Here is a 282,450-nt window from a genome sequence, read left to right as displayed (position 1 = left end):
CGGGCTGCCTGGGCCCAGCCGGGGGCGGCGCCTGACGGCCCTCCCAGAGCAGTCCACGCGGCCTCGGGGGCCAGGCCCTCGCTTCCAGGGACCGCAGGCCAGGCTCAGGGTCACACACAGCACAGGGCTGCCTCCCCTACGCTCCCCCTTGGCCCCGTCCCAGGTCCGCTCCCCATCACACCCGCCCCTGCGCAAGCCCCAGCCAACCGAGCTGCCTGCCGCGCCCGCACGCACAGGTGCGTCCCGCCGTGGTCACAGCGACCGCGAGGGAACCGGAGACACTGCCCTGCGTGGAAATACAGCTGCCCACCCGCAGGCCTGAGGGACCGCGGCCAATGATTTGCACGTTCTAATAACAGCCCGTCATCTCCTGCCCGAGCGTAAATATCTAAACCCGCTCCATTCCAGGGCGGAGAGGGTCCCACTGAGCCGCTCCAACCCCCAGGAAGGCCCGGAGCCGGGAGTTATGACAGAGTCTGTGCGTGCTGTCTCCATGGCGCCACGGCCACAGGCCACGGGCGAGCTGCCGGGCTGGTGCCCACACTCGACCAGCAAACACCAAGGACAGCGTGGGCGACATTTGGGGAACAGCACTGAGCTGGGGTGGAGAGATCTCCCAAGTGGAGAGATCTCCACAGCTTCCTCCCCTGGCGTGCCCCCCCCCCCCCCACATCCCTGCAAGTGGAGAGCCCTATGAGAGACCTGGGGGGGATTCCCCCTCAGAGCTTCCTCCCCCGGCGTGCCTGCCCCCCCCCCGCCTCCCTGCAGGCGGAGAGCCCTGTGAGAGCCCTCGGGGCCCTGTGGAAAGGCACACTGGGCACAGCCACGGCCTCCAGACCAGATGGCCTGGGTTCCAAGCTCAGCTCAGCCACCTGCTAGCTGTGTGAGGTGAGCAAGCTCCTTAACCTCTCTGTGCCGCAGTTTCCCCGTCTGTACAGCCCGCACAGTAACCCCAGCGCCGGCCCCAGGGCAGTGTGCGAGGGCCAGTCGACGGCCCCGCAGGGCCCAGGGCACCGCGCAATTGGCCGGAGGAGACGCCCCCAGGTGCAAGCGGCCTGTGGGGAATGTGGGCCTCAGGCAGGCGCTTCTCTGCCCAGCCGGCCTGCGCCCTCCTTGAGCCGGCACCCTCAGACAGAGCCCCAGGGACACCGGGACGGTTCTCTGGGGGCCCGGGGCATCGCAGCCTCCACCCACCAGATGCCAGAGGCAGTCCCACCCAGTGTGGCACCCACAAACTGCCCTCAATGCAACCCTCTCGCTGATCTACACGGAGGAGCGACTCCTGCCTGCATCTATGGGAGCGGCTGGGGGGCGGGGAGCAGGGAAAAGGAGAGGGAAGGGAAGAGAGGGGCGCGGAGGGGAGGGGGAGGGGAGGGAGAGGGTAGAGCATCCCTAGAGCCACGTTTGCATTCTGGGAAGCCACGCCCACACCAGCTGCCTTCCCAGGGCTGGCTCCCGGTGGGAACCCCCATGACGGAGCCGGAAGGGGCCGGCCTGCCCTGTTGAGGGACCTTTCCTGCTAGGACAGGTCTAGGCTGGGGGGCGGGGCTGCGACGGCAGCACAGAGACCCTGTGCCCGACGCCCTGGGACCGTCCTCGCAGCTCGCTCAGGCCCACGGTCACGCGGGTTCGCCGTTCACATCTGAGATCTCTTCCTGCCCAGGACAGCCCCCACACACACCATGTCCAGTCCAGCCGTCCCTCTCCTGGGTCCTCAGCCGCGGCCCTTTCTCGGACTCCACCTCCTTCACGACCGGCTCTGCGTGGGCCAGGGGCTCTGCCAACGGCCCCGCAGGAGGGGGGGGGGGGGGCGCATCTGATGTTTTCCTCAGACCAGGCGGAGGGCATGGTTCTTGGGAGGAAGACCACAGAGGTGCCCTCTCACCCCATCGGGTCCAGGGCACCTGCTGTCACATGACCCGTTAAGTGATGCTGACCCGGGCCCCTGGCCGAGGTCAGGGTGGTGCCAGGTTTCTCCACCGGACGGTTCCTCCCCTAGCCCTGCCACACCGTCCCCCGAGGTGGTCACACACCCCGATGTTTGCCTGACATGCGTGGCCCTGCCCGGGCCCTGAGGCGAGCTGGGATTGGAACTCCTGGGCAAGCAGGAGGCCAAGGCCCCAAGTCAGGGCACGGCCTGCCCTGTAGTGCTCACACGCACAGGCACACGCACACACACTCGCACACGCGCACATACACACACACACTCGCACATGCACACATACACGCGCACACACACTCGCACACTCACACACACTCACCAAGGGCCGGCAGATGTGCCCCCTGCTCTGAGCACCGGGCGCACCGCTCTGCAGCCCCGTGGCATCAGGTCCCCTCGTGATGCTGGGTGAGACTCTGCATTCCAACATCCCCTCCCCATCCCGCTTCCGGGCCCTACGACTGGCCACGGCAACAATAGTCCCCAACCACCCTCCACTCTATGACTATAGATGTATTTATTTCTTTTAAAAAAACAAAACTTGTTTGTTCAATTCTCTAGGAAAATTTTATGACGACTCCTCATAGAACAAATTCCTCCAGAACAAATTCCTTCACTCAGCAGAGCCCAGAGATAGAGCAAGAGAAAAGGACAGCAGCCCCAAGACATTGTTGGAGACCCTGGATCAAGCCGTGCCTGAAGCCAGGCTCCCCCTGGGATTTTCCATTCCACAAAGTCATAGACGCCTCTTGTTTTATCCCAGTTTGGCCTGGGCTCTGTCATCTGCAAATGGAAGGATGTCACCCTGACGCCCCGTCTTTCAGATGAAGACCCCGGGGTCCAAAGCCCTATCTTACCCCGGGCACGCGGCCTTTCGGTGGCAGAGCAGGGCCACGGCCTCTATGCCGCCTGCTCCCCGTCCTCACCAGTGTTCCTCGCGGCCTGTGGTGGCAGCTCTCGGGCCCCGGACGCGCCCCCCAAGCCCACCGTGCCCCAGCAGCTCAGGCACCCCGTCTGCATCGAAGGCCAGGTCACTGCCTGGCTCAGTGAAGGCCTGAGCGCTCCTGCTGGGCAGTGAAGCCAGAAGGTGCTTGGCAGGCGGACTCCGTTTTAACCCCACCCCCACCCCAACCCCCTGACGCCGCGGCGGCCCCTCCAGCACATGAAGACCCCGGCCACCCCGACGGAGCAGAGAGGACGCCCTGCCTGTATTTCATGCACATGCCCTCGAACCCGCCCCCCGGCGGGGGAGGCCGCCGAATGCCGGGGCTGTTTGGAAGGTAATTGTTCCGTGGGATCCCGCGATGTCTCGGGGACATAAATCTTGGGCAGTCTCTATGGAAACACACAAAAGTGCGTGTTGTTTTTATTAATACAACGAAATGTCTCTGGAATCGGCCGCCGGCTCTAAACCACACCAGAGCGCGTGTTTCCCGTTAGCGAGCCTGTGGGTTTGTTTTTTCAATCAGGATGGGGCGGCCTGCAGAGATGAAGCCGCCGACGCCAGGGCACCCAGGAGATGGGACCGGCGCGGGGCAAGGGGACTGCGCTCCCCGCCTGCAAGACGCCCCTGCCCGCGCCTGCGGGACGTGCAGAACGGACCTCCGCTGACGAGCCTCAAGTCTGCAGGTCCCGGGAGCTACTCTGCTGCTGCTCACACACATCTTGGCGGGGGAGGGGGTGTCTGGGTTGGAGTCGGGCTCCCCGACATCCTCCCTGTGAGCCCCCGAGCAGGCTCCTCCCGCTCCGCACCTCTACCTCCCTGTCTGTGAAAGGGGAAGTACTAGGCCTGTCTCCTAGGACACCCTGAGGCCCTCAGAGCAGCTGGTACCGGGAAGCCCTCACGGACGTGACTGTAGAAGAAGCCACTAGCGCTGGCATTCCTCCCAGCGAGAGGCGAACGCGCGTGCCCTCCCTGGGAGCCGGGTCGGACCGGGTCGGCACTGTGACTTCTCCGTCAGTGAACACAGCTGACGTGACCCTGTGCCGGCGTCCGGTTCCAGGGCGCAGGGGGCCGGCAGCTGCCACTTTAGGGCCTTTGGAACCGCCATGATGTGAGGAAGCCCCGGCCACATGAAGAGGCCACGTGCAGAGAGAGGGACATCGGGCGGCCCCAGCCATCCCACGTTCCCGCCCGCACAAGCCTTCGGGTGGCTGCAGCCCCGCACCTGCCCGCAGCCCAGCCCGGCGGGAACCAGGCAGGTGGGCCCAGTCAACCCATCCAACCAGGAGCCGAACGATAAATGACTGTTTGAAGCCACTGAGATCGGGGCTGTGTGTTGGGGCATCGTTACTAGATGCCCTGACCCACCATCCCACCTACCCTGCAAACGGACTTACAGTTAAGCCAGGGGGGGGGAGGGGTCGTCTGAGATGAAGCCCTGCTCCCCGAACCCGATGTTCCATGGGGGCACCTCCCCTCCAGTCCCAGACACAGCTCTCAGGGTCCACCCCCACCCCCCCAGTCGCCTGCATCCCTGGCCTGTCACAGCGCCCAGCCGCTCCCACGCGAACCACGGGTGGGGGACTCCACCTCACCACATGCTCCCGTCCCGCGGTGAGGAGCTGTTTTGGGAAAACTGGTGAAAGCGTAGGGCCTCAGATATTGTAAATACTACAAAGGGTTGTACACCTGCAGAGAGGGATAAAATTAAAGAAAAGACAGGAACCTTTGAAATTCAACTGCTCGAATCCTGTCCCTTCTCGCCTGAGAAAGCCAAGAACCAGCCAGGCGTCCATCGGAGCTGACGTCGCCAGTGAGGTGACGATGGCCACCATGCGGGCAGTGCTGCCCTCCCGCCAGGCACCGCAGGGTGCAGCGTGTACGTCCCATGAGAAACCGTCACAGCATCCCACTGTTCACCCGTGAGACACCGAGGGCCCAGAGAGGGTGAGTAACTTGCCCGAAGTCACACAGCCAGGCCACACCTGGAGCTGCCCTGCCCCACCCCGCCCTGTCCACCGCCAGGAGGGTGTGGGCTGGGAGCTCACGAACACTGGAGAGCGACTCCACCCGGCGGACCCCTCCAGGCACCACCTCTCACCCGCCCACCTGGACCCGCGTGGTGTGGACCTGCCCATGTGGTGTGGACCTGCCCGAGGTACAGGCGAGCAGCCCGGCCTTGGGCAGGCTCAGTGGCTGCAGCCACAGAGTAAGCAGCTGAGCCAGAACTGGGGCTCAAGCCGGGCAACCCGATTGTGGAGCCGTGGCCTCCCCGCTGGGCCTCCGCCCAGGCCTCCTGACACCCTGCCCAGCCCCCTTCCTCAGAAGGCCTCTTCTGTCATACTCGGGGGGGCGGGGGCGGCTTTTCAGGTAACTGGGGGACAGAGCCTTTGGGGTCCAGAGCGCACCCTCCCGGCCTGGGTTCTGGTTACGAGAATAAGGCCTGAAGGGCTTACCGGGCGCCTGTCCGCCCAGCAGATCTGACCCTGAGCAGCCCTCCGGGGGGGCTGCCGGCGACATCACTGCATCTCCAATTGGAGACGAGGAGACTGAGTCCGGCGAAGGCGAGACTTAGCCACCACCTGTGGCCGCAGGTGGCCAGGCCAGATCTCCCCCATCCTTTCAGGCCCAGCTGCCCAGCACCCCTGGCCCCGGCCCCCGGCCCCCAGCACCCAGGCCTCAGCTTTTACATCCACAAAGAGAGAGGGCTGCCTCCCCCCGCCCCACCCCCCGCGCCCACTTCTGTCTTATGTCCCAAATCCTCCAAAGAAAATGCCCGGAAGCGCCCATGAAGACTAACAGACGTGCTCCTCGCTTTGTTCATGACGTCATTTAGGGGGGCCACCCCCACAGAAATGGTTCCACCCCGTCGTAAAGGAATGTCTGGTACAAACATCGCTTTGCTTATTCATTCCAGTCATTTTCTCTCCTAAGTTTTCCACTGAAAAGACGATGGATTTCATTCCCCAGAAACATGAAAGCTTCCAATACCCACAAAAATCAAAGACGGGCCGCCGCATGCAGCGTGCGGCTCTCTGCGGCCACGTCAGCTCCCGGGAAACCCGGCGGAGCAGCGCCCTGCTCTGCGTGCGGCCGCAGGGAGCCACCTCTAGGGACAGTGGCTCAGAGACCAACTGGGAACACGCAAATGCCAAATCCGGCCAGACGGGCACACTGCTCCCCCCCCCCACCCAGGTATCTCGGCTCCCCAGCAAGGTTCTCGCCGCTGCCAGTTTCGCACTCACTTCCTAGCACAGTGATGGCAAACCTTTTGAGCTCGGCGTGTCAGCATTTTGAAAAACCCTAACTTAACTCTGGTGCCGTGTCACATATAGAACATTTTTGATCTTTGCAACCATAGTAAAACAAAGATGTATATTTTTTGATATTTATTTTATATATTTAAATGCCATTTAACAAAGAAAAATCAACCAAAAAATGAGTTCACGTGTCACCTCTGACACGCGTGTCATAAGTTCGCCATCACTGGTCTAGCACCTGCTGTCAGTCCCGGGGAGAAGCCCGGAGAGGGAGAGATCAGAGTGGGCTCCCTGGAGGAGGAAGCAGTGAGCAGAGCCAGGGAGGTTGGGAGGGTCCTGCCTGTGGAGGCGGTGGGTGCAGGTGGGCAGCACCGCAAGCAGGAAGGGACCGCAGGGTCACAGGGAAGGAGAGCTGATGGCCATCATCCACGTGGATGGTCAATGTGCAACGGCCGCAGATGACACCGCACGTGGCCTCTCTCGCAGGCAGGCAAGGTGCTGCCCGGGCTCAACAGGGCAGTCACAGCTCACCACCCGCCCCAACCAGCCCTGGTCCGGCACCTCCCGAGTGCCCGCCCTCACCACTCACTGGATGCCATCGCCACTCTCTGCCCGCCCTCGCCACTCTCCACTCACTGCCCGCCCTCACCACTCTCCACTCACTGCCCACCCTCGCCACTCTCTGCCCGCCCTCATCGCTCACTGAACACCCTCTCCACTGGCTGGACGCCCTCGCGGCTCACCGTGTTATGCAGCCCTGTCCCCAGGACCAAGCCCTTGGCTTTGAGCTGGCGGGGCCTGCGGTCTGTGTCCTAACCACGCCTGGAGGGCCCAGAGCATGTGGCCAGAGTGTGAAGGGAGCAGGAAAGGGCCAGTGGGCAGGGTGTAATCTTTAACCTTTGAAGCCTGGAATCTACTGATGAGACACAAGAATGCAGGTGCCAGTGAGGAAAAGAGGCCACCGGGCGGGGGGCGTCCTGCACGAGGCGCCGGCGTGGCCCAGCCTAGAGGTGAGGCCGGGATGCTCGGGCTCGGGGAGCAGGCCGCGGGGGCTCGGGCTCGGGGACCAGGCCGCGGGCGCTCGGGCTCGGGGAGCAGGCCGCGGGGGCTCGGGCTCGGGGACCAGGCCGCGGGGGCTCGGGCTCGGGGACCAGGCCGCGGGGGCTCGGGCTCGGGGAGCAGGCCGCGGGGGCTCGGGCTCGGGGAGCAGGCCGCGGGGGCTCGGGCTCGGGGAGCAGGCCGCGGGGGCTCGGGCTCGGGGAGCAGGCCGCGGGGGCTCGGGCTCGGGGAGCAGGCCGCGGGGGCTCGGGCTCGGGGAGCAGGCCGCGGGGGCTCGGGCTCGGGGAGCAGGCCGCGGGGGCTCGGGCTCGGGGAGCAGGCCGCGGGGGCTCGGGCTCGGGGACCAGGCCGCGGGGGCTCGGGCTCGGGGACCAGGCCGCGGGGGCTCGGGCTCGGGGAGCAGGCCGCGGGGGCTCGGGCTCGGGGAGCAGGCCGAGGCGCCTGCGCTGACAGCAGGGCTGAGTCTTCCTGAGCCTGAAGCACCATCAGCTCAGAGGAAGGAAACGTGGTGGCGGACCCATTCGTTCCCCAACAAAAAGCCACGCTGGTGCTGCAGCCGCCTCCCCCAGACGCAGTAAGACAAGGGGATGCCCGCACTTCCTGCCGCCCCATGGGGAGGGGCGATGGTGCAGCCCCTTTCTAGTCCCGGAGATCCTGTGTGCAGGCCGCCAGGGCCTGGTGGCTGACAACTGGGACCCTCGCGCTCAGCACAACACTCGCTGGGAGGCACCTGTCTGGGCTGCAATGGCTTTTCCTAACTGATGAGCGGGGTTTCCCCTAGTTGTTGAAACAAGTCTGGGGAGGTGGGCGGGTAGGAGTGGGGGGGGGTGCAGGGGCAGCACCCCAGCGGCGGTCTCCAGGGCTCACGGGCTTCCCAGGAGGTCCATGGGGCCCTGGGTGCTCAGAGCCCAGTGCCGAGGCCCCGCCCGCCCTGCGCCCTGAGGACGCACGCCCTGGAGCGGGGCCTGGCAGCCTGCGGCACAGGCACTTCCTCTGCAGAGGCAGGCGCCCCGCCAGGGATGGGCTGATCTCAACTCCTGGGGCGCGTCCCCCGGCAGGCGGCCTTCGTGCGGAGGCGCAGAGGGTCCGAGATGACTCACCGGGTCAGCGCCGAGCCCAGACGCTCGCTCACCCCACACCGTTCCAAGCGGAGGTGCCTCCGCAGCAGTGCCGGGGTTTTGGCCACGCTGGGCCTCCTGGGCTCCAGGACGGAGCTTGGCAGGAGCTGGGAGAGGAGCGCTGGAGGGCAATGCCCCACCCCACCCTCCTGGCAGAGCCGTCATTTAAGGCTTCCAACACACAGCCTTCCCAAGGGCTCCCCCCTCCCCTCCGAGTGGGAACGGCAGGAGTGAGTTGGCAGGAGTGAGTCGGGATGCACAGAGGCGGGGGGGGGGGGGGGGGGGGGGGGGGGGGCTCAGTGGCAGGGCGGTGATGACTCGGCACAAAGAACGGCCAGTGTTTCCCTGCGGGCCCCCACCCGCCCGCCTGGCACATCCGGCCAGCCGCCGCGCCTGGTGCCCTGACAGGGGTGCACCTGAAGCAGAAGGAGCTGGCTCCGTGTGGGCGGGTGTCAGCAGCAGCGGCCGGCCCCCTCTCCCCAGAGGCCCACCTGCCGGCCAGGGTCGGGAACTTGGATGGGGGAGGGCTCCCTCACCCCAACCGATAGTCACAGCTCCCGGGGCCTAAGCTGTTCGTGCAGACGGTGCGGTTTCTGCCGAAACACCTGCTTTCCTCCTGGAGGCTGGGCTTGGGTGCCTGCCAGGCAGAGGGTGCTCAGGCGACCAGCCCCCGAAAGCCCTGGGCACTGAGTCCCTTATGCGCACACTTCACAGGTGTGGTCCCCAGTGGTCCTACCCGCACCTCTGGTCCTACTCACACCTGTGGTCCTACCCGCGCCTGTGGTCCTGTTCAGATGGGGGAGGGACTGACTGTGTCCTGTGGACCCCACTGGACGGGCCCCTCGGGAGCCCGTGTCTGGTATCTGGGGACTTCGTCCCACGCACCGCCTCCCTTTGCACTGGCTCCTTTACCACAACACGCCGTAGTCACGAGTAGGACTACATGCCCTCCTGAGCAGAGAGTGAGTCTCCAACCTGGGGCCAGTCTGGGGGACCCCTTCCTCCGAACCTCACGTGCCCCCGGCAGGGGGAAGATGAGTAGGGTGTCCTCACCCTCTAGCCCCAACGGTGCCTGATCCAAGGCCTACATCCCAAACCCAGCCCCTGCCAATTCTATGCTCCGAGCAGCCCTCGTGCTGGCCACACCAGAGCATTCCACGCGATGACCGACGGCCGAGAGTGCAATCCCCGGGGTCTGCAGGGGCGCTGGCAGGCTGAAGCCATGACTCCCAGTGACAGGAAGTCCCTGGGGAGCAGCTGGGCCCCCCAGAACCACCAGCAGGTGCCGCCGTGCGGCCAGCCTGCTGCCGGCTCCCGGGAGTGCCCCCTCGACCAGCGTTTTCCGGGCGCTGAGCCCTGGGTTAAGCGATGTGGGGTGACAACCCAAGCGGCACAGACACACTCACAGCAAGCCTGGAACCAGGTCACCCAAATGCTGGCTCGAGCTCTGGGGAGACAATGGGCTCATGGGCAAGGGGGCCCAGGGGGTGGCTGCCTCCCTGCCAGCCGCCACGCAGAGCAAGCACGGCCCAGAAGAAAGTGCATCCCCATGGCAGGGGGGCAGGGGGCCAGAGGGATGGGGGGCAGGGGGACAGGGGGACAGGGGTGTTGGGTTCAGGGAAGCAATTGGGGCAGGAAGGCAGGGGGGAGGGGATAGGAGGTGGCAGGGAGCTGGAGGGCAGGGAGACAGAGGGCAGGGGGTGTTGGGGGCAGGGAAGCAATGGGGCAGGGAGGCAGGGGGACAGGGGGCAGGAGGAAGGGAGCTGGGGGACAGGGGGCTGGGGGGGCAGGGGATGTAGAGAGGTGGGGAGGCGGGAAGGCAGGGGGACAGGGGGGGCTGGTATGCAAGGAGCCCAGCCGGGCTGCAGAGGGTGGCTCACACACTTAGCAATTCCCAATACCAGACCCACGGTTACATCCGGGTTTCACATAAACAGGCGCCGGGTACCCCGTGCAATGCTTGGATTTGAAGTTCAAATACACAGAGTGGCTTTTAGTACAGGGACATGCCAAACACTGCACGGAGGTCCTTACCCACAGACATTATCTGCTGCCTGTCTGAAACTGGAATGTCACTGAGCGTCCCGCCCTTTACCCCGCGGGGCCCAGCCTCCCCTGCCCCAGGCTGTCTGTGCGCTCGTGGCCTTGCTCGCTGCCCCTCCAGGAGGCCTGTCACTCGCGCTGCAGGAAGCTACGAGGTCCAGGCTGAGAAGGCGAGGCCGCTCCAGGACCGGGATCGGGTGACCCAACTCCGCCCGGAAACGGACAGGCCAGAGCCCCTGGGTGCGGAGCTCCGAGCAGGCCCCGCGCTCCGGCCGCCCCGTCGACCTCGCGAGCGCAGAGGGGGGCGCGAGCTGGCGGAATCGGGAGCCGACCATCACGGCTAATTACCAGCCTCCAGCCCGCGCTCCCCGCAGATCAGACTTTGTCCTTCATTCGCTGGCAGCCCGGCCGGCGGCGCGTTAGGTGTCAAACTGCGGGCCCAGGAAGGGCTCCCGGCTGTGCTTTGCTGGGAAAACGCTCCGCAGAGAAACCCGCCCCCGAGAAGGCAGCTCCCGCTTCGCCTCGCCGATGTCAGCTGCTGTCGGGCAGCGCTGGGCCCAGCCCGGTCCGCACAGAGGGGCTCCTTTCCCCTGCGCACCTAGGGCTCGGGGAGGGGCTCCCGGGGCTCGGGGAGGGGCTCCCGGGGCTCGGGGCGGGGCTCCCGGGGCTCGGGGCGGGGCTCCTGGGGCTCAGGGAGGGGCTCCCGGGGCTGGGGCGGGGCTCCTGGGGCTCGGGGCGGGGCTCCCGGGGCTCGGGGCGGGGCTCCTGGGGTTCAGGGAGGGGCTCCGGGGGCTCGGGGAGGGGCTCAGGGGGCTCGGGGCGGGGCTCCCGGGGCTCGGGGCGGGGCTCCCGGGGCTCGGGGCGGGGCTTCTGGGGCTCAGGGAGGGGCTCTGGGGGCTGGGGAGGGGCTCCCGGGGCTCGGGGAGGGCCTCTCACCGCCAGGCCCCCAGGCCGGCCCCTGCAGTGCCACCTCGCACCCACGGCACCGGGATCACCACCAGGCCCAGCGCGTGGCGGCTCGGAGCGACTACTTGCCGGGTCCCTGCCCTTCGCCGGGTCCCCGCCCTTCGGAGGGGCTGCGGCTGAGATGAGAACCACGCCCGCCACGCGGAGACCCCTGCCTGACCCCCGGCTGCCGTCCGACCGCCACGAGGGAACCAACGAGGTGGCCTTGGGTCCGACAGGTCTGGAGCGGCGTCCATCTTCCCCAACAGTCGGAGGACAGCATCGCCGTGACCGTCACGGGCAGGGCAGTTGCTCTCCTTGCTCCGGGCCTTTGCGAACAGCCGGCGGCGGCGTGGTCTCTCCGGAGTCTCGCTGGCCTCTGCTCTCCACTCACCCGAAGGGCCCCCCCCCCCAGCCTCTGCCCGCTGGGCACCAGGTCTTGCCCGGAGACCAAGCAGCAGCCCCGCCCAGGGAAGGCGTCCCTCCAGCGGAGCGTCCTCTCCAGCTCCTTCGCTGTCAGAGGAGAAGACACCGAGGGCCAGCCCGCGGGGGACCGCACCGGGGCCACCTCTATGGGGGAGGGGGGGGTCAGGAAGGCCCAAAAGGGAAAACCACGGCCTCCAGGCAAACAATCAGGAGGGAGAGAGAGAGAGAGAGAGAGAGAGAGAGGGAAGCGCGTTCTGTGAGGGTCACTGGGGGCTCGTCACGGGCCCTGCGGGACCCAGGCAGGCCTGTCCCTCCTCGGGCAGCTGTTCTTGGCGGAGGGGGTCCTTGGCAAAGGAGGTGGGGGCACCTCATGGCCACGGCCCCACCCAGACCCCGTCGCTGTCCCCGTCCCCTGCAGACGCCCAGGAGCTGCCAATGGGTCCCCATCGGCCCTGCAAGTGGGCGGGCAGGCTGGGCTGAGTGTGGGCACCGATGGCCGCAGAGAGGACAGGAAGGAGGGAGGGACATGGCGACAGAGGGTCTCCTGGAGCGAGGGAGGGGCCGCTGGGCTGAGGGATGGCGAGAAGGACCCTGCCCTGGACCAGGAGGGAGCTGCGTCTCCCTGGAGAACGCCACCCGGACCTGCGGCGCACGGAGCTCCGGCAGCGAGGGCTGCCCATCCGCCACGAGGAGGCCCGGGAGGAGGACGCTGCGACTGTGGGGGCGGGCGGTGGGGGTGTGGGGGGAATGGGGGACTCAGCCAGGGAGGACCCAGAGGCCCGGCCTCCTCAGCCCCAACCCAGGGAGGGGTGTGCAGCCTGAGCTGGGGAGAGGGAGCCACGCACCCCAGGGAGGATGCAGGAGCCGGAGTCAAATGCACCACCACACCCGGACAGCAGAGGGCGCTGTCTTAGTCACCCCACTCCCTCACCCACACAGGGAAGACACGGGCTCCTCCCTGAGACGGCGCCAGGCCCAGCTTCCCCCTACCCACCCCCTGTGCACACACACTTATGTGCACACACACACACACTTATGTGCACACACATGCACACATACATACACACATGCACACAGCAACCAAGCTGTTCCAGGCTGACAGCGCCACCCAGTGGCCAACAGAGCTGTGGGCTGTGCGGCCTCCACGGGAGCCCCCCTGCTGTCCCACCCAGGGCCCAGCATCAGAGCAGTGTGGCCATGTGCCTCTATTTTCTTACAAAGAAGCGACTCAGCCGGGTTTGACTTCATCCACAGCAAAGAACTTTTAATAACAAGATAAACTGCGTGACGGCAGCATCCAAAGCCCTGTGGCACCCGGGGGGCGGGGGGGTCGCTCCACACGAGGCCTCCCGCCTCCACCACCTCCTCTAATTAGGTCTGTGTTTCCAAGCACCCGCACCCAAAATCAATTCAACCCTTACTTATGCTTCTGCGCGCACCTGGCCCACTGAACAGGCCGATTATGATAATCTCATGCCGCTCTGTGGACGTGGCCTCGCCATTCCCCCCAGGATTGAACGGGAATCTGCTTCTAAGGGCCATGGGGGGGCGGGGGGGGGAATGATCGGTGGGGGAGGATGGTCGGGGGGGATGATTGGGGGGGAAGGTCGGGGGGAGGCCTGTTTCCAAATCAGACGGCTCTCCTCTCGAGTGCTGGGCGGGGGAGTGCTGGGCGTGCAGCCACACCCGCGGGCCACAGCCCAGCAGCATCTTTAAAACTGTTCTTTCCTTGTTCGCTCTCCAATTTAGAAGCAGAGGAGACCCCAGGAAGACCGAGGTGTGATTCTCGGGGCGTGCAGCCACCCCCCCCCCCCCACCCAGCACTCCGCTGCGCCCTTGCACACCCCTGGGCTGGGCGTGTCCCTCTACGGGGACAACAGGCTCCAAGGGGCTGGACGGGACAAACACTCCAGGGCGCGGCACGGTGCCCGCTGGCCTCACGGCAGCATGCCCACTGCCCAGCGGCGACTCAATAAACGCGGAACAAACGAAATAAACGAAGACAGAAAGCACTAGAAGCCAGTGAGACCCCAGGCCGGCCCCCGGGGCTCTGGCCGCACATCCGGGAGGACAGACGCGGGTGGTCCCCTTGGGAGCGGGGTCGTGGCCGCCGGACAGGCGCTCCGTGGACAGACGGGCGGTGCCGGCAGAGGGCTACTCTCAATAAGAAGGTGCACGGGAGGGCTCCCGGCTGGGGCTCCCGGCGTGCGGAGAGGTTCCCCTATGTTTTTCGCAGCCCACGTGGTTGAAGCAGATTCACTGGGGAGCAAGACGGAGGCCGCCCCCCATCTGCTGCTCGTCGGTCAGAACCCGCGCTTCTATTTCCGCCCTCGGCTGCACGCCAGGCCCAAACGCCTCCTGCGGCGGCGGCTAAAAATACCACCCCCACCCAGCGGAGGCCCCGAGGGCGGCTGCGCCAGGACCACCAGACCTCCCGGCCCCCTCGACCAGGTCTCAGAGCCGGGACCTCCATCTGGAAACTCTCACCCAGGGCCCCCTCGCCCAGGTCTCAGAGCCGGGACCTCCATCTGGAAACTCTCACCCAGGGACGGGAGATGGGGGATGGGCGACAGGAGAAGGGGAAGGGGGGGGGAGACGGGAGACGGGGGAGATGGCGTTACAGGTAAGGCCTCAGGTAGACTGCTCAGCGCGACCAGCTCAGGGCGAGGTGAAAGGTCTGGAACACGCACCCTCGCTCCCGCCCCAGGCCCTTTGCACTTGCTGTCTGCCCCTCCCCCCATGGCTGGGTCCCCCCTTGACAGCGGGTGCTCCTCTCCCACCGCACCTGAAACGCCAGCCCCCCATTTTCCGTCATGTCATCCCCCTCCGCGGTTCACTGCACACCTGCACCGCGTGGACAGACGCGCGTGTGTGTGCATGTGCATGTGCACAGGTGCGTGTTTTCTCACGGGTGGGCTCACAGCACGCCCTCCTCTGCTGGGAGGCCACAGAGAAGGGATTTCCACGTCACCATGGTCCCCCCAGCCCGTCCCCAGACCTTCCCACGGGCTCTCATGCCTGGGGGGCCTCCTCTCCGGCAATGCAAGCACCTGGCGCCTCTCACACCTCCTGGTGCTGCGCCGTGTCTGTGCGCCTCCACCGGGGGGTGCCCAGCTCTCTGCTCTGACCGCGGACTCCTGGGACCAGACCGCCCTCCTGCTCTGCAGACCTGCGCGCTCGGGCCAGACCCGCCCCCCCTCACCGCCCCCCCCCCCCGCCCGTGTCCCCTCTGCACGCGGACGATGCAGGAGTGTCGCCGAGGGGCTGTCATCCAGACGACTGACCTGTCCCGGGTAGAACCACAGGGGCGCGGGCGGGGCAGCAAGCTGGGGGGGAACCGCTATCGCCGCCCGCACTGCGCCTCCCGCTGGGTCTCAGCGCAGCACATGGCAGGGTCCCCGGGACAGCGCTCCCAGACACGGACGTGCAGAGCTTTGCCCAGGCCTGACCTCCCCCCCTCCCCCCCTCCCCCCCACCCCCCGTGCCTGGCCACCCGTTGGTGCTGACTGTGCTCGATCAAGCGCCCTGGGCTTGCCCACAGATGGGGGTGCCCCACAGTGTCCTTGCCCACAGATGGGGGTGCCCCACGGTGTCCCTGCCCACGGGTGGGGCCCACACTGCTCCCGGCAGGATGGAGGGAAGGCGGTGTCCGCCCAGCACGCAGCCTCCACAGGAATGGCAGCAGCTGGCGCGCGGGACCCGTGGCTGTCGCCGAGGGCAATGGAAATGTCGGAGCAGAGCGGGCGCTGAAGGTCACGGACCGCCAGGCTTGGCAGGGAAGCTAATTAAGAGCTTGGGACTGGGACCCTGCGGGGCGGGGAGACGATGGGAAGGATAAATCCGCACTCCCCCCCCCCCCCCGCCTCCGTTCTGTGGGGGGACAAGGAGGCCGCACACCGGCTCGCTCGCTCACCGGCTCCGGGGTCCCAGCTCCAGCCACAGGTCCAGGCTCCGGGCGGCGCCCCAAGGAGCTCCCCCGGGGACAGGTGCTGTGCCGGCTCCGACCTCCGCCGCAGGGGGTCCCGGCCAGGGCCCTGCCTGTGGACCGGGCAGGTGCGTCACGTGCGTGAACCGGGAGAGCACGCTCATCACGGCGCCACCACCGTCCACAGGCCTAAGCCTCGCCGGCTCTTTCAGCCCCAGAGTCCTGACCCCTGACGGCCAAGAGCGTGTCCTGGGGAGGACGCTGTGATCTGGGCGATCAGGAGACCTGAAGACGGGGAGGTGTGGTCCCCCTGCCCCCCCAGACAGAGCGAGCCTGGCTCCGCCCACCAGAGCCCCTGGGTCTCTGCTGCCCACCCCCACCTGTGAGGGGGGCAGATGGCCCGGGATTAGGGGCCTGGGGGACGGGCCCAGCTCTTCATTCCCCCTGGGGCTGCCCCCCACACACACACACACACACCAGGATTTAACCCTTCAGCAAACAGGACGGCACCAGCCACGCGCTATGGGGCATGTGCCGCAGCCAGCACGGCTCTGTCCCCACCTGCCTGGACCCTCTGCCGGGGGGACACGCGGGGGCCGAGCAGCCGGGCTGGGGGTCAGATGCCCCCGGGTTCCGATGCAGACTCTGCTCCGGGGGCCTTGTGACCTTGGACACGGACACAAGCCTTCCCCAGGCCTTGGCCCCAACGAGGTGAGTGATGGCCACCCCCCAGGGCTGGGGCGGGGAGACAGGGTGCACGGCGCCTGCCACAGTGCACACCCTATTCAGGAGCCAGGGGCCCCTGGGCTGGGAGGTGGCTTTGGGGGTTCACCAGCCACCGCCCCAATGTCTCACCATGGTTTTAAAAACAGCCCCTGCCCGCCCAGCGGAGCGCAGTGGTTGAGCATCGACCTATGAACCAGGTCACAGTTCAATTCCCAGTCAGGGCACTTGCCCAGGTTGCAGGCTCGATCCCCAGTGGGGGGCGTGCAGGCGGCGGCCGAAACCTCATGAAGAGGAGAATGGATCTATGCAGCCTCCAGGGCCCAGCGCCAGCCCCCGACCGGCCGCCGCCACGCGCAGGAGCTCAGACTACAGCTGTCCCCAGTCGCTGCTCCCGACCACAGAGGGTGCCAGGGCGCCCGTCTCTGCCCCTTCCCAGCGCGGGACCAGCACACGCACGGTCCCCCCCAACAAGGCATCTCTCTGCACCCCATGCCTGGTGCGTGGCAGGTGCCGGGTGAGGCCTCGGTCCTGACGTCACTCCACAGCGATGGGCCGCTCAGTGGCAGGCGATGTGGGGTGATGCTCACCGGCCCCCAATTCCGACCACGCTCTCAGACAGCTTGAAAGGGAGGGCACTGAGGGGGACAGAGTCCCGCGACTCCCCGGGCCACAGGGCCTGGGACAGGCTCTCCCGGGGGTGTGCGCCCACACCTGCAGCGCTGGCTCCGAAGGCAGACTCTGAGGGCGCCCGAGGGGTCCGGCCTCTGTCTTTATAACACGTACCCTCGGGAGACTAGACACACCAACACTTGGGGGAAACGCCTCGAGGACATCAGTCAGCAACTCGGGGAGAAGCAAAAATCAACAAAGGCGACACTGGCCCAGGAGAACTTGGGGACATCTGGTGGACCCCGGGCGGGGCCAGCTCAGGAGGAAGCGGAGTCCTCGGATGAGATGTTAGATGGGTGAGGCCTCTGCCCGCGGGAGTCATCGCGATCTATTCCCCAGCTTCTGGCCTGTTAACGCCCCCTCCCCCTCCGACAACGCAGGGGCACTCCTTCGTTTTGAAAAATCATCCCTTTTTCACACCAAACTGTGTGGGTGTCACTTAACTACTCGTTTACTTTCTCTAGCAATGAGGGAACACACAAGGACTGTAAGCGTGCGATGCGCTACAACAGTGCGTTGGAAATTTCACACAAACACCCCAAGTCAGTCCCCGCTGCGCAGTGGCCACGCGTGCGCCTGGGAAGACGCCCGGGGCCCAAGCGGCACCCAGGACGCAGCCCAGGGAGGCCCCTCCAGGCGGGGACGCGGGGCCCCCCGCCCCCAGCACTGGGCCGAGCCTCGGCTCAGGGCCTCCTCACCCCCCCACCCCGCCCCCCACCCCCGCTCGCTCTGAGCCAGACAGCGCCCCTCCCGCCTGTGAGTGTGGGTGGCGCCCCCACCGGAGCACTGAGTCTGGGTTTCTGCTGAATCTTGTGAATTCAGGGCCAGGAGGATCTAAGGTATTTCCAGAAAGTCACCTGAAGGAGCAGCAAAGTCTTGCTCTGCCTGGGACTCGCCCAGGCCCTGCTTGGCTTCAGGAATTAGGGAAACGGGCCTCGCCCCTTTGGCTCTGCAGCGCCTGCACCCCCAGCTCCTTCCCGCAGGGATTTCCCGGCCGCTCTGCAGCGCCTGGGACCGGGGTGAGGATGCTGAGCTGACGCGGCAGGCCTGGACCCAGTGCTGCACCCCCAACAGCAGCCGGAGAGGGTGGCCCCGCCACCTCCCGTCCCGCAGCCTCGGTCTCCGGCTGCCACAGGGCGGCCTCCCAGCAGAGCTGCCACCACCTGGCCACAGGGCACCCGGCCCTCGGCTCCCACAGCCTCAGCCCACTTCCTGCAACACTGAGCCACGCGCTGGGCGGCCAGAGGGCTGGTGTCCTAAACCAGCACCTTCGGCGGAACTAGTCCTGAGATCCGCCCCACAAGCCTCTGGCTGCCTCAGCCCCGGGAGCGCAGCGCGCCCTAGTTCACGTGGACGCCGAGTGTCACCGCCAGTGGGGCGCGGAGGCACGGGGGCCTGGGAGGGGTGGCCGCTGGGGCCGGGCTGCCCCTGCCTGCACGCGGGGCGTCTGCCCTGGGAACTCCTCAATCCCCCCAATCCCCGGCCCACCACGCGGTTCTCGGAGGTGGCGGCAGGTTAGCCGCCCCCAGGGTCCCGGCCAGTCCCACCAGGGTCCCTGGGCCCCACCTCCGGCAGCAGAGATGGACCCTCGGTCTCTGGGACTTCGGCACCGGGCAGTCACACGCGGCACCTCAAACTCGACATGGCCCTGCAGTCTGACATGTCCCTGCCTTCGGGTCACCACCATTTCTCACACACACACACACACACACACGCACACGCATGCACACATACACGCACACACAGAATCACGGGCAAAAAGATAACCAGAAGCAAACAGCAGAATGTAATCAAGGGCATAACCAGGAGGCGGGGGTGGAGAACCGGAGGCCACAGCTAAGGAGGTGGCCGGGAGACTTTGTGGAGGAGTCCCCCAAGTGAGAAGGAATTGGGGGACACAGGCTCTGAGACGGGGGGCGGGGGGTCCAGCAGGTCCCAGCCGCTGAGTGAGCTGGCACAGCAGAAGGCAGAGGCAGGGGACAGGGGGGGTGGAGCGGGAGGACCGGGTGATGAGCCGCAGGGGGACTTGGCATTCTACCCCGAATGCATGCACAGGAGCCCAGGGTGTGTCTGCCGCCATGAACCTGGGCGGGGGTATCTGGTTAGAGACGCGGCTCTTCCTAGCACGCACGTCCCCAGTATTAAAGGGCTGCTTCCTGGACCCTCGACATCAGCTCCCCGCTGGCCTCAGAGTCTTGCACATGCGCACAGGATGGAACCAGCCTTCGGTCACAGACAGCACAGGCTCAAGCGTCCTAAATCCCCCACCTCGCCTCCCTCCCGAGCACCGAGCAGAGGCGGAGGGAAGGATGTGCACCGTGTTCAGCGGGCGCAGCGTTTCAAACGCCCTTCGTCTCCTGGGAGGGAATGATTTCGGGGGGCAGGGGCGGCGAAGCTAATGACCATAGTTAGTATCTATGGAAAGCTGAGCCCCCAAAAACTTCAGGGTAAAAAGCCTCGTGTGATTTCTCAGTAATTAACAGTGGGGTCCCCGCCGCGGCAAAAATAGGCCCCACCTGCAAGTCATTTCCTTTCTGGCCACCGCGCCTTCCTGGGGCCACGAGAGGAGGCGCCGGATCCGCGTACAGAGCGCGTGGGAGGGGCCGGCCGACCTGGAGGCCAAGTGCAATCAGGAGCACAGACCCTCCTTGTTGAGTTTAACTGTTTAATCCACCGCCCATCTCAGCCAAGTCCGAGGCTCACACGCCTCCCAGATGGACTTCTGCTCCGGGCGGCACCCTCCCAGCTCCGGCGGCCAGCGGCTCGGCCCACCTGGCGGTCACGCACAGGCACGCGGGGAAGCGGCCTGGGGTGGGGGCGTGGTGACCTGCTGGCGTCACTCGGCTAACAGTGGGGGGCAGGCCTGGGAGCCTGTCACCATGACCCCCACTCAGCACAGCTGACCCTTCTCCCGGGCTCTCAACCATCCCCCAAACCGCTCAACCATGGCCGTCCCAGGACAGCAGGCATCCACTCGAGACCCCAGCAGCGCCGTGAGCCCCGCGGCCCCGCCAAGGTCCTCGCGGCTCCCGCCCGCCCTCCGAGCCTCCTCGCGGCTTCTCTTCCTGCCGGTCATTTACCCGGGGGCATCCTTCCTTCTCTACTTACCCCGTGTCCCCACACAGACCCGCACACGACAAAATAGTAAGTAACCTGGCGGCAGAGGCCCGGGCGCAGGCACCTGGCAGTCACACACACCCCGGCCCCACCCCGGGGCCGCCTCCCATTCCAGATGCTCCATAAATATCTGCGCCGAATTTCGCCTCCCGGCGGATTGAAACCTTCATCCTCAGTAAGAGCGCGTAGGCTCGGAGCTCGTGGGAAAGGCTGTGGGTGCCATGGGGACCCCACGCTGGTCGAGACGCAGGAAGGACGGAAGGCCCGATGTCAGGCTAAGGGGCTACATGTGCTTGTCCCAGGGGAGACGTGTGCGGGGTGTCAACGTGGGAGCAAGAGCAGGGAGGCCGGGGGTAGGAGGCCGGGCCGGAAGGTTCCAGGCCAGAGCGAGAAGGGGAGGGAGGGGCCGAGAGCAGTGGTCAGGGCTGCGGTACCCAGGCCAGGGGGAGGCTGGTGAGAGGCGAGGCTGGCAGCGTGGTGACAACTGCCCCCAAAGATGCCCGCATCCCAGTGCCTGCAGCCCGAGCACGTATCACCTTGAAGGGACCTCGCAGCGGGGAGGCCCTGTGAGGGTGGAGCAGAGCTCGGGGTGATGCAGCGAGAGCCAAGGAATGTGGGCGCCCCTAGAAGCTGAAAAGGAGACAGACCCTCCCCCGGCCCCCACCGGAGCCTCCAGAGGCTGCAGCCCTGCCCCACCCCCACTCTGCTTAGCCAGCGCACCGACCCCCAGAGCTGTAAGAGATGCATCTGTGTGGTCTCCAGCCGCCACGGGAGCCACGACAGGAGGCGTGGCCTCGGGGAAGGGCTGCAGCGAGGACGCCCCATCGCCCCGCCAGGTGTACCAGCCCCGGGCTGGGGCAGAGGTCACCTCTCACACAGACCCGGCAAGCAACCTCTCCTCTCCCCTGCTTGCCAGTGTCTGCCATTGGACGGAGCAACGCGCCCCACCCCCCACCCCCCGCAGTCCTCGGCACCACCCCAGCCTCCGGGAGGTTCATGAGTGGAACAGACTCGCAGCCCAGACACCCCACCCGCAAAGACGGGCCTCCTCCCCGTCCATCCCGGCGGCCCCTCCCCGGGCACTGGCTGCAGCACCGTCTTCTTTCCGGGAAACGCCACTCCCTGCTGCCCTCGCCATTCTCCGCAGCGACCAGACACCCTGGAATGTGCCGTCTGGGGAAGGGGTGAGCCTCCCGTCGCTGGAGGGAATCCCAGGGGGACGGGGGGCGGGCAGGGGGGGGACCGCGAAGCACCCTAGGAACTCAGAGACCCTGTGAGTCTCTGGCGGGACTACCCCCCGGAGATGCGCTCACACAGCAGTGCCCACGTGGCATGCGGAAGGAGCCGCCTCCCCCCGACAGCTGTCCCCTGGCAGAGGGGCTGTGAGCGGAGGCTGGCTCCCCGCCCGGGAGACAAGAAGAGGCCCGTCTGTGACTCACCTGCTCCCGCGAGTCCTGCCAGACGGCAAGGCTGGGGCTGGAGGCGGAGGCACCAAAACAACGCGGCGTCCTGGCAGAGGGAGCCCACCCCCAGGGCTCCCTGCACGACCTCGCGGCTCAGGGTCAGAGAGAGAGAAACCACCGGGAGCCGCTCCAGCCACTCCAGCCCGGGAGCTGCCAGCCAGGGCTGCGCGGGAGGCTCCATTCACCGCCTGGCCAGTGAGGCTCAGTGGCTGAGCATCGACCTATGCACCAGGAGATCACGGTTCAATTCCATCAGGGCACATGCCCAGGTTGCGGGCTGGATCCCTGACCACCAGCTCACGAGAACCCTGGCTCCCCTCACCCCGCCTGCCCGACCCGTCACCCCTCCCAGCTGGTGGAGGGTCCCGCCCAGGATCCTGGGAGGGAATCTGCTGCAGAAGGAACAGACGCCCACTCCACACCCTCTCTGAACCGTCCTGGGGGCCGACAAGCCTGGGCCCAGCCCCGCGGGCGTCATGAGCTCCGGGGCTCGCGGGTGAGGGGCACCTGGCACCCGATCCTCCCTGAAACCACTGGGCGCCCAGGAGCAGGAAACAGCGGCCTGGAGACGCTCCCACTCACGGATGGTGCCTGCGTGTCAGCCAGGGGCCCGGCCCGGCCGGCGTGGCTCCGTGGCTGAGCACCGACCTAGGAACCAGGAGGTCACAGTTCAATTCCCGGTCAGGGCACAGGCCCGGGCTGCAGGCTCAGTCCCCGGTGTGGGGCGTGCAGGAGGCAGCTGATCCATGATTCTCTCATCATTGATGTTTCTCTCTCTCTCCCTCCCTTCCTCTCTGAAGTAAATAAAAGTGTATTTAAGAAAAAAAGAAAGAAAAGCAACTTCTGACCGGCAGGGACTGCAGTCTTCCCGACTGAGAAGCTGCCCCCACCCCCCAATTCCTGAGTTTGAGAGCCTGGGGGACAGGCTGAGCTCGCCGGGGCCACACCTTCCCTGGCTCCATCCTGACCTGGGAGGGCAGGGGCAGGCCTGCGAGCCTCCAGGGCTGAGGAAACTGAGGCGCAGCAGGGCCGGGAGCAGCCCAGCGGAATCCCCCCAACCTCCAGGAGCCGGGCCCTCTCGCCAGGTGGACACAGCACCCCAGGGCGCGAGCGGGGCCCCAGGGGGGCGTGGGGGTGCCGGGGTGAGGGCAGGCTGCCACCCCCAGCCACCGCCTCCAGAGCCTGGCTCCGGTCTCATCACCCGAAGGAAACGCTGATGTGACTGTGAAGACATTCGCCGCACAGAGCCAAGGTGACAGGCAAGGCCACGTTCGGGGCTCCCCGGCGGGGGGGGGGGGGGGGGGGCGGGTGTTAGACCTGCGACTCCCCTGGGAGGAGGAACAGAGTGAGTGACGCCCCCAGACCCCGCCGCCCCCCCCTCCGTGCTCAGCCCTCAGCGCGGTTATCTTTGTGGGAAAGCTCAGCAGAACCGTCTCCTCTGAGCTGTGTTTTGTTTTTATAAGTGAGGCTGGGGCCAGGGCTGCATTTTAAAAGCCTCTGCGTCACCTTGAAACGTGTTTCTCACGGCTGAGCGCCCCGGCGCCCTCGAAGGCACCCCCGCAGAGGCCTGGCTGCGGGAGGGGAGCGGGGACACCGAGGCCTGGCTGCCCGGGCATCACGGTGGGTCCCCAGCGTCTGAACCGAGGGCAGCCTCGCGACGGGCGGAAGCAGACCTCGCCGTCAGTCTCTTTGGCGGGTGGGCGGGATAATTAGGGCTCCGAACAGCAGGCAGTGGCACAGGGAGCCCCAGCCGGCACCCACCGTCCGGTGACCTACCCCTACCGTCCCACCTGGGTCTTTCCAACGTCCTGGCAGGAAGGGAAGTGGGCGGGGCCTCTGAGCTCCCCCAGCCCCGCAGGACCAGGATCCCCTCCCACTGGACTCCCCTGATACGTTTACTGGGCACCTGCTAAGCACCAGGCTTGGGGCCAGCAGAGACCAGACAGACACCCCACCTTCCTGGACTCCATACCCTCAGGGGCCTTGGGGACCACGGAGGTGCTCAGGGAGCCAGGACATGGGGGGCTGGGGTGTCGGGAAAGAGAAACCATCCCCACGGGTCTGTCTGTCTCCCCTCCTGTCCACGGCCACAGCCACTGGCGTTACCGTTATTTCTACCCACGTGACTCCGCCTGCTGCTGGCTCCGGGCGCGTCAGTAAAGAAATTCCTCTTAAAACCTGGGAACTTCACGGCCACAGGCCTGGCTGCCCTGTCATCCTATGCATTTTGTTTTATGCTCATTATGAAGGCTACATCCTGACGAAGTCCCGCGGGCTTCTCCAGCCTTGGGTGGGGGGCTCTGTGGCACCGAGAGAGCAGGACCCCTGTGCCAGGCTGGGGGTCCTTGGAGCCGGGCCCACCTCGCGTCACAGACAAAGAACCAACCGACACAGGAACCAAGTCAACACCGGGCGCCCACCCACCCAACGGCCAGAGGACGAGTCCGAACGAGGCTCCGATCGATGGCTTAGGTGGTTCTGAGTGAACAGACCGCGGGGAGCGGGACCGCGCAGTGAGAACAACGGCTCACCCGGTCAGCGGGCAGCCGATGGGAGAGGTGCCCAGGAGCAGCAGGAGGCCAAGCGCTTGGACTTGAAAGGCAAACTGCCCCCCTCAGGGAAGGCAGGGCTTGGGGGGCTTCCTCCTGCTCCACCTGGGCCAGCTCCCAACTGACCGGCCAGGCTCCCAACTGACCGGCCAGGCTCCCAACTGACCACCAGGCTCCCAACTGACCGGCCAGGCTCCCAACTGACCGGCCAGGCTCCCGACTGACCGGCCAGGCTCCCAACTGACCACCAGGCTCCCAACTGACCGGCCAGGCTCCCAACTGACCACCAGGCTCCCGACTGACCGGCCAGGCTCCCGACTGACCGGCCAGGCTCCCAGTGACCGGCCAGGCTCCCGACTGACCGGCCAGGCTCCCAACTGACCGGCCAGGCTCCCGACTGACCGGCCAGGCTCCCGACTGACCGGCCAGGCTCCCAACTGACCACCAGGCTCCCGACTGACCGGCCAGGCTCCCGACTGACCGGCCAGGCTCCCGACTGACCGGCCAGGCTCCCAGTGACCGGCCAGGCTCCCGACTGACCGGCCAGGCTCCCGACTGACCGGCCAGGCTCCCAATGACCGGCCAGGCTCCCAACTGACCGGCCAGGCTCCCAACTGACCGCCGGGCTCCCAACTGACCACCAGGCTCCCGACTGACCGGTGAGGCTCCCAACTGACCGGCGAGACTCCCTACCCGCCAGGCGCCCGACCCGCCCGCCTGTTTCTGGTTCCCGGCCTCCTGGGCTCTGAAGGACAGCCCCTCCCTTGGGTCACACGCGGCAGAATCCAGGTGTTAGAAGAAAACAGAAACAGAAGTGGCTCCTCGTCCGGTCTCACACTGGCCCTCGGTAGGCGGGAGACCACTTTTTCTTTTAACGTTTTTATTGGTTTTAAGAGACAGAGGAAGGGAGAGGGATAGAGAGACAGAAACTTCGATGAGAGAGAAACATCCTGGATCGGCTGCCTCCTACACGCACCCCTGCTGGGGATCGAGCCCCCATCCCAGCCCCGTGCCCGCCCTCACTGGGAAGCGCCAAGGTGACCTCTTGGTTCCGGGTCAACGCTCAACCGCTGAGCCACCCCCGCGGGGCCTGCACCACCTTTCACGCCTGGTCTTCCTCCTCCGAGCCCACGGCGGTGGGTTTCTTTGGGGGTGGCAACCCTGCAGCTCACCGGCAAGCGGCGAAGCTCAAGGCAGACACAGTGAGTTCTGCGTGGCTAAGACCTCGGGCTCCATCAGAAAATGAACACGGGCCGCAGTCACAGGCCCAGCCGCCTGCTTCCGGCACAGCCCACGGGGCGGAGCGCAGGGACCTGGCCGGTGTTTGGGCATCGAGGCTCCACAATGTCTCACAACGCCGAGGGGCGGGGGCAGCCACGTGGCCACGGACGGAGGGAGGGATGGACGGACAGCAAACATCTGGCCCCCCGAAGGACATCTGGCACATGCCACAGCTGGGATGAACCCTGAGGACACTCCGCTCAGTGAGATAAGCCGACGCAACGGGACAGACCCTGGAGGATCCGCTGATGTGCGGGCCCTAGAGGAGTCACCTTCGTAAAGACGGAAAGTAGACGGTGGGCGCGGAGGGCGGCGGGGGCTGGCGGAGGGGATGCGAGTGAGTGTGTGCTGGGGACAGAGTGTCAGTTTGGGACGACAGGAAGCTCTGGAGATTGTGGTGGTCACGGCTGCGACAGTGTGAATTTTCCTAATGCACCGGACCTGGGCACCTAACTATGGAAACTCAGGTTACTGGTGTTTTCCCACAATTAAGAACAATAAAGAAGAAGTATAAACCCGGCCAGCGGGGCCCAGTGGTTGAGCGCTGACCTATGAACCAGGAGGTCCCGGTTCAATTCCCCGTCAGGGCACAGGCCCGGGTTGTGGGCTCGATCCCGTGTGGGGCGTGCAGGAGGCAGCCGATCCATGATTCTCATCACTGATGTTTCTCTCTCCCTCTCCCTTCCTCTCCGAGATCAGTAAAAAATATATTCTAAAAAAAACAAAAAAGTATAAAAAAATCTCTTGCGCTACAAAACGCGCGCTGGGCTCCGAGTGCGGGAACTCGCAGCGCGGCGCGGGCCGCTCGGTGGCTCAGGCGCCCCGGGTGCAGGAACGTGCCTGTCTGGGAAGACAAGAGCCGCCTCCACTTTGCAGGGCTGTTTCCAGAGCTGACTGGGGTGAGGAGTGACGTGCGGGCTCAGCAGGGGGCGCGTGAACGCCCCGTGGCGACCGCCGGGGTCAGGGCACCACGCGTGGAAATGCCGAGACCTGCTATTGTGAGAGAAAGTGGCGCCAGAGGCCGGAGCCTCGAGGGGACCCTGGCAAACGCCACCTCCGGCTGAGCCTGGGAGATGCTATCGCTGCGACGGACGCTTCAGAAACACGCAGGCGCAGGCCTCGCCAACACCCTCTGAGGTGAAACGGATGCGAATAGCGCCGCCCCCCGTCCCCCTCTCTCCCCCCCACCTGCCCCCAACAGTGGCCTTGGGAGCTGGGCCCTGCTTGGGCCCTGCAGGAGCTGGGCAAGCACCGCGTTGCAAGAAATTATCTGCTTTTGCATGAAAATGACTGAGGAAGGAGAGTGCTGTTATTTTGAGATCTTCAAGCTGGTGTGAGAAGAAACTAATTAAATGATTGTCATTTTCTGTGCAAACACAGGAGCTGGCTGCCACTGAAATGCAAAATAGAGGGAACTTCTCTAACCTCAAAAGAACATCGGAGCTGACATTTTCTCAGCTCTCCGGTGAGCGCTCACATGCAAGGGCCCCATGAAATTTCTAAAATGGCAAACGGGGCTCAGTGGGACACAGAGGGAGAGCATGCCCTGTGTTCTGGGAGGTGCCCCGACCGTGGCTTAAGCAGAGGCGATGCTCCTGCTGCCCCTGGCGGGCTACCCGCTCGCAGCCACCGTCTGGCCGGAGCGTGTGTGTGTGTGTGTGTGTGTGTGTGTGTGTGTGTGTGTGTGTGTGTGTGTATACGCGCGAGTCCGCAGTTTACAAGCCCTGGGGCAGTTCACATTCACGCCGGAAGCCAAGTTCACACCCACAGGAGGCTTTCAAAGGGCCCCGCCCCCCCCTGCAGCCAGAGCAGGCTGGACAGATCCGGAGGCCCTGCTGTCCCCAGGGCAGAGCCAGGGTGCCACACGGGGGGGGGGGGGGGGCGGGGGCCCTGGACGGCTCCTCAGGTCGCCAGCGCCCCTCGCACTCCATGACGCTCCCAGGCGCCCCGGGACTGGGAGGGGAGGGCGACACGGGCGCTTGCCAGGATCTCTAAGTAACTGGCTCTCTGGAGGCTGAGAGAGGGGACGGCTACACGGAGCAGGCACAGGGACGCACGGAGCAGGCACAGGGACGCACGGAGCAGGCACAGGGACGCACGGAGCAGGCACAGGGACGCACGGAGCAGGCACAGGGACACACGGAGCAGGCACAGGGACGCACGGAGCAGGCACAGGGACGCTCGGGCCTGCCCAGCTCACTCCGTGGCTCCCCCGCTTCACGCCCTGACCTCGGCCTCGGGACGCTCCGCGGCCGCTGACAAATTATAATAAAGTAAAATTTAAATAACGGCCGTGCTTTCGAAGGGCCGTGCGCCGGCCGCACTCCACCCCGAAGGGGCGCGTGGGAGAACGGCGCTAATTCATGGCCTCTTTAAAACACTCCCAGGAGCCCTCGCGCAGCCACAAATTAAACAGGCGCTTTATTAAAGCAAAGGGAGATTTGTGCAATGTGGGCAGGAACTTTATTAATGGGGCTGTCTTCACGCCCCGGAGCCAGGCTTCCTGACGGATGGCCGGGTCCTCTCTCTGCCCAGCGCGCTGCAGGTTCTCCCTCCCCCTCGGCCTTCGTCCTCTCACCACCCCACCTCCTGCTCAGCCGACTCTACCATGGGTCGTCACCTCCTCCAGGAAGTCCTCCCTGACTTCCCTGGTGCAGAATCGCAGGGCGCCGGATAGTCTATCTAGACCAGTGGCCCTTTAAATACAGTTCCTCATGTGGTGACCCAACCATAAAATTATTTTCGTTGCTACTCCATCACTGTCATGTTGCTACTGTGATGAATCGTCATGTAAATATCTGATATGCAGGACGGTCTCAGGCGACCCCTGTGAAAGGGTCGTTTGACCGCCAAAGGGGTCGCGACCCGCAGGCTGAGAACCGCTGGTCTAGACCCGGTGTCTCACCAGGACAGGGGCTTCGCTCTCACTGTACCCCCAGCACCTCACGCCCTCTAGAAAGCAGCTGGTTTGAGGGCTAGCTTGAGGCCTCTTCTCACCTGTCCTGTCCTCACTGCAGACTCGGGCCTCTCTCCTCTCCCTCCGCACCCCCCGGCCCCGGCCCAGGCATCACCCCCTCTCTGAGCATCCACAGGTCTTGCTCCACGGCCCCGCCCTCGCCAGCCGGGGTCCTGGGCAGATGCCTCCTCGCCTCTCTGGGCCTCGGTGCCCACACCCCGGCCGCAGCCCTGGAGCCTCATTAGGCGCCAATCACCACCACCCGCGCGTCCACCCTCACTCCAGCCGCAGGTTCAGCCAGTAGGAGCTGCCGTCAACTCGAGGCTCCTGGCTGTCCGTGGCCACCCTCCTCCCCACCGGACCCCTCTGAGCTCCGCGTGCTAAGCTCGGGGGTGCGGAGGTAACTGAGCCGCCTCCCCGCTGCTATGGGCCAACGGTGCCCCCATGATAACCATACGCTCAGTCCTAACCCCAGGCCTCAGAATGGGGCTGTTCAGAGACAGAACTGAGGCAACGTGAGGTCATCGCGACGGGCCTGGTCCAACAGGACTGGTGTCCTTATTAGTAAAGGCGATGAGGACACGGACACACAGGGACGACCCGTGAGGACACAGGGAGGAGACGGCCGTCGGCACGCCAAGGAGAGGCCTTGGGAGGAGCCGCCCCCGGCACCTGGTCCTGGGTCCCAGCCTCTGGGCGGGGGTTGGGGGGTGCACTTCTGCTGTAGCCCACGGTCTATGGCACTTGGCGTTGGTGGCCCTCGGGGCTGGTCACCGGCAGGCGTCATGCCCCTGCTCACCTTCAGGGCTCCGCGCTCCCGATCGGCGCTCTGGCTCTCCAGGTTCCCCAGACCCCGGAGAAGAGGCCTCGGATAATCAGCTCGGAATCATCTCCGCTCACAGCCCCCTCGACCTCCCAGCCCTGTGGACGCAGCGCCGGGCAGATGCGGGCAGTGAGGTGGGGGGAGGCTGGTCTCCTGATGAGCAGCCACAAAGCCGAGCCATGGGCCTGGCTGCACGGCTGCAAGCTCACTTTCAAGTCCATCAAAGCTCTAGTGCCCTCAGGGGGTGCCCGCAGGTGAGCTGTATTTAAAATAAGCATAACCGCCCTGGCCGGTGGGTCGGCGGATAGATAGAGCGTCGGCCAGCAGACTGAAGGGTCCCGGGTTCGATTCCCAGTCAGGGCACATGCACGGGTTGCGGGCTCGATCCCCAGTGGGGAGCGTGCAGGAGGCGGCCGATCAGTGACTCTCTCTCCGTCTCCCTTCCTCTCTGAAATCAATAAAAACTATTTTAAAATAAGTAAATAAATAAATAATAAAATAAAATAAGCATAATAAGACGTGATTTCCCAGAAACAGTTAAATTGGGACGGGCCCAGCAGTCTCACTGGGGTAGCTGGAGGCCACGACCCCAGAGGCAGGGACCAGCGCTCTCTCCACCTTCCAGTCACCTCTCCGCCCCAGGGCAGCTCAGGACACAGCCCCGGAGCCCTGCACCAGCCACTCCATCCATCAAAGGCCGCTGGCGGCTTCCATGAAACATCCATTTCACAGTAACACTCTGTTCCTACAGCTAAACGCGGGCACAAAGGCAGCGTCCGCTTCCCAGCGAGTCCCTCCCACGCCTCCCGGAGGGGGCGCTGCCTCGGAGGGAAGCGCAGGGGTTCCCGCCGCCGCCTCGCGGCCTTTGGCGGGGGGGGGGGGGGGGGGGGGGAGGGGGGCCTTGGCGGGTGCTCTAAGCACCATCTGAGAAAGTCTATCCCTCCCACCAAATGCCTGTTAACATTTTGGAAAAGGACGGACGTGGTCAGGCAAACCCCGTCCCGGCTCCGGGAGCCGTCTGCGCCGGGAGCCGTCTGCGGAGCGAGCTCCCCGGGGCTCGGGGCCTGGCCAAGCGGGGACAGGACATTTAGGAGATTCTGTCAGCACACTGGCCTCAAGTGCGTGTCCTGCGGGTGGTAGCTTTGGGCGCCGGTGCTTTCAAGCGAGGTGACACCAAGTGGGGAGCCCAGGCCTTAGGCCGGTGGCTGCGGCGGAGAAGGGGGGAGAGGGCATCGTGGGCCGGGAAACACGGAGAAACAATGGTTAGGAAAATGGTTGCACATGCTCGTTCCAGCTCCCGGCCCTGCTGTCCCCCAGCTGAGACCCACAGCATCACTTCTCCCCGAGCCACAGATGGCGGGCCCTGGCCCTTCAGGGGAACTTCCCAGTACCCCTGTACCCCAGCCCACTGGCCCCAGCCCCTCCTCACTCTCTCCAGGGAAGCCACCAGCCTCGGGCTCCCTGCTGAGAATGGGCAGGGCTGGGGAGGGGGGCAGGGGGGGCGCTAGGTGACGGGGAGTCCTGAGGCACTGGGCCCACCGCGGGGCTGGGTCTGCACCCCTCGGTGTCTCTCTCTCTTCCCTCTCTCACCCCCCTTCCCTTCATGAAGCTAAAGTGGCGAAGGGACTGCAGGAAGCCGCTGGGCCCACACTGGGGGGGTTGGGGGGGGCTTGGCTGAGCATCTGGCCCCACAGCACGGCCTCCAGGTCTATTTGTCCTTTTGAGTCACTGGCCTGGTTACCTCTCACTCAGGAAATTACAGCCCAGCACGCAGCACGGCTGGTCCTCCAGCCCTGGGCGAGCAAAGGGCTGGGCCCGCTGCACAGCCGGCCGGTGACTCCTCTCAAGATGCAGGTGGGGAGGGGGTGCCTGCTCCCCTCCGTGAAGCACCCCCTCAGCACCCGCTGCCCCTGCTGCCCGGTGGACCCAGGAAGTCAGCTCCGCACCCCCTCCCAGGGGTTCTAGTCAAACACCAGAGACTGGGGGTCCGCGCAGGCAGCCCCGGCAGGTGGCGGGGGGGGGGGGCAGAACCCGGCCCTCAAGCAGCCAGGCCCATCAGGTGCCCCCAACATGCTCATCCGCCGCCCCCAGCAGAGCCCTCACCAAGGGGGAGGGGGAAGTGCCACCTAGCTGGGGTTAGAGCCCTTTCCTGGAGAGAGAAGCACCCAGGCAGGTGCCCCCCCCAGAGCACGCAGGGGTCCCACCCTGGGCAGCCTCCTCAGAACTTTGGGGAGCAGTGGTCAAGGATGAGAGTTGGGAGTCAGCCACTGGGGAGACCCCATGAACAGCAGTGGGCAGAGATTGCCACGTCCCCTCCCCATACAACCAGCCATACACAAACACACGTGCACACGCACACGCACACACAAACGTGCACACGCACACACAAACGTGCACATGCACACGCACACACACGCACACACACGAAAACAGCTGCCACCTCCCGGCACCACCCCCTCTTCACACTGTAATGACCCCCAGGGCTGCCTGGAGGGGACTCCAGAGTGACCGTCGGCTCCCGGGGGGAGGGGAGAATACAAGGGGATCCCCAAGTCCTGAGGCGCAACTCCAAAAAGGATGGGGAACCTCTGCGCTGGTGGGGGAGGCACAGGGGACCCCAGCAGGAGTGGCCGTGGGGAAGGAGTGAAGGGGTGTCTGCTGAACTTCCAGAGGGAGGCGGCCACCGTGGCAGGGCCCACAGCGGGGGGCGGGGTGGAGGGGAGTTTGCAGACGCAGGTACAGAGCAAGGGGGGCACCAGCTCAGTGGGTACCCAGGTCCCTGGGCATCCAAATGCATCCCACGGCCAGACCTCAAGGTAGCCGTGGGTCACACGAGGGTAACCGGGGAGAGGGGTGGCCCCAGAATCGGGCGCCAAGCTGACCAGGAAAGCCCGGGAGCCCACAGAGTGCCCTGAGCAGGTCCCAGGCTGACCAGGCGGAGGAGGTGCTGGAGCCAAATCCCAGAACGCGCCTCTGAGCGGGGAGGTGGAGGCTGACGGCTACGGAGGCGCAACACCGAGTTGGGGGATACCCTACGGACCCGGGGGCGCCCCGCGGGGGCCCCGGATCCCAGGAATCTGCGGCAATGCGCCCCCTCTCCCCAAGTAACCGGTGGCCGGAGGCCAGCAGGGGAGCCTCCGATCGCGTCCCCAAGTAGCAGGAACGCCCAGGTGACCGCCGGGCGGCCCGGAAGTGGGGGGCTCCAAGGTGTCGGGGCGGGGACCCCGGGCGCGCAGAGGTCACTTACGCTGCTGTTCTCGCCCGTCCAGTGCACCATCGCCTGGTTGTGCGTCGCGTCTCCCTTGAGCACGAACGACGAGCTGGTGAGCGAGACTTGCGCCCGCGAAGTCGCTCCGGTTCCCGGCGCCGCCCGCACCCAGCGCCCCTGGCCCGCGGCGGGGGCTCGGTCCTCGCCGGGACCGGGAGCGGGACGCGGGTCGCCGCGCTCCGGCCCGTCTTCGCCGCCACCGGGCAGGGCTCGCCCCGCGAGAGGGCCCGACGGGGACCGGGTCAGCTGGACGGGGGGACCCCGGCGCCCAGGCTCGGGGGAGCGCCCCGCCGCCCCGCAGGCGGCCGGCGGCAGCGGCAGCAACAGCAGCAGCAGCAGGAGCGGCCGGGAGCGCGGGGAGCGGGGCAGCGGCGGCGGCGCCTCGGGTCTTGGAGCTCCGGCGGCCGGGCCGGGGCCCCTCGGGGTGCGCGGGGGCCCCCGGGGAGCCATGGGCGCAGAGGGGTGGCGGCGGGGCGGCTCGGACAAGGGAGACCGCTGCCGCGAGAGCCGAGGGCACGGGGGAGCGCGAGCGAGAAGCAGAGAAAGGAGCGGGGCGGGGAGGGCGCGGGAGGAGGGACTCGCCGCTCCCCGCCGCCTGCGCGCAGCCGAGGGCGCACCGCCACCTGCCGGCCGGCCCCGCGCCCGCCGAGCGAGCGCCTGGAGCTGCGGGCCGCCGGGTCCGGGGGCGCCGCCCCGCCCGCAAGGCCCCCGAGCCCGGCCCGCTCCTCCCGCCCCCGCCCCTCCTCCTCCCCTTCCTCCCGCTGGTCCTGCGCGCCCGGGGCCGCTGAGGGCCAGGCGCTGGGGTACAGGCGGGAGGCCAGCCAGTGGCCAGACCCTGGAGCTGACAGTGGAGGGAGCCAGACCACACCCAGATGGGCAGGTTATAGGTAAAACAACCTCGGACCCCGGACTGGGGCACAGTGTGGGGTGGCGGAGGGAATTCTGCGGCCTCGGAGGAGCTGAAGGTGGAGGCCGCCTTCCGGGCGGTGGGAGGCGCTGCAAAGGCCCGGGGGCTGCCGCGAGCCCGCTCCTTTGGCAGCTCCTGTGGCTTCGGCTTCGGCTCCGAGACTTGCAGCGGCTTTAAGTCCCAACTCCAGGGGCCAAGGGGCAGCCCTGGGCATAAGGACAGACACTGGGTAGAGGGAGTGTCCAGAGGGAGAGGGTGGGGAGCAGGGTCTCACCCAGGGCCGAGCACCCCCCCCCCATGGTCACCCCGCCTTTAGACAGATTCCAGTGCAATCTCCCAGGCACCCACCTGTGCCCTTGGCCTCAGAGGAAATACAGGAGCCAGAGCTCTGCCTCTGCCCGGCCAGGGGCCACCCTGCCCCATCCCCCCGCCACCCCCTCCCCCAGCATCTGAGCTTTAAAAACCCTCAGGGTCCGCGTCCCTGTCACACCAGCCTCCCAGCTGCGGCCCTGCTCCAGAGAGAGTGGGAGCCTGGGGGGGGGGGGGCGGCGGGGAGGCGGAGAGCTTGGCCTGGAACATTGGGAGAGAGAGAGTGGGGGTTCCCTGGGACCGGCAAACACCTGAAGACCCGGGCCCTCTCCCCAACCCCCCTCCGCAGAAGTCACATCCAGGGCTCCTGCCGCACCCAGTGCTGTGGTGGGGCAGGCAGGGCGGGCGGAGCGGGCGGGGTTGGCCAGGTGTGTCTGAGGGCGGCCTCCCTTGGAATGCACTCTCCCCAGCGTCAGGTTCCTGCCCTGCCGGCTCTAAATCCGCGGCTCAGGAGAGGGGAGGGGGCGGCAGCTGTGGGGACACCTGGCGGGCACCTGGAGCAGAGGTCAGGAAGGGGTCAGTGCAGGGCTGCATGGCGGGGAGCTAGAGAGGGGCTGGCTGCAGACAAGCAGACCTCGGCTGGCGGCTGGCGGCACAGGCTGTCCCAGCAGACAAATCCGCCACAGGCCGCGCCCTCTCCCCAGCTGGGAAACCGCTAAGGTCTCCTCCGGGCGTTGGTTTTGTGGTGATGAAGGAAGGCTCGGGAAAACGTGACAGTGACAAGTTACTGAGCACCTACTGTGCGCGGGGCGCTTTCCTAGGGGCTGGGTGCGTCCTGGAAAGGAAGCCGGGCCTCTGCTCTTGAGGGGCTGGGGACAGGGCGTCGTAGCTCATTCCCACGACAGGCTCGGGGTAGGTGCGACTGTCCCGGTTTTACAGCCGAGGAAACAGACCAGGCAGGTGAGTGCCCAAAGCCACCTGCCAGGCCCGTCCCAGGCCGGAGTCCAGCCCTGTTTTCTGGCCCCCAGGTGGCTCTCTTTCCTCCCATCCCCCACCCCGGACCCCGTGCCTGTCCTCTGAGGGTCGGGCCAGCCCTGCAGGAGACACACACATGGCCACCACCCCAGGCTCAGCCTGAGGCCACAGCGTCAGTGACCGGGCTGAGGTCCCCGACAAACGGGAGGCCAGGCCTGGGATGCAGGTGGTTACACCGCACAGGCGCTCAGTGGGCGGGACTGCTTGTCCTTCTCTGAATGCGAAGCTCAAAGGCCGGTGACCCCAGACCACTCAGCTCCCGAACGCCGCTGGGCACGGGGCAGAGTGACGAAGGAGACGGACGGGTTCCCTGTGCTCGGGAGGCACCTGCCCCCGTGTGGACGGCAGCTCCTGACAGACTCACTTCACAGAGCGCTGAGCCCCCGGGAGCAGCCACGCCCGGGGCCTAGTCGGGCAGAACTGGGGAAGCGAGGACTGGCTCTAAGGATCCTTTCCTCCCTGGCATGTCGCTGTCACGGGGTTGAGGCCCGACTTCCCTCCCTAGGATAGATCCAGGCCGCAGGCGTATTTCCGCCCCAGGCCCAGGGAAGCAGCAAAACCAGACAGGTGACGCCCACAGCTGCCTCCGCATTGACTAATGCCCCCCTGCCCTGAAGAGCACCTGGAGGGCTGGTGGGTGTTCTATTGAGACCCTCCCCTGGCACCTCCCCGCAGACTCCCACCTGCAACAGAGCAATGAGCACCCTCAGCACAGAGGACCCCGCTGTGGGCTCTCCCTTCTGGGAGCACGCGCTCGCCCTTCCCTTCCCCTCCTGCCCCACAGGCACGTCCCCTAAACTCCAAGGGACCCCCGAGACCTGCAGCCAGGGGAGCACTGGGCTGTGCCAAGGCCGGAGGCTGAGCTGTGAGTCCCACAGATGCTGGGTGGGGTGGGGTGGCCCTGCCGGGAGGTCCCCCCCCACCAGCAGGTCACCCCCCGCCCCCAGCAAGCACACTGCATTCCCACAGGCCTGCGTTTCCAACGCTGTCACCTGGCCGCTCGATTGCTGTGTGCTCTGGGTTGGGAAGCGCCACTGAGGCTGCTGTCCTTCTCCGAGGGACCATGGCAGTTGCACATCAAGGACTGAAAAGTTCTGCAACTTAAAAGCCAGGTTGCCTTTCATTGATTCCATTTCCCCCCAACTTTCTGACCCAGTGGTTCCTCCTGCTGCCAACAGCAGTAACACCTGGTGAGCACGGCGACTGTGGAGAGGTGCTGAGTGGGTGGCAGAGTTCATTCCACCTGAGCTGGCAGCCTCGGCAGAGAATCACGCAGGGAGGTGGCAGGGAGTGGCAAATGGCCAGGACATGCAGGACAGTCAGTGGCTCTGAGGCCCACAGGCTACAGGTGTGTCCCTTCTGAGGTCGGGTTCCCAAGAAAAGGAGCAACATGGTCAGAATGGAGTTCAGAAAGTGGATCTAGCAGCACCTGCTTGGGTTTGTGACGATGTATTAGATTATCGGTCGCCAACCCGTGGTCCGCAGTCCACTGGTGGTCCGTGAGTTCCGAAAGGTTGGCGACCACTGGATTAGATGGATCCTCTACACCAGTGGTTCTCAACCTTCTGGCCCTTTAAATACAGTTCCTCATGTGGTGACCCAACCATAAAATTATTTTCGTTGCTACTTCATAACTGTAATGTTGCTACGGTTATGAATCGTAATGTAAATACAGTGGGGCCTTGACTTACGAGTGTCCCGACTAACGAGTTTTTCGAGATACGAGCCGTCTCTCAGCCGATTTTTTGCTTTGAGTTGCGAGGTAAAATTCGGGTTACGAGCCAGCTTCAGATACCCCACCGCTAGTTGGCGCAGCGAATGTCACAGTGAACGCCACAACATCAGCCCAGCATCACGTGTCTCACTCGTTCACTTTTTGATTTGACATACAAGTAATTTGAGTTAGGAGCTCCGTCACGGAACGTATTAAACTCGTAAGTCAAGGCCCCACTGTATCTGATATGCAGGATGGTCTTAGGCGACCCCTGTGAAAGGGTCGTTCGACTGCCAAAGGGGTCGCGACCCACAGGTTGAGAACCACTGCTCTACACCTCTCGATCTCTAGTGCAGGACAGTGTTAAAGGCTGTTTCTGACTAATTGGATCAGGCAAAGACTCAAAGCCTCCAGAGACGCTTCTGCCTACAGACTGATAGGACTCCGACTTGAATTGCCCCCCAATTGTCCCCAGGAGTGGGGAGAGTTTTTTTCTACAGGGTGGGACAGTTGCTTCTGCCTGGAGGCTAACTGTTACTTTTAATCGCTTAAGTGTCCTCAGGGCAAGGTGTTTCCAACAGCCTGTCGACTCTCTTCCCCCAGGCAAGGCAGATGTCTATGTGGGAAAGATGTCCTCCACTGTGTGAGAGAATGACTCAGACCAGGAAACTCGGGGTGTCTGCCTTCTGAGCTCTATCCCCCAAGTCCCCAGTCCTGGGTTCTGCTCTCACAGCTCCAGTCCACCTCACCCTCCCTCTGCCAGAGCACCAGGTGGGTGGCTCCACAGGGAATTTTGTGTGTTGGCCCTTTAAGAGGGTGCCCCAACGTTCAGCTGCCACTCCCTGGCAGACAGCACCCCACTGCTTTTCACAGCTAGATGTTATGCGGGTACCCTTCTCAGTTCTGGTGCTCTCTGCTGGGGGCCCCAGCTTGGGGATTAGACCCCAGAGTTCTCAGTGGCACCCCCCACAGCTGAGATATCTCTCTGGGACTTCAGTGCCGTCTGTGGGTGCCCGGCCAGCCCTTTCGCCCCTCCGCCCCTCCTACCAGTCTCTATGCGTCTCCACCTTCGGTCCTCGGGTATCAGGGTTCTCTCCTGCGAGGTTTCCTTTGATTATTCAGGAAGCCTTTCCGTGTTTCAGTTGTAATTCCAGCTTGTTCCTGGGAGCATGTCCGTGCACATCCTCCTACTCCGCCGCCATTTTTAATCTCTCTCTAGCGGCGTCTGAAATCCGGGTTTGGAAGAGAGACAAGGAGACCAGCAGGGAGGGGGGTGAGCAATGCCCGGCCTGGACAAGAGCAGTGGGGAGGGCTGCAGAGGAGGAGCACAGGAGGGTCCCCAGGCTGACGGGGCAGGGGAGGGAGAGACAGAAGTATCTGGGGACAGAGGCCCTTCCTGGGAGGGGACGCCTGTGACAGAGCAGGTGTTCAGCTCAGGTGTTGCCTGCAGGTGTCCGGGCCTCCTGGACGCAGTACCAAGCTAGGCTGGGCGGTGATGAGCCACCCCGACCCGGGAACCCTGTGTCCACAAGGTCGCTGCAGGTCAGGTGCCCACTCCGCTGGCAGCTCTGCCAGGTCACATGGCAGGAGAGAGGGGAGAACCTCTCTTACCACACTTACACTTACAGGATGTGCTGCAGGGGTCACGCCCAGGGTCACTCCACTGCCCACAGCCCATTGGCCAGCGCCCCGGGTCACGGCCTCCACCTCCCTGCACGGGAGGCTGGCAATGCAGGGCAGGAGGACACGTGGCCAGTCCCCCCCCCCAACCCCCCCGCGGCACGCGGGCAGGGAGGCTCTGCAGCCTTTGGAACTGGCGCCCAGGACAGTGCCAGGGCCGGAGCGGAGACGGGCAGGCTGTTGAGTGCGATCCCAGGGGAATGCAGAAGGAAGAGAGAAAACGGTCACACCACACATTCCTCGCAGGAGGTGTTGCGGAATTCCCGGAGGATGACTCGAGATTGAGTCCAAATCTCTTGTTTTCAAATATCCGATTACTTGTTGTCATGCAGACAAGGCAGGCAGACTCTTTCCTGATTTCTCGGCTTCCAGATGGCTCCTCGCGTGGCACGGGCAACCAAAAGCAGTTGGCAGGGGCTCAGGGACCCGCTGCCTGCCCGCACTCTGCAAGGCCAGGCCTGGCGATGAGATGATGGATCTGTCGGAGAGGCACTCAAACCCTTCCGCTCTAATCAACACTTTGAAAGAACTCACAGGATTCTTGCCTTAAGATTCATTTCAGAAATCAAATTTTTTGGCTACCAAACTACTGAACATGAAACGGATTTTTTTTAATGTAAATGCTTTGCACACTTACATTTTTCTCACAAATAAAATTTGGGTTGAAAATCATGGCTTTAGGGATTTCAGCTCGGAGGGTAATTAAAACTTACTGCTTTCCCCGGGAAGGGCCACCGCCGTGATCCAGGCTGAGGGCGGGTCTCAGGGCCCTTTCCTGAGGCTTGTGTCCCCGAGAATACAAGGGTCACGACCTGGGGCTGTGTCACTCTTTGTCCTCCACTTGTTCTCAGGGCCCAGCACAGTCTGGGCACATAGTAAGCACTTAACAAGTACTGAGGGGGTGGGTGGGTGGATGGATGGATGGGTGGATGGGTGGATGGGTGGATGGGTGGATGGGTGGGTGGATGGGTGGGTGGGTGGGTGGGTGGGTGGATGGGTGGGTGGTTGGGTGGGTGGGTGGATGAGTGAATGGGTGGGTGGGTGGAAATCCCCCGGAAATCAGGCTGCCAAATGATAACTGCCGAAGTGAACAGCTACCCAGCGGAAGGGAAAGAGCACTTGACTGAGAGTGGGGAGAGCCTGGTTCCGTGTCCACGCTGCACTGACCGAGCTTCGAGAACCTGGGAAAACCCCTTCCCACGGGAGCTGCTGTGCTCCCCACTGCTGCGGGGTCTCTGTCGCTGCCGCCTTCCCAGCTTCAGGTCCCCTGAGGAGCCCAGACTTGCCCGCAGCGCTGCCAGGTGGGCGTGCACATCAGCGAGGCAGACTCTGCGACAGCAGTGAGCGCTGGCAAACCTTCTCCAGAACTCACCCAGAACCCGCACGAAGGGACAAACACGACCATTTCCTCAGCCGGGAACCGCCCAAGCGCGCAGCAACCTGAGGTCTCTGCTCGCACCCGCTGAGCTGCTGAAGCACCAGTGGGCACCCAGCACTCAGCCCGGGCAGCCCACCGCCCGTCCCGCGGGGAGCCTGGGGGCCCTGGGGGCAGCCCACCGCCCGTCCCGCAGGGAGCCTGGGGGCCCTGGGGGGCAGCCCACCACCCGTCTCGCAGGGAGCCTGGGGGGCAGCCCACCGCCCGTCCCGCGGGGAGCCTGGGGGCCCTGGGGGTGGCCGCGAGGACCACAGCTGCACTGCCCGGTGAAGGGCGATCACCACCAGGACGGGGGGGGGGGGGGGGGCCCGAGCCCCGCGCGCAGCTCTGTCCGTGGACATGGTCTCCCTGGAGGTTGTGTGGAAGGGCCTTGGCCTCTGGGGATGCCCGAGCCACAGGCTCCCCGCTGCCCCAAAGGCCGGGTGCGTGCGCACAGGAAACAGCCTGGGAGAGGGCCGGCCAGGCAGACCCGAAAACGCCAGGTGCTGACTGCCCCACACACACAGGCCTTCGCCCCGGGACGGGAGGCTTGCTGGCCGGGGATTTAAGGACGGCGAGGGGCTCGCTCTGCGGAGGACGGAGGGAGGGCTGGGCGCACACGCCTGCGAGCGTGGGGATTGTGGATGTCAGCTGTGCCTCCATAACGCTGGTTTTAAACGAGAAAGCGGTGCCCTCTGGCTGCCCACAGTCATCCCTTCGGCCGGCCCCTGCGCGCTTGCCTGCGGGATCCCTGCGGGCCATGGGCGGCCGGCGAAGCGACTGTGAGCCGCTGGCGATGAGCGGAAGGTCGCCATGTCACCGCTTTCCTTCCTTCACCCTCTCCGGCCTGGCAGCGCCTGTGAGGTGAGCACGTCCAGGTCACCCCGTTACAGCCGGGAGAGTGAGGCCCGGGGGCGGTGTGCGTTCAAGGTGACGGGATGGCCGTGGAGCCGGCAGGGCCTCCGCACCACAGAGCAGCCTGGATGCCTCCCCGGGGCTGCCTCTCCCCCCCCCACCCCGCCCCCCCACCCCCTGCCACCCTGACTGCCGCCCCCCCCACAGGGCACACCTTCTCCCCTTGGCCTGATTCCCAGGTGCCGTGGCCCCCGCCCCACCGGGCCCTGAGGCCGGTCTAGGGGGCTGAGGTCTGTAGTGAGTTGGCCTGTGACCCCCAGAAGGATGTGTCCAAGCCCAGCCCCGTGACCTGTGAACGGGACCCTCTCTGGAAACAGCGTCCTGGCAGACGGAAGGAGCCGGTCACAGAGAGGCCTGAGGGCCCAGAGTCACCGAGACGCAGAGCCGGAAGCTGCAAGGGCGGTGCCAGGGGCGGGCGGTGCCAGGGGCAGCGGGGAGAATGGGGTCGAAGGGGGCAGCTCCCCCATTGCCAGAGGAAGGGTCTGGTGGAGACCGGCACACAGCAGAGTGAACTGTGACCTGTGACTACTTAGTGCTCGTGAACCGGACACGTAAACATGCTTCCGTGGACAGCACAGCGCGGGTCCCAGTCCCACGCAGGGTGGGGTCGGCCGCGGAACCTCCAGCACCCGGAGGGACGGACCCCCGGCACCCGGAGGGACGGACCCCCGGCACCCGGAGGGACGGACCCCGGCACCCGGAGGGACGGACCCCCGGCACCCGGAGGGACGGACCCCGGCACCCGGAGGGACGGACCCCGGCACCCAGAGGACAGACCCCCGGCACCCGCGGGACAGACCCCGGCACCGGAGGGACGGACCCCCGGCACCCGGAGGGACGGACCCCCGGCACCCGGAGGGACGGACCCCCGGCACCCGGAGGACAGACCCCCGGCACCCGCAGGAGGGACCCCTGGCACCCGGAGGGACCCCCGGCACCCACAGGGACGGACCCCCGGCACCCAGAGGACAGACCCCCGGCACCCACAGGAGGGACCCCTGGCACCCAGAGGGACCCCCGGCACCCACAGGGACGGACCCCCGGCACCCGGAGGACGGACCCCCGGCCGGCAGCGCAGCGGGTTCTCCCGCACCCACAGGGTGAAGTCACAGACGGGCTGAGAGAGGAGGGATTGCCGGGCTGCACGGTGGGTCCGTCTCAGCCAAGCGCTGAGCTAGGAGGCCGGACGCTGGGAGTGACCTGCACTGAGCGCTTTTATACTAAAACACTTTTCGGCCTCCTCCCATCTGCGCCCAGAATAGCACATCCGAGGGGAGGGCTCAGCTCTAGTGGCAGCGGGCGCTCCCCCGTGACAGCAGGACGTGCACTGCGCGGTGTTTCGTCCTCACCCACGCGCGGGCCTCCCGGGAGCCGAGAGCCGGTGGCAGGGCCGACCCCAGTGGGTGAAATCGCACACGTGAGTGAGGAGAAAGCTGATCCGTGAGACCTGGAGGCCGACCAGCTGGAAGCCAGGTCTCCCCTCCCCGTGGAATCCGTCCCCAGGTGCACACCCTGATGCCCCCACTTGCCGGGAGCCGGTCCATCCTTGCTGTTTCAAGGGACCTGGCATATATGGCATACTGTTCTTAATATGTTTGCTCCCCTTAGCGCTGTGTGTTTTAACCAAGGTCACCTCTCCGAGAAAGGTTGTTTCCCCAGGTAGGGATTTTTCCCTGAAGTCAGGGAGGGGATAAAACCCCTCAACTAAGTGCCAGGGGGGTAATTAATCCCTTTAACTACGAACAATCATGCTTAAGCTACATAATCTTTACTCCCTGGAATGGAGATAAGAAACGCCCTAACCTTTGTAATAGAGATTGATAGGATTGAATCAACTGGTATAAATACAGTTGTAACAAGACAGAACTCAGAATCTAGAGACAGAGACAGAACTCAGAACACAGAACCAGACAGCAAGAGACAGAACTTCAGACACAGAACTGAGAACACAGGGCTTGGAAGACAGGACCAAGAGAGACAGAGCCTAGGCACAGAACCTACACAGAACGTTCTCTACGGACAGAAGAACTTCGCTGGCGAGAGCATGCTGGAGGATCCTGGACAGGGACTGGCCTCGGAGCCTGGAGGCAAAGCCTGGTGAGAGAGCATGGCAGGGGATCCTGGACTGAACCTGACTACAGAAATTGGCAAGAGAACCTGACTAGAACCTGGCTATTGAACCTGGCTAGAGGAACCTGGCTATGATGATCACCCGAAGGCTGCCTCCGTGTCATTCCTTCTTCGCCGACTCCGTCCACACCTTTGGGGACCCCTGGACCTGCTGGGGTTGGACCCCGGCACCCACTGGCGCTGGGTGGCATTCGGAGGGGGCCCTCGGGAGCGTCAGGACCACGAGGAGCTGGGAGCAGCCCCAGGGATGAGCCCTGAGGAGGGAGGAGGACGGTGGGAAGGCGCCGCCCCCAAGGCCGTGTCCGTGGGCACCTGGTGCTGGACCCGGGCGCCCAGAGCTGTGCAAAGCCGTCTGTGCCTGAGCCCCTCCCTCGGCGGCGCTTTGTGAGCAGCCCCCGCTAAGACACCCCCGTCTGCAGCCATGACGACCGTGGGGGGCCTCGGGACACCCCCCTGGAATGAAGAGCTCTCCCAGCAGCCCGTGCAGCAGAGGGAGCCCGGGCGCCCTCGGCCTCCCGCACAGCTCTCCGCTCTCAGGGCTGGGAGGGCCGCCCCTCCGTGCACCGGGACCTGCACCGCGTGGTGGCAGCCACGCCCGCTGTCCCCCCTCCGGGACCGGGAACGTCTCCCAGGCTAGAGCACCTGCCCCTCGCGCTCGCTGGGTGATGGTGAACAAGACACTTAACGCCCTGAGCTGCTTCCTCGTGTGCAAAACAGGGTTACCAGTAGCACCTAATTAGGCACGTTTTACTTACATTCACATCTGGATACAGTAAAATGTGCCCGACAGTCATCTCTCTGTCCCGCGCCCTCGGCGGTAAGCCGCACCGGAGGGCAGAGCCGGGCCACGGGCTTCTGGAGGCGGCACAGCCGTGCCAACCCTGAGACGGGTCCGAGAGCCTCCAGGCCCGGCCAGCTGGCGCCCACATCCTCCCTTCCTCCCAGGCCACTCCGGGTCCAGAGGCAGGCCACACGGAGTGCACTCGGGTCATGGTCTCAGAAGTCCCCATTCCCCTTCCCCGGGGGGCGCGGGAGGCTGGCCCCAGCCACTTGAGGTTCTATTTGCTGTTGACCTGCAGGTAACCCCATGCCCGAGAGGGGGGCCCCGTCAGGGAGGGGGGACAGGGAGACGGGGCCACCTCAAAGCAAGGCCTGCAGCTCCGCCCGCCTGGCAGACAGCGGGTTAGCGACAATAACGAATTAGGAAATTCATGTTCTTTTTCTGTTTAGTCAGAATTTGAATTTCAAATCAGGCTTGCGTGGGCTCAGATTGACTGCAGCCTGTCTCCCAGGGCCTGTCACTCAACGCCTGGCCCCACGGCCCACCAGCCCCTGCGGTGTCCAGCAGCTTTCTCGGGGGGCGGGGGGCAGCCCAGTGTACCAAGGCAGGTGCGCAGCCTCTGACCAAGAACACTTCAAGTCTCCCAGCAAATTTCAATTATACAACAGTGTTATCAATTGCAGTCTCCTGGTGCCCATGAGCTCCTCAGTCCTTGTTCATCTCAGCTCAAAGTTTTTGCCCTTTGACCAACCTCTCCCCCCCCCACCCTCGCCCCCCCCCCCGCCCCCCAGCCCCTGGCAACCTGTTTCTGTGCGTCTGGCTTTTGTTCAGGCTCCACATGGAGGTGACATCCAGGCCCACCCTGTTGTCACAAAGGGCAACAGTGAGGGAGGGAGGGTGGGCGACCTCTGCCGGGGTCTTGGGGTTCGGGTCAGATCTTGGACCCGGTGGGGAGTCCACCCGCAGCTGCATGCTCTGTGGGCGCCGCAGTGAGGGGCGCCAGGGAAGCTCTGGGCGGGGGGGCGGGGGGCGGTGGTGAGCAGCCCGCTCGGGGCTGGACATCGCGAGGCTTAGGCAGAAAGCCGGGGACGGCGACGGGGAAGCGACAACTCCCGCTCCGGTGAGGCCAGGCTCCGGGGCAGCTGCTGCTCGATTCTCCGTCCCCCTAAGTAACCACTGCCCTCGCCCCCCGAGTGAGGCCCTGGGGTCCGGGGGGACTTGCTCAGCCCCCACAGCTGCAGGGCCTGGACTTGAGCCCTGGGCTGTGGAAGTCCAATCCACGGCCTGCCCCTCGCCATGTGAGCACGGAGAGCAGGGAAAGGCTGCCTGACCAGGAAAGCTTCACGGAGGAGGCGGCATTTTCACTGAGCACTGACGGGGGTTTAGAGCAGGAAGGCCTTTTCCAGAAAGAGGAGAAAACAAACTAACAGCAGAGTGAGCAGCCGGAGGGCAGAGCCGCAGGGCAAACGGAGTCCCTCAAGCCCAAGGAGTCCCCCAACGCCTCTCCCATCTCCCAGGGCAGCAGGAGAGAGAGACCCCCAGCACCCACAGGAACAGACCCCCAGCACCCACAGGAACAGACCCCCAGCACCCGGAGGGAAGGAAGGGCTGGCATTCGCGGCTCCTCGGCTCAAAGCCCTTAGGCCAGGATTGAAAATTCTCTTTCCTCTTGGAAAAACATTCGGTTTCCAGCCTGCATTTTTGGCTGCCTCGGGAGGGAAGACGCAGCAGAAGGAAGGCCAGGAGGGACGGGCCCACGGGGCGACCAGGTGGGCAGAAGGGGCCCTGAGGGGCGGGCACAGGGGAAGGGCAGGAAGACCCCAGTGCTGGGTGCCGGCCACCTGCCCTGGGCGGCTGGCTGCTGGGAGCAGGTGAGGCTGCGACCCCGGGCCGCGAACGGACAGAGCCCCAGCCACTGTGTGTCCGGCCACGGAGGCCAAGTCCCAGCGGAGGACACACGGGTGACCACAGGCTCCCGAACCCAGGTCGTCCTGGCTCCTCCTCCCCACGCTGCCCCTTTCTCACCCACACGCGTCGGGTCCAGGACCCCGACTCAGAGGCGAGGAGGCCCACGAGCCCGAGGAGGGGCGGGCAGAGGGAGGCCCCAGGAAGCTCCGGGCCAGGTCACACTTCGGGGGAGGAGATTCCCAGCGAACAGCAGCGTTTGCTGATGACAGGGAACCGAGCGCCTCTAGGAGTGACTGAAAGACGTAACCTCCTGGCCACCTGCCCCCCCCATCCTCTCCCAGCACCTCCTACCAAACCGCCCGGAGAGGCGCTTAGAGCCCACGTGTTTCTCCGTGTAGAAGACGCCCCCACTTTTCCAAACCAAAACTAAGAAATCAGTATTTTACACATGAGACAGAACAGTTTATCTAGTGGTCGCCGCAGGGCATGCTCAGATGCCGGCACTCTGACAGGCGGGTGTCCTCTGTCCGGCCCCTGCTGCCTCCCTGCTCTCTGCTTCACCACGTTAGCTCCAGGCGGATCCCTCGCTCCGACCTCTACTGTGTCTTCTGAGTCACGGCCTGTGCACATGGGACGCTCCTCGTAAGCTGGCGGCACTTCCTCAGCTCAGTCGGCTGTTCCCACGGCCACGCCTTCCCTCCTCGCGAAACCGAAGCACCATTGCCTTTCCTGTGAAGTCCGCCGTGTTCACTTCGCCTGCTGGCATCCTCGCCTGACGCTGAAGGTGCCCCCTGGCGCTGCTCCATAACCCAGGCCCGAGCCCTGCTCCAGTCTGCCCGCTGCTGGCTCTCCCCGGAGGCTCTTCCTTTTGGCATCTTCAGGGGCCGTTCTTCCTGTTCTCCCCCGTCTGCTCATGCGCTCAGTGGAGGAGGTCTCTCTGCAGCTGTTTCCACGCTCTCTGCACAGCTGCTTACATTCAGTTTGAGTTTTGCAGAGTAAGACAATCGCTTACCGGTATTTATCTTTTAATGAATTTATTTGTTTGACATCTTTTTGGGCTCAGAACGCTCCGGTCCCTGTTGCATCTGCCACTCTCCACCTCCCATTACAGCACCAGCTGCCGTCAGTAACAATAAGGCTCGTATTGGAGGAAGCTGCTGGACAAGGTGTGGGCAGCCAGGCACCCTCCTGGCTTCCTCCTGGGCTGACTTCCGTGTGTAAGACGCCCCTCGATTTTCAGTCTAACGATTTTAGAAAACAATTGGGTCTTATACATGGAAAAATACGGTAGTCACGTCCCGAGCCAGGCCGGGGCTCCAGGGACTGCAGGGCTGGCGCACATGGGCAGCCATTCCTTCACAAACGCCAGTGAAAGCTGCTGCCGCCCGCTCGGGCACCGGCGAGGCGGGGCCACCCCTGCCCCAGGCCCTGGCAGTGAGGGGCCCCAGACGCAGGCCAGCAGGGAGGGTGCTGCTGCTTAGGGTCCCTCGGGTGGCGTTCTCTTACCAAGAGCACCCTTTTCCCTTCGGAGCCTGAGCCTAGGGAGCTGGGCTGCCAGGTCCCTCTTCTGCGGGTGGGGGGAGGCCTCATCCTCCCCCGCTGGGCCGCCGGCACCTCGGTTTCCTCGGGGGCTGGGTTCTGGGGTGTCCCCTGTACCCAGAAATAAAGTGGGCTAAGAATGAGACGCAGCGACAGGAATGGGCACCAGGTAGCGCTAACCCACCTGGGTCCTGACACCCACAGGCGCGCGGACATAAAACGGAGATGCAACGACGCCCCTCGCGGGGGATCATGGGCCCGTCCGTGGCTGGGCTCTCCCTCGTGCTCTCCAGGACCGAGGTGCTGGCGGGCTGGGCTCTTACCTGGGGGCTCCTCGGTTGCTGGTGGAGTCCTGTTTCCCCGCCGGGGGCCGAATGGGAGCGGCGCCCACCTGGGCCTCTCCCCTGCCCACCTGCGAACCACAGTCACATCCGAGTCTCCCTCGTGCAGCTGACTTCCCCTGGAGGAAACTCGCTGCTTTTAGCTCGCCGGCCCCAGCCCACCAGGTAACCTCCAAGGTCAAGCGCCAAGGGACCTCCACTGCATCTCCAAGCCTTCGCAGCCGCACCCAGCTCAGCTCGGTTTGAGAGGTGGGGCCTCGGGGCCCAGCTTTAGAGTTCTGTCTGCCACGCCCATCGGGCCCGCATTCGTTTGCTTTTCAATTTGCTTATTTCGGAGTTCGATGAAGGATGAAAACGATGCCCCCACTGAGGGCTGATGATGATGGTGGTGGTGGTGGTGGTGGTGGTGGTGGTTGTGGTGATGGTGGTGGTGGTGGTGGTGATGGTGGTGGTGGTGGTGGTTGTGGTGATGGTGGTGGTGGTGGTGATGGTGGTGGTGATGGTGGTGGTGGTGGTGGTTGTGGTGATGGTGGTGGTGGTGGTGATGGTGGTGGTGATGGTGGTGGTGATGGTGATGGTGGTGGTGGTGGTGATGGTGGTGGTGATGGTGATGGTGGTGGTGGTGGTGATGGTTGTGGTGATGGTGATGGTGGTGGTGGTGGTGATGGTGATGGTGGTGGTGATGGTGATGGTGGTGGTGGTGGTGGTGGTGATGGTGGTGGTGATGGTGGTGGTGGTGGTGGTGGTGATGGTGGTGGTGGTGGTGATGGTGGTGGTGGTGGTGATGGTGGTGGTGGTGGTGGTGGTGATGGTGATGGTGGTGGTGGTGGTGGTGATGGTGGTGGTGATGGTGGTGGTGGTGGTGATGGTGATGGTGGTGATGGTGATGGTGGTGGTGGTGGTGGTGGTGGTGGTGGTGGTGATGGTGGTGGTGGTGGTGATGGTGATGGTGGTGGTGGTGGTGGTGGTGATGGTGGTGGTGGTGGTGGTGGTGGTGGTGATGGTGATGGTGGTGGTGGCGGTGGTGGTGGTGGTGGTGGTGATGGTGGCGGCGGCGGTGGTGGTGGTGGTGATGGTGGTGATGGTGGTGGTGATGGTGGTGGTGGTGGTGATGGTGGCGGTGGTGGTGGTGATGGTGGTGGTGGTGGTGATGGTGGCGGTGGTGGTGGTGATGGTGGTGGTGGTGGTGGTGGTGGTGGTGGTGGTGATGGTGGCGGTGGTGGTGGTGGTGGTGGTGATGGTGGCGATGGTGGTGGTGATGGTGGTGGTGGCGGTGGTGGTGGTGGTGGTGGTGATGGTGGCGGTGGTGGTGGTGGTGGTGGTGATGGTGGTGATGGTGGTGGTGATGGTGGTGGTGGTGGTGATGGTGGCGGTGGTGGTGGTGATGGTGGTGGTGGTGGTGGTGGTGGTGGTGATGGTGGTGGTGGTGGTGATGGTGGTGCAGCCAGCAGCAATAGAGGGACCCGGATTCTAGCTTCAGCCCCGACAGCCACATGGAAGCTAAGATTGGCCGGGAACAACACACAAAAGCTCTCCCTTTGTCCACCTGCATGACCCCGAGCGAGTTGCCTAACCTGGTGACCGTCCAGCCAGCCCCCTGCGGGCGGGGGGGGGGGCGGGAGGGCATCTGCCCTGAGCCTGGCCCCCGCCGCTCGGGCTGGGATGAGCCTCACACCCGCGGCCCACATGCTGCCGAGCCATCTGCACGGGCTCCTCCTGAGCGCGCTTTGCTCTCCGGACGCCACCCCGTCCTTGCTGGGCCACCACGTGCCGTCTGCTTGGTCTTCGTGCGCCCCCTGGGCCAGGCCTCCCGTCCCCTTTGCTGGGAGAGTGGTCCGCTGGCCGGCCCACGTGAGGAGCCACGTGTGGGACACTCCGAGAGCAGCAGCTTCACCTCCGCGAGGACGCGGCGTGCACCGCAGTGGTCACGTCCTCGGCCTCAGGACTCGCTGAGCGGGCTCCCGAGAGCAGCGGCAGTGACCGCTGCAGCCCGCCCCTCGGAGCAGTTCCCCATGTGGCCACGAGATGGCAGCACAGGCAGGCCCCTGGGGCGGGGTGTCCCCCGGCTCCAGCATGAGCTCCTCAGGGCAGGATGCCCACCTGATTTCCCCTGAGCCCCAAGGAGAGTGAGGAAATGAGGATTTGTGTCTCTTCTCAACCTCACAATAAATAACATGATCCCGGTCTTACAGGTCGGCATATGAAGGCTCAGAGCAAGTCAGTGCCTTGCCCAAGGTCACAGCCCATGGAAATCACGGCTATGTCGCTTGAAGTTTTTTTTTTGTTTTTTGTTTTTGTTTTTTATTTTCATTGATTTTTTACAGAGAGGAAGGGAGAGAGATAGTCAGAAATATCGATGAGAGAGAAACATCGATCAGCTGCCTCCTGCACACCTCCCACTGGGATGTGCCCGAAACCCAGGTACATGCCCTTGACCAGAATTGAACCTGGGACCTTTCAGTCCGCAGGCCGACGCTCTATCCACTGCGCCAAACCGGTCTTGGCGTCGCTTGAAGTTTTAATACAGAAAATGTCATATACACAAACCTCCACAGTGTCCCTCATCCGGCTGAACATTTCGCCACTGCTTCTCCTGTGCTCATTGTTGGCTTTTTACTAGTTATTTAAACTCCAGACACTGTGGAAACGCGCTGTAAATACTTTCAATTTTACCTCTGAACGACCAGGACACTTTTTCCTAGTCGGCTATCTCCCTAACAAAGGCAGCAGTAACTCGTTCTTATCTAGTTCTGTTTATAGCCACATTTCCCGCAGGCTCACGGGTATCTTTTTTAGTTGGTTTGTTCCATCATGAGCCAAACAAGGCCCACACCTCCCATTCGATTATGTCTTTAAGCTCTTTTATCCCCAAACAGTCCAGTTCCTTTTTTATCTCCATGCCCTTAATTAACAACCAGGTGTTTTCCCACAGAACATCCTAAATTCTGGATTTGGCTTTTTTCCTTCTCCTACAGGTGGCACAGGGCCTGCCTGGCACACAGTAGGTGTTCATTCAACGTTATGAATACTGAAGGGGAAGCAAAGTGAAGGAATAGAGGTTCGGTCCTCAAAAATGTGACAAGCAGCAGCACTACACTTGGGGAGACCACAGGCTCCAGCCCTCGGATCTTGGGGAGACCACAGGCTCCAGACCTCTGATCTTGGGGAGACCACGGCTCTAGCCCTCAGATCTTGGGGAGACCACGGCTCCAGCCCTCGGATCTTGGGGACTCCGATCTTAGGGAGACCACAGGCTCCAGCCCTCGGTTCTTGGGGAGACCACAGCTCCAGCCCTCGGTTCTTGGGGAGACCACGGCTCCAGCCCTCGGTTCTTGGGGAGACCATGGCTCCAGCCCCTGGATCTTGGGGAGACCACAGGCTCCAGCCCTCGGATCTTGGGGAGACCACGGCTCCAGCCCTTGGATCTTGGGGAGACCACGGCTCCGGCCCCCGGATCTCGCAGAGAGGACTGCAGGCCCGGCAGTCCTGCAGCAGGAGCCAGGCCACAGCTCCCGGGGCCTCACTGGAGGGGCAGCCGCTGCGGGCAGCGGAGCCAGTGGCACCTCCTCTTCCGGCTCCGGCTTCTTCCAGGCCCGCGGACACTGATGACAGCTGGGTTGTGAGCTTCAGCTGTGCCTCCAGTTTTCCTATGTGCTGTTCCTATTTCGTTCTGTTTTGTTTTATTCCAAGAAAATTGAAGGTGATAGAAAAGCGCAAAGAAAACCAACATATACCCATCACCCAACACCAACACTGCCCACGGTGTCACATGTGCTGGCTGGGTTTTTGTTGTTCTGTTGTTGCTGCTGTGACTTTTAATAAAACGCAGACAGCGATGGCGTGCTCTAACCGCGACTCGCTGCTTCAGCACCGGAGCAACAGCCTAAGGGGGAGGAGCCTCCAAACCGCTGTTCCTAACGGGCCTGCAGGGGCATTGGGGCGCTTTCGCCCTTCGCCCACCCGCATCCATCAACACTGGGCGCTTTGCGCCCGGCACCGCGCCAGGCGCTGGGCTGTCGGAAAAGAGGCCAAAAGCCCGCCCCGCCCCCGAACTGTCCGAGAGCAAAGAGCGAAGTGGGGTGTTAGGAAGGAAAACGGGCCCAAGGACCGCGAGCGCCCAAACGTGCGCACTTCCGGCGCCCCTTTCCCGCCCCCCCAAGCTTCCTCCCCATTGGTGTTTCCCTGACCACGCCCCGCCCACGGAGGGTCTCCTCCCACTGTTTCCTTCAACTGTCCCCGCCTCTCGTCCCGGGGCGTGGGGAGACTTCAGACCCCGCCCACCCACCGTGAGCCACGGTTATTGGTGACTCCTGTCTGTCCATCAGAAGAAATACGGTCGCGAATTGGCTGGAAGCAAGTAGCAGGCACGGAGTCTGCGCGAGTTGCTTGGCCCCCCGAGGGGGCGGGCCGGCGGCCTCCGCGCATGCCCGGTGCGCGCGCAGTGCCGGCGCGGGTGGCGGTCATGGCGGCTCGTTGCGTGAGGTTGGTGCGGCGCAGCCTCCCGGCCCTGGCGTTCTCTCTTAGGTAAGGGGCGCCGGCTGCCCTCGGCTGAAGGGCGCGGCCCGCGGTGCCGTCCTGCCCAAGTCTGGTCCGGGAACGGGCCGTCGTGGGCTGCGCGCCCGCGCGGGCCTGGAGCGTAAGGGGCGGTGCGCCCCGTGTGCCCGAGGCCCGCGCTGACCCCCGCACGCGTCCCCGGGCCCGTGTACAGCCCCCGCGTGCGCGCGCCCGGGCACGGGCAGCCTCAGCCTCGGAGCCGCCGGGACCGCGGGCCGGGCCGCCGGCAGGACCGGGCGCGTGCGCCCTGGCAGCGCAGCGCTGGGTCCCATGGGCGGGACGTTTCGTGGAACCAGGTTCGGGTCAGCGGTCCACGGGCATTTCCCACTCGGCCCGTGTTCCTGCTCCACCTCCGCCTTCCGGAGGCTGAGGTCAGAGTGCGACGGCACCGACCCGCCGGGCGAGTGTAGACGGGCAGTGACTTCACAGTGGGGCCCGGCGCCGTCCTTCCCTCGCGGAGCGCACCCCCTGCGCGGGAGCCCGGCGAGATCGCAGAGAGCGGAAGGGGTTCAGGGCGTGATGGCCCCAACAAGTTACATAAACAAAACGGGGAGCCCAGGAGCAGGGACCCGGCCGGAGCGCCCGGGAAAAGGCGTTTTGCTCCGTTGTTTGTGGCTTTGTCCCGGGAAGGACGGGACCCGTGGGCATGAACGCCTGTGGAGTCGGGGCAGCTGACCTCTCGGGGACTCAGTTTCCCCTCGGCATCTCCTGCTGGCCGCCCCGCGGGGCAGGGGAGCCGAGGGCTGCGACCCTCACGCCCAGAGGGCGGAACGGAACACAGAACGACTAGAAAGTAAAACAGGTTTCACGACACCACGCTCCATTCTTGGACTGTTCGTCTTCTTAAGTCGCAAACATAAAAACAATAAAAAGGTTATTGCTCCCCACCCCGTGAACAGACTGATGGATCCTTCATCCCTCTCTGCCTAAGGCCACATGTGCACTGGGTCTCGGGTCATGTATTTGGGTTGCGTTTCTTGCCCTGTTCGGGTTGTGGAAAAATAGCCGATCCCAGCCTTGCCTTCCTGATGAGCATTGTTTTGCGGGTAGTGTACCATGCTGCCCTGCGCGTCCTTGCACACCCTGTGTACTGATAGCTCTCCTGTTCATGGAGGCAGTTTCCTCTATTCTGGGAGGAAAAGTGAATGTAGCTCCTTCTCAGATGGGACCGTTGCATAATGAAGAAACTCCTCGGGTCCTGGTGAAGAAATCTGGGTGTGAGGGCTGTTCTGTTACTTATTCCCGGCTTTGTGACCTTGGGCTGAATTGCTTAACCTTTTGGACGGGGGGGGGACCCGACTGGGTCATGTTCAGTGACTTCGCCTCCAGGATTCGTGGTAGAGCTCTGCATTGCCCTGTGCGTCCCATGCCTGCCTACCTCCCGGCCTTTCCAGGCAGCCCCCTCTTCCTGAAGTGGGTCTGCAGTCCACTCCGACTCCTTAGGTGTCACTTTTAATTTTAGAGAGGCAGGGGGAGAGACAGACAGACAGACAGAGACATCGATTGGTTGCCTCCCGTATGTGCCCTGACCAGGCTGGGAATCAGGATCAAACCTGCCACCTTTCAGTGTGGGGAACGATGCTCCAACCAACCGAGCCACCCGGCCAGGGCCTTGCGTGTAACTCTTAGCTGTCCTTCAAAGCCCCTCTGCATGAAGCCTTTCATTTTTCCATTCTCCAAAGCTAAGAAGTATTCTATGCTGAGCCTCCCAGAGCCTCCCCTTTTATCACTTTTAAACCCAAAATTATAGTTCTTTGCGTAGATACCTCTTTGTGTGACACCAAGTGCCCTGTGGCAGGACCTCTGCCCCCGTCACCTTCGTGGTCAGCATCGGCTCTGGGCCTCACGTCTGCTAACAGCTGCTCCCCCAGTCCTCGGTGGGGCCGGGAGGACACAGCTCAGGAGGGACAGGAGAGGGGCGAGCAGGTAGCCTGGGGACACGGACATACTAGTTGCAGGTAGTTTCTACACGTCAGATGCAAGAGAAACCCTTTCTCCCCCAGCAAGTCAATGGCAAATAGTCCTCAGTTACCTCAGATTGATGGTCATACCTCTGCCTTGCATGCGCTTCCCCAGGCCCACTCCTCGGCTGCTGTGCACAGCTGCAAAGCAGAAGAACAGTGGCCAGAACTTGGAAGAGGACGCGGGCCAGACTGACCAGAAGACGGACACTCCCTGTGCAGAGAAGACGCTCATGGAGGAGAAGGCCAAGTTAGAGGAGCAGCTGAAGGACACTACGGTAAGGCGCGGGCTCGGGGGAGATGGGCAGTGGACGCCAGGCGAGTTCCTGGTTTGCCCACGGACTACGGCTGGGGCCGGTAGCGCGCTCCTGCTAAGGAAGGGGTAGAGCCCAAGGCCGCGCGGCTCTGGCTCTGCCATGAGACTCATGGTTACGTGCTGCGTCGCTTGCGTTGAGCTAAGATTTATTTGGTCTTTACGTACAAGGAATACCAGCATGGCTGTCGAAGCGGGGCCTGCGGGGAGGCGGCGGTTTGCGGACGCGGCAGTGATGCGGATGCATGGTCCGTTCCTTCAGGATTTAAGGGCAACGCCAGACACGCAGGTGCTGACACTGCTCCAGCGCCTTTATGTGTGCTCATCCTCACGGCTCCAGTCAGTTCATTGCTGATGTCCCTGTTTACAGACAGGAAACTGAGGCACGGGGAAGTTAAGTAAACTTCCTAAGGTCGCCCAGCTGCTGAGTGCCAGGGCCACAGCCTGGGAGAGCTTGCCCTTGACTGCACTGGAATTGCCTGAATACAGACTGAAAACGGGGGTTACAGTCACCCCCCCACTCCCCAGAGTAATCTCGCCCACTTTAAAATGGAATTGATGGGGCAAAATGTGAGATTACAGTCAAGTGGTGAGACATGGGGACGATCCCATAATTCAGATGCTTGTACACAGTAAGTGTTGGAACTCAGCCATGACTGGGCAACAGTGAAATACAAAGGGTCATTGATGAGCCTTTATCTCTTTGCTGGGATGCTGCCTAAACTCCACCAGGCTTATGGGAACCGGGGGGTCAGCCCCCGAGGCCGCTGGGATCCCCTTAGGTTGGAAACTTGGTTAAGGAAGCGAATGGTCCTTCCTTGGTGATGAGGCCGTCAGGGCCCCGAGAAAGTCCTTTTTCTTCTTTCCCAGCTGTCACTGCGTAGAATGGCCATCTGGCGCCTTGACATCTTCCTCCCTCGCTGGGAAGTGACCGGGCGAAACTCACTTCTAAGTGCAGCTGCACTGTCTGTAGTCCAGTCTCAGGCATAAGAATAGTTGGTGTTTGTATTTTGACTTGCGGTTTGTTGTGTCAGATTTGCTTTCCTATGAATTTGTTCCATGTTTTATTCATGTAAGTTTCCTTTTGCTTTTAGGAAAAATATAAGCGAGCTTTGGCAGATACTGAGAACTTGCGGCAGAGGACCCAAAAATTGGTGGAGGAGGCAAAATTATATGGTAACTTTTAACACTGCATGACGCTCATCTGGGAAAATGTGTGTGTGTGTGTGTGTGTGTGCGTGTGTGTGTGTGTGTGCGCACATCAGAAAGATCAGCCAGGGCGGGCGCCTGCCGGTTGTCGTCTTCCCGTCCCCCTATTTAAGGAGAAACCGGAGTTGTGACTGGCGCTTAGAACCGTAAGCAGGCGGCTTCCGCTCTCCACATGGAGCCTGGGTGTGGACTGCGGCGATCCTGGCAGGTCGGCCTCTCTGGTGTCGTTTCCTTGGCATCACCAGCACCACACTGACCACTGAGATCCCCTCAGGTGCTGTCTGTGTTGTCACCTTTGAGTATTTGTCCCTGTCCTTCCCACTTTACAGTTGAGATCACTGAGGCTTCGTGACCTGCCACTCAGCCCAAAGCTAGCGGTGGCCCGCGCTCCTGCTCGCTGTGCTTGTTAGCCCGAGGCCGCCCTTGGTTCCTGCAGGGCGGGGCCTCGGTGGAAGCAGGTGCCAGTGTGGGTGCTCTCGCCACCCCTGACTTCCGGTCGGCATGTGCACCTTTTTTTTGAAACCACAAAAATTATGTAATACACTGCCTTATATTTTGAGTGGCCTTTCAAACGTTCTGTCTTCTGTTAGGTGAAGGCGAAGTCTGGATAACTCTTACCCCACAGTGCCCACTAGTTGCTAACATGGAACACGTGTAGTGTCCCAGGCCCTCGAAGCCTGCATGACCCTTTTGGTCCTCCCACCGTCACTGGGACCCAGCGAGGCTGACCAGGACCACACAGCAGCTAAGTCGCTGCCAGGGATGTGCCCCAGGCCCTGTGCAGTCTGACTATTGGGGGCGCGGAGGGGGGGCACGCTCTGAGGGAGCAGGCGGGTCTCCTGGGCTGGGGCAGGGCTGAGGGGGGTGGTTCTGCACATTTTCAGCTGCCAGTCTTCACACCTAATTAGCCCTTGTCTAAACCCAGAAAAGGCTGGGGTGGTATTTCCTTCTCAGTCAAGCCATGGAAGTTAGAGTCGCCCACCCAGTTGACATGGGTGGAGGCCAATGTTCTTCTTGGCTCTGCAGGCATCCAGGGCTTCTGCAAGGACTTGTTGGAGGTCGCGGACATCCTGGAGAAGGCCACACAGTGTGTCCCCAAAGAGGAGATCACAGAGGACAACCCGCACCTGAAGAACCTCTACGAGGGGCTGGTGATGACCGAGGTCCAGATCCAGAAGGTGTTCACGAAGCACGGCCTGCTCAGGCTGGACCCCGTGGGCGCCAAGTTTGACCCCTATGAGCACGAGGCCTTGTTCCACGCGCCGGTGGAGGGGAAGGAGCCGGGCACGGTGGCGCTGGTGAACAAAGTGGGCTACAAGCTGCACGGGCGCACCCTGCGGCCCGCCCTGGTGGGGGTGGTGAAGGAAGCGTAGCTTCCCTCCGGCTGTGGCTTGTGGGTAGTCACTGGCGGTAACTCTAAAAGGCTGGTTCGTCCGTGACTACTCCTGACCTTTCCCAAACCTTGCTGGAAAGCTTCGGTAACCGGCGGCTACCCAGGAACATGGGCCCATTGCACAGCTGTTACTGGACTCTAATTTGGGAGCCTGTTGATTGATTTTCATACATGTTTAATAGTTCACATGCTTACAGAACAGGCCACCACCGGGCCCTCGGGTATCGTGAATAATGCTACATCTGCTCAAAGTCTGATGACACCAAAGTATTTAAAACGAATAAAAGGTCTCTGGGAACTGTGCTGTTTGGCTAGGGCCACGCCATCGGCCCCGTGCGCCTTCTGCTGCTCGCTGCCATGTGAGCGCGGCAGGCCTCAGCCCTCTGCGCCTCACTTGGGAGGAAAGGCAGGAGTGTAACTTGGTTCTTGCTCAGAACACTTGTGTGTGCCTGGTGGACAGGCGAGTCCATCTCATCACCGTCCGGCTGCTAAGTGGCCGCCCTCTGGCTTTTCTTTGGAGGCACCTTAACCATTCTCCCCTAGAATAAGACGAATGTGCCAGAATCAGTTACTCTTGTCCTGTTTTGTTCAAATACGTGTAGAAATGTTTGTATCTAATATTCAGCCAGGTACTAATGACCTGAAGGTATGTCCCTAGTAAGATGGTCTTCTCAACACCCGAGGGCTGCATGCTTGGTAAATTTTAAATGTGAATGTTTAGTTTTTAAATCTATTGAAGAGGATTAAAGCCCCAATGTTTATTTTCCTACTTTCTGATAAGTCTTTTGCGTACCTTGGTGGTGATCCTTACTAAGGGGAGCGTGACTTGGCTGTGTGCCTGACACATACACGCAGACACGTGTTTGCTTCCATCCGTCCCCTGCAGGCTGGCGTGGGACTGGCCTGCTCCGGGTGGACGTGTCTGCCTAAGGACTGTGACAGGACCACACACCCGGGACCCACGGCAGGAAAGTCTGCGGAATCTGGCCCGTGACTCGCCATAGGACCCTCCGTATCTGTTACAAACAAAAAACAGCTGCTACCGCCTTGGCCTAAGGGGTGCGGAGAAAATATGGGGCAGTTTTACTTGGCTGATCATTTTGAAAGATGTAATATTCCCATAATTAAAATTTCAATATATATAATTTCAAACACTTTTCTCCTTCAAATATTTTTTTGTAAGACATCCCAGAACTAAAGGCCGCCCCGCCTCACACTGAGGGATGGGACTGGGAGTCGCAGCTCCGCCTTCACTTGAGCTGTGAGGGCCTCCCCTCCCTCCTGCACTCGCTGGGAAGGCGAGGCTGCACAGAAGTCGTTGCAGATCACTCTTGTGCGTGTGCAACCCTCCCTCCCTGTGTCGAGCTAGCCCAGCTGAGACGGGCAGGTAGCCCGCTCCACTGGGAACCCAGCTCCTCACTAGTCTGAGCCATCGGTTCCCATTCACGGGGGACACACCATACACAGCACATCCTCAGTGAGTCCACAGGTTCTGAGACGGAGGGAAACCACATAAGATGAAGGCAATTTTACCTTAGGCTACTGGGTACCAATGAGTCGGGTCCTACAGCATCTCAACATTTGTGACAAACGTTTGAGGACCTGCGATACAACTTTACACTAGAAATTGGAGTGGTCAGCCACCCACGCTTCTGGGTCTGGCTTAGGTGCAGCCTGGGGACACGTAAAGTGTAGACAGTCCAGGCAGCGCTCCGCCTACTGACAGCCCTTGGCAGCCCGGCCTGCTCCATGGACATGCTTTTGCTGGTGCCTTACAGGGAGCAAGGGCTGGCATGAGGGTTTCCTCTTAACAGAAAGCAAGGCTGAGTCTGAAGAAGCTGGTTTGACAAGTGCCAGCTAACGTGCCCGTGCTGCCCCCACCCGCGTCTGAGAGCCGGCCCTGAAAGGCTGCCTCGGGCTCGTGGAGCAGGTGCTAAGAAGCAGTGAGTGACACGGTTTTGTTCGCAACTTGTTTAATAAGGAAAGGGCAGTAAAAACAGTCAGGTCGGCTTGAATACATTCCTGGAACGCTGCATCCAGAGAGGATTCCGAATAGCTGAGTTATGGAACTGGACTCAAAGGTTGGAGTTTAAATTTTGAAGACCTAATTCTTGGGATTGTGGTAACTTAACTTATGAAAATTAAATACAGAAATGTCAGGGCTCTGCTAACAGCAGGGGCAAAGACTGGCAACAGGAGTGGACGGGATAAAGGCAACCAATCAAAATCACTTCCCCTTGTAACCAAGGTAACACTTCAACATAAATTATACATTCACTGTGGTGTTTTAAAACAGCCACGCCTAAATAAGTTCTTCACGCCATCAAAAGATAAGCACCCTCAAACCTCCAGCACCACGCATTCACTTGGCAGCTCTCGACTGGCCCCAGCTACTGGGGCGCCTGCTTCTCCAGCTTAATGAAGCCTGGCAGCCCCCGTATAGAAAAAGAAGACGGCATCGAAACCTCGCCAGACGAGGCACCTGACAGAAAACCCACGAAGGATGACACCAGGTCAGCTAAAGCCAGCGGTTCTCAAAGGTTAGCTTGCACCCAGGCCGCCTGGAGGCTGGCACAAAGGGCAACACCAGCCCCACGGAGGGCAGTCACCCGCAGGGGCAGTGGAGGTAGCCCTCACGCCTGACACCACCGCTCACACGTGTCAGCGGGAAGTCTGGCTTGGCCAGCAAGGAGCGCCTCTGCCGCAGGCCTTGCGCTTTACTACGGCCGTACACAACCCACCTGAGGTGTTCCCGCTAACGCTGAGAAGCTACCCTCGGGGACAGAGAGATGTAGAAAGAAAGGAAAAGGCACCATAATGAGGTCATCCTTGGAAATGATGAGGGTCTTTTTCAAACTTCACTTAAATGTAACGTCAAGCCCAAACATGGAGAGGCCCTCTCTCCATCACTGTGCGGGCCAGGGGCCGGCAGGCGGCTGGGTCTGCAGTCACCACCGACTCTAAGCGGGTCTTGGACGAGAGAACCCTGAGCAGCCCGGAAGACAAATGGCCACCCAAGTGCCAAAGGGAGGTACCGTGTAAGAGGCCCCTGAAAAGACCTCTAGCGAGGGCTGGGCAGAGCCATGTCTGAGTCTGGTTAAGACAGTGACTCAGCAGCAACACAGGGGCCTTGGGACCAACGGCCACATGGGCCGGCCCGTCTCGCCTGGCTAGTCTGCCGGGTACAAGGCCACCTGAAGGTCAGAGGCTTGGCCAGGCTGGTGTGGTCAGGGCTTCCCTGAAAAAGGTACTTGTAGCTGTGAGACACCAACACCAGAACACAACTTAGCCATGAACTTCCTAAAACAAGGGCTTGCAAGTAAAATGCACGTAAGTCCAAAGAGCAGCCAGTAGCTGCTCCCCAGGAAAGGGCTCAGTCCTGGCCATTGCACTGGTCCTGGCTGCCATGCTTCCCACAGCCACCCTCTACGCTAGGGGGCGCTGCCCATTTCCAAACTGAGGGGGGGGGGCTCTGCCCAGCGGGCGCAAAAGGGGCAGTTTTGGGGTCTGGGAACTGCAAACTCAAACTGCCGCTGCCAGTAGCTAAGGGGAAGCTCATTTGGTCTCTGTTCGCTACCAGCCTCTTCCTCACAGTCCAAGGAAGCTTGACCCTGCCCTCTGGCCTCACTGCCCACCTGCCCGGCGCCATCTACAGTGCCCCGCGCCGGAGCCAGTGTCACAGGCAAGGCTGGCAGCCGGCGGCCAGCACAGGTGTGCACCGAAGCGAAGGGGCTCCCGGGCCGCTCCCATCTCCACGTTCTCCACACTCAACACAAAGGCAAGCGTCGTCTTAGCGCATTGCTTTTAGCACTAAGGTACAATACGCCTGCATCTGCTTCCCTCATGATCTGATCTAAGACTGTTACTCTTGCTTCTTCCAGAGGGCCGCGAGAACAACTTACATCCTAAAAAAGAAACTCAATTTGCTGAAAAAACCACCATGGGGAAAGCGGTTGCTGTCCCCCCCAGTCATTTGGCTCACAAGCGCCCCGGCTCCGCCGCTTCAGGAGGCGTCCCTGGCTATCCACCCGCTCTCCGTGAGGAAGGTTAAAATCCTCTTCTTCAGGACCTTGTCCAGGTAGCTGGGCAGGCGGCTCTTGGAGGGGATGCCCTGGCGCTTCTGGAGGTGGTCTTTGATGATGATGGTCTTGGCGGTCACGTAGCGCGCGGGGCTCAGGTTCAGGGAGCTGCAGAGCGCCTTCTCGCGGTCCGACAGCAGCTCGAAGCCCGGCAGGTTCTCGATGGCGGCGAACTCGCCGTCCTTGGCGTCCTCCCGCCCGCGCTTGGCGCCCGCCGAGTTCCGGTTCTCCTTCCGCTTCTCCCGCTTGTGCCGGGCCGCCTCGTACTCGGCCGACTCCTCCATCTTGGTGATCCCGTTGCGCCGGTACCGCTGCAGCTCCCGGATCTTGGCGCGCAGCATCTTCTCCTTGTGCATGTTCTCGAACAGGTCGTCGAACTCCTTGCAGGACATGAACTGGTAGAGCGGCCGCAGCTTCAGCCGCAGCTCGCGCTCCTCCTTGGTGACCTTGCGCTTGGCCGCCTTCTCGCGCTCCTTCTTGTCCTTGCCCAGGAAGGCCGGCACCAGGTTGTAGTCGCGGGCGATGTTCTTGCGCCGCTGCCGCTCCCGCAGCTTCCGCACGTACATGTCCACGTGCGCGCGCTTGAGCTCGATCTCCACGTCGTCGTCGTCGTAGTTGACCGAGAGCCCGCTGATGAGCGTCTCGGCGTCCTGGTCGTACTCGATCTCGTAGTCGTCGCGCAGCGGCATGTAGCCCAGCTGCTGCTGCTCGGCCACCGAGATGTCTAGGGGAGGCAAGGGGGTGGTGAGGCTGGGAGAGAGGGGGCCTCCACTGGGGCAGGTGTGGTCGGTCACCCGGTTGGGGATGGTGTCGGGGATGCAGGCCTTCCCCAGGTTGCCGTGGATGTACATGCTTACGTAATGCTCCATCACTTCCTGGGGAGTCCGGGAGGCCCCTACGTGAGCAGCCATGTCTTCCTACAACGACAAAGGTCAGAGTCATTCCCAAAGCCAGAGGGTCAGACTCAGGGTTCCCACAAATCCCCTCAACCTTTCCCCAAGGCGACCTGGACTACTCCTGTCCCATCATGACCCCTCCCCACACAGTCCATGCCCTCTCCTGGACAAAGTGAATCCAGAGATGTGGACACTCGCCAGGCCTCAGCGGACCCGGGGGCAGAGCTGAGACCGGAGCCCTCCTCTGAGATCTGAACTGGCTGCTGGTTCCTGAAATAGACTAGCAGGGCCCACCTGGTGCTGGTGTTTCACCCATTAGTGCTGCATGTGAGGTGGGAAGTTATCTGTCTGTGAAGGGACACAGGTGGGCAAGGCCACAGAGCACCGGGTGTCCTGCTCCTCCCAGTCTAACCTCATTCCCAGACTAGAGAACAGAGTGGTCCAGAGTTCATGGCCAGGTTCCCTGGCTACAAGAGGGACCCCATTCTACCGTGCTGTCCATCTCTGGGCACCGGAAGGGCCCCGCCCCTGTGGCTGACACTCCCTGGCTGGAAGCGCCTCCGAAAGGGGCGGGCTCTCATTCCCGACAGCCCCGACAGCCCCGTGCGGAGTCGCTCTCTGACGTCTGCGGGCTGAGCACTCACTCTGCGAGGTCACCAAGCACATCAGGGTTATTAACAGGAGGAAACGTACAACTCCCTCAATCCTTTCCTCCTGCCAAGAGGCCTCTTCCTTAACTCAACCGCCAAAGCCACTTCAGAAAGCCAGTGCCCCAGCAGCACTCGGTGCCCGCAGCCTCCACCCCTCCGCCTGCTCTCCTGACACACGCTGCCTTCCGCCCAGCAACACTCACCCCGCAACATTGGGCTGGTTTCTGTACCCCCACAGGCCAAACTGGAACCCAAGAAACCAGCCCTCCATGCGGCTGGGCTGATGACAAGGTGGGCATGGCAAAGAGGGAAGTGTTTGTGGTGCGGTGACCAGACCCTACGTCTGAGGCCCCAGTCAGGGCCCAGGCCCCTGCAGGCACTCCAGCCCCCCACACTGTGGTGCCGAGGGCAGGGCTTACGACACAGGAACAAAGAAGGCCATGCTGGGACCCACCGTGAGCAAAGGGAAGGTCAGAGCTAGAACTCGGTCCTGGTCTCATGGGGATGAAATTTACATACTTTCTTCTTTAAAAAGTCAAGAGCCTCAACTCTGTTGGTTATATTTTCCCAGGAAGCATGCGGTACAAAAAGAAAAACCAAAACCAAACCACAAGCATCCCTAGCATCTACTGCCACTCTGACCCCGGCTGGCCACGCCCCACCTGACTGCCCTCGGGGGTGGTGGTACAGGCACGTGGAGCCTAGCCCATCGGCTCCCCAAGGCTGCAGCCACTACAGAGTAAGGATAGTCTGCAGGGGCCTCCCGGGCAAGGAAGCTGGGTGCTGCTTACGGGAGGCTCGGAGGGGCTAGGCTGCGAACCCCGTTGCATGTCAGGAATTCAGGACCGGGCCTCGCCCCCTCCCAGGTCCAGTGAGGCCTGCAATGCAGCGCCAGCTGCCCTCCCAGCGAGCCTGCCGCTGCCCTGAACCTCAGCATCAGCAATCTGCCTCCGCATCCTCAGCAGCTCAGAGCACCACATTCGGGTAAAACTTAAATCCGGAAAGAACAGAAGGCTTCTGGCTAATCAAGGGTACCTGACCAAACTGAGATGATCTGCTCCTGTTTTTATCTCCATCAACATCAGCACTCTGGGAGCAGAGCGCAGGCAGCAAGGCGGCCTCAGGGCAGCGGATGCGTGGGCCACGTGGGGCAGCTCCGTCCCCTCCAATGCTCGCCAGGTGTCTCCTGGGCCGGGCAGGCAGGAGGGCCAGCTGTGGGCACTGGGCTGACACCGGCTGTCTTGAGGTTACAGAGGGGACTTTGCTCTCGGATGCTCCATGTGAAGCCACAATCAGAGGGACAGGAGCCAGGCGCTCCCATGAGGACAGCCTCAGCCACTGCCCAGGACAACTCAGCCTCACTAGGAGCCAGGGCTCAGCCATTTCCGAAAGACAAGCGCCCCTCAGGGCACCACGCCACTGAATGCTGAGTCAGGAAAACACACAGACCCTAATCCTCAAGACCTGTGCCATGGAGATGAGGGTCCTCGTGGACCAGCCCACGGACAGCACAGCTCGGGTTCTAACGGAGTCCGTGCCGTGAAGCTCCACCGGAGGAAGGGCGTCTAACGTGACTGACTGAGCACCGGCCTCCGCACTCCACTGCGAGCTGGCACCTGCCGCTCGGTCCCAGAGCCTCCTCCAGTCTTCCACGTGCCGTGGGCACGCAGCACTGCCCGCCTCCTGCGAGTGCGAGACGCGTCCTGTCACCGCATGGCGGCAACACTCCGGACAGCAGCAGACCCCTGGGGGCGGCTCTCCCGCACGTGTGCCAAGGCCAGAGTGTTTCTCTGATCTGGATGGATGGGTGGGGAGGCAGAAGCAACAGAACTTGGGGAATGAGATTTGGAGAGAAAGTTCAACTCAAGTACAACTAAAACAGGAAACACACTGTCCTGAAGTGCCCCCCCCCCCCCCCCCCCCCAGCACACAGTGACAGCAGGGACGCAGCCCAAAGCCTACGGAAGCCGGGTTCCAGGTTTGTTCCTTCCTTCATGTTCTCTTAGAAGAAAAGAGACTCCCACCTTCGGGAAAGACAGAGACAGGTGTGCTGCTTCTCTGAAGTCCTTTGAAAAGGGTAAGGTGTCGCTAAGACACGCGAGGCCCAGGAGGTCTCCTTTCCAAGGTCCCTGGACTCTGGCCAGACGCTGCCTCCAGGGGAGGAAGTGAGAAGTGCTCTGGGGCCTGGCCTCCCTCCTGCCTCCTCACGGCTCCCCATGCTGGCCTCCAGCACCTGACCAGGAAGAGGATGCAAACAGTCCAGAGAAATCGTCGTCAATGTGGTCGGCGGCTCCCATCAGTGGGGCTGGCTCAGGGTTCTCTCCTCCGGGTTCCAACCAGAGCCACCGCCACCGTTCTGACCTGGACACCCCCACACAGGGACTCAACGGGCCAAACCTTTAGAGGCTCCCACCAGGGAACCACGGCCTCTCACATGGGGCTGGCCACCATCTAGGGTGAAATGTAAAACATAGGGAGGCCGACGCAGACTTTTCTGAAAGCTAAACTTCGCCATTTAAAGGATGGCGCCTCATCCTTACTATCTGGGTGTGTTTAAGATCATCTTTCTCTTTGTGAAATGGTGATAGCTAATTGGCCTTTAAACATTTTTTCACTATCCTTACGTGGCGAACCTAACGTCAGCCATTTCCTTTCAACATGAATGGTCTACAAAATCTGAAGGTCTGGGCAGTGCGCACCTGCCAGCGTCAGCCACGCTCCTCCTGCCATCCAGGGGCCTTGCAGACCCGTCCCCGCCCCTCCCCTGCTGGAAATGCCTTCTCTGGGTGCAAGGGCTCTGGGGCAGCCTTTGGGGTTCTGGTCCTGGCTCCTCCCCTTAGGAGCTGACAACTGGAACACAGTGCTTAGCCTCTGGGCCTCAGCCGCCTCCTCTGAGTCACGAAGGTATTGCACGACCTACTGCACAGCACGGTGAGGACGGTTAAGTGCGGTCATGCCTGTGCAGCTGGCCAGTGCCCGGCGTGGGTCTGTGTTCCCTCCATGGTGGGAAGCTGTTAGCTTCCTCCACAGGACACAGTCACCTCCTCCAGGAAGCCGTCAGTGGCACCAGAGCTGGGTTCCGATTCTGGCTCAGTGACCCTGGCTGTGAGAGCCTCATCCTATCAGCTTCTGCTCCTCCATCGGTAAGCCTCCTCTCGAAAGGCTTTGTCCAGACAGAATAGAAACCACATGACAGGAAGTCCCCGGGGAGTGCACGCCAAGGTCACCTCACCTCACCTCCTAGCACAGTGACGGCGAACCTATGACACGCGAACTCATTTTTTTGGTTGACTTTTCTTTGTTAAATAGCATTTAAATATATAAAATAAATATCAAAAATATGTCTTTGTTTTACTATGGTTGCAAATATCAAAAAATTTCTATATGTTACTCAGCACCAGAGTTAAGTTAGGGTTTTTCAAAATGCTGGCACGCCGAGCTCAAAAGGTTCGCCATCACTGCCCTAGCAGTTCCCACCGGCAGGAGCAGCCCAGCCACACCCTTTGTGGGACAGGAGACTAAATTGAGGCTGAGCAGCCCCAGAGGCCTGTCCCCACACCAGCGCCGCGATGCTGATGACACACAGGAGGAGGCTGACCAAATGCGTCCTGGTGCTTGAAACCAGCAGAGCGAGGCCGATGGGGCTGCTTCTGTCCAGACAAAGGCGCCCACCCTCTCAACTCCAGGCGCTGGGTCCGGTAAGGGCACGGTGGCACCTACTTCTGCCCGGGACGGAGGATGCAGTTCAGTGTCCGGAAACTCGAAGCAGCAGCTATCTTTAGCTCCACAGCCGTCCTGCCGTGCAGGTGGGCGGTTCTGCACGTCCCCCCCCCCCCCAGCACTCTGAATGCGCAGCAACCCCCCACCCCCACCCCCACCCTTCTCCAGGGGGTCTGGGCTGGGAAGCACTCCAAGGCAGCTTTACCCCCACTTCCCCCTGCTCTGCAGCCAGGCCTGGGGGGTGGGGGGGGAGAGGAGCAGCGGGGATTTCCTTTGAGAGATGGAAGCGGCCAGAGGCCCACCGCATGGAGCTGCGGCTCCCGGGGCTCCCGGGCACCAGCACTGAGGTGGCGAGGGGGAGCGGAGGCCTGCACAGGGCCAGGAGAGAGCAGTCTCTGAGGGATATGGCGTGTCCTAATGGATGGGGAGGGCCCGTCCAGCTCCAAGGGCGAGTGAGGCCGGCCGGACGTCGTGGTCCTGGGCAGCTGCGGGGCCAGCAGACTGGGAGCCCTGGCGGGGCACTGCCAGGATGACCCTCAGCCCTTGGCTCATGTCCAGAGTGCTTGGCATGTGTCTGCTCTCACACGCTGGCGGCAAAGGCCAGCGGGGCTCAGACTGACCGGTCACTGGCCTTGACACTCGCAGGCAGGCTCGCTGTGAGCGGGAGGCCCAGGAGGGCCCCCCAGGGCGGTGCTGTGACAGCCGCCACATCTCTCAGTCACCTCCCCGTCTCCTTCCCCAGCTGACTGGGTCCGGCCAGGCCGGTTCCTGCCCTCGGTGAAGGAGCTGTGGAAACAGCACCTGGGTCCTCAACAATCCAACGGAACTGCCACAGGACCCGCACCCCACCTCTAGGTGTTCGCCCAAAGGGACTGAAAGCAGGCACTCAACAGTAACTGTCCGCCAGGGGTGGGGAACCTTTTCCTGCCAAGGGCCGCTTGGGTATTTATAACATCACTCGCAGGGCATACACAATTATCCACTTAAACTCAGCCTGCTGTATTTGGTCAAACATTTCATCAACTCACCCCCATGCCTTGGCAGGGCCAGACCACATGATTTGAGGGCGTACAGCCCGTGGGCCGGACGCCCCCACCCCTGCTGTGCGCCTACGTTCACGGAGCATTATTCACAGCGGCCCCAGTGGAAGCCGCCCAGTGTCCATCGATGCGGGAGTGGCCAGCGAAAGGGGTCCCCCCACACCACCAATGCCCTGAGCAAGGAGGGAATTTGGACCGCCCTGCACCTGGAGGAGCCTGGAGGCGGGATGAGCCAGACACAGCGAGACAACGCTGAGCGATGCCACGTATGCGAGGCCCCGAGACCCAGGCTCAGAGACAGAAAGCAGACGCTGGTGCCAGGGCTGGGGCGGGAGGGAGGAGGTGAATGGGGGCAGAGTCCCAGTGGGAAGATGGCAAGTCCAGGAGGTGATGGTGGCGACGGCTGCCTAACAATGTGAATGAGCCTAATGCCACCGACCTGGGCCCCCAACAAGGGTTACAAGGTGAATTTCCTGGTTTGTGTATTTTAGCACAAAACAAACTTTTAAAAATAAAACAGAACTGGAGATGGAAGAGGGCACAGAAAGGATAAATGGTGATGAAAACATAAAATAATTTTTAAAAAACATAAAAATAAAAAATAACTAAAACGTTTACGCGGCAGGCTGCCGTCCGCCTCAGTGGCTCCTGCAGCGGGTCCCGCAGCAGCAGCGGCCCGGCACTGTGAGAGGGCCCGCGTCAGGCTCAGGCCCCGCCCAGACAAGCCCTCCAGGTGTTGCGCACCCTGCCCAGGCCCAGAGCCACTGCCCCGCTGCTCTCTCCATCCAACAGCAAGTCCTAAAGTCCCACCATCTGTCCGACGCTCGTGGAAGGGGCTCACCCAGCGCAGAGGGGCCGTCTCCCGCCGTGAAATGTGGTTCCGGGACCACCTGTCAGAACTCCCTGGGAATCGTCCACAATTACCATTTCCGGACCTCCCGTGCGCATTCAGGAGGGCTGGGGTGTCCCTGGGAATCGGGGATCCTCAGGTGACTGTGCTGTGCAGTCAGACTGGCTCCAATTCTTTCACGCGACAGCTGCGTCCTCATTTGTAAACGAGGGACCAGGGGCCGTGGCTGGGAGCGAGCCAACGTCCAGGCCAGCTTAGAGCTGGGCTCGGCTCACACGTGCACTTGGGGTAGCTCCGTGTCAAGCAGCCTCAAAGCCTGTTCCGCCGGGTGGGCCCATGCTCAGGATTTTCAACATGTGACCCCACACCCCTTGCCTACCTGTCCTGGCCCCTGAACACACCAACCAGACCCCTGGGGCAGGGGAGCCTTGTCCACACTATCCTTCCGCGGAAAGCCTTCTCCTCCTTCCACAGGAGGCCGAGTTCACGTGACCACACAGCCGTACAGGGGCACAGCTGCCTCACTTCCATCGTGTTTCCGCCACCGAGCACAGGCCCCAGTGAGGGCTGCATGCATGAGCGAGCGACTAAGTGCACAGAGCAGCACTATCTCCGCATCTGCTCTTGCCCGGCCTCTGAATGTCCACTGTCCTCTACCAAAGTGAAAGGCTTTATTCATGACACTCACGGCCTCCGACAGCGAGCCTGCATGCACGGACGCAGGCGAGAATTTCACATACTTAAAAAAATGTTTTTTTTACCATTTTGAAACTACGCTGTAACCTCAAGCAACATCACCTTCAAATGATTTTGTCTGGTTTTCTTACCAACAAGGACATGCTCCTGCACAACCACAACATCACGAGCAAAATTAGGAAACTTAAAAGCTGCACCGAAACCTCTGTTCCTGCTGGTTTCAGCAGTCGCCCTAACAAGCTCCTTCCGGGCACAGGGCCCGTGCAGGACCCGGCGTCATGTCTAGTCTGCCCAGTCCTGGCCTTTGACTCTCCTCCCCAGCGTGGGCCCCGCCCCCCCACTTCTCACTCCACTCAGACGCTGACATCCATGCTGGGAAGCCCTCATCAGTCCTGGGTGATGACACCTCACAGGCCCCCCTCCCCCAGGAGGGCTCCGACTTCCCGGGGCTGCTCCCCAGCCTCTCACCCTGTGGGGAAGCCCGTCTGCTCAGGCTAGTGCCCACACCTGCCTCCCAGGCTGCGCAGTCTACAGAAAACTCCACACTCTCTTCAAATTCAAAACCTAGCTTCGAAGCTGGCTCGACCGCCTCCCCTGAAGTCGCCCTGACCACCACCGGCAGAGGACTAGGCCACCCTCAACCCTTCCATTCTCCCCACACTCATCTCCCAGCCACGCAGGGGTTCACGTTGTGCTCGTGTGACCAGGACCTGGATTTCCGGGAATCCGCACAGCACCCAGCCCTGAACAGCTGCGTAAGGTTCTCAAAACCCGGGTGAAGGGACTGTGGGTCACTGTCCTCCTGCTAGCCCTCCCCTGGTCTCAACTCACAGGCCTCCTTCGCCCACTCCCTGTCCTCTCCTGGGCAGTCATCAAATGCACAGGCACAGTCAGGGCCTGGCCTCGCTGCTCCCCAAACCCTCGCGGCCGCAGGGCATCCCTCAGCCTCGCCTGTTCCCGGGAAGTGTGAGCAAGTGGGGCCAGACTTCAGCCACAGCCCTCCCGCTACGGTCTCCTGAAATCACCCCTCCCAACTCCACATAAAGCAGCACAACCCCAAGGTCACAGGCCCCATGCCGTCTGAGAAACTGGAATGATCAACCTCACCTTCCTCTACATCATTGTCCCACGCTGCCTTTCTCCAGACTCAGCCCAGGCCTGGCTCCTGCACCGAGACCTTCCCTGTCCCACACAGCGCCCGCCCGCTGCTGAGCCACGGCAACTTCGCTCCTCCGCAAAACCCTTCCAGGCCGGCCACACCTTCAGTTACCACCGAGCTCCAGCCTCCGTGTGGCCCACATTAGTGAATGCTCTTACACCGAGAAGTTAGGGTCCAGGCTTTGGAACCCACAGGACTGCGTCTACACCCTGACTTTACCACATGAAAAGCCAGGACATTCTGGACAAATATTAAAAACTAGTGACCAGGCGCACAGATTCGTGCATGTTGAAATTAATTAGAAGGTGGCCCGCTGCCGGGAGCCGGTCCATCCTTGCTGTTTCAAGGGACCTGGCATATATGGCATACGGTTCTTAATATGTTTGCTCACCTTCTTGGCGCTGTGTTTTAACCAAGGTCACCTCTCCGAGAAAGGTTGTTTCCCCAGGTAGGGATTTTCCCCTGAAGTTAGGGAGGGAATAAAACCCCTCAACTAAGTGCCAGGCGGGTAATTAATCACTTTAACTACGAACAATCATGCTTAAGCTACATAATCTTTACTCCCTGGAATGGAGATAAGAAACGCCCTAACCTTTGTAATAGAGATTGATAGGATTGAATCAACTGGTATAAACACAGATGTAACTAGACAACAAGAGACAGAACTTAGAAGACAGAACCTAGACACAGAACCTACACAGAACCTAGAGACAGAAGAACTTCGCTGGAGAGAACATGGCAAAAGATCCTGGACAGAAACTGGCCACAGAACCTAGAGACAGAAGCTAGCGAGAGAACCTGGCTGAAGAACCTAGAGACAGAACCTGGCTACAGAACCTGGATAGAACCTAGCGAGGGAACATGGCTACAGAACCTGGCTGGAGAACCTGCTGAACCTGGCTGGAGAACCTAGCAAGAGAACATGGACACAGAACCTGGCTGGAGATCCTAACCAGAACTTCGCTGGAGATCCTGACCAGAACTTGGCTAGAGATCCTGGCTAGGCTGCTGATCAACTGAATGCTGTCTCCGTGTCATTCCTTCTTCGCCGACTCCATCACCACCTTTGGGGACCCCTGGACCTGCTGGGGTTGGACCCCAGCAGCCCACAGGGCGGGACTGGGTGAGATGGGCTGGACATGCCCTGGAGCCAACCTCCCCCCATGGCGTCTGTGGCCCCTTGGCATGGCCTGCGGGGATCAGGCTGAAATGGCTTTCCAACACCCCCGAGAGTCCGGGAGTGCGAGAGGGCACTCTGCAAAGTTGCTGTAGTACAGGGTGTGGAACGCACACGCAAGTGAGCAATAAATCAAATTTGGGCCGACAGTGCCCAGCAACAACATAACCCACAGCCAAAGGTGGAATCGCGCGGCCCCGCAAGGAATCAGGTGGCCCCACGAGGAATGGGGCTCCCACCTCTCTGGTTTTGGGGTTCGTCACCCAAGAACCGCTGCTGCCAAGTCACTGCAGCGCGGCAGCTCCCTGGTGGTCAGTGCACGTCACAGCTACTGGTAGGACAGTAGGAGGGACACTTAGCATATTAGCCTTTTATACGTATAGATGAGTCGCTGTTCTTCAACTACACACTAAGAAGCCACTCCAGGCTGCTGTGCAGAGTGGTGATATGCAGAGAGGAGCCTGGCCCAGTGAACACAGCACACCTGGAATACAGCACCTGTGTGTATCTACAGATCTGCTCGGAAGGGAGCCACACATCTGAGAGCTGCACATGAAGTGTCAAGGGTAGAGCAGGGAGCCCAGCCAGAGCCTCAGAGCCCCAGAGCCCTGTGCTCCTGGGACCTGTGCAGGCGAGGTTGGCACGCAGAGCTCCAGCCTCCTCCGGAACCGCCAGGGAAGAGGCCCCTGGCCCCCAGTCCCAGCACCCGCCTCCGGCTGCGTCTCTTCTAAGAGCTGACAGGGCTCTTGGAGGGAATCCGCATTTTAATCAGCTCCCCAGGTGCTGTGTATGCACATTAAAGCCTGAAAAGCACTGCGGTAAACAATGCCGCCCTCTCAGCCCCAGGCTCCCTCCAAAGCACTATAAATGTTTTAGGCCACGGGCTTGTTTTTCGTCTATTTCCCACAATGCTGTGCGGGAGGCAGTGCAGACAGTGCAGCTAGGAGCAGACTCTGAAGTCAAACTATCCCATCCAAACCTGCTGCCCTGGCCCGGGAAGGGCCCAGGAGGCATGCACAGTGACGGGCACTCGGCAAGGCCCGGGGCCACGCCAGCTACTTCAGCTGCTGCTGTGGAGCCGAGTGCTGTGAGGATGAGGATGACGTGGGGAGGGAATGTCTGAGGCACTGACAGAGGAAGAAAGACCAGTCACGAACCATAATTTGGGAGAAGAGACCTCTAGGTAGAAGGAATGAAAGATGATGAAGGGGGTAGCAGCTCAGACCCCACAGCCTCGTGGGCTGTGAAGTGTAATCTAAGTCGGTCTGGAAGCCACTGAGGGACGTGAGTGACATGTCCTCAGAGCACCCTGAGCTTGTGGGATGGGCGCAGGGCTCGAGTCGAAGCAGGGAGACCATATGGAAAGCTCCAGAAATGGTCAAGGCAAGAGAGAAGCAGCAGTCTGGACTGCGCGCCTGTGAGAAGCAGCTCCTGGTCGGACTATTTCGGACCTGGCGGAGGAGCGGAGGGTGCTCGGGCCTGCAGCCCGAGTGGCTTAGTGAGGTGAGATCTGCCCGAGGCGTCCAGCAGAGAGCAGGTGAGGACGTCGGCCGGTGGCCTCTGACATGAAGGCTGGATCGTGGGAGAGCTCCTGGCTTGGGACGTGATTACAAGCCTGAGGACAAGGACAGACCTTCCTTCCCCTCTCACCTCCCGTCTGTGCTCACGGGCATCACTCACAGCATTTCAGGACCCGATGCGGCGCGTAGGGGAGTGTGTAGAGCGGTGTCTCGCAGTTGGGAGGAGAGTAAAGAATCCAGGGTGCACAATGGGTACTGGTCCCCAAAGACCGGCTCACTTTACAGAAAAGAAACAGAAGCAGGACAGGTTCGGGACGGGGAGGGGTGTGTCTTCCGTGGGAGCCCGGCAGGAGGAGAGTCTGGCTCGGGGAAGCGGCCCATCCTGTGGGAGGATCTGGAAAGACGAAGGGCTGGGGGCGCCCTGGCTTCTCATAATGCCTGGAGGCACCACCGACCCTTGGCAGTTCCGGGCCGGGCCCGGCCCCGAGCGGGGACACAGCCAGATCTTTCCTAACAAACACAGAAGACAGCGCCCTCCTGCCAAGCGGGCAGGGCTGGGGAGACCCCTCCAACAGCGCTTCTCTCCAGGGCTGGCACACCAGCCTGCGGGCACCACCTGCTCCTGTCACCTGTCCCTCCAGAGACCTGACACAAACCAACCCCGGACAGACGCCTCCATAGCCCACGCTGCGTGGTGCAGCTCCCCCTGACCACTCGCCGCACACCGTCCTGGGTGTCTCGAGGGCCCAGGAGAACCAAGCCCCTGGCCAGGCGGGGGACACGGGGCACCTGCATACCCAGAGCGGCACACGACCAGCGGGGCCAGGAGGGCAACCTCCGCCATCAGACATGGTGAGCGAGGCCCCAGGGCGTGTGCGAGGCTGGTCTGGCCGTTGCCACCACTTTCCCCGGCAAAGCCAGCTCCTTCCCGGCGCCCCAGCAGCTCCGCAGCCTCAGGCCGGCGCCGCCTGCGCCCACCAGCTCCTCCCCAAGTCCGCGCCGCTCCGGCCCCCGGTCTGCACTCAGCAGCCGCCGATGAAGTTCCTAAAGGCCAGGAACACGGCTCTGCTGCCAGAAAGCCACAGTCCCAACCCCTGTCCCGCTACTTCCTGGCTGTGTGACCTTGGGCAGGTGGCTTAACCTCTCTGCGCGTCGGTTTCCAGGGCGCACGGGGCCCGGCGAGCAGGTGCACCTCGCGTCTGCCGCCCCCGAGGAGGGGACGCCCCCGGCCTCCCGCCCGGGCCGCGCAGGCCCGCCGCTCACCCAGTTCCCGAAGCCGAACTGCTCGATGGCATCCAACAGCAGCTGCTCTTCGCGGCTGGTCCAGCCGCCCTCGGCCTCCGGCCCCCACAGCGTGAAGCGCCCGCCGTCCACCAGCTGGTAGCCGTGGTAGCGCCGGTGGTGGCCGATCTCGGCGCCGGCCGAGAAGCACTCGGGGCACAGCTCGATGTCCTGGCACTCGGTGCAGCGGAAGCGCAGCGGGCTCACCTCGGCCAGGCAGTACACGCAGTACTTCTTACCGAGCTCCGCCATCTTCCCCCGCCCGCCGCCCGCGCCCGCCGCCGCCGCCGCGCCCGCCGCCCTCGGCGCCGCCCGGGCCGCCAAAGCGCTCCAGCAACTGCCGCCTGCCGCCGCCGCGCCGCCCCGCCCAGGCGCCGCCGGAGCAGGCCAGCCGGGCCGCGTCCCGCCTCAGCACGCAGGCGCCCTCGGGCCCGGCCCGGCCGCCACCGCCGCCGTCGCCCCGCCGCATCGCGCAGGCGCCCGGCGCGCGCCACCGCGCGGGGGCTCGGCCCGCCGCTCTGCGCCTGCGCGCCCCTCGCGCGGGCCGCCCGCCCCGCCCAGTGCCTCCCGACGCCACGCCCCTTCCCGGGCGCTGGGAAACAGGCGGAAAGCAAGCCCGGGGGGCGCGCCACGCCCTTCTCGGCGCGAGCCTACGCCCTCTCCCAATCAACGCCGCCGGTCGTCCGACAGCGGCCTCCCATTGGTTTTGATCTGCTAGAAGGCGGGGAGAAGGGGCGGGACGTCGGTCGGACGCCTAGCCAATCGCCGGGCCCACCGCGAGCGCCCCTGGTTGCCCCTGGAAACCGAACAGCCGGGAGCTGCGCTCAGCTGCGCAGGCCGAGTCCGGGAAAGATGGAAGGCCCCTCGGAACACCCTGGGGACTCGAAGAAGGAATACGGAGATGTGGCGAGCCTGGCCCCGCGGCCGTCCGGGGTCAAGGCCAGCCCTGGCCCCCATTCCCCAGCCGAGCCCGCGGAGCCGGTAGCCGTAGAGTCTTCGGAGAGAAGTTCCGCCGCGGTGGAGCCCGCCGAGCCCCCGGAGCCGGCCGAGTCGGACAAGCCGGCCGAGCTCGCCGAGCTCGGGGAAGGGCCGTTGGCCACCGAAGCTGAGGGGCCCGGAGAGCGAGAGGGGCCCGGAGAACGGGAGCGGCAGGCCGAGGCCGAGGCCGAGCCTGAGCCTGAGAAGCCGACCGAGGAGCCAGCCGAGCCGGGGTCCGAAGGCGGGCCCGGGCCCGAGCCCGAGGAACCCGAGAAGAGAGAAGAGGCGCCCGAGGAGGAAGAGGCGGAGACACCCGAGGAGGCGAGGAGTAAGAAAGCCTCATCGCAGGCTTCGGTGCGGCGGTCCGCCTCGTCGCAGGCTTCGGTGCGGCGGTCCGCGACCAGCCAGGAGGAGGCTGCGCCCGTCCCGGAGGCTGAGCGCGAGGAGCTGGAGGAGGAGGAGGTGGAGGAGGAGGAGGAGGAGGAGGTGGAGAGCGAGGTGAGCGCGAGGAAGAGCGTGGAAGGAAGTGAGAAGGGGCTGGACGAGGAGCTCAAGGATTCGGAGTTGGAGTGGACCGAGGAGGTGCAGAGGCAGCAGGAGCAGCAGCTGCGCTCCGAGCTCCTGGAGCAGTACCGCACCCTGAGGGTGGAGCGGAGCCACTACCAGCGCTACAACATCTACCTGCAGCACAAGATCTATGAGGCGCTGCGCAAGAAGAAGGGCCTGGAAGCGGCCGAGGTGCCCGAGAAGGGCGCCGAGCCCGAGGCCCCCGAGAAGGAGGAAGCCTACCTCCACTACCTGGCCCTGCTGGAGGAGCTCAGGAAGCAGGAGGCCGACGACCTGGACTGGTACCACCAGGAGCTGGACCAGCTGAAGCAGCAGTGCAAGGAGAAGGTCTCCAGGGTGGAGAAGGAATGGCGACGATTCCAGGCACTCAAGAAGCAGGTGGTGCTGCAGGCCATGGGCAGCTGTCGGCTGAGGGGCGGTCGCCAGGCTGCCCTGCGGGAGGTGGAGCAGATCCAGGCGCTGGAGGACAAGAAGGAGAAGGAGATGAGCGCCGTGCGGCTGGAGAACGTGCAGCTGAAGCAGAGCCTCGTGCATTTTGAAACCAGGATGCGGACCCAGGAGGGCACGTCGGACGGCTTGCTCCTCATCGACTTTGAGCAGCTGAAGATTGAGAACCAGACCTTCAATGAGAAAGTGGAGGAGCGAAACGAGGAGCTTTTGAAACTGCACGGCAAGGTGAACAACAATGTGCAAATCATCACCCACGTGAAGGAAAAGTTGCACTTCGTGGATATTGAAAATATGAGCAAAAAGGCGCAGCTTTTGGAGGTCGAGGCTCAGGTGGCCCTACGGAGGGACATCCTGACCAAGACGAAGCAAGCGCGAGACAACCTGCGGCTGGACAACATCAAGCTGAACCAGAGGTGTGGGCTCCTGGGCAAGGAGTCTCTCCTCCGGGACATGGAGGAGAAGGCGGGCAGGACCGAACAGCTCCAGCAGCACTTGGAGAACCTGCAGCGCCACCACGCCGGCCTGGCCCTGTCCTGCCGCGGGGTGAAGCAGAAGGTCCGGGAAGCCAGGGCCTTCCTGCCCTCCTGACGGGCTCACCTCGGCAGCCGCTATTGTCAGTTAACTTCTATTCTCCATGTGTTGCCATTCTTTAAAAGGCTTGTGATATTTAGGATGGAACTACATTTTGTATTTATCTCAGACTCTGTCAGCTTCGAAATGAGTGAGTGCTGGGCACAAAATTGGGTTAGCAATGGGTTTTATTATGGGGTCAAGCAAAGCAGGTCCAGAGGAACAACAGCAGGTGGTGTGCCCCCTTCTCGTGAAACACTGTCGAGAGTCTTATATCTGAGCGACTCCATCATCTCAGCGACCTGATGCTGAGGAGAACTGCCCCCTCCCCCCTGTCGGAGCGGCAGCCAGTGGGCAGGATGTCCCCAGTTCCTGTGCCAATTATTAAATCTCTGCATTTATTAAACTGTGCGAGTCAGTTTCAATTCAAACCTCGTGACTCCCTTAGATGAACCTCGCTTCTGGGGCAATAAAACATCCAGGAAACGGGAAATGACACAGAGGAAAGGGGCTGGTGTTCATCTTCCCTTTGCTCCGTGAAAGGAGGCTCAGTCTGCTGAGCAGTGGAAGTTTGTTTCTGGCTCAATGGCAGTCTTCAAGTCTAATGAACTGTTTTCTTGGGCCCTCTAAAGGAAAGCATTGATCTCCCCCAATAAATGAAGGTTTGTTTTCTAGTGAAGACAGCGGGGGCTGTGTTTTGCCAGGTGCAATATGTATGGAGTGGGGAGTGCCAACTGCCCATAAGCCTCTTGTTTCCGGCGAGGCAACGGGACCCCACTCTGCACGTGGTTTTACTCTGTATCATACGTTAAAATGCCTATCATTCCTCGTGTTAATGCAAGAAAAAGCTGATAGGCCCAGCTCCTTAATTCAGAATTGGTGATTAACATTTTTAGGGGTGGGGGTAATGCTTTTGAAGCTAGGGGCTTGGTTTTCTTCTTTTTTTAAAAAAAAAAATATGGTTTTATTGATTTCAGAGAGAGGAAGGGAGAAGGACAGAGAGCTAGAAACATTGATGAAAGAGAAACATCAATGGGCTGCCTCCTGCACACCCCTCACGGGATCAAGCCTGTAACACGGCCTGTGCCCCTCACCAGGACTTGAACCGTGAACTCCAGACTCATGGGACGACACTCAACCAACTGAGCCACACTGGTTGGGCGGTTTTATTTCTTCTTAATCTTAGGTTAAATTTTGAGATGTGCGGATCTGGGATTAAAAGTATTCCCTTATCCCTAACCTTGAGTGCATCTCAAGGGTGATCTATTTTTTGGTGCTAAATACCTTTTAAGAATGGCACAAACCCCACTCAAAGCAGATGACTCCGCTGGTCCGGGGAATGTCCCAATAACTTTGTCTTTTGATGCATTTTGTTTTAAAGTGTTTTTCCTTTGATGGCAATAAAGGTTGATTGCAATTTCTTTTTACATCCCACATCTTGAATACACGTTATCATATATACCAATCCTACCACACAGACGTAACCCGAGGGGAGGGAAGAGCTTCACTTCCTACTCCCACTCTCCTCATCCTCTACAAGTTCTGTCTTCTCTCTACCTGTTCATCGGCCACAGTGAGGGAGTGCATCGCTGGCAACAGAACATTCTCTTCTTTGAGCCTCATACAAAAAGCAACACTGGGTGGCTCTGTGGTTGGGAGACTTCCGAGTGCAACTACCAATATGCCTGGTGCCTTCACCAAGCAAATGGCCTTTGCCAGCGCCCATCCCTTAGGCTCACAAGAGGGGAAGAGGTGTCCTCAGCTGACTTTGCCACGTTAGCAATTATCCAGGTCGAACCGAGCACCTGCATCGGCCATGGCCTCCGCATCAGGCAGGTCTGAGTGCCAAGATACAAGAAGCGTGAGGCTGGCATTGGCTTTTGTTGCCAATCCTCACCCAAGGGTATTTTTTTCCATTGAATTTCAGAAAGAGTTTGGTCCGAGGGCTGACACTCTAGCCGCTGTGCTGGCCTCGGACAAGGCTGGCCTCGCTTTAGGGGCAGGCTACCAATGCCGCTCAGATTCTATCACTGCTACAATGTTACCATTAACTAGGAGACAATGTTGGTTACTTCACAAGGGTGTTTCTAAATAGATTATACAAGAGCTTTTAATCTCAATGGAATACTACTCGGCCATAAAAAAGGAAATTTTACCCTCTGCGACAGCATGGATGGACCTTGAGAGCATTATGCTAAGTGAAATAAGCCAGACAAAGACAAGCACCATATGATCTCACTCATATGTGGAATCTAATGAACAAACTGAACTAATAAGCAAAAGAAAGACAGACTCAGAGAGAGAGAGAGAGCAGGCAGACAGCTCTCAGGGGTTGGGGTCAGGGGGTGCGGAAGGATTGAGCAAAAAAGAAAGAAAATTATAAAACCCACTTACACTTAACAAAACAAAGATGTTGGGTACCCTTTTTACCTCATTTGCAGAAAAGGAAAACGATGCTTAGAGAATTACAATGCTCTCCTCACCTTCGGCTAACTGCTCCTTAAACCTGGGTTTATTTTTGAGCTGTTTAAGAAGGGCTGTTGAAACGGGCAGAGGCCCTGCCCCTCCATCCACAGGGAACCTCCAGGGCTCAGGCATCGGGAAGCTGGGCCTTGGCATGGCCGTGCGGGAGTAGCTGTCCTAGAGCAAGCAGGCTGCAGGGAGGAGCGGGGCAGCTCCGGGATCCCTGGGACCTGAGGTCGTGCTGAGCCCCGGGGCCGGGGGCGGGGGGGCGAGTGGGCCTGAGCTTCACGCTGCCCATCAAGGCTTCCTCTGCCAGTCCACCCGAGATACCCTTCCTCTGGTCCAGCTGGTGGCCAACAGCTCATCCCTAGTCCACCTTGGTGTCACCCTGCCTCTCCGCCCACCTGCTGCAGTGTCCTCCAACCAGCTCCTCCCCCCAGTTTCAATTAGGAAAACATTCGCCAACTTCTACCCCCACTGCTCCTGCAAGACCCTGAGGCCGGTGCCCAGGAGCTGGCCTGGGGCCAGCCTGGCACACAGGAGGGGCTCTGGGGAGCGAGTGACTCCAGGCCTCACCCCAAATCCTGCCTGTGGAGCGGAGGAGGCAGGCTGCCCAGGCCTGGGGGCAAGCGGGCTCTCTGGGAGGGTGTGTCTGCACAGGGGCTGGGGGCCACAGACCAGGGGGAACCCAGCCCTGCCACGCACTGGCTGCGGGAGCCCCGGCAGATCACTTGAGTCACACCTGTGAAACGGGCACAATGACAGAGCAGCTGTAGAGACATGAGGTCACAGAGCACTTAATACAGGGGTGGCCAGCCAGCGATGTGACCACAACCGTGTGGACGAAAGGGGTCACATGCTGACCAGACCAGCTCAGGGAGGCCTGCATGGCGGTCTTGCAAACTCAGAGACCTAAAGTCACCACAAAAGATGGTCTGAAATTAAACTTTAACTAAAGCAGTTACGGTGGGCAGTTACATCCTAGGCCGGTATCTTCACTGACGAGGCCAACCTTTACCTTAACTGAGCCCATCTGTCTTTTTGCATCTATGATAACACACCCTTTGAAATGTCTGGGTAACTTGTAACTTCCCTTTTTCTGGAGCCCTTGGGGCACAACCCAATGTGCTGGGCGCCCGGACAGAGACCACCAATTCCTTCATTATCATGTTAATTGTTCCTGCACCCACCTAAGCATGTGTCCATCATTTCACTTTTTATCCAATCCCAGGGGTTTCCTCGCTTTGCTTTATCCCTTCTCCTTAATCTGTCACCAATGAATTCCATGTAACCCACCTATGTCCCTCCTTTGATTGCAAATGTATAAATACAGATGTAACCCCGCCATTCTCCGGAGCATTATCTCAATTCGTTGAGGTTCTGCTTCCCGGCATGTGTTGACAGTTTGGCTCAAATAAACTCACAAAAATTCTTTACAGGTTTCAATGGTTTTTACATTAACAACCGTGACCACCCGTCCATCGCTCACCTCGCACGCAGCCTGTGGAGAAGAGAAACGGCGGCAGCGGCCAGGGAGCGAAGCAGTTCACTGGTGGGAAAGGTGGGGCTGCTGGGCACCATGTGGGGCCAAAGACATCGGAGTGGATGCCCCAGAGCTGCTGGTCCCAGTCTCCGTGAGGATGGGTGGGGAGCGGGCCCAGGGGCATATTCCCAGGACAGGCATGGAGGCTGAGGTGCTGTGAGGGGTGGACAGGGGGTGGCAGCATCTGGGACAGTCACAGGGGACAAACACAAGAAAGCGCAGCCCTCAGGGCTACCACCTCGGCCTCCTGTTCTGGCCTGACAGGTACCCCCCAGGCACCCCCGTGTGACCCACAGGATTACTCCCACTGCCTGGTGACCCTGAGGATCGCTTCAGCCACCCCTTAAAGGGCAGTATTAATGATGTCTGCTCCACAGACAGGAACCGGGGCCCACACTAGCCCAGGGGAGAGCCCAGGGCGCCCGCTGATGGGGGAGTTCGGGGGGAGGGGAAGGTGAGGGGCAGGGGCTGGACGTCAGCACCTGGCTGACAGGCTCCAAGCAGTTTCTGAGGAAGCGGGGACCTGACGGGCAGGGCGCAGGCTCAGGAGTGGGAGCATGTGAGTGGCAGACTAGTGGGAAATGCTACAGCTGGGGGCAGTCAAGTTTGAGGGGGCAGCCAGTCCAGGGCTCCCCTTCAGCTTGGAAGGGGCGCACTAAACTCCTGAACCCCTTAACCAAATTACCCCAACGGTACCATCCTTTTGATCTCAACGATCCTTTTAAGTGATGTTTGAAATACTGGAACAGCATAACACTCCAAGTCAAATATTTGCCATACTTTACGGTAAGAACTTCAATTTTAAACCCGACTACAGGGAATATAAGTAACAATTTTACATGAGTTTTATTTAATAAAACCATATATTTACAATTCAAAAAGTCCTGATTTGATACACTTTACTACATAAGATCAAAGGCTAACTGTACAGCAATTAAAACATGGTATGTATCAAGTGTAAGCAGACATTTTCTACCAGCAAACTATTTAAAATAGTCACACTGAGCAGCTAAGAAGGCTCTTCTACAGGGAAGCCTGGCTCTAGAGGAGGCCCCGAGGCCTGGGCGGCTGCACCCGGTCCAGGCCGGGGCGGGAGGTGTGGGCTCCAAGGGCGGGCCTCCAGGTTTGTTCCGTTTTCTTAATGGATACTGGCAAGTGGAGCAGCACAGCCCTGAGCCCGGAAGCAGTCCTCTGTGCAGGGGCCACGTGCTCTGACGCGGATGAGAACTTCCTGGGCTCTGAAGGGGACAGAGCCAGCCAGCCAGACCTCACGGGGTCCCTGAGCAGGTCACAAAAGCCTCTTCTGAACTAGAGACTTGTAAGTATTCTGATGACATGGAATCTTGTTTAAAAATGTAATGCAGCTCTGGCTGGTGCTCAGTGGTTAGCGTGTTGGCCTGTGGACGGAAGGGCTGCAGGTTCAATTCTCGGTCAAGGGTACGTACCTTGGCTGCAGGTTCCCCAGCCCCTGTCTGGCACCTGGGCGGGGGGGGGGAGCAACCAATCAATAAATGTGTCTCACTTGGTTGCTTCTCTCTCTCTCTCTCTCCCTCCCTCCCTCCCTCCACTCTCTTCCACTCTCTCTAGACATCAACGGAAAAAACATCCTCAGGTGAGGATTAAAACAACCCAAAAACTTAATGCAAATTGCTATCCAAAGAGGTTCAAGCCGACGAAACCCGTTCAGGGCTGGGTCTGAATGCACAGGTGCACTCTGAGGGCCCCACCGCCGGCTGCACCACTTCCTGTCACGACAGAAGGAACAGCCTATGGGCGGTAAGAAAAGGTGCAGGTCTCAGGAACAGGAAGCGCGCCATGGAAGGAACGGGCGCCCCTGCGCAGCGGCTCAGTCGGGTGACATTCAGCATCGGGGTGTCAGGACCGGCTGCTCTGTCTGGAAGGCGCAGGCAGATCTCCTCCCAGAGGTCGACGAGTCAGCACTAAAGGCCGAGGCCGAGAGTGGTTTCCATGCTGCTCTGCAGCCGCCCTGGGGAATGCATGGGAGACAGGGAACAAAGGCAATTCCGGGGAAAGGACGCACAGAGCGCAGCCAGGACAGAGGCACGAGGGCGGCCAATGGCTGGCAACTCGCTATTGCACTGCAAGTGTCATCAGTGGACACGGCAGACACAGAAAGCCTATCAAACAGCGCGCAGCCAGCTTCACTACCCCCCACCACCCCCCAGGGCTCCTCGTGGCAGGTTACACACTGGAAGCTGAGGGCACTCCCAACATCAGACACAGGACCAGCCCGGCGGGCGGGGGATGCACCCTGGGCTGGGAGTCCAGCTGAGAAAGGCCAGAGCCAGACCCCAGCATGCACCGCACGGCTGCTGGTGCCCTGCCGCCGGGTCGCCCACACCCCCAGAGATCAACACGCCAACAGATTATCCCGTGGGAACCTGTTTCCATAGAGAGGTGCTGGTCCTTTGGACTACTTTGTGCAAAAACTATTCATTTATTGAAGTTGGATAACCAAAGTCCCTAATACAAAGTTCTCAAAATTCATCAAGGAAAATCTAGAACAAAAGAGGTGCTCATGAACTTGGGGAACCAGCTAGAATGGGAGGGCTGACGGTAAGGACACTGAAAATGTGACAGAACTTTCTGGGCCACTAGATATGCGTGGCTCGCTTCTCGGTCCTCAGGAGAGTCCATCTTTAAGCCAAATGTGCGAGGAGGAAACAGGCACTCAGGGCTGCCGCTGCCGTCCAGGTGACAAAGGACAGAGGAGCAGTCTGTCAGAGCACGAGAGCAGGGCCACACACACTCACTCACACTCACTGTGCTGTCCGTGCCTGCACACTAATGGGCAGGGCAGGCTTGACACCGTGACCTAAAGGGAGACGGTGTCCGTTCTGTTTCCATCGGCTTCAGGGTTGTCTCTGCCGCCTGGGGCCTTCTGTGTGCGGAGCTCCTCCTGCTCCCCTTCCCTCCATTGCCCCACGGGGGCCGGGCGACCTCTGGGAGCGCAGGGCTCCTGCTGGGCCTATGCGTGCATGTCAGCCCTGGCACTGTGACTGTCAAGGCAACATGGTAAGATGTCACTCCGAGGGCAGGTGAGTCCCAGGGCGTCCACGAGAGCGCGTGTGTCTTAATGCATCTTTGGTAGGTGGGCTTTAACAACTGGACCTGTCTCTGGAGCGATTACCTCAGTAACTAAATCAGCAATCCCTTTCCTATCAAAATAGGTAACCATGGGCCAGTAACATCTCTGAGGTCTCCCAAACACCTTCTCATGCACCTCGGCTAAGAAAGACTACGCCCTGGCGGTAGTGACATAGAAGCAGCGCAATTTAATTATGTTTGCTGGAAAAGGGAGAGAGCCGCCGCCCTACTTTTAAACCATGCAGTGTGCAGTGGTTGCCATGTCAATACTAGGTCATCATTCCACTGAGCTTCTTAAGGCTGAGCCTTGGTTTAATCCTTTAAAAGTTTGGTTTGTTTTAAGGCCAACTGCAGTTCCAGGAACCAAACAGGAAAACAGCCCCCGTTCTCAGCTGCCAGTGTCCGCCCCAAACAGCACGGGTGCGCTGGCAGCTCTGCTCCGGTGCCGAGCGCGAGTCCGCCTGCCGCCTCAGTGTCTGAGCGACGGGCTTCCTTTCTCCATCTCCCGGCTGTCCCTCTGCAATGCCGTCAGCACCTGGAATCACAGGGCACACACTGACCACAGGCCCCAGGGGCTATCTCCCCTCTGCTGCTCCACACCGGCACCCGCGCACCCCTCTGACGTGGAGGCCATCAGGCCATCTCTGCACCAATGCCCTCCCACCCGTCCCACCAGCCACAAGACGGGGTGCAGGGCTCTCCCTCACATCGCCCCGTGCTCCCCACTGCGAAGCCGGCTGCCCACTCCTTCCTGAGCTTCCCAGGGGGCTGGGCTCCCTCCTCTCTGCTCTCAGCGCTCAGTTAACACCTTTGTTTTGTAAATATTACTTCCCGCTGTGATTGCTTAATGACAGCAATGACAATAGCTATCGTTCTTGAATCCCTCACTCCACAGGCGCTCGCTCACAGCTGTTTACTCCGCACCAGCAGCGCAGGAAGGTACCCCATCAAGGTAACCCCTATGGTAAGGCACCTCAGCAACAGTGCCCACAGATGTGACTTGCTCCCAAACAGCTCACCGGCTCAAACCCACATCTGTCTGACTTCCAAACCCAGGGACCCAGGGAGCACCGGTGCTGACCCACCAGCCTCCAGGCACCCGCCACTGTCCTTACAAGCCACAGGGAAAGCAGGAATGTGTAGGTCTCAAAAGGGGGCACCAAGGACTGATGACAGATAAAAGCTGCCCCCACCTCTGCACAAACAGCACTGCCACCCAAACAAATACCCACCTGTTTGTAAAGCTCACCAGGTCTTCCCTCGGGTACAGCCTGTAGGACTGTGCCCAGACCACAATGCCCCCTGTCGGAGCTGTGTGGAACTCCATGGTGCTCACCCCCCCACCCCCACCACCAGCAAGCTAACTCCTATCACTAGCCCACTATGGTGTCCAATAAACTCTGACCTCATTTTAACCAGTAATTTTTACTTAGTTCCTAAAGTATATGAAGCAAAATATCAGATCTGGGTTTAATCCTTCCCTCTTTGTGTGTGTGTGTGTATGTGTGCGGGTGTGTGTATGTATGTGGCGGGGGTGGGAGTGTGTGTGGCTGTGTGTGTAGGGTATGTGTGGCTGTGGGTAGGTGTGTGGGGGTTGTCTATGTGTATGATATGTGTGTATATCAGGTGTGTATGGGTGTATGGGGATTGTGTGTGTGTGTTTATGGGCTCTGTGTATGGGTGGGTGTGGGGGGTGGCCACAGGGAAGCACCTGGGACTTGGAAGGAAGAGCAGCAGCCGTGACTGCACGTGTGGGAAGGTGAAGGAGTAACGCAGCCCAGGGAAGCGGGGGCAGGACCTCGTCCGGGAGCACCTCCCCGGGAGGAGGGGCTGGGCGAGTGCCAGTCCCCGTGGCTTCCGTCTCAGGCATTTTAAGGGGGGTTACACATGCTGTCTGCCACGCAGGGGCACCGTGAGGACAAACCAGCTGGCCTCCCAGGGCCGCAGAAAGGGTGGAGGCTGAGGTGCCTTGGGCCCTGCATCTGACAGGCCCCTTGGCAGAGCCGGCCTCAGAGCCAGGTCTCCAGCGCAGGAACCACCGAGAGGGCTGCCTCCTCAGAGGACTCTGCACAAGGGCTCCAAGGAAGGAAGGACCAAAAGGCCCGCTTACCTGAGCCCACTTCTTGTTGCGACTCTGCATCTGAACTGCAGCGATGGAGGCAAAAACCTCGTCTGCGGGCAGGTCCTCGGGCAGCCTGGTGAGGAACTGGGCGACGTGGATGAAGTCCATCCTGGTCAGGACGTCCTCGAACAGCCGCAGGATGCCCAGGGCCGTGCGGAACAGGAACTCCTCCCCATCTCGGCAGAACACGTCCCAGATGCGGCAGGCCAGGTCGAGGGGCAGAGACTTACTGTACAAGGTAAAGATCCTGCAGGGAGTGGAGCGCTTCAGGGGGGCTGGCAGACAAGGAACCCTGAATCGGCTGTGCTCCACTCCATGCTCCCCAGCCTGACTGTCATCTTAGATACAAACATGGGGCCGGGTGCGGGGCACGAGGCCTGCGCTCATTCCGAAGGCCAATGTGAAAAGGCTTTCACACGGAATCTAGAACAAGCACAACTCCTCATCACTGCTACTGTTACTTCCACATGCAGCAAATATTTACCCAGGACTATGAACTACGCTGCTGGCAGGCGCTGGACATGAGGTTACTAAGGCAGAGCGAGCAGAGTCTGGTGAGGGGCTGAGAACAGCAAACAGAAATGCACCACTCCTGTCCACGTGCATGTGAAGAGGACTATACGCTTTCCTCCCAGTAGGGGTCAGTAAAGGAACAAAGGAAATTTTTCCAAATAAATTGGACTGCAGATGACAAATTCTGATCTTAACAATGCAAACCATCAGATGAAGAAATGAAATACGAGTATGTCTTCCCTTAAAGAACTGTGATCGCCACGCCCTGGCCAGTGTGGTTGGTGGCCGGGCGGCAGCCTGTGCACCAAAGGCCGCTGAGGGGTCCCGGTGCCCTGTCTCCAGTCTCTAGCTGGAGAGCATTCTCAATTCCACCTGGAGGACGTGATAGTTTTTCAGAAAATGAAACAGAATGGACCCAATCCACAGTCCTACCTCTTCCTGCCATTCGCTCACAGAGATCAAGCCCTCACATCTTAAAAGCAGAGTCTCGAGTGAAAAGTGATCAGAAAATAGAGTAGCGATAAGAGGGAGAGTGACAACAGATATTTCTTCAACAGAACATTCTGGAGTTCAGATGAGTGTGGCCTCCATTAACGACTTAGATATTCTGAACTTTACAGAATGAAGCCAACATGCGAACAATCAAGAAAGCTGTGGTCAGAGCCCGCGCCTGTGCTCAGGCCTCACCCAGGCAGTACCGTTCTCCGTGAGCCAGCGCCTGAGCTCTGAGCCCTCCTGTGGAGGCGGGCCAGCCTGTCGCCAGCCTGGCTGAAGACTGCTTCTGATAGTCACTGTCCTTTGGTGATGAGGATGCGCTGTAGCATCGAACAAACACCATTCCCTGTCCCCAGGGGGGAGGATGTGTGGATTTAACTGCGAGCAGGGGGAGGCAGGGACGGCCGGTCTGATGTGTATGTGTGTGAGAGCGTGCATATACACACACCTGTTAACAGGATGGTCAGGGAAGAACGCATCACTGACAAGTGACATTTGCATAAAGCCCTGAAGAGGAAGCCAGGAGCCAAGAGAAGGGTTGGAAAGCACCCAGGTTCCCAAGCTCTGAGGCAGAAGCAGACCTGGCAAATCCCAGGAAGAGCCAGGAAGCCCCAGGCAGAAGCCGAGAGCAGCGAAGGGGAGAACACGCGGAGAAGCCGGGGCTGGGGCAGGGGGCGGCCAGGCTTTCCTCTACAGGATGGGGAACCGGTGAAGGTCTGCCCAGAGGAGGGCCATCCCCTGTGCGGGGAGGCGCGTGTCGGGGACGCAGGTCCCGGCGGCCACTGAAACCAGGCCTGGTCAGAGCAGCAGGCAGCAGCGTGGCCCGAAGTCAAGAGACTCTGGACAGACCCTGCAGTGAATTCTCCTCACAGAAAATGCGGCAGGACCCAGGGGCGCTGAGCCTCCACTTTCTCATCTGAGAAGCAAACCTGGCTCTCGGTGCTTCTGATCTCAGCTGGGGGCACTGTGAGCCCTCACCAGCTGGGCCGGGAGAACAGGCGACCGCGCCTGGCCATCTCTTGCATTCCCACAAATCTCTCGGGCACCACCGCTTTCCCCGCTCCACTCCCTTCTCCACCCACTTTGCAGCCTCGGCTCAAACCCTGGTCTTTCTCCCTTAACCTGCCTCTGCCTACAGGCTTCCCTATCTCCCACGTAACCTAACACTCACTTCTGGGGATAACCCACCATCTTCGCCCAATCAAAAGCCTTGCCCCTGCAATGCTGCCCAAGCGCCTCAGCGTGGCATCCAGCACACACTGGACCTGACCTCTCACCTGCCACCCTCCACCCTTCCCTCAGGCCCAGCGTCGCCAGGCCACCTGCTGGAGCCCTGCTAGTTCTGCACCACCTCGTGCCCCTGTCAGGCTGTGGCTGGGACTCATGTTTGCTGCCCCTGTGCACTGTGACCCTTAAGCTGGGTCCAGGGTCGCTGTCCTCCGCCTGCTTCAGAGACACACTTCATGTGCAGCACAGCACCCACGGGCATGTCTTCCTCTAGGAAAGGCTCTGCAGGCAAGCTCCGTGTCCTGCACACCACCGCCGTCCAGGTCCCAGCAGAGCCCGGCACAGCCAGACCTGGTGCTCAGTGGCACTGTTTTGTCTTCCGGACAGAAAGTATGTCAGTCACCGGTGACTGACAGGTCGCTTAACATGTTAATAATGGGTAAATGGCGCTTTGAAAGCAAACAGGTCCAAGACACCACTTCTCCCCTGAAGGAGTTCAGAGGGACCAGGTAGGGTCACAAAAAATAAGAGTAACAAGGAAGAGTGAATGGTGCCAGCAGAGGACGGGGGCTGGAGCTGGGAAAACAGAGGCAGCGGCATGGGCAGCTGAGTCCTGAAAGGAGCTGGCCGTGAGGACAGTGGAACATGGGGCAGGAGGTGTGAAAACAAAAATGCGGACTTACCAATCGATTAGGTAGATGTCTGGAGTTAAGCTGTTTTTCTTGAAATGAGTAAATAATTTCGGCAAATTTTCTTCAAAGAATACCTCAAATGCGGCAAAATAAGTCAACATCTGGGGAGATAATGTGAAATACACCAGTAAACTAATTATCAGCACACGTTTCCAACCTACGAAACAAGCCAACATGCTTACACCATTGGAATCCAACAGTCACCCCCTTGTGTAATCGCCAGTGACACGTTCTGACGGGTGAGGCGCGGTGCACACAGGCCGTCCTAGCAGCGCGCCTCGCCTCACCGCGCCCGTCTCACTGCGCCACAGGCCCTGCGGCGTCCCGTGCCCAGTGAGCCTACCCCACGGGCTCCGATGCTGGTGAGACCTTTCCACAGTCACGTGCCCTTTAACAAGGCACGCCCACTGCCTCAGACACAGTCTCCTGCACCCGGAACCGGCCGCAGCGCAGCGTGAACGACTGTGTGTGCACGGGGAAAGCAGAAACCCAGGACCGCTTGCCGAGATGCCGCTTCCTGTGGTGTCGGGAACTGAACCGAGGTGCTGCTGGCACTCAGCATCCTCACAGTAACACCACGAGCTACACCTTGTTATTCCTCCAGGTGCAGAGAGGAAACTGACAGCCGGAGAAGGTGCACAGCCTGCCAGGAAGGTCACGTGAGCGTGTGGCCGGGACCTGACCCGTGTCTGTCCCTCTGCCAAAGGAGCCTTTAGGGCTCACTCCTCTAGGACCGGGAAGGAACTCGTGGCTGAATAACCTGACACATGCACGCCGCGCTCCCAGCCCCCAGCCTCGCCAGGCCCAGGCAGCACCGCTCCGGCTCCGGCTCCGGCTCCGGCAAGCAGTGAGGGAGGAAACACGCGGGGAGGAGCGGCAGGCACAGCCGGCACTTCCCTAGCACAGGCTTTCGACTGCCTGCAGGGCCTGTGGGGTGCAATGCGCAGGGAGCCCTGTGGAACTGCGCTGCTGCTGGGCGGGGAGGGCGCAGCGGAGAGGCCGGCGGGCTGCTCCGAGTACTGCAGGCAGGCATGTGGGCAGGGTGCTCTGGGGTGCTGCCTGCTCCCCTAATGAATGGTTGTTCTGTAAACCAGAGTTCCCAATGGGGCACTCTCCTCCCAGGGGACACCTGGCTATGTCTGAGGACGTTTTTGGTGGTTACAGCGAGGGGAGGTGCTGCTGGCACTCAGTGGGTAGAGGCCAGAGAGGCCGTTCAATGCCAGGACAGCCCCACCACAGCATCCAGCCCCAAGGTCAACAGCGCTGCTGCTGAGAGGCCCTGCTGTAAATGAAGGTCCAGTCAGCATTATGGTTCTCTGGTTACTCCTTAGTCATTAGGCTAAAATTCTTCAGTACATTTGTATCATCTGTTGCCAAAGAGAAAACTGGGGTCTTCACAATTAGGAACTATTTAGATGTAAATCATTTTATTCTATAGGAAAAGTTCTTGCTGGCAGGACCGTAAGTGCCGCTGGAGGAAACCTAAGAGCAGAAACAATAAGGATCCTCCATCATCTCTATGAACTGTGGTCCTTTTACAGTTACATATGGGAGCCATTAAGGCAGATGTTCCACTCCATATACTTTTGAAAAAAGTGTCACTTCATCTTAAATACTTCTTTAGAGAACGATTCTGTGCAAACACTGCTACTGCACTGGATCTAGCACCAGACTGCAACGAACCCTTCTGTATTCCCCTAAACCCCATTTTTAAAGTTCTTCAACTTTCACACCAAAACGTAATTTTAAATTATTGTTAAATAATTATAAATACTTGTGTGACACCATCTCTGTTATCCTATCTAATAAAAGAGAAAAATGGTAATTGGCGTACGACGATACCCTTTTCATTGGCTAATCAGGGCTATATGCAAATAAACTGCCAACTAAGATTGGCAGTTAACTGCCAACAAGATGGCGGTTAATTTGCATATGTAGGCACAATGCAGGGAGGCGAAAGGGAAAGCAGGAAGAAGCCCCCTGCCACTGACAGTGATCAGAAACCCAGGGGGGAGCTAAGAGCTGGGGGGCAGGGCAAAGGCGGCCCTGGGGCCGCCTTTGCCCTGCCCCCCAGCCATGATCGGAGAATCAGTTGCCTTTGCCGCCCTGGCCAGTGATAGCAGGAAGTAGGGGTGGAGCCAGCGATGGGAGCTGGGCACGGTCGAAGCTGGCAGTCCCGGGAGCTAGGGGTCCCTTGCCTGGGCCTAAAGCGGAGCCCACGATCGCGGGGCCACTGCAGCTGCGGGTCCCCGCTGCCCGGGCCGGACACCTCAGCCAGAGGCGTTAGGCCTGGGCAGGGGCGGAGCCTGCAACCGCGGGGAGCTGGGGGTCCCCTGCCCAGGCCTGACACCTCTGCCGGAGGCCTCAGGCCTGGTCAAGGGGCCGATCCGGTGATTGGTGATCGGAGGGTGATGAGGGTCAATTCCTCTGGCCGAGGCATCAGGCCTGGGTGGGGGGCGGAGCTGGGAATTGGGGGGATATGATGGTCCCCTTGACCAGGCCTGAAGCCTGGGTCAGAGGCATCAGGCTTGGGTGGGGGGTGGAGCAAGCGATCAGAGGGAGATGGGGGTCCCCTGCCCAGGCATGATTCCTGGGCCAGAGGCCTCAGGCCTGGGCGGGGGCCAGAGCCAGTGATCGGGGGGAGATGGGGGTCCCCTGTCCAAGCCTGACACCTCTGGCTGAGGCATCAGGCCTGGGCAAGGGGCAGAGCCAGCAATCGGAGGGGTCTGGGGGTCCCCTGCCCAGGCCTGACGCCTGGGCCAGAGGCATCAGGCCTGGGCTGGGGGCAGAACCAGTGATGGGGGGAAATGAGGGTCCCCTGCCCAGGCCTGACGCCTCTGTCAGAGGCGTCAGGCCTGGGCAAGGGGCCGATCCTGCGATTGGAGGGTGATGGGGCTCAACGCCTGAGGGCTCCCAGTATTTGAGAGGGGGCAGACTGGGCTGAGGGACACTCCCCCCACACACACACCCAGTGCACGAATTTCGTGCACCGGGCCCCTAGTTATAAATAATTATAAATACTTGTGTGACACCATCTTTGTTATTATAAATAATTATAAATACTTGTGTGACGCCATCTCTGTGATTATAAATAATTATAAATACTTGTGTGACGCCATCTCTGTGATTATAATTATAAATACTTGTGTGACGCCATCTCTGTGATTATAAATAACTAGGGGCCCGGTGCACGAAATTCGTGCACTGGGTGTGTGTGGGGGGAGTGTCCCTCAGCCCAGCCTGCCCCCTCTCACATACTGGGAGCCCTCAGGCGTTGACCCCCATCACCCTCCAATCGCAGGATCGGCCCCTTGCCCAGGCCTGACACCTCTGACAGAGGCGTCAGGCCTGGGCAGGGGACCCTCATTTCCCCCCATCACTGGTTCTGCCCCCAGCCTAGGCCTGATGCCTCTGGCCCAGGAATCAGGCCTGGGCAGGGGACCCCCAGACCCCTCCGATTGCTGGCTCTGCCCCTTGCCCAGGCCTGATGCCTCAGCCAGAGGCGTAGACCCCATCACCCTCCGATTGCCTGATCAGCCCCTTGCCCAGGCCTGACACCTCTGCCAGAGGTGTCAGGCTTGGACAGGGGACCCCCATCTCCCCCCATCACTGGCTCTGGCCCCCGCCCAGGCCTGAGGCCTCTGGCCCAGGAATCATGCCTGGGCAGGGGACCCCCATCTCCCTCTGATCGCTTGCTCCACCCCCCGCCCAAGCCTGATGCCTCTGACCCAGGCTTCAGGACTGGGCAAGGGGGCCATCGTATCCCCCCAATCCCCGGCTCAGTCCCCCGCCCAGGCCTGATGCCTCGGCCAGAGGAGTTGACCCTCATCACCCTCTGATCACCAATCACTGGATAGGCCCCTTGACCAGGCCTGAGGCCTCCGGCAGAGGTGTCAGACCTGGGCCGGGGACCCCCAGCTCTTAGCTCCCCCCTGGGTTTCCAATCACTGTCAGTGGCAGGGGGCTTCTTCCTGCTTTCCCTTTCGCCTCCCTGCATTGTGCCTACATATGCAAATTAACCGCCATCTTGTTGGCAGTTAACTGCCAATCTTAGTTGGCAGTTAACTGCCAATCTTAGTTGGCAGTTAATTTGCATATAGCCCTGATTAGCCAATGAAAAGGGTATCATTGTACGCCAATTACCATTTTTCTCTTTTATTAGTGTAGATTATAAATACTTGTGTGACGCCATCTCTGTGATTATAATTATAAATACTGTGTGACGCCATCTCTGTTATAAATAATTATAAATACTGTGTGACGCCGTCTCTGTGATTATAAATAATTATAAATACTGTGTGACGCCGTCTCTGTGATTATAAATAATTATAAATACTGTGTGACGCCATCTCTGTGTTTATAAATAATTATAAATACTCGTGTGACGCCGTCTCTGTGTTTATAAATAATTATAAATACTGTGTGACGCCATCTCTGTTATTATAAATAATTATAAATACTGTGTGACGCCGTCTCTGTGTTTATAAATAATTATAAATACTGTGTGACGCCATCTCTGTGTTTATAAATAATTATAAATACTGTGTGACGCCATCTCTGTGTTTATAAATAATTATAAATACTGTGTGACGCCGTCTCTGTGTTTATAAATAATTATAAATACTGTGTGACGCCGTCTCTGTGATTATAAATAATTATAAATACTGTGTGACGCCATCTCTGTTATTATAAATAATTATAAATACTGTGTGACACCGTCTCTGTTAATGCTTGGTCCCCGGTTGACCTTCCTTAGATTCCTACAAGCAGAATTACAAACCAACACCATTTACCACTATTGATACTTAATACCAAGTTTCTTCCAGAAGAATTCTGCCAATTTATACTTCCCCTAACAGCCACCCACTTAGCAACAGTTTTAAAATACTTTTTGTTTAATGTATGTACTGCTTGAACAATACTCAGGAGGCTTTAAGATATTAAAGAGGGAACATCCCTGGCTGACCTAAATGCTCAGATCAGCTGGTCTAGCAGTACTGGTGAGAACTCTCAGCAAGTCGATGCAATACTAACGCAAAAGCTGATGGGTCTGTCAGGGGGTGCCATCCTCTGGCCTCAGAAAGAACAGGGCTGAGGAGGCAGGACGGGGGCCTGGGCTCCTCCCTCACCAGCTGTGTGCTCTGAACGGGAGCCTCCCTGCCCCATCCGGCCACGCAGCCATCTGTGTGCATAATGCGTGGCACGGATTCAGCTCAGTAAATGAAACCTGCACTGCCCAGTGCCCAGTCACGCACTGAACGCACTGCTGCCTCTGTCCACAGGAGCTGCCCTCACAGGCTCTCCTGTCTGTGTGTGAGCGCACTGCACGGAGCGTGCCCCGACGTCACGGAGCAGCACGATGGCCCAGCTCCGCCACAGCCATGTGCAGACCACACAAGGAGACTGCGCCACACAAAGCAGGCATGTTTGTGCACGAGCTGCCCTCCCTGGTGTGGAGAATGTATTTTCAGAAACGCTTTCTGAAAAGCTGTCTTCAGAAAGTCATACATATGGCTATAAGCTATGTGTTTTTGAAATCCAACACAATGTCCCAAATACCTCCCACTTGTACAGTGCTTTCTCTAACTCCCTCTTTTTGGGGGGGGTGGTGTTCTTTTCCATTGAAAAGACGGCTGACTGGGCGGTTCATGCTGGGTGAAGACACCGCGCCAGGCATACAGGGATACTCACAAGGCCATGGTCCACTCGGAAAAACGCCATTTGACAGGGTTTATTCAAAAGATTAGAAAATGCAATGAAGGCATCTGCAGTATCTAAGTTCAGGATCAGCACTGCGGCGATGAAGGACATGCCCTGCACCTGTGGGAAGGAGGGGGTTAAACGTGCCACAGTCTGCACAGCCAGATAGCTCTCTCATTTCATGACGAGGAGTCCAGATGCCCTTGTGCTGGAAGCCACCCACCCACGACCTCCCCCAAAGCTGAGCGACAGCCTGGATTGGACCTGCTCTCACCAGGAAGCCCTGCGCGGCCACATCAGCGGCCTGCCTGCTTTCTCACCCCACCCCACGCCCCCTGAAACACCACTCCTGCCCCTCCCTCCGCATCCGCCACCTGGGACACTGCCCCTGACTCGGCTTCTCGTGCGTAGAGATGTGTGTCTATCGCAGTGATGGTGAACCTTTTGAGCTCGGCGTGTCAGCATTTTGAAAAACCCTAACTTAACTCTGGTGCCGTGTCACATATAGACATTTTTTGATATTTGCTGCCATAGTAAAACAAAGACTTATATTTTTTATATTTATTTTATATATTTAAATGCCATTTAACAAAGAAAAATCAACCAAAAACATGAGTTCGCGTGTCAGAGGTGTCATAGGTTCGCCATCACTGGTCTATCGTAACGCGCTACACCTGGCACCATGCACAGGCATCGGCTTAGCGCACACACAGCAGCACAGTTTTAAAATGGTTACTGCTAAAGGCTTTTCTTCATTTAATGCTGAGAAAATCACATGCGAAAAGCGAAAATCAAATCGAATGACAATGTGAGGAAGCCACAGGCAGCTGTGTCTGCCGGGTCCCTTACAGCGGTTCTCAACCTGTGGGTCACGACCATTGGAAAACACATATAGCATATCAGATATTTACATGACGATTCATAACAGTAGCAACATTACAGTTATGAAGTAGCAACGAAAATAATTTTATGGTTGGGGGCCACCACAACATGAGGAACTGTGTTAAAGGTCGTGGCATTAGGAAGGTTGGGAACCACTGCCGGGAGAAGCAGGCAGCTCGCTGCTGGGAGACTTCTCCTGCCCCACAGAAACAAGGGCATTCGCCTTGCCCTCCGCAGCGAAGATGTCCTGGCAATATCCCGACTTTCTTTTGAAAATGTAAGACACGATAAAATATTGAAAAGTTCACTTACATAGCCCACATCCGGTCGGTAACAAGTATAAGCGCCCAACACACTGTGCAACATGTCATGATACGGGCCGCCCTGAAAGGATCAACACACCAAAGGACACATGCAGTCTGGTTAGCGCCCAGGACGGCCTCGGGCGCCGCCCCCGCCCCGCCCCCGCCCCCGGAGTGCAGGGAGTCGTGGCCAAGCAGAGGCCAGCAGCTCTGCGTGTATTACGTAACTTCACAAATGAGCTACCAACCCAGTTAGAAGCGAGTCTGCAGCCAATCCATCTACCAAGCTGCTCTGAGAAAGCTGGTGGGTCAGGCCTGAGCCAGAAAAATACCCCTCACTTAGCTCCTGCTGTATAATCACATCCCCTTCCGAGCTCGAGGGCAACCAGGTGCCAGGGTTCAACCAGGCAGGGCAGTGACCGTTGTCCCGACTGCTCCCAGCCGTGCTGCTCATCCTGACCCCTCCCCGCCCATCACCGCCTTTGTTTCTTCTACGCTTTCTGATATGGTAGGTTTAGAAAATACACTCTCCATCTTAAGTCCGAACAGCCTCCATTTTAACCCAAACATCCTCCCAGCTCCCCATGCGTTCCTGTAACTCCTTCTCAACATTTAGGTGTGGCAGTTTATCTTCTGTTGAGCACAGAAGAAAGCAGGGGCCTCACACTGCTGTCCCGTGTCTGAGCTGTGAAGGGGCTGGCTCAGTCCACATCACACACTTACTGTCCCCACCTTCCATGTGCCTAGTTAACATGAGGAATGGAAAGTGGACATGGGCCCTGGCCAGTGTGGCTCAGAGGTTAGAGCATCGGGCTATGCACCAAAGGGTCCCAGATTAGCTCCCAGCCCTGGTCAAGGTGCGCGCAGGAGGCAACCAATCCATGTGTCTCTCTCACATTGATGTTTCTGTCTCTCTCCCCCTCCCTTCTACTCTCTTTCAATGGAAAAAATATATATACTCAGATGAAGATTTTTAAAAAAGCGTACATGGTGCATGACTAGGAAGTCATGCACAGGTGACTACCATAGCTTACAAATGAACGCCATGGCCCAAACCATCACATTCTGGCATAAAAAGAAGAGACACTTCCAGAACACAAAGAGGAGAACACAGCAATGGGAGGAAAAAAGACGCCATCCAGGACGAGAGGGCGGAAGAAGGGGGACAGGGAGGGGCCCACCTGAGGCGACATCATCGGCAGCAGGTCCCATCTGGTCCAAGGCCAAATGAGCACAAGAGCGCTGCACTGAACTCTTCTTAAAGCTGAGTGTTTTCAACTCAGCAGATTCCCACCAGCGTGATTATGTCCTTTTCAAGGGCACTGATGTCCCCTCCTTGGTGACAAGGTGGAGCAGTCGCTGACAGGTCCCTATTTTAACGCCCTAACTAGTTCTGGACGCCTCGCTGTGGCCCCGCTCTCCACCCACCCTTTGTTGCTTTCCGATTGCCCGTGTATGAAACCTAGAACTTTGGGAACCACAGGCAGAGAGACACACCCACTGGAACCCGGAGGGAAGGAGAAAAGCCATCTGGCCCCAATCCCACCCAAAAGAGACTCCTAAGCTGCTCCTCCTCCTCTTTCTGCACCAAGATAATCCCCCGTGACCCCCAAAGTCCATGAAGCTCGATGCTCCACGGAGCACATCCGGGCCCGGGCGTGGGAAAGGCGGACCTCAGCCGCCCAGGCGTCAAGCCCCTCAGGACCGGGTCCAGGTGCCTGCTCGCCCTTCAGCCGCAGCGCTGCCCTCCCCCTCTCCTCCAGAGCGGGACAGTCAGAGCAGCCAGGCAGTAAGGAGGGCCCACAGCACTGAACTGCACGCCTCTGGCTGTCCCTCTAGCGAGGTTCTCTCTCCCGAAGGAGCCCCTGGCCCGTCAGTGTCCGATGCTTCCATTCCAGACCTTCTGCCAAGTGTCTCTCCACTCTCCGGCGGGCTGTCATTCACACCTAGTCCAGCACAGCCCTAGGGCCGCTCCCCAGGGACACCGATCTGACCCTCATCCCTGACCCTCCCCACGCCGCACTGCCAGGGAAGTGACCTTCACTCCTCTGCACTGTCACAGTGCCTGGGACACCCACATTTTTGCAGAGCCCAAGTGTCAAATGTCCACACCTCCTGCTGCATTCTAGGGGGCCGGTCCCTTAACTGACTTGTTCTAATTGAAGCGCTTCACTTTCCTGGTGCCCTGGTGCTGTGAGGTCTGGTGCTAGAGGCATGGGCGTACAGTCAGACTGGCACCGCAGGGTTAGTCTGGAGGCTGTGAGGTGACTGGCCAGAGGCGGACTGGTCGGGAGAGACGCCTGTATTAACATGAGACCCACCCTCCCCCTGCTGGCCCTCTCTGGCCGCCCCTCCACCCAAAAACCCAAGTACTTTTCAACTGATTACAATATATGCAGATCAGCATCTGTGAATTTCAGACAAACATGCTTAAAAGCAACCAATCACCACCACCTACCTGCTGGAAAATGCAGAGGTTAGGGAATGTTCTAGAAATGTCCAGTTTAATCAGCTCCAGACTGGCTTCTCTGTCGGCTGCTGAGAACCCGGCATCTACCGAAAGACCAAGAGTCATGACCCCTCTTAGGGGCAGCGTGCGGGACCTCAGAGGCTCTGAGTCTTACAGGAGTGACCAGGGAACATGCTGCAGATGTCCCGGGACCTGGTGACAGCTCGGCCACCAGGGCGTAGAGCAAATATCAACAGCACTGGCTAACGCGAGACCGTCATGGGTATCTTCCGGAGTCTGAGGGAAGCCTCATGTGACACCACCTTCCAGGAGCAATCAGGGAAGCGCTGAGAACAAATGCATCGCAGGCACGGAAAGCACTGGGAATCGCGGCCTGACCCAGCACGGCCCTGGTATAACGCAGAATACGGGGGGGTGGCAGCGCAACACTCGTGCGCCGTTTCTAACAAATATTCAGGAATAACCTGGTTTCTGTTCCTTTTATTTTAGAATCACCCAGATGGTATAGAAGGTCAGTAAAGGAGGTACCACTGAACGGACAGCAGTGTCATTCTGTGTGGGGGAGATTCTAAGTGTGACCCAGCAAACACGCAGTGCTCCGTCTTCAAGCAGCTCAGATGCTGCCCTGGACGCCGACGCTCAAGTGACCGGGGTTCCAGGCTGCTGCCGCCTCGTGAATGGGAACGAGGGAAGCACAGTGGTTACCACCGGCCCTCCAGTGTGTCCAGACACAAACACTTCTCCAGACCTGGAGTGTTTTCTTTCTTATGAAAATTTCTTCTTTAAGTTGTTTGCCCTGAAAAACCCCTTTTCCAGCCCTTGGCCCTGTGGCTCGATTGGTTGGAGCATTATCCATACACCAAAAAGTTTCGGGTTCAATCCCCCGTCAGGGTGCGTATGAGAAGCAACCAGTCAATGTATCTCTCTCTCCCTCTCTCACTCTCTCTAAAAATCAAGGAAAACGTATCCTTGGGTGAGGATTTAAAAACAAACCACCCTTTTCCAGGCAGCTGCTTGTACGCTCGCACCACGCACCACCTCAGAGAAGCGACCTGTGTTGGGTGGAGCGGTGCCCCGCTGACCAAGCCGCCGCCAGCCCGCGCCCCACGTACCTTCACTGTCCACGTCGGGGCCGCCCGCGCTGAAGCACCGCCACCTCTCCTTGGCTCGGGCGAGGCAGATGTGGAAGAGCTCTGGAAGAGAGGCCTCGGCTGAGCGTGGGCACACGCACACGCTCCTCAGAACGCCAGGGGCACACCACTGCCTCAAGTTCAACTACATACGGAAGGTCCTTCTGTTGTCTAAGGACACCAGCCACCATTCACAGAGACAGACCCACACACCACCGTGCGGGTGTTTACTTCTATGACGGCCGCCAGGCACGAGGCACGGCTGTCTGGTTTGTGAGTCCATCACTTGTACCATCGGTGAGCTCTTTGGTGTAAGATGGTCAGCTTGTGGCAGGTATGGATTAGCCAAAAACGGAGCTTGAGGAGGTCACCTCCAACAAACGCCAGTGACCCCCCCCCCCCAGCTGGCATTACTCAGGCTGCAATCGTGGGCGGATGACGTCTCCCAAGGTAAGAACAATGGTTACAGGAACCCCAGGTGCACAGAGCAGACACAAATCAATCTGCCCTAAACGCAAAGGCCTTCCATCGCTACCAGCAACTCCGGGCATTTACTGGGTACATATAACATAATGGAGATGAGGAGACAGGGAGGAAAAGGAAAAAGGAACAACTACCAGTTATTAGGCGCTTAACTGCGAGTCTGCGAGCCCCTGGCCTACCTCACCTGTGCTGGGCACAAAGTCGGGGCGGGGGGCGCAGGTGGAGGAGAGGTACACGCACACTGAATGAACGCACACGGCAAGACACAGACAGCCCTAGGAAAGGCGAGTCCAGATCTCACCTCCCCTCTACTCTGAAGCTACTAGAACCTCAAGCACCCAGTTGGGTGCAGTGCATCGTCCCTCAGAGGTGCTTCCATATCAGCTGCCTGGGGAACAATGCCACAGAAAACAGCAGCGTCCAAAGACAACCCGCACCCCAGAGCGCAACCTGCACCCCAGAGCACAACCACGTGCCCCCACCGCACGCCGTGACCAGGCTGGCTCCCTACAGGTGGCTGCAGCTCCTGGAGGACAGGCACCTGGCCTCTCACAGCTTCCGCAATGGTGTCCTTTCTCCTGACAGCAGGGCAGAGGGACAGGAGAAGCCACATGACCTGGCCGGAGGGGACGGTGGGGGGCGGGGGGGGGGGCAATTCCTCGAGCCTTCAAGCGCAAGCACTCACCGTGGGTGATGTTTAACTCGTTGCCAATGGCTAAGCTCCAGACTTTGCCTCTCACACTGGGAGGGATCCCCTGCCACCACAGGTCCCGGACTTTTCTAGAGCACCACCTGGACAGAGAGGAAAACCAGTTTATGCAGCTGTTCTCCTGGGTGCCTCCCCCAACCACAGGACAGGGGATACACAGGGATGTCGCAGCTCTGCCCTCAGGAGACTTAGGTCCGGTGTCCACAGAGACCAGATCAGTGCGCTCTCCACTGGGCAATACTGTGGCAGGTACACCCAGGGCACTGCACGGGAGGGAGCAGCAGCACAAACCAGAGGGTCGGCACTATCCTGAGCTGAACCCTCAGTAACCCGTAGCAGTTTAAGCAGACGAAGGGTGGGAAGGATCCAGAACGGACCTCGCTGTGCAGGAACGGCTGCTAGCTGAGCAGGGGGGAGGGAGGGGGGACAGGACTGCTGCGGAGCTGCAAGTGCAGGGCAGGTGGCACGCAGGGCACAGCTGCCAAGCTCTAATGGCAGGGCACTCTGCTACCTCAGCACGCTCTCCACGGCTCGGGCACTGAGGCCCTCTGCTCACAGTGGCTCACAGCCGCATACTGGGACAAGGTGCAAAGACTCCCCTGGTGCTCCTCAGCGCAGCCCAGTGAGAGAGCACAGGCCGAGGCCGCGGAACACGTCTGCACCCCAACTCCATGCTTTCCTGTGCAACCCGAGCAAATGACTCCTCTGCAGCACCGAATGCAGAAAGCATCCGTGAAGGGCGGCCGTGGAGCGGGACGATGCAGTGACACCCGGCCTCGTGCCTGGCCCCTAGCTGGTGCGTCTCAGGCAGTGCCAAGCGCGGGCCTCTGGACCTCATCACACCCCGTCAGTGCGGGATGGACCAGGGTGGGAACTGCAGCCACAGAGGGGGATGGCCCTAGGTCCTGAGGACCTCACTCTTGTCGCTGAGTCCCATTTGAGAAAACAGTTTCCTGACTGTGTCCAGTCGCATAAAGGCACAGCCTGGAAATGCTTGGGAAATGCTTGTTTTCCTAGGGGACACCCGCAACGGGGCTGTCTGACCCCCTAATGAGACAGAGTGACACTCGGGGAAGTGCCAGGACTGAGTCCCCCACATCCCGACATCGGGTGCAGGCTGAAAGCGACGAGAGACGAGAAACGGGCACCCAAGCTTCCTGGCAACTCCTGGTGATGAGGGGAGGCCCACACAGGGTCACACAGGGCCCTCCCCGCCCTGAGCCACAGGAAGAACTGTCCCCAGCTGTCCCACGGACGGAGAGATGACAGCAGCTGCCAGACTGCCCTGGGGGCTGTCATCAGAGAAGAGTCAGTCCCTACCCTCAGACAGAGGACGACAGCAGTGCACCCAAGGGTGTCTCCTCCAGCCCCTGGCCAGGAAGGGCTTCCCCACAGAAGACTGAGCTTCATACAACAGAGAGTGGGAGGGATCACAGGGCAAGAGCACTCCAGGCAGAGGGAACAGAGCAGGCAAAGGCCCTGAGGCTCCCTGATGAGAGCGCTCCATCCACGTGCAGGAGAGATCAAAGGTGCGGCTCCCGAGAAAGGGAGTTCCGCGTCACTGAAATCTGAAGTGGGGGAATGACACAGCCATGGGCTGCTGATCCCTCTGGAAGGAGGACGGGGAACTGTCACAGGATCCAGATGAGGGTCGACAGGCCTGAGCCTCAGCAGGGAAGGGAGAAGCTGCACACCTGACCCTACGTCCTCCCACCACAGGCAGGACGCTGACCGACATCAGTGCGGCCGCTCCTGGATCCCAGACGGACATGACAAAGCGCACCGCGCCCGTCCCAGCTTACATGGTTTCCCAGTTCGGCAAAATCTCATTGTTCCACGTCAGGACAGCATTCCCGATGCTTTCTTCCTGCCGGCATCTTTCTTCCAGCTGCTTCTTCCTCCGCTGGGCTTCCTTCAGCTCTGGGAATCGCAACGGAGAAGAGGAAAGGTTCCGTTAACTGGCAGCCACCACTTCAAGTGGGTGATTTTTCTCAGTCACGCAGCAAAGACCCCTGAGTGGCACTGACAGGGCCATGAGACCCACCCCCTTCCCACTGTGGGCAGCTTAGACGGCGCGGTGTTACCATCTTTTAGTAAGCTTTTCAGGTGTAACATACAAACAGGAAAGCATACCAATAAAGCGGAATCAATGATCACAAAATAGGCCAACTCATGAAACTTCCACCGCAATCAAAGGACAGAGCACTGCAGATCCCAGAGGCGCCTCGTGAGCTCCCCGCCAGGCCCCTCCCAGCACAACTTGGAGCCTCCTGTCTCGCAGCCCGAGCAGAACCCTTAATGTGCAATAGCAGCTCTGGGAAACACCGTGCGTTAATTTACATATACTTTTGTGTGTTTTTATTGTGGTAAAATACACAAAACATAAAATTTACTGTTAACGATTTTAAGTATACAATTAGTGGCATTAAGCACATTCACATCATTACCCAACCATCACCAACATCGTCTCCAGAATGTTCTCAGCTTCCCAAACTGAAACTCGGCACCAATTAAACTCTAGCCCCGCCGCATTCCCCCGCACCCGCCCAGCCCCTGGCAATCACCATTCTTCCGTCTCTATGATTCTGCCTACTCTAAGGGTCCCATAGAAGTGGGATCACAGTGTTTGTCTTCTTGACTAAGCATAAATCCCCAAGGTTCACCCGTGCTGAGGCACGCTCCAGAACTCCCTTACTTTTTAAGGCTGAATAATATGCCGTTGTATGTATAGCCCACATTATGTGAATCACATTCTTTTTTTTTTAAATCCTTGTCATAGGATGTTGCAAGGCATTTTACCAAATCCTATCCCATCTTGTAAAAAAAGGAAACTCGCCCGGCCAGCATGGCTCCGTGGTTGAGCGTCAACCTATGAACCAGGAGGTCATGGTTCAATTCCCGGTCAGGGCACATGCCCGGGTTGTGGGCTTGATCCGCACTGGGGGGCATGCAGGAGGCAGCCTATCGATGATTCTCTCTCATCATTGGTATCTCTCTCTCTCTCTCTCCCCACCACTTCCTTCCTCTCTGAAATCAATAAAAATATATTTAAAATAAAATAAAAATGGAAACTGAGCCGAGAGAGAGAGAGCTTTGCCCATCACTGCTGGCCGAGGCTTTCCGCAGTTCATACTCTTACCCTAGACCAGTGATGGCGAACCTTTTGAGCTCGGCGTGTCAGCATTTTGAAAAACCCTAACTTAACTCTGGTGCCATGTCACATATAGAAATTTTTTGATATTTGCAACCATAGTAAAACAAAGATTTATATTTTTGATATTTATTTTATATATTTAAATGCCATTTAACAAAGAAAAATCAACCAAAAAAATGAGTTCGCGTGTCACCTGACACGCGTGTCATAGGTTCGCCATCACTGCCCTAGACAATCTCTCTCCTGGTGTCAAAATGCTAAGACCTTGAGTAAAGCTAGCAGGAATGACATGATAGAAGCACACACTTTTGTGGAAAACTATAAATTTCAAAATACTAAAAGCCTTCAGTTCAGGTTCAAGGGCCCCAGACAGGAAGAAGGAAATATCCAGACAGACACAGAGTCCTGTGCGGCCTTACGCACCCGCACACGTGGACCCTCACCTCGCTTTTTGGCCTGGACCACCATTTCTTCATACTGCTGCCTGTGCTTCTGAGCTTCTTCAGCTGGCTTCGCCGGGAGATTTCTTGATAGAAAATAAATGATTTCCCACCATTATGAATCCTATATAATAAAGAGCTAATATGCTAATTAGACTGGACGGCAGAACAAACTTCCAGAATGACCTTCTGGAAAAACCAGTGGGTAGGGCTACGGGGCCGCGAGGCAGCCCGAGCCACGAGGGCCGAGCCCCTTGCACGAATTTTGTGCTTCGGGCCTCTAGTATCAAATAAAATTCTTTGAGAAACAAAACTTGAAGCATTACTAGTAAAAAGTAAATAAAAAAGAAAAGCTCAAAACACAAAACTAAACACATTAAGATGACAAAGACACAGCTCATTTATAAACTAAAAATATTTCTTACAAAAGTAAAATAAGCTCATGGTAAAAAATCTGAAGTATAAAGATCAGTAAAAAGAAGAAGGTGCCAAAACCGGTTTGGCTCAGTGGATAGAGCGTCGGCCTGCGGACTGAAAGGTCCCAGGTTTGATTCTGGTCAAGGGCATGTACCTGGGTTGCGGGCACATCCCCAGTAGGAGATGTGCAGGAGGCAGCTGATCGATGTTTCTCTCTCATCGATGTTTCTAGCTCTCTATCTCTCTCCCTTCCTCTCTGTAAAAAAATCAATAAAATATATAAAAAAAAAAAAAAAGAAGAAGGTACTAGTAACAATTACCCATCATTCCAAGAGATACACACTTAATCTTTTGGTGTTTTTCACCTTAGCTCCAAAGAAACTTCGATCTGACCACAATACACTAATAACTGTCGACACTTGCCCGGGAAGGAGGGACCCTAACAACATATAGGGTGCTAATGTGTGAACACATTTCCTGCCGGTTTGTAAGTGTGCTAGTTTCACACTGGGTATGCGGCTCATCGGCGTGTATACAAATGTATACCACAGCTCTGAGCATCTGAATGTGGTGAGCGGCTACAAATCCTGTTTGAAAAAATAAAATGCACGTTCTCCTTCAGAAATGGACAGTCCTCAAACAGATGGCCACCACCAGAGGAGGGGTGCTGGGCCAGCGGCTCCCGCGGGTCCTGACGACCCAGCACTGGTCCAGGCAACCCTCCGCAGGGCCGCTGCCTCCAACACCCACTTCCAGGACCCTGCTGTGTTCTCTTGCGGTTACAGCCAGCCTACAGTTTACAACAGCTACTTACGTATTTGTAAAATGCTAAGTTAAATGAAACACCACCTGAATGGAAAATCCTAGGCAACACTTCTATGTTAAAGGACAGCTTTCCAAATCAGTCACTTACTATCCCTAGGACGCACGTTAATTAATATAGGAAATGAAGAGGAACTCAGCATTTTTTCTTGTTGTTCATCCTCACCTGAGGATATTTTTTCCATTGCCCTTTTTTTTTTCTTTTAGAAAGAATGGAGGGAGGGTAAGGAGCGAGGAGGGAGGAAGACGGGGGAAAGGAAAAGAGAGAGAGAGAAACATCAATATGAGAGAGACACATCGATTGGTTGCCTCCCACACATGCTCTACGTGGCCGGGGATGGAACCTGCAACCCTGGTATGTGCCCTTGACCAGGAACTGAACCCATGACACCCTTCAGTGCACAGTCCGACATTCTAACCACTGAGCCATGCCGGTCAGGGTGGAACTGGGCACTTTTAACGAGTGCTGTGGCTCACTCTTCTCTCTGTGTCCCTAGTTCCCTTCTGATGGAAAGGTGCCTCATCAGCGAGGTGTCCTTATCCACTAAAGCCAACACCCAAGCTCTTCTTGGGACTCACGCTGGTCTGTCCTCCAGGATGAGTGCGGTGGTGGAAAGCGGCTCGAAGTCCAGATTCTTCCTCACATTCTGCTTTGGGGAGGGTGGCCTGCTAGCTCGTCCAGCCTGGTCTTCATATTCCTGGGACAAAGAAACCAGGGTTACCGCGGGCCTGCCAGCTCTGACATGACGACGCCCTGGGGAAGCAAGAGCGTGTGCTGGTCTGCCGTCCTTTAGGCTGACTCTGAGGGTGACGTGCTGAAAGTGTTCTTGCTGAGCAGGAGAGCCTGCCACGGCAAGGGGGCCTGCAGCTCTGCAGCTTCTGTGCTGCTGAGCGACACCAGGACAGTGGATGCCCATGATGGTGAGAAAGTCACCAGGACCTCCTCACCCCGCTGCCCCTTCCCGAGGGCCCCAAGCATCGTCTCGTCTCCTCTGCTTCTCCTGTGAATTTTAACTGGTTATTACAGTGGCCACTGGGAATCTCAGAGCCAGACCAACAGCCAGTTTCAGCACTCACCTGACCTCCGGCCTCCTCTCATACCCTAAATTTCTAAGTCACTTCCTTCTACCCCATGGCATTTGATGCATATTTATTAGCTGTTTAAATATTTCCTGAAATGAGGAACAGGTTAACATCTTTTGCATAAAGCTCTTTCATTTTCTTAAACCAGAAATATCAAAAAACAAAATCTTTAACATCGTACGAAGCCGTCACTGCGAGCTGCTACATGAGTAACTGCCATGCCCTGGAAATCTGAGAGCGGCCCCCACGCTGCCAGGTCACGAAAGCTCAGTTGCACCTGGTGACCCACATTCCTCACACCCAACCAGAAGAGTTCAGGAGAGCCAAGCACGTTGGTGCCAGAGTCCAGTTTCTGAACCTGTGTGTGTGTGCGCGTGTGTGTATACCCTTAGCCCTCTGAAAAAAAAGAAAAAGAGATATACAAAAACCCACACTATTCTCTTGCTGCCTGTTATGGACAAGGCTCTTGGGACCCTCCCATAAGAGAGGACAATCTAGCTGGGAAAACAGGACACCCAAATGTGTACTTAGCCTGAGACTAAAACAACTATTTCAACAACAGAAGCAGTATCATGAGTGCAAAGTGATTAACTGCTAAATGAATTTTACTGACAGCAGCTGCCAAGAGGGGTGCTGCTGGCAAAATTATCTGGCAAGCAATTACTCTCAGCCAGAAAAGCCTACAGAGACTCCTAAAAGCGCAAAGGGAAAGTGACCTCCCCAAATACGCAGGCTCCGCGAGGGTGTGCACCCCGAAGCAGGTGGGTGGGAGAGTTTCTGTCCGTCTGGATGTACAAGTTTGGGCGTCTTAACACTTCTTACCCTGACTTCAAGGGGTTCCACTAAAATACTGAAATGACCTCCTTACCAAAAACTGAGACCACGATGCCCTTGGCCATCAAGTCTAACATCCCAGCACCTACGTGTGCCAGCTGCTCTGCTGCAACCTAACAGCACCAGCTTCAGGAAGCTTCCAACCTGGCGTCTGGGGGTCAAAACCTGGGATCTTACGGGAAACCCACCCAAAGCTGTGTGTTGATAATGAGTGGGAGGCATGTCGCCTTTCAACAAGGATTAGTAACGACTGCCCCACAAGGTGCTACTGATGGGCTGACACTGGTCTAGTGAACTCTACGCCAGGCCCAAAGGTGTTAGCCCGGAAGAGGGATGTGCCATAACCTGGACGCCCGTTTCCATTTGCTCTTGTGGGCGTTACTCGTCGTCTCACTTTATGTCCGTAACAAGCTCCATGGCAAGTGTGAGCCCATCTTACAGATATGGTAGCTGACCTGCCCTCAAGGACACAGCCAGCGGGGGGCGGGGCCTGTAGGACTAAGGACCAGGGGAGGCTCCTGAGGCCATGAGCACAGACAGCCCCTGGTGCAGAGAAGTGCTGCCCTGGTTGCTGGGTGCCACGACCCTTCTTCCCCTCGGACCTGACAACTGTACGCAGCAGAAAAGATGCTCTGGGGCCAGACCCCAAGCAAGGAGCCCTGCGAACAGCACACACGGGAAGAGGAGGAGTGAATTAAAGGCCTTGCCTCATGCCCAACACTACTAGGTCTCTCAGGTTAGAGCTCTGAGGCTCTATTACTAAGAAGCAGCAATGGCCGCTGAGGATAAGCAGCTTGTCAAGGGCTTTATGGGGGCTGAGTTGGCTCAACTTCCCTTTCACGCGAGCCCTCTGAGGGAGGAGCTGCCATGGTCCCCAGGTCACACATCGGGAGGTGGAGGCCCGCAGCGGCCATGACTCCTGCTGGGGAGCTGGGATCAGCCGCCGAGCCTTCTGGCTCTGCAGCCACGTTTCTCAGCGACGGCCACACTCCAGAACTCCTGCAGCCACTCACAGGCAGCGTCCAGGTGATGTAGTCACTCACACTCAGTCTGAAAAAGCTTTGCAACGGCGACGGACACCTGTGCTACTGAACTCAGCGCACATGCAGGGCAAAGCTCACGTTGTAATCACACAGAGCATTACATGATGAGAAAGCAAACAAAAGCAGAGGAGGCCTGGCCCGTCCACATTGGAAATCCCAGGGACAGCCTTTCCAGAACTGGAAGCAGCACTTCACAACAGGAATGGCACCGGAAGTTGCTGCGGGTCCTGCTCCAAACCCAGTTCTCCCACAGCGACCTCGAGGTCAACAGTGAGCTCCTGCTCCAAACCAGACAAGCAGCCTCAGCAACAACAAGGAGGTCCCACGGGTCCTTGTGTGTATGGTGGGGGTGGGGGTGGGTGCAGTGGCAAGAAGTTTCTGGAAAATAACTTTCAGTTGTGGGTTATCGATGTTGGGGTCAGCACGGGATGTGGCGAATGCTAGGGCTTTGGAAGCAAAAGGACTTGGCTCTACCAGCGGCTCTCAACCTGTGGGTCACGAGCAATGAAAATACATCCTGCATATCAGATATTTACATTATGATTCATAACAGTAGCAAAATTACAGTTGTGAAGTAGCAACGAAAATAATTTTATGGTTGGGGGTCACCACAACATGAGGAACTGTATTAAAGGGTAGCGACGTTAGGAAGGTTGAGAACGACTGCCTGAGTAAGCCCGGGCTCTGACCTTAGGCAAATCATCTGGCTTTGCTTCTGTCTCAGCGTCTGTTTCCTCATATAAAATGAGAGCAGCCATGAGCACTCCCGTGACGATGAGATGGCATAGGCCACATTCGCCCTTTCTGTGTGCGGGCAACTGTCAGGGCAGTCCCGCCCTCAGCCCACCTTATCCTTCCAAAGTTTCTTCTCTTCCTGGGACCCTTCTGGGACCATGTTTTGAAGTCTCTTGGTTTAACCCAGTGACAATGCCCTTCATTGTTGTGCTCATCAGCAGCCCTGCGAGCTCATCAGTACAAACCGCCCATTCAAGCAACGGCAACGGATTCCAACGCCTGCTCAGAAGGAATTTAGAGCAGGGCTCTTCAGTCTAGCAAATCCGCTGAAGTGGTCACGCCAGCATTTTTTAAAATCTAACAATAAAGAGCATCAGAGTGCACATAGTAAGGCCAGTTTGCTTCCGTTCTAAACCCAGTTTTATCTGCGTGCTGAGTTGAATTGTTTAACAGGGTTGGGGGTGGAGGGTGGCACATCAGAAAGGTTTGCAAGCCACTAATTTAGAAGCATAGTAGGTCAAGTCCCTGCTCTCAGTGGTTCATCAAGTACCCTGCTGGGAAGACAAGACCAACACCAATGAGACAAGAGCAAATGAAATGTGCTGCATCTAACCAGGGGCCAGGTGGTGGGGGAAGCAGCTGGCAGGGGTAAATGAGCAGGACCTCACTCCACACAGGGCCAGGAGCAGAACAGATTTAGCCGTCAGGGGAAGGCGGAAGGGGCTTCTGTAGTGAGGGGCCACAGGCCCAGCCTGCAATGTTTCACTCTAGTAGGGGCAGGTAAGACGCCAGCAGAGGCTAGGAATCCAGGGCAGACCATGGAAACTGCCGGGAGAGAGTAAGTCTCGTGCCACGGGAGCCCGAGGACAGGGTGCCCATGGCTGGGGAACAGAGGGAAGCAGCTCATAAAGGGAGCCATCTGAGTGGACAAAGGACAGGAGCCCCAACAGCACAAGCAGCAGCCTAGAGGTGCACACGAGAGGGCTGACCCACGGGTAGCGAGCACTGAGACGGAGCACGGTGCTGAGTCAAAGCTGTTTTGCTCTGAGTTTTAAGGGCTCAACACAAGCCACCTAGAGCTGGCGAACAAGGCGAGTAGGCTGAGAGCTGGGCTGCTACAGCGCCAGAAGCCGACTGTGGGCGTGGTGAGCCTGTCACCACACCCACGGCGGGGTCTACAGGGCCGTGTCTACAGCACGTGTGATCCGAGCAGTGCGCAAGGCAGGACAAGGGCACTGGGCTCCTGCATGAAGTGTATACTTTGCCAGTTAAAAAAGACAAAACACAAAGCCTACCTCAGCGAACATGTGTTTTAAGAGAACAAAGGATCAAGATTCTCAAACAATGAAGGTAACATGGTCCTGGCAGGATGACTAGAGGGTCATCAATGCTACTCACTGAGCTGTGGAGTGCTGTAAAGATGGCCGCTTATGCTACACTCCTGGCCAGTAGCGCTCTGGCTTCTGGGAAAGCTACCTTAGCCAGAGGAAGAAAGGCTCATCAGTCAAAACCTGTGTTTAAGTCTTTGATTCACTGTACCCAGTATCATGATTCACCTTTTAAAATAATGATGAGGGTTCTGGAGGTATGTTGGAATAAAGTATGGCGGGCCGCCCCATGTAGTACCTATTAAAAGACTGATGTGAACCGACGCCAGGGACAGCACAGCACCACCTCTGCACAGGCCGAGGGCCCAGGCAGCCTGCAGGGGAAGCTTGGGTGGGTGGGTGGGTGGGTGGGTGGAGGAGCAGCAGGCCTGGGTGGGATCAGCGCCACCAGCAGCCTGACCTTGAGCACATCCCTTCACCCTGTTTCCTCATTTATTAAATGAGAAGATTAAATGAGAATGAGTTACATAGACACATCGCCACAGCAGGTGTACAACGACAGGAGTATTACTGTCACTGCATTGCTACAAAATTATTTATATATATATATATAAATTTCAGAGAGGAAAGGAGAGAGAAAGGCAGAAACATCAGTGATGAGAGAGAATCATTAATTGGCTGCTTCCTGCATACCCCCTACTGGGGATCGAGCCTGCAACCTGGGCATGTGCCCTCCCTGATGGGGAATCCAACTGTGACCTCCTGGTTCATAGGTTGACGCCCAACCACTGATCCACACCTGCTGAGCCAAAATTACTTTTCACAGTATTCCCATTAAGATACTTAACAGATTGTGGTGAAGTCCCGGAACACAGCAGCTGATCTCACTGCCATTTGTAACAAGCAATTGGGGGGGGGGGGGCATTGTTTTAGAATCTGACATGAGACCTGTTTTGTTTTGCCATTTTGGGTGGGGAAGAGTGGCTTGTGCAGTCTTACAAATGCTTAGCTTTCCAAGGCAGACCTGGTGACCACCGCGGCTTGATCTCACACTAAGAAGGAACCCAAGGCTTCCTCATACTTTAATTCTTTTATCTACTTACCACGCAGTATTTTCCCAGAAAGCATTCTCTAAGTTACTGGGAATGTTGGCATTTGGGAAATCACAGGAGACCTTTTAAACTGTCATATTCCTTACAAAACATCTAGAACACAAAGTGACTATGTGGGCTAGTGGAGAGCATGTACTCAACCTGATCTGTGGGCTTTCACAAGCCTGGCTGCTGCTGCGATGTGACCGCCTTACTCGGACCCAGGGCCATACAAAGGCCTCCTAGGATGGCAGGCAAGGCCGTCCTGGCCTCTAGGAGATGCCTGGCCGTGGCTGACCTGAATCTGGGAACAGGACGCCATCCCATTTGGGGTAAGAATTAGGGCACATCGCGGTTCTCTCTCTTGGAGCCTCTCACCACACCCATGGAAGCCGAGCCCGGCTAGGAGATCATATGGAAGCACAGACACAAAGCATGGAGGGAGGAGGGAGGCGCAGCGCCGGCCCATGCAGGCGTCACGGTGGGACAGATGAATGTGACACATGCATACGGGCGCACCCACGTCGGAACCTCCGGCCGAGGACAGGCGGGCAGGCCTCGGAGGGGCGCGGGCGCCCGGCCCCACTCACCATGAACGCCGCGGGGCTCAGAGGCGCGCGGCCGGCGGCTCCATGCCCGAGAGCGAGCGGGGCTCCGGCGGGACCTCGGGCGGCGGCTCCGGCGCAGCGGGCGGGGGCGGCAGGCAGATCAATCGCGCGCAGATGCGGCGCAGCTGATCCGCGCGCTCCGTTTCGGCGCGTCAGGCCTGGCTGGTGGGGACCCTGGGCGCTGGGGGGCGGCGCGCAGACGGGTAGACTCCGGGTTCCCCCAGGTCCCGCCAGCTGGGGAAGGTGGCACGGAGCCCTCAGGGCACCTGGCATGCGGATGCAGGGCACGCTTAGCCCGTCCGACCCGGGCCTCGCTGCTCACATCCGCGCCTTCAGCTGCACCCTCAGCAGAGACATCGCAGGAGAATGTACGTTGTCAAGGAGAACCAGCCAGCACCCAACCCCACACAGCCAAGCCCTGTCTTGTAGGACTTTTTAAAATGAGGAGTGTATATAACCAAGGGGAACTGCACAGAAAATATTAACACTGGACGCACTGCGTGGTGCGGTGATTCTGAGCAATTTTTATTCCGCGGTTCATGTTTTCCACAGTAAGATTAGTTCAACCAAAACACCAGGGACAAAACTCAAAAACACATACTGATAGAAACAGGGCCTGTGATTGCTCGTCAACACTAATTAAACAGTACACTTCAGACCAGAGCTTCCCACTGTTTGTCAATCATACCTCCATTAAAAAAAACTTGCCCTAGGTGGCTTGGCTCAGTGGATAGAGCGTCGGCCTGTGGACTGAAGAAGGGTCACAGGTTTGATTTAGGATTTTAGGTCATATGCCTGGGTTGAGGGCTCCATCCCCCATAGGGGGCGTGTGGGAGGCAGCCCATCAATGATTCTCTCTCATCATTGATGTTTCTATCTCTCTCTCCCTCTCCCTTCCTCTCTGACATCAATATATCTATATCTATATATCTATCTATATATATATATTTAAACTGTTTACAATCTGCGTAGGCTCAAAGTTATTTCTGGTCCGCCTGTGGGTCCACTGTCCCAGAACTGGACACACTGGGTCCTAGAGACACGAGACCCTCCTGTGATGGAAATAACCAGTCCCGGGACCATGGCACCAGGCCACCCCAGCTGGTTTCTGGATAAGTAGCATCATCAAACCACCACCAGGAACCTCTTCAGCCAGATGAAGCCTGTGATGTGCACGAGGCTCTAAGAGACAGACAAGGACCGGTGGTGGGACGTACGCGGAGAAACTGGAATTGTCCCACGTCACTGGCAGCTGCAGCCATTTTGGAAAAGGGTGGCATTTCCTTGTATATTCAGTATGGACCTGCCACACTCCCTTCTACCCGAGAGAAGTAAGATACGCATCCACAGAAAGGCTAGCGTCCAAGTAACCATAGAAGCACTATCCATAACAGGCCACCACCAGAGCAATCCAGCGCCGCCAGAAGGGGTAAATGGCACTGACAGGAGAGGACGGAGCGCTATGCCTCACAGCGCTGGCTGGAGGGCCGCAGACATGCTCAGTCAGAGATGCCAGGCACAGACAACGGAATTTCTTAAAAAGGCAGATCTCTAGCGATACAGCACATTAGTGTTTGCCTGAAGCTGGAGGTGGGAGCGGAGAGCCACTGCAGACAGCCATGAGGGAACATTTTTGAGATGAAAGTATTCCAAAACTGGCCTGCAGACGCTGGCGTAACTGCATCAACACATGAAAAATCACTGAACACATATAGTGAGTGGATTCTCTGGTACAGTAATCCGTCAATAAAGCCCTTTTTAAAAAGTAATGGGATGCAAGTGAAGAGGTTGATTCTGGCTGGAAAGATTAAAGAAAACCTCGTGAAGAAAAATTATTCACAATTTGGAAATAAGACAAAAGGAGAGCGGGAGGGTAGAGACCTTTCAGCTCATACCTGGGCATGTTTAACATCCTGCCTACAGCTCACTTAATTCTCCAGGAGAATGTGCGCCCAGGAACTGTGAAGTGGCCTGTTACTTGTGGGTTTATGCCCCATAGAAAACTCCAAAGATCATGTTTTCTTATCCCCACTGGTGTGTTTGTTGATTTAAATCTAGCCTAGCGATCTTCTTCCAATTCTTCTTTGTCTATATGCCTATAGACACCTACTTTCTCACTGTTACCATCTCACTCTTCTCCTGGATGTGTGAAATGAATCCTTGACCTGTGGTAATTTTTCAAAGAAGGTAAATGTCAGTTTAAAAATGGTAAAATAACTGTTTTCTATTAAGAGACTAAAAGGACAAGTAACTAAGGGCAACTGGGAAAGTGGTCTGAACATGTCACGGTCAGAGGCTACTGTGGACTCACTGAGCATTTTCTCAGGTGCGTCAACAGCTTCATGGTTATGTAGGGGAACGTCTTTACTTTGAAGAGCTGTATGCTGCCATATTTAGGGGTAAGATGTCATGGTATCTGCAATTTATTTCCAATGGTTCCATTTTTTTTTTAAGTAGAAAGAGGCGCAATGAAATGAATAAGGCAAAATGTCAACAATCTGATGAGTGGCACCTATGTGGTGTTCAGCAAGTCATTTTTGAACCCTTCTGTGGGTTTTTCTTCACAAGGAGCAGAAGCTGGAAGGTGGCCAGCCTTTGGATCTCATCTCAAATACCACCCCCACAGGAACCTCCTGCCCAGCGAAGCAGGGCCCTGTGCTTCTGACCAGGCATTAGGACAGTGATGGCGAACCTTTTGAGCTCGGCGTGTCAGCATTTTGAAAAACCCTAACTTAACTCTGGTGCCGTGTCACATATAGACATTTTTTGATATTTGCAACCATAGTAAAACAAAGGCTTTTATTTTTGATATTTATTTTACATATTTAAATGCCATTTAACAAAGAAAAAGCAACCAAAAAATGAGTTCGCGTGTCACCTCTGACACGCGTGTCATAGGTTTGCCATCACTGCATTAGGGTGTGCTCTCAGAGCACTTACTCACGACTTGTAATTACACGGCTATCTGATTAATAGTTCTTTCCCCCAAGAGACCCTAAAACCTCTGAGAGCGGGGGCTTCAGTGGCATTTTCACAACTAAAGGCTTTGTTAAGAACACGGTACCCTGCAGCCACTCAGGACTTGTGGACTCAATAATGTCCCCTCCTTCCCTCCCTTCCCCTCCCTCCCATGGTTCCTTCCTGCACTTTTGGTGCTTGGCCCGAGGATAAAGATGAACAAGGTCACTGCCCTGAGTCACTCACAGGCCAGCACTCAAATTACTGCCCTGCACAGGTGCTCCATCCTGGGACCAAGGAAAACCCCTGAGGCTTCCAAGGGGCCCAGGAGGCGGCTGACCCAGGCTGGGGTTACTGGTGACTTTTAGGAGACAGTCCCTTGCGGGGGGAAGAGGGCTAACATGTGAAGCTCACAGAGAGGCGAGGGTTCTCGGCCTTCCATGCCTCCTCCAACCACCTAGTGCCACACACACTTTAGACCTCACCTACCTGAGCCCACAGGATCACTCAACTTAAATACGAGATGTGTCAAGCACGTGCTAAATGTGCATTAAGGTACACTTACCAAGCACACTGCTCATCTCTTCTGGCAGGCTGTCACCTTCAAGCCACTGCCATGTATTTCAGAATTGAGCACCATTTACCAAGTTTTAACTCTACATGATACCATGTGATGACAGTGTAACTTTTACTGAAAGTGAATGATGGACCCCAAATATGCCCTGTAGTAATCCCCGGGGTGTGACTGTCACTGTACGTGGCAGAAAGGACTTCACAGATGTGATGAACATAATGGACCTGAGCCAGGGAGAGTATCCTGGATTATCTGGGTTGGCCCAAAATACCACAGCTGTCCTTAAAAGAGGGAAGCAGATGGAGATGTGCCTACAGAGAGGGAAGGCAACGTGTCGATGGAAACAGAGACACATGATGCAGCCACAAGCCAAGGAATGCCAGCAGCCTCTGAAAGCTGGAGAAAGACAGATTCTCTCTGGAGCTTCTGCGAAGCCCAGCCAACACCTTCATCTTCATCTGGAAGACCCATTTTGGACTTCTGACCTTGAAAACTACAGGAGAATAAATCTGTATTGTTTTAAGCCACCACCAAGTTTGTGGTAATTTGTTAGAGCAGCAACAGGAAACTAATACAAGTATCATCAGCACATATCCCAGATACTGAGGGTCCAAGTGGCTTCCCCTAGTTAGCAGTTGGTATGTGGCAGGGTGGGATTTCAACCCCAGCAGTCTGATTCAGAGCCTCTCACTGTCAACTTCCTTGATTCGCAGCTGCTGAGCTAAGATTTCAGTTTCCTAAGCCAGCTTTCCCTTCACGGCCTCAAGGCCACGTTAACTACCCGATACAGGCATAAGCCTAAGGAACAACCAAAACCCTCGCCTATTAATTCAGGGCAGACCACGAAGCTTCTGGGCCAACAAGGAGACTCCCTCCCTAGTGCTTCCACATGCTGACATGACGCTTTTTTTTAAGTAATATTCTCAGTTCAACTTCGACAAGCAACTTAAAGGAAAATTTAGAAATAGCCTTATAAGTCCTATGCAGTCCCTGTGAAAGGGAACAGAATACTTCACCCCAAAATGTGCCACTCTGGAATACTGAGTATTTTGGATTAAAGTTACTTGAGAGACAGCTGGTATAAGGACACTCTAACCCTCCTTTGTCCCCCTGGGAGCAGCACAGTCATGTCCCATGTGGAGGTGCCCTCCCTGTACCAGGAGGTGGAAGGCATCCTTATCACCCGAGAGAGGGAATTCAGGGCCAAGGAGGCTGTAGAAGCAAACCTTGTTGCTTCATCATTTACCACCCCAAGCTCACACACCTCTGTCTGTGCACTCCTCACACATTTACCGTTTCCTTGTCTAACCCCACAAAAGCCTCCCGCTTTAATCACTTGAGTCTCGTATTTTTATGGGGCTCCAATATACACAAAACGAAATTTGTTTTTCTCCTGCTGGTCTGTGTCATGTCAATGTAATTGTCTGGCCAGCCGAAGAACTTGGAAGGGAAGGAGGAACACGTTTTGGCCCCTGCGCTTGCTGATGATGGCTCCTCGGGAGTGCCCACAGCGCCGGCCCCGAGCTCTGTGCCCACAAGACAAGCCACCATGCCTGTGCCTACTGGCTATGGGGGAGGCCCGAGGAAGGGGCGGCCTGGCGCTCCCGCAGTGCGGGAGAGGTTCTACGAGACTCAAATCGCAGTCTTCCGCTGGGATGAGATCGACGGGACGCTCTGGGCAGGGTCCTTCGGCTGCCGCTGTTCTCTCAGAGCTCACTGCACTGCCCAGGGGAGGGCAGAAGCGTCTGAAGGCTCCGAGGGCCACCTCTCTGGGTCTTCCTAGGAAGCTGCCTTGATCCAGCGAGTTCCACGAAACACACCTTTCTGGTTCCGGCTACACACAGGCCACCAGACAGTGGACACTGTCACCAAGGTCAGTCAGAAACGGGGTCAGAACACAGTCCTCTCTGAATAAGCACAGGGTATCCAGTCCTCGAGTTGTGTCCACACCAGGGCGGCTGCGCACAGCTCCCAGCCTGGGACCCGTCGCAGAAGTGCATCCGTGGGGGGAGGGAGTGTGTCTGTATGAGAAGGGCCTGGGAGACTCCAGCCAGGAAGGGGCTGTGCGGCCTCCAGGTGCAGAGGGCTTTCCTGGTACCTGCTTACTCTATCATCTGGGTTTCACAGGTATGTGTTCATGCACTGTTTGTATCATTTGAAAAAAACAACACAATTTTTAAGCCATTTCAGATGGCATCCGATACTGATTATGCCAACCGCCATTTCCAAACCACTCTGACCATGCCGGCAGCAGTTTCTCATTTTTTAAATTTCATCTGCCCCTGAGAGGGAAGGTGTAGCTATGAAGGGGGCGGAGCGAGAGAGACCACTGACCCTCACGAGCTCCCACTGGACACCGCCCGCTGCTCCCCACTTTCTTCACTCACATCTCACAAGCAGGGACAGGATGGGCATTGCCTTTCAGAAGAGACCAGCTTTCAGAGAAGCAAAGTGCTGGCCTCAGGCCACACAACCAACTGCGAATGACAGAACCAGACACGGACTCAAGGCCTCGGATCCCTAAGTCGGAGTCCTTCCAGAAACATGCATCTAAGACGCCTGTGGTGAGCAACAGCAGTGGTGCCGATGCAGAGCCCTGTCACCATGGCAAGAATGCAGGGTGCCAACTGGCTAATCCGTATATTATAATATTTATTTAATGATAGAGGTTTGTTACTTTATTTGCTCCTTATACAGTTTCTTTTTTAAAATATATTTTTATTGGTTTCAGAGAGGAAGGGAGAGGAAGGGAGCGATAGAAACATCACTGATGAGAGCGAATCATTGGCTGCCTTCTTCATGTTGGACCTAGCCCACAACCCAGCCATGTGCCCTTGACTGGAATCGAACCTGGGACCCTGTAGTCTGCAGGCCGACACTCTAGCCCAGGGGTGGGCAAACTTTTTGACTCGAGGGCCACAATGGGTTCTTAAACTGGACCGGAGGGCCTGGAACAAAAGCATGGATGGAGTGTTTGTGTGAACTAATATAAATTCAAAGTAAACATCATTACATAAAAGGGTACGGTCTTTTTTTTTTTTAGTTTTATTCATTTCAAACGGGCCGGGGCCGTAGTTTGCCCACGGCTGCTCTAGCCACTGAGCCAAACCAGTGAGGGCCCTTATACAGTTTCTTAAGATAGAAAATGTGATGATTGATTTGAGAACTTTTTACTCTAATGCCCTCTCAGCACCGCATCCCACACATTTTGATAGCTTGTATTTTTATTCCGGTCCAAACATTTTCTAGTTTTCCTGTGGCTTCCACGCGACCCCATGATTTATTCAGAAGGGGTTACTTGTTTAATGCCACGTTGGGGAGATGCTCTTGTCCTCTGTCACTGTACTCTAGTGTGACTCTCCTGTGATTAGAAAACCTGGTTTGCATAATTTTAACCTTTCATGTTCATAGTTTCTGTTGCCATGCAGGTTACCTGAGGTCTACCTGAGCGTCCCTGGAAAGAATGTGTTGTGCGCTTGCTGGAGGGTGGCGTGCTCTCTAGGCGGCAGTCCATCCAGCGGCTGACAGTCAGCCTTCTCTCCTGGCTGATTCTGTCCACAGGTCTACCAGGTGCTATCCAGAGAGGAGAGCTGGCCCTCCAGCTATAGCCCGCTTGCCCGCTTGTCTCACACCTGTCAGTGTGCCCTGTGCTCTGCAGCTAGTACCAGGTGCACACACACCGAGAACCAGTCTGTCTCCATTAGCAAGTGTCCCACCTTCTGGTAGTTTCCATTGCTCTGCAATCCTTTTATATGTTAATATATCTGCTCCATCTTCCTCTTGCTCAGTATTTTCATGGTAAATCTTACCCATCCTCTCATTTTAACCCACACATTTTATATTTAGAGTAAGTTTCTTTTAGAAAGCATAGATCTGGGCCATTTTTTTAACCCATTCTGTGGGGTATCCAGACATTGCTGGTATGTTCAAACCATCTACATGGATTGTAATTGCTGATATGTTTCCATTTAGACCTACAATCTTATTTGTTTTCTGTTTTACCTTCCTCTAACTCTTCTTTCCTGCCTTGGTTTTGTTTAAGTTATTTTAGAATTCCATTTAAATTTATTGGCTTTTTGTCTCTCTTTAGTAGGTGATCTAGGGACTAAAATATATTTAATGTTTCACAGTCTATTTAGAACCATATTTTACCACTTCATTGTGGAATGTACAAACTTTACCACCATATCACCTCCCCCTGTATTTTATTTAAACTTTCTAATCCCCCATCACCACAAATGATGCAGTCGAGTCTCCCACAACTGGGGAAGTCACAGGGCCCGCACACCCGGAGCGCAGTGGGTAAGCCTTGCTGGGGAAAACCACCTTCAGGAGCACAGTATCTCCCCTGCCAGGTGAGTACGTCCCCTTTACCTTCTCTCCGTCTTATATATTACATCTACACACACTGAAACCCCAGGCATGACTTTTTTCTCCCAACCAAATATATTTTAAAGAACTCATTAAGAGAACAACAGTCCACTGTATTTATCTAGCATGTACCATTTCTGCTCCTCTTCCTGCCTAAGTTTCAGGTTTCCTTCTGACAGTGTCCCTACTGTCTGAACAGCTTCCTTTGGCAATTCTTTTAGAACTGCTGGCCACACATTCTCTTCGCTTTCCTTCATCTGAGAATACCTTCATTTTACTGTCATTTCTAGGCATTTTTGCTAGATACAGAATTTTGGGTTGGTAGCTCCTTTCTTTCACTTCCTTCTGGCCTCCATAATTTCTGATGACAAAATCAGTCATTCAAATTGTTGTTTTCCAATAAGTAGTGTGTGTTCTCTGGCTGCTTGTAAAATTTTTGTCTTTATTTTCAGCAATTTGGTTATGATGTGTCTGGGCATGGACTTCTTAGTCTTTATCCTGTTTGGAGTTCATGGAGGCCCGTCTCCCAAGTCTGTAGGTTTATGTCTTTTCCCAGACTTAAAACACATTCATTTATTCCAACATTGTTTTCTGCATCGCATTTTTCTCCTCTCCTACTGGAACTCCAGTAACAAGTGTTAGACTTTTTAATGTCCCACAGGTCCCAAAGGCTCTGCTCATTTCCCCCAATCTTTTTTTCTCTGTATTATTCAGATTGGATAATTCCTATTGATCTAAAAGTTCACTCTCTCTTTCCTCTGTCATCTCCATCCTGCACGGAGCCTGTCCAGTTAGTTTTTATTTCAGTTACTGTATTTCTCAGTTATAAAATTACTATGTAGCTCTTCTTTGTATTTTCTGTATCCGTACTGACACAATCTTTCTTCCATTTCAAGAGTGTTTGCCCTTACTTGTTGGAACATTTTTGTAACGGCTGCTTTACTAGTTAATGCTGACACCTGTGTTATCTTGGCCCTGGTATCTGTTGTCTTTCCCTTGTGAGCTGAGATTTTCCTAGTTTTTCATATGCCAAGTAATTTTTAATTGCATTCTAGATATTTTGAATATTGTCACGAGACTCTGGGTCTTATCAAAACCCCTTGGAGAATGTTGATACTTTTGTTTCAGCAGGCAATTGACCTGGCTGGATCCCAGACCCAAGTTCTAATCAGGCTTCTGTGAGTTGTGGTTCCAAAATCAGTTGAGATTTCAAAGCCTTTGCAGTAGTACTTGGTGAATCTATCCCATGTGCGTCCCACCCAGATGTCTGGGATTTGTGTGGTGGCCTACCCCCAAGGTCAGTTCTCAAAGTCTATGTGTGCTATTTGAGTCGGATCCATGTATCCACAACTTGGGAGTAAGCCCTGCTGTTCATAACAACCTTAAACAGTCACTTTCCTGAGCTCTTCCTCCCGACACGGCCCCCAGTACTTGCTGGTTCCTCAGTCTCCCTTTTTCTGGTTCTCTAGCCACTCTTCCCACAACTATGTCTGTCTTGGGGCCAAACTGTGGGAAGAGGGAATACAGCATCAGGCGTTTGCCCCACCTTGGGAACGAAGCTCCTGTAATCAGTTTCCTTCCTGAGAGTTTTAGGCTCCTGCCAGCCCTTGCTCTGCTGCCAGGAGACTGCTTGGGGGCTGTGTGAGCGAGAACAGAGAAAAGGCAACAATCAAGTGTGAGGCCTCTGCATTCTCTCTGAGTGCTAGGAGACCCCTTTCTCACCCAGAACCAGAGAGTGTTAACAGCCCCTATGGGTTGGAGCTACCTTGAATTCAGGCTGTGAAATACCAGAGGGGGGAAAATGGTAAACTCAGTCAATTCAGTGGTACTTCAAGTTCTGGTTTTCCTCCCCGACTGTTACTTTTCCGAACCCCTAACCCTATGCCATGCACGATGTGCAAGTTGTACAGCTGCATCCACTGGGAGAGATGGAGCCGAGTGTACTTGCCCAGAATGGGGCTGCTCTTCTTGTGAACTGGTTCAAGCCCATTCTCCAAGGATACACGGGATGATGGCAATGAAGGAAGTTTTGTTTTAGAATCTACCTGCAGGCCCACCCCCATTACCTGCACTGACCACCAAGGCTTATCACTCCTGCAATGTGTGATGATGGATGGTTTTCTAAGCACCCAGACTTCTCAGAACCCAGAGGTGAGAAGAATGACTGTTACTCTGAGAGGTCCTGGTTTTGCCCTCTTCGGGATTCTCTCTTTAACATCTCACCGCTGACTTGAGATTCCAGAAGGCCGTCCAAGACATTCCAGGTTATAAAAAGCCAAACACTGATGCTCACCTTTGCTCACAGGCAGCATTTTTCCTAGGACACTGCCCTCCGCAAGCCTGTCCTTTCCTGCCGCTCTGCTGGCCACCCTCAGCCGCTGCCTCAGAGCCCACCCAGGACCCAAACTATCTGCTCAACCTCGTTTCCTGACAATAGTGCCAATTCCTCAAGTCTGTGTACACCATGTTATGTTTAAAAGACTCACAAACTGTCCTTGCCCCAGCTGGTGTAGCAAGGTGGTTAGAACATTGGCCTGAGCACCAAAGGGTCAAGGGTTAGATTCCCAGTCAAGGGCACAGGTTCGATCCCCAGCCCGGGTTGGGGCACGTGCTGGAAGCAACCAATCAATGTCTGTCTGTCTGTCTGTCTGTCTCTCCCTCCCTCCCTCCCTTCTACTCTCTCTAAAAATCAACGGAAAAAATATCCTCAGGTGAGGATTAACAAAAAAACAACATAAACCAACACCAACAAAAAACCTCTGTCCTAAATGTTTGCAGTCATGAGCCCCTCTGAAATCCACCTTTAGTGGTCTTTTCTTTTAAAAAAATTAAAAGAACATGTATGGAAAAATTACTAAAAGGAAAAGTACCAAAATGCAAACAGTAGTTATTTGGGGTAGCAAGACTCCAAATTTCTTAATTTGCTAGCATCTTATACATCTTCTACAAGTTAATATAATGAGGAAGTATGTATTGCTAATTTATCTTTAAAAAATCCACTCCCCATATCCCAAAACTTGAGCAACTGGGGGACCATTAAGCCGTGGCCATCTCATGCCAGGCTATAGCAGTAGGACTCGATAACATGGCTTCACCTACACAACTTCACTGGCATGTCCAATTTCCCAGCCACTGCTTCTCAAACAAGACTGCACATCAGATTCACCTGCAGAGCTTAAGTATAAACAAAACACCTGTTCAGGTGGAAGGGCATGTGAGAAGAGAAGAACAATTCTAAAGTTTTAGACCTGAAAGCTTGGCACCAAGTGCGGAATCTCGGAAGGAAGGTGGGGGAGGGTGGGTGGGTGGGAGGTAATCAACCAAAGACCTTGTATGCATATATGCATGACCCACGGACACAGACAGTGGGGTGGTGAGGGCCTAGGGTGTGGCTGGAGGGGGTCGATGGGAGAAAAGAGAGGACATATGTAATACTTTCACAATAAAGATTTTAAAAATAAAATAAATGATGCATACTGAACTAAACAAGAAAATAAAATAAAAATATTTTTTAAAAAAGTATTTCAATTCAATACATGTTTTAGACCTGAATAAAAGGGTCAAGTCTGTCATTTACCAAAATGAGGAAAGATGCCGAAACCGGTTTGGCTCAGTGGATAGAGCGTCGGCCTGCGGACCGAAGGGTCCCGGGTTCGATTCCGGTCAAGGGCATGTGCCTGGGTTGCGGGCACATCCCCAGTGGGAGATGTGCAGGAGGCAGCTGATCGATGTTTCTCTCTCATCGATGTTTCTAACTCTCTGTCTCTCTCCCTTCCTCTCTGTAAAAAAATCAATAAAATATATTTTTAAAAAAATGAGGAAAGATGCAAGGGAACAGGTTCAAAAGGGTGGAAAGAAAGTAAATAAAGTTTAGGCCGCTGCTTGTTAAACAGGAAATGCCTATACCTGTCCACGTGAAGCTGTTCAGTAGGCAGCTGCAGGCCCACATTGGATCAGAGATGCAGTCCCGGCTAGAGACATACGTGGGGGCTGTCAGCGGAGGGGGACATGCGAAGCCTCGAGTCCAGCTGAGACTTCCCAGAGGGTGACCACCGACAGAGAAGCACTCAGAGCCAGCACGGCCTCCCCCAACACGGCAGTATGTGTTGAACAAGCAAATGAAGGGAGAGGCAGGGTCAGGTTCATTCTCACATGCAGTTTCACTTCCTGTTGTCCAGGGCAGACTTGTCACAGGACAGAAACCAGAACAGCAAACACCCCCAGCACTCGAGACATTCAGCGCTGCTCGGAGCACATGGTGAATATTCACTCTTTTAACGCGCACCTCAGAGGCAGGGACTCCTGTTCTCCAAGTTCCAGAGAGGAGGAAGATGGGGTGCAACAAGGTGAAGTAACGTGCCCAAAGCCACGCAGCCAGGCTGTGGCAGGGCTGGGACACAGCGCTGGTGCCTGGCCCCCACCGCGTTAAGTCACCATGTGATGCTCTAAGTACTACAAGCTGCGAAAGAAGGGAAAGGAGTTCGTCTCCCCAACACCTGCCGGGCTGTAGCTCTGCTGGAGCATCATCACCGCCCGGGACCACAGTCTAGCACGCAGGCCCAGCACGGGGCTCTCTGAGTGTGTGAGCTGACGTCTGCGACAACAGCCAGCGAGAGCCGGGTGCCCAGGAGCCTCCCCACGGGGGCAGGTCCCTGGCTCTGTATCACTCTCAGGCCGTGCAGCTTGGGGGTGGGGGTAGGGGTGAGAGTGGGGACGGGAAGGATGAGAGATGAGAGGGTGAGAGACACAAAGCACCAGCAAACAACACGGCAGGACTGCATGACTCGCGCAGGTGCAAGCACACCCTTTGTTATTGATGGCTGCAGCCAGACGGCGCTCTTCTCGGCAGTGCTGTGTCACCACACAGCTGACCTGTTCATTTCAGCTCGCAAACACCCTTTAGGTCAAAGAACATGCCCACGCTCACCTTCGGAAAACGAATGACCAAGATGGCAGAGACATTTAAGCACGATGCAAGTAATATTAAGAATAAATCTATTGCCGAAACCGGTTTGGCTCGGTGGATAGAGCGTCGGCCTGTGGACTGAAAGGTCCCAGGTTCAATTCCGGTCAGGGGCATGTACTTGGGTTGCGGGCACGTCCCCAGTAGGGGATGTGCAGGAGGCAGCTGATCGATGTTTCTCATCGATGTTTCTAACTCTCTATCTCTCTCCCTTCCTCTCTGTGGAAAATCAATAAAATATTTTTTTAAAAAAAGAATAAATCTATTTAGTATGATAGCTACTTTTCTGAAAGTGTGGATTTCTTTTAAAATATTTTAACTGCTTGGCTACTTAGTCTTCTAAGAAATATTTTGCTGAGTTTTACAAACAAACTCATCATATTTTAATTTTATGCTATTTTAATAAGCCTATACAAGAAGTGATCCAAATTTAAAATACAAAGTCCAACACTGATTTATTTTGTGAATCTCCTGGCTCCAGACACCAGCTCTGGGGAATGTTAGGCCACATTCAGAACAAACTTAACTTGACAAGGCATAAAATAGGTGCAAATCCACCTTGTAGCCTGGCCAGACCCCAATGTGTGCACACTGCCTCCCTCACACACCGCACGCCCGTATCCACCATGTTTCACGCTCAGAGGGGCCAACCTCGGACACCACTATTGCCACAGCCCTGAGCCAGACACCCCTTTCTCTCACCTGGACTAGCCCAAGAGCCACACTCTTGCCAGGGTGACCACATCACTCTCAGCCTGCAGGCCAGAGCCAGGGACCAGGGTCATCATGCCACATTACATCACCATCACATCATGTCACATCACAGAGGCCCCCTGGACAGCACCCCCACCTCCTGCTCACGCTGCCCCTTCCCGACAGTCAGCCCCACTGCTCCTCTGCCTGTGTCTAGATCAGGGGTGGGCAAACTTTTTGACTCGAGGGCCACAATGGGTTCTTAAACTGGACCGGAGGGCCGGAACAAAAGCATGGATGCAGTGTTTGTGTGAACTAATATAAATTCAAAGTAAACATCTACACTAATAAAAGAGAAAAATGGTAATTGGCGTACGACGCTACCCTTTTCATTGGCTAATCAGGGCTATATGCAAATTAACTGCCAACTAAGATTGGCAGTTAACTGCCAACAAGATGGCAGTTAATTTGCATATGTAGGCACAATGCAGGGAGGCGAAAGGGAAAGCAGGAAGAAGCCCCCTGCCACTGACAGTGATCGGAAACCCAGGGGGGAGCTAAGAGCTGGGGGGGCAGGGCAAAGGCGGCCCTGGGGCCGCCTTTGCCCTGCCCCCCAGCCATGATCGGAGAATCAGGTGCCTTTTCCGCCCTGGCCAGTGATAGCAGGAAGTAGGGGTGGAGCCAGCGATGGGAGCTGGGCACGGTCAAAGCTGGCAGTCCCAGGAGCTAGGGGTCCCTTGCCTGGGCCTAAAGCGGAGCCCGCGATCGCGGGGCCGCTGCAGCTGCGGGTCCCTGCTGCCCGGGCCAGACGCCTAGGCCAGAGGCGTCAGGCCTGGGCAGGGGACCCTCATTTCCCCCCATCACTGGTTCTGCCCCCAGCCCAGGCCTGATGCCTCTGGCCCAGGCATCAGGCCTGGGCAGGGGACCCCCAGACCCCTCTGACTGCTGGCTCTGCCCCTTGCCCAGGCCTGATGCCTCGGCCAGAGGCGTAGACCCCCATCACCCTCCGATCGCCTGATCGGCCCCTTGCCCAGGCCTGATGCCTCCGCCAGAGGTGTCAGGCTTGGACAGGGGACCCCCATCTCCCCCCGATCACTGGCTCTAGCCCCCGCCCAGGCCTGAGGCCTCTGGCCCAGGAATCATGCCTGGGCAGGGGACCCCCATCTCCCTCTGATTGCTTGCTCCACCCCCCGCCCAAGCCTGACGCCTCTGACCCAGGCTTCAGGCCTGGGCAAGGGGACCATCATATCCCCCCAATCCCCGGCTCCGCCCCCCACCCAGGCCTGATGCCTCTGGCCCAGGCATCAGGCCTGGGCAGGGGACCCCCAGCCCCCCGCCCAGGCCTGATGCCTCGGCCAGAGGAGATGGCCCTCATCACCCTCCGATCACCAATCACCGGATCGGCCCCTTGAACAGGCCTGAGGCCTCCTGCAGAGGCGTCAGGCCTGGGCAGGGGACCCCCAGCTCCCTGCGGCTGCAGGCTCCGCCCTTGCCCAGGCCTAACGCCTCTGTCAGAGGCATCAGGCCTGGGCAAGGGGCCAATCCTGCGATTAGAGGGTGATGGGGGTCAACGCCTGAGGGCTCCCAGTATGTGAGAGGGGGCAGGCTGGGCTGAGGGACACTCCCCCCCACACACACCCAGTGTACGAATTTCGTGCACCGGGCCCCTAGTCATTACATAAAAGAGTACGGTCTTTTTTTTCAATAGTTTTATTCATTTCAAACGGGCCGGATCCAGCCTGCTGGCCGTATTTTGCCCACAGCTGGTCTAGATGCTTCTTTGGTACAATGGGGACAATAATAGTATCTTCTTCATAAGGTTATTGTGAGTTTTAAATGAACTAGAAACCTAAGTGCTGACTCACTTAAAGTTAGCAGAAGTAACCACTCAGTACATGATCCATCTCCATTATTATGACTTCTCCATCACACCTTTACACTCAACCCCCTGTACGGCCTGGCCCGCAGGCCCTGCCGCCATCCCCATGCACCTGTGCTGCTCTTCCAACCCCTGCACTGCAAGCACTTCCTCCCGAGGCCTTTCCTGAGCACAGGTGTGTGCTGTTTCTCCAACCCCAGTGCAGAGCGAGGACCTGCACCAGTAGACCCTCGAGTGTTCACAACAATCATCAATGAACACAAAGCAGGTGGGAGGGGTGCGGCTGCTGGGGGCAGTGTCGCAGCTCTGGGCTCACAGCCTAGAACAGCCGTGGGCAAACTATGGCCCGTGGGCCGGATCCGGCCCGTTTGAAATGAATAAAACTTAAAAATAAAAAGACCGTACCCTTTTATGTAATGATGTTTACTTTGAATTTATATTAGTTCACACAAACACTCCATCCATGCTTTTGTTCCAGCCCTCCGGTCCAGTTTAAGAACCCATTGTGGCCCTCGAGTCAAAAAGTTTGCCCACCCCTGGCCTAGAAGATGCAGGTGGTGGGTCAGCCCCCCCGGCCTGCTGTCCCTGCAGGAGCCCCTCTGTGAAAGGTGAGCATATGTCTCCAGCTGCCCCCGACGGGCCTGACCCCGAAGCCTGGCAGACAGGTGGGCAGCTCCAGGGCCAGCAAGAGGAGGGTCACTACAGCTGGGTGAACAACGCAGCACCGGAAGGAGTCAGTCCCAGGAAGCCCAGGGGATCAGAGAGGGAGCTTTACTAGCAAACACAGTCAATACAAATCAACCACAAACACATTTGCAACTATTACCAGGAAAAAGTGACTACATTAAATCAAGTTATAAATATATCTAAAGCCCAGCTCTCTCAACTGAACACTCTGATGTGCCTGTTACAAACTGTCAGAAATGATAAAGTACAGTCACTGACATGCTGAAGACAGGCTTGAGTGTTAGGAACTTGGCATGCAAATTAATACAGTTTCCCCATCCCAAAACCTCCAAAATAGTCACTTTTGCAAGGTTCATAAGTTTATGCTGCACAGCACACGTTGTGTGTATCTTGTATACCTTTTGTACTTTCTTTGACTCTTTCTGAGCATTCTCTCGGAGTGGCATTTTTCCAAATAACTTCCATCCCAAGTCATTTTGTTTGTCAAGTCTTGCATTTTGTTTTCTAGTAAGCAAGTTCCTATAGGGAGAGAATAAAAGGTTAGGGAATTCCTCGGTGGTTAGAATATCAGGACAGCCGAGTCACTGTAAAGAAAACCAGCAGACTTCCTGTGACAGGTCAATGTGGTGAGCCACTCACTCCAGGTTTTCACACTTAATTTCCATACAGACATGAAATTATGCAGTAGGTGAAAGACCTTGAACCTCAAGTAAGATTTTTGTCATTCATTGTTAGGTGTATAAATTCTATAATTTAGAGTAAGGAAATGTATTACATCATGACACAGTATATCAGAAAAAAATGAACTTTGAAGTCAGACCAAAGGGAACTGAAACTCTGGCTCAACCATTCACTAGCTGTGTGACTCTCTGGCCTGTATGTTAACCTGTCTGAGCCTCAGTTCCCTTGTTTAACATGTGTCCTTGTAGGAATTAAAATGATAGCTATAGCCCAGCTGGTATGGCTCAGTGGTTGAGGGTCGACCTATGACAGGAGGTTCGATTCCCAGTCAGGTATTGTGCCCGGGTTGCAGGCTCGATCCCCAGTGGGGAGTGTGCAGGAGGCAGTTGATCAATGATTCTCTCTCATCACTGATGTTTCTATCTCTCTTCCTCTCTCCCTTCCTCTCTGAAATCAATAAAAATATATCTTTTTTTAAAAGTTACAGCTACACAATCAGTGCTCAAAGAACAGCTGCTTTAGCCCTGGCCAGTGTTGGTCAGTGGTTAGAGCATCAACCCTCGGACTGAAGGGTCACAGGTTCAATTTCTAGTCAAGGGCACGGCACGTACATGGATTGACAGTTCGAACCCTGGCCTCGGTTGGAGTGTGAGCAGGAAACAACCAATCGATGTGTCTCTTTTACATGGATATTTCTTTCTTTCTCTCTCTCTCCCTTTCCCTTACACTTTCTCAAAAAAAAAAAAAAAATCAATGGAAAAATTCTCAGGTGAGGATTAAAAAAAAAGAACAGCTGCTTTAGTACTTAACCTTTAGTTTAGTTTAAGTTATCTATCAGGTAAATCTATATACCTATTCACAGAGTCTCCACATTTCATAGAAAGAAAGCCACCCAGGAGTCTGTCATGAGGTCTCCTCTCCCAACAACACATAAACGCAAGACCCAGATAACAAAATAAATCCCAAATGGTGGTGCAAAGTAAGCTCTGTTTGGGATGCACCGCTTTGGTGTACTCACTACAAACAGGTGGCTTCCAGGCCCACAGCAAAGTATCCGATGCGCAGCGTCTTGTGTGCCAGCAGGTAGGCAAGTGTCAAAGGAAGAAGGGGACGCAGCTAACGGAAACAGCTGCCAGTTTGAAAGGGCTCCCACTGGCTAACAATTTAATCATCAACATAAATAATGAGAACAGGGATTATAATCCACTGAATAAGACAAAAAGGCACGAGCCTACATGGGTACAAATAAACAAACATTAATGCACGGAGGAGGAAGGAGAGCTACAGGACGCCACTTAGCAAGTACAGAAAGGTGGGTGGAGTTAGAACGGGCCACTGGGTGCTAACCCTTGCAGGTGAAAGCTGGATGAGGACCAGGGTCTTCACACCAGGGTGATCACAAAGGCAAAACCAGTTCTCTCTCCAGTGGAGAAACTTCCTTGAGGAAGTGATCACAGCTGGCATCGCTAACTGGACACACCGCCATGTTGTTGGCAGCTACCCAATGCACCAAGGACCCTTCCAGGCCCACCTCCAGCCTGTCACACATACTCAGCCCCTGGCCAGCAGCAGCCATCACCCCGGGGGCATTCCTCCACTGGGGAGCAGAGCACAGGAGGAGCAGGAGCTTCTGCCTCAAGCTCGAGCCCCCAGCTGGGCCAGCACTCTGCTCTGCAGGAGGGAGGGCGGTGACAGAGAGATCAGAGAGATCCGAGGGACCCGCTGGGTTTACAAGAAAGGGAGGCTGAAGGCGAGTGGCCCCGCAGGTGCTGGATGTCCCGCCCCCCCGCTCCCCCCCCCTCCCCCCCGCCCCCGTCCAATCTGTTGACAATGCCTATCCCGATTCCTGGATAATAACGCTGAAGAGGCCTCGGGTAATACACTGTGCGCTGCCAATGGTTAAGCCACTGCCAACTAACAAACTGAGGGAGGCAGAGAACTTGGGCAGGAAAAAGGAGTCAGGGTTTCACCCCTGCGTGTATCCCAGGGCTTGCAAAATAATTATTTTCATCTCACTAGGTCACAATGCAGAGGAAAAGATAGGAGATGCCCTTGGTTCTGTGCCTCAAGGTGAAGACCTTTGAAATGCCTTTTTCAGATTCCCGGGCGCATGACCACCTCAGGGAGCAGAGCACAAACCCTTAAATACCCCGCACCTTGGTTTCTCCCACCTCTAAGCACTCTTCCTTCCATTCCTTCCTTAATTCCAAAAGTATAAAAAAGCTGCAAAACTGTCATTCTACAGGGCATCTGAGCTCTTGCTCCCTAGCACTGTAGTCAGTTTGGTTCAAGTAAACTCGTAAAAATTCTCTACAGGTCTGAACGTCCTTATGTTGACACCAATGACAGAGTCATGTAAAAATAGTGCTGGTTTCTGCCTGCCCGGCCCGGGAAGCCAGCAGCTCACGGGCACACTGTGGAGTGCAGGTCACAAGGAAACAGTGTCATCACGGTTAGGAGCAAGATGGGTCAGTGACACAACTCACGGGGACAACATGGACCATTAGAATCCTGTCCCCACGAAGCTTTCCTCTTCTCAGCCTAGATTTATCCCCCTTTTTTTGGTTTTCATCACCAGAATCTAAGTCCTTGAGGGTGGATATAGCAGGTCCTCGAATCATGACGTCAGTTTGTTACACCGTTGATGAGGTGCTGTAGAAACCTAACTCTTGCAGATGTTATAAAATTGGTTTTTGCCCAGCTGGGGTGACTTGGTGGTTGAGCATTGACCCACAAACCAAGAGGTCACCAGTTTGATTCCTGGTCAGGGCACAGGCCTGGGTTGTAGGCCAGATCTCCATTAGGGGGCGTGCAGGAGGCAGCTGATCAATGTTCCTCCCTCATTGATGTTTCTATCTCTCTATCCTTCTCCCTTCCCCTCTCTCTAAAATCAGTAAAAACCTATTAAAATAATAATAAAATAAATAGTTTTTGTTATGGGTCATTTCACTGAAAGTCACAGAACCTATCGACACGTTAAGTGAGCACGTACTATATACTGCCTCCTATTCACTGTGGTGACTCCAGTCTAGAACAGTTCCTGGCATGTAGGAAAGCATTCAAAATTATTCCATGCATGCTTTTCAGGGCCTCTTCACAAACATGACACAAGAATGGTTCCTGCCCATTTAAAGTAGAGGAAGCTAGGATCCGAACAGCTCGGGGAGTCCTGCCAGAGAGACAGCTAATGGGCACAGGGCCGAGAGGCAGGGGGACGTGTCCGAGCTGCTACCTGGAAATCTGGAGTCAGCGCAGTCCCAGGGTGCATGAAGCAATCCTCCCCACCCTGCGGAGCAGGTTCCACAAGCCACCAACTCTCAGCAGGGATTTCTCAAAACCTCTCAGTCTTGAGAAATGAAACTCCAAAGTCCTCCTCCTTCAACACTGTGCAAGCGAACTCTGCTGCAATTCAGTGACTGCCTGGGCCTCGTGCTCCCTCCCTCGTTCAGCTCACTAACAGGAGCTGCAGCAAGTTAGCCAGCAGTAACCAGGAACACCCAGCGTTCCATCCCCCGCGCACCGATGGCTATCTCCTCCACCATTTCCTTTACAGATCACCTGTCAGGGACCGCATGTGTGAAACACCCCACCAGGAAGGCACAGAGTCGCCATGGTACAGACAGGAAACCGGCTCGGGGAGGTTAAGGACTTCACTCCTGATGGGATATACACCCCCTGGCACCCCCTGGGGTAGAGAAGACAGAAATCCTGAGTGATGCTTCCAAAGCCCTTGCATAGCTGGTGCACTTTTCCCGCTCTCCACGCGCAGCAGCAGGCTTCCCATCCTCAGACCCCACACTGGCCCCCACTCTGCTCTGGACAGGGAAGAGGGAGAGGCCAGCCTCTTCAGCCATCTCAGGTGAAAAACAAAACACACTCTGCAGAGCAAGCCTCCGTGTGACAGAATTCTCCCTGCCCCGGGGAAAGACCAGTCACTGTGCCCCAAATTCCTAGTTCCACAACTAAAAGCGCTCAGAGCTAGGAACACTTGGAGCCTCTCCTCCTTTAGAAAATGTGACCCCAGTAGTATCTGAGGCTAAAGAGTGGATCCCTAAAAACAGAGGCAGCGGTCAACTCAAGGGAGGGTCGTGAGCACCTGCCGAGAGCCCCTGGCGCACAGCAGACCCTGCTGGAGCTACAGGACACGCCCACTTCATCTAAGAAACAAGCAAGGAGGCAACTCTGCCCAATGGGCAGCGGGGGCCTACACCTGCACACAGGGTAAAACCAGCTCCAGTTAGGTCTCCAGTTTAAAAACAAGAAAGGCCACACTGGGACCACAAACCTGTCCATGAGCAGGAGCGCAGAGGAGACGGACATCGCGTCTACTGTGGCCACACGGCTCTGCAAGGCCGGCCGCAGGCGGGCGGACTCTCCCCTCGCCGCATTCCTGGCAGCTGGAGCCAGAGTCCCGGGGAAGCACCATGGACGCCTTCAGAGCCCAGCTCCACAGTCTGGAAGGTTAAGGCACCAGGACAGAGCGGCCGCTGGAAAGGCGGAGGCGGGGCAGGCAGGGCTCTGACTCCTAACTAGTCACAGGGAGGGAGGAGGGAGGAGGGAGGAGGGAGGAGGGAGGAGGGAGGAGGGAGGAGGGAGGAGGGAGGAGGGAGGAGGGAGGAGGGAGGAGGGAGGAGGGAGGAGGGAGGAGGGCGGGCAGTCTGGGAAGCAAAGCATGAGTGACCGGTTCCGGGGACTCAGCACAGCTCCACTCCACATCTCGGCGCCATGCAGAGACCCAGAGCCACACACAGCGCCAGAGAGGCCAACGAGCCACAAAACCCAGGGCACTCCTTTCTGGGAAGCAAGATGAAGTCACATCTGCAACGACTTAGAGCATGTCCTGTGTGTCAGACACTGAGCTTTGTGAAAAAGAGAACAGGTATGCAGGTGAGTCACAGAAAGGGTCATGGAAAGTCCTGACCCAATCCCTGCCTCAGAACCATCACCAAGGGATTCTCCCTATTCCTGATTTGAAACACCAGTAAAACCTTTTCAGGGACCAGACCTAACTAACCACTTCAAGGTCAACAAACCTGAGCCATTCTAAACCCACAAGAAGTTAGTCTAGGCTGGCTCGCCGCCCTTCCCACAGGCACTGCTCACTCCTGGGTCTGCAATGAGCCCACGGGGAGGCGACGCTGCACCTGGGCCAGGGCCCTCTAATATCCAGTCCACGCCCCTTAAATAAAGGAGACCACCTGCGACTGGAGAGTCAGTGCCAGGTGGCCATCTCTGCGATAGGCAGTGGTAAGGGATGAAGATGGAAATTTTAATTTTACTTTCCAAATTTCCATACTGCTAAAAAACACAAACTAAATCAGCATGTATTCCTTCTGCAAGTACAAAAAATACGTCAAGTGTGGGAGACAACAGGGCACAGGAGTGGTACTGAGCACCTTGTCTGTGCCAGGCCAAGACTAAAGAACGACACCCACAGCCCTAGCCGGATTGGCTCAGTGGATAGAGCGTCCACCTGCAGACTGGAAGGTCCCAGGTTCAATTCCTGGTCAAGGGCACATGCCCGGGTTGCAGGCTCGATCCCCAGTAGGGGGCGTGCAGGAGGCAGCCGATCCATGATTCTCTCTCATCCTTGATGTTCTCTCTCTCTCTCTCTCTCTCTCTCTCTCTCTCTCTCTCTCGCTCTCGCTCTCTCTCTCCCTTCCTTTCTGAAATCAATAAAAATGTATTTTAAAAAAGACCACCCTCAAAATCCCAGTCCCAGTGCAGCTGAATTGTGTGTGTTGGGGGGAGGAGGCGTGGGGGGGGGGGGTGACTAGCGAGGATACTAATTCCTTGCATTCCAAAGTCTGGTGTCTGGACTGGAGGCAGCCCACCTGGGAACTAGCTGGAAACACAAAATCCTGCGCCCCCGACCCAGACCTCCGTAATCAGAACCTGGGGGGGTTGGGGGAGCAATCTGTATGAGCCTCCCTCTAGTTGAGAAGCTCTGATGCTCGCTCGCTCGCTCCAGTTTAAGCACTGTTCTGACTACTGACACACAAACCTGCGATCTTACTTGAACTTGTCAAACCCCTCACCCCCAGGAGTCAAATCCACACCTGGTCTGGCACAGGCATCACTCAGGAAGCGCCACACCCACAGTCTCTCTCAGGACCCTGTGTCCTCCCTCCCTACAAATCTACACCTCCATGTTCCCACACCTCTCCAAATTCTCCCTCAACCTGCAACAGTCATGTGTCATAATTATTCCTCAGCAAAACAATCTCCAAAAATATCTACAATGAGAAACTCACAAAGAAAACTCAGGCCCAGGGGGCCTCACTGGTGAACTCTTCCAAGCATTTAAGGAAGAAATACACAAAGCCTTTCAGAGGCCAAAGCTTTCACTCCTACCCTCTCTCCACCCCAGAAGGAATTCAGTAGTCATTCAATGAGCACGTTTATGGGCATTATTCCCCAAGAAAAAACTATTCAGCCAGGACTGTTTAGTACCCTTTCGAGAATCATTTGACACGGAGCGTGTGTGTAGGCTTTTTTAAAATTCATATGCAATAAAACTGACTTTCTGTAAGTTTTAACACATGGTAGGTTCACTTAACCACCAGAGAAAAATCTCACTGAGAACACACAAAGCAGAATACTTCTGAGCCCATTCTATAAGGCCAGCATAATCTTGACACCAAAACCTGTCAGGGGCAGTATAAGAAAGGACAAATTACAGACAGAAAGTCATAACCAAAATATTAGCAAATCCAATTCAATCATGGAACATAAAGGATGGTGTATCAAGAATAATTTGGGATTATCCTGAGAATGCAAATGCAGTTAGCTTACTTAACATTAGAAAAGTGCAATGTTATTTGCCACATAAACACATAAAGGAGAAAACACATACAACCGAGAAATGCAGGAAAAAAGGCATTTGACAAAACGTAACATAAGTGTGATCTTTTAAAATTATAAAACTAGGAATAAAAGAGAACTTCCTGACTCGGATAAAAGGTATTTAATAAAGCATGAGGTACCTGGTGAAAAGACACCCGCCAGCAAGCGTCACACTGAGTGGGGAAGCAGGGAAGCTTTCAGAGGCCAGGCCACTTCCACACGCACGGAGCTCTAGGCCTTCCGTGAGGCCAGAACACTGCGGGAGAGGGGAGAGGTCTGGAAACAACCCACTCACAGACAGGGGCTTTCTACACAGAAAACACAAAAGAATCCACAGATCAACAGCAAGAACCGAATTTAACAAGATCACAGGATGCAAGGACTACACACAGAAATGAGCGGCATTTCCAAAAAACATTTCTAAAATGCCATCTGTAAAACCATCCAAAAATAACAAATATCCTGGAATAAATTTAATGAAAGAAACACAAGACCTTTACATTTAAAAAAACAAGAAACACCTATAAAATACTGTGGAAAATTTAAAGAAAAACTAAATAAATAGAAAGACACACCATACTCAGACACCAAAAGTCTTCATATAGTAAAAAATGACCAATAAAGATCAATAAATTCAATGCAATCCCAAACAAGACCACAGATTTATTGTGGTAATTGCCAAACTGATTTTAAAATTTATATGGAAATGAAAAAGAACCTAGAATAGTCAAAATAATCTAAAAGAACAAAGTAGAGGGTTTACTCTATAAAATATCAAGACCCATTATATAGTAGCTACAGTAATTTAAAAAGTATTGAAATTAGTGATAGTAGTAAAAGGACAAATTGATGACAGAAGCTATATGGTCACCTGATGTATTTCAAGGTTCACGGGAAGGGTGATCTCTATAGCTAAGGAACATTAACCACTGCCTCACATCATACTGAAAGGTAATTCTTATGGATCATGGATCTAGCAGGTAATGTCAAAACAAAGATTCTATAAGATAACAGAATTTCTTAAATAGAACAAAAAAGGCACTAACCATAAAAAAGAAGATTCTATAAAGTAGAATTCATTATAGTTAAGAAGTTCTGGCCCTAACCGGTTTGGCTCAATGGATAGAGCGTCGGCCTGCGGACTCAAGGGTCCCAGGTTCGATTCTGGTCAAGGGCATGTACCTGGGTTGCGGGCACATCCCCAGTAGGGAGTGTGCAGGAGGCAGCTGATCGATGTTTCTCTCTCATCGATGTTTCTAACTCTCTATCCCTCTCCCTTCCTCTCTGTAAAAAATCAATAATATATATATATTTTTTTAAAAAAGAAGTTCTGTTCATTAAGAAAACAAAACAAAAAATCTGCAGAGAATGAGAAGGAAACCACTGTGCAGAGGAGATCTGCATTCCTCACGTCTATTTCACAAAGGCTCTCACCCTGAATCTAAAAATGTGCCTACAGATCAGTGAGACAGGCCCACACAGGCACCTCAAAACAGAGGCCAATAAAATATGGAAAGGTAGGCAAAGTAAACCCAAATCCCCTCACCCGTCACCAGGGTGGCGGAAAAGAACAAACACAGAAGCCAACCAGTGACAGTGCGGCATTCCGAGAGGGCACAGAGCACCCCAGTGCCACGCGCTGCTGCAGCAGTATGAGCAAGCACCGAGGACAGTGGTCGGCAAACTGCGGCCCCTTGAATGTGGCTCTTCCACAAAATACCACGTGCAGGCGCGCACATACAGTGCGATTGAAACTTCGTGGCCACACTCAAGGGGCCTAAGAGCCGCATGTGGCTCGCGAGCTGCAGTTTGCCGACCACTGACCTAGGAAAAGCGCTTAGCATGTCTACCAAGCACACTCGGCAGGGCCGCCCCAGCATGCGCCCCTAAAGACATGCGTGAGACTATTACGATGAGCACCTCCTAATTAGTAAGTGTCACAGACTTAAGAATCAAGCCTCCATGCACAGGCAACACACAGAGAAGTATGTTTGTGCGACTGAAAACTATACAGAGCAAGAGAAAACGAATACGGCTGCCATTCAGTAACACCCGGGTGAACCTCAGGCAAAGCTGAGCAAAGAAAGCCAGACACTGAAGTATATGCTGTATGAATCCATTTATCTGAAACTCCAAAACAAGCAAAACAGCGGCTGCCCTGGGGGAGCAAGGTCCTGACAGGGAAGGGATAGGACGGAGACTTCAGGGCTCAGTGACACTCCAAGGGCCCACGTGCAGGGCTCACTGTGTACACGACAGTATACGCTACACTTCAGGAAGTGCTAGCTCAGCTCCCACGCTCTCTGGAGTCTTCCTGGATGAAGACTCCTCTGTACCCAGTGGCTCTGCCGTCCTCCCAGAGCACCTTACACGCATCACTGACCAAGAGCTGGGACTTGTATTTTAGCTATTTCCGCATCTCCTTAACTACATGGGGGAGGGAGGGTACCCTACTTGCTCTCTGGATCCCCGAGGGCTGGCAGGAAACCTGCTGTAGAGCCTGCACTCGCGGGTCATTCATTAACTAACCCTGAAACCCACTCAGGCCTGTATATCTCAACTGATAAGTCAGAGTCCAAAACAGGCCCCAGTGGCTGGGTCACAGCCTCCTTGAAGTCCCCTTCAACCCTTCCCAACATGTAAACACAGGAAGGAGAAGTTAAACAGGGAGGATTCCCTAACATCTGCGGAGGTTTTCACAAGGAGGAAGGAGGCAGGGCGAAAGCGCCCATGTGGTTTAGTATTGAACGTTATTTTCCTGGGGAAAAACACAAATTTATTCTTAATCTCCAACTGAACCCTAAGAGGAGGCAAAGAGGAGTTGTGAGCTCACAGGCTATCAGCATCACACGTGGTGAGGGGTCTGGGCTCACGACCACACTGAGGAGTGATGCAGGACTTAGACCTGAAGGGATGAGATCTGGCTGTGGCGCAAAGACTCCTCGTGGGACTCAGCGTCAGGCAGGTCGGGGCTCATATCCCAGCTTCAGGACCAGCTGCCTGACTGCGTGAGAAACAAACCTCAGCTTTCTCCTCTGCAACAGAGGTACCAGCCTCAGCCACCAGATGGGTGACTTACCTGTGCTCATCAGTAACACTGAGGGCGGCTTATGCATGACAGGCCCAGCAGCTCATCTCATCTCATCCTAACGCTATTCACCTGTTACTGCTTTCATTCAACAAGCAGAATACAGTGGGGCCTTGACTTACGAGTGTCCCGACTAACGAGTTCTTTGAGATACCAGCTGTCTCTCAGCCGATTTTTTGCATTGAGTTAATAGAGTAATTTGAGTTAACAAGCTCCTTAACGAGCTCGGTCTCTGAACGAATTAAACTCGTAAGTCAAGGCCCCATTGTACTGCGCTCTGACTGTGTCCTACATAGGCGCTGTGCCAACAGGCCAGCCAGAGGCACAGGCCCCCATTCTCAAGGTGTCTATGTATGATTTTCCCTCTGACAGATGAGGAAACTCAGAGATATAACCTTGCCCAAGGACACACAGTCAACTGAAGGGCTTGGATTTGGATTTAAGTTCATACCTCCCACAGGTGGTTCTCAATCCTGGCTGCAGCGAGAATCCACTAGAGAACTTTTTAATAATCCTAACGCCATGGCCTCACCCCAAACCAATGAAAACTGATTGCTGAGGGTGGGGCCTAGACATCAACTGATTTTTTTAGTTTCCCAGAGAATTCTGTGCAACTAGAGCTGAGAACTTTGTCCTGAACTAATAAATGCTTCCTGTCACGTGTTCTCTCATTTCTTTAATTGATGCTTTAATCTAAATGAATTGAAGATTAGCTCTGTGCCAGCAGTTTCCATGAACAGTGAATGACACTCTTTTAGATTTCGCTTTAAACTACTCTAAAAATACTATGAACGAAATAAAACTGGGAACAACTGCCTGATAATGTAACCTTTTCTAGTATCTTCCAATCTCTGGTTTCCATTAATCCAGATGGTGTGCCGATTCCTAACCCAGGTGGCTTCTAGAGCTCATCTGTGTGCCCTCTCCCTCCACTGGGCTGCACCCCCGGAATCCAGCAGGTCCCTGTCTTCTCTGGCACGGAAAACGCCCAGCCCAGAGCGTGGCACAAAGTGGCCTGCCCCTGTGCATGAGAAGAAACCACTCTTGCATATGGCTCCACGAGCAAGGGTCTACACTGTGCAAGCAGGCAGGGCCAAGCCACGTTCTGTTCATGTCCCAGGGCCAACCAAGAACATTCGCCAGGCATTCGCTGGGGATCAGGGATGACTAAGATCCAGGCTCTGACTTGAAGGCCTCATACTAAGAACAAGACACAAAACAAAACTGGACTTACGTGAGAGCAGACACAGAGAGCAGCATGCTTGGAGGAGGCCGCCTCTGCCCTGGGAGCCAGGAGGGCGTCCCGGAAGAGCTGAGCTGGGCCTTAAAGATGCGCAGACATCGAACAGAGGCACGCAGGCAAGAGAAGGGAGCATCTCAGGCAAAGGCAGGAACGCGTGCCTCAGTCCTCTGAGCCGAAGCCAGGGCCCAGGAGAGGGAGAGAAGCAAACCAAAGGCATCTCTGCATTCTGGGACCGCAGGAGCAGGGAGGACCAGTCCTGCCAGACCTCAAGCTACAGTCACATGGGGCCAGAGCTGTGACAGATTTCGACAGTCCACCGGCCCCCGTGGTGTGTGTCCTCATTCATAAAGCAGAGATTGGACTTTCACTGCCAGTAAACTTGCACCAAGGACAATGGGCTCCTGGGGGCTCACAGACACCCTCTTGGGAGAGGGCAGGTCAGCTGACCAGGGTCAGGACTGTGGTCACCAAGCAGGCAGCACTTCTGGGATTCGGCCCCAGGAAATCCTGAAATGTACACCATGCACCAGTACATGCGCCCACAGGTCATTTTATCATCAAAAAGCAGAAGGAAAACTACTTCCTTACTGTTAGACAAGTAAATGATTCACAGGGTGGAATACCACGAAGACATTCATAAGTGTATAAATTTTTAATTTTGTGGGAAAATGTTTTCTATAAGTAAAATAGCAGGATACCGAACTGTAGAAACATTATGCAATTTTATGTTTTAAATTCAAAAAAGTGTAAGAAAATACAGTAAAAAGGAAAAATTGGTAGTAGGTGTAAAAGTGGAGAGGGCAAAAATAGAATGATAGTTAAACAAAAAGAACCCTTAAGAAAACATGTAAAAATAGGTTCCTTAAAAAAAAAAAGTCATAGACACAACAGGTGTGGATGCCACATGTGCAATCAAACTAAAACCTGCACAGCTGTGTGACCCAGATCGCTAGGGAAAGTCTCCTCCCAATACACAGAACAACAACATAATCAAAAGGGGAAATATTTAGATTTTAACAGTTAAGGTAACAGATCTCTTTATTACTTTTTCAGGTTTACAGTCTATCCCTCATTCATTTAAGACTGTTTACTGAACATCTACTAAGTGCGTGCACTGGCTAGGAAAACAAATACTGGATTAAGATGCAGCCCCTGCCCCAGGAAGCTCACGGTCCACGGGGGTGGGGACGGTGTCAGCGCTGTTTGACAAGTAGTCTAGGAATGTGGATCCAAACAAGGACTCCTGAAGGACCCCAGGAGCTTGCCAGGCAGAGGAGCAGAAGGGGCAAAGTGACTACGTGAGACGGCTGGTTCAGAGAACCCTAAGTGACGAGCTTGGCTTTTGTGGCCACAGCACAGAACGGGAGCCGGAGTCCTGAGGTGGGCAGGTGGATCCAGAATGCTCCTGACACCACGCCAGGGAGTTTGGAGAGTATTCTGCAGGTGATGAGAACTACCATTTAGGCCAGGGGTCCTCAAACTACGGCCAGCGGGCCACATGCAAATACAAATATTGTATTTGTTCCTGTTTTGTTTTTTACTTCAAAATAAGATATGTGCAGTGTGCATAGGAATTTGTTCATAGTTTGTTTTTTTTAATATATTTTATTGACTTTTTACAGAGAAGAAGGGAGAGGGATAGAGAGTTAGAAACATGGATGAGAGAGATTGATCAGCTGCCTCCTGCACGCCCCCCACTGGGGATGTGCCCGCAACCAGGGTACATGCCCTTGACCGGAATCGAACCCGGGACCCTTGAGTCCGCAGGCCGACGCTCTATCCACTGAGCCAAACCAGTTCGGCCATAGTTTTTTTTTTTAAACTATAGTCTGGCCCTCCAACGGTCTGAGGGACAGTGAACTGGCCCCCTGTTTAAAAAGTTTGAGGACCCCTGCAATAGGCAACAGAATGACAAAGCATTCAACTCATCGACTCTAGGCATTCAATTCTCATGAAGTTGAACAGGGAAGGGGATGGAGAAAAATGACCCCCCAAAATGGCCAATGCTCCCAACTATTCTCCAAACCCATTCCCTCACTAGTCCGGGCACTAGTCCAGTTTCCCAGCCTGCCCTCCAGGTGGGCGAGGCCACATGACTAAGTCCCAGCGGGTGAACTGCAGATGCACTGGTTACCTTCGGCCCTTTCCCTTTCTTGGCTTGGCACAGAGCCGCCCAGAGGCCTCGTGTTGGAATCGCCGGAGCCAGGAGGTGGGGAGAACGTGGGAGAGCATGAGCTGGAAATACTAGTAAATGTCCTTTGTGTCTTAGCCATTAACCAATTCAAGTTTGTCACCGCAGCTAGCGCTCACCTACGGAAATACATATTCATGTGTTTTCCCCACAAACTGACCACCACAGGTGTGGATACCACACGTGCAATCAGACTGAAACCTGCACAGCTGTGTGACCCAAGATTTCTTCTGCTTTAAAAATCACTGCTCTCAAAGGAATTTTAAAGGAATGAAATCTGCTCATTCCAGGGTAAACGCTTAAAGTGAGTGAGCAGTCAGGTGCTAAGGCCAGGGCTGATCCACAAGGTGTTTTTCCCCGTCTAACTGGCCCCTCGCCCTTTTCTTCTTCCTCCTGTGGGGCTCCCTCCCACCCTGCAGGACGTGGACTGGGGGACTGAGCCCACGCCCTCTTAACCGCTTTCCCTGTATCTCCCCTTCTGGTAGGAAATGTGTCTAACACCCAAATCTGAAACCTAGAGGCTATTAGGACTTCAATCCTGATTACTCTTCCCTGAAACACCCTGTACACGGAGCCTGGAACTGGAAAGCCTGTGGCTGGAAGCAAAGGGGGATTAACAGGAAAGCTGGACTGTTTTGGGCCCAAAGCGGCGACTAGGCAAACCTGGATGACTCATCCCTCCACATACAGAACCTGACAGAAACCCTGTGACAAACCACAACTATTCACAACAAAGCATCAGCAAACTGGAACTGAGAAAAAACTCTCATTACACACCCAGCTCCCTGAGCATCAACAGGAACTAGCTGTGTGGCAATCCAGTCAGATGTGTGTGCACATGAACAATACGGGCCATGAAGAATGTAACGTCAGCTCCCTCAGAGATTCAGTGTTCTACAAACAGAACAGACAAGCAGCTTAGAACAGGCACTATTCAAGGTAGAAAACGGGGTAAGAGAGTTTAAACTGTGTTATTCCACTAACATTTTTTTCAGTAGAACAGATTTTATACCCACTTGCACCAAGAGAAGTTAATTTACTAGTAGGAAGTAGCTGGTGGCTGAAGAGCTGCTTGGCAGGAATGGGGTTGCCTGTGGGTTTCTCAAGGCCCCACCAACTCCTGTGCGCCCACAAAGCCCCTGCATGTCACCCTGAACCCCCCTCCCAAGGGCAGAACCAAGGCAGGCTGGCAAGGCACCTGAGCACAGATGCCTGGGAGTCCCCATAAAGTCAGTAGATTTCCCGACAGCCCCCGCACACGGGGGTGCTCCAAAACTCCTACGAAGAGCACACATTCTCCCTCTCCCCGCCCCCAAGGCGACCTTTTTCACAGCTGTAACATTTCTAAGGACGGGGCAGAGGCGCGGCAGAGAGCTCCGTGAGGCCTCTGAGGTTTCCCGGAGCACGGTCTGGCTGGTGAGCAGGGCATACGCTGCATAGGACAGAGACACGCGGTTCTTTCTTGGTTCAGTTCCCACCACTCCTGCATGCTCCTGCCTCCACAGTGAGAGTCGCCGCCCCCCACCCAAGGTGAACAGGAATCTCAATGTCAGCCCCCAACAGGCAGGGCGGCTGAACTTAAAAGGTTTCTTTGCTCAGATCAAAGAACTTTCCTTCCTCCCAAGGGAAGGAAACAGATCAAGCCCAGCTGGGAGACAGAACTGTTCCTGTTCCCTAAGTTCAACTCCTGCTGGAGAACTGGCTGGATCACAGGAAAACCAAGCGGGGCCTGCTTTTAATCAAGGCATTAGTAACACAAGAGAAACCGCTGGTGTTCGCCCTCAGGACGGGTTAAGTCCCTTGTTTCTGTTTGTCCTTTTCTGCTGCTCATCTCGACTGCGCCAGCATTTACTAGCATGCATGCATGCATTCATTCATTCACTCACTCATTCTTTACAGCAGCAAGCAGGGAAGCGATCCTAACAGATTCCAGTGAGCGCGCAGCACCAGCCTCTGTGCCGAGCACTGGACATGCATCGCCCCGGTACCGCCCATTCAGAGATAAGGAGACCAAGGTTTAAGAAAATGAAGCAGCTTAAGCAGCCTTCAGCCAGAAGGGCAGAGCAGCCACCTCCTGGCGCTACAGGCACACTCTCTGAATGCCCATCAAGTCCTCTGGCCTCACGCTGGAGGCACAGCAGACGCCTCCAGAACCCAGCTCTGAGAGGGGCAGGCCCCTCCGCCTCCACCGCATTAAACATCCAGAATATTTAAACACGCGCTGGACTGCACAGGCATGTCACACAGGACTCATGCCAGGCAGCCACTGCCCCAGCCCCAGGAGGAAGCGGGTCGGCCTGTCCACCACACCGGCCTTACTAAAGGCCACCTTGGCTCCTCCGCCCCCTCCCCCAGGCCTGTGGACAGTTCCCTCCAGCTTCCCTTGGCTTCACGTGCCTCATACTGATTTGGTTGCTTCTCAACCACCCCGTGCAGCTTTGTTACATCAACGAGAACAAAGGTCAAAAATAAAGTCACAGATTGTCACCTAAACTAAGCAGATGAGCGCTGAGCAGCAGAGCTCCCCACAGTGATGGGAAAGTACAAATCCGTGCTGTGCAACGAGGCAGCCAGTGGCCACGTGTGGCTGCTGAGCACTGAGATGTGGCCAGTGTGACTGAGGAACCGAGTTTTTCATTTATATGAAACTAGTGGCCTGGTCACGAAATTTGTGCACGGGGGGGGGGGGGGGGGGGGGGGGCGGTGTCCCTCAGCTCAGCCTGCACCCTCTCCAATCTGGGACCCCTCAGATAATGTCCAACTGCCGGTTTAGCAGACATCCCTCTCGCAATCCAGGACTGCTGGCTCCTAACCGCTCACCTGCCTGCCTGTCTGATTGCCCCTAACCACTCTGCCTGTCATCCTGCTCACCCCCAATTGCCCCCCCCGCCAGCCGGATCACCCCCAACTGACCTCCACTGACGGCCTGCTTGCCCCCAACTACCCCCCCCACCAGTCTGATCGCCTCCAACTGACCTCCACTGACAGCCTGCTTGTCCCCAACTGGCCCCCCCTGCTGGCCTCCTCATCCCCTACTGCCCCCCCCCGCCAGCCTGATCACCCCCAATAGCCCCCCCCCACCAGCCTGATCACCCACAACTGCCCACCCCTCTTGGCCCCTACCCGCCTCTTCCTCAGCCCCACCACCATGGCTTTGTCCAGAAGAACGTCTGGATGGTCTCCTGGGAGGTCTCCCAGTCTAATTAGCATATTACCCTTTTATTAGTATAGATAGAGTTCTGGTGCATGGGTGGGGGGCCAGCTGGTTTGCCCTGAACGGTGTCCCGGATCAGGGTGGGGTTTCCTTGGGGGGGGGGGGAGCCTGGGCAAGGGGCCTGTGGTGATTTTGCAGACCAGCCACGCCCCCATTGAGGTGGGGGTCCCCACTGGGGACAGTACCAGCCTGGGAGAGGGGCTGGGGCAGTTTGCAGGCCAGCCACACCCCTATGGGGTGAGGGTCCCCGCTGGGGTGCCTGGCCAGCCCGGGTGAGGGGCTGATGGCTGTTTGCAGGCTGCCCACGCCCCCCAGCGGCAACCCTCACCCCATGGGGGCGTGGCCAGCCTGGGTAAGGGGCTGAGGACCGTTTGCAGGCTCCTCCCTCGGCGGCCGGCCCAGGCGACCCAAGCCTCCCGCGTGTTCAGACCGGCTCCGTGGCCAATGCCCACAAGCCCCTCCTTCAGCAGACGGCCAGGGAAGGCAGGAAGCTTAGCTTCCTCCGTTGCCAGGGCAACCCAAGCCTCCCACCCAACCCAAGCCTCCCACCTGCTCTGGCAGGCTCTGTGGCCACTGCCATCTTTGTCCTGCTAATTTGCATATTCCCTCCTGATTGGCTGGAGGCATCATGGAGATATAGTCAATTTACATATTTGTCTATTATTAGTGTAGATCAGCGGTTCTCAACCTGTGGGTTGCGACCCCTTTGGGGGTGGAACAACCCTTTCACAGGGGTCACCTAAGACCATCAGAAAACACATATAATTACATATTGTTTTTGTGATTAATCACTATGCTTTAATTATGTTCAATTTGTAACAATGAAATTGGGGGTCACCACAACATGAGGAACTGTATTAAATGGTCGCGGCATTAGGAAGGTTGAGAACCAATGGTGTAGATTTAAACAGCTACATGTGCCTAGTGGCTAACACACTGGACAGCACAGTAGACTCTAGCATAAGCACCAACTGTGCCCCAACCTAAGACCCGAAATGACCAAACAGGGTGGCTGCTGAAGCCTGCGACCCGCTGTGGGACCAGGGACATGGGTACAGGAGGGTGGAGGCCACAGGACAGACATGTGAAACACAAAGCAAGCCCCTGCCAGCCCCACAGCCTCCATTCCTGCCGGCTCCTTCGACCAGAACACTCTTCTCCCCCATCTCGTTCACATCTCTGCTCAAATGTCACTTGCTCAGTGACACCCTCCCTGAGCACCCTACTTAAAATGTACCTCCCACCCTAACCCTCCCTCCCCGGGTACTTTACTTTTTACTTTTCTAGCACTCAGAGCCTGACAAGGGCCTTTCTTACAGCTGTGTGCCTGCAGCAGATCCCAGTGCCATCCGGTACTTTTATCTGGGGGAAGGGGCTTGCTGGCTGCTGCACCAGGTCCTGGGTACGTACCACCGAGGAAATGAATTCACTATTTGAGAAGTATTACTGAGTTCTGGCTAGGTGCCAGCATGGGATGAGTGAGACGCAGTCCCACAAGGGGCACCAGGCTGGGGGACCCATAGATGACACTGCACTAGGGCACAGGCGGGGAGCCAGGGAACCACAGGAGGAGAGCCCTCCACGCATGCTGGGATCTTGGATGGGTTCTCCTCATTTAAAGTGTGCGTGGCAGTGAGGGGCAGAAATGGAAACTTCCAGGAAGGGGTCACCCAGGCCGAGGGAGGAAAGGTGAGACATCTCCGCCCACTGGTCCAGAGGCCCCTCAGCTCCGACACTGGCCTGCAGACCTGCACTGCGCCGGCTGCAGCTCCTCTCCCCCTGCTCTCCAGCCCCTGTTCCCCAAGGCTGCTCCTGGCACAACTTACAAGAGGCGGTGGAGAGGCTTCTGTAAGGGCAGGGATTGGGAGCTGGACAAGTGCATGTTCCAGTCGCCGCTCGGCCATCTGGAACCCATGCAGCTGGCCTCTCAGCTCTCTCCAGTGCAGAGACAATTTCTACGGAAGCGCTATGAGTGCTCCACGGAGAGAAGGTGCAGGGCTGGCTCCAACAGGTGGCTGCTGCCTCCTCAGGGGGAGCTGCTGAGGCAGCTCGGAGCCCCTGCAGCAGCGAGGTTTAAACTCCCTCTCCTCGAGACAGTTCCTCAGCTCCTGCACAGACCTTCATCTTGTGCATGTGGAGCTCAATCTCCTTCCATTTTCATGGCTCTGTGAGGGGGTATCCTCAGCTCATTTTGCAGATGAGGACACCTCCCAGCGAGCTGAGTGCCTGCCTCACCCAAGACCACACGCCAGGAAACGCTAGGTCGAGAGAACAGCAGCCCGTGCTCCTTCCCATTGCACAGTGGTGCGTACACACGTGCACACACACCACCCAGCAGCTCAGATATTCAGCAGGTTTTCTGAATATCCCTGATGCCAGGTCAAAGTCACCAAGAACGTCAGCAAGCAGATTTTGTAGAAGTCACAGTTACAATGTTACACCTCAATTCACTGATAATTTTAAAATGGTCAAAGTAGCAGAAAACTAGTCAGGCAGAATAATGACAATAATAGAAAAGATATAAATGCCTATCATATGCCCAGTGCTTTACATCCATGTACATTTCCTCCCTGTTTAATTCCAACAACACTTTGAAAACGAACTTATTTCTATTTTCTAGGTAAGAAACAAGCTCAAAGACCCAAACCCTGTATCATCTTTGTATCCCTTGCAAGCTACTTGGCCACCCCTGCCTCTGTTTTCTCACCTAAATGAGAATTAACTGCAGTGCCTACCTGAACCCACCAGCTCTCAGTGCGGATAAAGAGTCACTCCGGTAGCTTCAAGCAAGAAGGGACTGAACTCCAGGAGTTAGATGACTTGGAAATCACTGTAAGGGCTGAAGTCATAAGCTCTAAATGGGGCCTCCAGGAATGGCTCCCTGGGTAGAGAACTTGCACAGCAGGGAGCAGCCGCGTCTGAGCTGCCCCTGGACTAAGGCCCTCCAGGGTGCAGCAGGTCAGGAAGCCACCACAGCTTGCAGCCACCTCACCCACCCCAGCGTCACACAGGATGCTGCTGCAGGAGAGCCTCACGCCTCCATGGCACCACTAGACAGCAGGAACCAGCCTGAAGGGGAAGGAAAGTGGTCTCCACCAAACTTCAAATCTCTCACACATGGCACCCAATTCACACCCAGAACCCCATGGCAAGGGACACTGGGAAATGCACGTGTTGAAGGCTCTGGCTTGCAGAGTGCAGGAGGAGCCCCGGAGGAAAACGGTCCGGAGCAGGAACGAGCCAGCCCACAGATCGGCCACACACTCTCTCACATGCTGCTGGCAGTGGGACAAGGTGACCACATGGAAGTCTGAGAACGGCACCTGGCGAGCACCCGGAGGCTCTGGCTGCCACACACCTCTGAAGGGCACCCACCTGCCCATAAGCTAACTCAACCCGCCCCCCCCCCCCCCCCGACAAAAGAAAGCACCGAGCACATTTCTCCCTTAGCACTGCTCATGTCACCTCCCACAACCCAGGTCAGCACAGGAACTGAGAGTCTGCTTGAGCGCTTTCACAGCAAGGGCTCTACAAGCCGAGACTTACTTTTAAGCCAGTGTTTCAAAATCTCTCATATAGCAGGACCTTTTTAAAAAGGGAACTCTTACGTGAAACCCCAACCAACAAAGGCAGAACACCGGGCCAGAAATCCAACCTGCATTCCTGGTCTGTGCCCAAAGCTTCACTGTATTATCTCGTTTGACCCTCACACCAACTCATTCCAAGCGGTACATGTCATCCTGTACCCCTGGGGATCACAGAGGTTAAGTGAGTTTCTTGATGTCACAGGTCAAAAATAGCAGAACTGGGGTTCAAACCTGGGTCTGAGCAGCCTCAGCTCTCGACCACCACACTCCTCGTCTCTATCTCTGGATTACAGCTCGATGCCAGGGTGAACCAGACATAGACGTGTCCCGCAGGGGCCCTCAGCCAGCCAGGAGGCAGACCGGGAAAAAGCATCATTACAGCTCCTTAAACACAGCCAGGTGCACCCCGCTCAGCCTCCGAGAGCTGTTCCCTCTGCCTGTCTTCCCCTGGCAAGCTCCTTCTTTGCATCTTGCCATCTCTCATCAGCAAAGGACACTTGGAGCATCTCTTCTGAGAGCTTAATAAACGGTTACACAAAAGAAGACGTAAGTGGTCAGAGCTAATCACTACCCTCCAGACCAGTGCAGATTAGCAGCCCAAACCCTGGGCTTCTCAGAAACAGCCATGTCCTGTGCAATACAGGCGTGCTACTGAGCTCCTCTCATAGCTGCTGCTGGGGCTTCCGCAGAAATACTGTCGGGCGTCTGTATAATATTTGTTATTTCAGTCCGTGTATGCTTAATTTCTAGTTGGTTCCCCAATATAAGATCGAGGGTCTTATTAGTTTTCATGTAGATCTCATTAAGTTTATCGGCAGCTTCTAAACAGTTCTTGAGAGACCTTAAAAGTGTGGTTCTGAACTCTATTTCTTCCATTGACAATTTTGTCCTGTTTCTTTGTCTCCGCATTTTGTTATGCTTCCTTGGTGCACCCCCTAGTGGTCTTTGTTCGCAGTCTTATAGATAAATCTTGATTGTTGTAGCTAATTCCAGGGAGGGTTTGACCTCCAGGCCAAGTGGCTATGAGAATCAGCTGTGTCAGCAGTGAGAGAACTTCTGTCCTCTAGGGAGGTGCTAATCTAGCCTTTGCCTGAGGCTATCCGGCAAATGCCTCTGTGCAGGGCTTGGGCGGGGCGGGTCGCACAGGATCAACAGGGTGGGCCGGAGAGAGCAGTTATGGCGGCTCTCAGTCCTGTCCCAAGGGGCTCTGCCTCTCTGAGTCCCAGCACCTGCTGCAAAGCTCGGAGAGAAAGCTGCACTCGCTCTGACCGAAGCCAGACAGTCCCGCTTCTCCCGTTTGAGTCTGGGTCCCTAAAGACTCGCCCGGATCTGGTGCTCAGAGTCTGCGACTCCCTCCCGATTGAAAACAACAACCGCGCCCTCCGCCGCCAGCCCGCTCCTCGCACTCCGCACCTCAGAATTTGACTTCAGCACTGCGCCTCCTCTGAGTGTCCGTATGCGTTTCTCTTTCCTCCTAGTTGTAGGACTTCCACTCAGCCAGCGTTCCTGTGGTTCTGGGTGATGTCCCTTCCGTTTTTTGGTTTCACTTTTGAAGTAGTTGTTCAAAGCAGCAAACTCCGGCGTTAACCTATGCCGCCATCTTGGTTCTCGAAATACTGACAACTACACTGGGCTTAGAGGGTCCCTCTATACAAGGTGAGGGCCCTGCTCGAACTGCATGACAGCAGTAAATTTCCTTCAAGGAAGCAATGGAATCCCAACATTTTACAACCTGCTAGCACAGTGGTTTTCAAAGGCTGGGTGATTCTGACCCCGCCCCCTCGCCCCCCACCCTCCTGGGACATTGAGCAATGTCTAAGGGCATTTTTCCACTGTCAGAACTGGGGCTGTGACAGGCAACCAGTGGGTAGAGGCCAGGGAGGCTGCCAAACAGCCTTTAGTGCACAAAAATTCATCCATCCCAAATGTCAACAGTGCCAACGTGGAGAAACATTGAGGTAACGCTTTCACTCGTGACTGACTGGAGAAGCACAATGTCGGGACAAGAACCAGAAAAGGCTTTAGGACACGTTTTTAGAAACGATCATGATTTCTATTGGAATCATAGGTGGCTACTACTTAGGTCTTGTCAAGAAGGGTGCTGGATGCTTTACCTATCTGATCTCTAACCTTGTGCCGTAGTTTTATGCTCCATTTAAGGCTCAGAGAGGTGAAGTAACTTGCCGAAGGTCACACAGCTAGTAAGTAGGAGAGCGCACATGGAAGCCAGCCCGCCTGACTCCTGAGCCCGTGCTCTGGACCGCTGGACCTCCGCCCCTGCCCCATAGGGTCTGGTCTGTCTTCCCCTCAGCAGTAAGCTCCTGAGGGCAGGGACTATCTCTAAGCTCAGAGTGGAGTCTGCCACAGGGGTGCTTATCACAGCCTGGATGAAAGAAAAAAATAAGAGCAAGAGCTGGGCCTGCACTTCCACTTGGCAGTGGCCAGGCCCAAGCCAGCCTTCCTGCTACTCGTCAGCTCCCTCTCCTCCAGGACACCCTCCTCAAGCAGCCGGAGTCACCGACAGGCCTACTTCTCAGGCCACAGGTTCCCAATCATCTCCACCCCTTCCTCCCCCCGAGCCCCTTTGTCCTAGACTAGCCTCCCACAGTCCTTCCTACACTTCCTTCTACAACCTAGAACTTGACTCAGTGAGAATAAGGAGAACAGACAGGCGCTAGGGTAAAGAGAGTCGCTTGGGCACAGGGGATCAAGTGAAGAAACAGAATGACTCAGAAGCCTGGGCTGAGAACCCCAAAGGACCTGCCCGCAACAGAAACTCACACAGCCTGCAGTCCTCTGAGTACCTACTGTGTGCCAGACCCTCGCTGTAAGTCCCCTGTAAATTTACTCACCTGTAAAATGTTTAGTAGGTTCCAAACATTTTGGGCCCAGAGCACTTTCCCCATCAAAGGAAATCTAGATTGACACTCTCCTCTAAGACTTGAAGACTCTAGGACAAAACTCACTAGACATGGCCCATGATATCATATTTGATTCATTTGTCATTAATATTCCACTAGCTTCCCAAAGGTACTTAATGATGGCTCACAATAATGTTTCAGCCATCAGAACAAGGATAAGGAGACAAGAACCAAGGAATAAAGCAAAGAGGAGACATCTGATTTCTGTGGCAAACAGCTGAAAGGATTTTCAAGCACCAGCAGCTTTAGAAATGATCTCACAGAAGAGGCTCCGAAAGAGAGAGAGACAAGGCAGTCAGGAGAATCGCAACAAGCAACTGAGACTTCAAGGCTTGCTCCGTCTGCACTGCTTCACACTTGTCTGGGTGTGTACTGTTCACACTTGTCTGGGTCTGTACTGTTCACATTTTGTCTGGGTGTGTACTGCTCACACTTATCTGGGTCTGTACTGTTCACACATGTCTGGGTCTGTACTGTTCACACTTTGTCTGGGTGTGTACTGTTCACACTTGTCTGGGTGTGTACTGTTCACACTTGTCTGGGTGTGTACTGCTCACACATGTGTGGGTCTGTACTGTTCACACTTTGTCTGGGTGTGTACTGTTCACACTTGTCTGGGTCTGTACTGTTCACATTTTGTCTGGGTGTGTACTGCTCACACTTGTCTGGGTCTGTACTGTTCACACATGTCTGGGTCTGTACTGTTCACACTTTGTCTGGGTCTGTACTGTTCACACTTGCCTGGTTCTGTACTGTTCACACTTGTCTGGGTCTGTACTGCTTCACATGTGTGAACCACTTCTGCCCCATGGACTACAAGGGGTAGAACCCTCATTTTGCAGACAAGGAAGCCGAGACAGAAAGCACAAGGGTGTCGAGGACAACAAAGGTAAGAGCACACCGTACGTGAACACAGCAGAACCACGTGCTAGGCACTTACTAATGTTATTTTAAAGATGAGAAAACTAGTTGAGAGAGGTGAAGTAACTTCTGCAAGGTCACATAGCTAGGACATGGGTACAGGTCTCTTGAATTCCAAAGCTAAGCTCTTTCCTCTGTGTAGCTCCCAGCCACCCTCATGAGCAAGGTTTCCCAAACTGGCCAAGAACCCCCAGGGATTCTGAAAGCCTATCCCCCGAGCCCTTCGCTGAGATCCTGATTCTGGAGCTCAGGGATGGATCCTGAGGAGCCTGAACAGGCACCCAGCTGGTTCCATAAGCAAGAAACGCTGAAACACTGACCTGCGTACCGGGGTCAGTGCAGTCACACAAACCGGAACTGCCACTACACCACCTTAGGCCATGGCCTTGGCAGGGAGAGTGAGTCTCCCCTAAAGTTCCTGGGTCCCCCTCCAATGAGGGCCATGGTTGAGTGATGCACTCTGAGACCAGGCACGCTACTCCTGGGAGCCCCATACCTGTTTGCCAGCACATCAGAGAAAAGGTGCCGACAAGACACAGCCCTGGTCAGAGGGCTCACTCAGGACAGGTCTGGGGCACATCTGCGAGGACCCCCACATCCAGCTGATGAAGCAACTGAGGCAGCGGCAGGTTAGCGTGCGTGCCCAGTCACAGATGCCTGATGCCAGCGCATCACACCATCTGAAGGAACACCCTGTATGCAGTGCCCAGCATGGGTTTTGCTGGGGGCACACACATGGGGCAGCCAGGGTCGACACAGGAATGTTCCCACCTGCCAAGCCCTGGGCCAGGGCCCTCTGAAGAGCAGCTGTGAACATATGGCCGCTCTGCACACACCCTCTCCACAGCCTGCGCCTTCCTCACAGCACGCCACGGTTTAGGAGCTCCCATTTGCTTGTGAGGCTGACTGTTGTGCCTGCTTCCACCGCCTGTAAGCCCGCCAACAGTCATTCCTTATTACTATTCCTACCACCACAATTCTCCCATATTACCTGCCAAGAGCAGAGCCTGGGACACAAACAGTGTTGAATAAAAACACGAAAGCACAGAGAATAGGCCAAAGCAGTAGGAGCTGTCCCCATGGGGCTTGCGGTGAGACACAGGGACCCCAGCAGCCATGGTTTGGCTCCTGGGTGACAGGGCACCATGGGGAGTGGGGTGCATGGCCTAGTCTCAACACAGGTGACAGCACACATCTCAGCAGTGACAGAGACCCAGAAATACCAGGCCTGGGTTATGCAAATGGGGGCTGGGGTGAGAAATGTGGGTTACTGACTCTGACATCAACCACATCAGCACCCTCTGGTTGGCCCAGGAGACACAAGGTATTAGCATAAAGGGCCCTTGAGAGCATCAGGCTGACAAAGGCTGCTGATTTGGTAACACGGACCATTGTGGGTCCCCCTCAGGCATAGCAGGTCAGGGGCGGAAAGTGACAACAGACTGTGCGAGAGCCAGGGACACAGAAGTGACAGCTAGCAGTGAGGAATCAAAAAGCAGCACCACCACAGACCAGTCCTAACAACACCCCACAGGACGCTGGGCTACTGGGGAAAGGCCTGATCACCTGCCTGACACAGGGCCTGCTCAACAGGGTGTCCTAACACGCACACGTTTCAGACAAGAACAGTTCAACTGGTCTGAATGCAACAACCCCGATCCTCTGGAGAAACAAAGATGGCATTACCTTGTAAAGAAGTTACTAAATGGTCCCAATTTTTTCAATTTACTTCCCTCTGCAATTTCATCAACACAGTCCTGCTGGTGTAGGTCATGGGTTTCCTTGATGGAGCTCAAGGTGACGTCAGTAAACTGCGGGTCATCGTCATTCTCCAGGGTCACGATGGCACTGGAGCTGCTCGTGACCATGAGGTCCAGGATGTCCTCATTACTGACGGACAGGGTGGTGGACAGCTCTGTGCCGAGACTGGACACGCTGCAGACGGAGACGTCATCACTGCGATTCAGGGCTTTGGAGGTGGGGCTGTAGAGCTTCACAGAGTCATAGCCCGTCCTGGGGAACGTGGAGGACTTGCGCACACTCTGCTCCCGCTCGGCGCTGGTGGGAGCTGGTGGCGCATAGGATGGCAGCGGGCATGCGCTCTGGCAGGCCCGCTCAGGGACTATCTCCGACTCAGACTGTTTCCTCTTCACATGGACCACGCTGCAGGGGACGGGCTCCGGGTTGCCGATCTCTAGGGTAGGAATGCCCGAGTCCACGGACTGTAGGCTGTGCTGGTCTAGAGCCCCGTGTTTCAGCTTGGACCCATACTCCGGCAGTGAGAGGGATCTGGGTGCCTTGAGATTCAAGTGTTGCAGGTTCTGAATGTGGTTTCCTGGCCGACCATCCAGGATGCCCATCAAGGCCACGCCATTTGTAGAGCTGGAAAGGTTTCCATCAGTCATCTTGGTCCAAGGAGAAACTAGGAAAAACATCAACACAGAAATTTAGGCAGTGGCTGTAAAAGCCAAAGACGCCACTCTTCCTCTGCACAGGGCGAATGTCCTGACACCCTTTAAAGAAGGGACCCTTGGAAGAAGTCCTACAGACCCACCTTTCCATTCAGGACCACATGCTAGTTTTAACATAAACTATCGTGATGTAAAATAACAGGAAAATACACAAACAAAGGATCTGCATAGATGATATGTAAAATATCATCTTTGCCATCCTCATCACCACCCACCAGCCACACCGCCAGCCCCAGGATAACCCGGTTGGCAGCATGAGGACTGTGCCAGGCAGGGGCAGGTTTCTGTTTTTTCATGTGTGTGTGTGTTTCTCGATGAACAGGCTGCCTCTGTTGGAAATGTGTGAATTCATAACCCACATATAGGACAAGGTTCTACTTGTTCTGAAGAAGGTAAGCTGTATATGCCACGTGCAGTGAGATTACCCCAACCACGCCCACTTTAGCATGCCCTCCATAAATGTTTCAGCCAGCTCACTCAGGACTTCACAGTAGGGCATGTGAAAACTGAGGCTCAGAGAGGTTAAGAAACAGACCCAAGATCACACTGTTACTTAACGGCAGGGCTGGGATCTATGGGACTAACCCCCAAGGAGGCCATTCTTAGTGGATGAATGGCTTAGTTTGCAGTTATAAAAACCCAGGTCAGAAGGCTGGCTCAGTGAAGATGGATAAACAGTAAAGGAAAAATAAATACCATAACCCTACGATAACCCTGAGTGGGAAGAGTCAAAGCCGCCACTGACACACACACACCCAGGGCCCTGCCGACAGTTCTCTGCTTAAGACGGGGGTGGGAAGAGGGGCTGAGAGATGCACCAGCCTGGACAGCACAGTCTCCAGAGGACTGAGGACCTGGCATATGTTATGTCACCTTCTACTGTCCTTTAAAATTTCAAAACTAAAGAGACCTGGTGCTGCATTTTAATCTGACCTATGGCCCAGCTGGTGTGGTTGAGCTTTGAGCTATGAACCAGGAGGTCACAGTTTGATTCCTGGTCAAGGGGACATGCCTGGGTTGTGGGATTAATCCCCAGTAGGGGGCGTGCAGGAGGCAGCCAATCAATGATTCTCTCATCGTTCATGTTTCTCTCTCTCTCTCTCTCTCTCTGAAATCAATATCTACACTAATAAAAGAGAAACATGCAAATTGGTGTAACTCCGCTATGCCCACCAGCCAATCAGAGCAACCATGCAAATTAACCCAACAAAGATGGCGGTTAATTTGCATACACAGGCACGGAGCGAAACTGAAGGCCCTGGCCAGAGTGAAGACTGAAGAGGTGGAGAAGCCAAGCCTCGCTGCGGCAGGACCAAAGGCCTTGGTCCTGGGTGCCAGAGGAAAACCGGTGCCGGCAACCAGGGGAAGGAAGGCCTATTGCGCAAATCTTCATGCAACGGGCTTCTAGTATTTTTAATAAAAATAAATCTGACCTATGGAGCAGAACAACACAGAGAACGGGACTTTGCCTGGGTTCTACTCCCAGCTCTACCATCCTGCCTCGGGAGAATGAAATAAAGCACCAGGAGAAAAGCATTCACTAGGCCCCGGCCCACAGCAGGCACTCTGTTGGAGCTGCCATCAGCAAACAGCGAGTAGCTGAAGGTTCTGGAGCTGACAGTAACAAGGATAACCACTCTCTTTCGGGTGTCATTGCTTTTACAAAGAGCCTTCCTGCTCTCCTTCCAGAAGCCTGGCCCTCCCCTCAATGTGAACACAGCAAAAGCAAAGTCATTTGGAGCAGAAAAGGGAGGAGAGATTACTCTCCCTCCCAGAGATTGAAGGAACAGAAAAGTAGAAAGATGAAGGAATAACTCGCAATGCAGCATTCAGATATAGACTGCACTGCACATAAAAGCCGGAACTGTGACCCAACGAGGAAGGAAGGAACGTCTAACTATGATGTTATACTAACTGGGTATCAACTTCTCTTGGAAGGCAGAACCACACTGTGCTACAGACAAAATTAGAGTTTAATACAAAAATGAAATTATAAAGATGTGGCACAAAATAAAGTGTCCTCCAACCCACAGAGCAAAAACTCAGTGCACCCTCCAAAAGGGTGAGAGCACCCCGCCCCACCTGGAGCACGTTCTAAACGCGCTGCGGCTCCCAAGGCCTGGACTTGCTGGGCTGGAGCCCCTCCCGGGGAGGCCACAGCAAACCATCTCTGAGACGCTGCTCTGGGGAAACCCTGAAACAAGCAGCATTCACTCCACGAAGACAGACGCAGGGAAAGTCCAAGGCACACAAACCGGAAAGTGCTACTTGGCTTTTCCAATTAAAAGGGAAATATGGTAAGGAACACAGTCAGCATGACGTTAAGAGCTAATCTCTGGATAGTCAAAGGTAATTAGTTTTATCAAAACACCATCAACAGTCCAACAGTCAAGCTGGCGAAAAGCCAACCCCAAGAGGAAGTCCTCAGGGGAGATGCTCAACCTTTCTGAGCCTCAACTTCCCTCCTCCCCAGCAGGAAAACGGGGCCATACCACAGAAATCCCAGGTAGCCCTGAGGATAAATGACACGAGGTTTGGTGAAAGCGCCAGCACACCACACCCTGCATCTGACACACAGTAGGTGCACAGTAAATGTGGATTTCCTCTACTTTAGCCACATTAAAAGCTCCAGTCCCTGCCACAACATGAACTGAAACGTTGACAGCAGAATGGCAGGAACGCCTCGTGCTCCGTTCTCCCCTCCCCTCGGCGCTGCGGCCACCGACAGCAGCCAGAGGGCCTCTTCTAAGGGAGACGCTGAGCCACCTCTGAGGCCTCGGCTGGTTCCAAGTCCAGTTTACTAGTAAGTTCCTTAAACCTCAGGGACAGGGTGTTAGCCTTCGGGGAAATAAACCTAAAAGGAAAGAAGTACTTCCGCTTGCAACACACTCTAAAACCCAAATCTGCAAGGGCCCAGGCCGCCTGTCCTCACACCCTCCACCTGGTGCCACCAGTGCCAGAGAGCCGACGCCGCCCTCCAGAGCACCTGCCTTTTGAGGGCGCCATGAAGGGGTGGCTGCAGAGTGCGTGCTTCCAAGACAGGCTGCAGGGGGAACTGGGGAGCCGCCAGGAGGCCAGCTGCCGATGGCCTGCCTCCAAGTCACACGTTCTCTGAAGACAGAATAAGCCTAAATTCCCTGAGCTGGCACAGGGCCCTCCCGATCCGTCCCTGCCGGCCTCCCAGCCTCGCACTGCCACTCTCAGTTCTCTCAACACCCAGGACCACTGCGCCGTGCCCGAGGCCCTCTCTGCCTTCAGCATCCGGAAAACGGGGAGCTGGTAACAGGTGCCACCAGGAGACACACCCGGAACATTCCAAGGCCAGCTCCTCTGAGAAGCCTTCCTCACTGTGCCTGGAAGCCACAGGCCCTCCTCCCTCCCAGGCCCCTTGGGCTGCACCCCTCCTGAAACAACTGTATCTACAGCTGTCCCCACGTCTCGCTGCACAGGCTTCTAAGCGTCAGGCAGGCACAGCACTCACAGCCTCTGGACACACGGCCTGGCCAAAGGCCTGGCATGGATTAAGGATTCAAAAATCTATCTGCTGAATTAATTAGGATCACAGCTATGTTCTCAGTGGGCAGGTTTCAGGAACAGTCCATCCAAGAAACATCTGCTGAGAGCTGGGTTATGTCCCAAAAACAAGGTAAGCAGTGGAGGTAACAAGAGGAAGAAAATCCGTCCCCTGGAGCTCTTGGCATGTGAGCGGACGACAGACACAGCAAGGAAGCGGGGACCACCCTGAGCATCACGGCTGCTGCCAGACTAGCCGGCGAGGAACCCTGTCAGCAGTCCATGGTGTTGGAAAGTAAAGCACAACTCCTCCCTCCACAGGGGTTTCCCCAAGTCCAAGCCGCTGTGGCCGAGCACACAAGCCCGGCAGCAGGGGCGACCACAGCGGGTGCGCACCCCCAGGCTCTCGGTGTCTTCTGGCACAGCCGGCACCAGCCATGGAAATGCTGGAGGCAATAATGACTAGCCCTCACCTCCCGGACAAGAGGAAACACACAAGACGTCAAGGGTAAGAGGAGGATGAAATTCAGGCAGCAAGACCGTCTGAATTTTATCCGCCTGCCACAAACTGAGTTCCACAGGTTGCAAATAAGATCAGCGCCCTGAGAGACGAACACCCTACAGGCCGTGGGGGCTGCGTCTCAGGTTTAATACAAGTCAGAAAGCGGGCAGTGGCTCTGCCAGCAATTTCGAGTAAGGCTTTCGAAAGCAGTTCCATCTTGAAGCCACAGTTCAATTTTCTCCTCCTTAAAGAGCAGGACTAAGTCTTGGCCAGCTCTTCAGAAACAAAAGAAAGAGCTTATGAAGCTAAAACCAAATGACTTAGTTAAGCCCTCGGCGGGGGGTGCACTTGGTGGCTTTGGGGAGAAGCGATGCTGCCCATCCATGCAGATGCCCTCTGGCTCCTCCCTGTCCACGACGCAGCCCTCCTTGTCCAGGCTCCTCTCTGGGTCCTGCAGAGGACAGCCGCCTGCTCAGCACGGGGACACTGCTGCCCTCCAAGGAGGTTGTGTGCACTCACCTTCACTGCCAAGTCTCCCATCAACCCAGCTCTGCCACCGGCTCCCTAGTTTACTCTTCAGATCAAGCGCACCGCTATCTGGGTGGCACCTCCCGCGTGGGAGAGCCTGCTTCCCAGAGGGCTGCACAAGCACCAGCCACCATCTCCCTCCTGTACGTGCAGGTCCTGGCTCAGGCAGGAAGGTCCCTGGGAAGAAAGGCACAGGGCGTTCTAGGTCTCAGGTGCCTCGGCATTAACAATTAACAAGAGCAGCTGCCTCTGCTCAGTAGGTGTGCATTACACGTTGGGCCGTGTTCCGTGTTCACACCCGCCATCGGCATAACCCCCCCCACCACCCTGTCATTACCATCCACAGACAAGACAGAGGCATGGAAGGCATATGTAATATGTAATAAAGTGGCTGTGCTGGGATCATACATAGAATGGAAAAGTCAACTATAAAAATCAACTTTTATAGTTGATTTTGTAAATGTGTTAAGTGTGTTATTCTTTAGGATTTTAAAAAAATACTAAAATAAATAATCTCTTAGAAGCTCAATATATTCCTCTGGAGGGTGAATGGCAACTTTTAGGGATCTGGCACGTAACACGATGTGTGAATCAGCTCTGGGCCGTCACAAACCGGGGAGAAACGGGGTTAACCCGCTGAGGGTCCCAAAAGCTCCTTTACAACCCTAAGGAGCAGATACTGAAGTGACACCGCCCAAAGGTGGTTACGTTCAAAAGGCACAGGTGGGGACGTTTTAAATCAAGGACTCTCAATGCATGGGGGATTCCGCACGTCCCAAAATGTTTCAGCTACATTTAGTGATTTACCAAGACCAGCCATCATACAAGTACCCATGTGATTAAGAGGCAACTGACAGGTTAGGAAGACATTCAGACCACTGAACAAAGCCAACATAACGTGTAATCTCAATTATTTATAAGAGAAATCATTCAGCCCAGCCTGCGTGGCTCTGTGGTTGAGCATCAACCTATGAACCAGGAGGTCACAGTTCGATTCCCGTTCAGGGCACACGCCTAGGTTGCAGGCTCGATCCCCAGTGTGGGGTGTGCAGGAGGCAGCTGATCCATGATTCTCTCTCATCATTGATATTTCTAGCTCTCTCCCCCTCTCCCTTCCTCTCTGAAATCAATAAAAATACATTTTTAAAAGATAAATCATTTACCAAACATTTACCATGACCAAGCATGCTAGCTACGATCCCATGCTCCAAGCATCACACACCTGACAAGCACAGTGAAGAACTGAGATTCAGAGAGGCTAAGGAGCTCACCCAAGCTCACACAGCGACAGAAACTGGCTTCAAACCAGGCCTGACATCAAGGCCCACATATATGGCTTGCTGCAGTGCTTAAGAACACAGGCCCTAAATTTTGTGACAATCAGTAAGCTAAACGGTTAATAATTCCTTCTGTATGTATGTTAGCTTCAACAGAAAAGTTTTAAAAATAAAATAAAAGGGGGGAGGGGGTGGGCGCAGCAGGGTCTGAAGATAGATTGGGTTGAAATCCCAGCTCCTCCATTTTGTATGACCTTAAACTCGTTTCTTAATTCTCCTACGCCTCACTTTCTATGTAGTGAAATGGGGCCAACAACAGACCCTATCTCCTCCGGCAGCTGACGGGATTAGGGGAGACATCCTCGGAAGCCCTCAGAACTGTGCCAGGCTCGAGTTAAGCTCCGAAGAGCGGCTGTGTTCTTTCCTGGGCGCCGGGACGGCCAGCCAGCTCAGCCCACTATTTTAGCAACTCATTTGCATCAGCAAGCCTCGTCCGCACTGCCTCCCGTGCAGCTCCTTCCTGCCACTCACACCGCTCCTCGCACTTGCTCTGCACCCCTGACCTGGCCTCCACTTCCCCACCTGTAAAGTGAGGTCTACCTGGGGTCCTTCCGCTTGACGACCTAGAATTCTAAACAGCCGGGCCCTAGAACGCTTGTGCCCGCCCTAAAACAAACCCTAACGACACAACCATTTTCCCAAAACCCTTTTACGCGAGCGAATGTCTGTTTTGATGACACATCTCCTCCGAGGTCTCCACGGTCCACCCGCAAGCACGACGCGCCGGGCAGGCATCCCCTGGCTGAGGCTGGGACAGGAAGGTCAGATGCGCTGACCAACAGGGGAGAGACAGGCTCCGGACCAGCTGCTCTGATAAGCTGGGTGCTCACCGCTAGGCCTTGGGCAGAGCACCCGCAAGAGGAAGTGGGGGCGTGGGGGCAGACATTCCGCCCACCGGGCAGGGGTGGAGACTGGAGGGGCCTCAGGAGGGAACTGCGGGCCATGGGCAGCGCCGCCAGGAGGCTGGGCCCCACTGGGAACGCCGTCCGCAAACCCAGCTCAGTGCGGAGCGCAGCGCTGAGCGGGACTGCGGGCGCCACCTCCCCACCTGCGGGCTGAGGGGAGCAGAGCCTGGGCGCCCCTCTGCCTCTCCGGCTGGTGCCTCTGCACCCTAACTGCATCTCCTACGGTCCCCCGAGGGCTCTCATCAGGGCTGGGGGCCGGTGGAGCCAGGGTCTCCAGGGGCCAGGCACACAGGACCCTAAGGCAGTTCGGCCGGGAGGGGAGGGAGGGTCAGCCCCTGGGCGGGTGAGACGGTGGGAAGAAGCCACGTCCAGGCTTGAGAGCGGGCTGACCGCCGCCGCTGGGCAGGGCAAGAGGAAGTGTCCACTGCCGGGAGGAGGGCCACGCGCGCCCACTGGGAGCAGCGCCTGCAGCGCTCGGACCCCCGCGGCCGCCGTCCAGCCCGCAGCCTCCGCACGGTCACCTTCCACAGCGACGCTCCCGACGCCGCTGGTGCAAACGGTGCCCGGGCAGTTGGGAGGCAGAAATGGCTCCCCGAGGCCAGGCCCGGGTGCTGCCCCGAAACGCCAGGTGCGGGTGCGCAGGGCCGAGCTCCGCTTCCCGAGGACACAACCGAGGGGCCTCTGGGCCGGGTCCCCGAGACGCAGGGGCTCCCGGGCCGAGGGAAGGCATCCGAGGAGGGGGGGTCGGGGCGAGGGGCAGGGGTTCCAGGAAGGGAAGGGGTCGGGGGCTCCACGGCGGAGGGTGGGAGGGTCCCGGGGGCCCCGAGGAGGAAAGGTCGCGGCGGCGGGAGGGGCGGGTCCGCGCGCCCAGCCGGGTCCACTCCGGGCCCGCGAGCCCCGCGCATCTGAGGGGGAAACTTTTCGCCAAGTTCCGGGAAAGCAGCGTGTCGGGGCGCGTCTCACCGCCGAGCGCCGCCGGGCGCCGTAATGTCCCCGGGGCCCCTCGCGCTCCCCGGCGCCGGAGGGGGCGCCCCGGCAGGACCCGGCCCCGCGCTGCCCTCGCGTCCGCCTCAGGCCGCCTCCCGCTCCGGCCCGCGCGGCAGCAGGTGGCAGCGCCCCGCGCGCCGGGCCCCTCCCCCTCCCTGCCAGCCCCGCCCCCGCCGCAGGCCTCAGTACCCGAATTAGCTCGGCCGCGACGCCATCCCGGGGCCGGGGAGCCGGCACCGCAAGTCCCGCGGGACCCGCCACTTGCGCGGCGAGGACGCCAGGAGCCGGCCGGCGGCGGCCCGAGAGCAGGTGCGCGCGAGCCGCCCGGGGCCAACAGCGGAGCGCGCCTCGCCCCGCCCCGCCCCGCCCCGCGCGCCCTCGCCCCGCCCCGCCCCGCGCGCCCTCGCCCCGCCCCGCCCCGCCCCGCGCGCCCTCGCCCCGCCCCGCCCCGCCCCGCGCGCCCTCGCCCCGCCCCCGCGCCTCGCCCCGCCCCCTGCCGGCTGCGGCCGCTCTTCCGCCCGAGCTGCCGCGGCCGCTCTTCCGCCCGAGCTGCCGCCGCCGCTCCTGGAGATGGGCGCTCGCCCCGCAGCCCTTCCTCAGGCCCACTCGCCCGTCCGCCGCGGGCCCGACCGGCGTCTCCGGCCCCTGTCCTTCCCGAGGGCCGGGCGGAGCCTCGAGGGGTGTCTGAGAGCATCTTCGTGGCCGCGGGGCCCCCGGGAACACCCGCCTGCGGCCTCCTCACCTGGTCGGCTCCGCCCGCGGCCATCTTGGAAGTGGGAAGCGGCCGGGAGGGGGAAGGGGCTCGAGCGGCGGGGACCAGGCGTGGGGAGCCGAGCGGCGGAGCGCATCGATGGGCGTCCCCGCCCCCCGGCAGGTGTGCGGGGAGAGGCCCCGCCCCCACCTGGCTGGAGGCGGGAGGCCTGTGTGGGCGAACCCCGCCCGACCTCGGCCCGGGACCCGCGGCCTCGGCACGTCGCTGTGGGGTCCTCCCCGCCCGGCCTTAGTCTCTCCATCTGTAAAACGGGCTTTTCGAGTGGTTGCCCTTCATTGAGCCCATGAGCCCAGGGCCAGCGCCTGGGGGTCTTTGATGCCAAAGCCGAGGCCACTGCCCGGGCCAGTGGATCTGGAAGCGAGATACAGCTTTGGAAGTTGCGTGAAGTGCAGACAATTTGGGAACCGCTGGCCTGGAGCCCGAGCATTACTCCGCTCAGCATCGCGGAAACAAGTGGACAGGGTCTGCGATCAAAGCCGCGTGCATACGGGAGAGCCGCTGGCCCAGGTCCCAGGAGCCGCCAGGAGCCGCGAGGGGCCGAGCCCGGTGCCCCGCCCAGACCGCCTGCCAGAGCCGTGCCCCCGGAGAGAAGGCTCTGTCGGGTGGTACCTGACCCGCCCTGTCCTAGAATGGAGGCTTCCTGAGGCCCACCCGGCTCGTCTTGTTCACTGTTACGTCCCCTGCACCTGGCAAATGGCAGGCACTTAACTGCTTGTTAAATTATCATCGTATTCTGGGGGCGTCAGGGCTGGAGGAAAACCCCCAGTGCTCGGAGCCGGACCGCCTCAGGTCGCACCCATCAGGAGCCCCGAGCGCTGCCACAGGCAGAATTACCCGGGAGGAAACCTCAGCGACCACGCTGAGTGCAGGGGGGGCCGGAAGAGAACCCCCACCACAGACCATCCGGAAGCTGCCGCGGGAGATTACCTTGGCCACGGTCATGCCGGAGGGGCTGTCAGGGCTCTAGGAAGGCTTGGCACCTATTAAGATGGCAGGAGGGGTGAGAACTTGCAAAAGGCAATCGAATCCATTAACACCCTCACGGGGCTTGGTGCATAATAGAAGCTTTGTAAATGCTCCTATTTCTCAGCGGTTTTAAGTGAAAATAAAACCAGGGTTTAAGGAAACACGGGAAAGAACCGGCTTGCTCCCGGCCTGACTCGCTAGCAATGCAGTGCATCAGATGGATAAATCCGCTTCTGCCGTGTCCCCTGTGACTCCCCAAATCCCTCCCGGCCCTCATTCTGAGTCTTAGGGTTTTAAAATCCCACAATGACAAGGAACCATTGTCCTGAATCCAAAACCAAAAAACAACAACAAACGTGTCCCCAGATTTGCATTTGGTGCCCTCTGCCTTTTTCTCACCCTCTCCCCACCCCGCTGCCCCGCCCGTCCTGTACCCGCTTCACTGGGCCCAGAGTCCTCCCTGGAGCCCTCAGCATGCGATTTGTCACCAGCACCCAGAAGTGTTCTAGGTAGTCCTTGTCACAAAATTAAAAACAGTGAACAGGCTCAGCTGTGTGGTCGTGCACACCCGCACTCACCGCTTCTCAGAGCCACAGCGCCCTCCGGCCCCCTCTCTGACAGGGAGACAACTATCAAGGTGGCCAGCCTGGGAGAGAGCCGGAGACACAGACAGAAAAGCGTCCCGACAGGCAGAGCAGCCACCAGGTGGGAGCAGCCGCCAGGAGGGAGCTGCCAGGAGAGAGCCACCAGGAGGGAGCAGCCTCCAGGAGGGAGCAGCCACCAGGAGGGAGCAGCCACCAGGAGGGAGCCTCTGCACTTGGTTGCAAGAAGCAGCACAGACCCTCACACCAGGGCCATCAACTTGTATTCTGCTCAGTTTCAACAGGCACAGCTACTGTCGCCCACCTGCACTAGGTTAAATCAGTGAACTGGGGGAGGCAGGACTCCTGAAGTAGCACATTCATGACAGGGAGAAGGCGTGGTCCCAGCAAAGAAGGAAGCAGAAGAGAAAACTACAGCACTCGGCATCCCTGTGGTCCAAGCGCTCCTATCACCACCCACATCCCGGCAGACTGCGTGTAAGGGAGGACATTACCACAGGGTTATTGACAACAGGGAAATGGACAGAATGTAGTTCAACCGTGAGGGAAGGTTAACGGAATGGAGCCATTTTAAAAAACTTTAGAGTTTATCGTATACTAGTAGCCCAGAGGAAATGCTTAAGTTATAAGAGTGATACTTTCAAATGAAGTATAAAGCCAGAGTGTGGAGTTCCTCTCCCTGTCCCCCAGCTGTGCTGGGCCTGCAGGTTGGGGGGGGGGGCGGGGGAGGGCTGCCGACAAGGGTCTCTTCGGCAGGACGGGGTTCGTTAAACTTGCCACGCGTAAGGCCTACTTGCAGAGACACCAGTGAAATTTAGAAGACGACGGAGGGTGAAACGGTTACTTTATCCCCTTAAACGCTCGGTAATCCGGGATAAAAATAAGGACCGTGCACCCGAATACAGAATAGGATGGTCGTTTGCGTAACCAGCAGAGACGTCGTTTGTCAGGTTGCTTATGCCCAGGTAGGAGGGGAGGAGGGCTCCAAGCCCCTGGCCCTTCTCCCCGGAGCCCCGAGATGAGGCCAGAGCTGTTCCCACTTGGTGAATGGGGAAACCCAAGCTCCAAGCGGTTAGGTAACCGACGCAGGCCTAACACCTGCTGTTCCGGGAGAGCTGACCGCAGAGCCCGGGGACCCCATGTGCTGCATCGTTGCCCCATTTTACCGGGAACGCTGGGATCCAGGTGGGTCTGGCCCAAAGTCAAGGGTCACTCATTCCCAGAGCATCCAAGTCACTGACTGGAAGAAGTAAGTTACAAGGAAACCGACAGATTCGAGCCCAGGGCATGGGGAGGGCGGGGACGCCTGTGCCCTGCGGCTCACTGATTGCTAAGAGGTGCCCGGTGCTGGAGGCCTCACGGCTCTAGGTATAAAGGAACAGAAAGTTCTTGGGGTGGGGCTCCCGTGAACAGCGCACCACAGTGGAATTTTCCCAATAGCATTTTTTTAAAGGCATCTCCCAGCTGCCTGCTGCTGCCACCGTCAGAACAGGAATCAGGTTTCACGAGGAAGTCCTGGGAGGTGGGGGCGGAGGACAGAGGGTGCGGAGGGAGGAGGTGAGCAGGGGCACACAGCTCCAACACCGCATGACCCACTGAACCTGTCCGTGCGTGAGGCTCTGTCACTGGGCCCGAGGCGTCTCCGGCCCCACGGAACTCCCTGCTGCGCCCAGAGCACCCTGAGCTCCCACATCCCCATCACCGCACCTGCTCTGCCTCTACCTGGCTCTCCCTTCCTCCTCTAGTTCCTAGTTCCCTCCTGTGGTGGCTCAAAATATTACCCCAGAACATCCTCCTCATTCTTACCCACATCCCCACCCCCAGGCTGCCCCTGGGCTCCGGCCACCTATTGTCTCATCAGGTCTCTGTGAGGTCCCCAGGTCCATAGCAGGCAGCACGGGCCCACACAGGGGGGATGACAGCAGAGCCTCCCAGGCCTGCCTGTGTGTGCTCCCTACATCCCTGCTCTCGTGGCGGGGGAAACTGAGGCTCCGATAGGGGAACCTTCCCACCCACAGCCCCACAGCTTCCGGGTCCACAGGCAGGATTTGAGCCAGGCTGCTTTTGTTGTTATTGTTGTTGTTGTTGTGTCAGAGAAGAAGGGAGAGGGAGAGGGAAACATTAATGATGAGAGAATCACTGATCGGCTGCCTCCTGCACGCCCCCCACTGGGGATGGAGCCTGCAACCCGGGCATGTGCCCTTGACCGGAATCAAACCTGGGATCCTTCAGTCCACAGGCTGACGCTCTATCCACTGAGCCACACCAGCTAGGGTGAGCCAGCCTGGTTTTATCCCATTGCGTCCCTCCCCTCCCCACTCCCCTGGACATAGCCTCCTTGGGTCTGGGTCAGCGGCCTCTAAGATTATCTGCCCCTGAGACTGTGAGCTTGACAATGGCACGGGATGCTCAGGACAGTTTAAGGTGCCTCCCCACAGGCTGGGAGCTGGAGGCCCTGCAAGGGAGGTGGCGGCCTCCCCATTCTGGGCCGCTGCGACCTGCCGCTGTGGAGGAGGAAACGCCTTGGAGCCAGGGGCTGGTGGGGACCCCGGCCTCTTCCCAGGAAGGGTGCGGCTCATGCTGCCCGAGGGTGACCCACTTCGAGTGTGTGATCCACCTCCTTCTGCCCCCTGCGGGCCCTGGCCAGGGCAGAGCTGCACCCCAAAGGCTTCACCCTGCACCACAGCCTGCCGACGCCCTAGGGTCCCAGAATAGGGAGGGGCTGAGGGGCTGCCGGGGACATTTGGGGCAAGACGAGGAAGAGCCTTCCAATGAGGGGCCACAGGGGCCTCACGCCTTCCCTTCAAAGTCCTGAGACGGTCAGCATGGTCGCAGCTCCCGCAGGCTCGGCGCAGGGAGCCCCAAAGCTTATCTGCAAGGGGACTGTGATGTCTGTCTTACCTGAAAACCAGGGCCGGGAAGGTTTGCTGGTTTAGAAAAGTAAACATTTCCAGGACCAGGTTTAGGACCCAGCACATAGCAGGCTCTCGATACGTGTTTGCTGAATGAATCAATGAATGTTTACAAACTCTGTTTGCAACCACGGCCCCATTTCCTCCTAACTAGCAGTTAATGCCAACACGAAGAATCCCGGAGCCTCAAAATACCCTCAACCTGCCAGGGAGAAGCATGCAGGGGTACGGGGCGGGGGCGGGGGGGGGGAGGGGCGGTGACGTCAGTTCAGTGTGAGAAAGTCACCCAGAGGCCCGTCTCCCTCTTCCTCCCCAGCCTGGGAAGGGGAGGCACAGGCAGGGCTTGGTCTGGGAAGTAGGAGGCAGGGAAGTGAGGAGCCCAACTGTGGACCCCAGCATGGCAAGCACTGCTCCAAAGATTTCCTTAAACCAGCAGTCGCCAACCTTTCGGACCTCACGGACCACTGGCCCAGAGGGTCACCTGACCACGTGGAGGCTGGCTCAGTGGGCATCCCTGGTGCAGCTTTAGGGTGGGGGGTGGGGTGCTGCCAACAGGCCAGACTGCAGGCTCCCGGGATGGGGCACTGAGCCGGCACAGGCTGCTTTGTGTGTGGGAGTGACTAGGGCAGGTATGTGGGGCCAAGACCAGCACAGTGCGGAGCTGGAGCTAAGAGCCAGGGTTTGCCACCATGAGCGGCACCGAGGGGGTTCCTGACCTCTATGAGCAGCTCCCAGGGCTGTGCACAGGCTCTCCCACCCCCACCCCCACCCCCATGCCAGGAGGCCGGGCCTGAGCTGCTGAGTGGGCAGCTCCTTATTGCTGGCTCCCGGTTCACAGTTTGCAGGGCGCATCGTCATGTCTGACACTGTGACCAGCAGGAACTGTCCTGAGCAGAGACACAGCCAGTGCTCAGGCCTGTGCTAGAGGAGAGCAGCTGAGTCAAGTCCCCCCCTGGATGAAGGGGACCAGGACTTGCTAGAGGCCCCCATAAGCCTGGGGTTCATGGCAAGTGGTTCAGGCTTCTCCTCACACTGTTCTGCTCCCGCTGGAAGGAGGGCTGGGCCAGCTCGGTGCCTGCACCCACCCCAGGCCAGGACGAGCCCTCGGGGGACCTGAGCCCACAATCCAGCGCCATCTTGGCCCCTCTGCAGGAGGGCTGAAGGTGGAGGGAAGGAGCCGTGGCGTGGCGGCCGCCCTGGCCTTGGGACTGACAAGCCAACAGCAGGCCCAGCTCACCACCGTGGGGCGGGCATTCCTGCACGAGCCCTTAGACTTGCCCAGTGGGCCTCTCCAATGGACACCCCATGGCTGGGCAGGACCCGAGGCGGTGGGCACGTGGGGCATAGGCTCTGGCCAGGCACCGTTACCAGAGCAGGAGCACCTGGTGCGGGGGCGGGCATACCCCAGCCTGCTGGACCTGCCCCAGGATGCAGGGGTCCGGGAGGGGGGGCGGGCAGGGCAAGTGTGTGCAGAGGGAGAGGGGCAGGGAAGGGAGGGCACGGTGCACTGGGAGCTGGTCCTCACGCAGGTGACATGGTTACCTGCTGTCACCAATGGCCTGGCCCTGCGCGGGAGGGAGCAGGTGGTGTCACAGCTGGTGGGGGGAGGGCTTTCACTCCTGAAAGGGGCAGGAAGGCTGCAGGAGTGCCCTGGCGCTAGGCAAGCCTGCCACCAGCTCCCAGCATGCATGAGGGCCTGAGGGCCAGCGCTCTGTGTAGCCTCAGTCTGGAAGGCGGCACGGGGAGCACCTTGCCCACCTGACTGTACTGGGGTTCAGGGAAGCCAGGGCCTGCGTGGGGAGCAGGTCAGAGGGGCGGCTTCCCAACAGGCCTCCCAGCCCTGGGGGATCCCCTGGACGGTGACATGAAGTATTCAGGCCATGTCTGAGCCGCAGCCGCCCCCAGCCTGCCCCTTCCTCACAGGGCCAGGGACCTCACGCTACGGGGCTGGGCTGATGGGGACCCAGCGTTCTGCCGCTGCCCCGGCCTCTGCCCGCGGGCCAGGCCAGCACAGGAGGGACAGTGACCTCACTTTAAGGTGAAAGGGTAGGACTGAGCCAGCCACATGAGCACCATGTGATTGTGGTCAGCACCCTGTGGCACAGGCCCCTGACGGACCCAGCTCCCCGGCCAGGCCTCTGCTACCACCAGGAGGAGGAGGGGAGAGGCAGTGAGGGCGCCTGCAGATGTGATTTTCTAGCGAGTTAGTGGACTGGGGTGTGGCAACTTCTCCTTCGCAGTTTCCGCCTTTGCTTCTCCCCGTCCAGGAACCACAGGGAGGCGGGTCTTGGAGGACAGGACCACATCCTTCTGGGTTTGCACGCAGATGTCTGCATGGCTGCACTGTTTCGTCTGTACAGCCAACCCTGTGAGAGGGAGGGCCTGTTAGGATCTCCGTTTACGGCCGAGGGGCCAGGCCGGGGGATGAGCGGCCTGGCCCAGAGCGCAGGGCCAGGGTGGCAGCAGACCCGTGCCCTGGCACCTGGCTCAGCGGGACGCCTGTAGATGACGCCCTTACAGCACCACTCCCGATGAGAAACCGCTTGGCAGTGTTACCAACCCCGGCACACACTTTTCTGGTTAGTGGGTTTGGGCACGATGAAGGTTGGGGGATTGTCCAATGGGCTCGGTAGCTACGATGCCCAGTTCACATCCTGGCTCACCAGTCACCAAGTGGGAGCACGTGCTTAACATCTCAGTGCCCCAGCTGTCCCGTCTGTGAAACGGGGTGCCGGTGCCTCCCTCATCGTTTGCTAGTTAACGGCTAACGCGTGGCAATGGCGGCCTGTTAGCTGTGACTCTTCCTGGCACACCGACACCATCCGCACGTTAGCTGCTGGTGGCATCACCAGTCAGTGCTAGTTCAGTAAAGTGAGGCAATGGTTCCCCAAAGTGTCATCAGCCACCCACCCCGGTGACGCAAGGCCAGCGGCGGGCTGCGAGCAGCAGCGATTTCCTGGTCTGCGCTCGCAACAGTGCCCGGCCGTGATGCCATCTGCTGGGCTGCTTTCCAGAGAAACCGGGGCTGGGCCCTCCTTTCCGTTCCTGGACTGCTATGCGGGCACGGGCCTCTGCCCGTGTGGCCCATGTGCCCAGAGCCACCGGTGGCAGCAGCACAGACCCTCACAGCAGTGGCCCGGGCGCTTCAGACATGTCATCCAGGGAGGCCTTTACGCCCCTGGGATGTTCAAAAAGCACTTGGCTGTGACATCGGAATTCCTGGGGACGGGTCGGCCGAGTGTGCAGAGCACACACCCTGCTCCTGAGCTGTGGCACTTGTGAGCGGTGATGCTGGCGGATCTTAAAGAGCCAGAACACAGGGGAGCCCATGTCAGCAAAGCCACAGGCCGTGAGGCAAACCCACAGCAGAGGGACCTCCTGGGGCAGCCCAGCGCACGGGGTCGCCCTGCACAGCAACGCCCGCCAGCCCTGCCAAAGGTGTCTCTAGGAAGGCAGCGTCGGTGCCACCTCCCACCCAACTGGGCACAGTGGCCGCAGAGTGGGGATGACTTAGTTCACACAAGACACACCCGGAATGACGCCCACCGACTGCTCAGTCAGCTCACGCAGAGGGCTGAAGGCACGGGGTGCCGCTTTAAACCCTAGACTTGCTTTAACTTACTCAAGGTCACAAGGCCAGCAAGCAGCCAGCCGGGCTCCGGCTCCGCGCGGCAGGAGCCCGCAGGGCTGGCACTAGAAGTCAGGGAGGGTGAGGACTTTATGGAAGACAGTGCTGGTTTACTCGCTGGCAGGGAGCTACCACGCTCACGACGGCAGTTTTCCCATCGAGACTTATCCACTGCACACGGGACGTGCTGACCCCTGCGATTCCCCCGCAGGTGGGAAACGGCTGCATGGTTTGTGGTGGGTGCGGGGCAGGGGGTGGGGTAACACGGGGACTGCGTTCATACCCCCCTCCCTCTCACACACACACACACACACAAAAGATAGTGCTGGTGAATGGCCAGCGGGCTGGGGAAAACGAGGCTGAATCCTTAGGCCTCACTTCTTGCATACAATACATATGCTTCAAAGATTAACACGACAAAGTACCTGGGTTCTAGAAAAACATGGGAGAATAGTTGTTTTCAAATATATTTCTACTAGAGGCCCGGTGCACAAAAATTTGTGCACTGGGGGGGGGGGGAAGGGGGTCCCTCATCCCGGCCTTTGCCCTCGCAGTCTGGGACCCCTTGGGAGATAACGACCTGCTGGCTTAGGCCTGCTCCCGGGGGGCAGAGGGCAGGCCCAATCCCTAGGTGCAGCCCCTGGTTGGCCTCAGAGCAGGGCCGATTGGGGAGTTGGGGCGCCGCCCCCTGTCATGCACAGAGCAGGGCCAATCAGGGGATTGGGGTGCCACACCCTATCACACACAGATCCACAGGGCGATCAGGGGGTTGGGGAGCTCCCCCCTATCAGACACAGAGCAGGGCTGATCAGGGGGTTGGGGCGCCTTCCCCTGTCACGAATAGAGCAGGGTGGATAGGGAGGTTGTGGCCCCACCCCGTCACACACAGAGCCGCAGGGCGATTGGGGTTTGGGCGCTGCCCCGTCACGCTGATCCCAGTTCCGGGAGGCCTCGCAGCTCTGCTGATGCCGGTGCTGGGAGGCATATTACCCTTTTACTATATAGGATAGAGGCCTGGTGCATGGGTGGGAACTGGCTGGTTTGCCCTGAAGGGTGTCCTGGATCAGGGTGGGGGTCCCCACTGGGGTGCCTGGCCAGCTTGGATGGGGGGATGATGGCTGTTTGCAGCTCGTCACACATCCTTCAGGGTGGGGGTCCCCACTGGGGTGCCTGGCCAGTCTGGGTGAGGGGCTGAGGGCTGTTTTCAGGCTGGGGGTGACTGAAGCTCCCAACCACTCCTTTTTTTCTTTTTTATTCTGGGCCAGCTTTAGCTTTGAGGCTTGGCTCCAGCTCTTAGGCCTCCGCTGCTGAAAGTAGGTTTCTGGCCTTTGCTTACAATGTTGCGATCCTGCTGGCTGAAGCCCTGCGGACTAAAGCAGGTTTCTGGGGTTTTGTTTAGCTTCTATACTTGTTACATAGTTGCTTAGAGTTGCAGCTCAGAGGCCTGCAGCGGCAGGCGGGAACGTTGGAGTCCTCCGTCACTGAAGCAAGCAAGCCTCATGTTAGTTTCAAGCTGCCTGGCTGCCGGCCGCCATCTTGGCTGGCAGTTAATTTGCATATTGCCCTGATTAGCCAATGGGAAGGGTAGCGGCCGTATGCCAATTACCATGTTTCTTTTATTAGATAGGAGGATTGATTTCAAAGAGGAAGAGATAGAAACAGCAATGATGAATCATTAATTGGCTGCCTCCTGCACGCCCCCTACTGGGGACTGAGCCAGTAAGCCTGGCCTGTGTCCTAACTGGGAATTGAATTGTGACCTGGTTCATAGGTGGACGCTCAACGACTGAGCAACACTATCTGGGCCACGGGAAAATATTTTTATCCTCTTAAAGCTGGAGAAGACATTGAAAAACATGCCTACACATTCCAGAAACCACAAATCAAAAAACGGAGAGAAGCCCAGCCAGTGGTGGAGCACCGACCCAGGAACCAAGAGGTCAGGGCACAGGCCCAGTTTGGGGGCTCAATCCCTAGTAGGACGTGCAGGAGGCAGCCGGTCGACGATGTTCCTCTCTCATTGATTCTTTTCTCTCTCCCTCTCTAAAAAATTCAATTAAAAAAACATATTAAAAAGGGGACAGAACACAATTTAAATCCTTCTGTACACAGCCCACCGCTCCTCTGCCCAGATGCAAAGCAAACGCTAACTGGAAAAAGCACTTGCCTCAAGTAAGCAAAGGCAGCAGCGTTTGGACGTCCAGCGGCAAACAAGGCCTCCGGGCCGCCTGCTCCGCAGGACGGGGGCAGCACTGGCACGTGCAGTGGTGGGCACTCCGAAGGCTGGCATTTCCCCAGGAGCGGCCCCACGGGGAGGCTCACAGCATGCCGCTCAGAGCATGGAAGACAGCGCTCATCAACAGAAAACTTGAGTCTAGACAACGGAGTAACACAACTTTAAAAGGTAAGTAGGTTGAGAATTACTGACATGAAGACACCTGATAAAACCCTATTCCTGACGTTACAGAAGAGCAGTTGTGGCTCAGCCTTTAACGTTAATTTCTCTATGTACATAGTCACGTATGCATTCGGCTGTCAGGAAGTGTGTTGCACAAATGTCAGAAGCTACCATCTCGAGTGATGAAGTAAGATGAGTCTTCCTTTATGTCTTTAAAAATACACTGGTGCAGGCCCTGGCCAGGGGCTTACTTTCAGATTATTGTCCTGCGACGCCAAGGTGCTGGGTTCAGTCCCTGGTCAGGGCACATACAAGACACAACCAATGATGGGTAAATATGTAGAACAATAACAAACCAATGTCTCTCTCTTTCTTCTTCTGTCTCTAAAGCCAATCAATAAAAAGTATATTGGTTTCTTTTTTACAATGAATATTGTCACACTTTTTCCAGAACAAAATGACTAAGCTCTGTCTGCCACTGAGGGACACAAATGCAAGACTGAGGTGGTGGCTGGGGGAGGAGAGCCGTGGACTCCTTTCTCAGCAGGCCCCACCCCCTTCTTCTCCAGCAAAGCAGCAGGACGCGTTTTCAGCCTGTAAGGAGGCATAACCTTCACTTGGAATGATGCGCATAATTATCATAATTACTGTGATAAATAGAGATGACCAGCCTGTTTTTTAAATTTTTTATTTTGGTGTTAACTCCACAAGAAAACAAAAACTCAGTTACTCTGGTGTACGTGAAATCAGAACAATACAACCGCGGGAAACCTCAGCCCGGACGGCACGGACACTCAGTGCGACGGATGTGCAACGCGCTTCATACCACAGTGCGTCTCAGCGTTTTGCCAACTTTTTAAAAATGCTTTATCTTTGTGATCATCCATTCACAAAACTAAAAACCACACTTGCAACTCTGCAGCTGAAAGCCTCCGGCTTCAGCCACTTAGCTATGAAAACAAATAAATACATCACCTGTTAACCCCTGGCCCACTGGTCATCCATCCATCCCCACCCCGTGGAAGGCGCAGCCAGCTTCCCGCGTGGGCGTCGGGGGAGGCTGCCGTCCACCACCTGGAGCTGTCTCTGATCAGAAGCAGCTGTACATCAACTGAGCTAAAGATGGTGTCTGAAATAGTTATTTGGTCTCTGCTACATAAGCAATGATTTCTAGGACAATTACCATTGTAGTGATTTTAGGAATTTACAACATCCAATTCTTTTTTTGCCTTTGCTGTTAAATTATATTTCAGTGCAGGTGCTAATGAATTTTTAGGAAGCTCCGGAAGAAAAATACGTAAAACCTTATAAAATCTGTAAATAAATAACAGCAACATAAAACCTTCCACGTGCGCGCACGCACACACACTCACACACACGCATGCACACACACGCACACTCACAAACCCACTTTAAAGTGTCAGAAGCTGCTGCACCAGCCGGCCCTCAGGGAGCGTGCAGAGCCTGGGAGGACGCCATAGCCTCAGAGGGAGTTTTCTGTGTCATCAACTAAGGAAAAGGCAACAAAACCCAAGGCTCAGAGCAAAGCCCACATTTCTCAGCCGCCCCGGCCCAGCTGGTGAGCTGTGAGTTTACTGCTCACCCAGGCAGCGGGGAAGCCGCCTGTCCATGTAGCTTTCCTGCGTGATGCTAGACATACTAAACTGCTTTCACACATTAGGTGTTTTTTTAAAATGAGTTAAGAAAGAAAAGCAATTTTGAATGTTTAGTTTTTGAGATATTCCTCCTCCTAACTTCCGCCTGTGGCAGAGCCGTGTGAAGCGTGAGGCGGCGATAGGGACGCACTGACCCTGGGCCCCGGGAGAAGGGGAGGCGCCCCGGAGGCAGTCACAGGGACGGAGAAACCGATCCTCTACCTGCCCCAGCGCACCACACGGCATTGCCGAGCATCCTCTCCCACACAAAAGAGACTAAGCTACATAAAGCCCAGCCACAGCAGCAGCCAGCTGCAGCCGCCAAGGTTTCCTGGGGGCGATGGGGTGGCCTTTATTGCATTCAAATGTTTCCGATTTCGAGTTCTAGGGCTTTCGATTCAATGTAGATTCTAAGGAAATCATAATTTGCAACTAAAATCCTCACCCAGTATTGTCAGACTTGCCACACAGAACCCCGAAGGGTGTTCTGGTGTCAGGACACACAGCACAGGCTGGGGCCCTCCCCCACGTGCCTCACGCACTGCCCCACCCCAAAGCCTTGGCTTCTTTAGTTAGCAACAAAGTCCCAAACCATAGCATCTTCCACGAGACTCCAGGGGAGAACCTGGGGAGAAAACACAGCATCTGTAAGTCTCTGAGAGCACGCCCTGCGGTTGCTACTTCCGACGTGCACGCGATCTTACTGGGAGGACCGCGCGGGTCGCCCGGCGCCACTGGGGGGTCGTCTCTCTCCTGGTTCTCAGAGAAGAAAGCCTAGTGTTCCGAGCTCGAGTCTCTGGAGGGCGGGAGTGGTCGCAGCCACTGCGGGGCTAAGATGGGGACCGGACGGACCACAGTGCGAGGGGAGTGACCGCGGGAGATGGCAGGAGCAGTGGCATTTCTGAGACAAGCACATGCACACCCATTCTTGATTTGACAACACAATCTAGTCTATTTCAAAGAGCCAAGAATTTAACAGCTTGGGAAAAAAATCTTCAACAGGATAGCTGTCCTCAACTCTAAAATAAGCAAGAAGAGAAAGAGAATTACTGATCTGACGCAGTTAATTGAGAAGAATCCTAAGTTGTTAGATTGACAGGCCTCACAAAGGTCATTTCCCATCACGTTTCCTTTTAAACAGTAACGGGCGCTACTCTGCGGTCAGAGGTGAGTTCGGGAGAAGAGCTCCTCGCCGGGGTCGGCCCACTCGCCCGCGCCGTCCGAGCCCGTGTCCTCCGAGCCCGAGCTGGCGCTGGAGCAGCGCTTCCTGTGGGCGCCCCGAGGTGCTGCTCCGGGCGTCCTCTCCACGGTGCACCTCGCTTCACAGACAGAAGACACCTGAGGAAGGAGCATGTTCGACAGATCAGACAGGCTGTCCCCAAGGCCACGTGACCCAAAACAAACACTGGTGATTTCCTGTGGAGAGTGACACACGTGAAGAGTCTGAGTGTCTCCGAGCAAAGCAGCCTCTCCCCCATCCAGGTGGGTGTGGGGCTGGGCACGCGACACCACGCACAGCCACGCCCTCCACGGCTCCCCTTCCAAGAGGGAGACCACCACGCCAACCAACAAAACCCGCCCGCGGGAGCGGGGGGCTGAGCGGCGACGCACGGGGTACTTCAGACCGGAGTCCTGGGGGAGGCAGGTCTCTGAGAGGCATCCTCGCCTGAGGGCTGGGAAGCAGATGGAGCCACAGTCGCAGCCAGAGCTCCCGGGGACTGGGGCTGGGCCTCAGACTAGGGCTCTAGCACCATCTGGTACTTTTTAGGAGAACTCTGCTGTGTAGGGCTGTCTCCCTCAGCAGAGGGTCAGTATCTCTGCCCCAGGACACCACAGGTAAGTGGTGACCCCCTCTCTAGTCACAGTAACCAGCATACCGCCCCATCACAGTAAACTAACCATACTACCCCCATAGTAACCAGTAACGCTTCCCTCATCTCCGAAAGTGATAGCACCCCCCCCCGTCACAGCAGCCAGCACCCCCCACTCATAATAACTAACAAAGTTCCCCCATCATAGTAATCAGCAACACCCGCCCACCTGTCACAGGAACTAGGACACCTGGGGACACAACACACAGGGCCTCGGGCATGGCAAGGGTTTGGGTTTCACCTAAGAAGGCAGAGGACACTGGCTAGGAGTGTGGATCCTCACCGGCTCTGGGCGCCCTCAGCGTGCAGCTGTATGACTGAGGCTCACGGGCTCCGGGCGCCCTCAGCGTGCAGCTGTATGACTGAGGCTCACGGGCTCCAGGCGCCCTCAGCGTGCAGCTGCATGAGGCTCACGGGCTCCGGGAGCCCTCAGCGTGCAGCTGTATGACTGAGGCTCACAGGCTCCAGGCGCCCTCAGCATGCAGCTGTATGACTGAGGCTCACGGGCTCCAGGCGCCCTCAGCGTGCAGCTATACGACTGAGGCTCACGGGCTCCAGGCGCCCTCAGCGTGCAGCTGTATGACTGAGGCTCACGGGCTCCAGGCGCCCTCAGCGTGCAGCTGTATGACTGAGGCTCACGGGCTCCAGGCGCCCTCAGCGTGCAGCTGTATGACTGAGGCTCACGGGCTCCAGGCGCCCTCAGCATGCAGCTGTATGACTGAGGCTCACGGGCTCCAGGCGCCCTCAGCATGCAGCTGTATGACTGAGGCTCACGGGCTCCAGGCGCCCTCAGCATGCAGCTGTATGACTGAGGCTCACGGGCTCCGGGTGCCCTCAGCGTGCAGCTATACGACTGAGGCTCACGGGCTCCAGGCGCCCTCAGCGTGCAGCTGTATGACTGAGGCTCACGGGCTCCAGGCGCCCTCAGCATGCAGCTGTATGACTGAGGCTCACGGGCTCCGGGTGCCCTCAGCGTGCAGCTATACGACTGAGGCTCACGGGCTCCAGGCGCCCTCAGCGTGCAGCTGTATGACTGAGGCTCACGGGCTCCAGGCGCCCTCAGCATGCAGCTGTATGACTGAGGCTCACGGGCTCCGGGCGCCCTCAGCGTGCAGCTATACGACTGAGGCTCACGGGCTCCAGGCGCCCTCAGCATGCAGCTGTATGACTGAGGCTCACGGGCTCCAGGCGCCCTCAGCATGCAGCTGTATGACTGAGGCTCACGGGCTCCAGGCGCCCTCAGCATGCAGCTGTATGACTGAGGCTCACGGGCTCCGGGTGCCCTCAGCGTGCAGCTATACGACTGAGGCTCACGGGCTCCAGGCGCCCTCAGCGTGCAGCTGTATGACTGAGGCTCACGGGCTCCGGGCGCCCTCAGCATGCAGCTGTATGACTGAGGCTCACGGGCTCCAGGCGCCCTCAGCATGCAGCTGTATGACTGAGGCTCACGGGCTCCGGGTGCCCTCAGCGTGCAGCTATACGACTGAGGCTCACGGGCTCCAGGCGCCCTCAGCATGCAGCTGCATGAGCTGAATGAGACACACGGTTCTGGAGCTCTGTGTGCCTCAGTTTCCTCTCCTGCACACGGTGTAACAGCACCTACCTCGTGGGCTTGTTGAGGACCACAGGAGGCAGGTCAGACCGGGGCGGTCATGTGCCTTGCGATGGAGGAGACTGAAGAGGGGCTTAGCGGAAGAGAAGGACAGGAATGGCCGAAGCTGACCAGGAGGGCGTGGTGTGGAGGGAGTCATGGTGGCGGGAGGAGTGGGAGGGTTTGGAATGGCTGAGGTGGGGGGTCAGGACTGGCATACAGACTGCGTGGAAGGTGAGAAAGGGATGAATGCCCAAGGTCGGGCTAGAAGCTGTGGGAGGGGTGCATTCACGGGGAGGGACGGACTGCAGGGCCATGGCAGCGAGCATGGATGTGGGAGGAGCCGCGAGACCACAGGGCGCTTGGGGAGAACATTCTCACAGCACTTGACTGACACTGACAGTCACACTGGGAAGAAAAAGAAGCTTCCTGCAACTCATCTGCCTGCCTGACTGGACCAGGGCTCCCAGGCCCGCCCGCCCTCAGGAGTCCCAGGTCTGGGGGGAGACAGACACGCAGGCAGGGCTATGGCTGCTGCGCTGGACCAGGTACGGGAGGCACAGACAGGCTCCCTGGGCTGTGCTGGGAATGGTGAGAGGGTACCCACCCTGTGAATGTGGGAGTGACAGGCTCAGGTTTGGATTCAGTGTAGAGCACAGCTGGGGGAGCCCAGTGCTGAGGCGGGAGGCGCCGTGGACCAAGCGAAGGGCTGCAGAGGAGAAAGGTCGCAGCCCCGAGCTCAGGGACAAGAGGGGAGGGCGAGGGGCAGCTCACAGACTCCCAGGTCTCAGCTTCGTGACAAGGGGCGGGGTTGCCACTTAAGCCAGCATAAGGAGCAGGACAGTCCACTTACCCTATTAAAATCTAACAGACGCTCTTCATTACAGGGCATTTCTTTAGCATCTGGATGCTCTTCTATACCATGCTCTCCCTTGGCATTTGTATAACGTTCTTAATCATTTTGAGTGGAGAAGGGAAAAAAGGGAAAGGGGGAAATTCCATTAAGACACAGGTATGACACATACATCCCTGCTTCATTTCTGCTGAGAGCCAGGCCAGTCGGGCTACCAACCCGGGGGGGAGAGGGGGCAGGGGGTTCCGGTCACTAAGCAGCCACAGGGCATTCGAAGCGAACACCAGGCAGCAGAAACGTTGTTAACAGACTGGGTTTTAAACCAGGCCAGCACCACCCTGGATTCCTGTTGTCCTACCAGGACACACCCATTCCCCACGCCTCATCTCACTGCGCGTCACAGACTTACTTAAAAACAAGTGGAAGGCAAGACCCTCCATCAGCAAAAGATTCCCACTTGCTATACTGTGAGCTCTTCACAGGGTGGCGGGAAGGGACCCGCAGGACCTCCGAGGTGCGCCTGTATCACAGGGTAAAGACGCAAGGTCCAAGCTCGAAAGAGTGCGCATGGCACGGAGGGAGAGACCACGGGCCCCGAGTTTGCTTGTCTAACGGATGAACAAAGGGCTCAGACAGGAGGAATTGCGATGAGAAACCAAAGCAGGGACGTCCTTGCTTGCTCTTCAGCAACTCAGCACAGACTAACCACACTCCTCTGGTCTGTGGACGGAGAACGGGGCCAGGGCTCTGGCTGGGTGGCGGCCCAGGGGGGTGCGCGAGGAGCGGGAAGCCGAAGTCAGAGGAAGCAGGGCGTGTGTCCCGAGCCCTTGAGCCTGGCTGCCACCTGCACTCGGGCCTGCAGGAGGGCGGGAGGCCCAGCCTCACTGACATTCCGACTCAGCTGGCTGGGGACGGGTCTGGAATTAGCATTTCCTGAAAAGCTCCCAGGGAATTCTTTTCTCCCAGGATTCTATGTTTGCATATACTTTTATTGACTGTAATTTTGCAGTCAGAGTTGACTCTTCCCCCAGGGAGGGCTGATGCGCCGCCAGGGCGGGGACCCTCCTCCCCACGACTGCGGAACAGGCTGGAGGAGACGCAGTGACAAGCGGCCCCCGGACCGTTTTGAAGTCACTGTGTGTAGGTCCTGTGACACCCAAGCACCTGCCCCGAGGTGCTCAACGAAATGGCCGCGCCTCACAGAGGCAGGGGACAGGGCCGGCGGGGCCTGAGAGGAGGGAAGGCCGTGCTGGCCACACCGCCCTCGCATCGCCTGCTCAGGCCTCACGGGCATGAGTGTAGCTGTGAAAGCGCCCGGCTCCAGGACAGACGATCCAGCTGGTTCCTGGTTGGCCACGTGTGAGGCAGAGGGGAGGCTGGCTGGGCCTCCCCAAGCCGCCCCTCGTCGCTAACACAGGAGCACGCAGACCTCTAGGTTTCCGGGTGGTGCGGCCTGTGCAGTGCGGCACGCCCAGTAACACCTCTCCCAAGGGCACGCCCCAGCCCCGGGCTCGGGGATTGGCCACCTCGCACTCTGATGAGGCAGGGACACCGCCACCCGCTCTAGGAGGCCACCGTCTCCTGGGCGGCCTGACCAAGTCCCATCTCCCAGGCCCACCTCCGGGTCAGCACTGGTACCAGGTGAGATAAGCGGTGGGGGCTGGGACACACCTAGAGGAGACGAGGGTCCATGCCGCCCGACCCCTCGCTTTCTCCTCAGGCCTTAGGGGTCCTCTATGCACGAAGGGGTTGTGACGCCACAGGAAAGGACGCGTCATCGCTGCCAGTATTTCCATGACCCTCACGTTGGCGCTGCCGTGTCCGGGCTGTGACTGCCAGGCCTGCTCTGGACGCTCTCTCCACAGCTGCCCTGTCGGGAGCTTAGCTCCCACCTCTTCTACAAATACCGGCCACGGAGGCTCAGAGACCCGGTCACTGCCAAGGTCCAGCAGCTGGTAGTAGGCACTTGCTTCCAGCTCAGTTTTGTCTCCTGAGCCCTTAGCTATTATCTGCACTGGCTCCTACAGGGCTCCCTTTAGGCTAAAATAACGCATATGCTACCAATGAGTCGAGTGTGTGAGCTCTGGGATCGCAGCCAGGACAGACCCGCCGCGGGGTAGACGCCGTGCACAGTCCGCAAGGCTCTGAGGTCTGAGTCCCACACGGGCCCCCTTGCCAGGCACGCTGGGCACGGCATGCACGCCTGCTCCAGCCGGGCCTCTGCCCGGCACCTGTCCCTGCAGGAGCTCCAGCTGTCACAGGACTTGCATCCTTATTCCCTGGGGTCCCTGCTCTAATGTCAGCTCCTCAGGAGGTCAGGGACTCGGTCTGTGGCCTCTGGACCCCCAGTGCCTAGAACAGTGCCCGGCGCAGGTAGGCATGCAAGAAATCTCTGAATGGATATGAATGCACAGCAAGGCCAGCAGGTGGCAGAGCGCATGCCAGCTGGGCTCCCACGCTGCTGTGGGCACCTGGACAAGCTGCCTCCTTGTAGGTGGGAGGACCCTCCTCCCCAGGAGGCTGAGTGCTCCCAGGTCAGCCCCTGCAGGAGCAGCGTGAACTTGTTAGTCATCATTAGCAGCTGAGAGGTTCGGGAGCTGACGCCAGCCGAGTGGAGGAGGGCTACCCGCTTCCCTGGCCAAGCCCCTGCAATGACAGGCCCCCTCCACAGAGGAAGGAAGGACGCTTCCAACACCACTGCAAGGCAGCTGCGCAGGACGTACTCGCACTGGGGAGTTACAGACCATTCAAAAGCCTGGTCGCCGCTCCCCCCCCCACTGCGAGTTTCTCTGTACCACGTCACGGTGGAAACGCATGAGCAGCCACGTGAGCACCTGCCAAGGGCGTTCAGATACAAGGACCTGGCGTGAGAGCCAGGACCAGGTCCCTCACTAGCTGGTGAGAGGCAACTGGACAGGGACGCTAACAAAGCAAGACTCCGCGTGTCTGAGACTCACCCTCAGCCTCACAGGTAAGGGGCTTCCTCGACTCCCAGCCTGCCTGCGGCCCAGCCCTCGCTCCACCCTGGCCCCCAGGAGGTCCCTGCTGCAATGCTTGGGGCGGGGGGGGGGGAGGGTGCGGGGAGTGACGCGGGGGGACTCGGCCCTCCTACTGCACCTCTGTGACGTAACCCGCACCCAGGGGACCAGACTAGACACACAGCAAGGCAGGTTTGTGCTCCTATCGCCCAAGCATCTCCCTGACACCAAGCGCAGACCCCGGCTGCAGATAGCAAGGCCCTGGACCGGCGGGGAGACGGCTGGCCTCAAGCCGGGGCTTAGCGCTAATGCAGGATCCGGGCAAATTATGAAATCTGAGAACTGGCTTCCCCGCCTGAAAACTGGGGGTGACACTGCACAAGGCTTTTGTGGGAGCTGTATAACAGAAAAGAGAGTGCGAGCACCTGGTAAATATTAAAGGGCAGCCCAGGTATTAGCTATGGTACAGCAGCAGGCCTTTACGAAGCCCCGCTCTGGGCCCCCCTTGGACCCAGCAAGCCTTTGGGAAGGAGGAAGGTGGGGTTTGGGAAGCCGTTTCTGTGCTCACAGAACAGAGACAAGCAAACACTCTGGCCTCCCCCGTCAGCCGAGGCCTTGAGCACCCAGAGGTGCAGCACCTGGGCAGCGAGGGACAGACGGCGCTACGTCCACACTCCAACAGCTGGGAGACACGCGTGAACATGTACACACTAGCAAGAGAGTTACGTGGCCGCAGGGCTGACAGGAGAGACGGTGAAACCAGCGCTGACGCCGGAGACGCAGCGACGGGACAAGCTCAGCCTCGTGCGTGGATTCATTTGGGTGGCCTCCTTCCTGCCCACTTCTCCTCCCAGAATTTCAGACCGAGGTCTGTATAGCTTCTGGGCGGGTCTGCCTAGGAGGCTCATAAACGAAAACCACCTTCACCAAACCTCCTGGTCCCATCTCCCCTCTCCCGGGTCTCCCCAAGTGCCCCCTTGCTGTTCACTCCTCACAGCAAGTCACTCAACAAACTCTGGCTCCCTCGGCAAACCTCCAGAAGCTGCTCTCCCACTGCTGCCCGCTGGTGCCACACCGGGAGGGCCTGGAACTCCAGGTCTCGGCCTCTCTATTCCATCTGCACCTGCTGCTAGGACGGCTATAAACCCAGACCCCACCCCCAGGGAACTCCTGAGGGTTGCCTGCCTTCCTGCATGGTCAGCTGCGCCTGCCCCAGCAGGGTTCCCACACCCGACACGCTCCTCCGCCTTTCTGGCCTCAGCTGTGGCCCTGGACTTGCCACAGAGCCCCGGGCTTCTGTGCAGCCGCCCTTTTCAGGCACTGGCCTCCCGGCTTTCCCACCAGGGCCTTCCTGCAGGCCTCGAGGGCGACTTCCTCCCGCAGCTCCTGGGGGCTGGCACAGCCTCAGCAAAGGCCGGGGCTGCGGGTGCATTTCCATGCCTTCCCCACGTCAGGCTGTGGCCGAGTGTAAGAGCAGGGACCGCTCTCCTCCACCCACGTCCCCAGCGCCTGACATGCCAGCCACATCGGCACCTCATTTGTTTTGGACCGACATTCGGAGCAAAAGAATGTATTGCTCTTAACAGATGAGAACCATGAAGGGAAGACCTAGTCGCGTCTCCTTACCTTCGCACTCTGACGCAGGGAAGAGGGGCGAGTACAGGGCTTTCTCCCACCAGGTCTGCTTCTCTTGACTTCTGTTTATTCCTTGTACATCAGTGCTCAACACGGGAAACTGTTTAGATTCAACCACATACAGAAAAAGTTTACACGCTTTCGGGATAAAGGAAACATTCAAGCATTAACTATGAACCACAAACCCAGTATTTTTTAATTGATGAGTTGTTTTTCTGTTCTGGACAAGGTGGATTTAAACAGCCAAAGTGACCACAGCATGTACAGTGAGTTTTTCTCAAGAAGCACGTATACTGAAAGTGGAATGAAAATCTTTAAACACGCACACACTAAAATTCTTACCAGGCAAAAACATATCACAGCAAATACCCCCAAGAAAGGCAAATTTCTAGACCTGGGAGTGCAGGCAGATGGTCTGGCGTCCCTTCTGGTGTAGGTGCTCTAGAGCAGTGGTCGGCAAACTCATTAGTCAACAGAGCCAAATATCAACAGTACAACGATTGAAATTTCTTCTGAGAGCCAAATTTTTGAAACTTAAACTATATAGGTAGGTACATTGTTATTAACTTAGTTAGGGTACTCCTAAGGCTTAGGAAGAGCCACACTCAAGGGGCCAAAGAGCCGCATGTGGCTCACGAGCCGCAGTTTGCCGACCACAGCTCTAGAGAAAATGGGGGACCCTCCTCTTCGCACACCAGGCTCGAGGGAGTCAAGGAAGAAGAAATGGTACAGAAGGAAATTTTATAGCCAGTTTTTGGCCCAAATGTGTTTAAAACAGCATTACTTGCTTCAGTGAGAACCAGAGGGAAGGTGAGACTAAAAACCCGATAATAATGCTGAGAGTAATTCCAATTTCCAGGACATGGCCTTGGAAAGGGGGGAGGGGGGTTGGGGAGAAGGGGGAGCTCTGAGGGCAGGGAACCGGCACACACTCGCTGCATCTCCCTGGCCCCGCAGAGGGCACCAGGCCCCAAGGGGACGAGTCTGAATCCAGGCTGCATCCTGGAGGAGTGCAACTCTCAGGTCCCAGCCAGATCCCGCCCACCTGCTGGGCAGTGTGGCCAGTGGTCAAAGGCAGCAGGTGTCCGTGAGTGGTAATTAGAGTCTGTGGCAGCTGCGGTGCCCACATGCATCCTGGCTGCTGGTGGCCAGGGCAACCCTCGGCCATGCTCCTCCTTCCCTCTCCCCAGGGAAGGCCTGGTCTGGTGTCTTCACCTCCCACAGCCCCAGCCCTCTCCACAGATGTCTGCTCAGTGTACAGGCCTGTGGACACTGCGCACATCTTTATCGTTTTAGGAGACCTTCATTAGTGTTCAAGTTTAAATTCTGTTTTAGCAATTAATACTCATCAGTTCTCTAACAGGACTGTTACTCTCTTAAAGTACTTTGTGGACCTACAACTTTTTGATTTAGCAACTGGATGTTTTTCATTATTTAACTAAATGGGAAACACACTTCCAGCTTTCATTTTTTTGCTTAACATAATTTCCCAGAAATACGCCTAGATCTGAAATGGAAGTTGTGCTGTCACCCAGTGTAGGCTCGCCGCCACTATCCCCCCCGAGCTCACCCTAACAACGAACATCAGCACTGCGATTCGAGCAACAGAAACCAAGGCGGGAGGGACTGCCCAGGCGAGGCTTCACGCAAACGAGGCCAGCAAAACGCCAGGTGTGCAGGCTGAGGGGGTCCGGGCACCACCCAGGAGCTGGGTCGGCAGGAGCGAGGCGGAGGCGCGGTACGAGTGAGCCGCACTGTGCGCTGAAGGGCAGGACCAGGTCTCATGTACCTCTGTGTGCATAAGGCAGGTACTGGCGTCGGCGGCCCCGCAGAAGACGCCTGCCTAAAGCTCCCTCTCGTGCTGGAACACTGGGAAGAGCGTGCCAGTTTCTGCCAGTTTGAAGAATTCTCTTGCATCCTCCATTAGAGTGGCAATCCCAACGGCAGGGACTTTTTGTCCTGTTTATGCTACACTGACCACACAATCCACGTACATGCATTAGTGTTTCCGCTGACTGTCTCCTCATTTGTATTGTTAATATGGTTAACAGGCTCGGGCCGGGCGCAGCTGATGAGCGGAGGCCTGTGCGCCAAAAGGACGCCAGGTCAATTCCGCGTCAGGCCACGGCCTGGGTTTCGGGCTGGATGCCCGGAGGGGGTGCAGGAGAGGGGATGACTGATGTCTCTCTCCCCCCCCCCCCCTTTCTCTAAAGTCAATAAAGACATATTTAAATATGTAGCTAATACACAAGATTATATTTGTCTCAGGTGCACAACATGGACAGACCCAAGACCGGGATCGCCACAGCCAGTGACCATCTGACACCTATGACCTCTGCCAAACGAATGCGCGTCCTTCTACGCCATCTTCCTGCTGAGCCATTCGCACCTTCCAGGCTGCACAGCGAGGACGACGTGCCTTGTTTAAGTGAAGTCTGTTTTGTAGTAATTCGGCTTCTGGTTTGAGAGTGAGAGGAATGGAGAGAGAGTGGAGGAAAAGAGAACACCGCCTGCCCGAGCCGGCACACCTGCCGGGCACCTCCCGCCTCCAGGCCGCTCCTGAAGCTGCCAGCCACCAGGTTACAGACACTCCTCCTCCGGCCGCCAAGCCTTACCCAGCCGCCCCTCCACAGCACTGGCCGTGGTCACTGAGCGCAGCGCTGCAAACGTGCAGTCGCTGTTCCTTGCAGCACCAAGCAGCACCCGGCGTGACAGGCTCTTCACGGGGTGGGGCGGGGGTGGGGGGAGCGAGAGTGAGAGAGAGAGAGACAGAGAGAGAGAGAGAGAGAAAGACCAACTGAACCCAGAGAGGCAGACCCGCCCGCCCAGCGATGAGCAGCGCTCGGGAACGCTCAGCAGTTGGAAGGGCAGAGGCTCCGCTACACTCGCGGCGTGTTCCTGGTTCTGGTGAAGAGGAAGGACTGGGGTTCCTGTGAGTCGTGCTCTGGGACTGACTTTGCCACAGTCCGTTCTGTTATCTGGGCCACAAAAGGAAAAGAAAGCCCCCATACACCTGTTCTGTAGAAGGAAAAGGAAATGTACGGGAAGAGAAGCAGAGAGCGACAGGGACTAACGAGAGACTGGAGTCTGAGAGACTCGACACTGGCTGCTTGAAGTCTGTTTCCTTTACCGACAGGAAGTGCTAACTAGAGCGAGAACTTGGCTCTGCCCCTCAGACGGGGATCTGGGACAGATGCTTACCCCCTGGACCTAGTGTCCTCGGCAGCCACAGGGGACCGGCTGCAGGTCTCTGCGGGCATGCGGTGCACAGCCGCAGGGATGGTCACATGGTCGGTGGCTCCGGTCCCCCCCCCCCCCCCCCCCGCACACTGCCTGCCCCACGGCCTCCTCTCCAGAGCGAACGGTGAGCTCCTGCAGCTGCACAGCACAGTTACTCACACAGACAGACCGAGGCCGCAGTCGCCACGGGAAGTCTAGTGACCATATGACCTCTATGACCTTTACCGAACGAATATGTTCTTCTATGGCCCAGGCCCCGCCTCGGTTCCAAGTGCAGGGCACCAAGATGGTAATCAAGCAGGTGACAAGTGTCCCGCGACACACACTGCTAGCCCTCAGGAGCCGGGAGCTACTGCGGGCAGGGCCTGCACACGCGAGTGAGGAGTTCATTTCAAGCCTCTTGACCTTCGCCCATGCTGTTCCTCCTGCCTGTGTGCCTGCCTCCTTTCTGCCTGAGCCCGCAGGTTGTTAAGACGTCTCCCTGATTCTGGGGGGGGTGAGGGCTCGCCTTGGGCTCCCGGGCACCCTGTGCTCCTGGCGCCATGCCCCGACCATGCAGTCTCAAATTACCCGAAGATAAGGGGCCCGCCGGGCAAATCATGGTGCATCCACACAACGGAATCATGTGCAGAAAATAGAGGAAGGGGGATTATAATGAAGTGCCATTTCAGTAAAAAGAACAAATAGGAGGAAATAGATGTGACCACATATTTGCATATACATGTGGAACACACACTCAGAGGAGACCCCAGAACCCCTCGTGGCTGTGGCTGGGGAGGAACCCTCACTGTGCACTCCGTCTTTAAGTTTGGATCTTGAACCACATGAATGAATTACCTACTTCAACCAAAATAAGTGATCTGTTTACAAAGTGGTCTGGGACTAGACTGGCTTCCTTGGGGGCAGGGACAATGCCTTGTCAGGTATGTGATACATGTTTGCTGATGGGAACTTTGGGAAATAGTCACTCATGCTCCTGGGCACCCATTCTACTAGAAATCCTGCATGTGTAGCCCACGTGCTCGGACACGGTGGGGTGCCCAGACTGCCCTCGGTGGCCTGTCCTCCCCCCGGGAAGGGGAGCCCTGCAGCAGCTCTGAGGCTGACCAGGTGGTGAGAGAGGAAGGCGGGCTCTGCTCCCAGCCCGCCCCCATGCTGTCCCTCAGGCCCCTCCACCCCTCAGGGACCTATGAAGTGAGCTCAGACCAGCTCTGAACTGTGGTGCCGCTGTCGAGAGACGAGGGCTGATGGTACCAACAACACCTGCACTATCAGGCGACCGGCAATGTCCTCTGGGGACTGTACTGGTGCTATAACCTTCCAGGCAACCCAGACGCTGGTAACACGGAAACACATCAACATACTAGCAAGCGAGGCACATGGTAGTGTAGTGGCTGAGGTGGAATCGCTTCTCCCCTCCTTTTCTTTCTTCCCAATCTGGAGCCAGGTGAGATACAAAGTACAGAAAGGAATGTTTAAGGACGAAAAGTGGGCAGTAAACAAAGGCGAGCAACATTGTTTTTGTTCTCAGCAAGTTAAGAGTCAGTGTTTCAATTCAGTCGAAGGCAGCCGTTCTCAACCTGTGGGTCGCGACCCCTTTGGCGGGCGAATGACCCTTTCACAGGGGTCGCCTAAGACCATCCTGCAGATCAGATATTTACATGACGATTCATCACAGTAGCAACATGACACTGATGAAGTAGCAACGAAAACAATTTTATGGTTGGGTCCCAACATGAGGAACTGTATTTAAAGGGCCAGAGGACATCCAGCAAGCTAATTAGGGCAGCATTCCTGTCATCCGGGGCCTTCCTGCCGTCACATGCACCCAGGCAGGGACGGACAAATGAGGAAGGCACCCGGTCTGTATGCACAGGGGCTTCCAATCTAATGAGAGGAAGTGCAGACGTGACTCATGAAGAATGGAAAATGCAATAAAAGAGGCGTGTGATGCAGGGAAAATTAAGAGCAGCGAGAACTGCTTCTGGTGGGGCGGGGAGTGGAGTGGGAGGGGCCAGAGGAACTAGGGAATGCGCCAGGGAGGAGGAGGGTCTGCGGGCTCCGGCACGGGGAGGACTGGGATGTGCCGACGGTGGTGGAGTGCGCAGGACACATGGGAGGAAGGTGATTCTCGGCTGCTCCCGGGCGCAGGTGTGATGGCTCCTCACCACCTGCAGCGCCTCTCCGCAGCTGCTCCTGCAAGCCAGGTGCTGCTCCACCGAATGACGGCCGGAGTGGGCAGACCACTGTGCTCTTGGGAAGCAGGTGATTGCTTTAAGTGGTATTTCTTGGACAATTAATTTAAGCTCAAGCACTCCTAGGAGCACAGAGGGGACAGTGGCTCCCATTAAGTGACTCCTGCTCTCACTCGTCACTTCGGGAACCTGCGCTGGGGTGAGCTGAGGTGCCTGCGCAGAGGTTCTGTGGGAGCTGTTGGGTTGCACATGGGCTGTGGGCTAGTTTTCACACGTAGCAAATGGACTGCAGAGAACGCTACACAGGTTCCCCGATTTCAATGCTGCAGAGGCAGTTAGATGGACTCGCTGCTGCTTCTGAAGAGCAGTGTGGAGGGCAGTTAGACATGGGCAGAGTGAGGACGACGGGCCAGCTACAGGAGGCCACCAGGGCGGAAAGCCCCAGGGGCTTGGCAACGGACAATTGTAGGGTGAGCTTTCCTCCCCTAGCACACGCTGCTCATGCGGTTTGGACCGCCTGACCTTTCATGTCTCTGATCATCCAGTTTAGACCCCTGACCTTCCCTCCCTAGGCTAACATCTAGGCCTCAGTGTATTTTAGCTTCAGGACCAGAAAAGCAGCACAGTCAGACAATCAACCCCATGGCTGCCCTCAGAACCAGCTGCATTAGATAATGAGCCCCTGCCCCGGCGCCAATCAATCCGTGGAAACCCTGACCCTGAAGGACCCACCTGGCAAACCGCTGCCTATGTACTGAGATCGTCCCCTGGGCCCTCCCCACACTCTCCACCCTTAAAGCCTTAGGATGCGGACCCAGCACGTTCTCCCCAGGAGCACAGCTCCCCTCCCCGCCCTCTCCCCGTAAGCATGACACCTTCACCGTCCTCACTTCTCAGCTCCAAGGGCCCTTGCTTTCCCTCTATAACTTGTTTCCTAAGCACATTTCTTCTACAAATGACTTCTACCTCTGTGATTTTCTAAATAAATGTTCTCTTATAGGTTGAGTCTTGGCTCTGAATTCTTTCTTAGCCAGAACTCAAGTACCGAGGTGGTCTGACCCCCTGTTCTAGCACCTGGTGCTCTCTGATTCATCAACTTTGAAAGCTGTAATGCTTATATATTAGGTTTTGCTATAAGCATAATACATGCATGTTAAGACAACACAGGAGAACCTTAGACCCACTGATTTATTTTTAAATGTCTTTTCTCTGCATAAAATGTCTAGTTTAAGTTTATAAACATCAAGTCCATTTTAAGTCCTTATGTAAAACCATAAGGATCCATTTTAAGACAGTTACACACATTCCTCAATAACTTACCACCATCGTTCCTTGCCTGTTCTTGGGGTACAGTCAAACCCCTTTATGGACACCCACACATAGGCACATACCTCCTCCAGCTGTCCGGAAGGAACCGGGTTATCTTCATAGGCAGGGAACTGACAACCTGCTTTGCAACTGCAGAAATGATTAGCGTCTTCCTCGCACGGGGCCATTATTTTACAATTTGCCTCTGAGCTTTCCACACCGGTGCCCAGGGGCTCGCTCCCGCTGCACTCCAGGCACTGGGCCTGCTTCCCCGCCGGCTCCTCCTGCGCATCCAGGGACGTCTGCGCGCTCTTCTCCATCCCCGACTTCTTCAGCCGGGGCAGGAACTTCCCCGACTCCAGTTCCGACTTCCCGTAGTAATGGCCTTCTTTCTGCGCATCTTCTTCCAGGGGCTTGAGATCTGCCTGTGGATCTTCGAACGCATCAACCTGAGGAGGAACGGGGAGACTGGCTTCGTCTTTCTCAGACTCAAACTCCGACTCGCTCCCCGCTCCAGGGGACAGCTCAGATGCGGAAATGGGGCGGAAGTGGGTCCTAGGCGAGATCCGAATGGCCCTGTACTGGGTTCTGTCGACGCCGCAGATCCTGGGGTGGAACACGTCACTGTCGGGGTCGGAGCAGAGGATGGACTTCGGCCTGAAACCAGGGCTGAAAGACGCAATCCCTTCGGGCTCAAAGGAGCACTCCACGTGGAGAACCTGGGAAAACGGATTGTCCAAGTCGAAGGAAGAGAACGAATACTCGAGTCCAGGATCTTCAACTTGGAAGTTGCCACAAGCTCCCAGGAAGTCTTCATGGAAGACAAAGGAAAACCCCTTATTTAACCCGCCCTCCCCCGTCCTCGGCGGGTCGCTCTGCTCCAGCGCCACGAGGGGCTTCCACAGCTGCCGGTGGCCGGGAGCGAAGCTGTTCCCCGGCGTCATGAAGACGTCCGTGCCGGCGATGGTCACCACGTCGGAGGCCGCGCACTGCAGCAGGCTTCCCTTCGCGTGGCTGGGCGGCACCACCGCCCACTCCCCGTCGCTGCTGAAGGTCTTCAGCTCTCCGTACACGCCCCCGAGAATGAAGGCGTTCTCCTTCTCCTGGGCCACGTCCCAAGGCTTGGAGGGTGTGGTGTAGTCGCCGCCGTCCACCTTGGACAGCTCGCCCGACACAAAGGCGCGCTTCTCCAGGTTCTCCTTCTGCCCCTCCCACAGGTGGTACTCCGACCGCTGCACGGCCTTGCTGGGCTCCCGGAGCGGCTCCCCCTCGGCTTCAGCGTCCAGGCAGCAGCAATAGTTGTTCACGTCTGTGGAGAACAGCTCATCAGCAGCTCCTTCGACTTCCACCAGCGCCACGGAGTTCCTCTCCGCCAGCTGTGTCCAGATGTCCTTAATGACCCCTGGCCCGTAGCCGTCTCCACCGGGGCTGCTCCCACAACGCACGTGCGTAGGTTCAAAGGTTTTGTTCTCTGGTTTTTGTTCGAGCTGAATACCACAGACAGATTCTAGTTTCGATTTTTTTTTTAAAACTAACGTGGGAATTTCTCCTAAAGTTCTACTGTTTTGTTGGCAAGTTTCATCTTGCAAAAAATCTAGAAGTTCTTCATCTACATAATTTGACGAGACTCTAGGAACCACATAATTAACATCTTCTGCGTTAAACTGCGTGGATTCTTCCAACTGGAGACTTAACGTCTCATTGTCCGAACGTGTTTCTTCTGAATGGGACCATGGGCTACAGGTTCTTGTGGAAAGATTAGAACAGTGTTCATTTTCTTCAAAGGCACTATTTCTGGTCCATATTAGCAACCTGGACTGTGTTTTCCCGAGTGTGTTCACACTAGAATCTGTATTTTCATTCCCCAAGTTGAGTGTTTCAAAAGAAAATGGTAGAACAGAATTACTGCATTGCACTTCAAACACTGAAAAACAAGAGTTTATACCAGATCCTTCATTAATATCTGAGAAGAGCTCTTGATTGCCGGCAAGCAGATGCGGGTCGAGGGCTGCGCCGTCTAAGATGGGAGAGAGCCTGATCGGAGACTCTCCCCCGAAGCTCTCGCCGTCGGCATCCCCGGAGCTGGACGAGCAGCACTCCCAGAACTGCGCCAGGTTGCCCAGGCCCTGCAGGAACTGGCCCTCGGCGGCCGCGGAGCTGGTGGAATCTGTCCATATTGCACGTTCCCCTTGCAACTCCATCCCATCTAACACTATGCAACATTCTGCCTCAAAATCACTTCTCTCCTTGCTTTTTTGTCGAATCATATTCAAAATCCGACTTTCTCCTTGCATTGTTTCTGAGGCACCAGGATCCAACATGGATTGATCAATGTCCACTTCATAGAAGTGTGTTAACTCTGACAGATGAATATCATCCGAGTAGCTGTTGTCCTCCGGGAGAGAACAGAATGAGGTCCCAGGGAGGTCAACCTCCTCATTTATAACCGCAGGCATTTCTACAAAGTGACCATCGATGAAAGTACCCGCTGGGAGGTACGCTTTATGAATGTTACTGTTGCTGATACAAAGACCGTGCACTGAGTCAGACAGTTCTCCTATCGCCTCTGCAGTCGGATCCCGCGCATCCTGTTGGTTTCGGTACGTGGTCTCTAGTTTACTTTTCCTGCTCAAAGGAACGAAATATTCTGCAATCGGTTCGGTGTACCACAGTGGCTCTTCTTTGTATTCCTTGTCGTTTCTGCTGTCCAGGTGCAGGTCTCTGCCCTCTGCGCCGTCTGCGTCCCTCCTGCCTACCTCCTTCAATGGTCTCTTCGCTCGCCTGCACAGCTGCCTGCCAGAGCCGCCACTGCTGCTGCTGCCGCCGCCGCCCACGTGGGTGATCCTTTCGGCCCTCTCGCCATGCTTCAGCGAGAGCCTGCTCTGCCCATTCCGCCCTTTCCTGTTTCGGAGGTCTCGCGCCTTGTGTCTGACTTTCACGCACTTCATGGATGCTTTTAGTTCTCCCTGATTCCCGCTCGAGCTGGAGCCTGCCTCACTGGAGCCGGAGGACCAGGAGCGAGGGCGGACCTTGCCTTCGGGTTTGTGTCGCATTTGTTTTTTGTACAAAGCAGGCTTCTCTTCAATTGTGCCGTTCCCAAATTTGTTCTCCTTCTCATTTTTACTTCTGCTCAGGGTTTGCGCGTGTACAGCGGTGGGCACCACCTCGCCCCTGTCCCTGCTGGCCTCGCCCTCACTGTTGCAGTCCTTGGGGGACGCCGTGTCTGTGCTGGCTGGGGGCGCGGTGGACGATGACGAGGAGCTGGAGGAAGAGCAGACTTTAGACTTGTTCCACACGGTCATGATCTCTTGCAGGCAAACTGGCTTTTCCGAAAGCGGGGGAAACGCTTCGTAGTACCTGCAAAACAGCGCAAAGAGTTCGGAAGAGGCACTGAGATGTATTAGCCATAGTAAACATTACCAAACGGAAGCCTGGGATATTCATTTTAACAGTCAATGGTTGCATTACCCATGAATCATTAACTTTTAAATAATTAGTAACACAGTAAAATAGCCTTTACATTTAGTCCAATGTACAAAGAACCGAGATAAGCATTATAAGAATATTAAAACATGTAAAATGACAGTTTTTATCTTCAAAGTCTGAATTTTAACTAAGAAGCCGTAAGTGAAAAATATGACATAGTAGACAATGTAATCTTTCGATAAGAGATACCTGAACGTCATTCTCAGCTCAGACTCACTACGCCGCGGCTTACAGCTACTAATTTATGCCATGGCCACACTTCCTCAGCTGTGGAATGGAGACGACATGACTAAGCTCACAGGCTTTGTGAGGCCGGGAGTGGATGCAGTTGAAAAGCTGTACAGTCAAGCAGGTGAGAGCATACACTCTGAAGCCACACGTCCTGATTCAAGTCCTGACTGTCGATTTCTAGCTGTGTGGCCTCAAGCATGTCACTTAAGAAAGGTGTCTACCTCCCCGAGCTGTGAGGAGTAAAGGAACTCGCCTGTGAAATGAGTCCTGACAGCATCTTCCTGAGTGAGCGTTGCCGTGCTTTTTCTCAGGAGAGAGCACAGTGCCGGCATTGAGGAGACCCTGAGAATTAGCAGGGGTTGTGGTAGGCAAGCGTGCAGAAAGGACAATGAGAGCAGGTGGACCGCAGGGCGGCTTCACGGCCCAGACATGCAGCAGTGCAGTGAGGACACTGAGAGGTGCAGGGCCCTGGGGACGCAGATGGGTCCAGCCTGGAGCCTGCTTCGACAGCAACCCTGCGGTGAGGATGGGCCTCGAGAGGCAGGCTTTAGAGGCCTGGAAAGTGGGAGATGAGCTCTCGGTTGCTAGGAAACTGGGAGCCCCAGAGAGTTCACAGCGAGCAGATGCCAGAGGGAGCCTCCAGGTGCAGGCGGCTGCCAAGGTCACACATGAAGCAGCGAAAGGCCACGCTCATGAAGGGACCTGCTCAGTCTGCAGCAGAGCTAAGAGAAACATACTGTGTGCCTCAATATATTTTTTAATGTTCTAGGAGGCGCATTAAAAGCATAAGAAGAAACAAGTGAAATTAATTTCAATAATTTACTGAACCAAATATAACCATGATAAATAACATCATTTCAACATGTACTTGATACTAAGAGATATTACTAGGATAGTTTACATTCGTTTTTACACAGAGGCTCTGAGATCTGCTGGAATTTATATTCCCAGTACGTCTCATTCTGAAGTGGCCACATTTCAAGGGCTCAACAGCCGCACGTGACTAGGCCACCGTGGTGGACAGCGCAGGGTCACACAAACCAACCACACGCTCCTCTTTCCTTAAGTTTTAGACGTTCAGAAGACCCCAATACAATGTGTAATAAAGCAGTCTGCTTGTAACGCAGCTGATTTTAACACTAACCACTTACAAAGAAAGAACTGAAGTGTCTTCAGTAAACAAGTGTGGCGAGGCCCATGACTCGCCGTTCCCTCTGGAGCCAGCAGTGGGCACCTGGTTCCTGTGTGGGCAACAAGGATGTGCATGGCCCCATTCAGCTGCCTCCGAAGACAGTGGGAATGTCCATGGTCACAGGACATGAATGGACGGCAAATAACAGCCTTGTTTCATTCATTCGCTGCACAGAGACGATTCAATATGTAATTTAAGGACAGAACCTTACTCACCTTTGAATTCTGTGTCAAATATGCAAGTAAGTGCTCAATGTTCCCTGAATTATAAAATATGAAACCACATACAAGACGATGAGCAAGACTGTAAACAATGCAGTAATTCTTACTCTGAATTTAACAAATGCGCACTCTGTGACTAATGAGTCTTACGTACATTTCCACTTGATCCTTTGCTGTCGGGGATAACTCTGCCTCTGGAGAGGGACACCCTTCGAACTTTTTGTGAATCTTCTCTTCTGTTGTGAAACAAAATTTAGAAAGTTTTGTCATGTTTTTAAAAATTTCTCAAACTTTAATAGAAATGATATAGGCTTTTGTGGCAGTTTATCTTTGTAATAACAACCTATTTCTTCAGTGTACCAGGGGGAAGTCTCTGGCTACACCCCGTGAACACGGCTGCGGCGAGACCTGTTCGTCTCATCACCGAGCCAGCGCCCTGGAGGCACCTGAGAAACTGAAATTCCCTGGGTACTTGTTAATTACACCAGAAAGAGAGAACATCTGTTTAGATTCCAAAAATATTTTCTCACAAAATTCTGCACTCATGGACTTTCTATACCGAATCACCTTGACTGATGTTAATCTGCACAGAAAATTCTTAATCACAATTCGCAATCCGTCCCTTAACATCCAGAAGGCCAAGGGCTGTGTTTCCACTAAAACAGAATCAAAGGGCTTTTCCCTTAGATTAGCTCATGATCCTGCCAGGAATTCAACACAAACGAACCAACCACGCCCTTAATAGGAAGGTCAAGACTTGGTGGGCAGCAAAATGAGCATGAAGAGGACAAGGAAAATAAAGGTCCTTAATCTTAGGATGGGCTTAAAGAAAAGTGGGGAAAAAACGTGATAAGGGTTCTTGAGTCAAAATGGCTTATTGAGGTTGTCAGGCCTGCCTTCCCCCCAAAATTCAAGAGTCAAAGTAGAAGTTCTTCCAAATCTGAGGTATTTAGTGTTGACACCTAATTAAGAAGGCCTGGTGTCAACAGGGAGGTATCAGCAGGGCACAAGGACGGGAGCACACTCTCCGAGGGCACCTGTGGGCCAATGCACTCAGCAGCAGGGGGCTCCCTACAGGTGACAGCGGAGGGCTGACCCACGCTCGCCTGGAGACACACTGAACACAGACTCTCCCCCGCTGTGGTTCTTGCTGGTTCCATCCTAAGATCACCCCCCGCCTCCTTGGTGACTATTGTGCCTGCACAGACAGGCCTGGAGGCAGCACTCACCTTGCTTGCTCTGCAGGTCTTTTAGGCGGGAGCAGAGCTCCTCCACTAACGTCTCGATTCCAGAGCTCTGCGTGGGAACAAAAGCACACATTCGTTTGCTGCCGGGTATGTAAAAACCAGGTATTTGTACTCTTTTGCTTTAATATGAAGGTTTTATAAAGAAATTAATTTTTCATGTTCCAAAAGGAAGACATTATCAATATTTAAGTGAACACAAAAGTTTAAAAATTATGCATCTGTAGATCCAATTCAGTATCCATGTTTTCCTAATTAAGTCTATCCAATGGCACTCACTGAGAAAAGTCACTTCTGTCTTCCCAGGGGTACAGCATCCTGCTGACGGGGCAGCCGAAGGGCCTAAGTGCCCTCGCACAGCTAAAGTCAGCATCCTAGTCACTGCCTATGTCAGCAAGATCTTGTGCTAAATCTATAATAATAAAAGCACATCTAATAAAAGACAAAGGTGCTAATTGACCATATCTTCGCTATACCCATCAGCCAATCAGAGCGACATGCAAATTAACCGCCAACAAACATGATGGCTAATTTGCATACTGCAGGCAGGGCGGGCCAGCACGAGCAGCCATCCGGGCCCCCATGTGCGGCCCTGGGTGGCGGGGCTTGGCGGCTCAATTGGCCTGAGGAAGCCCTATTCTTGCAGGAATCTTCCTGCAAAGGGTCTCTAGTAAAAGCATAATATGCAAATCGACCGAATGGCCTAACAGCGGAATGACCATCCGGACCATCCAGACGACCACGCTATGACACCCACTGGCTCCAGGCCAGCCAAGGCGGGTGAAATGCGAATGGTTGGGGGCCCGGCCATTGCCCCATGATCACCCCGCAGAGGGAGGCCCAAGACATCAGCTGGCAGGCCGATCAATCGGGGGGCTCCGCGAATGCCCCAAAGTAGGAGGCCCAGGCTAGCTGGCTGGCGGCGCTGTGGCAGGTAGCCTGGGCCTCCCTCTGTGGGGGTGATCCATTGCGGAGCCCAGGCCAGATAGGCAGGAGCTACCTCTTCAGGGCAATTGATCGGGGGGCTCCCAGACTGTGAGAGGGTGCAGGCCAGGCTGAGGGGATGACGCCCCCACCCCCCCGCCAGTGAGCAAATTTTGTGCACCGGGCCTCTAGTTCAATATAAAGGAAAACCACAGCCCTGACCGGGTGGCTCGCCCCACATACCAGAGGGTTTGGTTTCTGGTCAGGGCACATACCCAGGTTGTGGTCCCTGATTGGGGCCTGTGAGGGATCAACCAACTGATGTTGCTCTCTCCTTTTCTTTCTCTCCCCCTTCCTCTCTCTAAAATCAATTTTAAAAGAAAAGGAAAACACATCAGTTATTTAAAAAGAAAAATCACAAAAAGCTCATCTGAGTCCCTGAGGAGCTCACGGTCTGACTTTTCTTTCTGAAACGAGCCTCATGGCCGCCTCGAGGAGCAGCACAGAGCAGGCCGGCGTTGGCACCGTTTCCCTTTAAGGGTCATGGACCAGATCCTAGTCTCTGTGCAGAAACAGGGTCAAACGGGAGGAGAGAGCGTGAAGTGTCTGAAATTGGGAGGGTAAGAATAAGGGGCAACCTTTAAAGAAAAATGAATGTTGCCAACAGGCACGAGCAAAAAATCTTTTACTTATGTAGACTTTTAAAGTTTAAAAATTCTATTTCTCACTAGAGGAAAGAAAAGTTGTTCACCAGATACAAGAAAAGTGAGTGTATTTCGTAGCAACCTTGTACTTATTCTGTGGCCGAAAGTATTTAGACGGGATTGAGTCTCTCTAGGTGGGCAGCACCGAACAGGTGCACGGGATTGCTCCCCCCTCGCCCTCCTGGGCCTGCAGGGGCTAAAAATAGAGCTTCGCCCCACTGACTTCACGCAAAATGACTCAGCACAAGTTTTACCGACATCCTAAGCAAGAAACACGGGCGTTCCACAGCTTGAGCAGTTTAAGCAGCAAGATTACATGGAAACAGTTAATTGTAAACGATAATTAATTCCATCCACATCAGTTCACCGCTTTCACTAGGGAGACAGGACGGAGGGAGACCAGGAAACGGGCCAAAAGAGAATTATTCCTTCCTTAAAAACACTCTTACAGACCATGGCAGTGACTAGTCATAAACACCGCTCCTCCTACACAATGCCACTGGGAAGACTGCTTACCATAATGTTCAAGGTGGATGAGCTGGCCGTTTTATTCCACTTCCTCCAGATCATGAACCTAACCCCAGCGTCAGCTGACACGCGCTGCTGCACGCTGCTCTGCACACAAGCCTATGTCACTATGTTTCTGAAGCCAGTGCCAGTCCCAGGGCAGAGCTCCGAGCCTCAGGCGTCACCTCTGCCTCTGCCTTCAGCACCAAGGCTGCTGACTGTTTAACAGTCTGCACGCTACAACCATTACACAACCTGGGACTAGATATTCTCTCTCGTTCTTTGTCTCCTCCACACACCTGTGATTTAGTTGTCCTGGATAGTAATACAACAGAGAAGTATACAGATTTGCTCTCATTATTTAATGGCCAAGAAACAAGGAACTTACTGCTTAGCTCTGTGCCTAAAAGCAAGCTCTAGCCCTAGCTGGTTTGGCTCACCGGATAGAACATCAGCCTGCAGAATGCAGGGTCCTGGGTTCGATTCCAGTCAAGGGCACAGGCGCAGGTTGCGGGCTCGATCCCCAGTGAGGCAGGTGCAGGAAGCAGCCGATCAATGATTCTCTCTCATCATTGATATTTTTATCTCTCTCCCCTCTCCCTACCTCTCTGAAATCAATGAAAATATATTTAAAAAAAGAAAAAGCAAGCTTGACCCACCGGCATCTGCTTCCTGTCCTTGACCATCACAGCATCCTATGTGCGCGCGCATGTTAATCATTCGACCCCTGGGCTATCGGAATAGCAAGTGAGGAGCAAAAAGGGCATCGTCCCCTCCCTCCTGGCAGGTGCTCCAAATTGTTAATTTGGAGCTGTTAATGAGAAATTTTATTTGCTTTCCCAATTATAATATAAACTATTATATAATCTCAAAATTACATTTTAATAGTATACCACATCCACAGGGCATTCAAGAATGAGAGAGAGTGACATCAGAGGAATGGCGGCGTGAGAGAGCCCTTGGCCTCTCCCACTGAAATGTCAACAAGTTAATCAACTATAATTCAACAAAAACATCCCTGCTCAGCACAGATGCACACCTGAGAGACCCGCGCACTGAAACATCAAGGTGGGCACCCGGGAATAAACGAGGAGAGGAAAAGGGAGGGACGCGCAGACGCCACCCTGCCGCCCGGAGCTCGCGGCGGGAGGAACCGAGCGCGGCACGGGGCAGCCCAGCAGGGCGAGCTGCCACGGAGCAAACAGTGTCTGGGTCAGAGACGCCTGGCAGAGCACAGGGTTCTGCGTGTGGCTCTCCACTGTCAGGCAAGGCGGCAGTGTTTCAAACAAAAGCAGGCCACAGAGCCCTGCCCGGCTTGAACTCCCACACCTCGCCTCCTGCTGCCCGTGCAGTTGGGTGCAGGAGCCTGTTATCTGTAAACCAGGAGCTGCTGCGGTTTCCCTCTGGGACTGATGCCCAGGAGGGGTGCTTGGGGCACCATGGAGGTCAGGGGTCGCCATGACCGTGAAAGTAAAGCAAACCCCACCAAGCAGAGTGTCTTAGGAAGCCGTGGAGGTTAAGATTAGGTGCAGCGGTTCTCAACCTGTGGGTCGCAACCCCTTTGGGGGTCAAAGGACCCTTTCACAGGGGTCGCCTAAGACCATCCTGCATATCAGATATCTACATGATGATTCATCACAGTAGCAACATGACAGTTATGAAGTAGCAACGAAAACAACTTTATGGTTGGGGGTCACCACAACATGAGGAACTGTATTAAAGGGCCGCGGCACTGGGAAGGTGGAGAACCGCTGGACTAGGAGGTCAGAGTGAAAAGCCTTGCGATTCAGCACCATCTACGGGAACGCAGTAGAAAGACTTCTTCATTAATATAGACACAAACACAAAGACCTCACTAAGCAAAGAACCAAATACCATGAATAACCACAGTAACAAGGATGATCAGAAAGAAAATGAAAACTCCCCAGAAAGCAAGCTGGAGCACATGGAAATGTGTGATATAAATGACAGAGATTTCAAGATGGCGGTTCTGAAAATAATCAACAAGATGCAAGAAAATAGACAGGCAATTCAATGCACTCAGAGAGCAGATCAATGAACAAAACTTTACCGAAGAGATTAAAACTTAAAAAGAACCAATCAGAAAGCTCAGAAATGAAGCATGCAATTAAAGACATTAAGAGTGAACTACTGAGATAGAAAACAGAGCCAACTAGATGGAGGAAAGAATTAGTGATGATGAAGGCATCCAGAAATGACGCAGAGGGAAGGAGAGAGAGACACCTGGACATAAAGAAAAATGGAAGAGCTCTACAAGAACTATCTGACTCCATCAGAAAAAGCAACATTAGAGTTACAGGAATTCTGCAGGAGGAAGAGAGGGAGCATAGAAGGAGAGTCTATTCAAACAATAGTGCATGAGAACTTCCCAAACGTATGGAAAGAATTAAAGCCTCAAATCCAAGAAGCAAACAGAACACCTAGTTACCTCAATCCTAAGAGGCCCTCTCCAAGGCACTTGGTATTAAAGCTGCCAAAAATTAGTGACAAAGAAAAAATTCTCAAAGCAGACAGGGAAAAAGAAGGAAGTGACCTACAAAGAAAGACCTATCGGAATTTCATCCTTCTCAGCTGAACTCTACAAGCCAGAAGAGAGTGGAACCAAATATGCAAACGTCAGAGAGACATTACCAGCCATGAGTAATATATCCAGTGAAATTATCCTTTAAATGTGGAGAAATAAAGACATTCTCAGACATAGACATACAGAAGCTGAGGAACTTTATCACCAGAAAACCTCCATTACAGGAAATATTCAAGGGAGTTATTCTACCTGAAATAAAGACCATTAGATCACAACACTACGAATAACATCACCCAAAAACTTACAGCATAAACAGGAATAATTTGTGGCGACAAAAACATAAAAGGGGAGGGGATAGAAATCTGAACTGGCAAAGGAAGATGAAGATCAGATGCACTCAAAAGAAAGAGAATACTACAGTACTATATGCAACTTTATTTTCTACAAACCTAATGGTAACCACACACAAAAATCCCACACCAGGACACAGTTTAAAAAAAAAAGAGGAAACAACCCGGCCAGCATGGCTCGTGGTTGAACGTTGACCTATGAACCAGGAGGTCATGGTTCAATTCCCAGTCAGGGCACATGCCCGGCTTGCGGGCTCGATCCCCAATGTGGAGCGTGCAGGAGGCAGCCGATCAATGATTCTCTCTCATCATCGATGTTTCTATCTCTCTCTCCCTCTTCCTTCTTCTCTGAAATTAATTGTATATAAATTCAAGAGAGAGAGATTGGGGGGAGTGGGGGTAACAGAGGAAAGAAATATGGAATATTACCAAACAAAAATAACAGACAATCACAAAGTAGCCCTAGCTGGTGTGGCTCAGTGGATAGAGTGTCAGCCTGCAGACTGAAGGGTCCCAGGTTTGATTCTGGTCAAGGGCACATGCCTGGGCTCGATCCCCAGTGGGGGGCGGGCAGGAGGCAGCCAATCAATGATTCTCTCATCATTGATGTTTCTCTCTCTCTCTCTCTCTCTCTCCCTCCCTCCCTCCCTCCCTCCCTCCCTTCCTCTCTGAAATCAATTTTAAAAAAAATACCATAAAGTAAAATACTGAGGCATTGGTGCGTGAACAGATAAATCATTCAATGAAACAATATAAAGTACAGGGGGAAAAAAGCATATTGAAAGCCTAGAGTAACTTAAGAAATAAAATAAATTATACCCATTTTTAGTGAGAACTCACTGAAGGTGGAATAAATGCTAACATTCTACCACTTGAGAACTGCTTTTTCTAACTCTCCATTTACTTTTGCATTATAAAGGTAATTTTACACTACCTCAATGGTAAAGCAAAATAATTTTCTAAGTAATTGTGATCTCAGAGATTGTATCATACAGTGTGTAATAAAACAAGAATTAATAGTACTAATTTAAATAAATGATTACATTCTAAAATTATTTTGTTATTTCAGAATGTTGAAGGAAGAGAGAAGTATTTTATATGAAATGTTAAAAGATTAAGAAAATAATCATAATATTTTCTAATATACAAACAAAAATTTATAAATCAGAAGCAAATACAGTGTTTTTAAAATGTTAGATAACTGTTATTCTACTTCTAGAAATATATACAAAAGAAGTGATATAGCCCTGGCCGGGTGGCTCAAATGGTTAGAGCAGTGGTTGGCAAACTGCGGCTCGCGAGCCACATGCGGCTCTTTGGCCCCTTGAGTGTGGCTCTTCCACAAAATATCATGTGCGGGCGCGCACGTACAGTGCGATTGAAACTTCGTGGCCCATGCACAGAAGTCAATATTCTGTGGAAGAGCCACACTCAAGGGGCCAAAGAGCCACATGTGGCTCGCGAGCTGCAGTTTGCCAACCACTGGGTTAGAGCATCATCCCGTGCACTAAAACACTGCCAGTCCATTCCTAGTCAGGGTGCATATGGAAGGCAACTGATCAATGTTTCTCTCTCACATAGATGTTTCTCTCTCTCTTAAAAGCAATAAAAATATATCCTCGCCCTAGCTGGTTTGGCTCAGTGGACAGAGCATCAGCCTGTGGACTGAAGGGTCCCAGGTTCGATTCCAGTCAAGGGCACATACCTGGGTTGTGGGCTCCATCCCCAGTGGGGGGCGAGCAGGAAGCAGCCAATCAATGATTCTCTCTCATCATTGATGTTTCTATCTCTCCTCTCCCATCCTCTCTGAAATCAATAAAAGTATATTAAAAAAAAAACATATCCTGAGCCAGCCAGTGTGAATCAGTGGTTGAGCACTGACCTATGAACCAAGAGGTCACTGGTTCAAATCCCAGTCAGGGCACATGCCCAGGTTGTGGACTTGACCCCCAGCAGGGTGTGCAGGAGGCAGCTGATTAGAGATGTTTCTTAAGGATGTTTCTGACTCTCCCTCTCCCCTCCTCTCTCTAAAATCAGTAATATTTTTAAAAATATATGTATATATCTTTGGGTAAAGATTTTTTTAAAAAAAGAAATAATATAAACCAAGGAAAAAGTCACACATGAAAATATCCTGGAGAGCATAACAAAAAATACAATCAAGAGTAAGATAAATATCCAGCAATAAGAAGTATATTATATTGTTGTTGGAATATTATTTCATGAAATATAACTTAGCCACTAAAAAGAATAAAGATATATATTAACAAGATGTTCTATATGTTAAATGGAGAAAAGGATATAACATTTTTGTGTATACTCTAATTGCAATGATACATATAAAAGAACACATTATATAAATGCCATAAAGAAAAATATAATAATGTTTATGTTACAGTGGTAAGATAACGAGTAGATAATTTTTCTAAGGTTTGTTTGAGTCAAGATGTTATACTTGTAAACTTTTAAACACCCCTTTTCAGAAATGAAATAGAAACGTACTTCATCAGATGCAGATCGAAGACACTGGACAGCAGCCTGTTTTTTCATCTCTTCCAGAGTGAGATCCGAGCACTTCTTCTTACTCTTTCCCCATTTCTTGTAAGCTCCTTTTTCCCAGCCCAGGAAGATGTCATTCTCCTAAAGGAAGATTGGACAAGTTTCAATGACCAAGCATAAATAACAAGTTCCATACACTCTTTCGCACATACACCCCCTACTAAACACATTACCTCGTAAACTGGTGCACACTAACCAAGTGACCACAGGACACTGTCAAACAGAACACTGCAGGATGATCCACTGGTTTGGAATCTACTCCTGAGATTACTGATTACTTATGGTTTATTATTTATTATCTTACTAAATCTGACCCACATATTTATAGCAAATGCTAATAAACAACTCAGACATCCTATATAATAAAAGGCTAATATGCAAATTGTCCCCTCGACCAGGAGTTCAACCAGGGGGCGAAGCCAGCTTGCCAACTGCCCACAGCCCCTCCCCGCAACCGGCCTCACCCCCGATTGGCCCCCCCACCCCAATAAGGGCAGGCTGGCCAGATCCCACCCATGCACAAATTCATGCGCCGGGCCTCTAGTTTGTATATAAATTCAAGTATTACTTATATTTTAGTATGAGTCCAAAACTATATACACAATTCAGTGTCCTCTCTTCTATACTTCCCCTCTTCAATAGTGAGTGCTCAGGATTTAACAGTTAAATGATTAAATCCTTATGTCTATATCTTGTAGTCTAAAAAAACAAAAAACAGAGCCCTGGCAGGTGTACTCAGTGATTAGAGCATCGCCTGAGGTCTGAAGGGTCTCAGATTTGATTCCTGGTCAAAGCATGTGCTTGAGTTGTGGGTCCAATCCCAGGCCAGGTTGTGTGCAGGAGGCAACTATTTGAAGTGTCTTTCTCATATTGATGTTATTTTCTCTCCCTCCCTCCCTCCCTCCTTTCACTCTCTCTAAAAATCAATGGGAAAAAATATATCCTCGGTTGAGGATTAACAAACAAACCAACAAAAAAGATACAAAATATTTTGTTAGTATTTGAAGTATATTTCCCCCTCTATTTTTATGCCCATTATAAGAATCTGAAGAAAATCTGAAAAGTAGGAAGAAAGCAGGCAAATCACCCATGACCTACCGCCAGTGAACACTACAACAATCTGGTCTGCTTCATCTGGTCTTTTTCTTATGCTTTAAAACACAGTTGAATTCACACTACTTGTATAATTTTGCATTTGATTTAACTTATTATAGTGTGAACATTACCCCCATGTTACTACGAATTCTTTGGGGCTACATAATATTCCAAAATATTAGGTTTACTTAGCTATTTCCTTAGACTGGGACTGTCAAAATTTAATATTTTTAATCGATTTGCTTTGTTTTGTCTTTTGTTGTTGATGTTGTTAATCCTCACCTGAGGATATTTTACCACATATTTTTAGAGAGAGTGTAAGGGGTAAGGGAGGGAGGGGAGGAGGGAAGAAGAGAGGGGGCAGAGGGAGGGAGGGGAAGAGAGGTGGGGGAACAGACATCAATGTGAAAGAGACACACAGATTGGCTGCCTCCCCCATGCGCCCAACCAGGGGTGGGGATCGAACTGGCAACCTAGGTACGTGCCCTTGACCAGGATTCAAACTCTCCACCCTCTGGTTTTCAGGCCGATGCTCTAACCACTGAGAAACAGCAGCCAGGGCTGTTCTGTCTTTTAAAAGGCTTTACTTGATAAATTATGAGTAAAACCAGTGGAGAGACAAAGGAAAATGAGATTAGAGAGACAGACAATGTCAAAATTAAGAAAATTATCTAGAAGAGTACTTGGCCTCCAGTGGGCCCTGAGGAAATAGATATGTATGATTGAGATGGAATAAAGGAAAAGCATCAGAATAATTCATTCAAAAGATCTTTAAGATCAAATAATACGCCATCAACTGTCTAAACCAGTTTGTACTTGAAACAATACAATCTCCTTTTATGCCACCAGATAAGAGTGCAAGAAGGTCCCTCCTCCCTCCACACTCACCAGAATTAGCAACCTTTTACTTAATTTCTTAGGCATGTTTGCAGATTTAATGACCTGAAAAACATCTTTTCTGGCTGAGTGGTGTCTATTGCATTTTCCAAGGGAAAATGTGTGTGATGGCCAAGGAAGAACTCTCAGTATATTTCCACTATCTGAGTGTTTGGCGGGGCTACACCTGAAACCTGCGATTCTTATCAATGATATCTTCTGGAGATAGGGCTTGGCCTTCGACAGGCACAGAGGACTGAACCATAACAATGGAGATTCAACGCTTCTTAAGGCATGGGAACTGTTAGTTTTCTCTGTTGTTCACAGTACATAAAATATGGTGGGGAAGTTATTTGTGTAATTATTCAAAGCAGGACTCCTTTCTGTTTGAGCTCTGAGATTGGCTTTCTCTTTACTGAGTCTTATAACCATACTAGAGGCTTAATGCACGAAATTCGTGCAAGAGTAGGCCTTCCTTCCCCGGGCTGCCGGCTTTCCTCCAGCACCTGGGACCTGCGCTTCCCTCGTAGCCTCAGCTCTGTCAGGTCTAGTTAGCATATTATGCTTTTATTATTATAGATTTCTCTACTGAAGCTATATTATAGTCCAGCAGAGGTAGCACACATTCAAAGGTCCTAATAGTTTTTTAACAAAATATTTTTATTGATTTCAGGAGGAAGGAAGAGGGAGAGAGAGAGAGAAACATCAACGATGAGAATCACTGATCGACTACCACCTGCACTCCCCCCACTGGGAATGGAGCCTGGCTGGGCTCCTAATAAAGTTTCATTACACAGACAGAGAGACTTTCAAAATTCACATGGACATGCAGTCAGTTCTTCTGGAGGGCAGCCTGACAATACAGGCCAAACATCTTAAACATGTATGTATTTTTAAAAAATCTTTATTGCTGAGAGTATTACAGATGTTCCCCTTCCCCCTCCCCATTCCTCCTCTACACCCGGTTCCCGCCCCATCCCAAACCTTCCCCACCCTACTGTCTGTGTCCATAGGTAATGTATATATGCATGTAAGATCTTCGGTTAATTTTTTCCAACCCCTCCACCCCGCTTCCCTCTGAGATTTGTTAGTCTGTTCCATGTTTCCATGCCTCTGATTCTATTTTATTATTCAGTTTATTTTGTTCATTAGATTTTTTGTTAGTTTATTTTGATTTTTAGATTCAATTGTTGATAGATATGTTTACTGCAACTTTATTGTTCATATCTTTTAATCTATTTTTTTCTCCTCCTTCTCCATCTCCTTCTTCTTAAAGAGTACCCATCAACATTTCATGTAATACTGGTTTGGTGGCGATGAACTCCTTTAGCTTTTTCTTGTCTATGAAGCTCTTTATCTGACCCTCATTTCTAAATGATAGCTTTGCTGGGTAGAGTAATCTTGGTTGCAGGTCCTTGCTATTCATCACTGTGAGTATTTCTTGCCACTCCCTTCTGTGGCACCAGGGATTACAGGAATGCACACAAGCTAGTCCCTGCCTGCCAGAGCCCCACGGTCCAGTGTGGAATAAACACCTGGGAGCAAACAACTATGCATGGTTGCTGCTGCTAGAAAGGTTTGTGGAAAGCACTAAGAAAACAAAAAAGCCACGTTTTTCCTTGGCCTGGTTGGTGAGCAAGGCTTCCTGCAGAGGGAAGGGTCACTGAAGCGGAGTCTTAAAGAGACAACAGAAGTTGGAACTGGAATGAGGGGAGTAACAGGCAGAAGTAATGAGCTGAAGCTAGGGCTAGTGCACATTTTCTCCAAAGGCAAAACAGCAAACACTTTAAGCTTCACAGGTCAAGAGGATAAATCAAGGGGATAATGAAGTACTTTTACCAAAAAGAGAGAGAACATAAAATTTCACATTTATTGATAGAATTCAAAATATAATTCAGTACATTTTTTTTAACACTGGTCTGCTAATGAGAAGAATGGAATTCTTTTTGGGGTAAATAACAGTTGCTTAATAAGGGCTCCAATTTAGTGTTCTCTATCATCAAAATCAATTACAAATGTTCATTTGTTAATGCTCATCCTATATAATAAAAGGGTGATATGCAAATTGACCCTAACAGCAGAACGACTGCGACTGGTCACTATGACACACACTGACCACCAGGGGGCAGACGCTGAATGCAGGAGGTGGCCCCTGGTGGTCAGTGCACTCCCAGAGGGGGAACTGTGCTCAGCCACAAGCCAGGCTGACAGCTGCCAGTACAGCGGTGGTGGTGGGAGCCTCTCCTGCCTCCTCGGCAGCGCTAAGGATGTCTGACAGCAGCTTAGGCCTGCTCCCCCCTGGCAAGTGGACATCCCCCGAGGGCTCCCGGGCTGCCAGAGGGATGTCTGACTGCCAGCTTAGGCCTGATCCCCCCCCAGGGAGCAGGCCTAAGCCAGCAGGTGGTCATCCTCCAAGGGGTCCCTGACTGCAAGAGGGCACAGGCCAGGCTGAGGGAGCCCCCCAAGTGTACAAATTTTTGTGCACTGGGCCTCTAGTTTTTTAAACAATAGCTTTATTGACATATACTTCATACACTATCAAATTTACTCTTTTAAGTGTGTACTCAGTGGTTTTTAGAATAATTCACAGGGTTGTGCAACAATCACCACTACCTAAGTTTAGAGCATTTTCACGGTCCCACAAGGAAACCCTGCACCCACTAGCAGTCACTTCCCATTCCTCTCCTGAGTTGCTGGTCGCTACAAATCTGCTGTCTCTATGTCTATTCTGGACATGTCATGTCAATGGATCATACAATATATGTCCTTTTGTGTCTGGCTTCTTTCACTTAGTGATGTTTTGAAGGCTCATCCATGTTGTGGCCTGTGTCAGTACTTCATTTCCTTTTATGACTGAACTAGAGGCGCAGTGCACAAAATTCTTGCACAGGTACGGTCCCTAGTCCTGGCCGGCAATCAGGGTCAATCTGTGGGGCGATCAGGGGGCCCTGCTAGCACCCGCCTTGGCTGGCCTGGCACCAGCTCCACGCCCACCCCCCCACCACTACTACCTTCTGTCGCCTTTCTCTGTGGGGCGACTGGTGGGGCCCCCACTGGCACCCGCCTTGGCTGGTCTGGGGCCTGCAGGCTGGGGGCAGCTCCTGTGTCTGCCCCCTGGTGGTCAGTGCATGTCATAGTGACTGGTCGTTCCACTGTTTGGTCAATTTGCATATTAGGCTTTTATTATATAGGACTAGAGGCCCGGTGCACAAAAATTTGTGCACTCGGGGGGGTCCCTCAGCCCGGCCTGTGCCCTCTCACAGTCTGGGACCCCTCGGGAGATAACGACCTGCTGGCTTAGGCCTGCTCCCGGGTGGCAGAGGGCAGGCCCCATCCCTAGGTGCAGCCCCTGGTCAGGCTCAGAGCAGGGCTGATTGGGGAGTTGGGGCGCCGCCCCATCATGCACAGAGCAGGGCGGATCGGGAGGTTGCGATGCCACCCTCAGTCACGCTCAGGGTAGGGCCGATTGGGGGGTTGGGGCACTGCCCTGTCACACTCAAGGCAGGGTCGATGGGCAGGTTGTGGCGCCACCCCGTCACGCACAGAGCAGGGCCCATCAGGGGGTTGGGGAGCTCCCCCCTGTCACGCACAGAGAAGGGCGGATGGGGGTTGGGGCGCCGCCCTCTATCACCCACAGAGCAGGGCCGATCAGGGGGTTGGGGCGCCGCCACTGTCACACTCAGGGCAGGGCCGATGGGGAGGTTATGGTTCTACCCCATCACACACAGAGCAGGGCCCGTGGAGGGGGGGTTGGGGCGCCGCCCGCTATCACCCACCGAGCAGGGCCGATCTGGGGGTTGGGGCGCCGCACCCTGTCACACACAGAGCCGCAGGGCGATCAGGGGGTTTGGGCGCTGCCCCCTGTCACACTGATCCTGGTGCCAGGAGGCTTCTCAGCTCCGCTGATCCCGGTGCTGGGAGGCATATTACCCTTTTACTATATAGGATAGAGGCCTGGTGCACGGGCGGGGGCCGGCTGGTTTGCCCTGAAGGGTGTCCTGGATCAGGGTGTGCTGGGGTCCAACCCCAGCAGGTCCACGGGTCTCCAAAGGTGTGGACGGAGTCGGCAAAGAAGGAATGACACAGAGACAGCGTTCAGTTGATCAACAGCCTAGCCAGGATCTCTAGCCAAGTTCTGGTCAGGATCTCCAGCGAAGTTCTGGTTAGGATCTCCAGCCAGGTTCTGTGTCCATGTTCTCTTGCTAGGTTCTCCAGCAAGGGTGGGGGTCCCCACTGGGGTGCCTGGCCAGCCTGGTTGAGGGGATGATGGCTGTTTGCAGCTGGTCACACACCCTTCAGGGTGGGGGTCCCCACTGGGGTGCCTGGCCAGTCTGGGTGAGGGGCTGAGGGCTGTTTTCAGGCTGGCGGGTGACTGAAGCTCCCAACTGCTCCTTTTTTTTTTTTCTTTTTTCTTTTTTTTATTCTGGGCCAGCTTTAGCTCTGGCTCCAGCTCTGAGGCCTCTGCTGCTGAAAGCAGGTATCTGGTTTGTTTGGGTTCTATAATCGAAACACTGTATCAACTCCAGCTCTGAGATCCTGGCGGGCTGAAATCAGGTTTCTGGGGTTTTGTGTAGCTTTTATATTTGTAACAATGTTTCAAACTGCAAGCTCAGAGGCCGGCAAGGCAGGCGGGGAACGTTGGTTTCCTCCGTCACTGAAGCAAGCAAGCCTCATGATAGCTTCAAGTTGCCTGGCTGCCGGCTGCCATCTTGGCTGGCAGTTAATTTGCGTATCTCACCAATTAGCCAATGGGAAGGGTAGCGGTCGTATGCTAATTATCATGTTTCTCTTTGATTAGATAGGATAATATTCCATTGCATGGATGTAGCACATTTGTTTATCCACTCATCCACTGATGGACATTTGGGCTGTGCCCTCCTCTTGGATATCATGAATAATACTGCATAAATATTCATATACAAGTTTTTGTATGGATATCTACTTTCAATGTATTTCATCTTTGAAAATGTCTTCACACACATATACTGCCAAGTTACTAATATTAGCCCCCGGCACGAGTTTCACTGAACACAGTATTCTTGGAAGGCATTGATAAAATTCTGTTGGGTTCTTCTCTGGATAGTTGCCTTTCAGCATGTCACTGTATTGCAGAGGCACCATTACCACGCGGAAGTCGGGGGATACATCTCAACGGAAGTTACACAGGTTCTGAGACGCGGACGCTGCCTTCGCCCTGTGCCAAGGCGTGAACATGCGACTGGAATGGCAGTTGGAGCTTGAGCAACACACTGCTGCAGGTCTGTGTGGGAACGCGGGTTCTGCTTCGTTTTAACTTTTTATCTTTAACTTTTGATAGAATAGAAATGTATAATGGCACTTATTTGTGATTCAAACAATGTTGTCTGTTAGAATTACTTTACTACATTATGAATTCTGTGTATAAGTGCTATTTTACCTTGTAATTTTAGGTTGGCTTCATTAAGAAACATCAAGTTTATAGCAAAATCTACACAAAAAATAGATATACTTTTCTGCATTCTGCTCTTTCCACTTACTATATTTGAGAGCTCCTTTACTCTACTTTTTTCTGGCTTCATGTACTGTGTGAATGTATTATCATTTTATTTAACCAGTAACATTGTACTAATAAACAGATCTTTAAAAAAAACACAGTATTGTTTAAAAGGTCCATGTGTTTCTATTTCACTGTGTTCAGTCTCTTGTGCTGTACTCATTAAAACATATACATACAATTAGACATGTGCCAAATGTTTACCAAGTAAACTCAGTAAAATCAAGTATGACTTTTCAAAGTCACCATCTTAAAGACAGAGCACAATTACTAAGTACCAAGACTTCGAAGATATGGCTGAAGAACTTCTCCACAGGAGGAGCTGCGGTACTCTTTCAGACATTGCTGTAAGGTAACGTAAGGCTACAGTCTTGATTGACTTCCCCTGCTTCTTCTATCAAAAAGGAAACTGGGAACAGGAGGAAGAAAAGGAACACGGCATTCTGGAATACAGCTGGTACAGTGACGTCAGTGACGTCTGCTGTTCGCCACTCAGCATCCACCCCCGCCTCCCACACCTTCCTGCCACCAGCGTCCTGAAAACCTAAAACCATGATGTGTTTGAATGGGATTAATAACACTCCATCTTCCGGTCCCAACTGGCTTAATACAAATCAGTGTGTTTCATCCCTTTAATTCAAGATTGGCACAGAGAGAGGCATGTGACCAATCAGAAATAAGCAAAAAAATAAATTTAAAAGTTTTATTGCTGGGAATGTAGGGAACACATCCTTCAGAAAGTGTGGGGGAGGGGGCGGGGCGGGGGGGGGAGGAGTATGCTGTCCTCATTGTCATTTGCCCTCTATCCCCAGGGAGCTGGCTGCAAAACCCACTGACAGAGGGAGGCAGACAGAGGTGTGGGGCACAAGCCCAGAGGCACCTGAAGCTCCGACTAGAACCAGCTGGGCCAGCCCTACTTTGGAACTTTTAGTTTTGAGACTTTTTGCCCCAGCTTAAGCCAATTCACTCTATCCAGCAACGCTGTCATTTGGAATCGAAGGACATATAAAGAGCTTCCCAAACAAGAAAAAGCTAAAGGAGTTCATTACCACCAAACCAGTATTACATAAAATGTTGAAGGGTGTTCTTTAAGGAGAGGAAGAGGAAGAAGAAGAAGGGGTAAGAAATAAAAAATATGAAAAATAAAACGGCAATAAATACATACCTATGAACAAATGAATTTAAAAACCAAAATAAAAGAAAAAGCAGAACAGAAACAGACTCACAGACACAGAGAGCAGACTGATGGCTGCCACATGGAGGGAGTTGGGGCTGGTGGAAAGGGAGACGGGGTTAAGCAGCACAAATTGGTAGTTACAGAATGTCATGGGACGTAAAGCACAGCATAGGAACACAGTAATAGCTATGCATGCTGTCAGATGGGCACTGGATTTATTGCAATGATCAGTTAGTAGGTTACTAGTATATAATGGCTAATCACTGGGGTGTACACCTGAAAATAATATAATATTGTATGTCAAGTATAATTGAAAAATAATTTTAAAAAGAAGACACTATAAATAGTGAAAAGGAAATCCACAAAATGGGAGAAAGTATCTGCATATTATATCTGATAATGGGTTAATATCCGGAATATATAGAGAACTCCTAAATCTCAACAACAGAAAAACAGCAACCAGATTTTAAAAATGGGCAAAGACTTAAAAAGACAGTTTTCCAAAGAAAATATACAAAGGCCAATAAACACACGAAAAGATGCTCAATATCACTAATCATTAGGAAAAATGAAAATCAAAACTATAGAGACACCACTTCACCCCAATCAGAACAAGTGCTGGCAAGGATAGGAAGGAATGGGAGCCCCATGCACCATCGGTGGAAATATACATGGAGCAATGCTGGCAGTTCCTCAAAGAATTAATTAGAAGTAGAATTGCCGCCGAAACCGGTTTGGTTCAGTGGATGGAGCGTCGGCCTGCGGACTGAAGGGTCCCGGGTTCGATTCCAGTCAAGGGCATGTACCTGGGTTGCGGGCATATCCCCAGTGGGAGATGTGCAGGAGGCAGCTGATCGATGTTTCTCTCTCATCGATGTTTCTAACTCTCTATCTCTCTCCCTTCCTCTCTGTAAAAAATCAATAAAATATATTAAAAAAAAAAAAAAAAGTAGAATTGCCACATAATCTAGCAGTTCCACTACCGGGTATATACCCCCAAAACTGAAAACAGGGTCTCAGAATTTGTACACCAAGCATGTCTAACTGAAAGGCTAACAAGGGCCAAATAAGCAAGTTTTAAATGTATGTGGGCTGCAAAAACCAAAAGCTTCAACTTTCATAGAAACATAGGTTTATTTTGATAGAGACATGCTGAATTCAAAGGGCTGAAATAAATGAGTCATCATTAACATAAAATAATAGGACATTTAATAAAAATTAATATTTTTATTGAACATTAACTTACCAGACACTGAATAACTGCACAAATTAATAAGCCTAACACAAATAAACCTATTTTTCTTGTTCTCTGAAAGTGAAATATTTCCTGTTGTGCACACCAAACAAGTCAGTCCAAGACTAATGACGTGGCCATCGCTGCTAAAATATTCACTGCTGGTATTAGTGGAGAGAAATGGTGCGCCTGCGTATAAGGCGCGTAAGGGAAATGAAGGCAACACGATTATAGTCATCAGTCATTAGCGAACGGTGTAGTTCACTATTACTAATTATGTATAACAGGATATTGTAAAAGTTAAGTTATGAAATTTTTATTAAAATATTTCTTACATACCATTATATTGGCTGGGCCGCAAAAATATTTGTTGTGGGCCACATGTGGCCCGCGCTGCGAGTTTGACATGCCTGTTGCACACTATGTTCACAGCAGCATTATTTACAAAAGAATAGCTAAAACAGAGAAGAAACCCCAATGTCCACTGATGGATGGATAGATAAGCAAAATGTGGCATATCCATACAATGGAATAAAATTCAGCCTTAAAAAGGAAAGATACTGTGACACATGCTACAATATGGGTGAACCTTACCACTCAGTGAAATAAGCCAGCCACAAAAAGATAAATCCTGTATGATTCCACTGATAGGAGGAACAGAGAGTGGTCAAAATCATAAAGACAGGAAGTATAATAGTGATGGCCAGAAGCAAGGGAAGAAGACGGTAGGAAATTTGTTTAATGGAGACGTTTTTTTATATTTACAAGATGAAAAGAGTTATGGGGATGGATGGTAGTGATGGTTTCACAACATTTATGAATGTATTTAATACCACTACACTGCACATTTAAAAATGGTTAAGATGGCCCGGCCAGTGTTGCTCAGTGGTTAAGCATTGACCTATGAACCAGGTCATGGTTCAATGCCTGGCCAGGGTACATGCCCGGGTTGTGGGCTCCCCAGTGTGGGGTGTGCAGGGGGCAGCGAATCCATGATTCTCTCTCATCATTGATGTTTCTATCTCTCTCTCCCTCTCACTTCTCTGAAATCAATAAAAATGTATTTATAAAAATAACTGGTAGATAGCCGAAACCGGTTTGGCTCAGTGGATAGAGCGTCGGCCTGCGGACTGAAGGGTCCCAGGTTCGATTCCGGTCAAGGGCATGTACCAGGGTTGCGGGCACATCCCCAATAGGAGATGTGCAGGAGGCAGCTGATCGATGTTTCTCTCTCATCGATGTTTCTAACTCTCTCTCTCTCTCCCTTCCTCCCTGTAAAAAATCAATAAAATATATTAAAAAAATAAACAAATAAATAACTGGTGGATAATCCATCAAAGAAAAAATGAGTAAGTTTTAACTTCATTAAAATACAAACTGCTCTTTGAACAACAATGTCAAGTGGATTAGAAGAAAAGCCACAGGCTGGGGAAAAACATTTGCAAAAGGCACATCTGATAAAAGACCGTTATCCAAAATATACAAAAAAACTCTTAAACACTCAGCAATAAGAAAACAACCTACACTGACCTCAGCAGACACGTCAGTAAAGCAGATTCAGAGATGACCTGAGCTGGGAAGACAGCGCCGCATGTCAGCAGGGAACTGCTCAGGAGGACAGTGCAACACCACTGCACACCTCCCAGAATGGCCAGAATCCGGGCCACTGACAGCACCGGGCGCCGAGGACGCGGGGCAGCAGGAGGGCTCTCCGTGTGGCAGTCGGGGCTTGCAGCAGGGCGTGGAGCGGGCAGCTTCCCATGGGCGCCTCTGCGAGTGAAGGCTCCAGGTCAAGCAGCCACTGAACCAGCCTCACCCCCTTGAAACTGCAGGTTTTTACACCAATAAATGCACCAGAAGTTACTAACAGTGTGACCCCAGGCAGGTGACTTAGCCACTATCCACCTAGCAACTGGGGATGACGATGAGGGCTGACTGCGTCCCTGTGCACGGGAATGAGCGCACACTCCCGGCCGGCACACAGCGCGCGACACACACACACACACACACACACAGTCATTTTACGATTCCCCCTTTTCAGCTGGACCAGACCGAGCCACGGGGTCTGTCATAATCACAGGCTCCTGTGCGTGACGCCTTCCCGATGTGAGAACACTGCCATAAAAGACTAAAGAAATGTTTTAATAAACTCTCGATGGGGGTCTGAGTCAGGGAAAAAGGAAAACTAAGGCTCTGGGTTACAAGGAGGGTGACAGGAGCCCTCTTCCTCTCGGGCCGGGGCACCCTCAGCCCAGCACAGCCTCCCACAGGGAGCGGACGTCCACCCTTATGGTCTCACTAGCTTCCCTTTTAGCCATCCTATCTAATAAAAGAGAAACATGGTAATTAGCATACGACTGCTACCCTTCCCATTGGCTAATCAGGGCGATATGCAAATTAACTGCCAGCCAAGATGGCGGCCAGCAGCCAGGCAGCTGGAAGCGAACATGAGGCTTGCTTGCTTTAGTGACGGAGGACTCCAACGTTCCCTGCCTGCCGCTGCTGGCTTCTGAGCTGCAACTCTAAGCAACTATGTTACAAATATAGAAGCTAAACAAAAGCCCAGAAACCTGCTTTAGTCGCCGGACTTCAGCCAGCAGGATCGCAACATTGTTTTAAATACAGAAGGTAAACAAAGGCCAGAAATCTGCTTTCAGCAGCGGAGGCCTAAGAGCTGGAGCCTCAGAGCTAAAGCTGGCCCAGAATAAAAAAAAAAAAAAAAGGAAAAAAGGAGCGGTTGGGAGCTTCAGTCAACCGCCAGCCGGAAAACAGCCCTCAGCCCCTCACCCAGACTTGCCAGGCACCCCAGTGGGGACCCCCACCCTGATCCAGGACACCCTTCAGGGCAAACCAGCCGGCCCCAACCCGTGCACCAGGCCTCTATATAGTAAAAGAGTAATATGCCTCCCAGCACCAGGATCAGCGTGACAGGGGGCAGTGCCCAAACCCCCTGATCGCCCTGCAGTTCTGTGTGTGACAGGGGGCGGGGCCACAACCTCCCTATCCGCCCTGCTCTGTTCGTGACAGGGGAAGGCGCCCCAACCCTCTGATCAGCCCTGCTCTGTGCCTGATGGGGGGAGCTCCCCAACCCCCTGATTGCCCTGCAGCTCTGTGTGTGACAGGGTGCGGCGCCCCAACACCCTGATCGGCCCTGCTGTGTGTGACGGGATAGAGCCATAACCTCCCCATCGGCCCTGCCCTGAGTGTGACAGGGTGTGGCACCCCAACCCCCTGATCAGCCCTGCTCTGTGTGTGACAGGGGGTGGTGCCAAAACTCCCCTATCGGCCCTATTCTGTGAGTGACAGGGGGGAGCTCCCCAACCCCCTGATGGGCCCTGCTCTGTGCGTGACAGGGTACAGAGCCCCAACCCCCTGATGGGCCCTGCTCTGTGCGTGACAGGGGTTGGCGCCACAACCTCCCCATCGACCCTGCCTTGAGTGTGACGGGGGGTGGTGCCCCAACCCCCCAATCAGCCCTACCCTGAGTGTGACTGAGGGTGGCATCGCAACCTCCCGATCCGCCCTGCTCTGTGCATGACAGGGGCGGTGCCCCAACTCCCCAATCGGCCCTGCTCTGAGCCTGACCAGGGGCTGCACCTAGGGATTGGGCCTGCCCTCTGCCACCCGGGAGCAGGCCTAAGCCAGCAGGTCGTTATCTCCCAAGGGGTCCCAGACTGCGAGAGGGCACAGGCCGGGCTGAGGGACCCCCCCCCCCCGCGTGCACAAATTTTTGTGCACCGGGCCTCTAGTCCTAATAATAAAGAACCAATATGCTACTTAGACCTCACGGTGGAACGGCCTTCTGGAACACCCAGAAGTGGGGGACGGGCCATGAGGCAGCAGGCTGCGAGGGCCGAGCCCCTGGCACGAACTGCATGCATCGGCCTCTAGTGTTTAAGTAAGACGACACAACGTTTGTAAACAAGGGAACACGGGTATGTTTGAGGAGCACAGGGCCAGGCTCTGGCCAGTCCCTGGGACGCAGCGGCCGGTCATTCGCGTGTGCTCTGTGGGGCACCACTCGGATTCACCTGTGAGCTCAACGACACAGGGCTTCCCGCCTCTACCACCATGCGCTCCCCAACGTGCCTTCACAAGCGCTCGTAGGGCCTCCACCAACAATTATTTGCTCTATATGAGAACAAACAAGAACAAAACTCTCTGGTATAAAAGTGGGCACGTCAAAAAATAAAAAAAAATAAAAGTGGGCACATCATATGGGGGGCGGGGGGGAAGTGCCTGCCGGGGGTGGGGGGATGGGGGTGGGGGGAGCGTACACACTGGCGGTCCCTATGCGATGGCACCTGGTTTATAAAGATGAAGACCTAGCAGGAGAGCGCCATCCACGTCATGTGGTGGGAGAGCTGTTAGAAAACCCACTGTTCTGCAACCACCGAGGGAGGTGGGATCCCTAATGGAGGGTGAGGCTCAGTCCCCGGGCCGCTGGGGGAGGCGGGCCTGCCAAGGAGGGGAGCGCTGGGAGCAGCTCCAGCCTCAGCAACGCTCCTGCATGAGGGGTAAGTTGACCGCAAACGGGGACCCAGAGTAAGGGGGACTCCACAAAATGTCAGTCATCAGCGACAAAGGAAGGAGGAGGAACCGGTCAGCTTAGAGGAGGTTAAGGAGAGGGGCCCTGAGGTATGCGTCTCACACTGGATCCTAGATGAGGGGAAAATGACAACAAAGGACACGGTTGGTGTCAGAATAAACAAGTCATCTTTTCTGTCCAAGAAGGGAGTGTAGGCAGCCACCACGTTGGCTCACATCATTTCGGTTCCAGTGACTTGGCAGCTCCCCTTAGAAAAGGCAAAGGTCAGCCCCTCCCTCTACATTAGCCAATCACCAAGACTGGGAGCCTAAGCTCCAATGCAGAGTGAGGGACAGACCACTGCCCAGAATAAAGCGTGCGGCTCAGTGTGCTGCTGCCGCTCTGCTGGTGCGCCTGCTGCAGGAGTAACGGTGCTGCCTGCTGTCTGGCTCCCGAGAATACTTTGTGCTCTACCGGGACCCCCGATTGGGGGGCTCGCCTTATTTCTAACATTATTTCTAACACTGGGACAACTGATGAAAACTGACCATTGACGGGATATCAGATAACAATGTGGTGATGTTGATTTTCTTGTATTTTATCATTGTACTAAGGCTGAGAGAAAGTCCAATTGTAAGGAAAATATGCTTATTTAGGATAAGTGGGCTTCCAGCAAAGGAGAGAAAGACAGCAAAAGCGGAAAACGTTAGCTGACTGACTGAAGACTATTCTCCCAATGTCTGAAATTTTCTCACAAGTTTAATTTTTTAAAAAAAAGAACATGTGATTTATGCCCATAAGACGCTTATCTCCTGGGAAAGACAATACATGTAATAACTATAATGAAGAGCTCTGCAGTAGAAATATGACCAAGTTTGAAAGATGACATTGTTTTCATTAGGCGTTGTCAGAAAAGGGTTCATAGAGAAAGGTGACTTGGGCCTTACAGAATGCATTTAACAGTGGTTCTCAACCTTCCTAATGCTGCGACCCTTTAATACAGTTCCTCAGTTGTGGTGACCCCCAACCATAAAATTATTTTCGTTGCTACTTCATAACTGTAATTTGGCTACTGTTATGCATCGTAATGTAAATATCCGATATGCTATATGTTTTCCGATGGTTGTGACCCACAGGTTGAGAACCGCTGCATTAGAAAGTAGTTAATATTTCATTTTAAAAATGACAGCTAGTGAATTCCTGATTATCTGAGAATACATTTACTGGAGGATGGCAATCATGACCAAAAGAGAAAAGAAAAAAGAATGTGCGGAGGTAAAGCTACTGTGACACAGCAGAAGGCGGTTGTTCTCTAGAATTATAGTCATCAGCTGCCGGGGTCCAACCCCAGCAGGTCCAGGGGTCCCCAAAGGTGTGGACGGAGTCGGCGAAGAAGGAAGGACACGGAGACAGCGTTCAGTTGATCAGCAGCCTAGCCAGGATCTCCAGCCAGGATCTCCAGCCAAGTTCTGGTCTGGATCTCCAGAGAGGTTCTGCTTCGGATCTCCAGCCAGGTTCTGTGGCCATGTTCCCTCGCTAGGTTCTCCAGCCAGGTTCTGTCCAGGTTCTCCAGCCAGGTTCAGTCACCAGGTTCTAGTCAGGTTCTCTTGCCAATTTCTGTAGTCAGGTTCAGTCCAGGATCTTTTGCCATGTTCTCTCCAGCGAAGTTCTTCTGTCTGTAGGGTCTGTGTAGGTTCTGTCTTCTTGGCTCTCTTCTAAGTTCTGTCTCTTGCTGTCTTGTTACATCTGTATTTATACCAGTTGATTCAATCCTATCAATCTCTATTACAAAGGTTAGGGTGTTTCTTATCTCCATTCCAGGGAGTAAAGATTATGTAGCTTAAGCATGATTGTTCATAGTTAAAGTGATTAATTACCAGCCTGGCACTTAGTTGAGGGGTTTTATTCCCTCCCTAACTTCAGGGGAAATTCCCTACCTGGGGAAACAACCTTTCTCAGAGAGGAGACCTTGGTTAAAACAAATAGTGCCAAGAAGGTGAGCAAACATTTTAAGAACAATATGCCATATATGCCAGGTCCTTTGAAACAGCAAGGATGGACCGGCTCCCGGCAATCAGCCACCGCCACTGGACTTGCAGCCCTGCTCAGAGGTTTGCCTCAGTTACTCAGCCCCACCAGAACCCCGTCCGATCAGCCTCACTTTCTACCTAACCATCCTGGGCGGCTGAGACCAAAGTCATGTTCAAAGTCTGTTTCTCAGAACTCAGGAGCTCTTTGAGGGTTTAACTAAGATGGGAAAAACAATAGATTAACAGGGCAGGTGAGGCCAGTAGTTGAAGTAATGGCCTTAATATTGGCCATTTTCAAGTTCAGGTTCAACTAATTCAAGAACTGGGTGTGTGGGTGGGGGAAGATGTGATGAAAGGAGCACCCAAAAGTGGAGTCACCTGTGTGGCCGGTGTGTCTCAGTGCCTGAGCATCAACCCTGAACCCAATTGAGGCACATGTCCAGGTGTGGCTCAATCCCCAGTGGGGGCAGGCAGGAGGCAGCAAACTGATGTTTCTCTCTCTATCCCTCTCCTCTAAAATCAATAAAAACATTTTAAAACAAAAACAAAACAAACAAAAGTGGAGTCATCTGACCGCCAGCTGAGGGTCTCGGCCCCCGAAGCCTGACCGAGACCAGGAAAGGTGGCACCCTTCCTTGTCCACAAGAGTTGGTGAACATGATTGGTAGCTGGGTCTGAATCACAGGTGAGCTAAGGCCCTTCCCTTCTCATCCTCCTGCTAGAGATTTCCCTTGGCTCCTCGACCTCTCTTTTTGGAGAAACAATGAGCACATCATCCCCTTCAGTCATGGCAAAGTAATGGAGGTGTTGACTGCCTCTTAGGTCATCTCTAATTAAAACAAGGATCACTTGCATTTGACCTTCCCCATCAGCATGGGACCTGGCACTCTGGCCCTGGGCTAAGTTGAAGAGGTGTTTAGGGGTCTTTTACTTCCCTGTGGGTTCCCTTTGTAACTCCAGAATGTCCTATTTCTTAAAGACGAACCAGAACCCTGGAGGGAGGAGCAAACACAAACGGGCCCCGAGAGCAGCGCTGACCTCTGATGTCAAGCCCCCACTAAGAAAACTGGAGGACTCACAGACACATCTCATCAGAGATGTGTTCAACTATAATCTTAAAAGTAGGCCTATGTTTTATGCCCTTTTTAATAAAGTACATAAATACTTTGTGCTAACAAATTTATTAGCTATTTATTAAATATTTTAGACTGATATTAATATACTAGAGGCCCAGTGCACAAAAATTTGTGCACTCGGGGGGGAGGGGGGGTCCCTCAGCCTGGCCTGTACCCTCTAGCAGTCTGGGACCCCTCAGGAGATAACGACCTGCTGGCTTAGGCCTGCTCCCGGGTGGCAGAGGGCAGGCCCAATCCCTAGGTGCAGCCCCTGGTCGGGCTCAGAGCAGGGCCGATTGGGGAGTTGGGGCGCCGTCCCCTGTCACACTCAAGGCAGGGTCGATGGGGAGGTTGTGGAGCAACCCCCTGTCACACACAGAGCAGGGCCAATACGGGGCTTGGGGTGCTGCCCCCTGTCACACACAGAGCAGGGCCCATCAGGGGGGTTGGGGCTCTGTACCCTGTCACGCACAGAGCAGGGCCCATCAGGGGGTTTGGGTGCTGCCCTCTATCACCCACAGAGCAGGGCGGATCAGGGGGTTGGAGTGCCGCCACTCTCACACTCAGGGCAGGGCTGATGGGGAGGTTATGGCTCTACCCCGTCACACACAGAGCAGGGCCGGGGGCGGGGGGGTTGGGGCGCCGCACCCTGTCACACACAGAGCAGGGCCCGTGGGGGGGGGAGCTCCCCCCTATCAGGCACAGAGCAGGGTGGATAGGGAGGTTGTGGCCCCGCCCCCTGTCACACACAGAGCCGCAGGGCGATCAGGGGGTTTGGGTGCTGCCCCCTGTCACACTCAAGGCAGGGTCGATGGGGAGGTTGAGGCGCCACCCCCTGTCACGCACAGAGCAGGGCCAATCAGGAGGTTGGGGCGCTGCCCTCTGTCACGCACAGAGCAGGGCCAATCAGGGGTTTGGGGTGCCTTCCCCTGTCAGGAACAGAGCAGGGCCGATAGGGAGGTTGTGGCCCCGCCCCCTGTCACACACAGAGCCGCAGGGTGATCAGGGGGTTTGGGTGCTGCCCCCTGTCACGCTGATCCCGGTGCCAGGAGGCATATTACCCTTTTACTATATTGGGTAGAGGCCTGGTGTACGGGTGGGGCCGGCTGGTTTGCCCTGAAGGGTGTCCTGGATCAGGGTGGGGGTCCCCACTGGGGTGCCTGGCCAGTCTGGGTGAGGGGCTGAGGGCTGTTTTCAGGCTGGGGGTGACTGAAGCTCCCAACCGCTCCTTTTTTCCTTTTTTTTTTTTTTTTTTTTATTCTGGTCGGCTTTAGCTTGAGGCTTGGCTCCAGCTCTTAGGCCTCCGGCTGAAAGTAGGTTTCTGGCCTTTGCTTACAATGTTGCGAATCTGCTGGCTGAAGTTGGGCGTATTTGTTACAATGTTTCTTAAACTGCCAGCTCAGAGGCCTGCAGCCGCAGGCGGGGAACTTGGAGTCCTCCGTCACTGAGGCAACCAAGCCTCATGTTAGTTTCAAGCTGCCTGGCTGCCGGCCGCCATCTTGGCTGACAGTTAATTTGCATATCTCGCTGATTAGCCAATGAAAAGGGTATCGGTCGTACGCCAATTACCATGTTTCTCTTTTATTAGATAGGACTAGAGGCCTGGTGCATAAAATTCATGCACTGGGAGAGGGGGAAGGGGTGTCCCTCAGCCTGGCCTGCGCCCTTTTGCAATCTGGGACCTCTTGGGGGATGTCCACCTGCTGGCTTAGGCCCGATCCCCCTGGGTATTGGCCTTAAGCCGGCAGTCAGACATCCCTCTTGCAGTCTGGGACCCCTCATGCCTTACCACCTGCCTGCACAGAGGTGGGAGAGGCTCCCGCCACTGCTGCTGCACTCACCAGCTATAAGCCCAGCTTCTGGCTGAGCAGCACTCCCCCTGTGGAGCACACTGACCATCAGGGGGCAGCTCCTGTGTTGAGTGTCTGCCCCCTGGTGGTCAGTGCACATCATAGCGACCGGTCATTCTGCCATTCGGTTGATTTGCATATTAGGGTTTTATTATATAGGGTAATTCCAAGAGTACATGATTTCTGAGTTAAGAGAAATAGCCTCCTCATTTCTGGAAATAAAAATTTTTCATGTTTATAGATTTAACATTTTACTTTGAAGTATAGTTTACATTTACTGGAAAGATAATGGAAAATTATAGAACCTTGGTATCCTTATATGAAATTTTGACCAAAATAACACATTTCTCATTATCCTATAATAAAAGGGTAATATGCAAATTGTCCCCTTGACCAGAAGTTTGACAGGAGTTCGACTGGAGTTCAACCTGCCAACCATGCACGGCCCCTCCCCCTGGCCGGCCATCCCCCCCTCCCCGATTGGGGATGGGGCCAGCCAGACCCTACCCGTGCACGAATTTGTGCTCCGGGCCTCTAATTAAGTTATAAGGCAATCCCCTGGAAACTGTTTGACCTAATTCTTCCCAGCCAAGGCGGCAGGCACCGGCAAATGTGGTGTGTCCAGCTGGGAAGGGTGAGGAGCCCAGCAGGGACACAGGTCAAGCAACTGAAACCCTGTGTCTGAGGGACTGAGGCTCTTCTGTGTTAATAACATGGTTTAAAACAACAGAAACTGCCCACCAAACACTGTGTTTTGTGTGACATGTGTATGCAGAAGTCACCCAGAGCCCGTGCCTGCTGGTGGTGACTCCAACTCCCTCTGGGCCGACTGCCCTCTCAGGAGCTCCCCCGGGAAACTGAGACTGATGAGTTTTTTCTCAAGAACCTGGATTTGGTTGCTTCCTCACTTTAAGCTCAGCACTTAACATCAAACAATATGTGGTAACGGCCAATTCGCCAGGTGAAACACAGGGACTATGGCAAAGTCATGTGCTTTAGCAAACTAGGTCCGCTGACCTGGGACCACACTTGGATGGATAAGCAGCCGCACACCATTCTTGCAGGTAAAGCGCGGCCCACACTGTGGAGAGCGAGGCAGATGACTGAGGCAGTGACTGGCATGTCCGGACGAGCTGCAACCACACTGGAGCAGGCCCTCAGAGGCCGCAGGTCGTCGGACTAGGCTCCAGGCTGAAGTCCAGGGCCACACCAGTCACACCCGCTCCAGAGTATGAGAGCGCCCTTTGAAGAGAAATACCGGGGTGCAAACCGCCATGGATTTCCATACGACACTCAGAGGGGCACGTACCTGTTCCTGCAGGTCGTAGTCATAGCTGTCATGCAGCAGGAGACTGAGGACATACCGCGTGTAGATCATGGCATCGATGCCACATTTCTCCAGCTCCTGTCCCAGCCAGGTCTGCACTGGACCCAGAGCATGCAGCAGAGACATTTCAGAGACAGATACGGGGCCTGGGTCAGAGCCAGAGGAGCTTTCAGGTGGGACACCATCCACAACTGCACAGACAGGGCGCATGAATTCAGGTGGCAGGCTTCCTTAGGGTGCAAAGCATTTTCCGTGGCTGACGTGCTGTTGGTGTCGGAGGGGTTTCACTCCGGGAGCAGGGAGAGAGGCGGGGCCTGGAGGGTGAGCATGGGTCTTGCTGGCATCAGCGTCTAGCCCAGAACTCCCCCCTGCAGGCAGAGCCAGGGCGGCAGCATCCCGGCAGCACACAGGCAGGTGGGCTGCTCTCCTAATTCCCCATGGAGGCCGAAGGTGAGTCTGCGGCAGAACCTACAAGAACGAGAGAGAGAAAGGTAGGCGTTATATAGAGATAGAAATGAAGTTACTGATCTTTTGAAAATATCCAAATGAACTGTTCCTCTTTATTGAAATACTTTTGGTATCTTAGAACACTGATTTTTTTGTTACTATAACCTTTGACATTTAAGCTAAACGACATTATAAACTTAAAAATTTTTAATATCTTTTAAAAGAAAGGAAAACTCAAATTTATATTCTTGTGCTTGTGCTCCATTAGACTCATTCTTATTTTGGTATTTCAAGAACTAGTCAAATTCTGTTCATATGCAATGCTGAAAGAATTCACCTGGTAACAAATCACTAGTCATTTTTAAGTATAACAAGAACTGAGCAGCTGAATAGTAATGTCACTGAAATACTGGTAAAAAGAATTAGTCCTTTAAATTTAAATTTTACCACAAATAACCCATTATTTTGTATGGCTAAAGAATTTGGATTTGCTTGTCACTTATTTCATAAAAACTAAAGTGAGCCTGGCCAGCATCTTTTATAAAGCGTAATCTCTCTCTGACATGGCACATACAGATTATCTGTGGGAGGTTTTCTCAATTTACTTGTGTGACAACACAACTAATCAAAGAGAACCAGATAGCAAACATTATACCTCAGGCTCTCCGGCCCAAATATAAAATGTGGGTTAAAATCCACAGGATCAGGCACCTGCCCCGCTGGCTTGGCTCAGTAGCTGAGCATCAACCCAGGAATCGGCAGGTCACAGTTCAATTCCTGATCAGGGCACATGCCTGGATTGCAGGCTCGATCCCAGTGATTCTCTCATCACTGATGTTTCCATCTCTCTCTCCCTCTCTGAAATCAACAAAAAAATATACATATTTTAAAAAGGATACACGTAATTTCCCCACCCTAACACTGTTAGTATTTTGGCGTGGGTATTATTGTTTTTTCCTTTGTATAGAACTTAAATTTTATTATTTCAACATGTAGAATAATAATATTTTACATTCTGCTTTTTTCACCTAACATTAGGTCTTCCCAACGCTGTTCTCATGGCACTAACATGGCAGCCACAAGTCACGTGGTGCTACGTGATTAAGTGAAAAGTCAGCTCGTTGGGCACACTCGCCACAGTTCAAGTGCTCAGCAGCCGGCTCCATCGTGGCGCAAGGCCATGCTGCGCTGCCCCGTCACCCTCGGCTCCGACGCCGCCCATTCCCACACTCGCCAGCACTGGCTCTGCCTCTCCAGCAATTGCCCAGCGGGCTGAGCAGAGTCCTTAGCCTTTTCAGCAGAGTTCCCGCCCCTCCTGTGCCTGTGGCTGCTCCACACGCTCCCTTTACTCCCAGAGCTGGGATGCTCGCCACCGCTACGCTGAGCTAACCATGTGCCCAAAGGAACTGTTTGGGGAATTGGGAAACATCTACCCTTATGTCTGACAGGTCTCAAATTTCAACAGGTCAAGTTTCATCACAGAGTGTAATCACGGAAGGGTCTATGACGAAGTCAGACTGTGCAGAACAGCAAGCACAGCTGAAGCTTACTGCAAAGTAAGAAGAAAATTCAGAATAACCAGGACGAGGGCCAGAGGACAAAATCTGGAAAAGTTATTTAGTCAAAACAGGGTAGGTTATGCTGCAGAAACAAACCACCCCCAAATCGCAGTAGCTTGCTTAACACAAAGGCCTTTATCCTGCTCATGCTACATCGTCCTGGGTTGGCAGGATGCTCAGTGTGACCACTCAGTGCAATCACCCTGGGAGACAAGATGGCAGCACGGCCCCAACTTTGAACCCTGCCAGCCCAGGAGCCAGAGAACAAGATCTGTCCAAAGCGTGCGCTGGAGCCCCCGGAAGTGAGCCACTCACAGCTCTCCAGTCAAGCCAGTCTCCCGGCCGCCCTTCCTCAAGGCGTGGAACACACACTCTCACCTATGCCCACCGCTGTGGAGAGAAGAGGGAAGGACAGGGCAGGTGTCAGAGCTCTAAGGACTGCTTCCGTGACCGGAAACAACTCTGCAGGTCACACTGCTGCAACCATCACCCTGGCCACCTTCGATGGACATGCGAGCACAGGTGAACTAAACACTGCGAAAGAAACACTAATCCACACAAAAGCTGGAGTAATATGTCCAGAAAGGTTTGAAGGCATGAAAACTGCTAACACATTCAGACCCAATAGCAGCGGAGTCGCTGCCTGCCCCCCTCCTCTAGGGAGCTTCTCTGACAACCGAGGCCACGCGGCTCTCCCATCACCCTCTGCTTCCCACGCCCTCCACGCACACATTCTCCAGCTGCCTCCTGCGTGGGCTCCTTCACGCTGAGGCTCACGTTCTTTAGGGCCGCACTGTGACATATTCCATGCACCAGTCAGCAGAAGGCTTAGGCCCTGGCAGGTGATCAAAACTAAGTCAAACTAAATCCTTCCTCATCTAAAGGGGGGGAATAAATTCTGGGAAATAAAACAGTATTTCTAATACTGGGGGGGGGGGGGGGGGGACGGGACGACGGGACGGGACGGCGCCGATGACTCAACTCCTTCCCCCACACACAGGTACTGGAGGCTCGTGTGCCCCAGGCACTGGGCATGTGACCTGCATGACGACCCTTGGGGTTTTCCTACTGTTTGCCACCCTAGGTGGGTGGGCTTTGGTCTTCATCCTTAGGGAACCAACTTGTACTTCTTTCCCCTGAAACCTGCCTTCCCTCTGATCTAGTAAGGGACTCCTGCAGGTCATGCCTTTCATTCGGTATTTTAAATGTCGGTATTTTAAATGGCGCTGTCTCACCATACATTTCCCAATGAACTTGCTGAAGTGCTCAGTATGCAAGGGTATGCATTACCTTTTCATAACTCTTCAATTTGGGTGTCCTCAGAATTTTTGCACCAAGAAAAGCCTTTGAAGCATAAAGGTAAAAGACATAAAATATAAATAGAAGAACACAGAAAAGAGAACTTGGAAAGCAAATGCTTGAAATACTAAGATTCTACTACTTCTCACCAAGATCCTAAATAATATTTGCCAGGCAAACCAGAGCTGCACACACAGGACAAGGTAGTTACACGCAATCCTCGCCGGGTATTTTCTGATCTCAGCACATTAATGTGGAACCAAGGTACTGCTTATTCTCTTTGGAAGGTAGCCTGACTCAGAGCCAATCTATAGCCAGAAAAGAAAATCATAGAGACTCTACAACCTAAACTGAAACTATCACAGAAGATAGGACCAAGCCCTAGCCGGTTTGGCTCAGTGGATAGAGCCTCAGCCTGTGGACTGAAAGGTCCCAGGTTTGACTGCGGTCAAGGGCATGTACCTTGGTTGCGGGCACATTCCCAGTAGGGGGTGTGCAGGAGGCAGCTGGTTGATGTTTTTCTCTCATCGATGTTCCTAATTCTCTATCCCTCTTCCTTCCTCTCTGTAAAAAATCAATAAAATGTTTTGTTTTTTTTAAAAGAAGAAGATAGGACCAAGTGCTGAAAGCTGACCATGGACACCTGTTTAGCCTAGGCATCTGAAATGGCAATCAGACCTACAGCCCCAGCCCCATCTAGAAGTGTATCAAGTCCTAGGAAATGAACAAGGCTTCTTTTCAAGATAATGGCATAACTAAAACTAGTGTGGGACATAAGTACTTTCTATGCAAACAGAACTGTATAAACATTAAGAAATTCCATTTTCACTAGCTAGGTTATCAGAAATCAACTGATTATTGTATATTCCCCAGCGGCCATTAAAATGTGGAACTGTTCCATAGATAACACTGCTACTTGACAGTAACAGGAATTTGTGGGAAGCTGCCTGTTGTCTTCTCCAGCAGAGAGGTGTGGACAAGGAGCCCAGAATGCTGGTGACCTTTGAGCCCTGGCAAAGGTCAGAGCTATGCACCCACTGTTTAGTGGAGACAATGATAGCTGAAGCAACTTCCCCATCAGATAGTCATGTAAATCCTTACTGATAAGATTGTCTGTTACTGGAATTGCCTAAGGGTTATAGGTGGACCCCAAACTGAATAAAAGGATGGCGAGGCCTGAGCACAGGTGGAGTCCTTCCTCTTGCACTGGTCTCCCGCCTGGCCCCCCAATTTCCAAATTATTATTTCTTGTTTTGTCTCTGTCATTTGTGCGCGGCCCCTTCTCCAGAGCCCGAACCCTGAACCACGTGGGACGTGGGTCTTCACAGAATTAGCAAATTACAGGCAGAGAGTATTAGTAGACCTGGTTAACCTCTCTGTTTAAAAGATAAGAAAGAACCAAGACAGAATGATAATAATCTAGGTGAAAGCACTCGGTTCTACATAGAATCCTAAGTACTTGCTGGGGTCCCCAAAGGTGTGGACGGAGTCAGCGAAGAAGGAATGACACGGAGACAGCGTTCAGTTGATCAGCAGCCTAGCCAGGATCTCTATAGCCAAGTTCTGGTCAGGATCTCCAGCAAAGTTCTGTTCAGGATCTCCAGCCAGGTTCTGTGTCCACGTTCTCTTGCTAGGTTCTCCAGGTTCTCCAGCCAGGTTCTGTCCAGGATCTTCAGCCAGGTTCAGTCACCAGGTTCTAGTTAGGTTCTCTTGCCATGTTCTATCCAGGTTCTGTAGCCAGGTTCTGTCTCTAGGTTCTGTGGCCAGTTTCTGTCCAGGATCTTTTGCCATGTTCTCTCGCTAGGTTCTGTCTCCAGTTTCTGTCCAGGATCTTTTGCCATGTTCTCTCCAGCGAAGTTCTTCTGTCTCTAGGTTCTGTGTAGGTTCTGTGTCTAGGTTCTGTGTCCTGTTGTCTTGTTACATCTGTGTTTATACCAGTTGATTCCAATCCTATCAATCTCTATTCCAAAGGTTAGGGCGTTTCTTATCTCCATTCCAGGGGGTAAAGATTATGTAGCTTAAGCATGATTGTTCGTAGTTAAAGTGATTAATTACCCGCCTGGCACTTAGTTAAGGGGTTTTATTCCCTCCCTAACTTCAGGGGAAAATCCCTACCTGGGGAAACAACCTTTCTCAGAGAGGTGACCTTGGTTAAAACACATAGTGCCAAGAAGGTGAGCAAACATATTAAGAACAGTATGCCATATATGCCAGGTCCCTTGAAACAGCAAGCATGGACCGGCCCCCGGCAAGTACTAAGCATGTTACTGCCCAAAGTCTTGAGCCCTGTGCTCTGAGGCTTAGAAAAGTTTACTGATGGAGAAGGCGCCAACTGAGAAGCTGGAAGACCTATTTCTCAAATCCCTTTGAAGAAAGTAGAGTTCAGGCTTCTTTCCAGCAAGGGAAGGGGAAAGGGAGGGACAAGAGGTGATGGACAATGGAAGACACCAGCAGGGTCTGAGGAAGAGGGTTCCTGGTCTGCTGACTAGCTGCTGTGAGTCCTGTCACGAGGTCCCGCAAATCTCTGATAAACACACGCTTCCTTAACCTTCTCGGAGAGGCTCTTTCTGACAAGGGGCTGTTTCTAGAAGAGCCGAGCCAAGAGCAGAGCCTCTGGGGATGAGCATGTCCATATGCAAGACCGAGCAGAGCGTTCAGCACGAAGGCCAGGGGCCCACACAGGCTGACCAAGGCCACGTCAGAGGCCAAGCATTTCGCTCTGCGATGGCACTCAGTAAGAGGGAAGAGCTCTCTCTGTCACCTGGACAGTTTGGATCGGCCTCTCCTTTTAACTGGGCTGACTACTAAGGAGACACCTGCTTATGTAAAGTAACGCTGTTTCAGTTCTTTAACTTGACGGGCAGCTATTTGATGACTCATACTTGTTATAATGTTATGGTCATAAGGAGACCCCTCTCATGTGTGAGATGATTAATGTGTGAAATGTTTGCTGTGTAGAGACCCCAAGACTCTGTGATATCCAAAATGTTGTAAACAAGGTGAACGCCCCACTATCTTGATGTGAATGCCCTAAGCCCTTAAAGTGTAAACGCCCTGCGCCTAGCATAAGGCACACCGTCTGGCCCCCACCAATAAGACACAAGTTGTTTACTACCGGCTATATAAGCACTGGGCCTTCTCCAGCCGACATCTCCTGCCTGATAAGAGGACTCCACATCCCTCAGTGAGACGAGCCCGACTGACTGCTCTGCTGCGCGAGTCTGAACCAACTGCGGCCACCTGTCTGTCTCCGTCTTCGTCGTCCGTCTTTCGGTGTGCATCGCCAGGTGGCCTTTGCCGGAGCCTAGGACCCACTAGGAATAGGTAAGTAAACCCTATGTGATTGCATACTAATTCTGTCTGTGTGTTCATGTGTTCTAGTTCGGCTTAAGTACCAGGGGATAGGCCATTACTGCTGACCCCTGGTCACCTGCATATGTCCCACTAAATCTAGGCAGATAATTAATTAATTGGGGAATAATTGGGACAAACTCATCTGTTACTATTTGTGGTTTAAAAATCTGGACTGCTTTTCACAGATTAAACTTTCTTTGCAGGTTATCACATCACAATAACTGAGGTGCTCAGTTCATCTAGATCAGTGGCTCTCAACCTTCCTAATGCCGCAATCCTTTAATACAGTTCCTCATGTTGTAGTGACCCCCAACCATAAAATTATTTTCATTGCTACTTCATAACTGTAATTTTGCTACTGTTATGAATCGTAATGTAAATATCTGATATGCAGGATGTATTTTCATTGTTACAAATTGAACATAATTAAAGCATAGTGATTAATCACAAAAACAATATGTAATTATATATGTGTTTTCCGATGGTCTTAGGCGACCCCTGTGAAAGGGTCGTTCGATCCCCAAAGGAGTCTCGACCCACAGGTTGAGAACTTCCAGGTGTTACCCAGCCACCAGTAACTATAACTGCCGGTGTGACTTTTACCTCAAGATGTTTAGACCCTAGAACATTCATGTTTCAATGTCAAAGATCTGTACAATTTATACTAATGTCACTACCTACAAATCAAATCCCCTACCCTGTGCTCTCAGTCTAAGCCCACTGGGCCTTGATCTGCCCAAGAATCTCGCGCGCGCACACATTTAACTGCTATCCTTCCTTCAACAGTGGCATTCTTCCCATCCCAGAGAAAATCTGACATCCATCAATCTCACCATTCTTTGCTCCCTACGCACCAGCACCTTGCTCTGTACCTGCATCGCCACTGTGTAATCTACCATGTTCTAGTAAAATCCCATGTCCTTCCATCCTTGGGGCAGGGAAAGATGAAGCACTCGGGTTGGATTCAACGCCCGCAGTGGGGCCAACGCCACCAGGCCTCACAGACTAACTTCCCAGCAGGAAGGTGCTGGCAAAGAGGCAGGATTGAAACGCAGGGAAAGGGCTAAGATATAAGGGTGTCTGTCAGGCTCTGAGCGCGTTACTAGAGCAACTGGGTAAAGGGCTTAGGAGAGGAACAGCCACTGTGACCATGCCGTGCGTCGGCTGGCCTGGGCCATGGTGCCCAGGTACTTGGTGGGTAAGCAGATGCCGGTGTCTGTGAGGTGCCTCTAGATGAGATTAACGTCCAAGTCAGTGGACTGAGCACACAGGCTGCCCTCCCCAGTGTGGGTGAGCCGCATCCAGTCCGCTGGAGGCCTGACTAAGTTACAGGCTGAGTAAGAAAGAACCTGCATTTTACCAGTCTGAAAACACCGTCTTCAAATAGCCTTCTCTACACTCATGGTCAGAAAGATACTTGTCTGTATTTTCTTCCAAAAGCATTCAAGTTTTCTTGTCACATTTGTCCTTTAAAACAAGAAAAGTTCTCCAACATTAAAGTCCGTGGTCATCTCTCCTGCCCTGGTGCCCACCCACCTTCTCCAGCTGACTTCCCCCATCAGCGGCCTCCCACAGCAAAATCTGAATCAGATGTAAAATTTCTAGTAGGCATATTAAAAGGGAAAAGCAAATGAAATTCATTTTTTTGTTTGCTTACTTTTTGTTAATTCTCATCCAGGGATATTTTTACCATTGATTTTTAGAGTAGAAGGGAGGGAGGGAAGGGGGGAGAGAGAAACATCAACATGAGAAAGAGACACACATCAATTAGTTGCCTCCTCCGCATGCCCGGACTGGTCCTGGGGATTGAACCTGCAACCCAAGTATGTGCCCTTGACTGGGAATCAAACCCTCAACCCTTAGGTGCATGGGCCGACGCTCTAACCACTGGGCAATACTGGTCAGGTCCCAAGTGAAATTACTTTTAACATATTTCACTTAACTCGATATATTCAAAATATTAACCCTCTAAATACAATCCAGGTTAAGGATTACGAATGGTATTTTACACTTCTATTTCCCGTACTGAGTCTTTGAAATCTGGGGAATATTTGACACAAGACAGGTCAAGTAAAAACAGCCACATCTCAAGTGCTCAAAAGCCACAAGTGGCTCGTGGCTACCGTACTGAACAGCACAGTCCTAAGTGATCTCCAGTCCCAAGATTTCAAATCCTATCGATGTAGCAATTACTCCAAATGTCATCTCTACTGCTTCTCTCATGAACCCCAGAATTCTAAAGCCATCAAGGTACTGGACAGTGAGGTGTCCAACTGGACGCTCAACTTATATCTTTTTTTGTTGTGAATTCTCACCCGAGGATATTTTTCCATTGATTTTTAGAGAGAGTGGAAGAGAGAGGGAAAGACAGAGAAATACCAATGTGAGAGAAACACATCGACTGGTTGCTTCCAGCACGAGCCTCGAGCAGGGCCCGGGGCACATGCCTTGACCAGAATAGAACCTGGGACCCTTCGGTCTGCAGGCCAATGCTCTATCTACTGTGCTCAACTCGCTAGGACACAACTTATGTCTTAAATAAAAAACAAACTGCATTCTCACGACCGCCATCCTTGCCATGACCTTCCCAATGTCAGTCAAGGGCAATGCTTTGATTCTATGGCTCAAGCTGACTCCCCTCCTCTCACATCCCATATCTATCCACCAGCACCTCTTAGTTCTACCTTCACAACGCACCCAGACCAGGTGCTCCGCGTTCTACCCTCACATCTCTCTCGCCGTTTCCTTCAGCTCCTGTCACCTTACCAGAGCCTTCCCTGTCCACCCTGTGCAACACTGCCACCTCTGCTCTGTTTTTCCTTAGCACAGATCTCCACTTGACATGCGGATCCACTGCTTACTCCTATCATCAGCCTCTCCCCACCCCTCCCAGGACAGAACACGTGTGTGCTGGCTGTGTGGGGGGGGTGACCCTCAGGTGGCCAACAGCCTCCGCCTGCTGGACATTCAAGTCACCACAGAAAGGACATGAGGCCATAAGTCTCCCAGGCTGCCCGCAGCAACAGCGATCAGAGGGGGACCAGACCCCGCCTCCCTGCCCTTGGCAGACCTCCTATCAGCTGGGCCATGACTTCCTCAGAACTGCCTGGCCCTGCCTCCTCTCCCTTCACAGTCACATCCCATGTGCCCTGTCCTTCCTCCTTCCCTTCCCAGGCACGTCCCCGGTAAGTCTCCTGCATGTCTGACCATCTTGGCATCTGTGCCTAGGACGAAGCAGGCGCTCAAGCATTACGTGGATGAATGACCCTCCAGGAAGAGTAGGGCAGTGGGAGGAACGTGCACTTTCAGCTGCAAGGGGAGAGCCTGGGCTCCTGCTCCGCCATGTTATCTGTAACCCTGGGGAAGTTTCTGGAGACCTGAGCCACAGCATCAGTTGTAAAACGGAGACAATCCCACCCTCTCGAGACTGTCTGGAGGATGAAATGACAGTCCCCTGAGGTCCCACCACATGGCCACCCATGCAGGCCCCGACTTCCGAGTATGAGCCCTTCCCCTCCTAACCCATCCCTGTAGCTGCTGAGATCCTCCACCTTGACCCTGCCCCATAACTTCTGACCATTTTTAATGAAATATAGCCCCAAATGACTTTATATACCCAACAGTAATCCCTTGTTCAATTAAGCCTAATGAAAAAACTTTTATTTTCATTCCTATGATGGACTTTGAATTTATTTATGAGATTTTAGAAAGTGAAATCTCATCAGAGATGGGTATCATATACTCTGAAACGTAAGCTGTTTCCCCTAAAGCTTCAAGAAAGTACACTTTAGCCCTAGCCAGTTTGGCTGAGTGGATAGAGTGTCAGCCTGCAGACCAAAGGGTCCTGGGTTCGATTCCAGTCAAGGGCATGTACCTCAGTTGCAGCTCCTCCTCGACCCGTTCCTGGCTGGGGCTCAGGGAGGAGGCAACCAGTCGATGTGTTTCTTTCACATTGATATTTCCCTCTCTCTTCCACTCTCCCTAAAAATCAATGGAAAAATGTCCTCTAGTGAGGATTTTTTTTAAAAAAGTACACTTTAAAAAAACACCCAGTACAAAATATAAAAATGCAGTTCAGTACCTGCCGGGGTCCAACCCCAGCAGGTCCAGGGGTTCCCCAAAGGTGTGGATGGAGTCGGCGAAGAAGGAATGACACGGAGATCAGCGTTCAGTTGATCAGCAGCCTAGCCAGGATCTCAAGCCAAGTTCTGGTCTCGATCTCCAGAGAGGTTCTGCTGCTTATTGTCTTGTTACATCCGTATTTATACCAGTTGATTTTAATCCTGTCAATTTCCATTACAAAGGCTAGGGCGTTTCTTATCTCCATTCCAGGGAGTAAAGATTATGTAGCTTAAGCATGATTGTTTGTAGTGATTAACTACCCGCCTGGCACTTAGTTAAGGCATTTCATCCCCTCCCTGACTTCAGGGAAAAATTCCTACCTGGGGAAACAACCTTTCTCGGAGAGGTGACCTTGGTTAAAACACACAGCGTTAAGGGGAGCAAACATATTAAGAACAGTATGCTATATACGCCAGGTCCCTTGAAACATATGCTGTGCAGATGTTTCTTTCCTGCAGCGACTGTGTCAAGCAGCAAGGATGGACCGGCTTCCAGCAAGTACCAACTTTTTTAAAAATATATTTTTATTGACTTTAGAGAGGAAGGGAGAGGGAGAGATAGAAGTATCAATGATAGAGAATCATTGATCGGCTGCCTCCTGCGCGCCCCCTACTGGGGGTCAAGTCCGCAACCCGGGCCTGTGCCCTTGACCTGGAATCTACCGTGACCTCCAGGTTCCTAGGTCGATGCTCAACCACTGAGCCACACCGGCCAGGCAGTACCAACTTCTTAAAGTTAAGGTTTTTAAAGCCCCTTAAAAAAATTTTTTTTAAGTTTGTAGCCTTCTAGATTATTATGGAGTTTTCCAGGAACATATGCACTGACTTTTTGTGGATTTAAATTCAGCAGTTTTTACAAAACCTTGAGCATGACGTATGTGCGCCTCTTACATATGCATTCTGGAAAATCCCCAAGTGGGTAACTAATGGTCAGCGCGAGTCACAGAGAGCAGGAGTAGGAAGCTTGAGGGTGAGGGTTCTTACTTTTATAAGCTTGTTTTAAAAAGTCTTACAGGACTGGCTACATAATTTGTGGGGTCCAGGGCAAAATTAATTAAGAATATCGAGACTGTGACAGCAGAGCATTAAACCAAGTGAGGGCCCATGTGACTGTCCAGGTTGCTAGTTCATGAGGGGGACTGTGAGCCTTTGTAATTTTTAGTAATCTAATATTTAATGTGCAGCACAAAAAGTTGTCATCCTTATTAATACAAAATTATAATACAGGACTACTTCAGAGAAAAAATATCAAGGCTAATGTCTAAAATTATTAAAATAGAGCCACCAAGAAAAATTTTCACATGATCAACGATAATTCAGAGAAGTCAGACACGTGCCGGTCAGCTTTCTGTCGGCTGCGTAGGGTAAGGAGGTTACCACGCAAACTCCCAGGACACATGTCTAGAACATCCACTGCAACGGGAAGCCCTCGCATCAGCCAGTGGGCGTGCACACACGGAATACTCGGCCATGAGAAGCGAGGAGACCTGTGAGGAAGGAGATCTGGGTGCCTGATAAGAAAAGCGCCCAAGACACGAAGTCTAGTGCTTGTTTAAACACAGAACACTCTACCAGGACTCCACTTCTTACAAGTATAGGCATAGTTTTTTCTATGACATCCAAGAAACTTGGTGGTTTTTCAAGATGAGTACAGGATGGGAAGAGGAGTGAAGATTTACTTTTCATCTTAAAATTTACTTCTTTCTTAGATTTTTAAAATATATACTTAAAAAAAAAAAAAAAGGCTCACCGGCCAGTGGGGCTGGTTGGGCATTGTCCAGTCAGGGCACATGCCTGGTTTGCAGCTTCCATCCTCAGCCCCAGTCAGGGTGCGTGTGGGAGGCAATGAATGGATGTCTCTCTCACATCAACATTTCTCTCTCTCTCTCTCTCTCTCTTTCCCTCCTTCCTTCCCTCCCTTGCCCTCTCCCTCCCTCCCAACTCTCTAAAAGAAAATCAATGGAAAAAATATCCTCAGGTGAGGATTAACAAAAATAAATTAAAAATACATGATCCTACCATCTTTGGGCTTTAAAATAAGTAAATAAATGGGCTTTATAACAATTACTTATGTTCAAAACAATGTTTTGGTAAATAATACAAAATATACTTTAACAGTTTTAAGTTAAGCTTTACATTTTATAAAAATTACCAATTAGCTGGTAATAGCAAAAAGTTATTAAAATTACTACCAGTAGCCAATTATTTATGGTGATAACCAAAGAAAGCAGCAGCGAGTAACAACCACCATCAAGAAATGGATAAAAAAAAAAAGTGTTGATTCAATTTCAACTCCCTCTCGATTAAAATCTTCAGGGAAGATGCTAACAAGGAGTAAAACGTTAGACACCTAAGAAAAGGCAAGTAACTGAAGAAAAAAGTAAAGAGCCTGAATAAATCCCCAAACTAGGGAGGCAGTTTTGAATAGCGATGCATTGCCTATTAAAATTCCAAAGGTACTCTGGGAAATAAATGTAACTGCGCTCCAAGCAAACTCCTGGCTGAGAGGGAAATAATTCCCTCCCCTGTTCTACCGCTCTTCATTACTGAGGTAACAACCACTTCACCCCAAAAACAATTTTGAAAATGCATTGAGACTTATTTCTTTACACTTACTTATCTCCCTAGGGATGGATTCATTTCATTTCCATATGTGCTGTGCCATTCCCCTGCGCCAGGCACCATGAATTAAAGACTCCGCTCACACAGTGACCAGGCTCACTCTAGAGCAGCCGTGGGCAAACTACGGCCCGCGGGCCATATTCGGCCCGTTTGAAATGAATAAAACAAACAAACAAAAAAGACCGTACCCTTTTTTTTTTTTTTTAAATATATTTTATTGATTGTTTTACAGAGAGGAAGGGAGAGAGATAGAGAGTTAGAAACATCGATGAGAGAGAAACATCGATCAGCTGCCTCCTGCACACCCCCCACTGGGGATGTGCCCGCAACCCAGGTACATGCCCTTGACCGGAATCGAACCTGGGACCTTTCAGTCCGCAGGCCGAAGCTCTATCCACTGAGCCAAACCGGTTCCGGCTAGACCGTACCCTTTTATGTAATGATGTTTACTTTGAATTTATATTAGTTCACACAAACACTCCATCCATGCTTTTGTTCTGGCCCTCCGGTCCAGTTGAAGAACCCATTGTGAGTCAAAAAGTTTGCCCACCCCTGCTCTAGAGAATCACTCATGCACGCACACACCCAAGTGTGCGCGCGCGTGCACACACACCCACACACACCCACACACACCCACAGCCTGCACCCATGGCACTCACCTTCTTCCATCACTCTAGCTCAGCGGTTCTCAACCTATGGGTCGCGACCCTTTGGGGGTCGAACGACCCTTTCACAGGGGTCACCTAAGACCATCGGAAAACACATATATAATTACCTATTGTTTTGTGATTAATCACTGTGCTTTAATGATGTTCAATTTGTAACAATGAAATTGGGGGTCACCACAACATGAGGAACTATATTAAAGGGTCACGGCATGAGGAAGGTTGAGAACCACTGCTCTAGCTAGAAGCACACACGCAGAGAAACACATTCTCAAGCATTTCTGTAATTATTAATTTTCTAACTTTTTATTGTCTTTCTAATACAGTTATTAGTTCATTCATTCAGTGGGATAGCCCCATCACCCCCAATTCTTTGGGGCAAGTTTTAAGAGCAGTTTATTAGGAATATGTAAGTTTCCAATGATTTTTTTTTAAGTTCATAATCATAAATATAGTCAATATACGTTAAATAGCAATCAATACATATTCTTGTGTTGCTGCAAGTAGGGAATTCCATTTATTTTAGAACTAACAGTACTTTTTCAAGTTTCTGGGTAGAGCTTGTTAATAACTAGTGCATATAAACTGAAAAATAAATACTGAATTACAAGTTTCCAAATTATAGCTGGGTTTCCTCGCTTCCTTTCTCCTTAGCGGGTCAGGGGTAAGGCTGCTGACCAGACAGAGAGAGAGGGCTCCAGAGAAGCCTTTCAGGGCAAAGCTGGAAGATGATGTCTAACTCAGAATTTCCATGTCAACAGTCATTCCAAATACTGCATAGGGAGACACTATTGTTTAATGAATTATTTCAAGATAGAAGATTAAAATGAAACATTTGTTTCACTGAAAAAGAATATGCAGTGTAAATCGGACAATTCCCATTTCCCACACAAGCCACAGGCAAAAGAAACTGCCTGGCCTACAGGCAGGTTTGCCGTCTTCAGAACAAACTGGGCACCATCATGGATCTACTTGTGCAAAACCCCTCTCCAGCCAATGCTCCTGTTCTGCTTATTCCCAAAACTAAGGAGAGAACAGAGGTGCAGGTGGAGACCAGGTGACTTTTCCTTTACACACAAGCCCAGAAATGAACCTGTGGGCATGTTACAGTACCAGTATGAGCTGTAAAACCAATCAACGTACCCAACCACCACTGTTCCCACACCTGCTCCAACTAACAGCTAAAAGCTGCCACTTCCTGAGCACTTACTACGCGCTGGGCCTTGTTCGAGTGTCGTGCGGATGGATTCAAGCAGCTCTCATCTAAAGCCACTCCAACCCTCCTCCCCCTCCGCTGAAATCAGAGACTATAGACCAACTGAGTTAATTCAAACACTCAAGGAATAAGTACTATGTAAAAAGCCACACTGCACATTAGCAGGAGTCAGCAATGGATAAGAGTTCCCTCTCTTCCCTCGGAGTTTACAATCCAGGAAAGACCTCCATGTAAAGACTTAACTAAAAAGTCAAAGGGAAAAAGTAGCTAAGTGGAGGTACCAGTCAAGCACCGTGTGGGAGAAGAATGAGGAGTTAATTCTGAAAACCAGGGGAAGCGTCTCTCATAGAAGCAGAAGTATTTAAGCCAAACCGTCAGTATTAAGAATTCCGACAGGAAGAAAAAGGCAGAAAGGACATTCCAGAATAAAGGAACTGGACAAACAACCATGAAAGCAGCCAGAGGTCTAGTGTTGAAACACAAGGTGACGAGAGAGACACAGTAAAAGATCAAGCTCAAGGCTGGAATGAGGCCAGATGGCATAAGGTCTTAGAGCGATTTCCTAACCCTTTCACGTGAATTCTCCACCAGGGCCAGGTGTTGGTGGCTCCAAGGGAAGGCTCTGCAGGAGACAGCCCACCTCCCAGCAGAACTCGGCCATACCCCAGGTGTGATGGAGGGGTGCTGAGAACCTCCGGTGCACACTGGGGGAAGGCGGCCATGGTTTGGTTTACTATTAAATCATCCTGTAACAACGCAGGACCAGAGAGACTGGAGAAAGCGAGGCCGGTCAGCAGCAGGCCTACGTAACATCCACGTGAGGGCTGACAAGAGCCCACAGCGGCAGGGGCGAGGAGCCCTAGAAAAGGTGGGTGGAAAGGACACGTGGAGGCAGATGGGGCAAAAATCTGGTGAAGAAACGGAAGAAGCCGAGTGTCCAGCCTGGGTAACAAGAAGGACGAACGTGCTGGAAGTGAGGCATCTCACTAACAGCGCAACGAGGACACGCAGGACACCAAGTATGGCCACTTTAAGGGACACGACAACAAAAATAGCACAGACAAGACCGCTCTCATTTCACAGAACAAAGAGACTAAAGTCCGAGAGGGATGTAACCGACTTGCCCACAGTGACCCAGGGGTGAGCGCTGCGCCCAGACACAGCCGAGTCTCCAGTACAGGCCTCGTGGCCTTAAATAAGCCCTCCCATGCAAACTACTTTCTAGTGACATTAATAAATCTTGTCTTAAAAACCATTTTAATAAAAAGTAATCTGCTGGGAGTGCAATGAGATTTCAGAGGTAAGGGACACTTCAAACCCTGTGCCTGGCTCCTCCGTCCAGGGGACAGTGCGAGGCTCCGCGGGCGCAGGCAGGCTCCTGGGTGCTGGCAGTCAGACAGATGGGAGGCGGTTGTTTGCATGTCGTATAAAGATCCCACTTGGTATCACATGAGAGGCCAAAAATAACTGGAAAAAATATTCTAAGTATTAACTATCTTCAACACAATATAACCGCATTGTGAATGTTGTGGTTGGGACTCTGATGTTTGCTATTAACATACTTCATAACAATAACACACTACATAAGGCGATTACAGACTTGAGCAAACATTTGAACACTTTCATGTTTAAACTCCTGAGCAAGGTGCTGGGGGTAAAATAACAGCACAGCCAGAGTTTAACATACACAATACAACATGATACAGGTAATAATGCAAGTAAAAACAGAGGATTATGACTGCAGAAATGAATAACTCATTTTTACAGGATTTCCAAAGGGTTCCAGAGAGGACGTAAAATCAGATGTGGGCTTTTAAAAACTGGAGGGGAGCCCTGGCCAGTTTGCCTCCGTGTTTAAAGCCTCAGCCTGCAGACCAAAGGGTCTTGGGTTCGATTCCCGGTCCAGGGCACGTACCTGGACTGCAGGTTTCGGGCTGCAGGTTTCATGCAGGTCAGGTTGTGTGTGGGAGGCAACCAATCAATGTGTCTCTCTCACATAGTGTTTCTCTCTTCCTCTACCCCCCACCCCTTCCTCCCTCCCTTCTAAAAGTCAATGGGAAAAATATCCTCGGGTGAGGATTAACAAAACATTTTAAAAACTGGAGGGGATGGGAGTGAGACAGGCATTCCAATCAGAGCTGAGGCTCTAAGCAAAGAAGGAAGCAGCAGCTTGGCATGTTCCGAGACAAAGAGTGGTCCTGATTAGCGGCAGTGTGGAAAGGTGAAGAAGAGGACAGGTGAAGTTCAGAGACGTCTGGGGCCGGGCCACGAGGGGCCTTGAATGGGATGCTGGTGGGCCCGGATTCCATCCCCCCACCAGCAGGTAGTCTTAAGCTTTCTGAGCCAGAGACTGGCAAGATCTGATCCATGTTTCAGAAAGATGACTCTGGTGGCCAGAGAGGAGGAGGTGGAGAGGAGCCTGAAGACAAAGCTTTAAGCCAAGAAAGGAATCAGAAGCATTGACACATTGGCACTAATCTAGTCTTTTTAAAGGGGCTGAATGTTGCTGGAATTATTTCACATCTCCCCTTACTTGACCATCCCAACCATCCTGAGACAGGTATCATCATTATTCCCATTTCACTGATGAGAAAACTGGCTCAGAGGCCATTAATTGTTCCAAGTGAAATGCTGCTAAAACAGAAAATCCAGGCTCGGTACTTTTCCATTCTGGGCAAAAAATTTTTTTATCCTATTGCTTTTGAAAAGCAATATTGCTACTGTAAAAGCAGGGTGATCTATAAGATCGTTAGAGAAGTGTTAAAAATCATGTAATTTTCCCAAATGTTTGCAACTTGTGTAAATAAGCTAATTAGCCTTAAAATAGTTATAGATATGCTTTCTGTTAACCCCATGTTAAAGACCTGTCCTTTAAAAAATGAACAAAAAAACCCTGGTACCTCTAATTCCACGTGCTATGGAGTTAAATATTTAAGACTAGTATTCTGCCCTTCATTCCATGTTCAAGTAGCCAAATTGGCATTTCATTGAGAGACCATTATACATGTGCCCCAACTTGAAGCAGTAAACTACTTTAGAATTATTAAAAATTCATTATTTAGCAGGGTACAGCAATTAAATCTAGAATACAGGGTGGGGCAAAAGGAGGTTTACAGTTGTTCATATGCAAAATAGAACAATAATTAATAAATAATAATAATAAAGAATAAACTCGTGTTTCACGAAGGCACGCCTTTAAAGCTCCTTTGCTTCACCCTGTTGTAGATGTAACTGCAAGGAGCTTACCTAATTCAGAAAGTGTTTGTCACAAAAGAATGGCGTAAAGGTCCTGAGACCCATTTAAGAACGGATGGTTCCAGCCCCAGCTGGTTTTGCTCAGTGGGTAGAGCATTAGCCTGCGGACTGAAGGGTCCCAGGTTCGATTCCTGGTCAGGGCACAGGCCCTGGGTTGTGGGCTCGGCCCCAGTAGGGGGCGTGCAGGAAGCAGCCGATCAATGATTCTCTCTCATCACTGATGTTTCTATCTCTCTCTCCCTCTCCCTTCCTCTCTGAAATCAATAAAAATAAAAATACATTTTTTAGCCCTGATCGGTTTGGCTCAGTGGATAGAGCCCTGGTGACTAAAGGGTCCTGGGTTCGATTCCGGTCAGGGGCATGTACCTTGGTTGCAGGCACATCCCCAGTAGGGGGTGTGCAGGAGGCAGCTAATCCATGTTTCTCTCTCATCCATGTTTCTGACTCTATCCCTCTCCCTACCTCTCTGTAAAAAATCAATAATATATATATATATATATATATATATATATATATATATATATATATTTTTTTTTTTTTTTTTTAAATGGATGAATCCAGAACAACTGATGAGAGAACATCTGACCTTCAGAATGCAGAGTGGCAGATTTTTTCCCCTCCCCTTTAAATTCCAAAGTCTATGAAATGGTCAAGGTGTTCTGGTGCGGGTCTTATCTATACTAATAAAAGGGTAATATACTAATTAGACCTGGAGAGCTTCTGGAAATCCTTAGGGACAAGGCCATGGTGGCAGGCTGAGGCAGAGGCGGTTAGGGGCGATCAGGCCAGGAGGGGAGGGCAGTTGGGGGCGAGAAGGCAGGCAGGCAGACTGGTTAGAGACGATCAGGCAGGCAGGGCAGGTGAGCGGTTAGGAGCCAGTGGTCCCAAATTGGGAGACGGATGTCACGGGGATCGGGCCTAAATTGGCAGTCGGACATCCCCCGAGGGGTCCCAGATTGGAGAAGGTGCAGGCCGGGCTGAGGGACACTCCCTCCCCATGCACGCATTTCGTGCACCGGGCCACTAGCATTACATAGAAGAAATCTGGATTACTCACAACCCCCATTATCAAAACTGCTTGGCCCCGTCCACCTCACCCAACTTCCCCGCCGTTCTGTGGTGTGTGTGTGTAAGCCCCGACTCGGGAACTCGGAGGCAGCCTCCACCGGAATGTCCAAGTGTCCACCCCAGGTCATTCCCGGCAGGAACCGCATTCGGTTAAATCGCTCCAGCGACCCGCATGCCCCTCCCCGCTTCTCCGCTGCACGGTCTCCCGGCTGACGCCCCCCCAGCTTCCCTGTGGGGGGCAGGGCCGAGAGGCGGCGAAAGAGACGTCAAAACTGGGCTCCGCGACCGGGGCGTCTGCTCCCCGGGACGCGCAGGCCCCCGTCCGTGCACCCCCGGCCGCGCGCGGCAGGTCACACGCCGCGGCCCGCGTCTCCCGGGCGGAGAGGAGGGGCGGCTCCGAACGGCCGCGGGGGCGGCGAGCGCTCGGGAGTCCGGGCTCGGGACCCCCGCTCGGCCGCGGCGGGGACTCCGCGGGCCCGTCACGCCTGCAGGCGGCCGTAACCTTCGCCAAACCTTGCGCCGCGCCCGCCCCGCGCGCGCCCGGCCCCGGCCCCGCCCCCCGCCCGCCGCCCGCCGCGCCACAGGCCCGCGCGCCCGTCCGTCAGGCCGGCCCCGCCCCGCGCGGCCCCTCCCCCGCCGGCCGTTCCCCTCCCCGGGCCCCCGAAGGACAATGCTGGCGGGGAGGGGGCCGCGCCGCGAGCGCCCACCCGCCGGCCACGCCGGGACCCCGCCGCCGAGGCCGGGGCTCCGCGCCCCGGCCCACGTCCGGCCCGCGCCTCGCCTCCCCCCGAAGAGCCGCTCCCGGCGCCGCGACGCCGGCCCATTGTGCGGACTCATCGTCCGCCCCTCGCTCTCCCGGAGCGCGGGGCCGGGCCGGGCCGGGCCGGGGCGGGGGGTCCCCGAGCCCGCAGCCCGCCGCACGCCGGGGCCGGGCCGGGGTGCTCGCGGAGCCCGCGGCTCCTGGGACGGCCCGGCCTCCCTCCAGCCGGCCCCACAGTCTCTCGGCGGCGGCTGCCCGCCGGGTCCCTCCCCGCCCGACCGGCCCGGGGGCCGCGCCCGTCCGCCCGCCCCGGCCTCCCGGTACCTGCCGAGCGGCGCCTCCTCTCCTCTCCTCTCCTCTTGGGCTCCAAGCGCCGGCGGCCCTGGCCTGCGCCTTACGTAAAGCGGCGGCGGCCCCGGCGCCACTCGCGGAGGGCGGGAGGCTGCGCGGAGCCGCTCCACTCCGTTACCCGGCAACTGGCCTCAGCGCCCCGCCGGCGGCGCGCTCCATATCCTTCCGCCCGGCGCCGGGATTACATCACGCCCGCCCCGCCCCGGCCCCGCCCCTCCGGCCGCGGCGCTGCGGGAGCGGAGGCGGGCGGGCGGGTGCCGGCGGAGCCCGGCTACCTGGGGCGGCGGTCGGAGAGGAGCCGCCCCCTCCGGAGGGCGCGGGGCTGCTCTCGGCAAAAAGCCCTGAACGCCGCCGCCGCCCGGCCCCCGCGGCTCGGCACAGCCCCCGCCTTCCCGGGCGCTCGCTCCACCTGTCTGCGCCCCTCCGCGCCGCGTCCTGGGATGGCTGGAGGGGGTGGTTTAAATAAAGACTTTTAATTAAAAAAAGAAAAGACAAGCTAAAGGAACGTAACGAATGTAACGTGGCTCCTTTGATGAAGCAGGCAAAAATAGGTCTGGAAGAGTCGGAAGTGGGAGCCAAAAATGTGCACTAACCTTCTCATCAGCCTCTTCCCACCCGCCCACCTTCCCTAAATGCGACTCGGAGGCCTGGCCCGAAAAGGAAATCATTCGGTTTCTCGGGAGCCCGAGCGGAAGGAGCCAGGAGACCGACTACCTGCTTACCGAGAGGAAGGGGACTCAGAGGGGGAGCCGCCTGGCCGGGGCCCTGACTCACTGATTGATTGATTGATTGATTGAGCTCCCACTGGGTGCCGGGCGCTGAGCTTTGCAGTTCAGAACTTAGCAAAGTTCCCGCACCGGTTCACCGGCTCATGCGGGAAGCGGTCCTCTGGGCTGGACCGGGCACTGCGTGCTGGGTGCTGAAGGGACGGACCGGGGAGCGAGCATTCACCACCTACACCAGCGGTTCTCAACCTGTGGGTCGCGACCTCTTTGGGGGTCGAACGACCCTTTCATAGGGGTCGCCTAAGACCCTCGGAAAACACATATATAATTACCTATTGTTTTGTGATTAATCACTGTGCTTTAATGATGTTCAATTGGTAACAACGAAATTGGGGGTCACCACATGAGGAACTGTGTTTAAAGGGTCTCGGCATTAGGAAGGTTGAGAACCGCTGACCTACCCAGCGCTTTTCTGCAAGCATTGCTTTCATTCTTCAGAGGAACCCTGGGTCCAGGCATTATTGTCCCCAATTCACAGGTGAGGAAGCTGAGACTCAGAGAAAGTGGCTTCACGAACTGAGCCGTGAGTGTGGTACCTGGGCAAGGTCTTTTGACGTCCCTGAGCCACACTGCCCTTTGCAGGAGGCAGGACTTGAACCCAGGCTCCTGCTCTGAGGTCCGGGGCCTTTTCCTTGACTCAGCTCTCCCCAGGCTGCTCGCAGTTGTATTCTGGGAGTGTTCATCTCCTCACCAATCACAGTGCATTCATTCAATCAGTATCTTGTCTGCACCTGTTGTGAGCCTGGCTGGACGCCAGGCAGGGGTGGCCCTCACCTTTTGGAGGTCAAACTCTGAAAAGGGAGGAAGAGGAAGAAAGAGTGTGGGAAATCCAGAGTGATCTGGGAGCAAAGGCGGGGCAACGAACGAACGGAGCTTCTGAGGCTAGTTCCCAAGTGCCCCCAGACCTGGAAATCACAGACTAGTAAAATGTCCCCCTCAAGTTATAGGGGGTTTGCAGAGTTGTCAACTTTTCATTTTGCCACATTGGTGACACTGTTGTCATTAACGTTCATTATTTTGTGAAAGGACTTACTAACAGCAAAAAAGAAAAAGAAAAGAAAAAAAAGTAACAGTGTCTCAGAGGAAAGGAAACAGTAGGCAACCTTATAGCCACACTCAGTGGAGAATGAACTCTCTTGGTTACTTTGTCCCCCCCCCCCCCGCCCTCCCCCCACCTCGCCCCTCCCCTCCTCCTTCAGATTGTTTGTTTTGATAAAAGTCCTGGCAAGGTGGCTGACTCCCGCCTCAGGGCCTTTGCACGCACCAATTCCTGTTCATGGGACCCTTTCTCCCCAGATCTCTGCAGAGCTGGCTCCTTCTTGTCCAAGGCTCAGCTACAATGTCACCTGCTCAGAGACACACCTTCAAGTCCACCCTGAGTCAGCCTTTAAATGAATGATGTCCGGATAAGAGCCCCCACCAGGGACGCTCCCATTGCCTCCCCAGGGCACCAGCGCCCTCCGTCAGGATTCTAACTGGTCATCTCAGCGTGGACACCGTCAGTCAAGGTGGTCCACTAACCTCCCCAGGCCTGCGCCCCGCCAACCCCCCTCTCAGCGCCCTCTCGGCGCCCTGCACTCCTCTCGGGAGTGGTAAGGACCGCTCCAGCATGTGAGGAGCTAAGGTCAAGCCTCTGACACAGCCTCACAGGCTCCGTGACCTTCACAGGGCTCCCGAGTATCTGCGATGATGGGGAGAGAATGGTGCTGGCCTGGCCTGTCTGTCCTATTCAGAGATCAGAGGTGTGGTGCCCTCCACAGTCGCCTGCATGCATTAATGGCAAGTCTCATCATTACAATTTCGAGTTTGTTCCCAGGGCCGATGGCTTTTTCCTCACTTCACCTCTCTGAGCCTTAACTGTGAAAGGGGGGCGCGTGGCCCCACCCCATCACAAAGAAACAGAATTTCCGGAGGATGAGGCCCAGGAATCAGGATGTTAAAAAGATTCCCAGGTGATTCTAATGTGCAGCCAAGGTTGAGAACCACTGACTTAGCCCGTCTCTCGCCTTGCCCCTGGGCAGTTCCTCGTACTCTGCAACGCGCACTAACTTGAAGGTGGGAGGACAGGCACCTCTCCCCTCCCCAGACCTGCCTCCCACCTTGCAGGGGAGCCCCGCCCACATGCCCACGGCTGACTCACGCAATCAGCGCTACACCTGGAATTGCACCCGAGAAGGTGATACCTGTTTCCCCTGTTCGCAGTGGACGCTTTCACTGAGCACCTACTATGTGCAGGTACTGTGCCAACAACCTAAGTATGTGCTTTCGACCTCACCTACCGCCCCACGCGCCCCCCTTTCACAGGTAAGGCCCAGAGAGGTGCAGTGACTTGTCCAAGGTCGCTGGGCTCGGCGTCCAGCCAGGTCATCCTCTCCCCTTCTAGCGATCTGTCCAGCCACGGCTGCTCCAGGACCGGATGGACCGTCTCAGGAGTGGTGAGAACCTGCATGCGGAGGGTTAACGAATGGTCCTGCTTGGCTGAGCCCTGCAGGAGCTATGGGAGCAATGGCACCGTCTGACAGGATGATCGCCAAGGATGCGTCCTGCCCTGCGAGTTTGGAATTTAGGATGAAAGGGCGGCTAAAGAGCGCCTTTATGCCCGGCTGGCGTGGCTCAGTGGTTGAACATTGACCTCTGAACCAGGAGGTCATGGTTCAATTCCCGGTCAGGGCACATGCCCAGGTTGCAGGCTCAATCCCCAGTAGGGGGCGTGCAGGAGGCAGCCGATCAATAATTCTCTCATGATTGATGTTTCTATCCCCCTCTCCCTCTCCCTTCCTCTCTGAGATCAATTTAAAAAATATATATATATACATATATATGAAATAGTGCATTTATTATGCCACATGCTGAGGAGGAGGCAGGGGTGGTGGTGACAGGGAATCTGGAACCTGCCTGCTGATCCCTGTGGGATGTACCCGAGGCCTGGAAGTACCTGAAGCCACAGCGGCCATCGTTGAGTTTCCCGGCTGTGCCAGGAGAAAGGGTGGCCGGGGTGCCCCTGCCAGTCCCTGCCTGTGCAGGTACATGTAGACCTTCCCCACCTTGGTCCATCTGGGGTGAAGTTTGCATGAATGCGGAGCCCGCGGACTGGCTCCTCCGCTTGTTGGTTGCATAGCCTGGGCTAAAGCCCCTGCCCCTCTCTGAGCCTTAGTTTTCTTACCTGTGAAATGGGCATGAGGGTAAGGGGACCCGCCTGCTGGTGAGTTTGGAGGGAGACGTAATCTGTGTGAGTGAAATGCTTGCTCACTGTCTGGCACGGAAGCGGAACCAGAAGGCGGTCCTGTTCCCTGGGCGTGCAGGCGGCTCTGTTCGCCGTGAGAGACTCTGCCTGGAGACAGCGCCAGCGGCTTCTATGGGAAATGCATTCACAAGGAGCCGAGACGTTTAAACAGGAAGGAGGGTGACATGTGCCGGGTGCTGGGCCTGGTAACTTCCCCTTTTCTTTTCCCACCAGAACTTCAGGAAGACACGTGAGCTTGACAACACGTTTGCAATCAGACTTGACTTCTTTGGGGGGCATATGAAGTGGGCTGCTCCCCGCTTCAGAACGGTGTGATTGCTGACCGCATCCGATCCTGTCCCCCCGGACCCCAAACCTGCCCGCAGGTTCCCGTGTCATGCAGAGTGAAGGTCAAAGTCCTTTCCTGGCAAGGCCCTCCCACCCGGCTCCTGACCTCTCACCTCCCCCAACACCACGTGCAGTGGACACGTTGGCTTTTTGCTGCTCCCCAAACCCGTTCCGTCAGCCTGGGGGCCTCTGCCCTTGCCACCCCCTCCACCTGTAATGCTCTTCTCCACGCGCCAGGATGGTGACGGCCTCACTGCGTTGACGCGCGGGTCAGAAGGTGCGTGTGCTCGTTCCCGGGGCTGCTGTAACAGATCGCCGCAAGCTGGTGGCTTACAACGACAGACGTGTCCCTGCACAGTCCCAGAGACCGGAAATCAGGGTATCGCAGGGCATGCTCCCCAAAGGCGCCAAGAGAGAACGCTTTGTCTCGTCCAGCTTCTGGTGACTCCACACCCCTTGGCTCCTGGCCACATCACTCCCGTCGCTGCCTCTCTGGCCCCTGGCCTTCTCTGGGCGTCTGTGTCTCGCCTTCTGCCTCTTCTGGGGACTCTTGTCACTGGATGCAGGGCCCACCTGGATGAGCCAGGATGGCCGCATCGTGAGATCTTTCGCTTAATCACCTCTGCAAAGACCCTTCTCTGCCAATACGGCCCCGTCACAGCTTCCAGGCGGACATGTCTTTCGGGGGCCGTCATTCGACCCGCTGCATCATGTTCCGAAAAATCTTGCGCGGGCATAAACAGCCCAGCCCCCGCCCTGCCTCCTGCTACCTGGCTTCCTCGCCCCCGCCCGTCTCCCCAGGCCTCCTGGGTGCCTCGTTGTCTGGGGTCCTTCCTGGCCCCCGCAGCTGTCAGTTCCAGGGCAGGCAGGCCTCTGGGAGCCCGTGCCCTGCCGTACCCTCACCCCAGGGCAGGCCTCACAGTAAACACGCGTGGAGACGGAGGCCCGCAGAGGCACAGCCCCGGCTGGGCGCTCCTAAGGACAGAGCGGCCACAGCCCCTGATGCAGGGTGTTTGCAGCGAGAACGGTGTAATGGATGCCGATTAAAGTAGATGCTACGCAATGGAATACTACGCTGCTATCAAAAAGAAGGAACTTTGACCATGTGCAACAGCATGGATGGACCTGGAGAGCATTATGCTAAGCCAAATAAGCCAGTCGGAGAAAGATAAACATCACATGATCTCACTCATATGTGGGCTATAATGATCAACATGATTTGATGAACAGGAATAGATCCAGAGACAAAGGGTTTTGCAGCGTCGTCCCCAGCACCTCTTCCCGTAATTCCACTTTTCCAACCTGACACTGTTCCCATTAAACACTAACTTCCCGCCCCTCCCAGCCCGTGGCCATCACCTTCCTACTTCCTGTTTCTATGATTCCGATCCCCTGGTCACCTCCTGCGAGTGGAACCAGGCAGTATTGGTCTTTGTGCCTGGCTTCTTGCCCTCAGGGTACTGTCCTCAGGGCTCATCCACGTGGAACAGCTGTCAGACCTTCATTCCTTGTCATGGCCGAGTCACACGCCATCGTATGAGGGGCCACATTTTGTTCATCCACTCAGCCATCCTCGAACGTGTGTGTTGTGTCCACCTTTACGCTACGGGAGCCTTGCTACCAGGTTCATTTCTTTCTTTCTTTTTAATATGAGGTAGCCGCAACTTTTTTTAAAAAAAAAATATATATATATATTTTTTTCTTGATTTCAGAGAGGAAGGGAAAGGGAGAGAGAGAAACATCAATGATGAGAGAGAGTCATGGATCGGCTGCCTCCTGCACCCCATCCCACTGGGGACTGAGCCTGCAACCCGGGCCTGTGCCCTGACCGGGAATCGAACCGTGATCTTCTGGTCGACCCTCACCCACGGAGCCACACGGCCGGGCTGGTCCGTTTCTTTGTGAGCCCCCTCATTTGTAAAAGGTGTCCCGTCCTCATGTTTGAAGTGAGTTGCCTGCCGGGTGCGTGCGGGGCCAGGAGGCCCTGTGAGCAGGGGAAGGCTGGCGTTGGCGCAGGTCTCCCCGTGGGTGGGCTGCACCTGTATTTATGCCTCAGATCCTCACAGCCCTGCCAGGTGGGTGCCAGTGCCGTGCCATGTTATGGAAGCAGAGAGAAACAGCGACCTTGCCCAAGGTCAAACAGTCAGGAAGTGGCCGAGCTAGGACGGGAGCTCGAGCCTGGCTCCAAGCCCGGCTCCCTCAGCCACACACGCTCCCTCGGGCCTGGCCTTCTCCCGCCTACGGCGTGTTTGGGAGCTCACAGGGGCCCATTCTCCTGGCCCCACTGCTGAGCCTGGCTGGTCCCCAGCATCCCCACTGTGGGGAGCGGGCCACCGCGGGGTCAGCGGGGGAGGAAGATGGAGAAAGGCACAGAGGGCCCTGCAGTCCATCCCGTTGGCCAAAAGGTGCCCAGCTGTTACCAAAAAGTAATGTTCCTTCAACCCACCCTTTGAAAACAGAACGAAACGACAATAAAACTCATTCAGAATCATGTGAAAACTCCTATTTCATACATCTTTTTTGGGGAAAAAAAATGCTAAGGATATCCATTAATGCCCCAAACATCAAAATCCATCACGTAGCCCAGCCAATGTGACCCAGTGGTTGAGCGTTGAACCAGGAGATCATGGTTCGATTCCCGGTCAGGGCACATGCCCTGGTTGTGGGCTTGATCCCCAGTCGGGGGTGTGCAGGAGGCAGCTGATGGCTGATTCTCTCTCATCATTGATGTTTCTCTCTCTCCCTCTCCCTTCCTCTCTGAAATTAATTTTAAAAAAACATATTTTTAAAAAATCCATCATGTAATGTATTTCCATGATGGTGTGGAGGGCAGGCTGGGCGGACGCACAGAAGCCGCGCCTGGAGGGAGACATTGTGGCACAACCCCCACCCGGTCAGGGGAAAGCACATGCCCGCCCTCTGGTTCCGGCTGGATTTACCGACTCGGGACAGTTGGAATTTCTGCCTCGAGACCATCTAGCCCAGGTCCCCCTGGGGCTGGCACAAGGCCTGCAACTCGTCTTGGTTTTGAGGCGCAGGTGCTGGCAGGTCCTCCCAGGAGCCCTCTCCTGGGCCACCCCATGTCAGCCGCCTCCAGGCAGCGTCAGCGTGGCTGGGACAAGTGTCCCTGCACAGGCTTGCATGGGTCAACTGGTGCTTTGTCTCCAGGAAACGAACACACAAACAAAGGTCTTTTGCCCTAGCAGGGGTGGCGGGCCCGGGTGGTAGCAGAGCATGTGTTTTTTGTGGCTCTTTCCTGTGAAGACGATAACGAAGGGCTAGATTCAAGGACCCTTTCCCAGGAAAGCGGCGGCGCTTCTCCCGGCTAGTGACTCCTGCAGCCCTGGCTCCTGTGTCCGGCGAGGAACCCGAGCTTCTGAAAGGCCCAGGGGTTTCTCAAGGCTGCAGAGCCAGGAAGCTGCAGAGGCAGGACTCAAACCCAGATCCCACAGAGGCCCAAACTGGGCCCTTTTCCGCAGCCCTAGTGTGGCTTCACCTCTCTGCCTGGCTTTTCGCCCTAAGAGAGCCTCGGCCGGGGACGGGGCTTGGAGGAGGTGTTCAGGGTGAAAGGCACCAGTGGAGAAGGGACTTGAGATCGGCAGGCGTAGCTCAGTGGTTGGGCATTGACCTAGGAACCAGGAGGTCATGGTTCTTCCCAGTCAGGGCACATGCCAGGGTTGTCGGCTGATCCCCACGACGGGGCGTGCAGGAGGCAACCGATAAAAGATTCTCTCATCATTAATGCTTTTATCTCTCTCTCCCTCTCCCTTCTTCTCTGAAATCAATAAAAATAGAAGAAGAAGAAGAAGAAGAAGAAGAAGAAGAAGAAGAAGAAGAAGAAGAAGAAGAAGAAAGAAGAAGAAGAAAGAAGAAGAAGAAGAGACTTGACTCGCTGGCTGTGAAGGGGAGGAGGGGAGCAGGAGCCAAGGCACTGGGGTGACCTGGAGGAGGGAAGGGCCTGGGCTCTCCCCAGAGCAGCCCTGTCCACACCCCGATTTAGCCTGGACACGCCCTGTGTCAGACGTCTGACCTCCAGACCCACAGAACACATGTGCTGTTGGAGCTGTTGAATTGGGGGCCGTTTGTTACAGCGGAGACGGGACACTTACTCAGCAGGGGAGTGGCAGGCAGTGCGGTGAAACCAGCAGGAGGGGGGGATGTGGGGGGAAGGGGGCTCCGGCACAAGAAGCCAGTCCACTTGCCCCAGAGTCACCTCCAAGGGCCCAGGGCCCTGGGGAAAGCGGGCGGAGGTGGGAGGGGCTTTGATTCTGTGGCCAGAGGCCCTCGGGAGGACTAGCAGGGGCTGGGACCGGAGGCCAGGTGGCCAGCTCAGCAGCCTCTGGGGTCCAGGCCTCTGTACCACTGTCTCATTGAGTCGGGAAGACCCAATGAGATGCTGATCTGGTATGTCACCTCCTGCTCCGAACCGCCCTTGGCTCCCCGTGGCCCCACAGTCCTGTCCCGCCTCCCCTGCGGGGGCCTGCCCGCCTGCAGAGCCGGCAGCATCCTGCCCCAACAGGCCCCCACCCTCCAGCTCCTCCAGCTCCCTGCACTTCCCCATGGCCCACATTTTGTCACGTGGAGCCTTTGCAAATGCTGTTCCCACTGCCTGGATCCCCTCCCCCTCCCCCTCCCCCTCCCCCTCCCTCTTCTTAGCTCGTGTTCTCCCACGTGACCTCACTCTCCTCCCAGTGGGGCTGCTGGGCCTGACCCAGCTCTGCCTCCTGGGCTCCCAGCTCTGCTGCCTGCGCACCCGCCAGGGCCTGGTGCCCAGGATGCTCAGGGTAGGACACTGCTCTGCAGACCCCAGTCATGGGAAAGGCACGCCCTGCTGCCCACAGCCCCAGTGCCCTCTCCGCTGGGCTATTTTTAGCTCTTCCCCCTGCAGAGCTGAGGCCTGGGCAGGTTCTCAGACGGAACCAGTGAGGCCTGCCAGAGTGAGGACACTGGTCCGCGTGCCGGCCAGAGGCCGCCAGGGGTGGCCGCGGGGGCTCCTCCTCTGGGGCTGCAGCACAGCCCGTGACTCAGCTGCTGCCGGGGGTGGGGGATGGGGTGGGGGTGGGGGAGCTCAGCCCAGGTCAGCCACCCTCGCGCTGTGTGACCTTGACCAAGTCAGGCTACCTACGTGCCAGACGGGTGGGGGGGGGGGGCAGCTCGCTCTTGCAGGTCACTCTGAGGCCCAGTGATAAGTCAAGAAGACTAACTCAAATGTCCTTTTCTTTCCTTTTATTTGTTAAATATTTTTACCGATGTCAGAGAGGAAGGGAGAGGGCGAGAGAGATAGAAACATCAGTGATGACAGAGAAACATCGATGGGCTGCCTCCTGCACGCCCCATCCTGGGGATCAAGTCCCCAACCCGGGCATATGCCCTGACTGGGAATTGGACTGTGATCTCCTGGTTCATAGGTCGCTGCTCAGCCAGGGAGCCACGCCGGACAGGCGAAATGCCATTTTAAATAGGCCATACAGTCACGTGATTCGAAATTCCAATACAGAAAGGGGTATTTGCTCCCGACCCTCATCCTTAGGCCCCTGGGCCGGCCGGTCAGCCTCTGCGAAGGCTGTTTTCTCTGTCCCCTCCTTCCCTCCCTCCCCCCTCCTCTCTCTCCTTCTCTCTGTAAGTACGTTTCTTGATTGATGCCTAGGTAAACATATACAGAGAGAGAGAGAGGTTGTTAGGAGAATGTGAGTTTGTATTCTATTCACACACGCGCGTGTCAGCGCGACGCAGAGCCCACTCCGTGCCCCATGCTGGACACGGAGGAGGTGCTCACAGACGGGAGCGTTTATGCTGCGCCCTCGTCGTCATCCGCTTCATCATCTGTGGCTTCAGATCCCGGCCACTGGATGAGCAGCTCCCAGGCACTGTGCGGGGCTCCCGGCAACGGTCACCCCACCTTGTGGATGAGGACACGGGGGCTCCGGGAGGCTGGGTGACTGGGCCAAGACCACACAGCTGGCTGGAGGCAGAGCCGGGATCGAACCCCAGTCTCCGGACCCCCGGAGTGTACGGGAGCCCCTGGGCTTCGTTCGCGGCCGCCGCGAGGCCCCCACCCGGAGGAGGTGCGGCTTTTCTCCTCGCTTGATCCCCGGCACCTCCCCCGGTCCCCAGCAATAGGGAGGAATGTGTCTGCCCCGCAACCACACATGCAATGGGCCCCACCCTCCTCCTGGACTCACGCTGCCAGGGTCACCCCTGCGCGGCGCCCCAATGTCCCGATAGGGCAGGACCTTGCCCTAAGTCACACGAGAGCAAGAGAGAACATGGGGCCAGCCCTGCCCTGCCCTCCCCTGCCCTGCCACAGGGAAGTGTGTAATCAATGCCAGTCGGGAAAGGGTGACCCGCCCTTCCCTTGTTGGGGCGTCCCAAACCATCGCCAGGGTTCTGGGCTCCAGGCCCAGGCCCCCCCCATTAAACCCTGAGCCCCTGGGAGGAGGACCGCCCTCGGCTCACTCACCGCTGTGGTCCCTTCCCCCCCACCCCACCCAGGGCTCCGGGGCCTGGAACGGGTCGGAGGAGCACGCCGAGAGAATTCCTCAGCTCCTCTGACATCAGGCTCTTCCTGATTTCCATCTCGACGCATACAGCAAGAATTCCCCGTCTGCCGAGGTCTCGTAACAGGTGGTTCCTGAGCCTCGAACCAGGAGGTTTCTTCGAATCCAAGTTGCGCCGCGCACCGGCCAGGTGCCTCATCTCGCGAGCCTCAGTGTCCCCATCTGTGAGAGGGAAGAGAGAAAGCCTCCTTTGCGGGCCGTGGGGCGGACAGCACCAAATGGTACAGCCCCTGGCAGAGAAGGACGGAATCACATTACCCGCACCCCTACCCCACTCGGGCCCGTCTGTGCACTGCGCTGGGCTCCTGATGCCCCGCGGTGGGGGAGGCGCCATGGCACACCGTGGAGGTGGGGCCTGAGCGTTCACCCGTCCTGTCACCGACCGCCTGACCTAGAAATGCTTGCGAATCAGTTCCTTGTCTGTGGTCCCCCCTAAGGCCACCGGCAGGACAGCAGGGGCTGCTCTGTTTCCCACCCCACCCCCAGCGCCGGGACCCGCCAGCCTAGCCCAAGGTGGCTACGTGTTCAAGATTTGTTGAGCCCGGCCGGTGTGGCTCAGTGGTTGAGCGTCGCCTATGAACCAGGAGGTCACGGTTTGATTTCTGGTCAGGGCACATGCCCGGATTGTGGGCTCGATCCCCAGTGTGGGGCATGCAGGAGGCAGCTGATCCATGATTCTCTCTCATCACTGATGTTTCTACCTCTGTCTCTCTCGCTCTCCTTTCCCCTCTGAAATCAATTTAAAAAACAAAAAGGATTTGCTGAATGGATGTCAGCTCAGCGACTCGTCCGGGTGCAGGGGAGGGAGCCGAGGTGCAGGAGGTGGAAGGGCTTGCTCTCCCAGGCAGTCCACACGCCTCCCTCCACCTGCGCCTGGGAGCTACAGGGCGGAGGGTTCCAAGTGCGAGTGCGGGCCTTGGGGCCAGGCTGCCTGCCTCAAGGCCTGGCTCTGCCTCAGACCAGCTGTGTGACCTGAGGCAAGTCACCTGAGCTCTCTGGTCCTCAGTTTCCTGCCTGCGAAACAGAGGCCACGGGCGTGGCTGCCGCGTCGTGGGTCTGAGGGTGGAATGAGGTTGCTCTGCGCTTAGCAGGGCGCAAGGCGCATGGGCCCACACACCCTCCCTCACACTGAGAGGACAGCCCGAGGGAGGTGACAGCCTCACCTGCGCCCCCCACCCCACCCGCTGCCCGGGAAGACTGACCACACTGGGGCGTGAGCCAGGGCGAGCAGTGGGCTCCAGGACACGGGGGGTGCTGGGTGCTCCCTCCTGGGGGGCCAGGCCTGGACTGTACTCGGCACCACCTTCGGCTCCTGGAAGCGGGCACCCTGCAGGGCCCGGGCTGGGGAGGACGTAGAGGAAGCTGTGGGCCTGGCAGGGAGCCAGGGGTGGGCCAACAGGACGGGGGAGCGTGCCGAGAGGGAGGGGCACCCCACTGCCGGGAACCTGCATCTCCCTCAGCTGCCTAGGCATGGACCCCTTTAGGGGCTGGCACTTCAGGCTCCCCCTACCCCACCCCCCCAGCCCCATCTCACTCGGGAGGGCTGACTCCCTTCCCAGACTCCCTTCCCAGACTCCCGGGGGCCCAAGTGCAGTCCTAGCTGCCAAGGTGTCGCTTACAATGAGCCGCGGTCTGTCCAGACAAGAATCATCGCGTCCACGGTCACCCTCCCCCGGGACAGCAGCCAGTTCCGGACCAGAGCCCGGGTGGAGGTTTCCAGGCCCCCGACGGCACTGCGGCCGCTTCTGGGGGCTTGGGACAAGCTGTTGCAAAGCGTTGGTGTGACAGGTTTCAGAGAATGAGGGTTTGGTGCCCGCTGACCCGTCTCTCCGCCTCCCCTCTGCCTGACCGCCCTCGCCTCAGCCTCCCCACCTGGCAAATGGCGGCGTCAAGCCCTCCTCGCAGCCGCAGCCGTGAGAAGTGAGAGAGAATGTGAACCCCCCCCCCCGCCCCCAGTACGTCCCGTCCCAGCAGGACAGCGGGCGTCCGGGTGGGCACAGCTCTTCCTTGCAGTGGGGCCTGGTGCCCCACTTGCTACCATTACTCAGGCGCTGAGAGGGTTTGCCAGGAAGCCAGCGCATGGCGGACTGCATGGCCGCAGGGTTCGCATTCATCTGCCTTTGGTTCTACGCCGCGTGGGTAGCGGGTCCTGCGTGACCCTCCTGCTGCCGCAGCGTCCGGGTTATGCGGGGCTCAGGGCTCAAGCAGTCGGCTGTGCGGGACCCGGGATCACCAGTGACATTTAAGAAAGTCCAGTCCAGCCCGGCCGGCGTGGCTCAGTGGCTGAGCATCGACCTATGAACCAGGAGGTCTCGGTTCAGTTCCTGGTCAGGGCACATGCCTGGGTTGCGGGCTCGATCCCCAGTGGGGGGTGTGCAGGAGGCAGCCGAGCCACGATTCTCTCTCATCACTGATGTTTCTCTCTCTCTCCCTCCCGTCCTCTCTGACATAAATAAAAATATATTTATTGCTGGGGTCCAGCCCCAGCGGTCCAGGGGTTCCCAAAGGTGTGGACGGAGTCGGCGAAGAATGTTTTACACAGAGACAGCGTTCAGAACTCTCTAGCTTTCCTTAGTCTCCGTGGATCTTCCCTGTGCCTGGCTGAGGCCACAGAGAGAGAGATCCCAAGGCAAGCTGAGCCTTTATTTTATAGTGAGAGGTAAACAAGGTAGTGGTTTCCATTAGTTACACAGTTCTTGTGAGCTTCACTTGTTTTGACCATGGTTACACTTCCTGCACTTCCTCAGCCCATTAGCTTCCCAGATAAGATCTAGGGAGTGTTACAAGGTCAAGCCTAATTATGCTAAGAGGACTGTGCCCTCTAAGCTGGGAATTGTTTGTGACTTTGTCCACAGGTCAGTCCGAGGCTTAACCCTATATCAGCTCCCTACAATTTATATTTTAAGAAAGAAGGTCAGTCCTGTTCACTGTCCCCCATGCCCTGTGAGGTCCTCCCCTGCAGGCAGAAGCAGCACGTGGCTCTGGGCGAGCGGGTGGAAGACACGAGGCAGGCGAGACAGACGTGAGCTCCCTGCAGGCAGCTCCAAGCCTTAACGTGTGCCAAAAAGCTAACAAAAACGTGTTTTAAAGATTGAGATGGCTGTGCAGGGCCTGCGTGCCCACGTCACGGCTCCCCCTCTCTCTGCAGAGCACACGGACCCCCCCTCCAGGAGGCCCCTCTGACCCGCCTGCTGCTGGGTGCTCCCTCGCCTGGAACCTCCCCTCATGGCCTCGGCACAGCAGTGAGGAATCCCTGGTCACATGACTTTCTCTTCAGCACCTGTGTCCGCCAGGCGTGCTGTGGTCACGTCCTGCTCCCAGCGCTCCCGGTGCGCAGGAAAGATTAGTTCAACCACTGGTTGTCGGGTAGTGTGCACGCGTGTGTGTGCATGTGCGCGCATGTGCATGTGTGTATGTGCATGCATGCATGTGCACGCACGTGTATGCGTGTGTGCATGCATGTGCACGCACGTGTGTGTGCGTGTGTGTGTGTCTGCGGAAGGACCGTGCGGTGGGAGAGAGAAAGCATAGCGTGGGCTGTGTGGGCAAGGAGCACAGACTAGCACAGGGGTGGCCGCACCTGGGAGGTGGGGGGCTGGCACCCCAGGTGGGGTTTATTGAGCCTGGCACTGACCGTGTGCTTTACCTGTGCGCACCGTCTAATCCTCCCCGGCACCCCATGAGGAGGGAACCCCTGTCACCCCGTTTTGTCGACGAGGAAAGAGGCCCAGAGAGGTCTGCACCTTAACCCAGGCCACACCAGGCTGGCATCCTCGGCACTTTTTGGTTGAAGCGGTCACAGGCCCACCGAGGGTCAGGAGGTGGGGACATGGACCCCTCCTCCCAATGCAAGAAGTACTGGGGAGTCTGGGGGCCATTTTTTTTTTTAACATTTTCTTTTTTTAAATATATATATATATATTTAATATATTTTATTGATTTTCTACAGAGAGGAAGGGAGAGAGACAGAGAGTCAGAAACATCGATGAGAGAGAAACATCGATCAGCCGCCTCCTGCACATCTCCCACTGGGGATGTGCCCGCAACCCAGGCATATGCCCTTGACTGGAATCGAACCCGGGACCCTTCAGTCCGCAGGCCGACGCTCTATCCACTGAGCCAAACCGGCCTTGGCTTAAATATATTTTTTAATTGATTTTTTTACAGAGAGGAAGGGAGAGGGATAGAGAGTTAAAAACATTGATCAGCTGCCTCCTGCACACTCCCCACTGGGGATGTGCCCGCAACCAAGGTACATGCCCTTGACCGGAATCAAACCTGGGACCCTTCAGTCCGCAGGCCGACGCTCTATCCACTGAGCCACACCGGTTAGGGCATGGCGGGGCGGGGGGACGTGTTTTAAACTCATCTACACATAATTAGACCAATAAAAAATGAAATAAAATGTGTGCAGTGCTTATCAGAGCCAGGCATGTGCTAAATCTAATTCTGCAGCGAATGCGATGTAAGCATACATTTACATTTAAAGTGAATCTGTGGAACAGTAGAGGCTGCAGATAGAAGTCACAGGGCCCTGCTTCCTCCTCTGGACACGGTGGCGTGGGGGCATGGCTGGTGGTCAGGGAGCCCCTGGCACCCGCACCTGCCCGGGCCCAGGGCAGGCTGCCCAGCCCAGCCCAGCCCTGCGTTTGGCTGGCTGCTCGCCACGTCCTGCCTCACGCAGGGCTGTGAGCCTCTGTTCCCGGCGGGCTGCCCAGCTCTGCGAATCGGAGACCGCCCCCCCCCCCATCCTCCCTCCCACCAGGCCAGGTCCTCCTGCAGCCCTGGGAGCCTGAGGGCTCTGGGTGCGTTCCTGCAGCAGGGACACGGTGGGTGCCCAAACCTGAGCCCCGGTCCACCCTTAACACCGGGAGGGGGCAGGATGGTCTGCGTGGTGGGCAGTCAGGGCCACGCAGCCACACGAGCTGCGTCCCCGCAGCCTGGAGGGTGGGGCCGTCCTCGAGAAGCCGGGGTGCAGTGGGGGTGGCAGCGTCGGAGCCCAGGGACCCGGGCCTCGCCCTGCACAGCCACTCACTCTGTCATCTCAGGCAGCTGGCTTCACCTCTCTGAGCCTCATTCCTTGACTCAGCCGTGCGGCCTGGTGCCAGCTGGAGCTCAGGGATGAGGCAGGCAGGCCCGCCCTCCAGGCACTCCCAGTTCCATGGGAGAGGCAGGCAGGAAACCAGGGGACAGGCCGTGGGATCCTTCTGCAGCTGCGGGGGGCTGTGTGCCGGACACTGGGAGGCCCTCCTGGAGGAAGCGTAGTCTGGGCACCATTCTCCTCTCTGTTAATTGAGAGGGTCATAATAACTAACATTTTATATTTCACAGTATACTTTTATTTTAAACTATTTTATTATATAGATATACATTTACTTATTTATGTTAATCCTCACCCAAAGATTTTTTTCCATTGATTTTTTTTTTTTTTTTTAGAGAGAGTAGGTGGGGGAGTGGGGAGAGAGAGAGAAAGAGAGAGAAAAACATACTGATTGGTTGCCTCCCGTACGTGATCCAACCTGGGTCTGGGATCAAACCTGAAACCCAGGTACGTGCCCTTGACTGGGAATAGAACCCACAACCCTTGGGCGCGAGGGCGGATTCTCTAACCACTGAGCACACCGGCCAGGCCCGCAGAAAGGCATTGAGTGACCTCTTCCCTGCTCCTTCCCGAGCGAACTGCTGTCCGCAGTTTCCTGGGTGGCTTCTGGACATGTTCTGTGTGCGTGGGAGCCCGTGTTTGAAAAACGTGAAGGACCCAAATAATCATAATAGCTCCCGCGTGTCCAGTGTTCACAAGGGGCCGGGCTCGCCAATGGTGCTCACTCCTGTCACTGACCCGCATCTCTCGGGCACCATCCGCGCCCAGAATCAACTTGGCAAGACGCCGCAGAAGCAGCCTGGTGAGTCGTGGGGCCACGTGGGTGAACATCTGCCACCGCCTCCTTCGGTCTGCCTGGCTCCTACAGGACCCTCCCTGGGATCCAGTTACTGCCACCTTGGTTTTCAGATGGGGACACTGAGGCTCAGAAAAGGGAAGTGAGGTTCTGAGGCTGCCAGGCGACCAGGGGCAGTGCCGTGATTAGCCGCGTGGGGCCCTGGACCCCGTGGGATGCCCCCCTGCCCCCCAGTCCTGGTGTCGGGAGGAGGGAAGGATTGGGGACAACCCGGCAGCCGGGAGGCGGGTGTCGAAAGCCCAGGCTTCGCCCGAGGCGTGGGCCAGGGGGCAGCAGCGTCCTCCGCCCTCCCGGGCTCCGACCCGCAGCAACCACCCCGACCAGTCTCTCCGGATTCAGGCTGGTGCCGTGCCCCCATCCGCCCAGGTGCCCACGCGGGCGGGGCTCTGTCCCCAGACGTGTCATTCGGCAGCTCTGACCTCATGACTCCACCTCTGGAAATCAGGGTCACGGTGAGGGGCCCAAAGCCTGATGGGTAAAGAGCTCTGCGGTGTGGCCTGTGGTTGGCCCAACCGGAGAACCTCTCAGCCACTTCGACGGCCCCCGGCCGGGGGGACCTGAGCCTGGGCGAGTCGCTGCCTTTATTTCTTCTTTTCCAGGAATTGAGGTGGAACTTGCACAACACAGAATTCCCATTTTGAAGTGCACCGTTTCACAGCCGCAATGTTGTGTGACCATCCCCTGTCTCGTTCCAGAACACTTCCATCCCCAAGGGAAACGCCGGCCCGTGAGGCAGTGACAGCGAGCAGATCCCGGCTCTGCAGCTGGGAAGGGCAGGAAACAGGGTGTTAGCCGACGGCATGTTGTACGTGAAGTAAGAAGAGCCGCACACAATGCCAGGGAGCTGGGTGCCAGCCGTGCGGAAAAGGGCATGGGAAGCACCCAGGCCTGCCCCTCCGCGTGTTAACATTTGAAGCATCTCTGGGGGCGGGGTGGGGGCGTGATTTTTCATACAAAGTTGGTATCTTTCGCCCGGCCAGTGTGGCCCCGTGGTTGAGCATTGAACTCTAAACTAGGAGATCACAGATAGATTCGCGGTCAGGGCACATGCCATTGATGCGGGCTCGATCCCCAGTGGGGGGCGTGCAGGAGGCAGCCGATCCATGATTCTCTCTCATCACTGATGTTTCTAGCGCTCTCTCCCTCTCCCTTCCTCTGAAATCAATAAAAATACATTTTTTATATTAAAAAATTGGTATATTTTTAGCTTTTCCAACCTTATTATGACAACACACAAGGTTCGCTTTTACATCCAGAAAAAAAGTGATTCTGTAAAACAGAAAGGCAGACCTTCGCCGGACCGAGGGTGCCCCTGCCACGTGCGGCTGCGGCGAGTGGCCCGCTGCCACCGGAGCTCACAGAAACTGTCAGACAGGAGTCCCCTGCGCCGAGGGCCAGACCCAGGGGTGGCTAGCCTGACTGCCATTCGCCACCCCGTCCCCACCCCAGGGACACAGAGAGGACACCCCACTTCCAGGCCTCCAGGCACGGCCGCCTCGGCCCCGCTGTTCCTGCGCTCCCACGGTTCCAGCCCCTCACCTGTGCGTCTACCTGCTTCCACCTGGACTCCCTCCCCCTCGCTGTCCTCCAGGCCCCGTCAGGCCCCGTGGAGCATGACAAGGGTCTCCAGGGTCACAGCAGGCGCGGGTCCTGGGGGCGATGCCCGAGGCCCTTCACTGGGAGAGGTGGCGTAGCCTTCCTGATCACGCTATGTTCCCGGTTCTAGGTCAGGCCTGGCTCACAGGGGCTCTGTGCACGCCGGACGCATGGTATTGGTACTGGCCCAGCTAGAAAGAAGACATCTGAGGCCCAGAGAGGTTGAGCAACTTGGCCCAGGCCACACTGCCAGGAGGAGGCTGGGCCCTGAGCTCTGTTGGAGTCTACACCAGCCGCTGGGCCGGCAGCAGCCTCCCATCTCTGGGCTCTGGGCTCCAGTGGGAGCTGGTCCCCGGGGACCAGCAGAGGGCTCTCTGGGAAGGAGCTGGGCAGCGGGACGGCGACTCTGGCACTGACGGCCAGGGTCCGAATCCCAGCTCCGCCACTTCCCGGCCGTGTGACCGTGACAAGCCTCCTGGCCGCTCTGTGCCGGTTTCCTCGCCTGTAGATGGTACAGTAGTGCCCGCCATGCCCCACTGCCGTGAGGACCAAGGGAGCCCTGCCTGGTGCAGAGGCACCAGTTAAAGAAAATCGAGCTTCTTAGGGAGTCAGCGGGGCTGCTGGGCACAGCCGGGCACCCCGAACCGCCACGATGGAGGCTGGCGGGTGCTGGGCAGCCAGGCCTCCTCCCACGCGCGTGGCCCCTGAGCCGCCAGCCCCGCCCAGACGGCTCCGCAGCGGCCCCTCCCTCTCCCTGACACACACCTGATTCTGGGACCCGACCCCCCACTCGCCCTGGTTTAAAGCGACCCCCTCACCTAAGAGGAGGGGGAGCCGAGCCTGCCGGACAGGGACGGGGACCCCTGCGGTAGCCAGGATGGCCGAGAGGGTAGGCCTGGTGGGAGGAGGCAGGGGCAGGTCCCCTGGGGGAGCCCAGCGGTTTCCTGGAGGCGGTTGCCCGGGTGGGACCGAGAGGCCACCCCGCGCGCGGGAGGAGCGGCCTGCGTTGGGGCAGCCACAGGGAGCTGCGCTGACCCCTCGGCCACCTTTGCTTTGGCAGGACACCAGGGAGCCCGCCCAGCCCTGCCAGCGGTGCCAGGAAGGCAGGTCGGAGCAGGACAGACCCTGAGCTCGGCGGGCTGGAGGGGCGGTGCCTGGGCGGCCCCCCCACCTCCATGGGGCCTTCAGTCCCGCCCTGCGGCCAGGCCCCCGGCCAGCTTGCAGGCCAGGCACACCAGCAGCTGGGGGTCTGCGGGGGAGGGGGGGGATTGGGGGGGGCAGGGAGAGGCGGAGCCCAGAGCCCGTCCCTGCCCAGCTGTCCCCACCCGCTCCTGCACAGCTTGCCCGGGTCACGGGGTCACGGGGTCACAGCAGGGACCACTCGGCCTGCTTGCGGGGTGTGAGGGGTCAGCACCCGCCCTGCCAGGTCCGGGAGCATCCAGGCGCCGAGGCTGGGCTGGGCCCTGAGCGGAGGGCTGTTGCTGCGACGCTACTATTCCTCCACTATTAGCTGACACCTGGGGGCCGCCCCACCCGTGGGAGAAGCCGGCAGCCCTGCATTTGAACCCGGTTCTGCTCTGGGAGCCGTGGAGCTGGGCAGCTGCTTCTTTGACCCTCAGTTTCCCCAGCTGTAACCAACTGGGAGGGGCGGGTCCCCGGCTCCACGGGGGGGGGGGGGCAGCTGGCCCCAGGAAAGGCCAAGGTCAGCCAGGGGGGCGGGGCCGGCCCGGGCGGCTCCCCAGCCTGAGGCACTTGGACCAAGACCAGGCCTCTGACCTGGCCCCTGACCTGGCCATCCCCGCCCGCTGACTCCTCCCGCCAGCCCGCCCCAGCCCGCCTGCTGCTGGCTCTCCCCCCCTCCCCCCCCATGGACCTCAGAGGCGCTGCCACCCCTGTGCAGCCGCTGCTGGGGCAGGCCTGTCGCCTGGGCCCACAAAAGCCAAGGCCAGTGGAGACAGACAGACAGACAGACAACCGCAGCCAGCACCCTCCTCTGCGGCTCAGGCACGAGGATCAGGGCCTCGGGAGGGGTCGGGCACAGTTCTCCTGAGGGTGGCCCTCGCTGGGACTGGGAGGGGCCACGGCCTGGGTCCCCGCTTAAGACCGGGTTCGCTGTTGGCTCCCAGGGTCCCACCATGCCCCGGGTTTGGAAGGGCCCAGTGAATGTCTGTGAAATGAGCGAATAAGTGAAACGAGACCCAGAATCTTCTCGGGGAGAACGAGACCCTGGGAACTGAGCTGAGCCTCTCAGGTGGTGATGGAAGCGTCAGGGAGTCTTTGGTGGCTGCATGGGGACAGTCCCCCTAGGTCCCCCCAGTCCTCTCACTCGGGGTTCCTCCCAGCCTAGACCGCCCACAGACAGGGAAGTCCTGGCAGCTGGCGCCTTCGCCCTGCTATGCAGCCTCAGGCCATCCCCTGGCCCTCCTTGGCCTCAGTCTTCCCATCTGTGAAATGGGATCGTGACCACAGTGTTCCCAGGGCTGCGTGGGGGTGGGAGGGCTTAGCTCCCCGATCTCTGGAGCCCCCAGGGTCCCTGGGAGAGTCTGTGGAGATTTGGAGCAGGCAGGTCCCTTATCGTTCATGCTCCTGGGCACCCCGGTGCCAGCCCGGCTGGCTACTGGCACCCTCTTTAATAACCACATCTGTCCCCACGCCTAGTGCAGCTCCAACCGCCTGAATACGCTCATTTAGACCATGAAACGGTGGCAATGAGCTGTTCAGAGATGAGGAGACGAGGCTTTGCGGAGGCACTGGGGGAGGGGGAGGGCATCTGGGTTGTCTGCCAAAAAGGCCTGGCAGGGCCTGGGCCAGCCTCTCCTTAGAGGGGAGGGGAGAGAGAGAGAGAGAGAGAGAGAGAGAGAGAGAGAGAGAGAGAGAGAGAGAGACCAGGATGGTGGGAAGGAGAGAGGTGAGAGGCAAGGAGGGAGAAGGAGGCAGCCTGGGTACAGCAGCTCTGGCCTGGACATGGAGGGTCTGGGGCCTGGGGGGCCAGGCCAGGGCACAAGCCTGGGGGCAGCCCTGGAGAGGGGGTGCAGCCCTCAGCCTGCCCCCCTCCGCCCTGCTCTGAGCAGTGGCCAGCCCACACGCGATCTCCCTCCCAGGCAAACACACGTGCCCACCGCACACCTGACGCACGTGCAGCACACACACACTCCCCGTCACTCACGGCTTGCTCACTGATGCACGTATGCGCACGCCCAGCCACGTGCTTGCGCGGTCAGCCTGACCCAGGGGCCAGCAGTCTGCCGGGAAGGCAGGCAGGCCCAGGCTTGCAGATCCCGGCTCCTGGCACCCGTGGCGAGGAGAGCCCTGCCTGCCCGGGCCCTGGGCTCACAGATCGCCCTGCAGGGCCTGCCAGGGTCTGGGCACCTCCCGGAGGGCTTTTCCCTGCGGAGCTGGTGCTGCCCACCCTCCATTCGGCCCACAGTGCGGACAGCGGGGGCCGGCCCTGGGCCCCTGCCAGGGCCTCGCTGCCTGTGCTGTCCCGTGGGTCCTGGTGTGACGGCGAGCACACAGCAGGGCCTAGGGGCAGGTGGGAGGGACAGACACAGGGGGCTTCTCGGGACAGAAGTGCCCACCTCCCCCTGCCCTCCACCCAGGGCCTGGGCACCCCCTCCCAGCAGCCCCGCCAGTGACAGCTCAGACAGCATGCTCTGCCTTGAGTGGATGAGTGAGCGCTCTGGCTTCACGTGGTGAAGGTGGATTTGTGACAGTTACAAATTCAAAAGCAGTTCACCCAGCACAGGCGCTGAGTGAGTGCCTGCAGGACCGGCCCGACCCGCGGGGGGACCCCAGGGTGACTGGCCAGAATAACCGACGCTGCCGTTTTTATCCGTCCGCAAACGTTTCCCGGACATGGACACTTTTTTAGTTGCATTTTTATTTACATTAATTTACGTCGCATACAATCTGTCATTTTAAAGCCTGCAGCTCGGTGGTTTCCAGTGGGTCCTTAATGTTGGGCAACCATGGCCACCGCCTAATTCCATCACCCTCCACAGGAACCCAATTCGCAGCCACACCCCGCCCCTCCCCCAGCCGGACCCCGCCTTCTCCTTCCTGTCTCTCCGGGACTTGCCCATTTGGGGCGTTTCCTAGACACGAAACCCGACCACTCGAGGCCTCTCTGCTGGCTTCCCGGCGTCATGCACTTGAGGCTGGTCCCTGGGTAGCCTGCATCCCTTCCACAGTGTCCATTCCTTTCTGCGTCGAATAAGGTGGCGTTGTGTGGACAGGCCCATTCGTCCGCTGAGGACCAGCTGGGTTGTTTCAAACAATTGTTTAAGACACGCTGTTTACAGAGTAACTCTGGAGCCCAGCCGGCTTGGCTCAGTGGGTGGGTGTCGACCTGTGAACCGGGAGGTCACGGTTCGATTCCCGGTCAGGGCACATGCCCGGGTTGTGGGCTTGATCCCCCCCGTGGGGTGTGCAGGAGGCAGCTGATCCATGATTCTCTCTCATCATGGATGTGTCTCTCTCTCCCTCTCCCTTCCTCTCTGAAATCAATAAAAAAAAAAGAATAATTTTGGAGACGCCATGTGCAGGTGACAGCTGTCCTTTCTTGCTGTTGTCCCTGGTGTGAGAATAAGTCCCTCTTTTGCTTACGTGGTTTTTCTCTTAAGAAAGAATGGTGACGCTAGCTGAAAGTTTTTGACAAACTAATGGATCGACTCCCAACCCTTTTCCACTCCCCTGGCCCGGAATCCCTGGGCTGGTGACCTTCTCGGGAGCAGAAGGCAGGTGCGTCACCTTTCCTGAGGGCCTCCCCCCACGGCTTCCAGGAATCCATCTACGCAGAGGAGACTGCGAGTCACAGCCCGCGGGGAGCCAGACATTCCCGTGCTCCTCCTCCCCACCCGCGGGCGGGCGGCTCTGTGAGGGGAGGGCACGGGAGGAGGGCCTGTGGTCACGTCCACCGAGTCACCAGGTGTGGGGAGCCCAGCCTGCGGGTGTCATCGCCGCTCCTTGCTCCCTGCCGTCAGCTCAGGATGACGAGGCAGGACGCCTGCCCCCTCGCACTGGTGTTCCTGGAACACGCAGGTCTGGGAATGGCTCTGGGGATGGGTGGTGGGAAGGTGATAAGGAAAGCGGCCATTTGTTACAAATTACATGCACGTAGCCCGGCCAGCGTGGCTCCGTGGTTGAGCGTCGACCTGTGAACTAGGAGGTCACAGTTCCATTCCCGGTCAGGGCACATGCCTGGGTCGTGCGCTTGATCCCCAGTGTGGGGCCTGCAGGAGGCAACTGATCCATGATTCCCTCTCATCAGTGATGTTTCTGTCTTTCTCTCCCTCTCCCTTCCTCTCTGAAATCAATAAAAATATATTTTAAAAAATTACATGCACATAGAATTTATTTTAACAGTAATGCAATAATAAAGCGGATTAAAATTTTAAAACTGGCTGAAAGAAAGAAAACCATTGCCTCTCGTCTCGCCCCTCAGTAAGCACGTATTTGCAGCAGGAGGGAGTGTGCACCCAGGTGGACAGGAAGCGGCAGGTGCTGCCTCCCAGGGATAAAGGCAAACACACAGGCCAAGAGGATGCAGAGCTGGATACAAAACCTCCCGAATTCGGGCAAGCAGCCTGCAGCCAGGCCCCAAGACCATGCAGTGGGGAAAGGACAAGCTTTTTAGCAAGTGGCGCTGGGAAAACTGGATGTCCACATGCAAAAGGAAGAAGCTGGACCCTTATTTAACACCACATCCAAAAATCAACTCAAAATAGATCGAAGGGTAAGAGCTAAAACCATAGAACTCTTAGAAGAAAACCTCGGGGACAAGCTTCATGACTTTGAATTTGGCGATTATTTCTTGGATACGACACCACAAGTACAGGCAATAAATTAAAAAAAAAAGATACATTAGATTCATCAAAATGAAAAACTTCTGTGCATGAGAGGGTGCTACTAATGGAGTGAAGAGGCAACCCAAGGAATGCGAGGAAATGTTTGCAACTCATGCATCTCCTAAGATATTAATATCAGCTCTGGCTGGTTTGGCTCAGAGGATAGAGCGTCAGCCTGCGGACGGAAAGGTCTCGGGTTTGATTCCGGTCAAGGGCACATGCCTGGGTTGCAGGCTCCATCCCCAGTAGCGGGTGTGCAGAAGGCAGACAATCAATGATTCTCTCTCGTCATTGATGTTTCTATCTCTCTCTCCCTTCCTCTTTGAAATCAATAAAAAAATATTTTTTTAAAAAGACCCATTGAGGCCATAGTAAAAATAAAAAAGAAAGAAAGAAAAAGAAAAAAGAAATTAGTATCAGATTAGATAAAGAACTCCTTCCTACAACTCAACAAGGAAATACCGCCTGAGGCTCGAGCCAGCACGGGTTGGCTGATCTTTGGGTCCCACATGGTCCTGAGAACCTGGCGTTTCCAGTGATGGGGGAGGCTCCCCACGGAGGCGGAGGCGGTGGCTGGCACAGAAGGACCGCTTGACTTCCCCCCAGGCCCAGGGTTCCTAGCTCCCGGGGAGCGCCGAGTGGTTCCTCCCCGGCCTTCCCATGCCCGGCCTGCACCCGGCCCTCCTGGCGGGCTCCCAGCCATCTGCCCACCCCCGCGGGGCCCTGGCTAAGCCACACTGGGGATCAGAGCAGAGCCGGGTGGCCCCTCCGCCGTCCCCACAGGGTGACCGGCTCCCTGGGAAGTCACGGCCTCCAGAGCGGGGAGACCAGGCTTCGGGGACCTCCAGGGCAGGGAGCGCGGTGCCTCCCCAGGGGGTAATGGGTGAGGCTCGCCCGCCCGTGGCTGCCCCACGTGGAGGCTGAGTCCCTTGGGCCATGGAGACATGGAGGGGCCGTTTGGCACCTGAGCAATTCCACGCAGTCGGCTCCTGCGCAGGGAGAGGGCCGAGCTTGCTCTGGAAGTCAGGTTCGGAGTCAGGTTCGAAGGCAGGTCCGCCGGTGGGGTTCTGGCCTTCTTTATCTGCCGGCGCAGCTGTGGCTTTGGGACGCTGAACGGCCTGGAGGCCTGTTTGCCCAGATAAGTGTCAAGTCTGCAGCCAAAGGAAGCTATAAAAAACGCGGGGGGGGGCGGGGCGGGGGGCGTTTAGGAGGGGCCACGGCACAGCTGAACATTCTTTCCCCCCCACTCGAGTGAGCTGGGCGGTTCTTGCGTGATCCCAGCCAGACGGAGAGGGATGCCACCAGGGACGTTCGGATCGCCTCACACGGTTCAGTTCGGCTGGGAAACTCCCTGCTCGGAGCTCAGCACATGAACCGTTCTTTAACCCTGACGTCACCCTATGTTTTCCCAAGAGTTTTTTCACAGTACAAACATAATGCGTGTTTATCATCAAAGTGTGGGAAATAGCCGAAACCGGTTTGGCTCAGTGGATAGAGCGTCGGCCTGCGGCCTGAAAGGTCCCAGGTTCGATTCCGGTCAGGGGCATGTACCTGGGTTGCGGGCACATCCCCAGTGGGAGATGTGCAGGAGGCAGCTGATCGATGTTTCTCTCTCATCGATGTTTCTAACTCTCTCTCTCTCTCCCTTCCTCTTTGTGAAAAATCAATAAAATATATTTTTAAAAAAGTGTGGGAAATATAGTACAACACAAGGAAAACAAGAACTACCTTGAATTCATCTCCCAGCAACCACATGCGGCCACTCCCTATCGCCCCCTTAGCTTTTCTTATAGCTTCCTTTGGGTGAGACTTGACAATTTGACTTGTTTCTTGCATTTTTCTCTGTCTCATTCCCCCACCCATCCTCCTCATCAATGGCTTATACTTTTATTTATTCTTTTAAAAATTTTTTTTATTGATTTCAGAGAGGAAGGGAGAGGGAGAGAGAGAGAAACATCAATTATGAGAGACAATCATGGATCGGCTGCCTCCTGCACGCCTCACACTGGGGGATCGAGCCCGAAATCTGGGAATATGGCCTGACCGGGAATCGAACCAGTGACCTCCTGGTTCATAGGTCGATTCTCAACCACTGAGCCACGCCAGCCGACCTGGGCTTATACTTGCAAAAAACACAACACCCCCCCCCCAAAAAACAAAAAACAAAACACACATTGATCTCTCTCTTTCTTTTTAATTTATTGATTTGAGAAAGAGGAAGGAAGAGAGAGAAGCATGGATGTGTTGTTCCACCCTGACGGGGGATGGCCGCTCTAACCAGCTGAGCTACTCGGCCAGGGCCGGGGTTGCACCTCACACCCACAGATGTGACGGATGGAGGGGTGACGGGTCAGGCGAGGCCCGCCCTCTGGGGCTCCATCTGGAGGGAAGCACAGAAGAAGCACACATGGACGTGCAGGCTCTCCAGTTCTCCTGCTGCAAGCAATGCCGTGGCGAGCCAGGGTCCGAGCCCACGCGCTGATCACACGGGGACTCGCAAGAAGTGGCCTTAGAGGTGGGTGTTACCACCACGAGGCCTGCCATGGTCACGTTTGTGCGTATTCGGTGAGAGTGCTGCTATTCTCTGCCGGTGCCAGACAGCACTCCGTTCTAGACCTCGAGCTGCTCCGGACTCGCAGGGCTTGCAGCGTCCTGCGTGGCTCACCCTCAGCCCTCTCCCTCTCCAGCTGACATACCCCCTGCACAGGGAGCGCACTCCTTTCCCGGGCAGCTCAGCCACCTCTGGGCAGCTGTCCCGGGCCAGGTGCCTGTCCATGGACTGAATGGTGTCGGTCCTGGGGGCTTGCCCCGCCCATCCTGGCCCTCAAGGCCCCTCCTCGCACTGGCCCCGCGGAGGCCAGCTCCTGGTCCCCTCCGCACAGCGCTGGCGTGACCCCACCTCCTGCTGAATGGCATTTCCTATTTGGGACTCCAGCCAGGGATGGCCTCACCGCCCCCAGGGAGCCTTCCCTGACCACCCCTTTCCAAGAGCAGGTGGCCCGGCTCCTCCCACCCACCCCTGACCTCTCCGAGGAAGCACCTGCCTCTGTTACTGCCTGCCCGTCCCTCCCCTCGGCGCTGCAGCCCCGTCTGGATGAAGCCTGCGGTAAACAGGAGGACGGACCCTGGTGCTTGTCCCTCGGACGAACTGTGACCCCACACGGCCCGCCCTGCGCCGGGGCCTGCGCTGCAAAGTGGACACAAAGTCAGCATCCCGGGGCTGCTGTGCCCTGCACATGCCCGCTGAGCCCCGACGGTGGGCCTTGCACGGTGCTGGGGACCAGGGGCCCACCGGTGAGCAAGACAGGGCAGGTGCCCGCCCCACGCACTTCCCTTGTGGGGGAAACAGGTAGATGAACCCTGACCTTCCTGAGGTCCAGGGAGGAACTCTCGGTGCCGGGCAGGGGCAGCTGGGACTGGTCGGAGAGGGGCCGGGGAGGCCCACTGGGAGGGCTGTTCAGCTGAGACGGGAGGGAGGGGGCCTCATGTGAGGAGGTGCGGACGGGGGCGACGCAGCAGAATTCCAGGCCCAGGGAACAGCCGGTGCGAAGGTCCTGTGACAGGACAGAGCCGGGGTGACCCCAAATCGCCCAGGGGGCAGTGGTGTTCTGGCCAGGGTGGTGTGGGTGCTGGGCCCCTGGGGGCGGGGGGGAAGGCCCCCATGCCCTGGGAGGGCTGAGAGGTGGGGGGAAGGTCAGGGACTGAACTAGATTAGGGGGGACTCCTGCCTGTGCCCCTGATGGCAGTGATTCAGTAACTGATCCCTGACTCCCGCCTTCACCAGCTCATGGCTGAGCCCGTCCTCGGGGTGACTGGCTCACTCACCCACTGACCGGCTGCGTGCGGCCTCTGGGAGCCGGCGCTGTGCTGGGCCTGGAGGCCGGGCCTGCACGGGACAGACGGTGTGAAGCTCCGCGAAGCTCCCGATGGAGGGACGAGACAAATGCTAAACGTGGGAAAATCAAACAGGGCCGGGACAGGGTCCGAGGAAGAGGAGGAGGAGGAGGAGGAGGAGGAGGAGGAGGAGGAGGAGGCACTGAGCCTCAGGAGGAGGCAGGAGCTGTGCAGAGGCCCGTGCGGAGGGAGGGGCAGGGGAGCCCGTATTCCAGGGAGGGTTTGCTCTTCACAAATCGCCCCCTGACCCGAGGGGCGGCCAGCGCAGGGTGCCTGTCTCAGGCCACACACAGCGCGTCCCGGGAAGCCAGGCGGCATCCTCCCCGGGCTGGCACGGCGCCCCCCGGCGGGCGGCGGGCGGCGGGCGTGGGGAGAACAGGGCCGCATTGTGAGCGTCCCGGGAGCCGGGCACACAGAGGGCCCGAGTGTGTCCAGGGCGGCGCTGGGGCTCAGGAAACTCATTGAGCGCCGGTGGCCGGGCCACGAGTGCCGCCAGGAAGAAACGGGCCTTTATTAGGGGGAGGCCGGGACCAGCCTGGGCAGAGGCCACGCCAGGCCACCCATCTGCGGCCTTCCTGGGGCGGCGGGTCGCGTGGGGCTGGACACAGCCAGAGCTCGGACAGACATGGTGAGCTACATGTATAGTCCGCAGACCCTGTCTTCCCCGGGGATTCACACACACGTCTTCCTCCCTCCTCCCCTCTCCCCGAAGCGGGAGAACGATATTTAGTTCCCCGGTGGAAGGTGGAGGTGGGTCAAGGCCAGCAGCGCTGCCTGAGCTCCTCAGCAGCCGCCCGTTCTGCAGAGGGGGACGCTGAGGGCCGGAGAGCATCCTGCAGGGTCACAGCTGGTGAGTAACGGAGCTCGGAGCCCAGGTGCTCCACCGCCGAGGGGAGTGTGTGCCCGTGTGTGAGCATCACGGGTGTGAGTGGACGGGGTGTGTGGGCAGGTGGGTGGGGTCTGCTGTTCTAGGCCCATTCAGAAACCCCACTCGCTCCGGGCACCCCGGGTGGGCACCCCGGGTGGGCACCCCGAGTGGGCTGTGTGCAGCAGCGCCTCCTGGCTGTGCATCACGGATGTGGAGCAAGTCACCCCGACCTCGTGGCTGAAATGCCTTGGTGACGCTCCCAGGTCCTGTGGACTCTCTCCGCCCTCAGCAGGAATCCGGAGGCTTCTCACCCTCGGCAGCCTGTGCGCGCTGTCTGTCCCCTGCGGCCGTTCCCCTCGCTGCGGCCAGTCTGCGCTTCCTCACACAGGCGGCCAGCGTCCCCCAAGGTGGAGGCGGTGGAGGGGAGCTCCGAGGAGCGGGACCTAGACCCGCCCCTGCCCCGCAGGATGTGTCCTGGGCCGGGTGTGAGGAGGGCGCACGGGTGGGGCTTTAGGAAGATACAGCCCACCGCGCACTGCAGCCCCCAGCCCGCCCGCTCGGGCCGCCCCAGGTTTTCGCTGAGCTCACGAGTCCCATCGCAGCCTCCAGAGGAGGAACCTGGGACCAGACATTTGCAGTAACTGGCGGAGGCCGTCAGCGCCGGTCCAGCTGCGCCACACCGCCCCCTCGTGGCCAGAGCCGGGATGTCCCGGAGGCCAGGCCTGACCCTGCGGCTCCTGGGCCACGTGAGCAAACTCTTGAACCTTGGCAGGGTCTGGCACAGCAAGTGATCTATGCACATTGTGTTCTCACACCCCCGTCATCCTGGTGACCCCCAGCCCCTATCGGTGACGCCCTCGGCCACCTCTGCGGTCACGACGGGGCACTGTGGTGCGGGCTGCGCCGGCTCCTGGCGGACCTGCTCCCCGCTGCAGGCCTGTGGGGTGTCCACAGGGTCAAACTGCTCTGACGGCCGTGGGAAGACCATTCTGTGGCCCCCGTTGTCCCCAGGGTGAAGGCCACAGTCTGAGATGTGGCTTGGGAGGCCCCACCAGCCCCCTGTCCTCCCCCAGCTTCCACTGTCAGGGCCTCAGAGGCCCCCACTATCTGGATCGGTCATCAGCAGAACACGGTGCCAGGATCCGCAGGCTGCGGGCGTCATGCCAGCAGCCCATGGGAGGACACCGAGCAGCGTTTGGTGAGCGGGACGGTGCCAGTGCCAGCATCCTGGGCCTGGTCGGTGCCCGATGGTTATGTGAGAGGCAGGGGCGGGGTCGGGGGAGAGCTCTCTGAATATTTCTGCAACCTCTATACACGTTTAAAACTACTTCAAGCCCAGCTGTGACTCAGTGGCTGAGCCTTGACCTATGAACCAGGAGGTCATGGTTCAGTTCCTGGTCAGGGCACAGGCCCAGGTTGTGGGCTTGATCCCCAGTGTGGGGCGTGCAGGAGGCAGCGATCAATGCTTCTCTCTCATTATTGATGTTTCTCTCTCTCCCTCTCCCTTCCTCTCTGAAATCAATAAAAACATATTTACAAAAAACCCCCAAAACCCAAAATTAAACTACTTCAAAATAGAAAGGGAAAATAAATAAAAACTCTGAGTCCACTTCGTCCAATCACAGCCGAAGGCACGTTCTTCTCAAGCTCACATGGAACATGCACCAGGACAGACCTTGTCCACAGACCGTGAGCGCACCTGCATCTAAAAGGGTAGGAATCACTGTGCTCTCAGACCACAATGGAATGAAATGAGGAATCAACAGCCGAGAGAGAGAGAGAGAGAGAGAGAGAGAGAGAGAGAGAGAGAGAGCTGGATCCCCCCCCCAACACACTCGGAGAGTGGACAGCACTCTTCTAAATAACACATGGGTGGAAGAAAAAACCTAAAGTGAAATCTGAAAGTGTTTTGAACTAAACGAAACCGAAACTGAAAGGACAATGTACCAGAGGCTGTGGGAGGGGCGGCCCGTGGAGAGCACGTAGTGCATATTTCAGAAGTCAGATCTAAAGCCAATCACCTAAGCTTCTACCTTAGGAAACTGGAAAAGAAGAGCAGAATCAACCCAAAGTGAGCAGAAAGAAGCCCACGCCCAAGCCAGAGGAGACCACCATCTCCATAATCACCGTCTCCATCACCACCATCTCCATCACCACTGTCTCCATCATCACTTTCTCCATCACCATCATCTCCATCACCACCATCTCCATCACCACCATCTCCATCACCACCATCTCCATCACCACCATCTCCATCACCACCGTCTCCATCACCACCGTCTCCATCACCACCATCTCCATCACCACCATCTCCATCACAACCATCTCCATCACCACCATCTCCATCACCACCATCTCCATCACCACCATCTCCATCACCACCGTCTCCATCATCGCTGTCTCCATCACCACCGTCTCCATCACCACCATCTCCATCATCACCGTCTCCATCACCACCATCTCCATTACAACCATCTCCATCTCCACCATCACCATCCCCATCACCACCACCATCTCCATCACCACCATCTCTACCATCACCATCTCCATCATCACCGTCTCCATCACCACCATCTCCACCATCACCATCACCATCATCACCACCATCTCCATCACCACCATCTCCATCACCACCCTCTCCACCATCACCATCCCCATTATCACCACCATCTCTACCATCACCATCATCACCACCATCTCCATTACCACCATCTCCACCATCACCATCTCCACCATCACCACCATCTCCATCATCACCATCACCATCCCCATCACCACCATCTCCATCACCACCGTCTCCATCATCACTGTCTCCATCACCACTGTCTCCATCACCACCATCTCCATCATCACCGTCTCCATCACCACCGTCTCCATCACCACCATCTCCATCACCACCGTCTCCATCATCACTGTCTCCATCACCACCGTCTCCATCACCACCATCTCCATCATCACCGTCTCCATCACCACCATCTCCATTACAACCATCTCCATCTCCACCATCACCATCCCCATCACCACCACCATCTCCATCATCACCATCTCTACCATCACCATCTCCATCATCACCGTCTCCATCACCACCATCTCCACCATCACCATCACCATCATCACCACCATCTCCATCACCACCATCTCCATCACCACCCTCTCCACCATCACCATCCCCATTATCACCACCATCTTTACCATCACCATCATCACCACCATCTCCATTACCACCATCTCCACCATCACCATCCCCATCACCACCATCTCCATCATCACCATCTCCACCATCACCATCCCCATCACCACCATCTCCATCACCACCATCCCCATCACCACCATCTCCATCATCACCATCTCCACCATCACCACCATCTCCATCATCACCATCTCCACCATCACCACCATCTCCATCATCACCATCTCCACCATCACCATCCCCAACACCACCATCTCCATCATCACCATCTCCACCATCACCATCCCCATCACCACCATCTCCATCATCACCATCTCCACCATCACCATCCCCATCATCATCATCTACCCTGAAAAAACTCTGCCTTTTTGCCATCGAACACCCATTAGTATGGCCATTATAAAAAATACAAATAAATACAAATGTTGGGGGGTGTGGAGGAATTGGAACCCTGTGCACTGTTGGTGGGAATAAAACGTGGGGCAGCTGCTGTGCCAAACAGTATGGTGGTTCCCCCCAAAATAGAATTATCATGTAGTCCAGAAATTCAACTTCTGGGTATAAACCCCCACAATTGAAAGCAGGGTCTAAGAGAGATACTTACACCCCGTGTTCACAGCAGTGTTATTCACAGGAGCCAAAAGATAGAAGCAACCCAGTGTCCATCCACAGATGAAGGACAAACAAAATGTGGTCCATCTACACCAGTGATGGCGAACCTTTTGAGCTCGGCGTGTCAGCATTTTAAAAACGCTAACTTAACTCTGGTGCCGGGTCACATATAGACATTTTTTGATATTTGCAACCATAGCAAAACAGAGACTTATATTTTTGATATTTATTTTATCTATTTAAATGCCATTTAACAAAGAAAAATCAACCAAAAAAATGAGTTCGCGTGTCACCTCTGACACGCGTGTCACAGGTTCGCTACCACTGCTCTACACACACAGTGGAATATGATTCAGCCACGAAAAGGGAGGAAGGCCCAGCTGGCCTGGCTCAGAGGTATAGCGTTGACCTATTTCTTTCTCCTTCTCCATTCCTCTCTGAAATCAATACAATTTTTTTTTTTTTTTTAAAGGAAGGAGCCTTAACCGGTTTGGCTCAGTGGATAGAGCGTCGGCCTGCGGACTGAAGGGTCCCAGGTTCGATTCCGGTCAAGGGCATGTACCTTGGTTGTGGGCACATCCCCAGTGGGGGGCGTGCAGGAGGCAGCTGATCGATGTTTCTAACTCTCTAACCCTCTCCTTTCCTCTCTGTAAAAAATCAATAAAATATATTTTTTTAAAAAGGAAGGAAACTCTGACACCGGCTACAACACGTATGGACCGGGGACACATTAAGCTCAGTGAAACAAGCCTGTCACGCAGGACACGGTCCATGATGGCATTCATGCGGGGTCCTTAGGGGAGTCAGAGTCAGAGAGACCGGCAGTAGCTGGGGGGTGGGGGCGGGGGCGGGGATTGTGTAATGGGGACAGAGTCTGGGTTTGGGAAGATGAAATCCTTGCAGAGATGGTGGTGGAGGTTGCACAACGATGTGAATGCACTTAATGCCACTGAACTGCGCACTGAGAGATGGTGAAAGTGGTAAGTTTGCGTTGTGTGTATTTTACCACAAATTTTAAAAAGTAAAAACAATGATGACATTGTTTAAATTAATGGAATAATAAGATCACTTACGCCCCAGCTGGTGTGGCTCAGTGGATAGAGCATCGGCCTGCAGACTGAAGGGTCCCAGATTTGAATCCAGTTCAGGGCACAGGCCCGGGTTGTGGGCTCAATCCCCAGTGTGGGGCGTGCAGGAGGCAGCCGGTCCGTGATTCTCTCTCATCACTGATGTCTCTATCTCTCTCTCCCTCTCCCTGAAATTAATATAAATATACTGTATTTTTAAAAAGAACACATTTCCTACCTAAACGCCTTGAGCAATCTTGTCCCCAACCCCTCCCACATCTCATCACTAACAACCCCGCCCCCCCCCCCCCCCCCCCCCCCCCCCGCCCTGCAAAGCCTCCCATCCTGCTGGGTCTTATCTCAAGTAACAGTGACACGGCTGCCGGGAAGCATCTCCACAGCCTCCAAACTGTGACAGATATTCCGGGAGGCGGGGGTGGGGGGGAGGGGGGGTGGGGGGGGAGGGGGGGTGGGGGGGAGGGGGGGTGGGTGGGGCGGGGTAAGCCTGCCTGTTTTCCCCTGAGAAACACTGAAGCAGGTGTTCTGGCCCTGCCAGGACAGGCGCTAAGCAACACCAAGCGGCCGTGGGACGCCGCCCGCCCCGTGCTCCTGGGGACTGGCTGCCATTCATTCCACAGAGGCCTGGCAGGGCCTGCGCTGTGCCAGGCGGCAGCAGGTGCCTGGGTCAGGGGCACACAGAGCAGAAAAGGCAGCTCCTTGTTGCTGGGAGACAGAAAAACAAGCGAACAGGTGAATGAGCACGCTCCTTCCCAGGGAGAGCCGGGCAAGAACAGCAGGAAGGGGGAGGGACATGGCCTCCTCTGAGTCGGCCAGAGTGGGCGCCCCCATCCCGCCCTCCTCCCCACGCCCCAAGCAAGAAGCGCAGCCTTGGGGTGCGCAGGGGTCCCACACGGTGGGCCAGCCCTTGGCGGGGGGGGGGGGGGGGGGGGGCAGGCCGGGTAGCTCTGAAGCGCCAGCGCCCAGGTCATGGCTGCTGGAGGCTGGTGGACCAGCTGCTTCCAAGCGGCTTTTCTGCTCCGCCAGCGTCCCCTGCTGGGCAGGGGCGGTTCCTGCAGCCACTGGACTCCTGCCGGAGGCGGGGAGGGGGGGGGGGCTGGAGCATCCCTAGGCCCTTGCCCCACCCCAGGGTCTGACCCCGCCCGGACCGCCCCTTAGAGGATGACGAGGAGGAAGAATCACTCTAACAGAAATGCGTTTCCTCCCGTTACTGGGACTAAGGATTTAGGTGTTTGAAATGTTTTTTGGATTTTAATCCTCACCTGACGATGTTTTTCACTGACTGCAGAGAGAGAAGCGAGAGGGAGAGAAGCAGTTGGTTGCCTCCGGCACACACTCCGACAGGGAACCCACAGCCTGGGTATGTGCCCTGATTGGGAATCGAACCCACGACCGTTCGGTGCACAGGAAGATGCTCTACCCCACCAGCAGCACCAGCCAGTGAAGTGTTCTCTAACCCGTGATTTCGAACCCTTCGGCGAGTAAAAGGCAGGCAGGCCTGCAGTTCCGGGGTGGGAGTGGGACAGCCCTCCTGCAGCCCATGGGGAGGCCTGCAGATGTCCCACGCCCGCTCGGCCGGGACCCTGGGCTGGACTCCGCTGGCGTCTGACCTTCCCTCCCACGGGCAAGCCCAGCGTTGTGCCCTCAGCCCACCACGGGGCTTGGTTTCCCAGCACACATTTGACTGAATTGCTGTATTTGCCTTTCTGCATGTCTCCCATTCCTTCCGGGGTGCCCAGG

General features: G+C 55.8%; 6 protein-coding genes and 1 pseudogene across 23 annotated transcripts in view; 2 read left to right on the top strand and 5 right to left on the bottom strand.

Moving 5' to 3' along the window:
• The window catches only part of SORCS2 (sortilin related VPS10 domain containing receptor 2), a 227,484-nt gene extending 194,374 nt beyond the window's left edge, over positions 1–33,110 (bottom strand). Inside the window, exon 1 of one of the 2 annotated variants that reach the window (XR_009450089.1) lies at positions 32,490–33,110. Coding sequence is in view for 1 of the 2 variants with exons in the window: in XM_059676365.1 (XP_059532348.1) it covers positions 32,490–32,960 (471 nt within the window). In the remaining variant the exon portion in view is untranslated. The remainder of the gene's footprint in view (positions 1–32,489) is intronic. The other variant, XM_059676365.1, reaches the window with a different exon arrangement.
• Positions 33,111–51,564: 18,454 nt separating this feature from the next.
• Positions 51,565–57,382, top strand: GRPEL1 (GrpE like 1, mitochondrial). Of its 2 annotated transcripts, none has more exons than XM_059676289.1 (4): positions 51,565–51,707; positions 53,814–53,976; positions 55,106–55,187; positions 56,247–57,382. In XM_059676289.1, the coding sequence occupies exons 1-4, from the start codon at positions 51,607–51,609 to the stop codon at positions 56,591–56,593; spliced, it is 693 nt and encodes a 230-aa protein (XP_059532272.1). In that variant the 5' UTR covers positions 51,565–51,606; the 3' UTR covers positions 56,594–57,382. The 2 variants fall into 2 exon arrangements, with proteins under 2 accessions (XP_059532272.1, XP_059532280.1); XM_059676297.1 differs by lacking the exon at positions 51,565–51,707 and adding an exon at positions 52,425–52,938.
• Positions 57,383–58,569: 1,187 nt separating this feature from the next.
• Positions 58,570–73,933, bottom strand: TADA2B (transcriptional adaptor 2B). The gene is made up of 2 exons (XM_059676274.1): positions 73,664–73,933; positions 58,570–61,609 (listed from the first exon to the last, which is right to left on the bottom strand). Exons 1-2 carry the CDS (start codon positions 73,931–73,933, stop codon positions 60,617–60,619), a joined length of 1,263 nt encoding a protein of 420 aa, XP_059532257.1. The 3' UTR covers positions 58,570–60,616.
• A 336-nt stretch (positions 73,934–74,269) lies between these two features.
• On the top strand, positions 74,270–79,150 carry CCDC96 (coiled-coil domain containing 96). 2 transcript variants are annotated; one of them, XM_059676251.1, is made up of 2 exons: positions 74,270–74,997; positions 75,028–79,149. In XM_059676251.1, the coding sequence occupies exons 1-2, from the start codon at positions 74,534–74,536 to the stop codon at positions 76,262–76,264; spliced, it is 1,701 nt and encodes a 566-aa protein (XP_059532234.1). In that variant the 5' UTR covers positions 74,270–74,533; the 3' UTR covers positions 76,265–79,149. The 2 variants fall into 2 exon arrangements, with proteins under 2 accessions (XP_059532234.1, XP_059532244.1); XM_059676261.1 differs by having other exon boundaries at positions 74,270–79,150.
• Positions 79,151–81,079: 1,929 nt separating this feature from the next.
• TBC1D14 (TBC1 domain family member 14) lies at positions 81,080–163,047 on the bottom strand. Of its 9 annotated transcripts, XM_059676192.1 has the most exons (16): positions 162,890–163,045; positions 159,463–159,648; positions 154,144–154,879; positions 135,433–135,600; positions 128,164–128,284; positions 105,498–105,616; positions 103,683–103,765; positions 101,888–102,005; positions 100,062–100,168; positions 98,876–98,956; positions 97,752–97,846; positions 95,304–95,375; positions 94,101–94,229; positions 88,401–88,510; positions 85,471–85,729; positions 81,080–83,895 (listed from the first exon to the last, which is right to left on the bottom strand). In XM_059676192.1, the coding sequence occupies exons 3-16, from the start codon at positions 154,860–154,862 to the stop codon at positions 83,830–83,832; spliced, it is 2,247 nt and encodes a 748-aa protein (XP_059532175.1). In that variant the 5' UTR covers positions 154,863–154,879; positions 159,463–159,648; positions 162,890–163,045; the 3' UTR covers positions 81,080–83,829. The 9 variants fall into 9 exon arrangements, with proteins under 9 accessions (XP_059532175.1, XP_059532166.1, XP_059532185.1 ...); XM_059676183.1 differs by lacking the exon at positions 159,463–159,648 and having other exon boundaries at positions 162,890–163,047; XM_059676202.1 differs by lacking the exons at positions 159,463–159,648; positions 162,890–163,045 and adding an exon at positions 162,677–162,804.
• On the bottom strand, positions 119,401–119,535 carry LOC132225075 (U1 spliceosomal RNA; annotated as a pseudogene).
• An 11,603-nt stretch (positions 163,048–174,650) lies between the features above and the next one.
• Positions 174,651–246,914, bottom strand: KIAA0232 (KIAA0232 ortholog). Of its 7 annotated transcripts, none has more exons than XM_059676105.1 (9): positions 246,723–246,913; positions 226,015–226,500; positions 205,211–205,348; positions 197,664–197,730; positions 196,589–196,670; positions 191,388–194,661; positions 184,553–184,661; positions 179,949–180,046; positions 174,651–176,971 (listed from the first exon to the last, which is right to left on the bottom strand). In XM_059676105.1, the coding sequence occupies exons 2-9, from the start codon at positions 226,240–226,242 to the stop codon at positions 176,795–176,797; spliced, it is 4,173 nt and encodes a 1,390-aa protein (XP_059532088.1). In that variant the 5' UTR covers positions 226,243–226,500; positions 246,723–246,913; the 3' UTR covers positions 174,651–176,794. The 7 variants fall into 7 exon arrangements, 5 of the variants coding, with proteins under 5 accessions (XP_059532088.1, XP_059532098.1, XP_059532126.1 ...); XM_059676115.1 differs by lacking the exon at positions 246,723–246,913 and adding an exon at positions 227,135–227,367; XR_009450071.1 differs by lacking the exon at positions 179,949–180,046 and adding an exon at positions 189,166–189,238 and having other exon boundaries at positions 176,831–176,971; positions 246,723–246,914.
• Positions 246,915–282,450: the final 35,536 nt, after the last annotated feature.

This window comes from Myotis daubentonii, chromosome 1, assembly GCF_963259705.1.
Source record: "Myotis daubentonii chromosome 1, mMyoDau2.1, whole genome shotgun sequence".
Classification (NCBI taxonomy): Eukaryota; Metazoa; Chordata; class Mammalia; order Chiroptera; family Vespertilionidae; genus Myotis; species Myotis daubentonii.
The sequence above is the reverse complement of the archived record's forward strand: the minus strand, read 5'-3'. Positions and strand labels throughout refer to the sequence as shown.

Coding starts and splice junctions, on each gene's coding strand:
- GRPEL1 (XM_059676289.1), top strand. CDS start 51,607: ATGCCCGGTGCGCGCGCAGTGCCGGCGCGGGTGGCGGTCATGGCGGCT. Junction 53,977..55,105: donor AGCAGCTGAAGGACACTACG/GTAAGGCGCGGG, acceptor TTTTGCTTTTAG/GAAAAATATAAGCGAGCTTT. Junction 55,188..56,246: donor GGAGGAGGCAAAATTATATG/GTAACTTTTAAC, acceptor TTGGCTCTGCAG/GCATCCAGGGCTTCTGCAAG.
- TADA2B (XM_059676274.1), bottom strand. CDS start 73,933: ATGGCGGAGCTCGGTAAGAAGTACTGCGTGTACTGCCTGGCCGAGGTG. Junction 61,610..73,663: donor AGTTCGGCTTCGGGAACTGG/GTGAGCGGCGGG, acceptor TTGTCGTTGTAG/GAAGACATGGCTGCTCACGT.
- CCDC96 (XM_059676261.1), top strand. CDS start 74,534: ATGGAAGGCCCCTCGGAACACCCTGGGGACTCGAAGAAGGAATACGGA.
- TBC1D14 (XM_059676183.1), bottom strand. CDS start 154,862: ATGACTGATGGAAACCTTTCCAGCTCTACAAATGGCGTGGCCTTGATG. Junction 128,285..135,432: donor GGCGGGTGTCTTTTCACCAG/GTACCTCATGCT, acceptor CTCTCCCTATAG/GAACTTGCTTACTAGAAAAC. Junction 102,006..103,682: donor GGTCCAGGCCAAAAAGCGAG/GTGAGGGTCCAC, acceptor TGCGATTCCCAG/AGCTGAAGGAAGCCCAGCGG.
- KIAA0232 (XM_059676105.1), bottom strand. CDS start 226,242: ATGCGCCCTGTCTGTGCAGTTGTGGATGGTGTCCCACCTGAAAGCTCC. Junction 196,671..197,663: donor AGACCTGCAGAGCAAGCAAG/GTGAGTGCTGCC, acceptor GTTTCACAACAG/AAGAGAAGATTCACAAAAAG. Junction 184,662..191,387: donor CTTCCGGACAGCTGGAGGAG/GTATGTGCCTAT, acceptor GAATCTAAACAG/TTTCCCGTGTTGAGCACTGA.